We start from the raw sequence: 286431 nt of genomic DNA on the forward strand, positions 1-286431 counted from the left end.
AGAGAAAGTGAGAGGGGGGAGGGGCAGAGACAGAGAGTAGGGAGGGGTGCAGAAAGAGAGAGAATATTTGTTTTTTTTTTAAGATTTTATTTATTTATTTGACAGAGATCACAAGTAGGCAGAGAGGCAGGCAGAGAGAGAGAGAGGAGGAAGTAGGCTCCCTGCTGAGCAGGGACCCCCCCCCCCCAATGCGGGGCTCAATCCCAGGACCCTGGGATCATGACCTGAGCTGAAGGCAAAGGCTTTAACCCACTGAGCCAACCAGGCGCCCCAAGAGAGAGAATCTTAAGCAGGCTCCACATGATGTGGCCCTTGATCTCAAGACCCTGAGATCACGACCTGAGCGGAAATCAAGAGTTGGACACTTAACCAACTGAGCCACTCATGCGCCCCTAAAGGCATAGTTTTTTTGAGAGTTGTAATCATGAACAGAGATTGAGTGCGATCAGGTTTTTCTGTATCTTTTGATTTAAATCATGAGATTTTTCTTCTTTAGTCTGTTGTTGTGGTTAATAATTGATGGGTCACATATTAAACCAGTCTCCTATTCCTCAGATAAACTTACCTTGTTAGAGATGTAGTATCATTTTCATGAATTGCCGCTTTCTATTTGTTAATCTTTGGTTCAAGAGTTTTATATCTGTGTTCATGAGTAAAATGACCCATGTAGTAGTGTTCGGTGCTGTGTAACAAATTGTCACCAACTTAGTGGTTTAAAACAACACAAGGGGCGCCTGGGTGGCTCCAGTGGGTTAAAGCCTCTGCCTTTGGCTCAGGTCATGATCCCAGGGTCCTGGGATTGAGCCCCACATCGGGCTCTCTGCTCAGCAGGGAGCCTGCTTCCCTCTCTCTGCCTGCCTCTCTGCCTACTTGTGATCTCTGTCAAATAAATAAATAAAATCTTTAAAAACACACACACACACGTCGATTATCTATAGTTTCTGTAGGTCAGGGTCCAGGCATGGCTTAGCTGGCATCACATGTTGCATTCAGTTTTCTTATCTCTTTAGGGTCCTTTATCCTGAAATCTTTCTTAAGCATCCCCTTGACTTTCAAGAGCTTGACACTTTTGAAAACTACTGACTAGTTATTTTGAAGAATATCCCTGAATTTGTCTGATGTTTGCTCACGATAAGATTCACACTATGCATTTCTAGTAGGAATATCACAGTAGTAATGCTGTGCTCTTCTTACTGCATTGTACTAGGTACTACATAATTTTGAATTGTTCCAACACTGATATTCACTGTAATCATTCAAAAGTGAATAAGTGAAAAAAGTGATTAAGTGAAAAAGTCTGCCAGTTTCCTTTACTGTAGTTACTTCTCCCTTCTGTAATCAGTATTCTGTAGGGAGAACTTTGAGACAATATAAATGATCTGTTTCTCATCAAACTTTCACAAACTAGTTTTAACATTAATTGGTGTTGCTTGGCTGAATTAATTATAACTATAGTGCTTGCCAAATGGTGATTTTTCTAATGCCATTATTCCAACTACATTTATCAGCTGGTAACATACTATAAAGAGAATTTTTTCCCCCATTCATTTATTCTTTTAATCAGTGTAGGGGCGCCTGGGTGGCTCAGTGGGTTAAGCCTCTACTTTCAGCTCAGGTCATGATCCCAGGGTCCTGGGATTGAGCCCCACATCGGGCTCTCTGCTCAGCGGGGAGCCCTCTTCCCTTTCTCTGCCTGCCTCTCTGCCTACTTGTGATCTCTCTGTCAAATGAATAAATAAAATCTTCAAAGATTTTTTAAAAAATCAGTGTGGACTCATAAATTCCTACATTATTCAGTAGATTATAGTCCATTAACATTTATTTTTGAGCACAAATTTTTTCAAGATTAGCCAGCAGAGGGGCTCTGTAAGATGTTTTCTGTGCCAGGGTGCCTGGGTGGCTCAGTCGTTAGGCATCTGCTTTCAGCTAAGGTCCTGATCCCAGAGTCCTGGGATTGAGCCCCACATCAGGCTCCCTGCTTGGAGGGAAGCCTGCCTTCCCTCTCTGTCTGTCAAATAAATAAATAAATAAATATCTTAAAAAGAAAAAAGAGGTTTTCTGTACCTGTTTGATAGGTCCCCATCATTCTTTGAATACTTCCTTACTTTTGGCGAAGTAAGATCATCTAGACTAACCTGCCCCCGTCCTGAAGTTAATCATTTCTTTAAGAGCCCTGGTTCCTTTTAGAGATTAGTATATAGAAGCCAAGATCTAGAAGCTAGATATACTCATGCTATTACAGAGTCACAGCTCACTGTTGTCTTCAGTATGTTTCCTTTTGATCAACCCCTAGGCATGTAACTGATCTGCTGCTGCTGCCCCTCTCCACCACCCCCCAATTACATTACACACACCTCATCCTCACCCTGCTTCCTTGACACCTCATACTAGATCACTGCTGCTTAGCAACAATCCCAGGCCCACCAAAATTGGTCTCAACTAATGGTTTTTAAACCAAATTGTGAATGTCTAAAGGAAGAAAAGAAAGGAATCTGGCTCTGTTATTTTTTGTTTCTTTCTTCGATGGATTAACTTTTTTTTTTTTTTTAAGATTTTATTTATTTATTTGACAGAGAGAGAAGAGAGATCACATGTAGGCAGAGAGGCAGGCAGAGAGGGGGAAGCAGGCTCCCTGCTGAGCAGAGAGCCCGATGTGTGGGGCTCGATCCCAGGACCCTGAGATCATGACCCGAGCTGAAGGCAGAGGCTTAACCCACTGAGCCACCCAGGTGCAAGCCACCCAGGCACGCCTGGAATAACTTTTTAAAACCTCACCTCCGACTCTTGTCTAGAAGTTGTACATTGTTTTTATATTCTTGGATTGTTTAAGTATTTTAACAAACGTACAAGTAGCCCCTTTTACCTTCATCTATTTGGGTCCAAAGTTTGAATAACAAGGGATACCATTATTTTGTCAGTCTACTTGGTTTTTAAGCTCTAGATGGCTTGTATTGACTGTGTGTGAAATTTTATTTAGTTTCTTGAGATCATATAATCAGTCAGGATAGTACCCATACTTAAAAGTAGTTTTTGATCAATTAAAATCAGTTAACTTTACCCAAATAGATGAGACCATTAGTGTGCTTAACTATCATCTTCCTGTGAATCTTTTAATATTTAAAAATATTTTATTCTATTTAAAATTTTATACCATGTATAAGTATTTGCCAGCAAGTATTAGAATTTATATATTTTATGAATATTTGCTTGCCTCTTTTATCTCGTCTTCCTATTTGGATCCTATCTTTCTTTTTGCTTGAGTATATCCTCGATTGACATTTTCTGAGAAAATGGTAAACTTTCTGGGAATGCCATCACATGGCTGTGTTCAAAACCTCCCTTTCTCCTAATAATTGTGCTTTCCTACCTCTTGGATACTATAGGACAGGTGAGAATTCTTTTGTCAATCCATTTTTTTTTGTAAACTCATTACTATTTTTGCCATTATTTGCAGAGTTAACCAAACTGTGGCATGAAGTAGGTGACTTTTATTTCCTCCTTTCTAGGTCTTGCATCAAATAGTAGTCGCATCTCATTCATTAATTCAGAAAATACTTATTGTGTATCTACTTCATGTCAGTCACTGTGCTAGATGTTTAATAGCATAAAATACAAATCTTTACCCTCACATAGCTTACAATCTATTGATCACTTGGATTTATTCTGTGCTTTCAACTCTTACCAAATATTTTCCACTGTTTTTTACTTTCTTACATGTGTTATGATTGAGCACTCATATGATGTTACTTTATTTAAATTATCTTGATGTTTTCGCTTTACATTTGTGCTCACAGCTACTTTTTCTTTTAAGATTTTATTTATTTTTAAGAGAGAAAGCACAAGCAGAGGCAGTAGCAGGCAGAGGGAGAAGCAGGCTCCCTGCTGAACAAGGAGCCCCATGTGGGACTCTATCCAAGGACTCTGGGATCATAACCTGAGCCAAAGGCAGACACTTAACTAAGTCACCCAGGTGTCCCAGATTATATTAGTTTTGACCTTGTGGGCCCCTGAAAGTACCTTGGGGTACTTCAAGAATTACTGACCTAATTAAGGCCCATCAAAAAGTGTGTACTTCCTGCGTTTCCTAATGGAAGTATACACTACCACTGATGACACATTCTTGACAAAAAATCAATCTTGAATTTGACCAAACCTCTCAACCTAACAGTTCACGGCATATTCAAGAAACAGAAACATGTAAATGGCACCTAAGGGAAATAATCAGCAAAACCCTGAATGTGGGAAACTTCTTAGAACAAACAATTGGTTTCTTTAAAAAATAGACAACTATCATATGATCTCCCTGATATGAGGAAGTGGTGATGCAACATGGGGGCTTAAGTGGGTAGGAGAAGAATAAATGAAACAAGATGGGATCGGGAGGGAGACAAACCATAAGTGACTCTTAATCTCACAAAACAAACTGAGGGTTGCTGGGGGGAGGGGGGTTGGGAGAAGGGGCTGGGGTTATGGACATTGGGGAGAGTATGTGCTTTGGTGAGTGCTGTGAAGTGTGTAAACCTGGTGATTCACAGACCTGTACCCCTGGGGATAAAAATATATGTTTATAAAAAATAAAAAATTAATAAAAAAATAAATAAATAAACTAGGTGGTGGTGGGCGGGGGAGATGGCAAGGGAAGCCTATATATTAAAATTTTAAAGACAAATCAAGCAACTGCAATGTGTAATAAATCTCAACTGGGTCCTGATTGAAACAAATTGTAAAAAAAAATTTTTTTTTGAGAATGACACTTTCTGGTATTAAAGAACTTAATTTTTTAGGTGTAAACATATCATAGTTCTCATATTTTAGAAATATATACTAAGGCATTTATAATTAAAATGGAAGAGGACTGCCTGGGTGGCTTAGTGGGTTAAAGCCTCTGCCTTTGGCTTGGGTTGTGATCTCAGGGTCCTGGAATTGAGCCCCACATTGGGCTCTCAGCTCCATGGGGAGCCTGCTTCCTCCTCTCTCTCTGCCTACTTGTGATCTGTCAAATAAATACATAAATCTTCAAAAAAAAAAAAAGGAAGAGAAGTTCCGCTGATGCAGACTACATAGAAATCCCAAGAGCAGAAGAGTAAAGGAGAGGGCTACGTGTGCAGTAGGCAGCACATGAAAGCACGCAGTTTTAACTGGTGCTCTTCATTGTGGACTGGAGCATGCAGCTTTTCTGAAGAATAACCATGTGCTCTCCCTCCCTGCTTCCTGTCCATGACCACTAAGGCATTATCATGGACCCCAGTCAGAAACTCCAGTTTGAGCGATTTCCAAAGAGAAGAAAAACATATTTCAGAGAGGTTCAAAACAACAGCTTCGGATTTTACCTAAGGAAAAGTTCACAGATGGTCTAATATTGGAAATATTCTGTGGTACTTCTTCAACATGTATTTACTGACCATCTATAGTCTATGACACACATGCCAGCAAGTCACTAAGGGAAATACAAAAATAAGTAAGACAACTCTCAGCTGGTAACACAAACCAAGTTTTCAGAGACAGAGTAGTTGAGAGGCTTTACTCCAGTACATAATTACCAAGTATTACATTAATAGTGCTAGTGGTGACAGATCTGAGGGGCCAGCTTCCTCAAATACAGATACCTTGTGTGAAACCTAGCTAGGAAACAATGAGAGCAGATCCAGTAAATAAGGAGGATCACAAAAATCCCTGCCTGTAGATTTATTCTTTCCTACAAGTAATTACTTGATCTGAGTGATAAATGGCTATTTATTGGCTACTCTTGCCTTGATTGTCCACTTAAACACAAAAGACTATGGATGGATATCACTATGATCCATCTTCCTCAAGACAAAGTTTGGTATTGCAGAAAAGCATTTTTTAAAAAAGATTTTATTTATTTGACAGACAGAGATCGTAAGTACAGGCAGAGAGAGAGGAAGGGAAGCAGTCTCCCTGCTGAGCAGAGAGCCCAACTCGGGGCTCGAATCCAGGACCCTGAGATCATGACCTGAGCCAAAGGCAGAGGCTTAATCCACTGAGCCACCCAGGCGCCCCTAAACATCTGACTCTTGATTTCAGCTCAGGTCATGATCTCGGGGTCGTGGGATCAAGTCCCACATTGAGCTCCATGCTTAGTGGGGAGTTTGCATGAGATTCTCTCTGTCTAACCCTCCCCTGGCTTGCACATGCTTGATCTCTCTCTCTCTCTTAAAAATAAATCTTTAAAAAAAGAGAGAAACAGTAGGAAACAAGACCACGCTGAACAATATACAGGACAGGAAGTGAAAAAGCTTAAGTGTACAAAATGGTTCATTTAAAAAAATTGATACTCTGAAAATAAAAAAACCAAGACACTCTGAAAACACAAGACAATTTTTCAGAATGATTAAACTCGCTAAACATCTGTAAACAAGAATAAATTTATTTAATTTCTTTTAAAGATTTTATGATATACAAAATGTATATAGTATAATATCTTTAATACACTTTTTCTTTCCCCCCTTTAATATTAAACACTATTTAAACAGCTTATCTCTTCTTGCCTTGTCTGTATCTATGAGATACACTACTGAATACAAGTAAGATTTACACTGCTCCTTCCTAAATAAAAATTAAAATTAGTACCTAGGAAACAAACAAAAAGAAAAAAAAAAGCATAAAACTTTAGTCAGATGAAAGCTTTTCTTGTTGTTGAGTATTCAACAATATCTGGGGCAGTTAAATTACATTTTATTTGCATAAAGTTACATTGCAATCTCCCGACATCACATAATGATAATCCAACTCAATTTCTTAAGTAAGTACCACAAACAATACTCATGTTCAGATGTTCCTACACAATTTTAAATATATGCAAGAATTTATGTTTACATTCTGATTTGATATACTGGTCAATAAAATCTTTGGAGAAGTATTAGCTTCCAGGTTGTCACTACAAACAGAAATAGGAAAAAAGCACTTGAACTTTTTTTACAAGGTAACTTCTCTTGAACAGTGAGTTAGGTTTCTCTCTGATATATTTAGATTATACCAGTCTACCATGGCTTTCTTCTACTTAACAAGGACTTGATAAAACAATGTTAAAAAAAACAAAAAAAACCCTAATACTTCCGCACAATTTGGGCTCTATTTAACAAAAAAAATTGCCTCCATCTTTAATTATGGAGCCTAATCCTGATTCATAAAAGTCCCTCTTAGAAAATGGTTTTCAGCTCTGGGTTCTTGTATCCCTATGGATCTAGGATATAAGTCATCTCCTTTCCCATGGCCAATAAGCATCTAGCTGGGAACTAGTGACATCACCACTGAACACACTAAAACACACTGAGGAAGACGTCTTGCCATTTAACCAAAAGGCTGGGTGATTTCTTCATTTCACTAGCTGAACGGCAGTAAACCAGCTGCCAAGAAAATCTGCACAGACACTTAACTTTGGTTAATGGTATTGCACCGCATGACAGAGGGTATCACCCTCATCAGAACAAAGTCAAATGAATCCTCTGCTAAAAAGAGCCCTTTAAAAAGTTATAAATACTAATTTTCCTTTACCTTAAAAATTTAACAGGTGCCAGCTGTATCCTATAGGGAGTTCCCGACTGACAACTTTAATCAGGTCAAAAGAATATTGACCTTTTAACTGTGCCTGAATTAGCACGTTCATTTTCATACATTTTTCTCTATTACTCAACAATTTCCTCCTGAAGGAAAAATGACAAGGTAACATTTTTGTGAGGTGTAAGCAAAACCAATGATTCAGTAATATTATAACATCAGACGAATAGAATTAGTTGATTCTGATTCTTTGGTGGAATTTCCAGGCTGAAGAGTCAAATCTGAAGGCTCATCCTGAGGAAACAGAATTTTATCAGGTGTATAGTCATTCCTCTTCAGATCTATATTCACACCCACAACAACAAAAAAAAAGATAAAAGAGTCAGTATTTCACAGAAATGAAAAATTAACATTTTCTAAATCAATTTTCCTCTAAATGTGCCAGATCTATAGTCTAGCAGGTTGTTTTAAATCCAAAAGTCACAAAATTTACACACATAAAAATGAATTCATTCAACAAATAAGTATTATGTTCTGACCATGAGTCAGTAACTTATGTTAAGAGTGGAAACACAGTAATAAGCAAGGCAGACAAGGTCCTTGCTCTCATGGAGCTTATAATCTTGTGGCTGAAGAGAAACAAAACAAAACAAAACAAAACAAAACAAAACAGAATTGTGTAATATATAAGGGCTCTGAAGGAAACAGTATGATGAGGGCCAGAAAGAAGATGGTGGAAGATGATTCTTTTAAGCATAGGCGGAAGAGGCACAGGAGGTCGTATCTGAGTGAAGACCTGAATATTGAGAAATGACTAAAAGCTCTAGGAAGTGTGTTCTAGGTAGAGGGAAGATTAACTGCAGACTGTAAAAAGGAAATGGACTTGGTGTTTCCTAAAAATAGCAAGAAGACAGCATGCTCAAACGCAGTAACTAAGGGGAAGACTAGTAGAAGATGGGGTCAAGCAAAGCTACTGGTCAAGGGTTATCAAAATATACTAAGTGAGCCAAATCTCACCCCGCTGCCTTTTTTTTAAAAAACTTTTTAAAATTAATATATAATGTATTATTTGTTTCAGGGGTACAGATCTGTGATTCATCAGTCTTACACAATTCACAGCACTCACCATAGCGCACACCCTCCCCAATGTCCATCATGTAAACAGTTTTATCGGAATGAGCCATGCTTATTCGTTTAGACTGCCTTTGTCTATTTCTGCACTACCACAGTAGAGCCAGGGAGCTGTGACATAGACCATATGGCCCACAAACCCTAAAATACTTTACTACTTTGCCTTTTACAGCAAAGTTGTTGACCCCTGATCTATGGGATGCAAGGTATGAAGCTGACAGTATTAAATAGTGTTGAAGGAGGAAATAATCAAATTTAAGTGACTATTCTGACTGTCATATGAAGTCTTGTTAAGGGCATTTGGCAAGAACACAGGAAACGAATGGTGGCAATGAGGATTAAGAGAAACAGATGAATTCTAGGAAGACTTCATTAAGAAAAAGAGTAGAAAGAATTTGACAGATTGGCTATGAAAGATGAGAGAAGAAAAACCAATCAGCTTTTAAGTTTTGAGTCTGAGCAACTGGGTAAACAGTAAGATAGGGAAGTATAGGGGTGGGAAATGAGTCCAGAGTTCTGCAATGGACGTACTACTTAAAAAGATGCTGTTAAGGTATCCCAGTAGAGATGAAGGAAACTGAATACAGAAACAGGAGCTCAGGAAAGACAGTATGTCTTCAGATAAGTTTGATATTATCAGTTTTTGGATTATATTTATAGCTATGGGATAGGATGAAATTACTTTAGGAGTTATAGACAATGGCTGCAGAATTGGAAAACAATGCAATAATAACAAATTTAACTTAAAACTAACCACAGTCTTACATATATCCACATACTTCTTTATCTCTACATAAAATAGAACTGGCACTCAGAATATGAACTCTTTGAGTGATAGCCTGTATTCAATATCCAAATACATACTTGCTACATTATATGAGTAAGTTTTGATAAATTTTTAATTCCAAGACTGTGTCACTATGGTCTTAGGGAATGCAAATTAATTTATAGCTATATCATACACCAAGAACAATGGAGAGAAACCCAATTATAATTCAAGTCCTGAAAATGTTAACTTATGGTGTAACCATGGACAAATCATGTGACTTCTAATGATATGTTCTGGACAACAACAGATTTTGACTGGATTGCTTTTAAGGCCTCTTTCAAGCTATAAAATCCTGATTATGATAATAATTTAAAAAATAGGTATACTATATTTAAAATATCACTGGCTCCAAATGACACATAATTTATACACCATTTTAAGTAATATAATTTATTATATAATAACCAAATAAAAATTGTATCTGGGCTGCCTGTTAAATTCACCACTGTTATGTTCTAGTTTTGGCTAAAATGAACTAAGCACATTCAATTTTATCTCTTCCACATAGTACAAGTTAAAACCCTTCACATAAACATAAGGCCACTATCTGAGACTCCTGAAAAGAGTGAGCAAACACATCAAAAAAGGGGATCAAAACTTGAAGAATGACCTCAATTAGAGGTGAGTGTTTTGGGCTTTTTTCCCTCCTCTCTTATTTCCAGGCTTAGAATTACATACAGCTTGATCTCAGAAATGTACAGTGAGCATGGACAGAAAAAACTCTAGAACTTCCTGGCCAGAGGATCAGGAGGGAGGACTCTGTGGAATGGAGAATCTTGAGGGAAATGCCCTCTTTCTTTTCTCTTTTTGCTCCTCTGGATGTTACCTAAGACAATTCCCAGTCACGGAGAGGGAGTCAGGGTGGTGGCAGCTGAGCAAGTACCTGGAATTCCAAGATAAAAACCCTTCCCTGGGACCACAAGAACTAAAAATCACTATCTTTATGATTTAAAAAGTTTCTCTTTTTTCCTTGACACTTAGTATCAGAAATGGACTCAGCTGAAGGAAATGTGTGACAATATAGGGAAGCCATAATCCTGGCTTTCTAATCAGAGTACGTGCTCTGTCCCCGGCCCCTCCACCCTGCCTAAAAAGAGGCCCTTCAGAATCACAAAGTATGCAAGAAATCATGGAATGGAAGAAAATGGAGAGGGGCACTCTAAATTTGTATAAGAAATCCCAAGTTCACCCTCCAATGGCACACATTTGGAAAGATAGCACAGGAGAGGCTTTGAGGACTCAACTATGGTGCAAACCTCCAGTCAGTTCCTAAAGTTGACCATGTCTGTTTACAGTGAAAGGAATCAGAGTAATACTGCAAAGGCTTTGAAAACCAAACTGACATTGGAATCACATATACAAAAGGTAGACGGGGATTGTAAACTGACCTTAACTGACTGCCTACTAACATAAACAACAAAAATTGACACTCTTTAGAGTATTTTTAATATGACCCAGAATCTCATAATTTCAAAATAGCCAGCAAAAATTATTGGAGATCCAAAGAACTAGAAATATCTCAAAGAATCTCAAAAAAGACAAGACATGCCAACCTCAAGATTATTGAGATGGAACCATTAAAGTACTTTAAACCAGCTACTATAACCACACTCCATGACACAGGGCAAACAGACCTAAGAATAGAAAAACAAGTTTTCAGCAGAGAAGTATCAGTTTAAAAGGAACCAAAAAAGAAGTTATAGGGCTAGAAAATATAACTGAAACAACAAATCCAGTGCATGGGTAGGGGAATCAAGAAATGAAGAATAAGGAAAGAGTACGTGAACTTGATACATCAATTGAAATTATTCAATCTAAACAACAGATAAAAAATAATTTTTAGGAAAAAAATCAGAGACTCAAGTCCCTGCGAAACAGTATCAAAAAGTCTAATATTCTTATGGGAGCTCCAGAGATGAAAAGAGACTGATGCAGAACAAATACTTGAAGAAGAACTAAAAACTCCCCAAATTTGATAAAAATCGTAAATTTGTAAATTCAAGAAGCTAAGTAAACCTGAATAAAGATAAACTCAGATGGGGCACCTGGGTGGCTCAGTGGGTTAAAGCTTCTGCCTTGGGCTCAGGTCATGATCCCAGGGTCCTGGGATCGAGCCCCACATCAGGTCTCTGCTCAGCAGGGAGCCTGCTTCCTCCTCTCTCTCTGCCTGCCTCTCTGCCTACTTGTGATCTTGTGTTAAAAAATAAATAAAAAAAATCTTTAAAATAAAAAAAATTTAGAAAAAAGATAAACTCAGACAAAGCTATAACTAGACGTATCAGAATCAACCACTAAAAATCCAAATTTTGAAAGGAGCTAGATTATAATGACACATCACATATAGGGAAAGAACAATTCAAATGACTGTGCAATTTTCATCAGAGGTAGCACAGGCCAGAGACAGAACATTTTCTAAGCCCTGAAAGAAAATAGTATCAACCTAAAATTCTAGATCCAGTAAAAATACCCTTCATGAACAAAAGCAAAAAAGCAAAACACACGTATTCTTGTTAGGAAAAACTAAGAGCAAGCACTAAAAAACTAAACATAGAGATAAAACAGAATACCGAAACAGAAAAAAGGAGTGGAAACAAACAAAAAACCCAAACAAACCAAAGGTGTCAATCAGAAAACAAGAAAGTAAGACCTAAGTCTAACCACATCAATAATGACATTAAATGTAAAAAGTCTAAAATGCCAGTTAAAAATGGAAACCGTAAACTTAAAAACAAAAAACAAATTAAACCTAAGGCCCAACTATATGCTTGGATCCCACATTTTTTTCTTTTAAAGAAACCCACTTTAAATACAATTAATATATATAGGTAAACAGAATGGGAAAATATATTTGATAAAAGCATTTATCAAAAACTAGCTGGAGTAGCTATGTTAATATCAGACAAAGTAGACTTCTCAGAACAAGGAAAATTACCATGGCGTTCTATAATGATAAAAAGAATCAATTCACCAAGAAGACATAACAACTGTAAATGTGTATGTACCTAAGGACAAAACTTCAAAACACATGAAGAAAAAACTGACAAACTGAAAGGCAACACAGACAAATCCATAACTGTACTTTCAAGACCTCCTTTCTAAGTAATCAACAGAAAAAGGAGACAAAAACACCAAGGATATGAGAAAACCTGAACATTATCAAAAAACTTTCCATAATTAACATTTATAGAACATTCTATCAACATTATAATATTCTCTTCAAGTGGATAGGTAACGCTCACAGAGAAACTATATTAAGGTTAAAAAAATTGAAATCATACAAAAGCATGCTCTCATAATGGAATTAAACAACAACAAAAAAAAGTCAACAACAGAAAGCTATCTGGAAAATTAACATATATTTGAGAGCTAAGGAAAACACTTCTGAATAGTCCCTAGGTCAGAAAATAAGGTCAAGAAAAATAAACATTTTATTTATTATTTTTAATTTTTTTAATAAGAAATATTTTAAATAAGACCAAAAATAAAACATACCAAAATTCATGGGATGCAGTCAGTGTAATGCCTAAAGAGAAATTTATAGCAGTAAATGTTTTCTTAGGAAAGGTCTCAAATCCCCCATTGATACAAATGTAGTAATCTGAAGGGGCACATGTACCCCAATGGTTATAGCAGCAATGTCCACAATAGCCAAACTATGGAAAGAGCTCAGATGTCCATCAACAGATGAATGGATAAAGATCACACACACACACACACACACACACACACACACACACACAGGAATAGCAGGTAGCCATCAAAAAATGAAATCTTGCCATTTGCATCAACATTGACAGAATTAGAGGGTATTATGCTAAAGGAAATAAGTCAATCAGAGAAAGATAATAATCATATGATCTCACTGATACGTGGAATTTGAGAAACAAGGCAGATAATCATAGGAGAAGAGAGGAAAAAATTAAACAGATGAAACCAGAGAGGGAGACAAACCATAAGAGACTCTTAATCTCAGGAAACAAACTGAGGGTTGCTGGACTGGAGGAGGGTGGAAGGATGGGGTGGCTGGGTGATGGACACTGGGGAGGGTATGTGTTGTGGCAAGCACTGTGTATTGTGTAAGACTGATGAATCATACACCTGTAGCCCTGAAACAAATAATACATTATGGCAATAAAAATAAATTTAAAAAATTTAAAAAGGTCTCAGGGTGCCTGGGTGGCTCAGTCGTTAAGCGTCTGCCTTCAGCTCGGGTCATCATCCCAGGGTCCTGAGAAGAGCCGTGCGTCAGGTTTCCTGCTCAAGAGGAAACCTGTTGGGGACACCTGGATGGCTCAGTTGTTTGGGCCGCTGCCTTCGGCTCAGGTCATGATCCCAGTGTCCTGGGATCGAGTCCCACATCAGGCTCCTTGCTCAGCGGGAACCTGCTTCTCCGTCTGCCTCTGCCTGCCACTCTGACAAATAAATAAATAAAATCTTTAAAAAAAAAAAAAAGAGGAAACCTGTTTCTCCCTCTCCCACTTCCCCTGCTGGTATTCCCCCTCTTGCTGTCTCTGTCAAATGAATAAATAAAATCTTTTCAAAAAATAAAAAATAAATAAAAAACAAAAAAGGTCTTAAATCAATAATCTAAGCTTTTTTCCTTAACAAATGAGAGAAAGAACAAACTAAATGAAAGCCAGCAGAAAAGCAGAAATAATAAAGAGAATAAATCAGTAAAATTGAAAACAGAAAGTAGAGTAGAACAATGAAAAGTTCATTCTTTCAAAGTATCAATAAAATTGACACTGTAACCAAAATAACCAAGAAACTAAAAAGACAAATTACCATAATAACAGAGGATTCAAGAGACCCCAAATATTAAAAATATAAGATTAGTATATAAGTAATCCTATGCCCATAAATTTGACAATTAAATAAGCCAATTCCTTAAAAGACACAAACTACTAAAACTGACTAAAAAAAAAAATGGATAACCCCAATAGTCATATATCTGCCTAAAAAATTAAACTTATTTAAAACAATCTGACAAAGAACTTTACATGAGATGGCTTCACCAGACAATTCTATCAAACATTTAAAAGGGTGAGAGTATACATTCTAAACAATCTACTCTCCACAACAAAAGAAGTATGCAAACTTCTAACTTATTTTTAAGGTCAGTATTATCCTGATACCAAAAGACAGTACAAGGTAAAAGAAATATATAAGAATATTATTTATGCACAGATGAAAAAGCCTCAACATAATATGAGCAAACAGAGTTCAACAATACATAAAAAAAGATAATATATCATGACAAAGCAGTTTGTCCTGAATGACTGGTTCAACATTTCAAAAATCAATGCAATACAATGTAATATTAACCTATTAAAGAAGAAAAAACAAATGACCATATAAATAGACGTCAAAAAAAGAAACCAAAAAAACCTGACAAAATTAAACACCATTCAGGATAAGCATTTTCAAGAAACAAGTAGAAGAAAATTTTCTCAACCTCATGAAGTACATCTACAAAACCCTTACAAGCTAACATCATGTTAATGGTGGAGGACTGAACACTTTCCCTTTAAGATTGGGAACAATCTGTTCCTATTCAACTCTGTACTAGAATTCCTTGCCAGTGCAAAAAGTCAAGAAAAAGAAAAAAAAGGTATGTAGGTTGGAAAGGAAATAATTTAACTGTCTCTACTATCTATACAGAAAATTTCAAGGAGTTTATAAAACAAAACAAAAACAACTCCTAGAATTAAGTGAGTTTAGAAAGGTTGCAGGATACAAGTCAATAAATAAAAAACAAACATAAAAATTAATGGTATTTCTTGTATACTCATAATGAACAACTAAGAAGTTAAAAGACATACCATTTACATGCTTACTCTATGCCTGGCACTGTTCTAAATACTTCACAAATATCAACTCATTTAATCCTCAGACAAATAAGCAAACAAAAACTATACCTCTATAATATAGGTACTTTCTGGAACCATGTAGTCTGGTTCTAACTATTGCATTATTGGTCATAATGACAGGGACTTTAAAAAATACAATTCAAGGGTGAGTCCCAGAGACCTATGATTTTTAAGAAGTTCCACAAGGATGCTGATGCACACCACAGGGTGAGAACCATTGGTTTGTGCTCTTAGATTCAATCATAATTTATAATTCTTTAAATATAAAAAATTACAATCCTGAGAGAATTTATCTGTTCCTGCTTCACAGACTACTCTTTCTCCTACTCTGCCAGGCTAACTTGAAAGTCGATTTAACCTTCAATTTTAGGCAATCTGTCAGTTCCCCAGGTAGGATTCCCCAACCTCTTAAGTTTGTGTTAAGTGATTTGCTTATCTGTTCTAGTTTTTCTGTTGGGCATTTATACAGTCCTATACCTCCCTGTTAATCCTGTCAGTATTAAAGATTTGACTAAATTCCATAGAGGACATTTGTCTGGTTCACTATCGTATTGTCAAATCTAGTACAATTCTTGGCATCCAACAGACACATAATCAATATGTATTAAATCAATGAACTTTGTATTTTTATAAGCAATTAAAGAAAGCATAGATCCATTTGTTAAATAATGTGTATTTGTGCCCTTGAAGTATAGTAGTAACCAAATTTCCTAACAACTTATAAATTAGACTGGTTAAGAAAATGTTTACCTGGAAGTTTAAGCTTTCTACAACAAGAATTACAGTGATGTTTTGCTCTGAAGTTTTTTATTGCATCTTCACCTAGATTTGCTGGGCCAAAAACCATATCACAGGATCTGCAGAATTGGTAGTTAAAAAAAAAAAAAAAAAAAAAGGTAGTTGATGCAAACAAATGTAGAGTTTGAAATTATAAAGTATCTTAACGAAATTAAAATTTATTACCTCTTTTCTTCTGCTTTAATCACAGATGGATCAGTCAAATTTTCACCCACACCTTGATATGTATATATAAAAAAAAGAAAATTTATATGATTGATATAAACACTGACATTTGCATAATGAAAAGTTATGAGATTTTACAGCATCAAACATGTATGATGTTAAACTATTCAAGCCTGTAGTTTTTCTCTCTTGTTATTTCATAATCTGACTTATGTCCTTAACACTGTACCAAAGACAAACAGCTCCTACACCAGGAATAGAGTTAATTGTCAAAAGTTGGTCAATGGCACTTGCTTGTGATGCAAACAGGGACAAAGTTGCAAATAAACACGTACTTATGTTAAAAAAAAGGTCTACATGATCTCGAGACCCCACATTTTTAAAGATTTATTTATTTGAGAGAGAGAGAGAGCAAGCAAATGCAAGCAGAGGGAGAGGGAGAGGAAGAGAATCCTCAGGCAGACTCCTCACTGAGCACAGAGCTGGATGCAGGGCTCCATCTCATGACCTGAGCTGAAATCAAGAGTCGGATTCTTAACTGAGTCACCCAGGTGCCCCATCCCTTTTTTCAATTTAGTTAGCAAAGAACAATTAGGTAATTTATAGGCCATTTTAAAATGTTTTGGATATTTAAAACTCATACATTAACACATGAATCTATCTTCTTGCAAGATTCAGGTTACATGAAGAATAAGATTACAAACATCTTCCTTTACCTTCATCCTTTCCCAGTGGTATTAAAAGTGTAGTTAAATATTTTCAGTTTCTTTTATCTATTTATTCATATAAATAAAGACTATGTACTGACCTACTACTTATCAGACTGGCAAAGATCAAGAATATTCAATACTGGAGGGGCACCTGGGTAGTGCAGACAGGTAAGCATCCAGCTCTTGGGTTTTAGCTTAGGTCCTGATCTCAGGATTGTGAGATCCTGTTGGCTCCATGCTCAGTGCAGTCTGCTGAGTCGGCTTGACTCTCTCCTCTCCCCACTACCCTTCCTCTCCTCTCTCTCTCTCTCTCTCTCAAATAAATAAATAAATAAATAAATAAATCCTTAAAAAAAAAAAAGTCATCTGTGGAGAAATGGGCACTCACATCAAGTCTTACATATGAATTCCAGAGCTCTTACCCTTTTAGAAAAGTAACTCAGCAGCAGCTATTAAAATTGCACTTATCTAGAGGTGCCTGGATGGCTCAGTTAATTAATTAGCCGTCTGCTTTTGGCTCAAGTCATGATCTCAGGCTCCTAGGACTGAGTCCTGCATCAGGCTCCCTGTTCAGCAGGGAGTCTGCTTCTCCCTCTACCCTCGCCCCCTGCTTGTGCTCTGTCTCTCTCTCTCTCTCAAATAGTTTTTAAAAATTGCACTCAACTCTTCTTACTAAGCCAATTCAAGAATCTATGTCATGGAAATAAAAGTAGTAGTCCATGAGTATGCTTGTTGCAGCATTGTTTGTAGTACCAAAAAACAAAACAAAACAAAAAAAGAGTTAATCATGTCACTCCTCTATAAGTTATGCAGATATTGAAAGAAATAACTTAGATTTATCAGTAATGACCCAGAAGATACCCATGATATACTGTTAGGAAAAAAAAAAACAAAAACAAGTGAAATACACACACACACAAACACACACAGCATCATCCTAGTTGGAGGAAAATCCCAACACAAAACAAAATGATTTAAAAATAAGGAAGAAAGGAGTGCCTGGGTAGCTCAGTCAGAAATGTCCAACTCTTGATTTCAGCTCAGGTCATGATCTCAGGGTCGTGAGATTGAGCCCCGAGTTGGGGTCCACACTATGGAGCCTGCTGAAGATCCTTTCTTTCCCTCTGCCCCTCCCCACTTCCGCTCTCTCTTAAGAAAAAGACAAAAAAATGGTAAGGAAAAAACAAAGCCTCTGTGTATTTGTCTTCACAGAGGTAGAGAAACGGTAAAGATGGAAAACTGATCTTTATGTATTTCTATAGTGCTTAACTTGTCTGTAGTAACTGTGTCAAATATTCCTAAGAAAAATGGCTCCAGGAACATATTAATGATGTAAAGAACAACACAACTACTTTGCCTATTGAAAAGAACTTCCATCTTTTTATTTATTCAAAGTAAGCTCTACTCTCAACATGGGGCTTGAACTCATGATGCTGTGATCAAGAGTTGCCAAGTCCTAGGGTGCCTGGGTGGCTAAGTTGGTTAAGTGTCTGTCTTCAGTTCAGGTCATGATCTTGGGGGTCTGGGATGGAACTCTGTGTTGGGCTCCCTGCTTCCATTGCCTTCTGTCCCCTCCCCGCTTGTACACACACACTCTCTCAAATTAATAAATAAACTCTTAAAAAAAAAAAAAAAAAAAAGAGCTGCAAGTCCTACTAAATGACCCAGCCTAGCACACTAACTCTTATCTTTCAAATTAACTGTTTCAGACAAAACCAGTTTGGCTTTACCTCCTATGCATGTTTGAAGATAATTAAATGATACTTATTTAAGGATAAACTTTAAGGGGCGCCTGGGTGGCTCAGTGGGTTAAAGCCTCTGCCTTCAGCTCGGGTCATGATCCCAGGGCCCTGGGATCGAGCCCCGCATTGGGCTCTCTGCTCAGTGGCGAGTCTGCTCCCTCCTCTCTCTCTGCCTGCCTCTCTGCCTACTTGTGATCTCTAATAAATAAAATCTTTAAAAAAATAAATAAATAAACTTGAAGATCCTTTTTACTTAACTGGATTGACCCACCTAATAATATATACTAGTTGTCACTATATATACTACTAAATCATTTATATAAAATGGTGATCTACTAAAAAAAGGATAGTTATTTTTACACAGATTTTCTTTTTTGAGCTTGAATCAATGCCATTTGCTTTTCAGCACAATCCTTGATATTTGTGACTTATTGTCTATAATAAAAAAGCCATCAAGTGATAAACATTCTAAATCATCTTTGTGATTTTGAAATCTGGTCTGTGTTGACATTTGAAATTAAGGCTGCTCTTTAAGCAAAAACAAATTATGGAAGCTATCATGTGAAAGTACCACTCAGGCAGAGCTGGCAAATTACTCATAAAATTTTACTTTCCTTTGACCCTGTTGTGAAGCTTCAGACATTATTGTAAGCAAATTGGCCCTCTCCAAACCACAATTTCTGTTTTTTATCCCCTTTTACCTGTATGAGAGTCTGTCTGCAAAAACGGTTATGATCACTTTTTCCTTCTTTGTATACATGCTACTTTACTCAAGAAGTAGTATTTACTCAGAAGCCATTCACCACCTCTTGAATCTGAGTTATCCTTATCACCTGGACTATAAAATGCAGAGGAAGAGATCTGCACCAGTTCTGGACCTAGTCCTAAGGGTTACTGCCTTCTCTCTGGAGGAAGCTAGCTGCTATGTAAAAGTCTAACTACCTGAAACTACCATGCTATAAGAAAGTCCCCAGTTAAATAGCCACGGGGAGAGATCACATGGTGAATTGAGGGATTCAGATGTCAATGAACAGAAACCTCAGACATTTGACTCCAGCAAGCTGTCCATGCTTACACTCTAACCATTCAAACCCTCTGAGAAGATAGCAGAGATAAGCCATCCTCACTATGTCCCATCCAAATTCCTGAACCAAAGAACTGTAAGCAAATAAAATGGTTGTTTTAATCCACTAAGTATTTAGGTAGTTTAAGTCACAATAATATAGAACATAAACATCAGGAACAACAGATACACTTATTACTGTTTCAAAAAAAAAGTCTTTATAACTTTTTTTAAAAGATTTTATTTATTTATTTGACAGAGATTGCAAGTAGGCAGAGAGGCAGGCAGAGAGAAGGAAGCAGGCTCCCTGCTGAGCAGAGAGCCCGATGTGGGGCTCTATCCCAGGACCCTGGGATCATGACCTGAGCCGAAGGCAGAGGCTTTAACCCACTGAGACACCCAGGTGCCCCTATAATTATTTTTCAAAGATTTTATTTATTTGCTTGATAGACAGAGATTACAAGTAGGCAGAGAGGCAGGCAGGGAGAGAGAAGGAAGCAGGCTCCCTGCTGAGCAGAGAGCCTGAAGTGGGGCTCGATCCCAGGACCCTGAGGCCATGACCTGAGCCGAAGGCAGAGACCTCTGCCTTCAACTCACGGAGCCACCCAGGAGCCCCCTCTTTATAATTTTAAAAGACTGAAGCTATGGGGTGCCTGGTTGGCTCAATTGGTTAAGCATCTGCCTTTGGCTCAGATCATGATCCCAGGATCCTGGGATCGAGCCCTACACCAGGCTCTCTGCTCAGCAGGGGAAGGCTGTTTCTCCCTCTCCCTGCCCTACCCCTTGTTTGTGTTCTCTGTCAAATAAATGAATAAAATCTTACTTAAAAAAAAAAAAAAGAAAGAAAGACTGGGGCTACATACACATTTAAGAGTAGAATAGTGGATTGCATATGTTTTTGCTTATCAAAACATCCGTATTACCTAAATAACAATTGAAATAACAAAATGCCACTATTCAGGGCCCTGAGGGCTATATGCTATGGCTGTTACTCACTTTTTAGTAATAGCTTCGTTACTGACCCATGGTTTTACCTGTCTATAAGTCAGTAGATTTCTGTTTATCATTCATAACATACGATTAGGTGAGAATCTACTGTACAATTTCACTTTAGCAACTCTTTAATAAATTTACCTTGTAAATCAAGTACCAGTAACTCCCCTCTTGTATATTCATAAGTCCAGTGGCTAAAGGCTAGCATGATCTCTTCCAGTGTATTAGTTGGAATAATCTCATCACCATTATTATTGTTGTATTTTCTAAATTCTCCAGTCATACATTCTTCCACAGCAAACCACTGTCCTGCTGAATGGCAATACAGCAGGAAAACTTCAAGGAACCTGATAAAAAATAGTTAAATAGATTAGATATTAATAGTTTTATAATTAATAAATTTCTAGCTATTTAAATTTAAGTAGCTTTAAATAATTTAAATAGTTGAATTTTTAACTATATTTAACTATTTTAACTATAATAGTTAATTAGTAATTAAATAAATTAGAACAAAATTATAATTGAGCTTTAAAATGGGTAAACAATTAAATATTCAGCATTAATAATGAAGGTCAAAAAGAACTATGGTTCTTTGGTTTTATGCTACCCACATAAAACCAAAAGATGTTAAGAAATATTTCAAGATTTACCTTGGAGAATATGGTATGGATTTGGGTTTCATCTGGTTGAAGGCAAATGTGAGCTTCTGTGCTGCTCTCTGTTGCTGAATTTCCTACAGAACAACAACAACAACACACAAAAAACACCTTGTTGAACACTGAAACTAAGATCTTATTGGTTTAACAAACTTTAGAAGTGTAAAGATGAACCTCAAATAATGTTCCACTGTTTCGCATTCACTAGCACTTACTCTGAGACAGAGATGCAGAACTGTATCTTCTTTATAAATACTTGACCATGTGTTAACCACCTCAGGAAGAAAAGATTTGATAATATAAAGATGACCTGATTTGAGGATATCATGTTCTGACCAGGTACACTGTACTTTGACAGCTCTCCGTAAACCGCCTCCCATCTCCTCTTTACTTAAAAACTCTATTTTGGCACAGAGGCCAAGCTGTGACCAAGAAGACATGCTGTTATTCAGTATACTGGGTGAACTTTCTTCCAAGCGATATACTGTGACAGGCTCACCTGCAAGATGAATGGACACATTCTGAGGTCAAATTATGACTCTCTTAAAATGACAAAGTGGACAAAAATTAGCAAGTTATCTTTTTTAAGATTAAGTAAGGAACAGAAAGTGAACTGGACAAAGTTGTTTGTCATTTTATAAAGGAAGTTTAAGGGCAACAAATTCTCAGAAATCAACAATCTACTAATATCTCTAAAATTCATGTGTATTTAGTAATGATAAGCATTTTTGAAATTATGAACATTTTCAAGAAAAACTTTTTAAGAAAGCAAATGTTCCACAAACCCTGTGATGTCAAATTATCTATGCTTTCTTTACTAGACAATGGATTAAGAACCTTGCTGAATTAGAATACACTATTACTTCTGGATAAGCCAGAAACAGAGAAATCTAACAATTCTGATGACTCCTTCTTCTATTTAAAACATACTTGACTCTTGCTAATTAAAATTTATATGTAATTGATATTTAATGTGACCCTTCCGTCATCACCCATGTTCTATACAATAGTTAAATATCACATTATTAATAAAAGGTTTATTTTCCCTTTCACTTCTTTACTTTTAAGATTTACCTCTTGGAGGCACAGGAGTAAATGGAATGCTCTGGGATAATCTCATCAAATTATTTCTTTCCACAGCTGCACAAAAATGAGAGAAAAATAATGAAATCCCTAAAAGCTCCAAATATTGTTCAAATTTTGTTTTTAATAGTACTGACCTGAGTAGTAGTAATTTGTATCCATAACTGGTTTAAATGGAGAAGCGAGACCTAAAATGGCAAATAAACAAATGGAACCCTTTTAAAAGTACTAATGTGGCATAAATTTTTGCTTATTCTCTTATAATCATCCTAAGTTCCTTCATGTAAGCTCTTTTCTCAAAAACAGAAAAAAACAGTAAAATATATTCATCGTATGTTTGCTATATTACTCTTTTTTTATTATGCCAGATTAGTTCTAACTGTGCACTGGGATACCTGAAAAGAAAAAAAGCACGTTTGATACTCTCCTGTCATAAACTGTATTCTTCCTATACTCCCCTGGTCAAAAAGAAAAATATCTTTTAGTTTTCAACCTTTAGGAGGTGGGGTCTATAGCCAAGAAACCAATTTAAGTAGGCTGACCATAAGAAGATGAACTCTGGAATATGAAACATACCCCAAAACCCCCTGCTCCATATTTAAATGTATTTGAGGACTTCACTTTTTAATCATAATATGGAGAATGGAGAATAAACTGAATCTGCTATGTGTTATGTTTTTAGACTATAAATGAAAAAGAAAATACTGTCTTGCAAGAGAAGGAAGTCAACATTTTTAATACACGTAGTAACTATAAAATACACACATTATATATATAATATATACATATATATGGACTATAGCATATACACGTGTATATATGATGTATATATACTAATAGGACTTTAGAGGAGGGGTACCAAATGCCTCCTGCTTGAAAGAAGGTTGAAGAATGTCTCAGAAAAGAGAAGCGCAAAACGAGTGTAGTTTGGAAGGCAGTGGTGTGGTCACGGCAACATCTGCAAAGGCATGGAATTGTTAAAGTGCATGCTATACTTGAGAAACTGCAAGCTGTTTAGTATGACTAGAACAGCAGTTTTCAATAATAATTTTATATATAAATGTTATATAATATATAAATTTATAATAAATATAAATCAGAATCACCTGTGGGGCTTTTTCAATGTGCACCTGCCCAGATATCACTCCAAAATATTCTAATTCTGTAGTTATGTGTTGGCATTAAGTGATTCTCCACAAATACCTGGATATGTAACCAAGACTACAAATTAATGAGCAAGAGTACAGGCATACCTACAGGAAATAAAGCTACAGAATCAGGGAATACCTAATTGTTAGGAATCAAATATGCCATGTTAAGGAAGGAATGACAGGGGGGAAATGTAAAGCAGAAGAGATTCAGTCTGGTGGCAGCACAGAAGACAGAATGCAAGGGAACCTGACTGGCACAACTCTTAAAAACCTACAGTGATGGGTATTAAGGAGGGCACGTATTGCATGGAGCACTGGGTGTTATACGTAAACAATGAATCAGGGAAACTACATCAAAAACTAATGATGTACTGTATGGTGACTAATATAACATAGTTTAAAAAAGGAAAAAACCTACGTGGCACTACCTACTAAATGTGAACAAATATATACCTACAACCTATTAAGTCTATTCCCAGGTACATGCCCAACAGAAAATACCTATGTTTATCAAACAACATGGACAAGAATGCTCACTACAGCACTATTCATAAGAATCATACAGTGGAAGCTACTAAAACACCCATCAAATAACAGAATGGATTTGTTCACACAAGGAAATACTATGTAGTAATGACAATGTACCAACTACCACTACACACAAAAATACTGATGAATCTCACAAACATGTGTTAGGAGGAAAAAGCCAGACAAAAAAGTACACGCTTTATGATTCCATAGACACAGACAAAAGTAATACACTGTGTTATTTAGGGGCAGAGGTTTCAGCAAGAAGAGGACATGAGGAGCTGTTTTGTGATCTTGGTGCTAATTACATGGATATACTCACCTAGTGAGAATTCACTGAGGTGGAGGTTTATCTCTACTTTTTTGTATGCATGCTATATACTTCAGTAAAAGGTTTAAAAAAGGATGAAGGGGGCGAATGGAAAGCAGCAGTATGATGTATACTGGAAGATGGATTCTAGAGATATTTAAAAGGTGAGTACAAGGTCAAGGGGGTCAGGAATAACTCCTCCTTGGGTTTGACCCAACTGTCTGAAAGAGTATCATTCACTAAAACAGGGACTACAAGGTAAAGTGCAGACTATGTCAGGGATGAAGGGGGGTGGGGTGACAGTAAAGACATGGTAGCATTTACATGGAGAGTTCATGTATTTGCGAAGCTGTCAGAAGAAAAACTAGCTGAGGGAAGAAATTTTTACTACCTTGGCTCTTTCAAACATGAAGTCTAATGTTTCTTGGCTAGAATGAGGTATTTGCTATAACAGATCACATATAATCCTCATTTTTTTACATTAAATCTATCACATGGACTCACCATTTAATGTTCCTTCTTCAGTTGGCCTAAAGAAAACCAAAAATATAAGTTGTAACATAATTTTTGTTTTGGCTACCACAATTTTTTATTTTATAGTTATTATGATTATTTAATAGAATACTAATAGAGTAATTCTGAGATCCAAACTCACTTTTGTTTGAGTATATACCATTTCCCTCAAGCCAATGTCAAATTCATACACAGATATGAATGTCAATATACACATACTTTATCAACTTGTACCTCCAATTTATGCTTACATAAATATTATTAGTGGTTTGCTGCCAAACTGAAGGTTCCAGTACTAATAAATTGCTCCATGATTTCTCTATTCATGGAGATTAAGAACGGCTTGAAATAACTGCAAAATTCTAAAAACACTTCCAACAGAATTGATGGGCAAAGAACTGAGAGAACAGCAAGCAGCCATCATTTGGCATAGCTTAATTTATAATGTTGAAAAATTTTTTTCCAATATTGAATATATTTAGTTATAACAACATAAACTGATACCAAGTGGAGGGTCTATTAATTCTATGAACTCCAGTGCAAATCAGACAGGTATAATAGAAAGGAGAATGCAATAAGAATCCAACAAATGGGTTAGACACTTAGCTTTCCCATCATACTGCTTTGAGGCCTTGCTCAGGACTCAAAAGACCAGATTCAGAAAGGTCCTCTGAAGTAGGGAACTTTTGCATCGCTTTCTAGTTCTTACCTTGGATGTGATCCTGATGTTTCCCACTGATTTTCACCTTAATAATAAATATTTTAGCATACTAAGTATTTTGACCCCACCCTCATCCCCTTGCTAATGAACTACTCTATTCTTAGGAACCAGAGTGCTAACCAACTCCACCTTTCTGGGTATTGCTATGGTTCAACATTCTATGAGATTCTTTTCTTAGCTGAGTGAATGTTAACTTCAAGTACCTATTTTGCATTTACATCCTACGGTTTTGGTTATAAAAGACCATACACTCTGAAGAGTTCTAACTACAGATTGGTCTTCCGAATGCCATGCAAGCCCGGAATATCCAAAGAACCCAAATATTGCATATCCATGTGGCATCTGGTTTTTTTCTCTATATATTCACATATATTTCTGGGAGATAGAAGAAAATAGGGAACACTGTGGAATATATAATTTCTTTCTCAGGTAGCCCATATACGAAAGTAACTCAACCATGTGTCCTGTATTAAATGGGCATCAAAACATGAGGACTTTTTTTTTTTTTTAATGTTCTTTAGAATTCTATAATACTAATTCTTAGGCTGGAAACACATAGATTATCTTTGATTCTTTATCTTTATGCTTAATCTGTACTAAAATTCTTTACTTTGCTGGGATGATTACCTATCAGATTGTCTTTTGTTTCTACTTTGGATTCTGGATTACCATGTCAGCTTTGTCATGGATCTCCCTATATGCAGACTTTCTAATGTATACTGTGTAATTACTACTCTAATTATCTTTCCAAAAGCAGATGCAAGGCTTGTTGCTTATGATGGGCACAGAAGTCAGCCAACTGCAAAGCTAAAGTGTCAAAGTAGATCTTTGAATAAATTTATTCAATAGCAAGTTGGAAATAGGACTAAATAAAATCATAATTGTATCATCATAAGGAAGATTTTAGTAGAGTAGTAATTACAGTATGGCTATAACAACAGTGTAACTATACAAAATAACTAAAATGTATACATTAACTCATAAAAAATGAGTTTTCCCAATCTCTTCTATGTAGAGACAAAAGGCACTAAAATAAATAATCATCAGATGCCTGGGTGGCTCAATTGGTTAAGCGTCTGCCTTCAGCTTAGGTCATGATCCCAGCCTGGGACTGAGACCCACACTGGGCTCCCTGCTCAGCAGGGAGCCTGCTTCTCCCTCTGCCTTCCCCTTGGTTTGTGCTCTCTCTCTCATTCCCCCTATCAAATAAATTAAAATCTTTTAAAAATAGTAATTAAATAAATCATCCATATATAAAGGAGTATTTTAAGAAATGGCACAAAGAACAGAAAAAAGACAACATCCAATAACTATGATACTTTCAGGTTATTAAGAAAAGGCTTACTTACAGGTCTCTGTTTGATGGTCTATCTTGTAACCAATCCTTTAGTCAAAACAAACACAAAACAAAGGTTAAAGAAAAAAATCTTTAGATGAAGCATAAATGGTTAACCCTGTTTTGTTTCCTACACTATGTTTTAAGAATAAAGGCTGAAAAATTAATGTGAAGTAAGGACTTTCATACAAATGATCTAATAAAATAATAAATGTATATAACTTCCCTAAGGCCACTCCACAAGACAGAATAAAGAATTTCATGACTGTTGTTTATTACAACATAATTGCAGTCTGGCTAGTTTTCCTCTGATGACAATTTATATTCTTAAATAATATGTGCCCACTGTCAAAAGAAAAACACAACAAAACCTAAAGAGTAAAATTAAAATCATGCACACTATAAACAAATTTCAAAAACATGTAGGCATATTTCACTGAAGCTCTTTTCTGTATATGTTTGTATTGTTTTTATTCTGTAGATTTTTCATCCAATTTTAACTGTATAACTAGCTAAAGTATCAAAGTAGATCTTTGAATAAATTTATTCAACAGCAAGTTGGAAATAGGACTAAATAAAATCATAATTGCATGTTCTGATCCAATTTAGTAATTATTCAGCTATACTTGATCTATGTTATCATATTTCCCAATGAGTTCCTTTTTATTCTAGATTCTTTTTCTAATTTTCGAGAAATTTTTGAATAGTATCTTTTCTTTTACTGTGTTCACTAACTCCCCTTCCTCATTGAAATAATTTTTTGATAACAGGATTTTCAATAATATTATCTATCTCCTTATAGAAGAATGTAAGTTAACATTTCTTGATGACTCAGAAAAATTTTGAGTAGTGGTTTCTATACTTGACTGAGTAAAGGAGCAATTTTTCTGCTTTTTCCCAAGCTATTTGTCTTGCTTGCCAGAGTAATGCTTTTAAAGAGTGTTTGTAAAATCAAATATTACTTCAGCTGGCTGGTAACGACTTCATATAATTAGTTCCAGTACAAACAAGGGATTCCTGCCTTTCTTTCTTTTGCATAAACTTTTCTTTAAAATTTTCTAACTACTGCACAGACAGTAATCCGACACTGGCTGTAGCAACATTTTTCTAGATCTATCTCCTGAGGCAAGGGAGATAAAAGCAAAAATAAACTACTAGGGCTACATCAAAAAGTTTCTGCACAGCAAAGGAAACAATCAACAAAACTATAAAGCAACCTATGGAATGGGAGAATGTATTTGCAAATGACATAACTGATAAAGGGTTAGCATCCAAAATATACACAGACATACAACTCAACAGCCCCAAAAGAGATAATCCAATCAAAATGGGCAGGAGACATGAGAAGACATACAGATGGCCAACAGGCACATGAAAAGATGCTCAATATCACTCATCAACTGGGAAATGCAAACCAAAACTATAATGAGGTATCACATCACATCTGTCAGCACGGCCAAAAATAAAAAACATTAAGAAACAAGTGTTGGCGAAAATGTGAAGAAAAAAGAACTCTTTTGTACTCCTGGTGGGAATGCAAACTGACACAGACACTGTGGAAGACAGTACAGAGGTTACTCAGAAAGCTAAAAATAGAACTACCCCCTGATGTAGTAACTGCACTATTGGGCATTTAGCCAAAAATACAAAACACTAATTCAAAGGAATATATGCACTCCTATGTTTACTGCAGCATTATTTATACCACCCAAACAATGGAAGCTGCCCAATGTCCAGTGATAGATGAATGGATAAAGAAGATATGGTATATATACAATGGAATATTATTTACTCATAAAAAATAAAACCTTGCCATTTGCAACAACATGGATAGAGCTAGAGAGTATAACTCTAAGTGAAATAAGTTAGAGAAAGACACATACTGTACGATTACTCATATGTGGAATTAAGAAACAAAATAAATGAGCAAAGAAAAAAAACCAAAAACATAGATAGACAAAACAAGACTCTAATTATAGAGAATAATGATTTGGGAAGAAGGAAGATGGGAGGGAGGATGGGATAAATAGGGGGTAGGGATTAAAGACTACATTTATCATGATGAAATACATAAAAGTATAAAAATAATAATACATACATATATACCTAAATACTTAAATATATGTACCTTAAAATACACATTTATTTAATTGAAATGTACAAACCGGTAGTAAAGCTGCTTTGGAATCTACTTCATGAGTTTCTTGTGTAGATGGCCTTCTACTGCTACTTTCCACTTGAAGAAAAATTTAAAACATACGTTACAAAACTAAAAATTATTTTAATATTAACCACCAAACACAAGTGTTTCTACACATTTTAACTTTCTTAAGATAATTTATCTTCTCCCCAACATTGCTGATGATAAGAACTGCGTAAGGCCAGAGGTATTTTTACTGGACATCAAAATTATTTATTTTTGTAAAAAGGCAGTAAAAAAGAGTATGAAGGAAAAAGTTTTACTCTTCGTATTTCCATTTCTTGTATATCCTACCATGAATATTTTGTGTGTGTACACACCTATCATTTTTTAAACCATAAATGGTAGGATGATATTTATTATATATTTGGGTTTTTTTCTTGTTGGCTTTATAACTTTAAGCTTGGAGATCTTTCCATTATCAGTACGCAGAAAATTTCTCTATTCTATTTTGATGCTATATTGAATTTCATACTATGGGTACACAATAATAGTACAGAATAATAACCAAACTCCTATTGATGGACATCTGGTATGATTTCAATTCCTGTCATTACAACATTGCAATTAATAATCTTATACATACATCATTTTACAGTAATGGGAAAAAAACACCTCATCTTTTCTCCTGTGATTTTAGATGCCATCTTTATCATATCTGGGTTTGTTTATCCTAAATAAACTTTAAAACTAAGCCTATTTTAAAAAGCCAGGATGTTAAATTCTAAAGTACCTCAGATTTCACAATTTTATGATATAGTAAAGAAAAACCTCAGAATGAATGTGATGGAGAAACTTAGAACAAAACCTCTATTCCAAATGTAGAGGTAGGGGAAAGGTCAGATTTAAGTTCATTAAAAGAGTCTGGGCAAAACTTTTTCAAGATAACGAAACTGACAGATGTATTAAGTATCTAAGTATCTTGAAGAAATGTAGTTAAACAGCAGAGAACCTAGTGTTGATCTAGCCAAAATTACAATAAGACTATATTGGTGGGAAAGAGTAAACGTGTGTGTATATGTACTCGTGTGTGTGTGTGTGTGTGTGTGTGTGTGTGTGTGTTTGGGGAATAGAGAGAGGAAAGGAAGAGTTCTATCCTTGCCTTCTTTACTGGGAGGTCAATAGTTATTGTCTAAAATTGAAATATTAGGATGCAAAATTAGAAGCGTGCTAACTCCAGAAATAATATCCCTGTTACTGAAAATGAGTTTTATTTCTTCCCTCCTAACCCTTCTACCATTACTTTTTCTTACTTTATTTCTCCAGCTACAATGTTAAATAGAAATGGTAATAGAATCCCTGCCTTGATTCCCCACCTGGCTTTCAATGTATCATTATGAGATATGGTATCTGTGATAACCTTTTATAGATACCCTTTATTCATATTAAGGAAACTTCATTCTAACTTTGCTAGTTTTAATAATGAATGGATGCAGAATTTCATCAAATGCCTTTTATGTAGCTACTGAACAAACGATTTTTCTCCTCTAACCTATTACTATCATGCCTCAATTATATATACACACACAAATAAATAATTATTTTAAAATGAGATAAATAAAATATATATACATATATATGTATATGTGTGTGTGTGTACTTTTTTAATGTGAGTTCCACACCCAACATGGGGCTTGAACTCACTACCCCAAGATCAAGAGTCATATGCTCTACTGACTGAGCCAGCCAGGTACCCCTCGTCAATTATATTTTTTATGTTAACGTTAAACCAATTTGCATTCCTGTAAAACATCCAAGTTGATACTGATCTATACCAAAAGAGAATGAAAAGGGAAACGATGGTCAGGTGAACATCGTAGTGATGTTTTTCTTAAGGAACCTTATAAAGATTATATGCACATTAACGAGAAGAGGATTAATAAATTTATATGCATATATAACTGATTCATAACAAAGTATGATAAGAAAACATCCCCAGGCCTTTATATTACCCAGTGAAAAATTAAAGGTACAAAACAGCATGTATGATATGTTACTTTCCGTGTAAAAATGAAAGGAAGAGGGGCACCTGGGTGGCTCAGTGGGTTAAAGCCTCTGCCTTCAGCTCAGGACATGATCCCAGGGTCCTGAGATCAAGCCCAGCATCGGGCTCTCCACTCAGCCCAGGAGCCTGCTTCCTCCTCTTTCTCTGTCTGCTTCTCTGCTACTTGTGATCTCCATCTCTCAAATAAATAAATAAAATCTTAAAAAAAATGAGAGGAAGAAAAGACTTCTGCCGTATAAGATGCATAAGTGTGAAACTCTAGAGGTTAAATAAAAGTGGTTACATGTGAGGCTGAAATGAGAGGCTATTTTCAAACTGCTTGAATGTGTTTGTATTTCAATTCTGAAACAAATAAATGTATTAGCTATTTTTAAAAGTTAAATTAGAAAAATATTTTGACTAAATGACTATAAAGATTAAAATACAGATTCACTTGTAAAAGTTAAAATCAGCAGGTTCATTAAAAATTAAGTCTTTATATATTTCATCTTTATGTACTGAACAATTTGTTTAAAAAAATTAAAAAAAAAAAGAATAATATTAGGATTATGTATTTTATTCAAGCTTAAAGAAACAGTGATGGACCAGAATCATCACTTTCTGACTCTTGAAAACATGTACTCTTCAGGTGTGTGACATAGATAAAATACATTTAAAGCTTAAATGAGCATGTTTGGTAATATAATTCACGTAGTCAGAAATTACCTTGTTCTGAATGAAGAGGAATAGAAGTTTTGCGACATTCAGTAAATCCACCATGAGAACTCACATGTTTCAAAGTGTTTTCAGAAGGAACATCATTCTGCATATTGTACAAATACACAATTTAAAAACAATCAAACTGAATTTCAAATAATTGTTCTAAGTAGCAAAAGAGTCTCTGTATCTATTTAGTTCAATATGCTTTAATCTACCTGGACACCGAAGAGTAAATTACACCAAAGAATAAATTACATTTAAGAGTAAATTAACTGTGACCAAAAAGGTCACAGTTAATTTTCTTCAATGACAATCTAAAAAAACTACATCAAAATATCCTACTTGCTTATTGTCCATAAATCAATTTGAATGAATTGTTTTTCATAGTGATACAACTTCATAAAAAATTGGGGGAAAATACGGAAAACTGTAGGGAAAATAATAAAACATTTATCAGCTCACCTAAAAAACAAAAAGCTATTTTATACCAACATGGACAGATTATAACAGTTTAGAGCGTGGAAGAGTGGTTTTTATGGGAAAGAAGGAATGTTTTGGGTAGCTTTCTTACTGATTATATGAGCTGCATATATAATAAAGATCTATTTGATCATTATATGTCACATTTCAATTTTTTCCAGATCTGCTTTGACTTATCTATGATTTCCATTTTTTGGTATTTAAATCTCTTCACATCCTTCCTTTAATATTGTAAATTCCTTGAATGTTTAGAAAGTCCTCCTGATTTTACTGACTTAGTATTTCTATTTTCTTAAATGATTTGAGTTTTTACGTTTAAAGTTAGAATTCATCTGAGCTTATGAAGTGACTGAAGAACATAAACAGGCGCATCTGGGTGGCTCAGTCAGTTAAGGGGCTGCCTTTGGCTCAGGTCATGATCTCAGGGTCCTGGGATTGAGCCCCATCATCAGGCTCCTGGCTCAGGGGAGAGCCTGCTTCTCCCTCTCCCTCTGCCTGCCACTCTGCCTACTTGTGCTCGCTCTCTGTCAAATAAGTAAATAAAATCTTAAAAAAAAAAAAAAAAAAAAAAGAACATAAACAGACTTTTTCTACTCAATTATCCAATTTGTACTTACTGACAAAGCATCTTCCTTCTCAACAATTTCTAATCCAATCCTTCTTATTAAATTCTTATTTGCAGGGCGCTGGGTGGCTCAATGGGTTAAGCCTCTGCCTTCGGCTCAGGTCATGATCTCAGGGTCCTGGGGTCAAGCCCCCACACCAGGCTCTCTGCTCAGCAGGGAGCCTGCTTCCCTCCTTCCCCACCACCCCTATGCCTGCTCCTCTGCCTACTTGTGATCTCTCTCTCTGTCAAATAAATAAATAAAATCTTTAAAAAAAAATTCTTATTTGCAGAAGGGTTATTTTGGAGTCACCAAAATGTTTAGCTAAATCTTCATTATTTCAACTGTTCTACCTGAGTAGTATTTTATAGTCTAGTTTTCCCTTCCTTTCTTCTTTTTACCTGTACTTTTTCCTGGATGAACAAACTGCATTAAACTAATGTGGGGACATCCAATACATTCATACTGTTTTCAACTATAAACAGGTCACACACTATTATGCAACTTCAAAATATTCCCAAACCTCTACCACCTTTCAGAAACAATGAGTTTTAAAATGTTACTATGATAAACTATTACTTTTAATAAGTAGATTTAGCTTACATCTCAAGAAAATTAGGCTTTTCAACCTTTGATGTTCTGTGCTCTTCATATATAGCTGATTTATACAGCCAAGTGAGAGTGCTCTCATTTTTACCTGTAGTCACAAAGCAACTCCAATTTCTTTTCTGATTTGTTTCTTTTGAAACCAGTTTTAGCTATTTTTTATTTGTTTTATTTAAGTGCTTTCCTTGATATATACTATTCGATGCAATGACATATCGGTTTCATTCTAGTGACAGAAATTCTAGTGCAGGATTGGTGATTTGTAAAATTCCATATACCTTAACAGAAAAAATTTTGTGTATGTGCATTTTTCTGGGAAGAAGGTCTATAGCTTTCATTTGATTTTCAAGGGGTGTATAAATCATAAACATTCAAGAACTCCAAGTCTTAGATGACCATGAGCTAGAGCTCATTATTCTATTATTACAGTTTGAGTTCTTTTTCTCTAAGTAAATTACTCAAAATTGTTTAATTCAAAACACAGCTACCAGTTTTCTGCCTCCTCACAGAAATGTGTATCTTCTTCTTGCTTTTACCAGAAAGTTACTTGCCCATTCATAAATTTTTAGCATAGTCCTGGCTTTAAGGTCATTTAATAGGTTCGTTGTTAAAAGGCGAAATCTGTGGGGAAACCTCCACATATACCCTTCCCCATTAAGGAACATCCATTTATCCTAAATGACTTCCTGTGTACACCAACTGCTTCATTATACCAAAATGATGCCACGAGAACGTGCTGATAGAATTCTTTCAACTGCCACTGTGACACGCTTAGAGACATTTTAAAAGTTGAAATGAAAGGGGCGCCTGGGTGGCTCAGTGGGTTAAAGTCTCTGCCTTTGGCTCAGGTCATGATCCCAGGGTCCTAGGATCAAGCCCTGCATCGGGCTCTCTGCTCAGCAGGGAGCATGCTTCCCCCTCCCCCACTTGCCTCTCTGCCTACTTGTGATCTCTGTCAAATAAATAAATAAAATCTTAAAAGTTTAATGAAATACATATTAGAGAATGACAGCCTAAGTCAGAGTAGCTGTAATTGTTACTGAGGACTGAGAGAAGCAGAGATACTAAAAAAAAAACATTTAGGAAGCAAAATGACTTAGACTTGGCTATTAAATGGAAGAAAGTAGGAGTGCAGTTTGCCCAAGTCAACCAAAATGTTAATGTTATTAACAGAAGCAGGAAATACAGGAGGAGAAACATGTCTGCTAAGCAAGAAGATGGTGAATTTAAGGTTCTGGCTGCTGAGTTTGACAACTCTTAAGATTTCCAATTAGTTAGTAGTTCTAATCTTTTACTGTGGTGTCATGCCAATCCTCTAGTCAGAATCACTCCAAAGATTTACTTTCCCCATACGCATTCATAGCCTTCGGTTTTCCTGGCAGAAATCCAAATGCTGATATGGCTACTAAAAAAATTCATGCTATTTCAACTCTATAGCTGAGAAATTATATTCCTGGTATTCTCTTGACTTCTTAGTAACTTTACACAATGGTTACCCTGAACCTTCTCTTTCTCATGTATTCCATCGTGCTTTCCACCAGCCTTACTAGAAAAACAAACGCCTTCAAGTACCAACAACTCCCCAGATCACTTTTTTTTTTAATTTAAAGATTTTATTTGTCAGAGAGAGAGAGTGTACAAGTAGGGTGAGCAGCAGGCAGGGAGAGAAGAAGGCTCCCTGCTGAACAAGGAGCCCAATGTAGGACTCAATTCCAGGACCTTGGGATCATGACCTAAGCTGAAGGCAGATGCCCAAACAACTGAGCCACCCAAGCACCCTCCCCAGACTACTTTTTTAAAAATCCCCTTTAATATTAAAAAGGGTTTGCATAGTTTATATAGGATGAAATACACAGATTCTTAAATGGTTAAGTTAGAGAACAGTTTTAGCAGTCTTTCTTTCCAGCTCAAAACACCTGTGCAACAATTTTGTCAGTCTTCCCATAAAAGAAGTTCTACTTGTTAATCCTTATCATCTGCATGCTCAATTTCACTCCATCCATGTCTTGTTTTTAAATTGTAATTCCCAGTCAGCCCTCCCTCCCTGTAAGAAACTGAAAGATAAAACAAGAGACACAACTTCAAAAAAACTGGATTTCCTACTCGTTCCTTTCCCTCATATTAAGACTATCATGGGTATTTATGAAAGCAACGGTTAAGAAATACTTCTTACTCATTATTCCACACACTTAAAAATTTACTTAACATTTATTGAATATCTTACACCTGCACATTATATTGTAGTTATTGCCATATTTAGCTTTTTACTGCTTGGCTACAGGTTTACGTTCTAATAAAATTCTGGGCCTGGGAAAGAGTTCAGTTTAGTATTTAGTCATGGGGTTAATGTACAGGGAGAAGCATTTTTAAAAAAAGAGAAATGTTAAATAGGTGTTTTTTATTTTCATCAATTTAAAAATGCAGGTTATTCGCAGATTTTTTCTTTATTTTTTTTCTAAAAGACTTTATCTTTTGAGAGAGAGTGAGCGAGCAAGTAAGGGGGGGAGCACAAAGGGTGAGTGAAAGGGAGAAGCAGACTCTCCAATGAGCTGAGAGTCCTACGTGGGCCTCCATCCCAGGACCTTGAGATCATGACCTGAGCTTAAGGCAGATGCTTAAGTGACCTAGCCACCTGGGTGCCCTGTTTCTTCTTTTTAAATGGTGTACAGCTTTTAAATACTTGGGATAATCATGTTGGTGATGGTCTCTGCTAAAACTGTTTTTTACTGAAATGTTTAGTTCTATTTTGAACTAAATCCCCAAATAGCAAAATAAGATTTAATTGTGCTGTTGTAAGGATTTACTTACGGATAATATTTCTTTTATCTTGTTCGATGCTTCTTTAAACTTCTGTAAATAATCTATGCTATCTCTGTGTCCTTAAAGAGAAAAAAAAAATTACAACAAAAAATATATACTTTTTTCTTATCAAAATAATGTCATTGTCTAAAGCCTACATAAAAAAGTGATTTGTATTGTTTTCTAAGTAGTTTTGATGGGTCTAAAAAGTTTCCTATAGATCTTTGGTTATATACCAAAAATATGTCAAGAAGCTAGAGAAGATGAGTAGTTCAGTATATAGTAACAGCAAAAGTCAAAGGCCTCCTTAAACAACCCTACATGTGATATGAATTGCTTGAAATTTAGAAAGAAAAAAGGTAAGCAATTACTTTCACTATTAATAATATAAAATTACAAAGAGACTCTTAATCTCACAAAACAAACTGAAGGTTGTGGGGGGCGGGTGGGTAAGGAGAGGGTGGTTGGGTTATGGACACTGGGGAGGGTATGTGCTATGGTGAGTGCTGTGAAGTGTGTAAACGTGGCGATTCACAGACCTGTGCCCCTGGGGCTAATGTTTATTAACATTATATGTTAATAAATTTTTTAAATTATTTTTTAAAATATAAAATTACATATATAATATTTACTATACATATATATCCACTATATACACACACATATAATATATCCACTATACACACACACATCGTACCTAGAAATAAATATGTAGGTTATCTACACATATTATTTTGAATGACAATATACTAACATACAGACTGTATTATACTGTTAAAAAATAAATTGCGATAGATTTTATGTAGGAAAAGTTGTCTCTATAAATCCACAGTGAACTTCACCCAGTCTAGCAGTAGAGATCAGGATGCTCAGTACCTAGATAATTCACAGGGTTGACCTCAATGTGGAGATTATATAGACATACCATATTCTCTGACCAATCTCCATACATCTTTCATTCCTAGGTAAACTTCTAAGTTAGGAAGGCTCAAACAAGTGTTAAGACCAGGTTAGGAAGCTACCTGATGGAAAAATTCAAACCTGAAGAGACAGAGGGCCTCATTCATGCCTCAGAACACTCTGGTCATGCCCACAAACCACTCAAGTTGTTTTCTAAGAACTTCTTCTTCTTCTTCTTCTTTTTTTTTAAAGATTTTATTTATTTTTTTGACAGACTGAGATCACAAGTAGGCAGAGAGGCAGGGCAGAAAGAGAGAGAGAGAGAGAAAGGGGGAAGCAGGCTCCCTGCTGAGGAGAGAGCCCAAAGCAGGGCTTGATCCCAGGACTCTTGGATCATGACCTGAGCCAAAGAAAGAGGCTTCAACCCACTGAGCCACCCAGGCGCCCCATCTAAGAACTTGTTAAATACTTTAAACTTTACTAATCTAAAAGGAACACTGTTAGAACACTATATTCTCCCAAATACTAGAGACCTAGCTAGCTCTATGAAATATTCTCTCTTCACCTTCTTCCATATGGCACACTGTCAATATTAAAATGTGCTTAGGTCTCCCCCATCATTAACAACAAAACAAATAAAAAACCTTACCTACAAACCACAGTATTAGTTATTTCTTTCTTTTTACCTTCACAGTGAGCTTTATAGTTGCTCCCCAAGTACTCCTCTTTACACTCCCTCCTCCCATTCACAATTTATTTCAATATAATCTGGCTTCTCCCTCAACCACTTACTGAAACAGATTCCACCAAGGCCATTAATTTGTTATCATTGCCAAAATAAATTTATTTTCAGTCCTTATTTTATTTTAGCTATCTGAAGTGTAAGAACGAATCATTCCTTTCTGAAATGCTCTCCTCTCTGGGCAGTAGTGGTTTGACCATATATCCTCACTTTCCAAGTAGAGTCCTGGCTTTCCCTATTAGCCTAATTGTAATTATTAGCATACCCTTTCACTATCAAAAGTGTACAGGTTGAGATGAAAAATTATACGGCCACCCAATTTATAAGATATTGCTCTTTTCCAGTTATTTCTATCTAGCTTCCACTGTACCTTTCTATTATTCCCTAAGTATCTAACATTTATGAATCACTCAGGTTCTTTCAACAAGTTAACCAAATTCAATAAAAGAGTCTCAAAATCAAAAGTAAGAGACCAAGTAAGTTTTATATATAAATGTTATTATAGTAAATTCACTGAAGAGGTTATGTGCCAACACAACTATTACAGCTCAATTCAACCTATTTCCCCCACCTGATTCCTTTTAAAAGTTTTAGAACTATATTTTATGAAATGCAGTCCCCACAACCATGTAAGTACATGGTTTTATTAATTAGCTATTTATTTTATCTCTAAGGTGTTAATTTTAATAAAAGAATAATACTGATATACAAATATTAGTTTCCCAAACTTACCTACAAATGCTCCAAATTCTACATTATCCCCTTCTGCAGCTTTAGCGCAAACAATTTCTTGATCTTTGGTTACAGTTTCTAAGTGGCTTTTACAGCTTGGCTGGGAAGGTGTACTAACAAAAAATTTGGTTGGAGGGGACGACAGATGTGGTATGCTGTTAGAAGAACTGCCTAATTTTTGATTTTTACTGAACATTTTTAACATTTCTACCCCATGTATTCTCTGTCGCAGTTCTGGAGGAGAAATAGCACTTGGGAATAAGGCACCACAAGAGGAACCAGCCTCTGGGAAATTGAATTCTTTTCTCTGGGGTATCACAGGTAAATCCTGACCAAATATATTACATTGGGGATCTTTTTCATCTTTCATAAAAATATTACAAAGAAAGGGATTAGTACTTTCAAGACCACCTTGAGGAAGCGAGGTGCTAAGTGTATTTACAACACTGTGCTTTTTCCATACAGAAGGTCTTACAGGGCCATCGTCAATAAGATTTTGAGCCAAATGTTTGGAAATGCTCAATTCTCGTGTGATTTCATTGTGAACTTTGCTAGCTTCCGAAGCTTTCTGAGCAGTGAGTGTTTTTAATGTATCTACAGTCAGGGCTGAAAGATCTTGCAAATGGCCAATTTGAGAATCTAACGACTGTAATGATCTTTTTATATAGTTGACACGATCTCCAACTTCTTTAATTTGAATGCACATCTGCTCCACCCTGTAGGGAAAAACACAGGCTTTTTATAAATGTTAAAAATTAATGTTTTGGAGACTCTTTTTGTAATCTCAATAAATGACAACAGTAAAAAGAAATTTTACATGCACTCAAATAAGCTAAGATATAAAATAAAATGATTATTTATTTCTTTATAAAAGACACACCTAATGTTTAAAAAGGGTCTGGTTCTGATTTTATTATAATAAAATCAAGATTTCAAAAAACATTTTTGTTATTATTATAATTTGCCCACATCAAAGTAAGACACATGAAAATGAGTATAAAGTTACATATACATAGAAATACCATTACCATTATTATAACTATACTATCGGCTTCCAGAATGTAGCAAAGCCACAAGAAAAAAAAAGCTTTAAAATATAGTTTCACTTTTCTTCACTGACTAGTAAAGAACATTAATTCTTCTGTCCTCTGTAACAAATGTTAAAAAATAATAAGAAACTGACTTACTGACTTATACTAAATATTAGAAGTGAATTATCTTCTGATATATAGAACTATTACTAAGCTTACTTATTTGACATAAATTGAACAATGACCATGTATAAGGCATATCAGAATCCACTGTGACATAATCAATTATAATTAAAGAACTTCTGAACCTTTCAAAAGTGACACGAATTCTCTCTTCACTCCCAGAATGGAATTTGTCATCTTTTTCATTAAAATACATCTCAACACACTGTTCTTCAAAGTCATGTAGTTTCTTTTGATCTTCTTCTGTTAAAAAAAGTTCTAAGGAGGGAAAAGAAAAATTAAGAAGCCTATCAAGATATCAAATTACAGCTCATGAGTCTTATGATTTAGGGTTCATAAGACTCTATCCATCATCTGTAATTTTTTTCTCTTTTTACTCTAATGTTTCTAAAGCACTGGACAAGTATTTCCATTTTTTTTTTCTTCAGCAGAACAGTTTCAGGTACCTTTCTTCTAATTTCCTCTTCCTACAAAACACTCTTCCCCTGGTTGGGTTATGGACATTGGGGAGGGTATGTGCTATGGTGAGTGCTGTGAAATGTGTAAGCCTATGATTCACAGACCTGTACCCTTGGGGCAAATAACATATATGTTAATAAAAATAATTTTTTAAAAACCACTCTTCCCCTATCTCTCTTTATTCCTCTCCCTCACTCATCCAGGTAAAGGATTTAAGAATCAACTTTGTAGAACAGAAAGTTACTTTAAAATTTTAAGCACAGATATGATGATTAGTCTCATGTAGTATACAGAATAAACTGAAAGTGTTGTTTGCAGAGCAGCAAAAAAATGGTTTGTAGAACAGCAAATGTCATGGTTTATATTACCATTTTAACAAAAACAAACTGACAATGCCATATTCAAAAAGAAGTTTAATACTAAATACACTTTTATAGATATTTTATTATACTTAAAATTCCTTTATGCTCAGACAAATTCAACAAAAGCATTTTATTAGTAAAATAAGCCAATTAAGTCTTCTGAGTAAAATTAATACTTAACTTTCACTGTAATACTGATAAGTGATAAAATAAAAACATTTCCCTTAATATATTTTACTTACTTGGTCCATCTGAAGTCTTATCTTTTTTTCTTCTTTTACATATGCAGCAAAACAAAGAAACTATATGGCTAAGAATGATAAGTGGCGGAGGCAGAACAGGTTTCTCATGGTAAGCCATAATAAAATGATAACGTTGGTACTTCCATACAATATTGGAAATTGCCTTCACTTGTAAATACACATTGCTTGAAAAACAAAGAATAAAAATAAAACATAGCTAAATCACATAATAAAATTTTAAATACTAAAGATTTTACTGCAATTCTGCTCTAAACAAGGATTCAAAAGAATACCATATACACAAGACTAATAAGCAAATGAGAAACTGGAAAAAATATATGCAGTAAATATAAGGCACAAGTTTGGTATTGTTGAGGATCATATCATTACAAACTCCCAGAAAAACAGGCAGAAAATATGATCTTAAGATTTTAAAGTTATATGTAAATAATAAAACTATAAGAAAATATTCAATCTCAGTAGCAACAAAATATATGCATACAAAAACAAGATACTCTTATGTACTATCAAATTAGCAACCTTAATTTAAAGATAATAATACCTAGTGTTGGCAGAGATTTGGGGGTGCACGCCTACTTTAGCTTAAATGCAAAGTCCTAAAAATGCATACTGAACAGTTCTACTTTTAGGAAAACAATCTAAGGACATAATTAAGGAATGATCAAGAATTTAACCACAGCATAGTTTCTGGGAACAAAAAATTATAAATAACCTAACTGAACAATGTTATCATATTGGTTGAAAAATTAAGGTCTCTACATCATGGAATACCAGGTAGGCATTAAAAATAAAATAGAGGGGGCATCTGGGTGGCTCAGTGGGTTAAGCCACTGCCTTCGGCTCTGGTCATGATCTCAGGGTCCTGGGATTGAGTCCTGCATCGGGCTCTCTGCTCAGCAGGGAGCCTGCTTCCCTCTCTCTCTCTGCCTGCCTCTCCATCTACTTGTGATTTCTGTCAAATAAATAAATAAAATCTTTAATAAATAAATAAATAAATAAATAAAATAGAGATATTTATTAATGTGGGATAATATTCATGTTTTGCTTAGTCAAAAACAGTATAAAAAGGGGTGCCTGGGTGGCTCAGTGGGTTAAGCCTCTGCCTTTGGCTCAGGTCATGATCCTGGGGTCCTGGGATTGAGCCCCGCATTGGGCTCTCTGCTCAGCAGAGAGCCTGCTTCCTCCCTCTCTCTCTGACTGCCTCTCTGCCTACTTGTGATCTCTGTCTGTCAAATAAATAAAATCTTAAAAAAAAAAAAAAGTATAAAGAATATTAAGAAGTTTATTTTTGAAGAGAAAAAATGATTCATATATATTCATTAAAAACAGAAAGATGTATGCCAAAATATTGAGATTTTTGATGACTTGCCTTTGTTTTATATACTGAGCGTGTGTACTCCTTGGCAACTTAGTATAATTCCCAAATAAAAGTTAAATTTATAAAAGAACTGCATGTTGAAAGATAATTAAGTCTCAAATTTAAAGTCTCATTTGATTTGAAAAAGTATGCCTTCTCATTCGTAATTTTCTAAGATAATTACAGTAGTTTAAACTTCAAGAAAACCTTGAGATTTGAAGTTTTGTATAATTCTTTCAAAATAAGAATTATATATTAAATCTCATTACAATAAGCAAATGAATAAAAGTCTTACTTGAAAAATGCAATAAGAAGATTGACCATAATGATATACTGTACAAAGAGGTAGACTGCTTGAAGAAATGGAGTCAACCATGTTCCAGGACCACAGATTTGAGAGATAGTGGAATCATTTGCACACACTTTAGAAAGAAGAACAAAAATTAGATACAGTAATCACACCAGTAAAGATTTTTGATTAGTATTTGTTTGTTTGAAGGAAGTTTCAATATGTACAAATCTGTTTCAGACTCTAGTAAAAAGCTTATGGGCAAGCACTTGGAATACAAACTTAAAAATACTCCAACACAAAAAAATTTTGTGAGGGATATGGGTAGCTGTTCTACTACTCTATTCCAGAGGAGGAGGTACATAGTTGTGTGTTATATCTGCACTTCAAGACATAGCTTAGCTTGAGGAACAGTAAATAGAATAAAATCTGCTGATTCAGCCACACTTTATAGTTTCTGTAAGAAAAATAACTGAACTATAACATAGTACAGTAAACTCATAGTAAATTTACAAATATAAAGATCGCTGAGTTAATCTTATTATGTCACAAGAGAGTTGAAAGAGTGGTCAATATATACAATGATTAGGTCTGAATTCCTTGCTTTTCATTAACTCCACTAGGAATGTTTCTGAAGCCAAAACACAGCTGAATAAAAAAGCAAGGAAAAGAAGAGCTTTAGTACCCACCAGAGTATTAAAGAATTAAGCAAAACAAGTTCAGTAGTGTAAGAATTAGAATTAAATAATCATGAATTAGTGACAAGTTTTATATAAATGCTTACAATTAGTATTTCTATAGCAATCATTTAAGAACATACACACCATTAAAACACTCAATGGCGATATCATTCCTTTCAAATTGTTTCACAGGCAAATGAATGCACAAGGTTCTTTCAATCTTAAAAAGTTTTATCAAAAGTTTTAAATCACGACTTTAAAACACAAAATAAACAAAATACCCAAGGAAGAGAATGAGGGAGATTATAAAGCTATATCCAATGCTTTATAACAACTAAACCAGAGTCATGTTAGAAAAAGGGCAGAAAATGAAAACCTGAAAATGACACTGAACAGGAAAGCACTGAACACAAAGTTTGACCAGGCTGGTAAAACTTCACTGTTTTAAGCAAAACCTGATAACATCTAAAGACCACTAGGTACCCACCTCCTGACCTAATCGCCTGTAAATAGGTAGGTAGGGAGCAACAACTGGTGGGGGTAAGGAAGGAGTAAAGACAGGAGAGAAACTGCAAAAGAGATCAAGAGCAAACTAATCAAGTAAAGATTTTAAAGGGCAACTGTGGACCTCAGTAGAATATCCCCGAAAGCCAGCAACATCACCTATGTCCACAAGTTATCTAGCCTCATTAGCTAAAAAAATTAAAAAAAAATTATTACCTTATGCAGAAAATGTATTCACAGTTGGATTTTGTTAATTTAAGAGTTTATCCAACCTACCATGACTGGTCTAATCACTGTAATCCTATCATCCTTGCCACAACTGTTTTGTCGGAAACTAAAGCCAATTTGAGCTAATGAGATTTAAGGAATAGGTTTACTAGGAGCCTTTTGAGAAAGGGACTTTTTACCCTTAAGAGAACCATGGGAAACACTGTCTCTTTCCTCCCACTGCTAGTGACAGTCTTCTAATCAGAAAGGAAACCCGTATAAATCAGACACTGTGATTACAGCACAGTAGAATGAAAAAGAACAGGTGTTCTTAACTATGAATTAACAAACTCCAAAGACCATTCTACCTCTGAACTTTATGTTACATGAGCTAATAAATATCCTTATTGTATAAGTCAGGTAAGGCCAGATTCCCATTTGTGGCTGAAAAAATTCTAAAATACTTTTTTGGATTAATTTTTATAGATTTTTTTCTGGTCTTCTTAATGAATGTATTTTCGGAGGGCTTAGGTTTGTAATAACAGTTTGACCTGTGAAAATATGTAATATTATTGTAATGCAATTATGACTTTAAAACACAAAATAAACAAAAGATGAATTTATAAATATAAACCCTTACCATCAATTTCATATGCGTAAACTTCACCAAAAATCATCCAGTATGGATGAAAAACTATATCTTTAGCAAGAGTCCAAGATGGTGCTTCACGAGGATAAAGTATTGCCTTTCTGGGAACACCAAAACTAAGTAATACAAGAGCCATAATCACTACAATGTAGAACATATTGGCTACCTGTTAAAAAATGAACACTGTTAAAATACATGGGAATTTAAAAACAGTAACTTTTTCATCTTAAAATAGTTCCAATGTTCTAATAAATAACTGGAGTCTTTGAGTTTCTTTTCACTCTTAGTACTAGCATTCAGGAAAATCTAATCACGACATAAATCTTAACATCAAGATTATGGTAAAAGGTGATGTGTGAAGCTAGACAGGTCAGGGGCACATTCTATATGACGAACTGTATCACTGGTTCCAACTGGAGTCTGCCTATCTTGACTCCATGAGCAGATTCATGGAATCAATTTCTGTTAAGTGCTCTTTCTAAAACTGTAGTATTATTGTACTGGAGGTTCAGACTCACTTTTCTACCTCCCTTTGATAACTGTCCTTTGCCTACTTCATACACAGAAAGACACTCTTCTCACTCATCTTGAACCCTATACCATGATCCATTATCCTGGGCTGTGAAAACCTCTAGGAACTAAATAAAATAATAAACTGGAATTATCAGCATGGGTCTTGAAAAAGATAAGTGACACCAATTAACTTGCTAAAAAGTCCTTTTATAAATCAGGTAGTGTGCAATTCTTTAATTTAAACAAAGGTGAAAAAAAGCCTAATTGGACTATCACCTAATAAATCAATGAAAAATAATTTTTATTAAGTCACAATGTGAACTTCGAAATCATTACTCAAAAAACCTAAGAGTGAATTGAAATTCCATAACAGAACTTCAATTTCTATCCACTTAATTAGGGGTACAAGTGTTCAACATTTATATCTAAAAAAGTCAATGTTGCCTCATTCCAACGATGTAGTATTTATCCACAAATAATCTACAAGGGGAAAATCCACACAGATCAAGGTAGACTACATTTACAATAAATCTGTACTTTACCAATGACTACAATAAACCTAAAATAACAATAATTGCAATAAAATAACCTAAAAAATTATTATGACATTTACATAAAATTTTCAAACAAATATACAGTGAGTAGAAATGGAAGGCAGGAATGTGAAAGGTAAAGACCATAGTTTTGCTTTTTTTTTTTAATTTTTAAAATTACAAAATATTTACATGTAATTATTTAGACTTGATTCTTCATCTTAAAAATTCTTACAAATCTGCCTATTAATTTCCTTTTTAGAGTTGAGTCTCTTGAGACTTGAAATCGAAGATTCAGTTTTCTTATTTGTAAAATAGTCAAATAATGCCTTCTTTGGGGGTTTAACATACATACTAAGAGAATGTATGCTGTCATAACAAGATTTCAACAATATCTTGGGATAAAATATTTTAAAAGGCAAATCATCAAAACATTATTCATGACATCTGGAATACTATGGATTCCAAATATTTATCTGTAATTAAACAAAAAGGCCAAGTCGAAAATTCAAAACCATATTCAAATCTGTACTGAGGTATCCTAAAATTATTCAAAGTCTATGACTAATGATTCACAGAGCTTTCTGGATTTCACACCTTTCACATAAAGCCTATTTGAAAACCTTCCTTACACCTGATCTTAATTTAATTAATTAAAAATATTTAAATAACCCATTTTCACATATATAAAATGAAGATTTGTAGCTTGAATATACAGAGACATGGAGTAAGTGGCAAAAGGTTAGTATTTACCCTGCAGTTTTCCTAAGTGTGATCTTTATTAATGATATTAATAAAGGAATATTTCTTCTATTTTCATCTTTTGTATCTTTAAACTTTTCAAAGCTTTTTCTCTGATTAGAAATTCCCTGCTCAGGAAAAGTTCCTATTTGCCAAACTTTCAAATACCATATTCTTTGTGAAAGCCTTCATGACAGAAATAGGTACTATCTCATCAGTCTTCACACAAGTTTATCTTTCTGTAGCTATCTATCGGTTCACATGCTTGTCTTATGTACTAAACTGTGAGTTCTACGAGGCTCTGTACCATGTTTTATTCATCTTTGTAGTTTCAGCTTAGTATAGTGCATAGCATATAACAGATATATAATGACAAAAGAAACAAGGTTAAATTAATATAGGAACCTACTATTATAAAATTCACCTCCTTTATTATTTAAAGGTATACTTTAATGAAGAATTTCTTATACTCTGCAGCACCTAGTTAAACGGGTAATTAGAATATTAACCATTTTCAAAGTTCTAAAGGGGGTAGAAAAGGAAAATGGCACTAGGAGAAACAGAAAATGATGTGATAAATGACTGGCTGAAGAGGGGAAAGACAAATAATCCTGGTGGAGAATAGTTCTAAAGAACATAGATAAAGAAGAAAATGAAATATATATTTGAACTCCTCATAACTTAGAGATGGGAAAACTGGCAGGAGTGCTGGAAGCATGAGAGAGACAAGATTCAGATGAAAATCCAGATAGTTCCTATTTCCTTCTCCTGGCTTCTCCCTACTTTCCTAATTTCCATCTTTTATTATTATGGTTGTTCACTTCTGTATTTCCTATACCTCTAATTTACTGTACACTACCATTACATTAACTTGATGCCACTAAATCACTAAATAATCTGGTAGTCAATGAAAATTGGGAGCACCTTTTTCCATGCTAAAACTAGTTTTTCTTTAAAAAATTTTATTCATTTATTTGACAGAGAGAGATTACAAGTAGGCAGAGAGACAGGCAGAGAAAGCGGGGGAAGCAGGCTCCCTGCTGAGCAGAGAGATCCTAGGACCCTGAGACATGACCTGAACTGAAGGCAGAGGCTTAACCCACTGAGCCATCCAGGTGCCCTGCTAAAACTAATTTTTTTCCACAAGCCTAAATCCCCTAACTTTTCCTGCAAACACCACAACTTTATGAAAGAATATAAAATGGATAAATAATGAGTACTTCTCTGCAATAACAAATAGTAAACCAGTAATTCTCGATCAGGGAAACAGAGAATATATTGTACTGGAAGGGAAATGTGTAGCCCAAAAAAGCAAATAATTAAACTTTATATTTAGAAAACTTTTAAAAAATCCTATTTTGATAATGGTAATAATCCTTTGAGCTAGTGGGATTATTCAGAAGGAAAATTTAAATTAGAAGACAGATTTTCTACAATTAAGGAAAAGGGTTTCAGAAACTCTAGGAATTGACTTTTATATTAAAAGGGAGCAGATCTTAAAAAAAAAAAATTGAGAAACAGCACATACAACGAGCCTACTTTGATAAAGCTATTATATACATTTATTTCTGTGGAGTTTAACATACAAACATGTATTCCCATATGTCTTGAAGGATGGAAAAAGTATATGCCACACTGTTAACAATGGATGCCTCTCTGGACAGTAGTTTGTATTTACTAAAATTTTCTACAATGAATAAATTTAGAATAAGGAAGGAAAAGTTACTTTTACAAAAACAACAGTATAGGGAAGCCTGGATGGCTCAGTCTGTTGAGCGTCTGCCCTTGACCTGGTCATGATCCCAGAATCATGGGATCAAGTCCCACATCAGGCTCCTTGCTCAGTGGGGGTCTGCTTCTCCCTCTGCCTGCCACTCCGCTGCTTGTGCACTCTCTCCCTCTCTGACAAATAAAACTGAAACAAACAATAGTATAATAGTGTTGGCCTTTTTGACCACTGGAAATTGAAAGCAATTTATGGAACAAACAATAGTATAAGAGTGTTGGCCTTTTTGACCACTGGAAACTGAAAGCAATTTATGGAATAAGTAGGGACAACACACTTTAGATTTTTCAGTTCAATGCGTAAGAAATTACACATTAGGGGCACCTGGGTGGTTCAGTGGGTTAAAGCCTCTGCCTTCGGCTCAGGTTATGATCCCAGGTGCATCAGGCTCTCTGCTCAGCAGGGAGCCTGCTTCCTCCTCTCTCTCTGCCTGCCTCTCTGCCTCCTTGTGATCTGTCAAATAAATAAAATCTTTAAAAAAGGGGGGGGGGCCTGGGTGGCTCAGTGGATTGGGCCGCTGCCTTCCGCTCGGGTCATGATCTCAGGGTCCTGGGATCGAGTCCTGCATCGGGCTCTCTGCTCAGCGGGGAGCCTGCTTCCCCCTCTCTCTCTCTCTGCCTGCCTCTCCGTCTACTTGTGATTTCTCTCTGTCAAATAAATAAATAAAATCTTTAAAAAAAAAAAAAAAGGAAATTACACATTAAACCTGATATTTACATTAAAAAAAAAAAATCCTGCCAGTAAAAAAGCAAGACATTGGACATATTATATCAGGAAAAGATGTTCTGGCTGTAACTTTAAAAAATAGTTTGAATCAGTGAAGATAGGAGAAAAGAGAAACCTAAAAACATAAACCACTGGTAGCATTGTTTAGCTAGCATTATCTTGCAAATACATAATAATGAAACGAGATTAGCGTGGGGAACCTGAGCCCAGCAAAAGAAACACTTGAGAGATTTTTTCAGTCTCTCCCCAAGGACTAAAAATCATCATCTAACAAATAATCTGACTAGCTGCTTTCAGCATCCATGCACTGAAAAGACTATCTGAAATAGTAAGGGAAGATAAAAAAATGTCAACTCACTTCTCCTACGGAAAAGAAAAATCAAATTTAGTGGAGGGGAAACTCTTCAGTGGTTTCCCCTATATTTTCCTTTCTTAAGGTCCCAGTTTTCAATATTTTATGTTATCCAGGCTAGGCCCTTTTATCCAATTTGACAGCTAACCATCAACTTCAACTAAAATAAGTTCCAGTCAGGTTCCTATCTTAAGCTTTCTTATCTTAAGCTTTCTTTTCTTAAGTTCCTAACTTAAGCTTTCAAAGAACAGATAATATCCCGCTACTTTAATAAAAGCATCCAGATTTATCTTCTTCCATGAATCCCATGTCCCCTACTCACTAATTTCATCAATAAACCAAATGGACAGTTTACTAATACCATATAAAATATCCTAAAAATACTTATGTAGGACAAGCTCCAAACTAGATTATCCAATATTTTAAAATAACTACAGGACTGGTAAAATCAAAACGGAGAAACTTAATTTCGCAAAATTCAGAGGCACTATCCTATTACTTATTATACTATCTTGCACAGGAGTGAGAATAAACATTAAAAACTACTTAGTGGAAGACTATAGACTTAAAAATTTATTTATTTATTTATTTTTAAAGATTTTATTTATTTATTTGACAGAGAGAAATAACAAGTTGACGGAGAGGCAGGCAGAGAGAGGGGGGGGGAAGCAGGCTCCCTGCCGAGCAGAGAGCCAGATGTGGGACTCGATGCCAGGACCCTGAGATCATGACCTGAGCTGAAGGCAGCGGCTTAACCCACTGAGCCACCCAGGCGCCCTAGACTTTAAAATTTATAATCTGCTGCTAAACATGTAAAATTAAGAGAAATCAACCTATTAAAACACAATGAATGTTCACCATTTTTATGTCTTTTTTTCCAGACAAGGTTCCTACTCCAAGGAGTTTATAGTATAAAGAAGTACATAAATAATCTAGTAAAAAATAGTTTAAAATATGGTTAAACAGAGAGATAAATATTCTGTAGAGGAGGAACATAGGTCCCATAAACTTCAAAGCAAACAAACTTGATCTAGTGGGAAAGGACCAAAAAAGCTCTCCCCAAAACAAAAATTATGTTGAAAATGTGATCTGTATGTAACTGAAAGCGCTAATGATCTGAGTGTAAATGAGGGTAGTTATTCCTGGCAGAAAGAAGAACGTGAGTTTATGGTACCTTGGTAGGGGATATGTTAAAGAAAACATAGAAAGGCCTGTGTGACTATAGCATAGATCAGAGGTCAAAAATGGTAAGAGATGACACTTTAAAAGAAAGCAAAGATGTTCCTATTGGAAAAATAAATAAAAGCAACAGTCACACTGGGCTGAACTCATGGATTTCATTAAGTATACTGATCTCTAGGGGTAATGTGAAAGTGTAAGATTTTTTTAAGAAGGGAAGTAACATAGTCAGATATGCATTTTGAAATTACTCTAGCTATAATGTAGACTGAAGATAGGCCTCAGTGGTTGTGAGTGAACAGATTTTACTAGAGTGCTGCAGGTGCCTGATGACTAGGGTAGCGCTAGTAAAGATGAAAATAACTTCACAAATGGTAGCTAACAAATTTGTATTTTTTCATTCTGATCTCAAATAGCCCTAGAAAGTAGCATTTAGAAATTAAGACATTTTAAGATAGAATGAATAAAATATGGCTTTCTTAATCTTATCCCATCACATATTTTCTTCAAAAATCAGTATCTTGAGGATTGTCCAATTTGAAGTATGAGGCAAATAAACATGAAATAACATACTCTAGTTCAAATAAAACTATATTAAGGACAGGTTTTTTAGGATTTCAAGAAAACATATCAATAAACCCATGAGTATTATCAGATGCCTCTCAACTTACCATTTTTCCAATCATCATTACATAAGGTCCTGCCTGTTGATTTACAGCTAGAAAATCTAGCAAACGCACATACCAAAATATTATGTTAAGACAGTAAATTAATCTTCCAGCAACAAAAACATGATTATCATATGCATTCTCAAAGTTCCATTTTGCTCCAAATCTTAGTCCAAATCCAATGAAGAAAGAAATTATGGCAATTGTATCACTGATATTGAAGTAATCACTAAACCACACTTTAATCTTCTGGCTTATTTTTCCAGCTTCAGACATAAAGATCTACAGGTTTAAAAAAAAAAAAAGAAAAAAGAAATTAAACTGAATTGTTTACGAAATCAATTTCTTCCTATTAAAATATGTATCAGCATTCAATTATAATATCACAATAGGATTTTATGTATCTTTTAGTATTTCAAAGTATTTTTGTATTTAAGATTTTATTTGAGAGAAAGAGAGTCAGCATGGCCGGAGTGGAGAAGGGAGAAGCAGACGGCCTGCCAAGCAGGTTGCCCAACTCAGGGCTCCATCCCAGATGACCTGAGCCAAAGGCAGACACTTTGACCAAATAAGCCACTCAGGCACCCCTCAAAGTATTTATTTGAACTGAAATTAACACACGTTAGCTGTGAAACATTAGTTGCAGGTATACAACACAGTAATTCAACAACTCTATATATTATGCTCTGCTCACAAGTACAATGCTACTACAATACCACTGCCTATATATTCCTTGTGCTGTATCTTTCATCCCTGGAACTTATTCATTCCGTAACTAAACACCTGTGCTACCCACTCCCCTTTACCCACTGTATCCATCTCCCCTCTCCTCCTTCCGCACGATCATTTTGTTCTCTGTATTTATAGGTCTGTTTCTGCTTTTGTTTCTTAAATCTCACATAAAAATTCAATTATATAGTATTTGTCAAAGTATGTTTGATTATCTTGGGATCTGATAATGTATTTGATCACTAAAACAATTCAGTAAGATATCAGAGACAGATACTTCTTTTTTTTTTTTTTTTAAGATTTATTTATTTGTCAGAGAGAGAGAGAGAGCGAGCACAGGCAGACACAGTGGAAGGCAGAGTCAGAGGGAGAAGCAGGCTCCCCGCGGAGCAAGGAGCCCGATGTGGGACTCGATCCCAGGACGCTGGGATCATGACCTGAGCCGAAGGCAGCTGCTTAACCAACTGAGCCACCCAGGCGTCCCAGAGACAGATACTTCTATATCCTCATTCCGTGTGTGTGTGTGTGTGTATACCTACAAATAAATGACCTATTCAACCAAGGTCATTCTACTAAGAAGCTGAAAATCTTAAATTAGAACAGAGCTCTCTAGAAAGTGAAATACTTCTGAAAGTTGTTTTATTTTTCATTGAAACAACAGGATATCCTGATAGGATCTTCCAAAGGTGTCTTATTTACAGAAAGCAAACAACTCGATGGTTTAAGTATATCTCTTCTCTTGAATATAAAAATTAAAAATTTGCATTGCTTGGGTGGCTCAGTCAGTTGAGCGACCAAATCTTGATTTTGGCTCAGGTCATGATCTCAAGGTCATCAGATCAAGCCCCTTGCTGGTCTCCACACTCTGCAGATAGTCTGTTTGAGTTTCTCTCCCTCTGCTCCTCTTCCAAATCACGCTTGCTCTCTCTCAAATAAATAAATCTTTAAAAAATTTTTAAATTTCTTCTTTGTGGGGAATGGTAATATATTTATAGATTCAAAATCATAATGTATATAAAAATAAGTGCTGAAAAGTCTCCCTTCCATTCTTCTTCTTTTAGCCAATTAACTTCCCTTCACACTAAAGGCAACCAGTTGTTATAATCCAATGAGTCCTTGTATAACTCTTTTCTGAATATGCATTTAAAAAATTATTTGAAACTTTTTTTAATCATTAAACAATTTAATGTTTTAAACAGGTTGGTAAAACAACAGATTTCATAAACATATAAACCATGGCACTCAAAGGAATTAAAAATGCACAATAAACTATTTAAGAAAACAAATTCCTATGACACCCCAGTGGAAGGAAGTACAAGGATTTCACTTGTTTTTACAGCATAATGTATTCTCTAAATCTACAGCAAAGACATGAAATAATTCAAAAGTATTTAAGTCAGTGTGTTATAAAACTGTAATTATGCAGTTAATTGCTTGAATAAAAAGTATAAACATTTAAGGAAAAAAGAATTTTTCAAAATCAAGATGTTAGAAAATTTAAACTGAAAACTGTGTTAGACACAGGTATCTAAATCTAAATGACGATTCAACAGGCAATACAGCACACTTCAGTGGGATATTCAATATAACAGCAAAGTAAAAACCAATTTGTAATTTACCTACCTGATTGGCTATATGTGTAATTAATACTTTCTGAAGAGTGACAAAGAGCATTAATATAAATGTTGAGGAAACAAAACATAAAACAGATCTAGGCTATGTTTCTGAGACAAATCATCAACTTTGTAACTGACGAAGTTAACTTACTAGTCTCTATTCTTATGTTGTAATTTTTAGAATATCAAAAATAAACATGTTATACACTTCTATGCTATCAACTACTAATTATGAATAACATATACACATACCCACATACATGTCAAAAACCAAACCCCCTCCCTATACACAGTAAGTAACCGGTACAAAAACTACAGACATACCTCACGGACTTTCTCAATAGCATAGGTAAAAATATAAGCAATAACAATCCATTCTTGAACTGAAGGTAATCGTTCCATTTGTACAAGAACTACAAATGTATAAAGCATCAGAAATCCTAAGTATGCCAACTAGAAAAACACAAAATATGAATATTAATTACACAATAAAAATTTTTTACTATCAAAATTTTCAATCCAACACACAAAAGAGAGACTAAATAAACCCCTGTGAACTATCTCCAAGCTTCATTCATTAAATCAGTTTTAGGAGCGCCTGGGTGGCTCAATCAGTTTAGGCATCTGGTTCTTGGTTCTTGGTTCTGGCTCAGGTCATGATCTCAGGGTTGTGAGAACTTCATGCTTGCCGTGGAGTCTTCACTCTCCCTCTATCCCTCCCCCTGCTCATGTGTACTCTCTCTCTAAAATAAATAAAGTCTTAAAAAAAAAGTTTTACAAGTAACTTCAGTGCAGACACTGCATTTATCAATCAAAACATAAATGGTGGGGCGCCTGGGTGACTCAGTGGGTTAAAGCCTCTGCCTTCGGCTCAGGTCATGATCTCAGGGTTCTGGGATAGATCCCCGAATTGGGCTCTCTGCTCAGCAGGGAGCCTGCTTCCCCCTTCCCTCTCTGCCTGCCTCTCTACCTACTTGTGATCTCTGTCAAATAGATAAATAAAAAAAAATCTTTTAAAAAAACAAACAAATAAATAAATGGTTCCTGGAGCAGAACACTATGGTGTTCTAGAACTTCAATGACTTTTTAGTATTTCCTATAAGAAGAATTTTATAATAAAATATTTATGTTCTCAGCATAGTTCATATAATTCCATTTAATTTATACTACACCTAAAGTATCATATTAAGTATACTAAAGAACTTCATCACCATCATCATCAAGAAACACATACTACCTGCTTCCTCCTTCCTCCAATCAAATACTATTCCCAGGAAAGACAACTGGTATTTTCCTTCTATGTGCTGCTGAAGAAAGCACACATTCTCCTAAATCCTAGTCAATGAGGTTGAATCCCAAGAAATAAGAACAGATATGGAAAGCATTTTCCCTAGGTACAGGAACATACCACCTTTGATACTCTCAACAAAAAAGATTATACTATGTAAGTTCTATGTATAATAACATCTGAAGAGTTATTTCATTTCAGAGGAAAACCCAGATTTGTCTACCCTTGGACAATTGTATCTAAGAATCCTCTCATCAGTCTCCTTGCCTCTACCAGCATTAAAACAATCACATTCATTATTTAAGCTATCGTAAGGCAGGGCAGGAAACTCTAATAAATAAAAAAAGAAAAAAGAAATTTCTATTTGGCCAACAGGGTTGTTCTTTTTTTAAATTTTTATTTATTTATTTGAGAGAGTGTGAGCGAGAGAAAGAGAGCGTGTGCATACAAGCCAGGGGAGAGGCAGAGGGAAAGAGAGAAGCAGACTCCCCACTGAGCAGGGAGCCTGACATGGGACTCGATCCCAGGACCCCGAGATCATGATCTGAGCCGAAGGCAGACACTTAACCAACTGAGCCACCCAGATGCCCCAGGTCCATTTTTAAACAGTCATTCACATGAATGCAAACATGATGAAAATTAAAAACAACAAAACACTAAGAAAATACACAACTTAAGATTTTTTCTGGAAAGGGGAATAAAAACTCATTCAACCCATGGTTAAAAGCTGGGGCTAATCTCATGTGTTTCCTGATATTAGTCCATCCCCCATGGACTATGTACTCTTAGATCTAGGAGAATACCGTTCTTCCACAAAAGAAAAGCCAATTAAGGGTCAGATAAAATATGTACCATAATATGATTTTTTTTTAAAAAGATTATTTATTTATTTGACAGAGAGAAATCACAAGTAGTCAGAGAGGCAGGCAGAGAGAGAGAGAGGGAAGCAGGCTCCCCGCTGAGCAGAGAGCCCGATGCGGGACTCGATCCCAGGACCCCGAGATCATGACCTGAGCCGAAGGCAGCGGCTTAACCCACTGAGCCACCCAGGCGCCCCTGTACCATAGTATGATTAAAGAAATAAGCTATTATGCTACTGATAAACAAACTTCATGAATGATCCAGATTACTTTTTACCTTCAAATTAACACTGCAAAAAGTTCATTTCAAAAATTTTACACATTCTCTGCAAAATCCTAAAGCACAAAGATATATCAATGTCTCCTCTGGTTAATCCTCACCAATGTTATTGGTCAATTTGATAGATCTGATTTGTATTTGACACCTGCTTACAAAGGCAGGTGATAAACGGTTATCACAATTCTGTTTAGTCAATTTCTAGTTCCAATCAGAATTAAGATTTGTTAGCATTTATCATTATATATGATGACAACTGGAATAAAACTAAGTTATGCTCTTTTAAGTGGAAAATGGCTTGTCAATGATCTAAGTTATATCAAGATAAATATCGACTTTAGAACAAGATACTTTAATGCTTATCCTTTAAAAACATTATGCTCACACAACTTAAAAAACATATAACATACCGTATTAAACCAGAATTTTACAATTGGTGCATGATAAAAGGCATAGAACTTTCTTGTAATGGGAAGCTTTTTTGATTTTATTTGTATTTCCATTTCATTCTTTCCTTCATTACTGTCCAATATTCTTACTTCTTTAAACACCTCCTAAAATAAAAATAATACTTATCATATATTTATTCACAAAAGTTATATTTACTTAAAAATATTCTTCCTCCTTACCATGGGAATCTCTTCTGCTATGTTTTGAAAGTTGTTTTCGCTATCTTCCATTGTCATTTGATGGGCATCTTGAGATTGTGGAATATGAGACATCTCAGCCTTTGTTTTATATTCCAGCATTAATATGGCAGGTGGAACTAAAATGCTTAGTATGACCTAAAAATTTTAGAAACATGTAAGTTTACATTTTAAAATTAATTATCTTCAAGAATAAAAAGGTATTAAATATTTTGATTGTTAGCCAATCTGCCCGTTAGTATATAAAAAACCAAGAACTTCATTTTTATACTTGAGTATAATATTTAAAGAGGCCCAGGTTGAATTGATTTAAGGAGTAACACAACATTTGAGCACTATGATGGGAGGATATAGAAAAGATCTAATAATTATTTGTTTGTTCAGAAAATACATTTTTATTTAAAGAAAATTTAAGCCTTATGAAGTTAATATGTACATAATTTTATCCTTAATCTCTTTGCAACTGTTTCAAGTCATCACATGTTTACTCAGCTTGTGCCTCTATAAACAAAGAGGTTTATTCGTAAAATTTTATGTTATTACCTGCATAATCCTACAGCATAAAGCAATTGTAATTGAGTATGAGGGTTTCTACTGGTTAATCATTCACCATTATTTTTATTAGATGATCAGTATTTGTTATCTACTTACAATGGTTAAACCACTTGCCTGATTTCTGCGTTCTACATTCTCTGTACCTTATTTAAGATATAAGATAATGAAAAGGAAAGTTTAAAGTAGTATCTCTCACTATGATGAAACCAAAAGTACCAGCCAACATTTTACCCAAATTCTTAACCATCAAAACTACACATATCCAATATACTTCACATAAATTATTTAAGAAAAAAGTAACAAATTATTAAGTTAGCAAACAGGAGCTCAATTTTAGAATCTGGAAATCATCTTTTCATAAAGAAGCAACTTTTTTTCATGGCTGCTCAGGGCTGTAAATACCAATACTTCCTTTGTTGCCCTCATGCTTCTGGCTCAGAGAGGGGCAATAATCATACCTGAAAAGGATTCAGAGTGAAGAACAGGAGGAAAAAAGAGGCTACTTCATGCCACCAGAGATAAAATGCCAACACTGCCACCCCTACCACCCTCATAAATCAAGGTATTTCACTATATATCTAGGCTAATTCCTCTTTTTATCTAATCACATACTTTGTATAATTGTTTCTAAGTTATACCTTGTACCAGGAATTTTTCCTCATATTCAGCCTTCCCATCCACATATCAGATAACAACATCTGTGTACAGGTGTGAGCTACAAAAGGTCTAAGTCTTGAAGACACTGCTAACTTGAGGCAGGTGGAATTACTCCAGTTTTTCAGTTCATAAGTGAGCAATTTCATTGCCATGGTTTCATCTTGTCTGAAGGATTGTTCTAGTAATTCAACTGCTAGTTGACCAAAATCACTATCAAAAGATAAAAGCCAAAACATTCGTATTACCAAACTGCAGTTCTAGACACTATTTTTATAAAATTTCATAACATTTTATATTTAATGTTTATATTTAATATAATAACATTTACATTTAATATTTTAACATACACTCAGGGAATTATAAGGCATTAGAATCATAATGGCTCTGTTTCCAGATATCTGTTACTAGGCAAATGTCACAAAATATTAAAATATGTCACATTAAGAACAAGTCTGAAAAGGTAACTACAGAGAATTTTCCATTGGTCTTGGAAATAAAAACTCCAGTCTCACAGGAAACCCAAACTGGTAACATTAAGCTGCTCTCTACAAAAACTCTTATTTATATAGTATTTCAAACATAGGGGTGTCCAGGTGGCTCAGCTGGTTAGGTATCTGCCTCAGGCTCCGGTCACGATCCCAGGGTCCTGGGATGGAGCCCTGTGTCGTCAGGGATCCTGCTTCTCCCTCTCCTTTCCACTTGTGAGGAGTTCTCTCTCACTAACTCTGTTGCCATCTCCGTCTCTTTCTCAAATAAATAAATAAATAAAATCTTTTTAAAAATAAATAAAAGAGGTTTGGTGCCCAGTAGGAAGAAAAAATGTGAATAGATACTAACCTAATCATAAAAAATATCTGAATCTTAGATTCCCCAAAGTTAAGTGATCATATGATCCCTGCTTGAGTTGGTTTTATTTATTTATATATCTGACACAGAGAAAGAGAGAGACACAGAGAAAGAGTATAAAAATAGGGGGAGCAGTAGGGGGAGAGGGAGAAACAGGTTCTCCAGTGAACAGGTAGCCCAATCAATGTGGGGCTTGATTCCAGAATCATGACCTGAGCTGAAGGCAGATGCTTAACTGAGCCACCCAGGCACCCCTCCCTGCTTGAGTTATTTTCAGTAATAACACTAACTCTCTTCCAAAGACAGCCCATTTTGGGAGAGGTAAGTCCTATTTTCTATCATTAAGTTTCCTACAAACCATCTTTCCAGCTTAATATTCCTTATTACCCTAAGTGTAAACATCTGTGAACTGTTTTACTCTTCCATAGATGTACATCCACCTTCTGAAATGACCTTCTGGTTGAATTCAATCCATTTCCTTAGAACACAGCTCAAAAACCTTACTTTCTTCTTTTCTTTACCACTTCAAATAGAACTTTTAATCTAATTAATTGCTAGTTTGTGCAATTATTAAAACTGACTTCTGGCATTTCTTCTTTCTTGCCAAAATATTTAACTCTTGAGTTGTAAACAATAACTTCTATTTACATGCATAAACAGGAAAGTTTCCTTCTGAATTTTAAGAATTACCTAATAAATTTTGGGGTGCCTGGGTGGCTCAGTCATTTAAGCTTCCAACTCCCAATTTTGGCTTAGGTCATGATGTCAGGGTTGGAAGATCAAGCCCAAGACTCGCCCTAGTCCACGCCCCAGTGAGAAGCCTGCTTAAGATTCTCTATCTTCCTCTCCCTCTCCTTGCTTGCTCTATTTTCAATAAGAAAAATAAAAATATTACCAAATACATTTTAATTGTGCCAAGAAAATTATACCCATATATATCCATTTATTGCATGACACTATAACCTCCATTTAAACATGATCTTGTATTTCTTAAATGTTTGAAATGATAAAATATAACTTACTTAGAATACTGTTTCAATTCCTCTGAAGTATCATCTACAAGGTCACTCTGTTTTGCTTCATAGGCCATTGAACGATAGATCTTACAGGCTACTAAGGCTTTAGCCATTGATTCTTCACCATGCTGCCATAAAAACCGGGCCATGACCTGTCTCTTCATAAGGCAAGCCCAAATTAACAGTTCATTAAGTGGATAAGGAAAGCGCTTGGTTTCTGGATCATCAATATCTACAATTTCATCTTTGGCTCTTTTCTTCTTTCCTTCTTCAACAGCTGTATCAATCTTCAAGGAAAAATAAATGTTTAAGATTCATTATAATAAGGCCATATGACATTAATGTGAGAATTTTTATAAAGTCTCCTTTTACATTTTCTTCAACTTCATATAACTGCACAAATCAAAATGGCATAAATTTTATATACTTTATTACAGCTCAGGTTTTATAGAAATGGGATTTCTAAAAAAAAAAAAAAAAAAAAAACCAAAAACACTATAATAAAGTTCCCCAAAATTAAAGGGCCTAAATATTTCAACTAGTATCTGATAAAACATAATTTTAATGGAAGAACAGTATGCCTGAAACACTTACCTTACATGTTGTTAATCAAGTTAAAGTGGAATAAAAGGAGGCACTTAAGCATTTATCAAAACATTTACAAATTTTTATTATAGCTAAATATAAAAAAAACCTGATAGAATTGTTAACTCATAATAAATATCTTTCTGTATATGGCAAACTGAATAATCAAAGATGTATCCAGAAACAAAAGTTCATTCTTGCTAAAACAAGTAGTTTTCTGTTTCATAAATACTAGTAAATTAGATAGGAACAAAATCCAGAAAAGGTAAAATTTATGTGAACATACCTTTGGTCGATAGGGCTGTGCCGTTTTAATGAAATGATTGTGTCTCATTTTTTCCTTTTTATCTGCCCTATTGCCAAAAGATTCATGACTCTTACGCAACTGAGGAGTGCTGCTGGAGGTATTTCGGCCAGACCTCTGAAAATGAAAGTTTATTAAGTTTTTACAGCTTTAAAAATACCGATGTCATAAAAATTCAAGAATTCATACATATGTACAAATGTGTTTATACACACAGAGGAAAAAAATGATTTGGATTTCAATTCAAATAAAAATATTTCTATGTAGTTTTACAGTTGAAAATATCATATTTTAAGATGCTACTTTCACCATTCTAAGAATATCAGTAATTTTAAACTTTTAAAGTATATGAGTTTTTAAGAATTTTTAGCTTATAAAGTATACAATACAACGTACATATATAGACTTCCCCCAAAATACTACATACCCGATTATTTCCACCAAGACTATTATATATTAATCGAAAACGTTTCCGAGTATAGGTGCATCTATAGGTTCCTCCCATAAGATATTCAATAACAAGTCCTATATCGATTAGGGTGATCTTATATCCTGGAGGAAGATTCCCCTGGAAACAAAACATTAGTTTTAAATAGGATATTTCTCAATATTTCCAAGCATGCCTAGAAATACACCTACTCTCCAAAATAAATACCAAATATTTGTTACAGGAAGCTGGGGTTGCCAGCAGCTATCTTTACAGGAGAAGGAAGTAACTTGTTTCTCATTTCCTTCTGTAAAAAGAGGGGATTCTGCAGTTTTAAAGTCACAAAGGTATGCTCAGGACAGAAGTATGGCTTATAGCAGTAAGATCATTCAATCTTTCCACTGTCCTAATACTTCACACATAGAAGCAAAGAGCTTCCAAGAGCCAAGTACTCTATTTTCACTGGCACATTATCATAAATAACATTTCCCTGCAAAAACAATGCTATAAATGTTAATTATGTTTCTAGACAGGCCCAAAAGTACTTGTATTTTTTAGCCAAAACTGTATTGGTTATATTATACAGTACACAAGTTTCTATAGCCTCATCTAAGATTTAAACCGCCACTTATAACACTGTGTAGACTAAGAATTCATTCTCCCAGGGCAACAATTTTTTGGAACTTGAGCCATTTGTGAGTTTGGAAGAGTGCCTGTTCAGAATCAAATATTTGGTTAATCTCATTAAATAATCTTAAAAGGGTTTAATCATTAGGTAATTTACATGTATCAACCAATTCTGCCCTCCTACCATCACCGTTCTTTCCATTTCCCTAATTATAACTTCATAAAATTAGTACTTAAAAAAAATTTTTTTTAAGATTTGAGAGAGCACATGCAAGTATGCACGCGCATACAGTGCAAGAGCGGGCAGAGGGAGAGGGAGAAAGAGAATCTCAAGCAGACTCCATGCTGAGTGTGGAGCCTGATGCAGGGCTGGATCTCATGACCCTGAGTTCATGACCTGAGCCAAAATCAAGAAAAATCTATCTTTACAAAATGGATACTTAACTGACTAACCCACCCAGGGGCCCCTAGGTGCTGCAGTACTTTAAAAAATATTTATACCTTTTATAATTTGGTTTCATCTGTGAAGTTTTAAATTTCTAGATACTTATATTCCTTAAATCTCTGATTTGAAATTAAACAAAAAATATTTTCGGATGCCTGGGTGGCTCAATCAGTTTAGCGTGGCTCAGGTCATGATCCCATCAGCCTGGAATCAAGTCCTGTGTCCAGCTCCCTGCTCAGTGGGGGCTCTGCTTCTCCTTTTCTTCTACCCCTGCTTATGCTTTCTCTCTCATATAAATATTTAAAATACATTTTTCACCTAAGATTTTTCTTTTTATTTTGTTTTGAGCAACCTCAAAATATGCTTTATGAATGAGGATTATCATGTATGTTTTTAGAGGATTATCATGTATGTTTTTAGTTTTCTTTAAAAAATTTTTGACAAATCAAAACCACAATGAGATATCACCTCACACCAGTCAGAATGGCTAAAATCAACAAGTCAGGAAATGACAGATGCTGGCGAGGATGCAGAGAAAGGGGAACCCTCCTACACTGTTGGTGGGAATGCAAGCTGGTGCAACCACTCTGGAAAACAGCATGGAGGTTCCTCAAAATGTTGAAAATAGAACTGCCCTATGACCCAGCAATTGCACTACTGGGTATTTACCCTAAAGATACAAATGTAGTGATCCAAAGGGGCACGTGCACCCGAATGTTTATAGCAGCAATGTCCACAATAGCCAAACTATGGAAAGAACCTAGATGTCCATCAACAGATGAATGGATCAAGAAGATGTGGTATATATATACAATGGAATACTATGCAGCCATCAAAAGAAATGAAATCTTGCCATTTGCGACAACATGGATGGAACTAGAGCGTATCATGCTTAGCAAAATAAGTCAAGCAGAGAAAGACAACTATCATATGATCTCCCTGATATGAGGAAGTGGTGATGCAACATGGGGGCTTAAGTGGGTAGGAGAAGAATAAATGAAACAAGATGGGATTGGGAGGGAGACAAACCATAAGGGACTCTTCATCTCACAAAACAAACTGAGGGTTGCTGGGGGCAGGGGGTTGGAAGAAGGGGGGTGGGGTTATGGATATTGGGGAGGGTATGTGCTTTGGTGAGTGCTGTGAAGTGTGTAAACCTGGCGATTCACAGACCTGTACCCCTGGGGATAAAAAATATATGTTTAGAAAAAATAAAAAATTAAAAAAAATTTTTTTTGACAAAAAAATTTTAAAAAAATAAATTTAAAAAATTTGACAAAGGGGTGCCTTGGTGGCTCAGTCACAAAGCGTCTGCCTTTGGCTCAGGTCATGATCTCAGGGTCCAGGGATCGAGCCCCGCATCAGACTCTCTGCTCAGCAGGAAACCTGCTTCTCCTTCCACACTCCCCCTGCTTGTGTTCCCACTCTCACTGTCTCTATCTCTGTCAAATAAACAAATAAAAATCTTTAAAAAAAAAATTTGAGAAATACCATGATATGACCCCACTTAAATGGGAAATACTTAAATTAAGGGAAATAACATGAGTTACCTAAAAAAAAATATAAGCAATTTCTCAAACTATACAAATACTACTTACAATACTCCCTTATTAATTTGAATCAGAAAATAGTCAATTACTGCTTTACTTTGGGATTTTTTACTTTCAGAAATAAAAAAACTTGACTTATTTAGTATAGCCAACAATGTAAAAATAGTCAATCTATAACAAATCTCTTACTTGTTTCTAGAATTAAAAATAGTATAGTTCCTTCTGCTAACCCTCATGAAGTAAAGCATAATGCAAATGTGTTTTAGAAAACCCTGGACTGAAGGTTTCCCCATCACTCAAGCTTTCGGGGGGGAAAAAAAGCCTTAATTAACAACAACCAAAAAAACCACAGTTCAATGTGAAATGTCCAGAATAGGCAAATCCATACAGATAAAAAGTAGATTAACAGTTGTCTAAGGCAGGAGAGTGGCAGGAAGCAGAGAAGAAAGCAGGAATGGGGAGTGACTACTAATGGGAGTACAGGGTTACTCTAAAATTAGATTGTAGTGATAGTTGCAAAACTGTGAATACACTAAAAGCCACTGAACTAAACCCTTTAAATGGATCAATTTTATGGTATATGAAATGTTTTAATAACACATTAAAAAACTGAATTAAAGAAAATATATTTTAAATATAATAAAGTCTAGGTTCTTCCCATGGGATCTTAGTTTAGTATTAAATAAATGACAAAACAAAAAATTAAAACAGAAAATAATATTTATATTTTAATTTTTCAGTTTTTTAATAGTACACTCCATTTAACAGCAAGTAGAAGTATGAATGAAGAATTCTAGAAAACAAACATTTTATTTCAGAAACTAAAAAATATTTCTTTTAATTAAATGATTATCTTTTCATTTAGGAAAGCAAAACTATTAGATACCAGTATTTTAAATGACTGTAACATTTTTAATAAATGTCTAAAACTGGGGTGCTTGGGTGGCTCAGTGGGTTAAAGCCTCTTCCTTCAGCTCAGGTCATGATCTCAGGGTCCTGGGATCAAGCCCCACATCGGGCTCTCTGCTCAGCAGGGAGCCTGCTTCCTCCTTTCTCTGCCTGCCTCTCTGCCTACTTGTGATCTCTGTCTCTGTCAAATAAATAATAAAATCTTTAAAAAAAATAAGTAAATGTCTAAAACTATGAATTCACAAAGGACCCCAACAGAAGATAAGGGGGATATCAGTATAACAAATTTGGTCACCACAGGATGGCTTTAGATCATATAACAGTGTTGTCTATTTAATCACAGTCAGTATGGATATTAAGAGAGCATTCATGGATGATTTCAATATTTCAGCATTTTCCCTGGCAAAATATGCCATGAAGATCACTATCCAGTGTTTCCTTCAATGTGTTTACTCAATATTCTTTACAGGTCAAGGTAACAAGTTTCTTTGGAACACAAAGAAAGATACATTCTATCAATGATCTTTCTTTATGGACAATGAGCATCATGAAATTCATCACACTCAATCTCAGAAAACCAGAAACTCCGGTAACTTGGTCTTATTTCATAAACTTTTCTTTTACTTGATTTCTGATATATTATGCTCTTTACTTCCATGTCACCACAGATTTAGCCCCTATTTTATCTTGTTCTAAAAAATGTCATTTTATGGGGTACCTGGTAGCTCAGGGGGTTAAGCCTCTGCCTTCGGGTCAGGTCATGATCCCAGGGTCCTGGGATGGAGCCCAACATTGAGCTCTCTGCTCAGCAGGGAGCCTGCTTCCTGCCCCACCCCCAACCCTGCCTGCCTCTCTGCCTGCTTGTGATCTCTGTCTGTTAAATAAATGAATAAAATCTTTTTAAAAATGTCATTTTATTGCTATTTTTAAGGTGTACAATATTTAAATGTTTTAGAAACAGATGAAATGTAACCAATTTTTAAAATAGCATTTTCAAAAATAAAAAGAAACTCTTACCTGTTTGACATCTCGAACAAGATGAAATAGCATTGGATTAGTTGGACCTTGTTTCTTTAAAGAGAAAAAAATTAAAGCAAACTATTATTTTTCTTCTAAAATAATGTAACACCTTTTTTGTTACTTATAGGACTTTATGAACCCTCCTCAAATTACATTGTTTTTCAGCTAAACAAGTTCTGTTCACAAAATGGAGCAAAGAAAAGATAAACCATTTCATATTGTCATACTCACCTTTAATAACATGTATAATTTAGGTTATGTTTTATTTGTGCAAAAACACAAATTTTAAATCTCACAAACAAACTGGGACACCTGGGTAATTCATTCGTTAAGTGTCTGCCTTCAATTCAGGTCATGATCCCAGGGTCCCGGGATCTAGTCCTACATCAGGCTCCCTGCTGGGCGGGAAGCCTGCTTCTCCCTCTCCCATGGCCCCTGCTTGTGTTCCCTCTCTTGCCCGTGTCTCTCTCTGTCAAATAAATGAAGTTTTTAAAAAGTAAATAAATAAATCACACAAACTTTGCAAGCTTTTAATTCTATCTTTAATTTACATTTCTTTCATTGATAACTGAGCTGTAGGGGCGCCTGGGTGGCTCAGTGGGTTAAAGCCTCTGCCTTCAGCTCAGGTCACGATCCCAGGGTTCTGTGATCAAGCCCCACATTGGGCTCTCTGCTCAGCAGGAAGTCTGCTCCCCCTTCTCTCTCTGTGCCTGCCTCTCTGCCTACTTGTTATCTCTGTCTCTGTCAAATAAATAAATAAATAAAATCTTTAAAAAAAGAAAAAAAACGATTAACGGAGCTGTACCCTCTCTTTTTACAAAATTTTTTAAAAAATTTATTTACTTGAGAGTAAGAGAGCATGAACACAGCAGAGAGAAATGGAGAAGACCCTACACTACTTTGTTACATAATCCTTTAACCTTAAAAAAAATTTTATCAATAATTGATGCTGAAAAGTATCATCTTAATAACTCTGAGTTACACAATTAAGAAAGTTACTTGCCTTGCTAATGGGATCAATTTTTATTTTTTATTATTTTTTATCTGGTTTACATTTCAGGGATTAAACCTTATTACTTCAGCACAATGAATAATCCTTTTAATTTTTTTATCCATTTTCTAGAAAGAGCAGAATGCTAACAAAGTTCAATCTAATTCTGTTAGATACTATTTAAAAAATGGGGGAAAATAAAGATATACTCCCTACTCAAAAGAAATCTACAATCCACAGAGAAGATATAATTGTCCTCAACTAACTATGCCGATGGATTCATGGAGGCAGTCGTATGGCATTAGAACTACATTCTAAATAATGAATAAGGGGTGCCTGGGTGGCTCAGTGGTTTGGGCTGCTGCCTTCGGCTCGGGTCATGATCTCAGGGTCCTGGGATCGAGCCCCATGTCGGGCTCTCTGCTCCGCGGGAAGCCTGCTTCTCTCTCTCTCTCTCTGCCTGCCTCTCTGCCTACCTGTGATCTCTGTCAAATAAATAAATAAAATCTTTTAAAAAATAAATAAATAAAATAAAAAATAAATAAATAATGAATAAAATACCAGTAAGTAGAAAGTAGCTGAGAGAAAAACACACACCAGCAGTGTGTAAAAAGAAATGCTTTTTTTAAAAGTTTGTATTTTGGGGAAACAGTATGTAGGCAACATAACTGAAACATCTAGTATGGGAAGATGGGTTGGGAATAAAAGGCCAATTGATAAGAGTTAGCTAGGGCAAAATATCATAAGCTGAAGAAATTTGGAAATCGAGCTAAGGGCTTGGGTATTATTCTATACACATTGGGGAGCTATCAAAAATTTTTTAATTGGGGTACACCTGAGTGGCTCAGTGGGTTAAGCCGCGCCTTCGGCTCAGGTCATGATCTCATTGTCCTGGGATTGAGTCCATCGGGCTCTCAGCTCAGCAGGGAGCCTGCTTCCCTCTCCCTCTCTCTCTCTGCCTACCTCACTGCCTACTTGTGATCTCTGTCAAATAAATAAAATCTTTAAAAAGATAAAAAATTAAAAAAATTTTTTTAACTGGGGAAAGATACGGTAAAACATAGGATTATAATAACTAATTTAAAAATAATTTGAATAAAGGACAAGGAGATTAGATTACTGAAGTGGTATGACTATTACAAAAAAAGTACAAAGACATTAGGAATGAAAAGGAGGAGATAAACAGGCAGAAACTGATGAAAGAGAGCTTTGCAATGAAGTCAAAGTTGGAAAGCAATGATTTGTTAATAGTTTACCTCAAAATATAATACAATTATATTAATGTTGTTAACAAGGGCAGTATTTAATCTCTCCAATGCTAGACATGTGAAATGAGAAAAGCTTTGTCAAGGTAATAGTTTTCAGGAGCTCTTTAGAAAAAAAAAAAAAAAAGAAAAATGGTATGCAAGCTAAAAGGTGGATACCACAAGGTCAAAATCATGAACGTAAAAAACAAAAAGGAGAAAAGAAAAAAACGTGTAGTTTCTCCTTTAAGAACAGGCATAAAAAAGAAAAGAAAAGACATCAAAAGAAGTTTGGTGTAACAAATGATTACCAAGAGGAAAAAGAAGGAAATATAATAACTGTAATTAAGAATCTGATCCTAGGGGCACTTGGGTGGCTCTGTTGTTAAGCGTCTGCCTTCCGCTCAGGCCCTGATTCCAGGGTCCCAAGATCAAGCCCCACACTGGGCTTCCTGGTTGGTAGGAAGTCTGCTTCTCCCTCTCCCACTCCCCCTACTTGTGTTCCCTCTCTTGCTGTGCCTCTCCCTCTGTCAAAGAAATAAAAATCTTAAAAAATAAAATCTGATCCTATGGTTTTAAAAGGGGGTGAGAGGAAGGAATGGAAGACAAGGTTAGTAACAATTTACTTCCTTCCTATGTGACTATGGTGACAGGGAAAATCTCCAGAAACAAGGAGAGAGTTTCAGACTGTCAATCCACCCTAAGACTAGCTTTACTTCTTCCAAGTAACAAGCAAATCATTAAAGGTTTTAGCAGTAAAACTGGGTATGTTCAAGCAAAATGACACTTGCCAAAGGTGATAAAACTTTTAGTCAACAAAGAATTTTAACATATACTTACTGTGTTATAAAGTTCTTCCAGTCTAGGAATGGTAAGGAATTTATGCATGCTTACTCCATTTTCAATAAGAAGTTTCACAAATGCAACTCTATCCATTACAAGAGCATCAAGCATAGCTTGTTCCAAGGACCCAACCTAAAAGAATATAAATGTTAATTAATATGTTTCATAGTCCAATTATACAAACAGTTCTAAATACAAGTCCTTATTTTTCCTGAATGGTTTTAGAACAAAATTGAAAAGATGCAAAATAGGGGCTCTGGGGGCCCAGTCAGTTAAATGTCCAACTTTTGATTTTGGCTTGGGTCATGATTTCAGGGTTGTGAGATCAAGCCCCGCAACTGGCTCTGCGCTGCATGTGGAGCTTGCTTAAAATTCTCTCCTTCCTCTGCCCCTCCCCCACCTCAAAAGGAAAAAAACCATACACAAAATAGTAAAAGGCAAGGACTTAAGGTATAAAGAGAATAGCAGAAAAGACCTCTACAGAGCAGCATTCCCCAAAGAACATTTCATAAGCAGTATTTCTGCAAGAGAGTTACATAGGGATTAAAAAAGAGAGAGAGAGAATCCATCAAGTAAATTTAGGGGAAAAATACCTTAGAGCAACAGTTCTTAATGTTTAGGAAAGGTTTCTTTGGAGGGATCATTTCAATAACTGGGGGCGCCATTACTCATGTTCAAAGGATACCAGACAATTTCACTCAAAAGGAACTGTCCCATATCTCACACAATTTTGTTATCCTGTTAGATGTTCATGAATAAAAATGCAATAGTTCTGCTTTACATATAAACACAAAGTATTGTCATGGTTTGTTTTACAAAATGAACTTTCAAAAAATACAACTACCATATAAATTAGGTAAGATGGTACTTAGCCTTTAGAACTTTAACAGAAATTGGGACGCCTGGGTGGCTCAGTTGGTTAAACGGCTGCCTTCGGCTCAGGTCATGATCCCAGCGTCCTGGGATCGAGTCCCACATCGGGCTCCTTGCTCAGCAGGGAGCCTGCTTCTCCCTCTGCCTCTGCCTGCCATTCTGTCTGCCTGTGCTTGCTCTCTCCCCCTCTCTCTCTCTGATAAATAAATAAAATCTTTACTAAAAAAAAAAAAAAAAAAAAAAGAACTTTAACAGAAATTATTCACTATTAGAGAAAAATTACATCTCCTAATAGGAACACCATCTGTGCTGTTTGAGTTTAATGTAACACATGTGTATCAGTCAGCATTTACAAGCTGTACCTTTCAAGTTTTTAGGGACTCTTTATATAGATTTCAACAAGCTCTGAATCAAATGCTATTAAATTAGTGGAGACACAAATATAGAGATTTCATTAAGTATTGTTAATAAGGGGTATTTTATTAATAGAACATAATATATTTAATGTTAATATACTTTATACATATGCCATATGATAAGAGAAAACTTTGTGGTGAAAAATCAGTATCAAAACGATTGTTTTTTTTTTTTAACCTCTCATCTTTCAATCTTACTCTGTCTTCAGAAGTTTACTAGACACCTGCACAATTTCTATAGACTAGATCCTACAACATTTCTTTCTCCAACCTATCCCCTATTTTCATCATTCAGCAAAGGATTTGGTCACAAAATCTTCTGAAGGATACAGACTAAATGCAAACCTTATACATGATAGATTTTCAAGATGAAAGATCTTTTTTCTGCAGTATTTTTTTTGGCACTTGGATCTGTGTCATAACAAGGGAAATATTATAGCACTGCACTTAAAGATGAGGCCAAACTAATTAGTAACAATGTAAAACATTTTTTTATTTTCTCATACTGACAACTGGTAATTAATCATGGCATGTTATTCCTCTTAGTTAAGAGTCTGTATCACATACAAATAATTCTGATAAGTTATTTCTTATTCTACATTAACTATTTTTACTCTAATTCTTATTTGGTCTTCTTCCTCTTTCCTTGGTCCTGTACTTGTAGTAGGTGTTTTTCTGCTCCCATGGAATTTAAGAACCAACAACATTCCTATAATAGTGTGCATCACAACTGCAGGATTTATACTGATTCTACATAAAGTAAGTGCAAGTATCTAATTACTTATGCCATCTATATGTTGCATTCTTAAGCACCTCTGCACTGAGTATTTTTATTACAAATCACTTTGATTTGTCTTTATTACAATAGGGCATTAGATTGCCTTTTAAAGTTTGTATAGAAAGGACTCAATGAAACTCAATTTTCATATAATATAAAGGTCGTGGGGCGCCTGGGTGGCTCAGTGGGTAAAGCCTCTGCCTTCAGTTTCGGTCAAGATCCCAGGACCTGGGATCGAGTCCCGCACTGGGCTCTCTGCTCGGCAGGGAGCCTGCTTCCTCCTCTCTCTTTCTCTCTGCCTGCCTCTCTGCCTACTTGTGATCTCTGTCTGTCAAATAAACAAATTAAATATTTTAAAAAATAATAATAAATAAAAATGTCATAACAAAACTGATATGTTCTATCTGAATTGAACAAAAATAAGTGTTCTATCTGATTTAGGTTTATAACCATTGCCTTAAAACAATAAAGCCTGACAAAATGTCCACATCTGAGAAAAAAAAATTTAAATAAAAAGTATCTATTTTATTCCCCATTTCTTCATATACTCAGTGCATTCTGAACTCCCCAAAAATGAAGAGTAAAACAATTATGCTGCAAATTCCAGCATGAAGGAAAGCACAAAATCAAATAGATAATACTGTGCAGAACAAATCCACAAGATAAACCACATATACATAGAAGATAAAGGCTTTGTCCAAGCCTTTACATGGGAGATTAAAAAACCCAATGAAACTATTCATGAGAACAAAAGGTTGGTTTACTGTTACAGTTTTGCCACAGCTGATTAACATTAATTTTTTTCCTCTGAGTTCCTGTAAGAATGGAAGTGACTAATTATTCTTATTATTTATAGGAAACACATTTCCATGGTTTAAAAAAATAATAAAATACCAAAGTGATATAAAAGGAAGCTTTGTCTTCCCTGGCTCTCTCTCTACAAACATACGCCATAGTAACAGTTTTTAGAAAGGTTCTATGACAACATAGTTACTGTAGATACACCTGAATGTATGTCGATAAACAGAATTTGCTACAATGAAGTTCATGTTATGTACACTTTTCTGTAATTTTCTGTTTACATTTTGTAGATAGATAAGATCTAGCTCATCCTCTATAAAAGACTGGGTAAAATAATCCAAGATGGGGATGAACATTTATTTTGCCAAGCTTCCTAGTGATTCAGACATGTAACAAAAATTTGTCAAGTGTTTACTATGCCAGTCTGTGAATATAGCAGGTTAACAAAAATATTATTTTTTAATATTCCTGCTTCTATAAAATTTGCTTTCTAGGAGTAGAAAGAGAAAAAAATAGCTAAGATATACGATGATAAATGTTAAAGGAAAAAATGGCAAAAAAACACAGAAAATGCTGTCACAGGGGAGTACTATTAAAGTAGGGTGGATGGGCGCCTGGGTGGTGAAACTGGTTGAGAGACTGACTCTTGGTTTCGGCTCCAGTTCTGATCTCAGTATCAGGAGATGAAGCCCCCAGTTAGGCTTTACACTCAGCATGGCATCTTCTTGGGATTCTCCCTCCCTCTCTTCTCTGCCCTATCCCGACCCACACCCTGGTGCTCTCCAAGGTACTCCCTGTCTAAAGTAAATAAACCTAAAATAATAAAATTTAAAAATAGGGTGGGGACACCCAGGTGGCTGAGTCAGCTGGGTGTCTGCGTTGATCTCAGGTCATGATCCTGGAGTCCGAGGATCAAGTCCCATATTGGGCTCCTTGCTCAGCAGGGAGCCTGCTTCTCCCTCTGCCTTCTGTTCCCCTTGCTTGTTCTCTCGCTCTCTTTCTGATGAATAAATAAATAAAAATCTTAAAAACAAAACAAAACAGGGTGAACCATAAAAGTCTAATTGAGAAGAACATGTTTGATTAGAAACCAGAAAAAGAGGGTTGCCTGGCTGGCTCAGACAGAAGAATATGCAACTCTTGATCTCGGGGTCACGAGTTTGAGCCCCACACTGGGTGTAGACATTACTTAAATAAATAAGTATTTTTTATAAAAAGGAAATGGAAAAGAAAAAAAAAAAAGAAATCAAGTCCAGGTAGGCATCTAGAGCAAACTGTTCCAGAGAGAAAAATCGGCAAGCATCAACATGGGGGGAGCATTATTGGTATGTTTGAAGAACATACCAATTTATGGCGACATAAAAGAGTGCAAAGGGAATAGTATTAACATGTAAGGTTAAGAGAGGTAGTAATAGGGCAGAAGATATGAAGCCCTACAGGCCACCATTAGGGCCCTGGATTATGATCTGCATAAGAAATGTGATCCATCTTTTGTCCAGAGGGAGAGGAACAATGAAAACATGGAAACCAAACAGGATGCTACTAAGCAATATAGAAGGGTGATAGTAGAATGGACCAGGATGATTAAAAAAAAAAAAAAAATTGGGTGTTTTGAAAGTAGATCTGAAAACATTTACAAATGGAATTGGACTAGAATATATGAAAAAGAGAAAATTAAAAAATGACACTAAGGTTTCTTATCCCCCAAACTGGGAAAAGGTTGCTGCCATTTAGAAATATGGGAAAGAACACAGAAGGAACTGGTCTAAATATCTAAGATAACATTGTAATGAATTCTCTTGTACACAGAGGACTATTTCTTTTTTTCCCTTCCACCCTCCCTCCCCTTCTTCTTTTAACCTTTTGACCCTCTTCACCCATCTTCCCCATTTCCCCACCCCTAATCTAGTCTATCTATAAGCTTGATTTTTCTTTTTTACTTCCACATATAAAAGAAATCATATGGTATTTTATTTCACTTAGCACAGTGATCTCAAGGTACATCTATGTTGTTGCAAATGGCAAGATTTCACTCTTTCTTATGGCTGAATAATATTCCATTATATATATACACAATTTCCTTACCCATTCATCCAGCAAGCCAAAAAACAATGTCTGAATGGATGAAAGAAACCAAGACTCATCACTTATATATATGATGCCTGGAAGAGACTCACTTTAGATGTAAAGCCATAGACTAAAATTGAAGGGACAGAATAAGATATTCCATACAAATGGAAACCAAAAGACAGATGGAATAGCAATACTTTTCTCAGACAAAACAGACTTTAAAACAAACACTGTAATAAGACAACACATTACATAATAATAAAGGAGTCAATCCAACAAGAAGATATAAGATTTGTAAATATTTATGCATCTAACCCAGGAGAACCTAAATATATAAAATATTAAAAGACACAAAGGGAGAAAGAGATAGCAATACAGTAATGGTAGGATACTTTAATACTCCCCCCCTCCCCATCTATTTATGATAGATAGATCACCCAGACAGAAAATCAGTAAGAAAACACTGGCCTTAAATGGACTTAACAGTTATTTACAGAACACCCACATCCAAAACCAAAGAACACTTATTCTTGCCATGTGAATATGGAATATTTTTCAGGATCATATGGTAGGCTATAAAACAAATCTTAGTAAAATTAGGAGGACTGAAATCATATCAATCATCTTTTCAATGGTATGAAACATACAGTGGCATGAAACCAGAAATTAGTTATATGAAAAAAAAACCTGGAAAATTTACAAATATGTGAAAATTAAAAACATGCTATGAACAACTAATGAGTCAAAGATAAAACAAACAAAACAAAAAATACCTTGAAACAATTAAAAATGGAACTACAACATACCAAATTTGTAGAATGGACCAAAGTAGTTTTTTTTTTTAAAGGTTTTATTTATTTATTTGACAGAGATCACAAGTAGGCAGAGAGGCAGGCAGAGAGAGGGAGAGGGAAGCAGGCTCCCTGCTGAGCTGAGAGCCCAATGTCGGACTCGATTCCAGGATCCTGAGACCACGACTCGAGCCGAAGGCAGCGGCTTAACCCACTGAGCCACCCAGGCACCCTGACCAAAGTAGTTCTAAGAGGAAAGCTAATAGCAATAAATGCCTACCTCAAGAAATCTAAAAAGTCTCAAACACCTAACTTTACACCTCAAGGAATAAAAAAAAGAATAAACAAAACCGATAGTTAGAAGGACATAACAAAGATTAAAATAGAAATTAATGAAATAGAAACTAAAATAACAAGAGAGAAGATCAAACTAAGAGCTGATTCATTGAAAAGATAAACAAAAGGTTGAAAAACCTGTAGTTAGACCCACGCCCCCCCCAAAAAAGGAGAGGACTCAAAATCAGAAATAAAACAAGAGATGTATGGATAATACCACAGAAATACAAATGATTATAAAAGACTACTATGAACGATTATACACTACAAAATTGAGACAACTGGGCCTTGGATGGCTCAGTTGGTTAAGTTGCCTTCAGCTCAGGTCACGATCCTGGGGTCCTGGGACTGAGCCCCATGTCAGGTTCCCTGCTCAGCAGGAGTCTGCTTCTCCCTCTTCCTCTACCCCTCCCCATTGCTCACATTTTCTCTCTCATGTTCTCTCTCTCTCTCTCAAATAAATAAAATCTTTAAAAAAAAAAAAAAAGGACAACCTATGGGCTCCCTGCTCTGAGGGGCCTGCTTTTCCCTCTCCTTCTGCCATTCCTCCTGCTTGTGCTCTTTCTCTCTCAAATAAATAAATAAAAGCTTAAAAAAATTGAACAATTACAATGAAATGAAAATGTGAACAGACCAATTACTAGTAAGAAGACTGAATCAATAATCAAAACCTACCAACAAATAGGAGAGCAGAACCAGACAGCTCACTGGTGAATACTACCAAACATTCAAAGAAGAATTAATTCCAATCCTCTTAATCTCCTCCAAAAAATACAGGAGGAGGAAACTCTCCCAAATTTACTCCTTGAGGCTAGCATTATCCTGATGCCAAAATCAGATAATAACCCAAGACCGGGCGCCTGGGTGGCTCAGTGGGTTAAGCCTCTGCCTTCGGCTCAGGTCATGATCTCAGGGTCCTGGGATCGAGCCCCACACATCGGGCTCTTTGCTCAGCAGGGAGCCTGCTTCCCTTCCTCTCTCTCTGCCTGCCTCTCTGCCTACTTGTGATCTCTCTCCGTCAAACAAACAAACAAACAAACAAACATCTTTTTTAAAAAAATTAAAAAAAAAACAAAAACCCAAGACAATTACAGGCCAATATCCCTGATAAACACAGATATACAGGCACTATTTCTTTTCTTTTCTTTTTTTTTTTTAAAGATTTTATTTTATTTATTTGACAGAGGGAGATCACAAGTAGACAGAGAGGCAGGCAGAGAGAGAGAGAGAGGGAAGCAGGCCCTCTGTTGAGCAGAGAGCCCGATGCGGGACTCGATCCCAGGACCCCGAGATCATGACCTGAGCCGAAGGCAGTGGCTTAACCCACTGAGCAACCCAGGCGCCCCTACAGGCACTATTTCTAAGACTTCTTTCATTTCTAGGATCCTAAATGGATCTGGATATTAGAGAAATGTTAACTAAACTAATTCTGCATTTTAGGCAGGCATAAAATGTCAAGTTAGATCACAGTTCCAGCAAATACTTTATTATTACACAGTATGATTTAATTACATAGTGTATGTAGATTATTTACATACCAGCCACTGCTGTCCATAAACAAACACGTGATTTTTGGCAATGTCAACTCTATCCCATGCCAACGTAAGGATGAGCTGGTCAAATGCAGATGCATTAGTGCCTTATTGAATAAAGAAAACAGTTGACAAGTTCAATTAATTTATCTCCATTAAAATGTAAACACTTGTGAATTCTCCCTCTTCCCTTTTAATTAACTCACACAGCTCATTTCAGTCACTGTTCAGAGGTAGCCTGTCTCAGAGAGATAAGGTTACCCCAGGGCTGAGGGCTTCTATTTTCCAACTACAGAAAACATATAGGCCTCATTCATTCCAAACAATTCAGAATGCAGAACAGTAATCAAGCAAAGATGATCTGTTTCCATCACAGAGACAGTACCCTGTTAAGATTATGAAAAACACACTTACAGGTGCTTTTCTGTACATTTATAAATTCATATAAATACTTTAAACTGTCTCAGCAAAAGTGATACTATTCAAACTATTTAGTAGCCTACTTTATGTACCTTATCATCATACCTTAGTTTTGTAGAACAATGCATACAAATTTATCTTACATATATATTAATAATACCTTTTAAAGGTGAAATAAGTTGCTTTAACAAATACTCTAATAGACATTCAGGTTATTTTAAATTTTTTATTGAGTATATTTTCATGCACGTGCTTGATTATTTAAACAGGATAATTCTGTAGAAGCCAAAATGCTGGGTGAAGAATATATACTTTAAAACTTTTGATATACTGCCAAAATATGCTCCAAAAAGGTGATACCATCTATCAATGGTTTAAGAATACCCAGTAGCAAAGTAAAATGCTTCCATATTAAGATTCACTTTGTTTTAATTATAATATTGACCATCTTTCCATATTTTCCCCAAGCATTTATATTATTCCGCTAACACCTTTTACATAAATTCTAACTCGTTTTTCCATGAGGTATTCATCATCTTACTAATTCATTAATAACAACTTTGTGGTGCCTCAGATTCCTATTCCTTAATTTCTTCATTTATAAAATGAGGAGATAAAAGTAAATCTGTCTTTTCGGGTTGTTGTGAGATTAAATGATAAAACAGTATAAACAGTGGCTAGCAGAAAGAAGTATATAGCAAATATTAGGTGTTCTCGTTTTATTTTTTGTATATATGCAATCCCATATATCATTTCTGGATTTTCTATTACTTATTATGTCTTGTTCCCAAGATGTACATATATTTTATTATAGTATTTTTAAAATGTTAGATCTACTGGCAATTTATCATGGTCTAGTATTCGGCAAATTCTTGTGAATGACAACAGCATAGTGTCCTCTTGCTCTGCGCCTGCCACTTCACTGTGTACTTGGAACTTTCAAGTACCCACCCAGATGGAACACAGTTTCAGCTTCTAATTTTTGGAAAAATTTTCACTGTAATTCTGTTTATCATTTGGATGTCTCTGGCAAGATGAGAGGACAACACAGTTCAATGTGATGTGCACTTACCCTCTGGTCCTCAAAGATACCACTAGCTTTCTTTCCAAACTTCCTTTCAGAATGAAAACAGCATGTTTAAGAATGCTTTAATTTCTATCAATCAAGACCCCATTATCTTTAAACACTTGCTTTCAGCCAATTAAAAATGTGAAACATTCTTAATACTGTAATTAAATGAGTCTGGTGACAAAAACCCTGCTAGACAAAAAATTTTTTAAATTTCTACAAGACAAAAACAAAAACCCATTTACTATCACAGAAAGCTACCACTGTGCCTTCCACAAAGAACAATTATTGAAAAATTCAGTCCCAAACATTCACCTATACTGAAAAGTCCTATCTTATATAAATAGGCTATAAATAAGATATTAAAAATTTAAAAATTCTTAAACCTTACCTTTAAGCAGTGCAGTAAGTATTGCTACATCTATATCTTGATGTTCATCTGATCCAATGTGGAAAACCGTGATCTAAAGATCAATTCATAATATTATACCTTTGTATTTTCAAAGCTAAGGCTTAAGGTATATAAAATAAAAAGTAATTTCAAACTACCTGGGAGATAAAGTTTTTTGGGGGTTTTGATCAGAAATTACTTCACTTCAAAAAAAATCCCCACAAAATTTAAAAAAACCTTATCATTTAGCAAATAAAAATGGTAAGTATCCTAAAAATATTTAGTTTAACCTTATATTCATTTCTTGACCTATCTTAGGTCCTTTACTGGAGTAAGCAACTTATGGCCTAAGACTACAGATTATGTGTCTGGGTAAATCCTGATGTTCTTTCTACAGAGTGAACATTTAATTCAAATTCTATATATATATGAGTGTGTGTGTGTGTGTGTGTGTGTGTGTATTCTTGAATGAAAAATGTTTTCTTCAATCCTTTTACTGGAAATTGCTTTCAATTATTTTAAGTAAAATGCCACTTGAGAGGTTTTTATCTAGTAACAATCTTCATAAAGTGAAAGACTATTATAACCCCATACACACTTTGCAACTTTATTGTGTACAAAAGGAAATGCATGAGAAACAGATCAAACCATGTCATCATCTACCTATCATCACTGTTAAAAAATTTTATCTCTGAAAACTAAAGCATAGATAACTGAAATTAAGCAACACTGATCTTTAATTTAATTTGAGCAATCAATCAGAGTAAAATAAACTTTTTTCCAAATATATTCTTCAGGGTTTTTTTTAGATTTTTTTTTCCCCCCCAGTAATCTCTATACCCGTAGCTCGAACTTACAACCCTGAAATCAAGAGTTGTACTGCTCTACTAACTGAACCAGCCAGGTACCCCTCCAAATATATTTTCGAGAAGCCAGAGAGAGAGAAATACTCTACAGTTTTTCCTTGATTCTAGATATACTCTGTTGAGGCCTATTTATAAACTTTCCCTGAAACAGAAGTGCAATCTATGTCTCAATACCATATAAAAACCATAATCCTTCTCTGATATCACTCTGCTTGAACAAAACAATAAATAACATCTTTTTTTTTTTTTTAAGATTTTATTTATTTGACAGACAGAGATCACAAGTAGGCAGAGAGGCAGACAGAGAGAGGGGGGGGGGGGAGCAGGTTCCCTGCCGAGCAGAGAGTCTGATGCGGGGCTCGATCCCAGAACCCTGGGATCATGACCCGAGCCGAAGGCAGAGGCTTTAACCCACTGAGCCACCCAGGCGCCACAATAAATAACATCTTTACCTGGTTAAAAATATTTTACAAAATTTTAAATCCAAATTAAAAACAAAAGTATTTCAGGGTGCAAGAGTGGCTCATTTCGTTGGTTAAGTGTGCAATGCGACTGTTGGTTTTGGCTCAAGTCATGAACTCACAGTCGCAGTCACAGGATCGAGCCGCAGGATGGAGCCCCACATAGGGCTCCAAGCTCAGTGCAAATTTTGCTTCGGATTCTTTCTCTTTCTCCCTCTCCCTCCTCCTCTGCCCCAAAGCACTCTCTTTCTAAAACAAATAATTTTTTTTTTTTAATTTGAAAGAGAGAGAGAGAGAGAATGAGACAGGAGAAGGTGAGAGGGAGAAGCAGACTCCCCACGGAGCTGGGAGCCCTATGTGGCACTCGATCCCGATACTCCAGGATCATGACCTCAGCTGAAAGCAGTCACTTAACCAACTGAACCACCCAGACACCCTAAAATAAATAAAATCTTTAAAAAAAAATATTGGGGTGCCTAGGTGGCTCAGTTGGTTAAGTGACTGTCTTCGGCTGAAGTCATGATCCTGGAGTCCTGGGATTGAGTCCCACATCATGCTCTCTGCTCAGCAGGAAGTCTGCTTCTCCCTCTGACCCACCCCTTCTTGTGCTATCGCTCTCTTAAATAAATTTTAAAAATCTTTAATAAAAAAAAAAGTATTTCGGGGCACCTGGGTAGCTCAGTGGGTTAAAGCACCTGCCTTCGGCTGGGGTCATGATCTCAGGGTCCTGGGATTGAGCCCCACATTGGGCTCTCTGCTCAGCGGGGAGCCTGCTTCCTCCTCTCCCTCTCTCTGCCTACTTGTGATCTCTGCCAAATAAATAAAATCTTCAAAAAAAAAAAGTATTTCACCAATTTATAACATGTTTTGAATGAAATAAAAAGTCTTATTCGCTGGAATCTACTTACAAGCTCCTTTCTTTTCATGCACTCCATCAATGTCTGAAATAAATGAACTGCTTCACTCTGGCCAAAGTTAAATGTCTTTTTGATGGTTGAAATAATATCGGGTTCTGCTGCATCAGGAAGATTGCTGGAGTGAGAGGAAACGTAACTTAATTCACTGATTTCAATTTCTATTATCTGTAGAATCTAATATGAAGTATAAGTGAATCTATGTAAGACCTTTAGAGACAATGTATTAATATTAAATACTTGACCCTAAGTGAAATATTGTCCCTTATGAGACTCCCAACTATAAGTCCTATGGGGGAAAAATAAACAGGAGTTGTTTTTCTCTTTAAATTATTTTAAATTGTTTAACAAGGCATGTGTTGCAACAGCACTACTCACATTTTGTAAGATACTCTTTAAAGATAACTTTAAGATATTAGGGTGTATTAAGAAATACTTTGCCAAGATGTCTTACACATGAGCACATTCGTATTTTTCTCTTTTCCTCAACAGGTAATATATTTATATGGCTCAAAAATATGGTATTAAACATAAAAATGAAAATTCATTGTGAAAGTCCTTCCTACTATCTTCATCCGCCCAGTTCCATGTCAACTGCTTTCCTTTTTCCATGTATATACTTTGGTAATTTCCCCAAATCGTCCACAGATAACAACACTTCTTCACTACAAACTATTGTTACGTAGATACACCATAATTTATCTAGCCTTCTTGACACATTCTATTTTGTTCCAGTCTTTTACCTTTATAAACATCATAATGAGTAACTTTCATGTTTTTAAAAATGTATTTCACATGTATGAAAAAGTATATCTGTATAAACAATTCCTAGAAATGGAACTAAGGGGTCCAAAGATATATGCCCTGTATGACAGATTTTGCAAAACTGTCCTCTGTGTAGACTGTTATACTTTAATTCATCCCAATAATGTATTAGATAAGCTATTTCCTCAAACTATAATAAGGTATTATATTAAACTTTAAATTTTCATGTTCATAAAATGATGAAATGAATCTAATACTCTGAAAACCACAAGCCTCTATACATAGCTATTGAAATCTTTTTGTAATCACACACTTACCCTCCCTCTTCTGTTTGTTTATGAATATATGCTAGGAGATCTGCAGCTCTGCCCGTTCCTTCACAAACGACGACTGGAACAGGAGGACTTTCTTGAAGATATTCTAAAACTGTGAGGATAACATTTGGCCCGCCCTCAAATATAAGTGCCACCACAGGGACACCTTGTCCAATTCCTTAAAAAAACAAAAGGTTATAAGATATTAGGCAAAATACAGAAATTTAATCTTATTTTTTACTTAATCAAAACACAAAATAAAAAGCCAAAATAAAATTTCTTATAAGACTGTGTTGACTTCATTGCAAGCATTCAACATGATAGCAATCTAGCGTAAGTAAATCAAATACCAAGTGAAGTCTGTTCTAAATGACAAAGTTAGAAGATAAAATATATAATTAAGACGCCCCAGAATTTACATTCACTGAAAAGTAAAAATTATTTTGTATATTTCACTCATTGAAATCTTCACAAAAAATTTTTAACACCGGGGCGCCTGGATGGCTCAGTCGTTAAGCGTCTGCCTTCGGCTCAGGTCATGATCCCAGGGTCCTAAGATTGAGCCCCGCATCGGGCTCCCTACTCAGCGGGAAGCCTGCTTCTCCCTCTCCCACTTCCCATGCTTGTGGTTTTTTTTTTCTCGCTGTGTAGCTCTTTTAAATAAATAACTTAAATCTTCAAAAAAAAAAAAAATTTAAAGGTCATGCACCTTTAAAAAAAAAAAAAAAAGAAAGAAAGAAAGAAAGAAATTTCTAACACCAATTCGTTTTTATTATTTTTTTTAAAGATTTTATTTATTTATTTGACAGAGAGAGATCACAAGTAGGCAGAGGCAAGCAGAGAGGAGGAAGCAGGCTCACCACTGAGTAGGAAGCCTGATATGGTGCTCGATACGGTGCTCGATCCCAAGACGCTAGGATCATGACCTTTAACCTTGTGGTTAAACCATGAGGCTTTAACCCATGAGCCACCCAGGTGCCCCTTTAGTTTGTTTTTAAAGATTTTTTTGAAGTAATCAATGGGGCTCTTACACCCCAAGATCAAGAGTCACATACTCCACTGAGTAAGCCAGCCAGGCACCCCTAGTTTGCTTTTCAATAATGAATGAGTTGAACTTCTAGTGTATATTCGTTTTTATTCACTTTTAAAATGTGTATTTCAGATTTCAAATGCACTGAAACATTAATATAGAAGTTAACGAGAGAGTCAGGATTACATAAATGGAACGGATCAATAAAATCTAGGACCTCTTCAAGAATGACAGAAAAGACTTAGTGAAGAATACCAATTTTTGTTTTTACAATAACCTGCAATGCAGTGAGAGAATCTGAAATACAAGTAACTGTAGGATTCTAAAATGGTCCTGAATTTTAGGAGAGGATATGACTCCATCATATCTGAATGCATCACTCTATAATTTTGTATTTCTATTTCATTTTGTCAGAGAGCCCACCTTCTTGGCGTCCCAGGATTATAAAATTACTTCTCTTTGAAAGAAAAATCTAGATGTTGAACCAGAAAGTATGACTGTGGTTGGAACAGAAGACAAGTGTCAAGAATACTAACTTTCAAGACTTATCTACTGGGGATCCTGGATGGGCTCAGTGGGTTAAAGCCTCTGCCTTCAGCTCGGGTCATGATCCCAGGGTCCTGGGATTAAGCCCCACATCAGGCTCTCTGCTCAGCGGGGAGCCTGCTTCCCTCTCTCTCTGCCTACTTGTGATCTCTGTCAAATAAATAAAATCTAAAAAAAAGACTTATCTACTAAAGCATGATACCTATTCATGTTATAAACTTTAAACAAGATGATTCTTACTTTGCAATAAAGTATTCTTTTTTCCTATTCAATCTTGAATTTCATGTATTAGAATATATCACACATTACGAGTATTTCTGAAATCCTTGGGCTGCAACAGGATTAATTACATAGCAACAGAGCTTCCAATGAACCTCTGTGGCTTTGAAATCAATATCTGAGTACCCTATTTGGCCTCAGACTTCTTGCCCTAAGTCTATTTTGTTTAACATCAGTCATTTTTGTCATTTTGTATGCTGTCTTGCTACAAAAGGAAATGAGCACTTTAAAGAACCTTTTTAGAAAGTTACTGGCCATTAATATACCTAGAATAATTTCAACAATAACAAATTTATAAGTTCCCTTACTAGCATGAATTCTTTGCTGATTAATAGTTTTTTCAAGTTCTCTTCTCAATCTGACTTCTGCCCCATACTTTCCAACAGTGCCATCATCCACCAATATGAAATGGGAATGCAGATTATTCAGAACATTCAATTTGCTCAGAGGGTTCAACAAGGTTTGATAAGGAGCAACCACCTAAAAAAGACCAAATATAAGAGTTATAGAGAAAATATAAACTTTGAAATAATCTGTAAAGGAAAGTAGGAGGTAAAATTCTATTTACAATATAGTAACAAATAGAATATATAAAAAAGTATGTCAAAAAGCACAAGTTTTCAACCCAGCTGATGATTAATCAATAATGGGACAGACCATACAATTGTATTTCAACTCTTATTGCAGAATATATATTATTATTTTATCACATGCAAAGGAAACAAAATAAATGAGAATATAGCATAAAGAAATGGTTAGGTTATTAATGAATAAAGTACAATATACAAAGGAGACTGAATAAGAACAATCTAATATCAATTATATTTTTCTATTTGTCTAGCCCTCATAAATCTTTTAAAACTGGTATTAGAAATTTAATCTCACTTAAAGAGATCATCATAATTCAGTAATTCCTTTTTAGTACAGTATTGATTATATAATTATAATCAATTCAGTCCTTAGTCTGCTGAAATAAAATGCTAGCATTTGATTGCTACTCTTAGTGACAGTAAAATTAATTCTTAATCTCATATAGTCACTAAAAATTTAATTACAAAGACTGGCATGATTTGGAAAAGTATGAAACAGTTATAGAGAAAGGCCAAAACCAAAATGTACTAATACTACAATGACAATTATTTATACCTATCAATGCATTTTTGGAAGGATCATAAGAAAACCTCAAGAAGAAAGGGCAAAAGAAAGAAAAGATCTCAGGAAATTATTTCTCAAACATAATTTGAAAAGTATGGTATGATCGTGAATAGTTTAAGGTAACGTGCACTATTCTTGCTCTAATTTTGTTTATAGAAGTTCACATATAACAAATTTTTAAAATCATTCTTACATCTCTCCCGACAAGATCATTTCTGTTTTCAATCACACCCCAGGGTGCTATTCCAATAGTGCAAATCTTTCGAGATGATCTGGAAGCATGTTCTTTGAGGGCATCACCAACATGTTTTGCCACACCTGTTCATATAAAATTCAGTTACTTTATGTGAAAGTAGTTACTGTTTTCAGAACAATCCTGTACTCAAACATTTTAATTGTTGATATTTTTCTTTACACAAAGAAGATAAAAATCGACAAGGTCCAAAAGACAAACTTACAAAAGAAAACACAAGGACCAAAAAGGAAACAAAACAAAACAAAAAACCCCACAATGTCAAATCACTACAACTGCCTGAAACACACGTAAAAGTAACTTTTACCATGTTGTTAGGCCTAGTCCTCTCTTAGATTCCTCCTGTAAGTAACTGTAGTTTTTTGTTATTGCTCTACACATCATCTAAAAAAAAATGAAGAGTATGGCTCAGGACCATAAGCAAAACACACACACAATAAGCAACTACAAAAGTTGTCCAACTGAATCAAAAATTAGAAGAAAAATAGAAAAAGACAATCCAAAAGAACACAGGACTCCTCATTATCACTTATGGGTTGAATTGTATCCTTCCAAAATTCGTATGTTGAAATCCTAATCCCAGTACCTCAGAGTGTGATACCTTATCTGGAGACAGATCCTTTAAAGAGGGTGTACTTTTAAAAATGAGGCCACTAGGGTGGGACCTAATCCAATGTGCCTGGTGTCCTTCTAAGAAGGCAAAATTTTAGACACAAAAAGAGACCCCAGGAATGCACATGTATGGTGAAGAGAAGGTGGCCATCCACAAGCCAAGGAGAGAGGCCTCAGAAGGAACCAAACGTGCTAACATTTTGATCTTGGACCTCCAATGCTGTGAGAAAATAAATTAATCTTGTTTAAGCCTCCCAGTCTGTGGTATTTTGTTATGGCAGCCCTAGAAAACCAATACAACACTTGCTTTGGTTTTTATAATGCATGAGATCTCATTTCTCACCTGGACTATGGAAATAGCATCTTCACTGGTCTTCCAATTGCTGCCTTGCCTGTTCACAGTCTACTTTCAAAACATCATCCAAGTAATCTTTGCTCTTGTCAACTCTGCTTAATATCTTCCCTTCTTATTCAGAGTAAATGCCAAAGTGCTTATAACGACCTATATGGCTTTATATAACAATGTGCCTAGTGCCCCTGCTATTCATCACCCTACCCCACCTCACCTCATCCCATCCCCTACCACACCCCATTAACTTTCCAAACTCATCACCTAGCACTCCTTGTTCATTCCACTTAGCTACAATGGATCCTCCTTACCATTCCTCCAACACACTAGCAGGTTTTTTTCTCTTTTAAATGCTCTGCCTCACATTATCCTTATCATGCTCCCTCATTTCCTTCAATCTCTACTCAAATGTCACCTTATTAATGAAGTCCCCTCTACCATCCCTCACCATCCTCTCTCTGTATTTCACGTGTCCCCATAGCACTTATCATATAACATATAACATATTTAGTTATCTGTTTATTATCTGCATCTCCTCCACTAGAATACAAGTTCCATGAAGTAAATACTTTCTTTGTTTTGTGGAATAATATATCTTCAGCAGCCAGAAGAATGCCTGACACACAATGAGGCTCAAAAACCAGCTATTCATAATGAATCAGATGTCTGCAAGCTAACTTAAATAATAACTACATTTTACTTTAGATATTAAAGTTAATTTGCTTTTCTTTTTTTTTTTTTTTTTAAGATTTTATTTATTTAGGGGCACGTGGGTGGCTCAGTGGGTTGGGCCACTGCCTTCGGCTCGGGTCATGATCTCAGGGTCCTGGGATCGAGCCCCGCATGGAGCTCTCCGCTCAGCAGGGAGCCTGCTTCCTCCTCTCTCTCTGCCTGCCTCTCTGCCTGCTTGTCATCTCTCTCTGTCAAATAAATAAATAAAATCTTAAAAAAAAAAAAAAGATTTTATTTATTTATTTGAAAGAGAGACAGTGAGAGAGAGCATTAGAGAGGAGAAGGTCAGAGGGAGAAACAGATGCTTTGTGGAGCTGGAAGCCCAATAAAGGACTCGATCCCAGGACTCTGGGATCATGACCTGAGCCAAAGGCAGCTGCTTAACCAACTGAGCCACCCAGGCTCCCCTAATGTGTTTTTCTTATATCTAACCTGTATATATCACAGAGAAGATTTGGAATGAAAAATTATAGTATATTAATAATTAATTTTGAAAGCTACTTCTTACCATTGTCTAGGCAATGGATTACCATTCTTAAATCAATTTACCAGAAGTCAGAAATAACAGCTGGCTCTGTAGGAGGGATCAACAACCTTTTTTTGTGAAGGGTCATATAGTAAATATTTTAGCGTTAGCAAGGTAAACAGTCCTGACAACACTTCACCCCTACTGTTGCAGCACAAATGTAACTATATATAATACAAAAACAAATGAGTGTGGCTGTGTTCCAACAAACCTTCGCTTAAAAAAAAAAAAGAATGGGTTGGATTTGGTGCATGGGACTACAGTTGTCAATATCTGCTCTAAAGTCTATTTTTTTTTTTTAAGATTTTGTTTATTTGTCAGAGAGAGAGAGAGAGAAAGCACAAGCAGGCCGAGTGGCAGGCAGAGGCAGAGAGAGAAGCAGGGTCCCTGCTGAGCAAGGAGTCCAATGCGGAACTCGATCCCAGGACCCTGGAACCATGACCTGAGCCCAAGGCAGTGGCTTAACCAACTGAGCCACCCAGGCATCCCTAAAGTGTATTATTTTTTAAAAATAAATGAAAACCAAATACCTGACAGTTACCATTTATACTCAGGAACTATTTAACAGAAAAACTGCTTGTGTTGATTATTATTTCAAATATTTAACTGATATTATGAAACATTTACAAACACACTAAATAAAATTGCTATAATCATCACATTACCTGTGTTTACTCCTCCAGTTAAAATCCAGGCTCCGGTTGTAACTGCAGCTTTAATGAGACCCTTTCCAAGCAGCTGCTTGATTCGTGGGTGAAGCTCAAATTTCTGCATGCCCCCATGCACAGAGATAACAAGTTTGGGTAATTCCATTTGCCATTCTTTAAGCAGAAGTTGCAGAATAACTTCAGGTTTGGTGTCATATGATAGTCTCACATACTAAAAAAGATTTTTAAAAGACAAAATAACTGAATATTTTCATAGGTTTCATAATGCAACATTATACAGTATTACAAAAATGTTACTTAGATCTGATTATTATGAAGTAGATTTGATAGATTACTTTTAATATACTTAACACCCATAGGAATAAGCAATAACAAATGACCTTAAAGTTGGAAAATGATTCTGTAAGAGCTATAAAAGCAGTGATACTCTAATTGCTAACCTTTAAAACATAAATATGTTCCTCTTCCAATTTATATAAACTTGATTACCATCCATTCGATTTGCAAATTTATCCAGTTATTTACGGACTTGTTTAACTTTGAACATGCAGTAGTGCAAACTGCTGAAGCTTAGCTATCGTGATAAGAAAAGGGAAAAGAAAGAATGGGGTGCCTGGGTGTCTCAGTCAGTTAAGGTTTGCCTTAGGCCAGGTCATGATCCCAGAGTCCCTGGATGGAACAAGAAGTCGGGCTCACTATTCAGTGGGGAGGCTGCTTCTCTCTCTCCCTCTGCCCCTCCCCACTGTGTTCTCTCTCTAAATAAGTAAATAAATCTTAAAAAAAGAAAGAAAGAGGAATGAAAAAAAATGGAAGCTTCTACAACTCTTGCTATTAGGAGAGACAAATACTGTTCATCTGAAAGTTTTGTCAATGATCTGGTCTATTTATAACAGAATTGTGACTATGCAGTAAAATAACAAAGATATTTTCTACTCAATATTTCAAGGTTGTTCAGATAGATTTATAAGTTTAATTTTTAAAAAATTCTATAGAAAATACGCTGTCACATCTGTGAAGTAACTTCTTCTGGTTTACAGGATTAAAAAATGTATCTTTGTCTAAAGTGACATTACAAGTGATCTCAAGGTCCTGGGATCTAGCCCTGCATCAGGCTCCCCCTCCCCACTCACTAAGCAAGGAATCTGCTTTCCCTCTACCCTCCCCCAAGCCTCCTGGTAGTGCTCCCTCTCTTAAATATTATTAAAAAAAAAAAAAGTTTATAATGAGATATACCAAATCTCCCTATGTTAGTTTTGTTTAACTCATTATTATATTTGGCATAAAGTTGTATTTGGAAAGCAGCTTAAAGTTAAAAAAAAATTATATAAGGAATAAATGAGGAGTTCCACTTTGGACAATGGTAGACTAGACGGTTTTGAACTAACTCTGCCCCTAAGAATAGAGAAACTAGAAAATAAATAACATGTATGAAGGCATCAGAAATGTACTAAGACAATGAGTAACTGGAATCAAAATCCAAAAGAAAAGGAAAACTTAGAGAGATGTGCCCACCTTTACCACTGCTTTTCCAATCAAGGCAGGGAGGCAGGTAGAACAAAGACAATATAACAGGTAAAATGTTGATAAATATAAATTAAAAATAGTATTTGTGGGGGGCACCTGGGTGGCTCAGTGGTTTGGGCTGCTGCCTTCGGCTCGGGTCATGATCTCAGGGTCCTGGGATCGAGCCCTGCATCCGGCTCCCTGCTCCGCGGGAAGCCTGCTTCCCTCTCTCTCTCTCTGCCTGCCTCTCTGCCTACTTGTGATCTCTGTCTGTCAAATAAATAAATAAAATCTTAAAAAAAAAAAATAGTATTTGTGGGGTTTAAAATTATGCCAACAGGGCACCTGGGTGGCTCAGTCGTTAAGCGGCTGCCCTCGGGTCAGGTCATGATCCCGACCCAGGGTCCTGGGATCAAACCCCGCACTGGGCTCCCTGCTCAGCAGGAAGCCTGCTTCTCCCTCTCCCACTCCCTCTGCTTGTGTTCCCTCTCTCGCTCTTTGTCAAATAAATAAAATCTTTAAATAAAATAAAATTATGCCAACAAAAACACATAAGTCATAAGAAAAATAAATGTAGTTACAAGTATTCTAAAGGTTCTCGCACTGTCCAAAAAACAGTGAAAGGACTAATTTATAATAAATCAAAATGTGTTTAACCAGTGTTTATTATAAGCTTAATCTACAGGAAAAAGAATGTATAAGTAACATGCTAATAAGGAAGGAAATAATAAAAAATACTTAATCCAAAGCAAACAAGACGGGGTGCCTAAGTGGTTAAGCCTCTGCCTTCAGCTCAGGTCATGATCTCAGGGTCCTGGGACTGAGCCCCACATTTAGCTCTCTGCTCAGCAGGGAGCCTGCTTCCCCACCCTCTCTCTTTCTGCCTGTCTCTCTGCCTACTTGTAATCTCAATCTCTGTGTCAAATAAATAAATAAAATCTTTAAAATAAAAAACAAACAAAAAGAAAAACAAAGCAAACAAGAAAAGGGAACAAAGAAATAGTGAGACATATAAAATAAACTTAAAAATTATGTGTTGCTTATAAAGAAACCACTTAGGGGCACTTAGGTGGCTCAGCTGGTTAAGCTCAAGTGATGATCCCAGGATCCTGGGACTAAGCCTCACGTTGGGCTACCTGCTCAGGGGAGAGTCTGCCTCTGCTTCTCACTTTCCCCCGCCCCCCATTCGTGCTCTCTCTCTCTCCCCCCTCGCAAATGAATAAATAAAATCTTTAAAAAAAATTGACAAGATTAAAGACATTTCATAATGACAGAACGTTCAATTCACCAAGATGTAACACTTCTATATGTGTATAAGCACCTACACAAAGAACTTTAAAATATATAAAGAAATGACTAAGACTAACTTTCTGATCTACTGCTATATAAATTTTCAGACAACATGTATATTATGTATTATTTAGACAACAAGATAAATGAAATTTAAAAATCAAGTATGTGACATACCTTAGCTCTGTAGGAATGAGAACCCCCTTGAAAATTTATGACTCCATAAGCATCCGTTGGGCTCTGTTCTGTATGCTTTTCCACAGACCATTCTTCTAATGTCTGATTAAAACGGTCACCCAATTTCACATCTGAGTATTTCATGGCAAGACTTGCAGTGAAACAAGCATGCTGCTTGACCAAGCGACCACAAAAACACCTAAAGGAAAAAAATGAAATTTTAAATAGACCTTTCAAAAAATTAGTCAATGGGGGGGCGCCTGGGTGGCTCAGTGGGTTAAGCCGCTGCCTTCGGCTCAGGTCATGATCTCAGGGTCCTGGGATCGAGTCCCACATCGGGCTCTCTGCTCAGCAGGGAGCCTGCTTCCTCCTCTCTCTCTGCCTGCCTCTCTGCCTACTTGTGATCTCTCTCTGTCAAATAAATAAATAAAATCTTAAAAAAAAAAAATTAGTCAATGGAAAACTGAATTAAAATGAACAAACCAATTAAAAGTATAAAAATAATTTTTAATTTTACAATACCAATGAATTAATACTTTTAACATAGCATTAAAATAGTATAAGTACATTTTTTTGATGATACAGTCCTCCATATCTAGTGTGGGGTTATCTGCAAAATATAATATAGCCATATAACAGAATAATATTCAGCATGGGAATATCTCATATTAGAATATTAAACACAATATAATTTCAAAAATATCATGCTTCATGAAAGAACCAAATGCCAAACAGTACATATTTCTATGATTTCATGCATACAAAATTCAACAAAACGCAAACTAATCTATACCTGATGACAAAGGTTGCCCAGGGTCAAGGGCAGAAAGCAACTATATTCTACCTAGAAGCACTACAGGATACTACTATGTAAGAAGTAGGTCCCAGTGGAGCCAGGTAGTCTCACTAATTTGATAAAATATCACAGGGGCACCTGCATGGCTTAGTTGCTTGAGAATCTGACTCCTGATTTCAGTTTGGGTCATGATCTTGGGGGCCTGGGAATGAGCCCCTGTATCAGCTCCCCCCTCAGTAGGGAGTCTGCTTATAGATTCTCTCCCTCGCCCTCGGCCCCCTGCTTATGTGCACATGCTCTCTCTTTCTCTAAAATAAATAAATATTTTTTAAAAATTATATCTATCACAGTTTGTAGAAGCCAAGGAGCTAGAGTTTGTAGGGCAAGAAACAAGAAGGAGCTACATGAGAGTTCCCAATATATTCAGAAGGATCTTCTTAAACATGAATAAGAACAAACTACCCAATGCGAACGTAAGAACTACTAGACAACAGCAGGCTAAATAACTCCTTAAGTTCATAAAGGGCAGGGAACAGTTTGTGTTGCTACCAGCCAGAGTAAGAGATCTCAATACACAAGACCTATAAAAGGGTCCTCAGAATAGCAATGCCTAACAAGAAGGGCTAAATTAGACTTGAATCACTATGTACCGTGACACACTGCACGAGCAATATTTGAAAGGATCAAATTAGCCCAAAGTAACTTAATTGCATGCTAAAACAAGTCAAAATTCCGCTAACAGAATGATAAAATCCAGCCCCTAAAAACATAAACTCTATCAAATAAATGAATAAAATCTTGAAACAAATTAGAATCTATCCGAAATGAAACAGAGAAAAGACGGGGGGAGGGGAGGAACAAAAGGAATAGGATGTCAACCTTTATCTTCTCTGTATAGCATCCCTTATCTCACCCAAATTGTAACATCAAATTTAAAAAAAAAAATTTTTAAGATGTTATTTATTGGGGTGCCTGGGTGGCTCAGTGGGTTAAAGCCTCTGCCTTCAGCTCAGGTCAAGATCTCAGGGTCCTGGCATCAAGCCCCATATCAGGCTCCCTGCAGGGAGCCTGCTTCCTCCCTTTTCTCTCTCTCAGCCTGCCTCTCTGCCTACTTCTGATCTGTCTGTCAAAGAAATAAATAAAATCTTTAAAAAAAAAAAAAAGTTATTTATTTGACACAGAGAGAGATCACAAGTAGGCAGAGAGGCAGGCAGAGAGAGAGCAGAGAGCCTGATGCGGGCTCGATCCTAAGACCCTGAGATCATGACCTGAGCCGAAAGCAGTGGCTTAACCCACTGAGCCACCCAGGCACCCCATAAAAACTCTTCTTCAGTGCACAGAAATATTTACCAAGATTAAACATATTTTGGGCCATAAAATAAGTCTCAATAAACTAGAATAAGGATGGAAATCATACAAACTATCTTCTCAGACCACAGTGAAACTAAACTAGAAACCAAAAAAAGAAAATACGTGGGAGAGGGTTGTTCCTAGATGGTTTAGTCCGTTAACTGTCTCCTAATTTCAGCTCAGGTCATGATCTCATGGATAATGAGATCAAGCCCCCATGGGGCTCTGTGCTGGGTATGGAAGCTGCTTAAGATTCTCTCTCTCGGGACGCCTGGGTGGCTCAGTTGGTTAAGCGGCTGCCTTCGGCTCAGGTCATGATCCCAGCGTCCTGGGATCGAGTCCCACATCGGGCTCCTTGCTCGGCAGGGAGCCTGCTTCTCCCTCTGCCTCTAGCCTGCCACTCTGTCTGCCTGTGCTTGCGCTCTGTATCTCTCTCTCTCTCTCTCTAACAAATAAATTTTAAAAATCTTAAAAAAAAAAAAAAAGATTCTCTCTCTCCCCCGCTCTGCCCCTCCTGTCTTTTCCCCTACTCATCTGTGTGCACTCTCTCTCTCTAAAAGGAAAGAAAATACTGGGAAATTCTTCAAGTATTCAGAAATTAAATGACACACTTTTATTAACTCATAGATCGAAGACAGCACAGAAGAACTTAGAAAATATGTGGAACAAAATGAAAATAAAAATAAAAATAATATCAAGGCATATGGGATGCAACTATACAGTGTTTAGTGTAAAAGCATAGTCATATATATACTTTATACTATAAAAATATATAGGATAAAAACCTGTAGTATAGAGTTTAAATGAGGAAAGACAATCTGCAATGAGAGGAAGGCAAAGATGGCCATGGCCCAGGCATACGTCCCGGGAGTCCAACGGCTCAAAAGAGCTAAATTCTGTACCTTGGGAAAATAGCTCTCAAAAAGACAGTAAAATAAACATGAAAAATAAAAATATGAAAACATAGTTTCAGATTAACCAATCTGAGAAAATTCATCTCTACTGTATCTGTATTATACCAAATACTAAAGGAAGATCTTTGGTTTGAGTGGAAAGATACCACCTGGAACTCTGCGTCTAAATGAAGGAATGAATGGGACAGGAAATGGTAAAAAAAAAAAAAAAAAAAAAAAAAAAAAACTCAATATATCTAAAATGAACTTACTTTGTGCACTTTTCTTTCTAGCCTACCTACCAGAAACCTCCAAAGTCTTATATTCCTTCATCAGATCTCAATGAACAACATTAGTATTTACTTAGTATCTGGTCAAGAAAGTTAGGATTCACCAAATCCTATTGAGTTTATATTATTAATCCCTTCAAATATGTGGACTTCTCTTCATCATCACAGCCACTATCTTAATTTAGGCTCTCATTTTTTCCAGAATTATTACAAAACCTTCCAAGCTATTTTTTCTCCTAATCAAATCTCCACAAGATGCCAACTGCTTTTACCAAAGAAGAAAAGCTAAGCAATTTACTTCCCTGTGTATCTTTTTAACATGAAAACAAAACTATGTGACATAGTACACAAGTTTAAATGATCTAGTCCCTACTTATTTCTCCAGATCAAATCTCTCCAATATCCCTGTTATATTCTACATTCTGCAGTTTCCTTACAGAACCATAATCTCTTTTACTGGCAGGCCTTCCCACATCCTGTTCTCTCGGCCTAAATCCCTTTTCCTCAATCAATCTTTACCTAACTAATTCACATTCAACTTTAGAAATCTGTTCACTGAGCAGAGTTTCAGTGAAACTTAGCTTCACTGAGTTTCAAGGAGCCTCGCCCAATCCTTCAACTCCCAAATTTGAGTAAAGTAACCCTCAAATGTAATAACCCGAGTTTTATCCCATCTAACTAATGCTTCTAATAAAATAGTTTTATATTTCAAACTCTGTACAACAGTTTTGTTATTAAACTTACCTGACAAGTTGCTGACAAATCTGACATCCTGGAAGGCATCTATAAAACAAGGTAAATTTAATTACTTAACATTAAAAAAATTTTTTTTTATTTAAACTACATAAAATCCATATAATAGTACAAAACAAAGGAAAACTATATCTTAGCCTAATTGTTCAGTAGATAATATAGGTCATTTATACCTTGATTATACACTCAAATAACAATTTTTTTAAATTCACATAGTTTCCACATTTTTTTGTTGTAGTTGACATATAATGTTACCTTAGTTTCGGGTACACAACACGGTATGTAGTAATTTTATACATTACTCAGTATTCACCAAGATAAAGAGAAGTCACCATCTGCTACCATACAATATTACTATAGTAATATTGACTATATTCCTTGTACTGTAATTTTATCTCCATTATTATTTATAACTGGAAATTTGCACTTCTTAACCCCCCTTCACTTATTTTACCCATTCCCTCACCCACCTAATACTTAAAATAGTTTCCATTTTTTTAAGTACAACTAGTTGTTACAAACCTAAAGAGAAAAAGACTGGCAAATTTAACTACACAAAAATACAACATTTCTACATGACAAAAATATGCCACTCAAAGTCTCAAGACAAAAAAGGAAAAAATTATTGCAGGCAAAAGCTTAGCTTCCCTAATATATATAGAGTTTCATCAAATCTCCATTAAAAAAGGAAAGCACATGAATAGTTCACAAGTAAAAAATATACATATGAAAAGACCATTTGATTATAAAAGTTTTTTTGATCTTTAAGACACTATCTTAAGGAATAGAATTGTCTTTTATGCTGGTGGGAGTATAAACTGATATAATCTTGATGGAAGGCAACTTGGTTATACTCATCACAATGAAAAAAATGTAGATTCCCTCTCAAACTATAATTCCAGTACTAAACTGTAAGCTGAAAAATATTTGTAGCACTTGTGTAAAATGATTAATGTACAAGGTTATTCATTCACTATGGCTTTTATTTTTTTCTAGTAACAAAAAGAAAAACAGGATAGCTAAAATGTTTATCAGTAAGGAACTACAAAGGTGCGCATGGGTGGATCAGTTGGTTAAATGTCTGTCTTTGGCTTGGGTCATAGTCCCAGGGCCCTGGGATCAAGCCCCACATTGTCTCCCAGCTTAGTGGGGAGCCTGCTTCTCCCTCTCCCTCTGCTGCTCCCCCTACTTGTGCTTTCTCTCTCTCCCTCTCTCTCAAAGAAATAAATAAAACCTTTAAAAATAAATAAGGTGGGAAGCCTGAGTGGCTCAATTGGTTAAGCAGCTGCCTTCAACTCAGGTCATGATCCTAGGGTCCTGGGATTGAGTCCCTCATCAGACTCCTCGCTCAGGAGGCTCCCCACTCTGCCTGCTCTGCTTCCTGTTCCCCCTGCTTGTGTGCGTACTCTCTCTGTTAAATAAATAAAATCTTTAAAAAGAAACTAAGGAAGTACTAAAACAAACTATGACCCAGATATATAATTTAAAAGGATGCAATAATTAAAAACAGTGGTTACTGCCAAGATAATAAACATGATGGGTTTAACAGTATGTACTTAAAATTTAAGAGAGAGGAGTAAATATACATCTGCTAGGACATGCAAAGACTGTATCTAGCTATTTCTAGAAGGTATTCCAAAGAACAGTTAGCACTGGTTTTCTTTAGGAAGGGGAATTTATATAGTTAAGGTACTGTGGTAGAAAGGAGGCTTTCGCTTATAAATTTTGGTATCTTATAAATCTATGTATTAACCTATCCATGAAAAACTAATTTTCGAGGCGCCTGGGTGGCTCAGTCATTAGGTGTCTGCCTTCAGCTCAGGTCACGGTCCCGGGGTCCTGGGATCAAGCCCCGCATCTGGCTCCCTGCTTGGTGGGAAGCCTGCTTCTCCCTCTCCCATTCCCCCTGCTTAAAGAATTTAAATAAATTCTTTAAAAAAAAAAAAAAAACTAAACGAATTTTCAAGTTCAACTAGTATTAAGGGCTGGCCCTTTTGGAAAAGTGTGCAACTCTTGATCTTAGCGTTGTGAGTTCAAGCCCCATATTGGATGTAGAGACTACTTAAAAATAAAATTTTACAAAAAAAATTTCAGGGGTGCCTGGGTGGCTCAGTGGGTTAAACCTCTGCCTTCAGCTCAGGTCACGATCTCAGGGTCCTGAGATCAAGCCCCACATCAGGCTCTCTGCTCAGCAGGATGCCTACTACTACCCTCTGCCCCTCTGCCTGCCTCTCTGCCTGCTTGTGATCTCTTTCTCAGTCAAATAAATAAATAAAATCTTAAAAAAAAATTTTCAACTAGCACAGAAAGAAATGACCAGCTACCATTGTTTGAAAATAATGTCTCATATGGAGGCTACAGCCAAAGATACTTAGTACCTAATGTTAAATTTCTATGGCAAAATGAAATGAACAAAATGAACAAAAATGAACAAAAGTATGGGAAATAACTCAACAATATTATCTATTTTTTTTTTTAATAAAGCAAGACCATAATTTTCTCCCAAAGAAAGAACAGTATCTAACTTTAGAACTGGCATACTGAACTAAGGAGATCTAAATTCTAATTCCACCTTTATGAATTATTAGCCATGTGACCTTGGAAATGTCCCTTCTGCTCTCTGGTTAAGAAATACGATGGTACTGGGACCAAGCCGCATGTCAGACTGTGCGTTCAGCGGGGAGTCTGCTTAAGGATTCTCTTCCTTATACCCCTCACTTCACGTGCAGGCACTCTCTAATAAATAAATAAATCTTTTTTTTTTTTAAGATTTTATTTATTTATTTGAGAGAGAGAGCGAGAGAGCACACACAGGCAGAAGGAGATGGAGGAGCAGGCTCTCTGCCAAAGAGGAAGCCTGACAGGGGCTCAATCCCAGGAACCCAGATCATGACCCAAGCTGAAGTCAAACGGACTAAGCTACCTCCGTACCCCAATAAATAAATCTTTAAAAAAAGAAAGAAAGAAAGAAAGAAATGTAATGTTACATTGTAACAAAAAAGACTATTTATTTATTTGACAGACACAGTGAGAAGGGGAACACAAGCCAGGAAGAGGAAGAGGGAGAGGGAGAAGTAGGCTTCCCCCGCTGAGCAGGGAGCCCAATGTGAGGCTCATTCCCAGGACTCTGGGATCATGACCTGAGCTGAAGGCAGACACTTAACAACTGAGCCACCCAGGCACCCTGTAACAAAACACCTTTAATAAGAAATTTAAAAATTCACAGAATGACTGGAAGAGATATTAAGGATATCTGTTTTAATTATTTAACATTTACCATATCTACCAAAAATTGAAGGAATATTAAAAGACATAAAAAAATATTTTCTCAATCATCAAGTAAATGTAAATTTAAGACATACTATCTCCTACTAATCACTGTTCCTTGTGGACAAAAAATGTTATTCTAGTTAATATTCAGTAAAGCAGGGATTCTTGTCACTTCTGGTAATAACATATATTGCTTTAGTCCTTTTGGAAAGCTTTCTGGCATTACATACACTAAGAGGGGGGAAAAAAAGCCTAAACACAAAGGAAGTTTTATCCACTAAGGTCTTCATTACTTAATCATGGCTAAAAATTGAAAACAACCCAAATTTTGCTTAATAATGGAACAGGTATATAAATTGTGGCATATACACTAACAGAATACCAACCACCATTCTTATAAAATAACTGCAGTATCAAAAAATATACTATAACATTTTATAAAAGAGCACATACAGTATTTTACACAGACTCAATGTAGCAACCTTTTAAATCAAAACCTACTGAAGAACTATTACAATTAAATACCAAAATGGTATTAAAATAAATAAATAAATAAATAAATAAGCAAATAAATAAAAATAATAACTGCCTTGGGGTACCTGGGTGGCTCAGTTAGTTAAGGAAGGGTCTGACTATTGATTTTGGCTCAGGTCATGATCTCAGGGTCATGGGATACAGCCCCACACTGGGCTCCCCGCTGGTGTGGAGAGTGCTTAAGATTCTCTCTCTCGGGCGCCTGGGTGGCTCAGAGGGTTAAGCCTCTGTCTTCGGCTCAGGTCATGATCTCAGGGTCCTGGGATTGAGTCCCACATCGGGCTCTCTGCTCAGCAGGGAGCCTGCTTCCTCCTCTCTCTCTCTCTGCCTGCCTCTCTACCTGCTTGTGATCTCTGTCTGTCAAATAAATAAATAAAATCTTTAAAAAAAAAAAAAAAGATTCTCTCTCTCACTCTTAATCATAGGAAACAAACTGAGGATTGCTGGAGGAATGGGGTTGGGGGATAGGGCAACTGGATGATGGATAAGAAGAAAGGCATGTGATAAAATGAGCACTGAGTATTATATAAGACTAAGGAACCACTGAACTCTACCTCTGAAACTAATAATATACTATATGTTAATTAAGTAAATCTTTATAATAAATAAAATATGTACTATATATATTTTTAATGATTTACTTATTTATTTGACACAGAGAGAGAGACCACAAGTAGGCAGAGAGGCAGGCAGAGAGAGGGGCAATCAGGCTCCGCACTGAGCAGAGAGCCCGATGCCGGGCTTGATCCCAGGACCCTGAGATCACGACCTGAGCCGAAGGCAGACGCTTAACCCACCGAGCCACCCAGGAGCCCCCATATTATTTTTTTTTTTTTAAGATTTTTATTTACTTGTCAGAGAGAAAGAGAGCACAAGCAGAGGAAACTGCAGGAAGAGGGAGGAACAGGCTCCCCACTGAGCAAGGAGACCAGCGTGGGACTCAACCCCAGGACTCTGGGATCATGACCAAAGCAGAAGGCAGATGCTTAACTGAATGAGCCACCCAGGCATCTCAGTACCATACTATTTTGATTACTACAGCTTTGTAGTATATCTTGAAATCTGGGTTTGTCAAGAAATGGGCAGAAGAAATGAATAGACATTTCTCCAAAGACATACAAATGGCCAACAGACAAATGAAAAGATGCTCAACATCATTTGGCATCAGGGAAATACAAATCAAAACCAGAATGAGATACCATGTAATACCAGTCAGAATGGCTAAAATTAACAAGTTAGGAAACAACAATGTTGGCAAGGATGCAGAGAAAGGGGAACCCACTTACACTGCTGGTGGGAATGCAAACTGGTGAAGCCATTCTGGAAAACAGTATGCAGGTTCCTCTAAAAGTTGAAAATAGAGCTACCCTATGACCCAGCAATTGTACTACTAGGGATTTAACCCAAAGATACAAATGTAGTGATCCAAAGGGGCACCTGCACCCCAACATTTATAGCAGCAATGTCCACAATAGCCAAACAATGAAAAGAGCCCAGATGTCCATGAACAGATGAATGGATAAAGAAGATGTGCGGTGTTATATACACACACACATATATATACATACACACAATGGAATACTACTTAGCCATCAAAAAACTGAATCTTGCCATTTGCAACAACATGATGGAACTAGAGTGTATTACTTTAAACGAAATGAGTCAATCAGAGAAAGACAATCATATATTCTCACTCAATATGTGGAATTTAATAAACAAAACAGAGGATCATAGGGGAAGAGAGGAAAAACTAAAACAAAATGAAATCAGAGAGGGAGACAAACCATAAGAGGCTCTTAATCATAGGAACCTGAGGATTACTAAAGGGGAGAGGGGTAATTGGGAAATGGGGTAACTGGATGATGAACATTAAGGAAGGCATGTGATATACTGGGTATTAATGTAAGACTGATGAACATTGACCTTGACTTCTGAAATCAATGCTATACTATATATTAATTGGATTTAAATTTTTTTAAAAACTGAAAAAAAAATACGAGATTTTGAAAATTTCCAACTTTATTCCCCCTTCTCAAGACTGCTTTGGCTACACAAGGTCTTATGTGGTTTCATTTTAGGATTAATTTGTTCTAGCTCTGAATTTGGCTATGTTTTTGTAGCAGTCATATATCAAATAGACGTAAAAGTTGCAAAGAAGTTAACTGGCTAGAGAACAAGGTTTGATAGGAAATAAGAAAGGTAAGAAGATCCAAAAATCTTATAAATGCCTTTCTCAACTAATTTTTCCTAAGTGTCTATGAAGAGAAGTTCTCCGTATTCTAGAAAATAACTCTTTCTTTGATTTGTCCTTTTAAGTTTTTATCTATTTTTAGGCCTCAGGAAAAAAAATTTATGAAAAATGTTACTTCAATAAATACCTCAAGAGGTCAACTTTTTCTTAAATTTTAACTAGTGTCTTAAATTTTTCTATTATCAAAGCCATGTGAAACATCAAAGTCGGTCAGAATGGTCTACAATCTCTGATGATAGGTTTTTTAGCAGATGCTGAGCTGTATCTATATTCTGACAAATACAGGAACTATTAGGTTTGTATTGATTTCTTTAGCATCAACAAACCATAGTATTGGGTATTCAACAGATGTTCAATAAATAAAAACACATTTTTAATTTCTCAAAACAGTGGATCAGTTAAAAAAGTCTTAACTGCCCTATCTTTGTAATATACCAGTATGATCTGTGGGAGCTTAGGGATAAAGGAATAATACTCTGAAGAATTCAGAGGTTTTATGCTGCAAACGTCATTAAGAACTCCAGAATACCTTTACTGTGCTAATGATCTCTCCTCTCTCTCTCTTTTTTTTTTTTTAAAGATTTTACTTTTTTTATTTGAGAGAGAGAGAGAGCACACAAGTAGGGATAGGAAAAAGGAGGCTCCCACTGAGCTAGGACCCCAACATGGGTCTCGATCCCAGGACCGCAGGATCATGACCTGAGTCGAAGGCAGACAGACATCAACCAACTAAGCCACCCATAATAATTTTGGTTTTTAATAAGCAAACAGCAATGTGATTTACATCCAAATTTCTAGAAGAACCCAAAAAACAAGGGTATGCTTACCTGTGAGGGTCTTTGGAACTTGGTATAATATATACACATTCCCTCTTGGTCAAAGTGCTTTCTATCCAGGATTTCTGGGACTGAAACAAAAAGTTTTAAAAGATGGTTTATAAATTAATGTAACCCACTGATAGTATAATGAAATAATTTAAAGATAAGTACAAAAAAGAAATAGTTCTATACTATTTAATTTTTTTCCATTCACTAAGCATTTACCAAGAGTATATAGTAAAGACTTACTCAAGACAACACACCTAAATATAACAATCATTCTATTCAAGCCCACTGTGATTTAGATTACTAAATCAACATATTGCAAAGATAATGTTGCTTCACATATTAAGGAGAGGAACATCAAGTTTCAGATTTCAATATGGGCCAAATACCTCAAGAGGGGCTGGTATGATCCCAGAAGTGGATCACTTAGAAACGAATTAAAAGTGATTGTAAGATTTAACTAAAAAATATATATATATTTTATTCCTAATTTAAGTATATACAACATAAGGGTGTGGACGGTTAATGGTATACAGACAGAAAAAGATACCAAGCAACTCCTAATCAAAAGAAAAATAGTATCAGGAAAAATAGACCGTAACATCAACAGGGATAGGGTAGGTTATTACATGATTACAAATGTCTGATTCACCAGATTGTGGTTACAATCTTAAATATGTATAACCAAATAGTCGCAAATTCATAATGCAAAAAATTAACAGCATAAGGCAAATCTAAGATCACAGTTGAAGATTAACACATTTCCCTCAATTACTATAAATCTGAAATAATATTTAAAATTTAAAAGGTATTTTTAAATTAATTTTTTATACCACTATTTAAGTTTCTGCCTAGATCCTTAGACTCTCAGACTCTGGATCCTCATCTGCTACTTGTGACTGATTAAAAAGGAAGAAGCATTATGTGCTGGCTCAGATGAAACTTTTATAAATTAGAGTAGATTTTTATAAATTAGAGTAGATTAAACAGAGTAGATTAAAAAATACAGAATCCATCCTCTATACAACACTATCAGGACAGTCCAAAAAGGAAGAGCCAATGTTCTAAAAAGAAACCTCTGAGAGAATAGACATTCTAGACAATATTATGATTGGTGAAGGTCTGCAGGTTCCTCTCAAAACCTTCAGGTACCCCAATAATAAACCTTAGTCTACTCCCCTAATGCTTGCTAATTCTAGTAAATTCTGCCAAAATTCATCTCTCCTGTGAAAGAGTCCCACATCAGGCTCTCTGTTCCATGGGAAGACTGCATCTCCCTATCCCACTCCCCCTGCCCGTGTTCCCTCACTCTCTCTGCATCTCCCTCTGTCAAATAGATAAATAAAATCTTTGGGGGGGGAAAAAAAGTTGTGTTTTTTTTTTTTTAATTTGTCATAGAGAGCAAGAGTGTGTGTGCGCACGTACTAGCAAGGGGAGCAACAGGTATAGACAGAAGGAGGTTCCCTGCTGAGCAAGGATTTTGATGAAGGGCTCATCCCAGAACCTTAGGATCGAGACCTGAGCCAAAGGCAACAGCTTAACCAACTGAGCCACCCAGGTCCCCTAAATGGTTCTTTAAATAGACTCACTCATGTGGGAACAAATTACACCATGATACCCTAGTTATAAAAATCAAAGGATAACCTCTAGAACACAGGGCCCTGTATCAGCAAAATATCCTATATACTAGAGCTCACTTAGCCTAATTCCTCCACCACCTTTCTATTCCAATTAAAATCTGGTATTCCTTTGAAAAACTTGCTTTCCCTACACCTGGGGGCAGGGGGAGCAGGACTGTCTCTAGAATCACTGTACCAAAAATTCGTGTTTGCTTCTAGAATACACCTGGCAAACCCAACCCTGATTCACCTTTATTGCCCAACTTTTCCGTAACTGCTTACTTACTGTTAATGTAACTAGACAAAAGAGAACAATGGCCTCTAGTTCCACTTTAAAACATGGACCACAAACCTCAAATGCTTCTTAATGATGCCCAATAATCACATTATACATCCCTCGTCCATTTTGTCATTCTCCTATATGATTTCACACTACATCCTTCTCTCCTAAACCTCCAAACCTCCTTCTCCATTCTCACTCTCAACAGATGAACTTACTTCCCATTTAACTGAAGAAATTTAAACAACCAGAAGAGAACATGGACAAGCTTCTATCATATATATCCACCATAAGTATCTATACCCACATATTCTGCCTTCTTTCCTGTGACTATACGCACTTCTTTTTAAGTCCAACCATTCCTCTTGTGCCCTAAATCCCATACACCTCATTAAAGGAAATTCTCCACCAATTCCTTATTTTTTTTTTTTGTTTGTTCTTTATTAACTCACTCCCATCAGCACACAACATGTTATTCTTCTCATTTTAAAAAACAAAACACAACAAACTTTTGCTGGACTCCACCTTCCCCTCAAGCTACCACTCCATGACTCTGCCTCCATCTACAGTAGATTCCTGGTAGAAGTTCTTCCCTTTTCTTCTCCTTCCACACTTTCTAAAACTCACTCCAGTCAGGCATTCAAGTCAACCACTCTCTCTAAGTAAGTTTCAATAAGGGATGCCTGGGTCAGTTGCAGCATATGCCTTGGGCTTAGGTCATGAGCCCAGGGTCCAGGGAATGAGCCCCACATCGGGTTCCCTGCTCAGTAGAGAGCCTGCTTCTCCATCTTCCTCTGCTGCTCCCTCTGCTTGTGTGTGCTCTTTCTCTCAAATATATAAAATCTTTAAAAATAGAAAGAAAGAAGCTCCAACAAGATCACCAATGACTTTCCCTAAATCCAAACTTAGAATTTTCAGGGCTCATCTTCATTGACCTATCCAGCAGCATTTAAGAAAGTTGCCATTCTCAACCTTCTTTAAACATCTTCATCAGTTAGTTTGGTCTTCTCTTCACTGGTCACTCCATTAATCTCCCTTGCTGATCCCCCCACTCTTCTTCCCAATCTTTTTCTGTTTTCTTTTTTTTTTTAATATTTTATTTACTTATTTGAAAGAGAGAGCGTGTATGCACACAAGCAGGGAGAACTGCAGAGGGAGAAGGAGGCTCCCCACTAAACAGGGTGCACAACACAGGGCTTGATCCCACAAACCTGAGATCATGAACGAAGCCAAAGATAGATGCTTAACCGACTGAGCCACCCAGGCACCCCTCTTTCTCCCCAATCTTTGGACTTCTTTTTTTCCAATTATATTCATTCATACTTTGAACTTTTTTTCCCCAATTACATTCACTCTTTCAGTGCTTACATACAGTTTATCACAATATACTGGATGACTCCCAAATTTGTATTTCCATGCTAGATCCCTCCCTAAACTCCATGTTCATATAGCCAACTGCCCACTCAACAGCTTCATTTTGATGTCTAACAGGCATCTTCTTTTTTTTTCTTTTTAAGATTTTATTTATTTTTTTTTAAGATAGTATTTATTTATTTATTTGTTTGTTTGTTTGACAGAGATCCCAAGTAGGCAGAAAGGCCGGCAGAGAGAGGGAGGAGGAAGCAGGCTCCCCACTGAGCAGAAAGCCTGATGCAGGGCTGGATCCCAGGACTCTGGGATCATGACCTGAGCGGAAGACACAGGCGTTAACCCATCTACTCATTTCTTATAGTCTTCCTCATCTCAGTAAATGTCAACTCTATTCCTCCAGTTCTATTTTCTTAAGGCAAAAATCTTAGTGACATTCTTGATTTTCTCTTTATCGACTTCATAAATAGTCTCATGAGCAAAATCTGACAACTTGCCTTCAAAACATATCCAGAATCCAGCCACTTCCCACTCCTCCACTGCTACTATTCTAGGCCAAGCCATCATCACTTCTTGCCTGGCTTACCAGAATCCATTCATGTCACCCTTGTCATCTTACAGTCTATTCATCATCAGATAAAGTAATATTTTTCCTTTGAAAGAATATAAAAAGAGTTTATTCAGTGTGTATTTGGATATGCAACAATTTGAAATTATTTTAACAATCATTAATGCACAAAATCTTACATGTCATACAACTCTATGCCAAGATTCCAACTTTCTTCCATGCAACAGAGATGAAGATCTAAATGGAAACCTAGCTAAGTCTTAAGCATAAAGTAATATTTTGAAAAATAAATAGGGTTGCCTGGATGGTGCTGTTGGCTTTAGCTACTTATAACAATAAGGGGGACAAGCTAAGGATAACATGCAACATAGCTACACCTCAAAGACATTAAGTAAAAAAAAGTAAGGCACCTAAGATCACATAATTGCACTTACATGAAATTTCTAGAAAAGACAAAACCACAGAAACAATGTTTAGTAAACACCTGAGGCTGAAAGTAAGAACAGTGATAAATTGCAAACAAATATAAGAGAACTTTGTGAGAGGACAGAAGTGTTCTAAAACTGAATTGCGGTGGCTATAAAACTAAATAAATGTATTACGAACCATCAAGGGATGCCTAGGTGGGCCAGTCGGTTAAGTGTCTGTTGTCAGCTCAGGTCCAGATGCCAGATTCCTTGGATCCAGCCTCCCCTCCCAACGCTCAGCCAGGGAACCTGCTTCTTCCTCTCCTTCCTTCCCTGTCACCCTGCTCATGCTCTCTCTCAAAAAAATAAAATCTTTTTTTTTTTTAATCAAACATATATACTTACAAAGGGCAAATTTTAGAATATGTGCATTATACCAAAATGAAGTTGTCTGAAAGGCAGGGGAGGGTTGTTAAGAAAGATGTAAAACAGAATGAAGAGGTCAAATGAATGTTTAATCAGAGTTCCAGAAGGAGAAAAGGGAAAGAATGGGCAAAGGCAATGTTTAAAGAGATAAGAAGACTTTCCCAGAACTGATGAAAAACACCAATCTATAGATTCTGAGAACCCAACATGAAGATAAAGAAAAAAACCTTAAAATACAGTTAATTTAGAGTAAGTCAGAGATAGAATATTCCAGAAGTGATCTACTACAGTTACAAGTTCATAAAATGCCTTTAGGCATATGTTTTCAAATGCAAACTCCCTGAAGACAGTGGTTGTTTTATTGTTTTGTTTTGAGTAACCTCTACACCCAACATGAGGATCCAATTTACAACCACTAGATCAAGAATCACATGCTTTTCAACTGAGCCAAGCCAGGCACCCCAGAAAGTGGTTGTTTAGAATTTGCTCTGTATAACAAATGAAGGTCAAAGGAGTACAAATTGGGGAGGGGGAAGGGGGCCGCGCGGGGTGTCTTCCTAGGTGCTAACGAAATAAAGACTCCCATAACACCACAAGCTTGGCATGGTCTCTCAGAAAAACAAACTGGGATCACAGATTGCACACAAGGCAGCGTCAACTATTCCACTTTGGTGGGAGACCCTAGATCAACCATGCAGCAGACAGCTTAGGTGCAAGATGATAAGATACACAATGAGTAGTAGATTTCAAAGTCCTCCACAAGGGAAATGTTCAGTTTCAGGAGTCACTGCACAAAGGGAAACCCAAAGCCATGACTCCTCTATTACTAGATATAAGTTCCCAATCCACATATAATTTACCCATATTATCACATAAAAGATGCTGCCTAAAAAAACAGTTCACATTGCATCTTTTGTAAACCCTTTGCCCAAGAGATAACTTTAGGTAGTAGATACATTGTGTTTGTCAGGCACTGTTCTAAATATCTTATATGTATTAACTCATCCTATGCTCACAGTAATTCTATAAATTGGGTACTATTAGTATCCCCAGATTATAGATGCAGCGACTACTTAGACATAGAAGTTAGTGAACTGCTCAAAGTTACACAGCTAATAGTTTGCCCTGACTCCAAAACCCCTACTGATTTTTTTTTTAAGATTTTATTTATTTATTTGACAGAAATCACAAGTAGACGGAGAGGCAGGCAGAGAGAGAGAGGGAAGCAGGCTCCCCGCTGAGCAGAGAGCCCGATGCGGGACTCGATCCCAGGATCCTGAGATCATGACCTGAGCCGAAGGCAGCGGCTTAACCCACTGAGCCACCCAGGCGCCCCAAAACCTCTACTGATTTTTTAAGAAAAATTTAAAATAAGTATTTCAAGACCACTTGATGACATGCTTTAAATAAGCCACTGAGCAGAAATACATTAAAGGGGGAATTCCTATGTGATCGTTCCGTATATAATTTTCTGAACATGGAAAAAACGAAAACAGAAGGGCTAAAATACTTCTAAAAGACATTGTTTTCTTGTTTTTGTTTTTGTTTTTCAAAGTCCCAACATGAGCATACTTCCTCACTTCTCTGCAGCTATGTAGCTGAAGAGTTGAGGCTTTTGAGTCAGAGTGTCAGGTTCAAACCCCTGCTCTGCTGCTTACGTTCTTTGTGACCCCAGGCAAGTTCCAAAACTCTCTGATCTTCAGATCCCTTATCTGTTCTTCCTTTCTTTACCTCTGCTGGGCTGGTAGCCAGCTGCAGACCCAAGCTCCACTTTCAGCTTCAGGTACAGCTGGCTCAAAGGAACTCCAAGCATGTCTCATTTTCTTTCTGGGACCAGTGGCTAAGGAAGGCAAGTTCTTCTCATAGTGTCTTTCAGTTCTGTCTCTCACTAAAAGGTACTGTTAATTACTAACTACTGCTAACTAGTATTAGCTTTTCCCCTATTCTGTTCCTTAGCTGCAGCCTGCCTGAAACAATGCTAGCTAATAGTTCAAACAGGGTTGGGGATGGAGGAATCAGATCAACAGATTTCAAAATGACTGCTCTACAGCAATGAACTAATGGCCCAGTTAAGTCTAAATGCTGGTTTGCAAAACTTTGGATATATATTCACTGAAATACTCCTAAAATTGAATGACAGGTATATATGTGTCCTAAAAAATAGGCCTTGGCCAGATTGGCCAACACGGCATGGTATATCAACCCATGCTCTGAATCCCACAAAAGCGTGGATCTTTTCATGTTCCTCTGAGTCAATTCAATCCAACAAGCATGTACCACACCCTTCATATTCTTCTACATGGTTTCTTCAACACTAAAATACCTCTACCCACTTCTACCATCCCAGCAGATCCTTGTATTAAGTAATAGTTGCTTTTCAGTGACAGGGGAAGAATTAAAGAATTAAAGAATTTTAGGTGTTCATTAATGAAGTTATTTTTCTTGCAGCAATTTGAATAGAAAAAGCATTTAAGGGGTGCCTGGGTGGCTCAGTCAGTTAAGCATTCAACTCTTGGCTGGCTCAGGTCTGATCTTAGGGTCATGAAATTGAGCCTCACATCAGATTCTGTGCTGTCCCTACCCACTCCCAAAAGCATTCAAATAAAGCATATATATATACATACATTATACATTTACACACACGCGCGCGCACATAAAACCTGAACACCAGTGAGCAAAAAATCTAGTACTCTTGAGTACAAATATCTAGCTTTTTTCCAGAAACAATGGTCTTTTCTAATCACCATCAACCTAAGACACTCCAGTCACTTTAGGTATTCATTTTTTGAGTATTTTGATAAAATAAATAACTACTCAAAACAGGAATGCTGTCGGGGATTTCAGGTCTTAGTACAAATCTTGCTCACAGATTAGTTTCATTTTACCATTCTTAATTCTAAACAAACAGCCAGTACTATCCCTTCACAACCTCAAATCTTCCATGGTAGTTTCTAATTGGCAAATCCATCCAAAATTTTAATGAAATGGTCTGCTAAGTCACTTAAATTGTTATCACTCTTGATGCTCACAAATTTTTACCAAATTTTGTGCCTACATTTGTATGTTTCAAGACTATCTCTTACAGCTTCCTCAACATTAAGTATTCACCAATTCTGCTTATTTCGAAGGCTTACTGCCTTTCACTTTGTGTAGTTGTCAAGTGTAAATATATTCTCCCCACACACAGCATTCCTGTTTTTCACGGCCCTCATTTATTGCATTAGGGATTGGCTTCGCACACCTGATAGCCACATACCCCAGGTAACAGTTATAAATCCTTTCCAATAATAGGTTTCTGCATTTTTTGAAATTCTGTTTCTGCTCTGCCGTCAGATACCCAATGAAATGTGCCTTTAATTCTCAGTATAAATTCTGATTTATACTCCTTTTGCTCGCCTGCATTACTGAATTTTACCAAGAGGTGGCATACTCTAAACACAAACCTAAAAATTCTTTTTTTATTTTATTTATTTATTTGACAGAGAGAAATCACAAATAGGCAGAGAGGCAGACAGAGAGAGAGGAAGGGAAGCAGGCCCCCTGCTGAGCAGAGAGGCCGATGCGGGACTCGATCCCAGAACCCTGAGATCATGACCTGAGCCGAAGGCAGCGGCTTAACCCACTGAGCCACCCAGGCGCCCCTAAAAATTCCTAAACTTAACAATCTTTTTTTTTTTTAAAGATTTATTTATTTATTTATTTATTTGACAGAGAGAGATCACAAGTAGGTAGAGAGGCAGGCAGAGAGAGAGAGGAGGAAGCAGGCTCCCTGCTGAGCAGAGAGCCTGATGTGGGGCTCGATCCCAGGACCCTGGGATCATGACCTGAGCTGAAGGCAGAGGCTTAACCCACTGAGCCACCCAGGCGCCCCAAATTCCTAAACTTAAATGCTTCAAGTGAAGTAAAAACTAAATCCGAACACAGAATGTTAGCACTAGAAAGAAACTTTTATTTCAAGATTTTTATTTATTTATTTATTTATTTAGAGAGATACAGCAAATGGGCAGGAGGGGTAGAGGGAGAGAAAGAAAGAGAATCTTCAGCAGGCGTCACGCCCAGCACAGAGACCAACAAGGAGCCGATCTCAAAACCCCAAAATCATGACCTGAGGGAAATCAAGAGTCTGACACTTAACAGAGTGACCCACCGAGGCATATACTATAAAGCAAACAATGATGGGACACAAGCTGGCTCACCTGGGGTTGAGTTCAAGCCCCACAATGGGTGTGGAAATTACTAAAATAAAACTTTAAAAAAACAAGAAAATACTGATAAATGATTACACTAAATTAAAAAGCAATGTAACATCAACAGCCTAAAAAATAAGTAAACAGCCTACCATTAACCAAGTGAAAAATTAAAAAGCTACAGGCTGGAGAAGATATTTGCAGCTCATAAATCACTCTCCCCCTAAGTTTTCAGGATACCTAAAGAACTTCTACAAGCAAATAAATAAGAAAAAGATAATCCAATAGAAAACTGAGAAAAGATTATAAATAGGCAATTCACAAGAGAGGAAGGAACCACCGCCAAAAACCCATAACCTGAAATACTCAGGTATTAGTGGTGACATGCAAATTAAAACAATGGGGAACTATTTCATATTCATGAGTCCAGCAAAATAAAAGAACCCAATCAATGAAGTGTGGCAAAGATATTGAAAGAAGTAGGAACCCTCATATACTTTACAGGAAATATAAACCACACAACTACTCTGGTCAACACTTTAGCAATATCTATAAAATTGAAGATGCACCTATCTTATGATTTATAATTCCACTTCCAATATATATGTATCCTAGAAAAATTCTCACATTTGTACATAAGATGATACATACAAGAATGCTTTATCACTGTATGTAAAAAACTGGAAATAATCAAACTGCCTAATAACAGTAAAATGGACAACAGTATATCCATATAATATATAGCAGTTAGAAGAGGCGAACTAAGTACGCATGGCAAGGCTGTTGTGCAGAGAAGTAAACTGTTTACTTGAATGGAAATAAAGACAAAGAAAAATAAATAAAAACAAAGTAACAGGAGTAAACTAGACTTCACATGTATTATTAAGATGAATAAATCTCCAAAAACCTAATATTGATTTTTACAAAAGTCCATATATATAAAACTTACAAATATCAAATTTCCAAGTCAAATTTTCATTCATATTCAAACTAATCTAGTAATTGCAAAACTATATCTAAGTTATTTTTTATCAACTCAAATAAGTAACTCATATCAAGACCCACAGATAGGGGTGCCTGGGTGGCTCAGTGGGTTAAGCCTCTACCTTCGGCTCAGGTCATGATCCCAGAGGCCTGGGATCGAGTCCCGCATAGGGCTCTCTGCTCAGCAGGGAGCCTGCTTCTCCTCATCTCTCTCTCTGTCTGTCTCTCTGCCTATTTGTGATCTCTCTCTCTCTGTCAAATAAATAAATAAAATCTTAAAAAAAAAAAAAAAAAGACCCACAGATAGCCAAATAATACTCACACTAAATTAATCTCTATTTTTCTGTATTTGAGTACATCTAGATACCAAGCTTAAAAAAGGCACTTAATAGCCTGGATGGCTCAGTCATTTAAGCGTAGTACTTGGTGTTTCAGCTCAGGTCAGGTCATGATCTGAGTCGTGGGAACCAGCCCCACATAGGGCTCTGCACTCAGCATGGAGTCTTGAGATTCTCTACCCTTCCCTCTGCTCCTGCCCCCAACTCAAGCATTAGTACTCTTGCTCTCTCTCTCATAAATAAATCTTTAAAAACAAACAAACAAAAACCAGGCACTTAAGGCGGAGTCACTTAAAAAAAAAAAAAAAAGACTGTAAAATTTATCATATACTGAACGGTTTCTCAAAAAAATAAGGGGACGGGCATAGGGTGGCTCAGTCAGTTAAACACTGGACTCTTGACTTCTACTCAGGTTGTAATCTCAGGATCCACGTGGGTTCTGCACAGGGTATGGAGCCTGCTTGAGATTCTCTCTCCCTCTCACCCTGCCCCTCCCCTACTACCTCTAAAAAAATAAAATAAGGGAAAGAGAAACCTAGAATGAAATAACAGATCAATGGCAATAATCATCAATGGCTACTACTAAAACTATTATGTAAACGTCTAATGAAGAACTTTACCACTGAAAGATCAGGCAGCTAACAACAGCAAACCCACTGGTCAATCCTAACATAACAACAACAACAACAACAAAAACAGAAAGCATGTGCTTCTTGTGATGCAATACAAGATACATAGCACAACCTGTGAAGTACTCTTGCCAAAATATCATACTACAATCTGATCAAATCCCCAGATTAACCACAGGAAATAGAGAAGAAACAAGTTACATCACACGATACGGATGCATCCAACAGAATCTAAACTGTGGGAAATTCTATAGAGCAAATGATCTGGATTTTTCTCACTAAATAAATGGTAAGTGACACACACACACACACAAAAAAGGGGGCTGCTACAGAATGAAACACTTATTTATCAACCAGATGCTGTATGGAATTCTTCAGATGCTGATTTAAATAAACAAACCAAAAGAAGAAAAACATGAAACAATCAGGGAAATAGGCCAAATATTTAATAATATTAAAGAATTATTAATTTTTCAAGTGTGCTAATAGTAATGTGGATGTATTACGAATCATATTTAGAGATATACACAATGAAGTATTTACAGATAAAAATGTCTGAGATTTGCTTTTAAGTTATCCATTTGAGAAGGAATGGGGGGAAAAAAGAGAAGGAATGGGGGGAGTAATAGAAGACACAAAATATACATTTCAAACTGTCAAAACTGGTCATGGATGTATGGTGAATCATTCTATTATATTTCTTTATGTATGAAATCTCCTCTATTAGAAGGATAAAGAGAATATCAGAGCACTAGACCAAAAACATGATTGGTGGAACTCTCAAACTTTTGCAACTGCTTAAGCCTCAGTAGACCTTCATTTAAAAATAAAAACCAGGGGGCACCTGGGTGGCTCAGCGGATTAATCCTCTGCCTTCGGCTCAGGTCATACTCTCAGGATCCTGGGATCGAGCCCCCCCACGCTCTCTCTCTGCCTGCCTCTCTGCCTGCTTGTGATCTCTCTCTCTGTGTCAAATCAATAAATAAAATCTAAAAAAAAAAAAAAAAAATCAAAACCAGGGGCACCTGAGGTGGCTTGATTGGTTTGGCTCCAGTCATAATCCCAGGGTCCTGGGACTGAGCCCCTCGCCTTGTATCAGGCTCCCTGCTCCCCAGAGGGCCTGCTTCCCCTCTCCTGCTGCTCCCCGGTTTGTACTCTCCTGCTCTCTGCCAAATTAAAAAAAAATCTTAAAAAAAAATAAAAAATAAAAACAAAAAATGTACATTTTAAGTATTGCCTTTAAGAGTTACATTTGCATATTTTAAGTAATGACTTCAAGTAAAACATGTTTTCATTGTATGTCTGGTTTTTATTACTGACATTTGCCAATACACACACACATACTTTAGAGCACACAAAAGTAACCAAGTAACCAAGTTCTAAATATTCTAAATCCTAAACATCTCAATCTGTTCCTCCTTCCACTACTACTTTGTTTCAAGACCTTGACACTTGGTCAGTCTTGCTATAGCCTTCTCCTTTATGGGTCTCTTTTTCCAATTTAAACACACTCCACTCACCCCCATATTGTTTCCTTAAGTGGATCCCCAACATCTCCAGTATGAAATCCAAACTTTTACGACATTCATTGTCCTCAGAAATATGGTCCTTGGGGCACCTGAGCAGCTCAGTCAATTGAGGGTCCAACTCTTGGTTTTGGCTCAGGTCATGATCTTAGGGTTTTGAGATTGAACCCTGCCTCAGAGTCTGTCTTCAGCAGGGTATTTTGTTTGAGATTCTCTCCCTCTCCCTCTGTCCCCCACCCCTACTCACACATGCTCTCTCTTTAAGATAAATAAATCTTTTCTTTTTAAGATTTTATTTACTTATTTGACAGAGAGAGACACAGTGAGAGAGGGAACACAAGCAGGGGGAGTGAGAGAGGGAGAAGCAGGCTTCCCGCCAACCAGCGAACCAGATGCAGGGATCGTCCTCGAGCCTAAGGCAGAAGCTTAACGAAAGAGCCACCCAGGCTCCCCATACATAAATAAATCTTAAAAAAAGAAAAAGGAATCTGGTCTTTGTCTCTAAAACATTTCCACCAGTACCCAATATCATCCCATACTCCACTCATTTCAAACTGCTTAAAGTACATGTACAGTAGTTCCCAGAATAAACTAGGGATGTTCTTCTCTTCTAAAGCTCTGTTTCCTTGGACTAAAACCACCAACTCAATGCCCCTATTTCCAGGTTAATTCCAATTCCTACCAACTCTGTAAGACTCCCCTTTACCATCAACTTTTGTGCAAACTCACCCAGACTTTCCTTTCTCTCCTTTATTACCCCATATTTTCAAAGTAATCTATGCAATAGTATCATATCACCCTTCTGGCTTTTGCCTATCTGTACTGCCTTTCAAAACTATTAAGTACCTCAGTGTCTGCAATAGAGTAGACGCTAAATTGTTGTTTTATGATGCACGCATCTTCCACTAACAACAACTAGATCTTTTATAAATAACTAGAACATAAGCTGTCTGAAAGCGGAAAACTTGTCTAACACATGGCACGCCAGTGCCTATCACAGTGCTTAGAATATATGAATAACTGGGATGCCTGGGTGGCTCAGTTAGTTAATCATCTGCTTTCAACTCAGGCCATGATCCCAGGGTCCTGGGATTGAGTTTCAGGCTCCTTGCTCTGTGGGGAGCCTACTTCTCCTTTTATCTGCTGCTTCCCATTTGTGCTCTCTCCCTCTTTGACAAATAAATAACATCTTTTAAAAAAGAATATATTAAACACTAAATAACCAATTACCAAATACTAAAAACAAATATTTCTGTAGCCATGGTGGGCAATTTTGTATAAAACTTGATTCCACTCCAGTTTTTAACTTTGTTTTTGGTATCTTGTTTGTTTTGTTTTGTGTTTTTTTGGTTGGCTGGCTGCTTAAATTTTTTTTTTTTTTTAATGCAGGAAAATTTTGTATGCTTTCTTTTAGTGTCAAAGAAAAAACTGATTACCAGAAGCAAATACTTTATTTTTTTGAAGATTTATTCTGATTTGAGGGAGAGAGAAAGATCTAGCGTGCCAAGTGCTCAAGCTGGGGGAAGGACAGAGAGAAGGAGACAAGCAGACTCTCCACTGAGTGGGGAGCCTGACACAGGGTTCGATCCCAGGACCCTGAGCCAAAACCAAGTCAGATGCTTAACCAGCTGAGCCACCCAGGTGGCTCCCAGAATCAAATACTTTAATAGTTTACAATAAGATCTGTAGTGTAGATAGGACACACTTCATTGAACTTTTAGGTCACACTTTGACTAAAATTTGAGGAGGCTCAACAAATTATCATTATTGGACAACCTCAGTTTTCAGTTTTAAGTTTCCACTATGGTTTAATTGGAAATTGTAAAGAAGGGGGGAAAAACTACACAGCAGGAGTCAGGACTCAAGCAATGACCCTCAATTTCAAATTTTACAATGAGAATTTCTCCCTGGAGAATCAACAGGATTGTATGCATGTACAATCAACACTGAGTTAATATTATGTGCCACAGACAGTGCACAACTTATGTATATAAACTTAAGTTGGGGGGAGAGGGGCATCTGCCACCAAAAAAGCCTGGACATAAATGAAAAGACAGCAGAAACAGGAGAAATTCACACCGCATCTTAATTTTTGAAGGTTGGGTTTCAAGGCAGGTATGAAAAAGACATTAAGAGGCTGAATTTAAGGAGAGCATCTGAGGTAAGACTAAGAAATTATAGACTTTCACTAGAAAGTCATTAGAAATAAAGCTATCTGGTTTGAAGATGATGAATCATCTTGATTTCCATTTTCTAAAGTATCTAAAAACGTTTTTCAAAATAGTGAAATGGGTGTGCTCAGATTTATCCTATTTACCATCAAAAAAAAATCTATACACATAACTGAAGAGTCAGTATTAACGGTTTGCTTTTTCCATTAAAAAGGCACTATGGGGGGCGCCTGGGTGGCTCAGTGGGTTAAGCCTCTGCCTTTGTCTCAGGTCATGGTCTCAGGGTCCTGGGATCGAGCCCCACATCGGGCTCTCTGCTCAGCGGGGAGCCTGCTTCCGCCTCTCTCTCTGCCTGCCTCTCTGCCTACTTGTGATCTGTGATCTGTCTGTCAAATAAATAAATAAAATCTTAAAAAAAAAAAAAGGCACTATGGTTCAACTTTTCCCTCCAAAATAGATTCTCTTAACACCCATTTAATTAATTTAAAAATCTGGTGTCAGTAACCCTTTTTTTTAAATTAAGGAAAAAAGTAAAATGACGCTTTTGTTGACTTTACATTACCATAGAAGGTGGAAAATAGTGTAAGGTGCACTACTTATTCAGAGTATAACAATATTCGTGGTTTCACTTTTGTATGGCACTTGAATTAACTTCTGGAGAAAAGTAAACCCTGCCAGACTCCAGCAGAGGGAGAGACGTTTGCATGAAACCTATCAAGTACTGACCAGAAAAGCACTTTGCTCTTCAAGTTCCTGATCTCAATTACTTTCTTTGTAAACTTCCAATCGGATTCCTGGCCTTAACAATAACAACAAAAAGCTCCATCAAAAGCTGCAATGCACCGAATCCATCTCCACTGTATATGGTAGGTTTAAAACCCCTCTCTAGGGCAACGGATGAGAAAGTTCGACATAAATACCAGTAACACGTCGCCTCGGTACCCACAGCAACGTCCCAATAAAAATCCTTAATTCTTGCTAAGGAAAACTGGAAACCAGATCTGCCACCAATATCGTCAAATCCCTCCTCTTTGGCTCCAGACGGAAAACGTACCTGTGGAGTATCCGCTGCGCAAGCAAATACGGCACAGCTCCAATCCCGCGTCCTCTATCCCTTTTGTGTTTCCTCCCAGCCCTCCTTCCCTTTCCAAGCCGAACTTGAGCACAGCATTTGGCTCCCTTATCTGCCAGCAACTGGCGCCAGGAGGAACGCGCTCCCGGGAGATGCGGAGCTTGGAGGCTGAGCGCTGCGTCTGGCGCGCTGCGGCCGCTCGGCTCTAGCAGGTACTCCCTGGCTCGCGCCTCTGCCGCCTCGAGGGGCCCCTCGCTGGAGCCAGGTCCCGGCTCGGGGCATTCCCGCGGCCAGCTGTCGTGCCAGATTTGCTACCTGCTTCCTGCCCCTCACCCCCGAACGAACCGCACTCCCGTCCCGCCAGGGCAAGTCCGGAAGCCTCAAGGCAATTCCGGGCTCCTTCGCCCCAGAAAGCACGGCTCCGGACGCACACTTGCCAGTCAGGTCCAACCCCCTTCCCTGCCAGCCACCCCTCAGGGCCATTCCCCCGCCGGGGCCTGCGTGGGTCCAGTACCATTCTCCTCACGGGGCGGACTCCGGAAGGGCAGCAACTCCACCTCCTCCTCCTCCGCGGCCTGTAGCCATCTATTGGGAAGCGTCTCCGAAGGCGGCAGCAGAGGCCGCCGGACAAGGACAGCCCAGGGAAACCTTCTCAGAACTAACTCAGCTCCGGCGCTAGCAGCAGAAGCTGAGTCTTTCATAATTGTGCGACCAACTCCTCCGGGTGACTGGCCACAGGGACGCGCCCGCGCCCGCCTCCGCCGGCGACGGGCCTGGAGACAGACCACGTGAGGGGCGCGTCGTGTGCGTCGCCGCCCGCGGGCTGGGTCACGTGAAGGGCGCGCGCTCCCTCCCATCCAGGCCGCCTCCCTCCGTGCCGCGCGCACGCGCCGGGCACGGGCGCCTCCGCCTACCGCTCCGGGTTTCCCGTGGAGGGTCGGGTGATTACTCAGGGTCTCCATTGGCTACCTGGGCGGGCCTCGCACCGACATGTGTCCTCCCCCCCACCCCCCCGGGAATGGAACTCGAGGGAGCTATAGTGAAGGCTGAAGTTTCCGGGCCTCTGGGATCCAGCCTGCAGTTCCGGCGTGGTCTCATCTCCGCTAGCCGGGCCTGGCCGCCGTCCGCTACACCAACTGGGCCTGGCCCCTGCCTACGCTGTCCTGCGGCGTTTCCCAGCCTCTTCTCTGCTCGTCCAAAGTGCCACATCATCTTCTCACCCCAGATCACGTTCTTCCTCCAACTTCCTCTGTTTCTGCCAGAAAAAAATTCTCCCACATTTAACTGTGGGCTCCAACCTTTCCTTCCAGAGATGTCCCCCACAAACAACGCATACACCACCTGCCCTAACCAAAAGGCTGCGGATTGTTCCCGGGCCTCATAACAGCCTCTCTGCTTGTTGTTTTCCTTCGCTAAGCCCGGGTTTGACTAACAGCGTTAGGTTACTAACTTGTTTTTCCGCATAAGAGCTTTCTGCTCCCAAGGAAGAAGTTTGTCAGTCTGACCCTCTATTACCTGGTTCTATCGCAGCCCTTTTTTAAACACAACTTTATCGAGGAATAACTGATGTACAAGAACCGTTACATATTTAAATGTGCAATTTCACAAGTGTCGACATGGGTATACACTCCCGAAATCACCATGATCAAGATAGTGAACGTGTTCATCACCCCCCAGTTTCGTCCCTTCCTTCATAATCGCTCCATCCTGTTCCTCCCCATTCCCATCCCTTAGCAGTCACTGATCTGCCTTCTGTCAATATAGATTAGTTTGCATATTTCAGGGATTTATATAATGGAATCATACAGTGTGTACTTTTTGTTGTTGTTCTGGCTTCTTTGGGCGTAATGTTATGACCCACAGTTCAGTGAAATAGGATCTTCTCTCCAACAAAACTAATCTGCGCATTGCTTTACCTGACAAGCTTGGGCCATGCTTATGAACAGTCTTCAAGTATTCTGTATTCCTTCCCCATCTGGCAGGTCCAGCAGGACCGAGGTTAAAACAAAAATGTTCTATTATATGTGTCATTCCTTTCCTACTAGATTATCAACGCCTTGGGGCAGGAATTTTGTCTAATTTACGGGTCCCTTCAATAAAGGTTTATTTTCTAGATCTCAGCTGGGCCTACACATTTCTTGCCTTAAGGGAGTTTGTAGTCTAGAAGGTGGAGACAAATCGGAAGATCAAAATACAATGAGATAAGAGTGCTTTGTTTTCCTGAGTCTTTGTGACTCTGGCCTTTTTTGTACCCACAAGTGCTTCACCCCTTGTTTGGATGATGTAGAAAGGTAGTAAGAATAGCTCCATGGCACTTGATCTCCCAAACTCTTGCTAATAGGAGCATTTAGTTTTTTGTGGGTTTTTTTAAAAGATTTATTTATTTGTGAGAAAGAGCGAGAGCAGGAGCAGGTAGGGACAGGAGACAGAATCTTAAGCAGGCTCCATGCCCAGCCCAGATGCAGGGCTCAATCTCACAACCCCACCAGAGATCATGACCTGAGCTGAAATCCAGAGTCAGACATGTAATTGACTGAGCCACCCAGGTACCCCTTGGAGCATTTAGTTTAGAGTTAGAAATGAGGAATATAATTATTCTTGGGGTGCCTGGGTGGCTCAGTGGTTAAATCCTCTGCCTTCGGCTCAGGTTGTGATCTCAGGGTCCTGGGATGGAGCCCCACATTGTGCTCTCTGTTCAGCAGGGAGCCTGCTTCCTCCTCTGTCTCTCTGCCTGCCTCTCTGCCTACTTGTGATCTTTGTCTGTCAAATAAATAAATAAAATCTTAAAAAAAATGAGGAATATAATTATTTTTTAATTGAACTAATGAAAGTTTTTAATTCACAAGTTATCAGAAGCCCTGAAGTTCACACATGCTGACTTTCCGTGAATTTATTAATTAAAAAATCAATTTGGGGAATGAATTTATTCATTAAAAAAAAAGTACTGAGTTCCTAAGACTATGTTAGAAACAGCCCTCTTTAATGTTCAGGGATGAACAAGATGGATACATTCAGTGTTTCAGAAAATGTTCATTAAATGCTCTCTCTGTCTCCCTTTTTTCCACAGGGGCTCTGTTTCCATTTTGGTCAATGACATCACTATTTCCCACTCTTACTGGATCACATACTCATTCTCCTCCCTATCCTTCCCCTAATTATTTGCAACAATTCAAGAAACATTTACTGCTACAGTTTGTTTAAAGTAGTAAGTGAAGTGTTATATGTGATCTTTTTTAAAAAATGAAAAAGTAGGGGCACCTGGGTGGCTCAGTGGATTAAGCCGCTGCCTTCGGCTCAGGTCATGATCTCAGGGTCCTGGGATCAAGCCCCGCATCAGGCTCTCTGCTCATTGGGGAGCCTGCTTCCCCCTCTGTCTCTGCCTGCCTCTCTGCCTACTTGTGATCTCGCTCTCTGTCAAATAAAATAAATAAAATCTTTAAAAAAAAAAAATGAAAAAGTAGGGCGCCTAAGTGGCTTTATGGGCTAGGCTTCTGCCTTCAGCTGGGTCCCGGGATTGAGCCCCAGGTCATGGTCCCTGCTCAGTAGGAGTGTCTGCTTCCCCTCTGCCCCTCACCCCACTAATGCACTTGCTCTCTCTCTGGCTTTCTCTCAAATAAATAAACAAAATCTTCTAAAAAAAGGGGGGGAGGGTGAGAAAGCATGGCACTGCACCAATTCTTAGATTTTCTTCTTTGTGTATTTAGAATTTACTGTAAGATAATTGTAGAATTACAGGAGGTTTGCAAAGAAATACACAAGGAAGTACAAATAAGCTTCCCCAGTATCTCTTCCCCTTCCACCCCCTCAACATCTCATTTAACCACAGCACAATATCAAAACCAGAAAACTGGGGTGCCTGGGTGGCTCAGTGGGTTAAGCCGCTGCCTTTGTCTCAGGTCATGATCTCGGGGTCCTGGGATTGAGTCCCACATCGGGCTCTCTGCTCAGCAGGGAGCCTGCTTCCTCCTCTCTCTCTCTGCCTGCCTCTCTGCCTACTTGTAATCTCTCTCTGTCAAATAAATAAATAAAATCTTTAAAAAAAAAACAAAAACAGAAAACTGACACTGACACAATCTGCAGAGTTTACTTAAATTTCACTAGTTATATATTCATTCATTTGTGTATATGTTTGTGTGTAGCTCTATACAACTTTGTCAGTGTGTAGCCTGGAGTAACCACGGAAGCAATCAAGATACTTACACTATTACCATGAGATCCCTCATGTTACCCCTTGATAGCCACACCCCTCCCATCCCACACCTAACCTAACACCCTGCAGTCTGTAATTCTAGCTCCATAATTATGTTATTCACAATTGTTATATAAATGGAATCATACAGTGTGCATCCCCCTGTGGTTAGCCTCACTAAGCATAATTCCCTGGAGGTTCATCCAAGTTGTTGCTTACACCAGCAATTTCTTCTTCATTATTGAACAGTCCCCGTGATCTGGATGTACCAAAGTTATAGGATTTCTTTTCCTTCAGTGCCCACGGTTCTTGGTCACCCCGCTTCAAAAAATGAAGGGGTAAACCAGACAGGGTAGTGAGCAGCAAAGCAACATTTATTGCGCAATAGTAAAGTTTATTGAATGCTAGAATATAAAGCTCCCAAAAAGGGAGGAGACCACAGAGGGTTGCCACTGGAGGTTCTAAGTCTAGGGTTTTTATGTGCTCATTACAGGACTGTCTTTTGTTGTTTTATTTTATTATTATTTTTTAAAGATTTTATTTATTTATTTGACAGAGAGAAATCACAAGTAGACGGAGAGGCAGGCAGAGAGAGAGAGGGAAGCAGGCTCCCTGCTGAGCAGAGAGCCCGATGCGGGACTCGATCCCAGGACCCCGAGATCATGACCTGAGCCGAAGGCAGCGGCTTAATCCACTGAGACAGTCAGGGGCCCCTGTTGTTTTATTTTTTAAAGATTTTGTTTATTTATTTGACAGAGAGAGATCAATCACAAGTAGGCACAGAGGCAGGAAGGTGGGGGGGTGGGGAGCAGGCTCCCTGCTAAGCAGAGAGCCCGATTCAGGGCTGGATCCCAGGACCCTGCATCCTGATGTGAGCCGAAGGCAGAGGCTTAACCCACTGAGCCACCCAGGTGCCCCTACAGGGATGTTTTAATGTGATTAACCCTCCCTGTGCCTGTCATCCAATCAGGTTTTTGTCATCTATCTACCATGTGGGAAAGAGGGGAGGGCTCCTCCCAGGGTGCTGAAAAATCCTCTTAAGGGTGGTTTCCTCTTAGGGCAGTGCCCCCCTTGTCCCTGCCTGCCTTTCTTCCAACTATCCTTCATCACCACAATTTGTCCACTCGTCTTTTGAAGGGCATGTGGACAGTCTGGACCACTACAAACAAAAGTTGCTCTGAACCTTCGTGTATAAGTTCCTCCATAAAAATAACTCTTCAGGGCGGCTGGGTGGCTCAGTTGGTTGGGTGACTGCCTTTGGCTCAGGTTGTAATCTTGGAGTCCTGGGATTGAGTCCCGCATCGGGCTCCCTACTGGGCAAGGAGGCTGTGGCTTCTGCCGACCTCTCTCTTCTCATGCTCTCTTTCTCTCTCATTCTCTCTTTCTCTCTCAAATAAATAAATAAAACCTTTAAAAAAATAACTCTTCATTTCTCTGAGATAAATGCAATTGTTAGACCCTTCAGGAGTCCACTTTTAGTTTTAGAGGAATGGGTTATATTTTGAAGATAGAGCCAAAGGATTACCTGACAGGATGTGGGCATGAGAGAAAAGAGGAGTCAGGGGTGTTTGAAATGAACTAATGTATGTCGAACAGTGCTAGAACATAGTAAGGGCTCAGTAAATGTCAGCTACACACATGACTGCAAACAACGCAAACTATGAAGAAATGAGGAAATCCATGAGGCACTGTAAGCTACAAATGTTGCCTTAGAAGACAGTAGGAATCACTCTCAGGACGTTTAGTGCGTGGAAACCCTTTTGATTATTTGCATAAAACTGAAAAAGAAGAGTTCCACTTCCTCCTAGGAGGTAGAAACCCACAAGAGAATGTCACTCCCATTCTAACAAGAAAAAAAGCCAGACAACCGGCAAAACTATAATTTTCAAAACTCATCAGAGAACTGAGGTCATGGTAGGCAACCAAGAGAACTGAATTCCAAGGAATGACAGGCATCTTCTAGGAAAGACAGGAAAAAGACTTTAAAAAATATATATTTATTTATAGGGGTGGGGAGAGGGAGTATGAGAGGAGGGAGAGACAGAGGGAGAAACAGACTCCCTGCTGAGCAGGGAGAAATGTTTTTGCCTTGGGAGAGTGTGTGGGGGCTGTAGGGAGTTCGCCACCCCCTCCACCCACCCTTGCCCCAGCTCTTTCCCTGGAAGAAAACTAGAGGCAGCCACTCTGGGATTTTCAGCTCTCAGTCGAGTGTGGCATTCTCAACATCAAAGGGGGTGATATCCCTTACTTTAAGGAAGTGAAAATTGATTCTTGGGGGTGTGTGTGCGTGTGCGTGTGTGAAAAACACCACTCTATTTATATACAAAGCACAGATATACATATAGTACACAAATAAAATTACAATTTCATGAGGGGAGGTACAATTAGGAAAAAATATCTGAAAAGACTGCATAGTGGAGTGATAATGAAAAAAAGAGAAACATTGATCTAGTGGAACAGAGTTAGCTACAAGCCGACCTCATAATGAAGATAAATGTTATCACTGCTGTGTTAGCCAACCTCCAATAGGGCCCTTCACGTTCCTCTCTTTCTGGTATTCTCCCCCTTGTGTGATCTCCCACATTGAATAGGGCTGACCTGTCTAACCAGTGGGATATTGTGAACATGACAATGTGTCAGACTTCTAAGGCTTGGTCATGAAAGACGCTTTGGTCCCCACCTTGCTCTTTTAGAATACTCTGGGGGAAGTCAGGTGCCATGCCAGGAGGACACTTAGGCTGTTTATAAAGATGTACAAGTGGCGGGCGCCTGGGTGGCTCAGAGGGTTAAGCCGCTGCCTTTGGCTCAGGTCATGATCTCAGGGTCCTGGGATCGAGTCCCGCATTGGGCTCTCTGCTCAGCGGGGAGCCTGCTTCCTCCTCTCTCTCTGCCTGCCTCTCTGCCTACTTGTGATCTCTCTCTGTCAAATAAATAATCTTTAAAAAAAAAAAAAAAGATGTACAAGTGGCAAGGAGATGAAACCTGCCAACAGCCAGCACCAATTTGCCACCCGTATGGGTAAGCCCTCCTAAAAGTGTGTCCTTCAACCCCAGATGTCAGATGACTGCAGCCCCAACTGACATCTTGTAACCTCACAAAACACCCAGAGACAGAGTCACTGCTAAGCTACTCCCAAGCTCCTGACTCTTGGGAACTATGAGTAGTGGTGTGTTTATTGTTCCTTCAAGTAATCAGTTATGCAGCAATATCTAACTGATTAAAATGTAGCCTAAATAAGGCACTACGCAGTGGTAGGATCTAACCACCAGTTGGGGGGAATATCTGAAAAGCTTGAGGGCACCAGAATAAGAATTGAATATTGTGGGAAGAATTGGAAAGGTATATATAGAAGTTCAGTAATGTGTTCTCTTGATCTAGAACACATTACTGAACTTCTATATATACCTTTCCAATTCTTCCCGACATAATCACGTCATATCAACTCTCTTAAAATGATAAGGTGCTGGGATTCCAGTAATAAAGCTAAACTGTCTCGTTCTCAGAATTCCTTTAGTGAGAATGATCCTTAGCTCTTTTCTGTACTTTCAACCCTTCAAGGGCTCTTAATGCTCTCATTAACAGGTCCAGCTACTTTAGTATTTAATCTCATCTTATTTTTCCAGTTTTATCTCTAGTTACTTCTAGCCTACTTCCTGTCCTCTCCAAATGGCCATTATCAGGCCTCAACTTGTAAATTCCTTCTTTCAAGAATTCTTTATTTCCTCCACAGAGAACACCCAGTCTGGTTTAGGTGCTCCCTCCGTATGCTCCCACTATATACTGTATATCCCCATCACAGCATTTCTCTCCCTGTACTCTAATTACCAGCTTACTTACTTACAATCCCCTCATTTCCTGCCACTAAACATTCGAGGATCCTAACCTTACCCATTTTTTCACCAGTATCCCACCTCAATGACACTTACGTAGGAATCATTCAATATTTGTTGAAGAAAAAAAAAAAAAAAACCTCTCTGCGATGCCAGATTCTAAAGATGTAACTCCAACCTTTGATTCAGGCATGCAGAGTTTTGTCACATTAAGACAAAGTGCTGTTCCTACACAGTAAAGGGTTACGAGAAGTGGAGCAGAATATGGAAATCAGTGTTCTCATAGTCTACTGCTTAATTAATCAGTCATCCATTTACTCCTCACATTTGTTGAACATCTCCTGTGGAGCACACAGTGTGAGCTAGGTCACTTCCCTACATGGCTCAGTCCTTGTGCTACTGTTTGTACTTCTTTCTTTAAAGGTTTTGTTCTAAACCTGATTGACTACATTGGCCTTAGGTTCTAAGTGTCCAGTTCTCCAGTGCACATGGTATGTAGAACAACTATGAGATAGCCTCTATGAAGGTGGAAATAAGAAAGACAAAAAGAAGATGAAAGTAAGAGAAATATGAAATAAAATTACTCTTATGAAATCAATTTCTTAAACATCAATTCCCTTAATATTATCCATATCCCTTGGAATGTCCTCATTTATCACCATGGGCATGTAGCTATATCTCAGTGTGAGGACCACTAATTCCGATTACCCCTATGATGGTTAAATTTAGGGACCAACTTAACATGGACATGGAGATTGAACATGATTTCTGGAGTGTCTGTGAAGGTGTTTCTGCATGAGGTTCGCACTTGAGTTGGGTTACTGAATAAAGCAGATTGTTCTCCAATCTACTGAGGACCCAAATAGAACAAAAAGACAGAGAAAGAGGGAATTTGTTCTTTGCCTGCTGGATGAGCTGGGACACCAGTCTTCCCGTGTTCTTGACTGCAAGTACACCATCAGGCCTCTGGTTCTAAGAACTATACCACTGGCTTTCCTGTCCTGCAAACAGCAAATAGAGGGATTTCTCAAACCTTATAATTGCATGAGCCAAATATATATATATATATATATATATATATATGTTATGCAGAATCATTCTCTGCAGAATCCCGACTAATAGGATCTGTCTTCCATCTTAATGCTTCAATCTAGTGATATAAACACAATTTTGTTGTAGATAATTACAACAGTGTGGGCAACAAAAGATTTTCAAGGGAAAAAAATTTTTATCCTGATAAAAGTGTATGAGAAATGAATAATTGAAATTTGAAATTAAAACACAGTACCATTTACATTAGTACCCCAAAAATGAAACACTTAGGTGTAAATCTAACAAAATATATACAAGGAAAACTACAAAACTCTGAGGAAAAAAATCAAAGAAACTCTAAGTAAATGGAAAGATGTTCTGTCTACATGAATAGGAAGGAATCAATATTGTCTAGATATCAGTTCTTCTCAACTTGAACTATAAATTCAAGACAGTTTCATTCAAAAACTCAGCAAGTGATTTTGTGGATACCAACAAACTGATTCTAAAGTTTGTATAGAGAGGCAAAATACTGATAATCACCAACACAATATTAAAGGAGAAGAACAAAGTTGAGGGCTGACCTAATACTACTCCAGTTTGGGGCACTTGGGTGGCTCAGTGGGTTAGGCCTCTGCCTTCAGCTCAGGTCATGATCTCAGGGTCCTGGGATGGAGAGAGGAGGAAGCAAGCTCCCTGCATTGGACTTTCTGCTCAGTGGGGAGCCTGCTTCCTCCTCTCTTTCTGCCTGCCTCTCTGCCTACTTGTGATCTCTGTCAAATAAATAAATAAAATCTTAAAAAAAAAAAAATACTAACCCCATTCAAGACTTAACTACATAGCTATAGTAATAAAGAAAATTTTTTCTTCGTTTTTATGATTTAAATTTTTTAACAAATATATATATACAACACTTGGTGTTGCATTTGCCTTTAGAAACTTTTAGAAGCACATTTGATTGATATAAACTCAAATAGCTGCAATAGGGAAATATGCAAAACAACCATTTTAAATATTAGTAGATTTTTTGAGGTCTTAGGGTATTTAATAATAAAGAGGCTTAATTTTAACCTAGAAAAAATATTTTTAGAATATTCTGAGTTTACTGTAAGTCGTATTATATGTGAAGTGAGCAGGGGTGCCTGGGTGGCTCAGTTAGATAAGCATCTGACTCCTGATTTCAGCTCCGGTCACGTTCTCAGGACCGGGGGATAAAGCCCTGCCTAAGATTCCCTGTTAGCAGGTAGCCTACTTCTCTCCCTCTCTCTTTGCCCCTCCCCCTTAAAAATGAAATATTTTCATAAGATGAATTTTTTATTTTATCTTATATAATTTTTCAAATATTTCAAATACTGAAAATAAATATTTTACTTTATTTTTTAATTTTTTAAAAGATTTTATTTGTTTATTTGACAGAGATCACAAGTAGGCAGAGAAAGAGGAGGAAGCAGGCTCCCTGCCAAGCAGAGAGCCCGATTTGGGGCTCGATTCTAGGACCCTGGGATCATGACCTGGGCTGAAGGCAGAGGCTTTAACCCACTGAGCCACCCAGGCGCCCCAAATATTTTACTTTAGAGTAAAATCTTAAAAAAATGAAGCACCTAAAAGTACCATTCAAGTGACATCAGTCAAGTTTTATGACTTCCCACAATTCTTTAATACGTGTTTCACAAACCTTGACATCCACACAAATACAGAGGTTTATTATATTCAGATGAGTAAAGCACGTTTACAGTTAAACAATTGGAAAGCATCGGTGTCCTTACCTCCCTACGTGAATAACTAGCTAGCGTTAGTTGAATGGTTTCTACTTGCCTAGTGTTGTTCTACTCACTTAACATGTATTAAGTCCTCTCAACTCTATCAGCTAAGTACTATTATTATTATGGTTTTTTTTACCATTTTTAAAAAAGATTTTATTTATTTATTTGACAGACAGAGATCACAGTAGGCAGGGAGAGAGAAGGAAGCAGGCTCCCCGCTGAGCAGAGAGCCCGATGTGGGACTCAATCCCAGGACCCTGAGATCATGACCTGAGCCGAAGGCAGAGGCTTTAACCCACTGAGCCACCCAGGTGCCATTATTACCATTCTTCCTGTACAGAGGACAAAACTGACACATGGGGCACAGTCAGGGTTACAACCAAGACAGCCTAATTCCAGATTCTAATTCCCTTAACCCTTATTCTGTATTGCCCCTTATGACAGTAAAAACAAAAACAAAAAACTGAGAAACTGGTCACTAATAGTAGAGAACAACAGATTGCATATGATTCAGTCTTTTCACAAAATCTTTCCCTCAAACTATTTAACCAGCTAATTCAGGATCTTTGTTTTCTTTACTAGGCCCAGGTAGCTGGTTTATATGATTGTTTCCACACTAATCATGATTTGACTTCTCCCTGAATGGATTTGCCACCAATAAAAGTCCCCAGGGAACTGAGAAAGAGACGATGCATCTCATAACTGAAGAGGAACAACTTAGAACGTTGGCAACATGTAAATAATTAAAATCGATTAAAGCATCAAAACAACTAAAAAGAAAGTCAATATATGCAATGTTTATTTTATGTAAAATTTCCCTGTCACCTAAATTAGACACTTATAAATGTTTGGAAAAATCCTTTGTTTATATAAGCAAAGAGTGATTAAACCAATTCCAACAAATTTTGCTGTACTTAGGAGAGAGGATTAATGGATTTTCTTCCTGAGTCATTCTTTCAAAAGAATTAACCTGGTTTGCAAGGGGAAAGCTTATAAAATGGCGGCAACCAAAAATATCTGGAATATTTCAAATATTAATTTCTAACCCTGATAGCTTAGTACAGTGCCTGGCATATCATTGGTAGTCAATAAATAGTTCTTGAATTACTGACAGGATGAAAATTGGGCCTCTTCAACCTTATTACATGCAAATATGCAAATTAGTTATGTAATACACAAATAAAAAACATTTTTTGATAACTTTTCTTTGGCCCTAGTTTGTCTTTTTATATATATATATATATAAATATATATATATATATATATATATATATATATAATATATATATATATATATATATTATATATATATATACATTTAAGATTTTATTCATTTATTTGACAGACAGAGATCACAAGTACGCAGAGAAGCAGGCAGAGAGAGAGGAGGAAGCGGGCTCCTCACTGAGCAGAGAGTCTGATGCGGGGCTTGATCCCAGGATCCCAGGATCATGACTCAAGCTGAAGGCAGTCTTTAACCCACTGAGCCATCCAGGTGCCCCGGCCCTAGTTTGTTTTTAAAGGAAAAAAAAAATTATTCCTAAGTTTTGAAACTCTGACCCAAGTGACTGTATTTGGGCAGAAGCTAGAACCAATTACTAGTAGCCATAGGGAGAAATGCCCCTTTGACTCAGACAAAACCTTTGTGATGATGAAGAATGTTATTGCTGGGACTACACGAACTTCGCTGAAGTGTATGTGAGTCTACAATGAATGGATGACTTTGGCTGAGGAGAGTTTAGAGGGGTCTGAGACTAAATGTATCCAACTATGATGAACAGTGATAATTTCCTAAAACTAATTTTGATGTTGTAGCTATCCTTAAATCATTTGATTCAACTGCTTACTGAAAAAGTAAAAACAAACAAACAAAACTTGTGAAGTTTATGTAAAAAACTAATCTCTGAATTTCAGTCTCAGGCAGAGACTTAATCACATAAAACTGAGGGATGAATAATCAGGTTGTAGATGTTGGTGATTTTGGATTTTAGAGATCATGAGACTGTGCTGCATATATAATTTGCAGGGTCAATTTTAAAATTATTAATTGGTGGTTCTAATTATGAATTGTTAAGTTGCATAGACATATCAATGTTTCTGAGCAAGCCCAAGTAGTAAGACCTATAAAAAGATAAGTCTTTAGGGGTGCCTGGGTGGCTCAGTGGGTTGAACCTCTGCTTTCAGCTCAGGTTGTGATCTTGGGGTTCTGGGATTGAGCCCCGCATTAGGTTCTCTGCTCAGCAGGGAGCCGGCTTCCCCCTCTCTCTCTGCCTGCCTCTCTGCCTGCTTGTGATCACTCTCTCTCTGTCAAATAAATAAAATCTTAAAAAAAAAAGATAAGTCCATTTAAATTTGATCATCTAATTTGAAACCTTTTGTTTTGATAACCTCGTTCGCTAAAAAAGGTTTTCTTTACATAGGTTATTGGCAAAAATTGAAAACAAGGAGGGGTGCCTGGGTGACTCGTTCAGTGGAGTGTCTGATACTTGATTTTAGCTCAGGTCATAACCTCAGGGTCATGAGATTGAGCCCCATGTTAGGGTTGAGCATGGAGACGGCTTGGAATTCTCTCCCTCCTCCCCAATCCCCTACCCCTACCCCTGCCTTGCATGTTTTATCTGTCTCTCAAAACTAAACAAACACATATTTTTTAAAAATTGAAAACAAGGGATCTCATAAAAAGATCTTTTCTTCTGGTATTGGATATCTTTGTTATATATCAACATCGCTAACACATATCTCCTAACTTAATAAAGATTTATTAAGATTTTAACATTATAAGGTTATCTAAGGAAGGTCCTACAATGGAAGTTAAATGGCATTAAAATGGAATTACTGTAAGTATATATGTTCATTTACGTGTGTGAGTACGTGTATGTGTATATACCTGCCTCACTATTCTTAGGAGATCTTCATCTTGTTTCATGAAAATCTCAAAAGAATAACATGCTGGTAGCTAACTTAATATACCTCAAGATCATACAAGCCATTACAGTATACATAACACCTTAAGGAAAACTGAAATACATAAAAACATAAAATAACCAAAAAACCAGCTATTACTTGGATTGACTCTGTGCTTTGAAAAAGATTTAAATAGAATGTATATGCTTAATACTGAACGATTACAAACATATAGCTGAAGGATAAAAATGTAAGGAGAGATACCCATGAAAGGAAATTGTACACACACCTAATTTTGTTCCTTTGCAACGCTACACAAAACAACAGTTCTCAAATAAAAAATGAAATTTTTTTTTTAAGTTTTACGTATTTATTTGACACATAGAGAAAGAGATGACAAGTAGGCAGAGAGGTAGTCAAGAGAGGGGAGGGGGAAGCAAGCTCCCTGCTGAGCAGAGAGCCGGATGCGGGCCTCGATCCCAGGACCCTGAGACCATGACCCGAGCTGAAGGCAGAGGCTTAACCCATTGAGCCACCCAGGCACCCGAAAAATGAAAAATTTTAATAAATAATTTCATGCAGGTAGTGGGGATTTCGTGTATACACAAGAGTTGAAACAAATACCCATCACCCATATTCAATGATTAACAAGATTTTACTGCATTTGCTTTATCTTTTTTCTTATTTTCTTAGCTGAAGCTGATTTACTTTAAAGGAAATCATACACATCGTATCATTTTGCTCTTTATTTTGACATACACCTGTTTTAAAAAGTGGACATCATGCCATTATCACATCTAAAAAAATAAATAGTAATTATTTGGTATTGTCTTTTATCTGGTTCATAACCAAATTTTCCTAGTTGGGTCAATAACATCTCATTTAGTTATTTTTAACGAATTTTATTTATTTATTTATTTGACAGAGAGAGATTAGAGAGGGAGCACAAGCAGGGGGTGCGGGAGAGAGAAGCGGATTTCCCGCTGAGCAGGGAGCCCAGTGAGGGGCTTGATCCCTTGGGATCATGACTGGAGCCGAAGGCAGAAGCTTAACAACTGGGCTACCGAGGCACCCACCAATGTCTTGTTTAGTCGGTTTGTTGAATCAGGATCCAAACAAAGGTCTACAAAAGGGATTTGGATATCATGTCATAGAAGTTTCTTTTAATTTAGAGCAGCCCTTCCTTCCTCACTTTCCCCCTATGCTATTGATTTATTATGAGAACCAATTCAGTTGTCCTTTATAATGTTGCATATTCTTTATTTGCAAGTTTGCTCCCTTGAGCTTTCTTTAACTCGTTTCTTAATCCTCCATATTGCCTGTGGGTGGAAGTTCATGCTCTAGATTTGATCAGATTCCAGGTTATCCTTTTTTGCAAGAACAGTTCATGGTGCTTTGTGCTTCACACTGTATCATGTTGAAAGGCCTGCAATGTCTGGTTGTCCCACTTTTAGTAATTGTAAGATTTACCAATGATTTCAGGTGCTGCCAGTTTAAACTTTCCTTCTACCTAATGGTTTCATACACTGATCATCATTGGCTAAACCGGTTATTTCTTTTGGGATGAAAATAACATGGCTATTTTCTAATCCACAAAGAGCCAGATCTCTTCCTCTACTTCATGCAGGTGGGCAAGTGTCCCTTCCTGACTGACAGAAAAGTGTAGTTTTCATCCTTGGAGAGAGTAAAACAGGTCTCTGGCTTGCAGGATCCAGTCACGGTTGAGGGCATGCATAGGTAATACACTGAAAATGGTATTTGAGTGAATGTTTACATACAGAATGATAAGACTGTCAACACTTTCTCCAACTACATGACTCCAAGAGATTAGGAGAGATTTTTTTAAGGAATCTGATCATCCCACAAGAAGGCACTTGAAGATACTAGCATCAGGCTTTCCCAGCAGCAGAGCCAGATCATCCTAGAATGTACCTTTCATGTAAGAATCCACTTTCGGGTACCTGGGTGGCTCAGTCACTTAAGCATCTGCTTTGGGCTCAGGTCATGATCCCAGGGTCCTGGGATGGAGCCCCACATTGGACTCCCTGCTTACTTGCTCTATCTTGCTCAAAATAAATAAATAAATAAATAAATAAATAAATAAATAAATAAATAATAAAAACATTCTTTAAGCCCCACTTATGTGCTCAGGGTATCCAATTGGGTTTTTAGTTTTTCACTCTTAAACATCGACAGAAAACTGAAAATATCCTATCCTCTGAAGAAAGCTTGTAAGATACAACACATAAGAATGGAACTGGAAGAAAGCAGTGGTTATAGATGAGTTTCAATAACAAGCAAACAAAAGCCCTGTCATTACTATTTTCAGAGTTAAGAGAATATACAGCATCAATGAAACTGCAATAGGATGCTATAAAAAATAAACTGTCAAAAACAAAACTGTCAGAGAGCAAAAAAGTGCTCTTGGAAATTAAAAACATGCTAAGAGAAATGAAAAAAAAATGCAATAAAAGATCAGAAAATAATGTTAAGGGTATCTTCTAGATTAACAGGGCAAAAATAAGAGGTGGAATATTTGAGAGGAAAGAGAAGACAAATAGAGGATCATCAAAATATCAAGGCTTCCAGAAAGAAAGAACAGAAAAAAATGAAAGGGAGATAATAATGAAATAATTTTAAAATATTTTTTGAAATTGAAGGATAGAGATTACTAGACTGAAAGGACTCATTGGGTGATCAGTATAATGGATGAAAATAGACCCATACTGGGAATAAGCTATCAAGAAAATATACATATACAAAATATGTATGCTCTAAGTATACCTTGGAATACATTTACACTAAAAAATGACCCTTATTTGCCTGAAAATCAAATTTAAATTGGCATCCTGTATTTTATCTGAGAAGCCTACAATGACTTTGTCATTACCAGTAATGACAATTCCTCATAATTTCAAAATCTAACAGTCCACTCTGATCACCACTGCTCATCTATCCCAACTTCTGATGTTCTAAACCCAACAGTCACTCAACAATATGGGGACCTAAAATGCATTTATCCCCACACCTTTTCACTATCATTCCATCACCCCTCAAATCTTCATGTCCTTCCTTTCCCAGCTTAAGTTTCGTTAGTAAGTTATATTCACCTGCTTCGACATACATCCTAAATTCCCTTGTTCATCTTCAAGTTTCTTGACCTTGCTTGGCTAAATCACAGTCCTCAGTACATTCACTATTGTACCTGTGTAAACCGAACGTGGCTGGACAAACACGCAAACACAGAATCATCATTTTCAACTTAAGAAAACAAACCTCATGGTGGGCCCTTGATGCAACTATTATACTCTATTTCCCCCTAGACCAGTAGCTCTCAAGGTGTGGCCCCCAGGCCAGCAATACCAATGTCACCTGGGAAGTTGTGAGAAATGGAAATTTTTGGTTGGCTTCCACCCCAGACTTGAATTAGAAAATCTGGGACTGGAGCCTAACAATCTGGAGTTCAACCAGGCTTCCAGGTGAGTTTGAGGTACTGGGTCTCACATGTTTGCATGATAAAGAGGAGCTGTAAAGCTTGTTAAAAGGGCAGTACAATGGCAGCTGGGGTCTTAGGAATTTGTGAGAACAGCAGCAAGGCTGCAGATGCCAGGAGTATTCACTGTAACAGGTAACATTTCTTGGTTTAAAAAAAAGTCCATGCATTCAATAAATATTTAGGAAGCGGTATTATGTATCAGTATAAATTTCCAGTAAATGACACTTCTAGAATCTAGGTTTCACGGATAATCTGTCAGACTTAAATTAACTACACAATTTCCTGAAGACTATTACAATTTATATTCTATGTGAACATGATCTTGTATACTTTTAAGTTCATTTCCAATTGTATTTCACCATGAAAAATAAAACGAATTAAAATTTTATTTTAAAATATAATTTATTGAATACCACAGTGAATTCAATACATTAAAAAAACTTTTTCTTATCAGTATTGGCACATAATGAAGTTTTAAAGCACTGCTAAATTAACACTTCAAAAAATTTTAAATTTTAAATCATGTTCCATAAAAAAAATAAAGCCTAGTAGTGTTACAAAATTATTAATTTATACCAACTGACATATCAAAATGTTAAAAAAAATTCCACACTCAAACCATCTTCTAAGAAGTAAAAATTCAATCATATGTATTTTTAAAAAGGTTCTCATTAGAACAAAATACAACAGGTATAAAATGGGCAAAAACTTGACACAGATTTGTTCTACTAGGAAATTCTGCAGGCTAACCAGATAAACTTTAGAGACCATAAAAATCCATATTCCAAAGGAATAGAAGTTTACAATATTTTTTATCTTAATCAAAGAAACATACGATGACATAAATATTCTGTATTTTTTTCTCATAGTTGTCTCAATTGCAATAATGGAGGACTGTTATAAAAATTGGATTTAAAAGTAACTTTCCCGCCAATGAACACTTATAGATGTAAAGTTGTCCTCAAATATGGCAACATTAAACAAGGAAATATATAAACATGGTGTTTATGATCATATGGCCTGTACATTACTCTATGAATCATTTTGTTTACTCTGAAATTTCAGCATCCCAAACCGTGAGTACTACACATTTTCTTTCCAATTCCAAAAGGTTGAGTAATTTGATTCAGGTCACTTGAATTTACAGAGTATCTTTCTTCTAGGAAGCAAAAAGTGATTTATATTCAGTATTTTGATTTTATTTACATTATCCTAACCCCCCCCCCCCCTTTAGGATTGTCCTCAGGTGAAGAGAGCACTGAAAATAAAAATTTTAAACTGCAGAATTGGTTATTTGGCATCATTTAACTTTTTTCCTTATTAATGGGAAAACATAAACCCTTTCACACTAGTGCATTCCACTGGTCTGAAATGCAATTCCTGTTTTTGAAATCTCATTGGCTGAGCCAGATAATCAGATCGAAATTCTAGAAACCAAGCTTACATAAAATTAGTTCAAGTATTTTTCGGTCAAATGTGGAAATGTTTGATTATACCTATGGGAGAAATTGAAAGAGCAAAGTAAAACTGGAAAGCTCATTTTGAGTATTTACTTTAAATGTACCATTTTACAAAAACCTCTATGGTCATGAAACTAAAATCTATAAATGCCAACAGTGCATGGGTTAAAATTCTCTTCCTTCAAAAGTAAATCACAGATTCTACTAAGGTACTGCTAATCTAAAAATCTACAAGCTGGAAGAAAATAGAGTGTATCAGAATACCACGGTCTTTCACCAAAAAGTTCGTATTTACCTTTGCTGACCTAAAGAGAAGTAAAAATCACCTCTATTTCTATTTGAGATTATTTAGTTCTTTGTTTGATAAACTACAAAATATTTATTGACACTTTCTAAAAAGTAATAAATTATTTTTTTTGCAGTAAGTAATAATACTATATCTCTCACTCATTTAAAGGCATGCTTAGGAAAAAAACAACTCTCTTCCCCTTCAAGTGATAGGTGGTGGGGGGATGAGAGGGGAAGAAATGACACAGCCTTTTAAAGCCAAACCTCCATCTCCCTCACCTTTTGTTCATTTTGATTTCCAAAACAAAATATTTCTGCACTTTACTATAATTTCTCAAAATATTTTCAGCTAGGTTGCTAGAAGTATTCTTTGAATACAAATAAAGTTGACACTGAGAATGGAGAAACCTGTGGAATTTCACTTGTTTCTTATTTTCATTTAATCGATAACATCTTAATAGCAAACTAGAATAAAGTTTTACCTCTGATAACTTATGGTTGGATAAAGTAGACTCTATCAAAGAACTAAGATTTCACATTTCTAGATGTAAGATTTTCTTTAATATTCTACATAAAATGTGGTTGAGGCTTTTAAATATCATAAAGTTGGGATGAGTACAGATAATTTTACTAAAAAAACTGTATTTTGGCAAACATTTTATTGATATTATAAATGAAAATATAGTTGGAGCTTTAAAATGGCACTTAATCTGTTCTATCAGAGTTTGCCAAATAAATTAGATTCTTTGGAAAAAATCCAAACTTGGTATTATGGAGGCAAAATTAACTCTTACTTGACAGATACTTACCGTCATTTTGCCATAAACCAAAGGACCCATAAGTACACTAAGAGGAAAGAGGGGCAGACTCTCAGGGAGCTTCTCTATCTATAGTTTATTTAGCAAAAGTTAATGAAACAAAATTAAACATCTAACTCCCTCAAATATTAAGTTTACTACAAACATCAAAAATTAAATCCATTTTTAAAAGGCATTAGCTTTATCTTTTAATCAGCTGAAATTGCCTTAGAATGAAAGATCACAGACTTATTCACAATCTTGTACATTACTTACAGAGAAATGCAAAATCCTGCTGCTGTTGAAATCACTCATCATTTGGGAATTTCTTAAAACAAAAGATAGTGGAAAGATACTTCAACCTCGACTTCCAGGATAATATTCAAGGTCACACTGAGATTCAGCAAAGAATGAGAAAGATATTTTTCAAGTTGGAAGTTACCAGAGTGATTAGTTGGTCTAACTTACTCATTTTGCAGATATGAAAGTTGAGATACAAGGGTTTTGAGCTAAAATAATTTACTCAGATTCTTGTATTGTCAGTAAATTGGGACTAATCCAGTCTCCTATTTGTCTCCATTTCTTTCCTCTGAAGCACACTTTGCATATTAAACCATCCTTCATCAAAATATTAAAAGATTAACATTGGTTTCTTATAGGGGAAGGAAGTGGGAATTAGGAAAAAAAAAGGTGGTGGTTGAGGGGGTGAGGAGAGACTGTTAGGGCTGCTGTACTCACACAATGAGCCACCCGTGTTAACACAGAAGTTGATAAATACTTTTTAAAAATTTCAAGCCTGAACATCAACAGAACAAAATTTCAGAGATAAGGAATACCATGACAAAACTGAATGTTAGTGAAGAAATTTAAACTACCTCTTCAAGAAAAACAGACCACTGAAAACTGCAGATTTCAGTTTCTGTGTCCTTTTAATGACTAGTTCTATATATTATGTTTCTTTATATCTGAAAAATATTTTAATATAATACATAGGCAGACTAAAGTAATTTAGATTTTCAAGTTTAAAAAAGACTGGGACTTAAAAAAAACTTATGTTACAAAAATACCCATTTATATATATTCCCCAATTATATTTTTCTAACCTCTGCAGTGAAAAGGTCCAAAATTTCATCACTGAACTGCTTTCTAACATGGTCTTAGGCAGTTATTTCTACAGAGAATAAAATCTGCATAATTCTTGACAGTAAAATCTGTTCAGAAACTCTCTCTGACAGAAGTACTTTTATCTATTACTAGGAGTTGAAAGAAACATTTCAGTAAGAAAGTATAGGGTGGGTCAAGACAGTTCTTTAGAAAAATATACTGTATATAACAGATCTTCAAAATTACACAGACCATATGCTTTTATTTAATGTGAAGGCACAACTTTAACATAGTTAAAAGCAAATGTGTTTCAATTATTTGATGTAATTGTCAGTACCAGCTTTTAAAAATATATATTTGCAAGCATATCACTGAAGATTCATTAAGATTGTCAATTCAAAAGTCAATTTAAAAAGTCAAACTCTATTCGTAGAAAATCAACTGACACATTATTGCAGCTCTACATAATATTATTGTTGAACAATCTGTTCCCCAGCAGTCACAGGGTTTTCTTCATTTGTTGCATAGTCCAGATGGTCCATCACCTAGGCATAAATAAAAAATGTCAGGAAATGCAAAATTTCAACTTGCCCTCAATATTTACTAATTTGGCCAAAGGATTCCCACTTTTTAGAAAAAACAGGGAGGGGACGCCTGGGTGGTCAAGTGGGTTAGGTGTCTGCCTGTGGCTCAGGTCATGATCCTGGGGTCCTGGGATGGAGCCCCACGTCTGACTCCGAGCTCTGTGGGGAGTCGGCTTCTCCCTCTCCAGTTCCTCCCATTCATGCAGGCTCTCTCTCAAATAAATAATATATATATATATATATATATATATATTTTTTTTTTTTTTTTAAAGATTTTATTTATTTGACAGCTCGAGATCACAAGTAGGCAGAGAGGCAGGCAGAGAGAGAGAGAAGAGGAAGCAGGCTCCCTGCAGAGCAGACAGCCCGATGTGGGGCTCGATCCCAGGACCCTGGGATCATGACCTGAGCCGAAGGCAGCGGCTTAACCCACTGAGCCACCCAGGCGCCCTTAAATAATATATATTTTTAAAGATTTTATTTATTTATTTGACAGAGATCAAAAGTAGGCAGAGAGGCAGGCAGAGAGGAGGAAGCAGGCTCCCTGTGGAGCAGAGAGTCTGATGCGGGGCTCCATCTGAGGACCCTGAGATCATGACCTGAGCCGAAGGCAGAGGCTTTAACCCACTGAGCCACCCAGGCGCCCCAATAAGTAAATATATCTTAGAGAGACAAGGGAGCACTCCATGGAACTGGGCATTCCTTTTAGAGCAATGCACTGGTTTAATATCCATGTTCCTAAGGATATGGTCAGGGTGACAAGAAAAGCCTAATCATTTGACTCAGGGTCAATCTGATAAACGCTTTCTCTGAATCTTCCACTATTTCTATTTCCCAATATGAACTGCCCTTCATGGCAGTGGAAACTCTATCACCAAAGGAAGATATTCCCGATGCTCATTCTAGGATGTGATTCCAGGCCGTGTTCACTGTTCACTGTTAAAAGTGAAAAAATTAAAAGTGACCCCACAAGTCATTGTGAGAATACCTGCTAGTTTGAGGACAGTGTAACCTGGCTGACACCTTGAACTGACTGTAAAATAATTTCAGAATGACACATGAAATTTTGGAAATACTGTGTAACAAATATTTCTACTAAAACCAAATAAATGGAAGGAACTTAAGGTCAAATGATTCTCTGAAAATAAAATCAAGAATACATTTGCTATAGACTACTCTAGAGGAATTACCAGTTAAACTTTTTTCAGTCACTTCAGCTCTGCTCATCCATACACCTATATAAATTTTTTTTTACATTTGGGATGAAGGCAGAAGGAAGAAGAAACTGCTTACATGTTTTCATTGTGTTTTTCACATAAAATTACTTAGAAAAAAGTACCTACCTAATGTCTTTGTGAAGATTGTCAAAGATTTTTTTTTAGATGAGTGATTTTCAGTACTGTGATGCACATTTTCCCTTCTTTATCAAGAATTAGAAGAAAGACCAGCAAGATAAATGTTCCTATTTTTGTAAAGTGATTCTAAAAGCTTTAGTGTTTTTTGGAAAAGGAAGCAGACAGCAGGATCATACCCAAATGGGGTCTCTGACCTCGCCAGACAAGAATACCACAAGAGCTGAGGCTTTCAGCTGACAACTGTCTTAAGAAACGGAGACAGCTTATAAAGCCCAATCCTGCCAGGACTCTATGAGTCATCTCAAGTCCCCAAAAAATCAATTCTGAGGTCCTGTATTTGCCAAACATATCCCCGAGATTAAGATAGTTACATGTTTGTACCACTTTGGGGGGCGGAGACAAAAGCCCAGTTGAGACAGGCAACACATTTATCAAACACTTTCCCACGTAAAACACATGAATGTTGTTGAAGAGTTGATTATAGTCACCATTTAAATGAGGGAGAGCAAGGAGAAGCATGGAAGATATATTTAGGTCCCTTTTCTTCTAGCGGTTTAGAAATTCTGGGTGTGAGAGGTTGGAGCTGTGGGGAAAGAGAACGGAGGCAGCCTCAGCAGAATGGATGGTGGGGAAAGCCTCTTGCCCTGGCACCTGTACCCTACTGAATTCACAGCTTCCACCCCCTAAATTATCACATGCCTTTTCTTTCCTAATCCTCAGGGACTTTTCTTTCCTAATCCTCAGGGACCTCAGGCACTATAATCTAATCCTTAACCATGTATGTAAATGTAGTTGTTAAAAAAAACTTTCAAAATCAACTTATTAAAAAGATCTATACTCTGTATTTTCTTTACTGACTTTTCAATAAAAGCAATATAGAAACATGAAGTGCAACCTTGGACTAGGTTTTTAAAAATGTAACAAAATTAATACAGATAATAAAATTGACTGGCAAAATTGGTATAGTTTTTTGTAACATTTGTAAATAAGCAAGCTCAGTTTGGAAAGATGTCCTCTGATACCAGGTTGGCTTGCCTGGCATTTTCTGATAGTTCTGCTTATTTATAATTGGACCAATCTCCAGAAACACTCTATTAAAACTCTCATTAAAGGGGAGTAACTGAAGAGTTGTTGATATTAAAGCAGCGTTGTTCTAAGTATCTCTGTATTCTGACTTGTCAGTTACAGCTTGTGACTTCTAAAAATAATTAGAAGCACTAGTGACATTTAACAGAGACAAACCCACTGTTTACTGGATATCAACAAACTGAACACTTATTTCCTACTCTGGGTAGGAAATGTAACCCACTGGTGGTTGTTACATAAATCTAACTCCTCTGATTTAGTATTAGAAACAAACAAAAAAATCCCCTAAAATGATGATGTCTCCTAGCTGTTCTTTATGCCAAAGTAATTAGGCTACTGCTTGACTTTTCTCTCTAGAGAAGAAATATCTTTATTTATTCTACGGTAATCAGAACTTAAGACTTTGGGTAGAATCATATGGAACTGAGAATCATAGTTCTTGAAGCAGTCAAGGAAAAAAGTTCGTAGCAAGTAATAGTGTTAGTAGTTTTAAGTTATAGAATATACAACTAGGATTTCCAAATCAGTACTACTTCACTGAAATCCTATAGAAATATTACTTCTTTTGATCAGAAAAATTCATAGAGAGGGCCAAAAAACTAAAAAAATACTAAAGTTCTTTCACAAAGTCTCTATGTTTTAGCAACAAATGGGGTATAATTTCCCCTTTGAAAAAAGCATAAAAAGGTTATCAGGGCTAAACCATGACATTTAAAAAGTGTGTAGTGCAAAGGCCTGCTTTTTACTACCACTATTCTTGCATTCACTCCAATACCAGGCATTGGAATGAACCAAATGATTAGCAGCATAAACAAGTGTGCCATCCATCACCTTAGATTCTGGTTTTATTTTGTATTATCTGTTTTATATTTGATTTATCAAATAGTAGCAAAAACTTTTGGCACTTGCAAAAAAAATGATTATATATAAAGACTGTAAAGACACAAGTCTGGTTTAATGCTTTAAAAGGGCCTCAATTTTACAAACTTTATAATAATTTTGGTAATTCTATGAGGACTGCTAAAACACAAGCTTATACACACAAAAGTGACTAAAGGTCAGTGGATTAAGGACTAAACATTAAAGTTGCTTTGCATGAAAAATTTCCATAACATTAACTGAGAATTTATAGTACATAAAACACTGTTATCAGCACTGTAGGTTCCTGATACCTAGAAGATAATAACTTACTGAGGGAGGCACACATAAATGTCTACACTACAAGGCAGATGTTAGTAAGTATTAAAAGTACAAAGTCCATAAAAAATATGGGGAAAGGTGAACCTAATTTCAACTGAAGAACTCTTGGCTATCTGCTTTGAGAAGGAAGATTCTGAGTTGGGAATATAAGGCATATTTTGGAACAGTCTGGCAATACTATGAACATAATGGAGGCAGGGGAGAGGAGGGAAAAGGTTATGACACGTTACCCTGAGAGATGAGATGAACAACGGCCTGAGGCCAGACTCCAGGGCTGATCTTCAGGCTGTCCTTACACTGGGTTGATACCTAGTCTCCCTCTCCTTTATTTACCACGCTTGTTGAGGTTCTAAGTTATACTTTCAAAGCCTCAGCCTAGACTGACTTACCTGATCTCATCCCCCTGCCCTACCAAGCCCTGTGGTAACCCACCACTATGAATTACAGATTCTCCTAACAGCCTATAGATCCAACCTCATTTTATGGATGAGGGGACAGTCTTTTTTTTTTTTTTTAAAGATTTTTCTTATTTGACAGAAAGAGATCGCAAGTAGGGAGAGAGAGAGAGAGAGGAGGAAGCAGGCTCCCCGCCAAGCAGAGAACCTGATGTGGGACTCGATCCCAGGACTCTGGGATCATGACCTGATCCGAAGGCAGAAGCTTACACCACTGAGCCACCCAAGCGCCCAAGGAGACAGAGTCTTAACAGACCAAGTGACTTGCCAGAATGGATTCCAAAGCCTAAAAGATACTATCTCCCACAAATGACAACATTAAAGCTAAATTGATTTTTTGACTTTAAAGATTGGACAGAAGCAATGAGATTTTCTTTTTCGCAGTAACACGGGAATAATTTTGTGAAGACATTACATTCTATGACTTCTGAAAATGCTAATTTTCTTTAAAAAATTCTCTTCTGGCAGTAGTTTATAATATTCTGCAACTAACTTGCCTTAAATTTCAGCATGTGTCTGTTCTTTATGTTTTAAAAAAATCTAGTGTACAGTGGGAAAATGGCTGCATTTAACAGATTTTCCCCCCGTGAGGCTTGTGATGGCTATCAAATCTTTCTGCAAATAAGTTAAAAGAATCAGATTTAACAAAGACCTGAAGTTTTAATATTCAAACTGGGAAAATGGAAACCTAGTTAATGAACTGAAAAATAACAACCAAGCCTACAAATAAACCAAAACAAAAAACCTCGATTCCTATAAATAATAATAGCAAATGCACAGTGTTTATGATGTGCCACACACTATTCTAAGCAATTTGCATATTTTACAACAACCCTCTGAAGTAGGATGATGATTATTCCTTTTTACATTAAAGGAAACTGAGGCACCAAGAAGCTAGTAACTTGTCTAAGGTTATGTGGCTAATAATTAACAAAACAAGACTTAAACTTAGGCAGTCTGGTACCAGACCGCACACTTTTTATTTTGAATGTCTTTACCTAATAAAATTATGAGACCACACTACAAAAGTGAGAAGTGTATAACTAAAGTTGTCTTAACTTTTCAGATATTTTAAAATGAATTTTCTTACCATCAATTGCTTTATTTAGTATCTTTCTCCAGTTTTCATTTCCTGCTGTTACTCAACATTATAGTCATCCTAAACTTCATTTAGTTCTTAAATGTGCCATGATTTCTTCCCTCTGAACATTTCAAGACATGGTTCCCTCCATATGGAACACATGGTTCAGTCTTAAAGTTTCAACATAAATTTAACATTCTTTACGAAGCGTTGCCTAAGGGGTGCCTGGGTGGCTCAGTTAGTTAAGTGTCTATTAAGTGTCAGGTCAGGATTCTGGGTCAGTAAGAAGTCTCCTTCTGCTTCCACCTCTGCCCCTCCCCCTTTTCCCATTCATTTCTCTCTCAAATTTTTTTTCTAAAGTTTTTTTTTTTTTTAAAGATTTTATTTATTTATTTGACAGAGAGAGAGAGAGAGATCACAAGTAGGCAGAGAGGCAGAGGAAAGCAGGCTCCCCACAAAGCAGAGAGCCCGATGCGGGGCTTGATGCCAGGACCCTGAGATCATGACCTGAGCTGAAGGCAGAGGCTTAACCCACTGAGCCACCCAGGCGCCCCTCAAATAAATAAAAATCTTAAAAAATAAAAAAAGCAGTCTTTCCTAAATCACCTTTGACTGTCACAAAATGACAAGCACTGGGTGTCCTAATGCTAGCTTTCATGACACCCTACCATAACTAATAAATACATTTATCACACTTTGTCCGTGACTATCTGCATCCTCCACTCGCCTCTAACTTTCAAGAGGCCGTGAGAGTAAGCCTTTTATCAACATCTTTTATCAACAGCACCTAAAATAGCACCTGGCTCACAGAACTGCTTAACTAACATTTGCTAAATGAAGAAATATAACACTATTTTAAGAAAATGATTGTGAAGAGTACTTTTTGGGATGTGACTTTCAAAGGTGTGTTGTAGAACACACTTTAATTTTTAAAAATCTAAAATAAATAAAAAACTCTACGTGGGTGTCCTTTTCATGTAAAAGTTATGAGCTATCTTACTCTAGTTAAGAGCCTTGTGGCCATAATTCTTTGTGCACAAATATAAGTTGAGACAATGACACTGTGAGGTAGACAGAGCAGGTATTATTATTTTAACCAAATTTCAAAGGAATGATAAGATTTACCCAAAAGAATTCTAGACAGTGCTTCTTCCAAACGTAGGAGTCTAACTTTGTATGTGAATCATCTCTTGTTAAATAAAGATGATGCTATAGACCAACCACAAGATGGATGTGAACTTTGAACTGCTTATCTACTAAAAGAATTGCAGGCATCCACCCAAAGTACTTCTGTTTTTGTTCATGTGACCATTAACACGCATGTATGAGGGCAGATGGAGGAAGGTAGTTTGTTGTAATAGGGCAAAGCAGAGCTAACTGCCTCATGAAGGGATCGATGCCACAGCCCTGACCTTTAACAGGCTGGAGTTTCCCAATGCTCTTTAGTTTCAATGGAAACAAATTTAACTGGAATACCAAGAACATTCAGGAAAAGAAAGGGTTTTAACTTCAATGAAGAAAAAGCTCAAATACCACAGATTCTGCTATCACGATTTTCTGTTCCAGGGAGGTTGGTCTTGATCCATTTAAATCTGAAACGGGTACCCTATTTAATTTAGGTAGACCCATTTAGGTGCTGTAGAGAGTGCATGCTTTTTTTTTTTTTTAAAGATTTTATTTATTTATTTGACAGAGAGATCAGAAGTAGGAAGAGAGACAGGGGAGGGCAAGCAGGCTCCCTGCTGAGCAGAGAGCCTGACATGGGGCTTGACTGATCCCAGGATCCCGGGACCACGACCCAAGCCAAAGGCAGAGACCTCAACCCACTGAGCCACCCAGGCGCCCTAAGAGTACATGCTTTTTATCTGCAAAACCTCAGGACTCTTACTATAAAGAGATAACGTCGGTCTCTCAGACTTGACAGAGTATGATTTGTCGTGAAATCTATTTGTGTGTGGATTTGAAAACTCATGTTGAAATGCTATTCTGGTTTTCCCTGAGGCCCTCCCACTGCTTCTTGGTAGCTTTGGTTGGAGTCACCAGGGTTTTGGCATCAGACCACCGTAGGGATGATGAGAACTGCTGAGCAGCTGGTGGACAGTGAGGTGGTAATGGTGGAAAAAACCTGGACGTCCTGACAGAGCCAAGGAAACTCTGGGGCACATAGAAGCTGTGATATATATAGGTGGGTCCCAGATGAAGTTAGTCAGTGAATTATGTCATAGCTTGGTAACTGAGATAGAAGCACATACCTGATAGCTGCTACCTTTCCAGAACTTTTTCATTTCCTTACGTCTCCAGGCAACAACTGAGGCAGTAACAAGTGTGCAAGGAACTAAATAGAGGAGGGCAGGCTGCCCCTTTTTCATCAGCACCAGAACAACAAATGTGAGTATCATGCCAACAGCATAGGCTGTAAGAAGAACATCAATTATCAGTCATTTCTACATGTTACCTGCTGCTTTCCAACGACCACTTGCCACTTCCCAATGGCACATGGAAGAATGAGGCACAAACAAGTCAGCTTCAAGAGAATGGGAGCAGAGGGTCGGCAGTTGACTTTAGACCTACAGCTACCAAAGTGGATTCTGACTCCTTCACTGAAGTGGTGGTTTCAAATATTTCTGAGAACAATTTTTGCCCTATGACTTTTTCCCTCATTTTGTTATTTTCCTACACAGCCATTAGCAGAGACATACCTCATTGCTTTTGAAAGTTTGGAAACTGGTTAGTGTTTCGATTATAATTATCCGAATCATTAATCGTTGACAAAGACAATAATTTAAGAAATCTCCATTAACGGTCACCATTAAGGATGCTGAGTTGTTTGTTGCACATTTTAGATAACTAAAATTTGTACCTGTAGGTACTAAAATTTGCTTTGGAAAATCTTCATTCTGATTATATACTTCCTGGACTTCTTCAACAAGGGCACACAAAACATCATCTGATCTCTCCTTAATGACTCAGCGTCTCACTATGAACACAGGATCTCAGAATACTGGAGCTAACAGAGCCTTTATAGACAGCTCAGTTTACCTCCTGATTTTAAGGACGGGCAAGGCAATGGAGGACCAGGGAAGTTAAGTGAACTGCCGAAGTTATACAGCGCAATGGACAGAGCCCTCTTACCTGCCTTTGCATTGAGTGTTCTTGTATTCTATCACACTGACTGGTACTGGACTTTAATACATCCATGCCCTCTGATAATACCATTCTCAGTAGCCTTGAACTGCTTTTCTTACTTCCTTATAGTATTTTTTTTCCTTTCACTTAGCTGTTCTTCCTTGCTGTCAGGTTCCTATTCCTAGTAATAACCTTCTCTCCTACTAGCATACACTTTTAATTTACTGCATTTTACTCCACTGTGGAATTGAAAACTTTGCCAGAACAGTATCTAAATGGCTCTGAAGCAGGCCACTTATCTAAGAGTAAAGAACTCTGGTATGGACTTTGAGATATCTGTTTGATATGTTTAGAAGTATTTTTTGGCTTGCTTCCTATTCTCAGTAAGAGAAATAGAGGGATAAATGACAATCATTTCTGCTGTCCCAGGTGAGAAGTTATTGTGTCATATATTCATTTATATAAATACATTGTCAATCATATAGTATTTTGAGAAAATCTAATATTATATAATTTACTGACTAGTCATGTGCCAGATGCTCTAATAAGCATTTAAGATAGAAAATCTAATCATTTTCTTTCACATATAATTTTTTAAACCTCAAAACCTTATGATATAGGTAGTAAAGTATTATTTCTTTTTGATGGGAAAACTTATTAATTAACGCTGAAGAATCAGAGTCCAGGACTCCATACTTTTAGACCTCAACCTTTTCCTAAAGACAGTACAACATAATGGGAAGACAAAATAAAAATTTACCGATTGTGGAGGAAACATAGTATACAGAGGAAGAACCAGTCTGAACATCAAATCTTCTACAATATGCAACCAAAAGGCCTAAAAAAAACAAAAACAAAAACAAAAAACACCCATCAAACACATTATTCTCTTAAGACAGTAACAGCAATGCAAATTCAACTATTAACTATGGCAACAATACATGCTGCCTTGTATTTACCACTCATTTTCATACCGTGAGAACATAAGGTACCTCAAATTCTGGACAAAATTTTATATAATTTTTTTTAACTTAATGCCATTGCTAAACATTTTCCCAAACCATTAAACAGTGTTTAGAGGCATGATGTTTTTTAGCTGCTTAATATTCCGTGACATAGAGAAAATTTTTTATATTTCTGTGGTTATATCTCCTCTTTCATTTATGATTTGATCAATTTGGGCTCTCTCTCTTTTTTTTCTTGGTTAGTCTAGTTGAAGGCTTGTCATTTTTGCTTATGTCTTTATTTATTTATTAGAGATTTTATTTATTAATTTACTTGAGAAAGAGAGGACGCAAAAGCACCCATGAGCATGAGCAAGGGGAGGGGCAGAAGGAGAGGCAGGCTCTAGCTGAGCAAGGAGCCCCATTCGGGACTCGATCCCAGGACTCTGGGATCATGACCTGAGCCAAAAGCAGACACTTAACCAACTGAGCCACCTAGGTGTCCCTATTTATTATTATTTTTAAAAGATTTTATTTATTTGACAGAGAGAGACACAGCGAGAGAGAGAACACAGGCAGGGGAAGTAGGAGAGGGAGAAGCAGGCCTCCTGCTAAGCAGGGAGCCCAATGCAGGGCTAGATCCCAGGACCCCGAGATCTGACCTGAGCCAAAGGCAAGACACCTGATGACTGAGCCAACCAGGTGCCCCTTGTTCATCTTTTTAAAAAACAATTCTGGGGCACCTGGATGGCTCAGTCGGTTAAGCATCTCCCTTCAACTCAGGTCCTGATCCCAGAGTCCTGGGATCAAGCCCCAAGTTAGCTCCCTGCTCAGCAGGGCGTCTGCTTCTCCCTCTCTCTGCTCTTTCCCCCCTCTCCTCCTGTGTTCTCTCGCTTACTCTCTCAAATAAATTTTTAAAAATCTATATATAAAATAAAATAACCAACTCTTGGTTTTATTCATCTTTTCTACTTGGTTTTATTCATCTTTTCTACTATTTTCTTGTTCTCTATTTCTGCGGAATCCTATTTTCCTCTTTCTGCTAACTTTGGGCTTAGTTTGTTCTTCCTTTTTCAGTTCCTTACATATAAAGTTAGGGTGCTTCTCTGCTTTTCTATTTTCTTGATGTATGTGCTAATCACTATAAACGTCCCTCTTGGAACTCCTTTTATTGCATCCTGTAAGTGTTTGGATATTGTTTCTTTTCATTTTTGTCAAAATATTTTTAAATTTCTATTTTAATTTTTTCTTTGATGCACTGGTTGTTCAAGACTATTTTATTTAATTTCTATGTATTTGTGAATTTTCCAGTTTTCTTCCTGTTATTGATTTCTAGTTTCATACCGTTGTGGTCAGAAAATATACTTGGTATGTACTTTCGATCTTCTTAAATTTGCTAAGATTTGCTTTGTGGCCTAACCCGTGATCTATCCTAGAAAATGAACTAAGAGAGTTGCTACACTGGACTTTGCCATGCCAACTCACAAGGCAAAGCTGTTGGCTTTTCTCTCTCTGCCTGGCTTTACTATGTAAATGAAAGGGCTTTTGCAGATGAGCCCATGCTTTTTACTCCTTCAAAGGCAGTTAGTACAGAGAGACTGTAAGAAAAGTAAAGAAGGACAAACTCTCGGCTGATTAAGAAAGACTAGTAAATACTTCTAGGCTATATTATTCCTGGGCTGGGATTAAGTTTATCCTATAGGTAGCCCAATGAGAATAATCCAATTGTCAGAGAAGATATGCTATATGCTGTATTTTTTGTATCATAATTTCCTACAAGCTGGCATTCTATTATGTTTCTTCTGTTGATCATGACCTTGCCTGGTAATCATAAACCACTTTTCCTAACACGTAACTATTATTTTAAAATAGAAGTCATAGAAAGTGCAATACATTTGGTATTATTAAATTCAACTTTTTTTTTTTTTTTAAGATTTTATTATTTATTTGACAGAGATCACAAGTAGGCAGAGAGGCAGGCAGAGAGAGGAAGGGAAGCAGGCTTCCTGCTGAGCAGAGAGCCAGAAGCAGGCCTCCATCCCAGGACCCTGGGATAGTGCATGACCTGAGCCGAAGGCAGAGGCCTTAACCCACTGAGCCACCCAGGCGCCCCACATTTGGCAATTTTAAACCATCAGTATATTCTTACCGAATTGTTACAAACAACTGCTTACCTGGTACAATAATGTCTCCAAAACCCAGTATTGAAACTGGCATGAGGCACACACTCATTACTGAGAAATAGGCCAGCTTTGGTACCCTGATGACTACTGGTAACTGTAATTATGGGGGGGAAAAAAAAAGGCACTAATAAACCTCTTACGAATCTTTACCCATATCTCTTAGAAAGGGAAGGATTGATACGAGAGTAATTGTTCTAACATTTTAAAATAGACATTTTAGAAGAACTTAAAATCAGAGAACCTAAGCTACACACATATATACTCTGAATGCACAGAAAGCTTGAAAGAAATAGATACAGTTTTGGAAAAATGAAACCCAAAACACCTGAGGGTTAACAGTATTAGTCCAGTATCCCCACATCTAACCTTTTTTTTTTCTTTTTTACCAAAAATAGGACTCTGGCCTTGAAACAGATTTTTTTTTTTAAATCTGGATTTTTTCCCCCAAAGAAGAGTCTTGTCTCAGAGGGTATGATTTAAAGTCCAATGAACATATCTGAAATACAATCCTTACTTTCTCATGGGGAGCTGAGGGTTGAGCAGTGGCTTCCACCAAGTTTCCATCATTCTAGGATGAAACCCAAGTCAATAGGTGTTTAATAATTTAGAATAACTAAGAAAAGGGCTATATTTTGTGAGAAATAAAGTTTTACAATACCTTAACATGCACTACATGACCAATGGATTACACAGGAAGGCAAAATTATTAACTGGACACACATATATACACTGACAGCCATTTCTATATAATTGCCATCCCTACCTTCTCATTGTTTCCAAAAGGTCCAGCTGCAAGTTCAACCATGATACTCTCGCCATTCTAAAATTCAGGAGGAAGATGAAAGAAATTGCCCAATCATTTAAAGAGAACGATCTATCAGTATTTAAGAATGATTTGATCCCCTGGCTAATGGCCTACAGAAAACTGGTGAAAAATGGGCTATAGACAGTGTTCCTTAAAAAGTCTAATGAAAATTGGAGCCATCTAAAACAAATTTCACCAAGCACTTTGGTCCATTCTATTACAGGTCAACAATGATCACCATCTAGCAGATAAACCAAATGCAGATTATTCAACTGAAGCTTTGGGGACTGATCTATACTGAGAACTAACAGCTAGCATTTTTAATAGACTATAAATTTTAAGTGCTTGTAGTTACATTATGCCATGTACTATGTGTCATTTTTAGCAATAACAATGAATAGAGATACAATACTAAAATCTTTTGTATTTAGATTTGTAATAAATATTGGTAACTTTATTTAAATAAAGATACCTTTGATCTAGCTACTCACCATCATAAGAATGAAGCCAAACTTGAAAAGACCTAGCTCTAAAGCACCTGAGAAGCTTCTCTACCCTCCTATCCGGTTTTAGCCCTGCCAGCTTTTTATGTCCCAATCGAAACATTAATTTCAGCTGAATTTCATCCATTGTGTCTGACTAAGGTCTTTTTATGTGGGCTGAGGAGCCCCTTAATATAGTTCTTTCCTGATAGCCAAGTCTGTTGTGGAGGGGAAACATTTGGAGGTAGCAAATGAAGACTATGAATGCCATCTATGCTTTATATTAGGATGAACATATCATCAAGCAGGTAGTGGGAAGATAAATAAATGCTGAATTTAAGGAGAATTTGATCAAGTAACTATAGTATTTCCCATGTGGGTGGGAAGCATAGTAAAAATCACTTTGGTGTTTTTAAGAGGACTTCACTGATGATCTGAGCTGAGTAGAAAGGAGGAGATAATCTCCAGTTACAGAAATCTTTCCCTCATGTTGCGCTTTGGGTTACAGAAGGGTAAAGTCATAGCAGTTTGGAAAATAGACTAATATTAAATATAATTCCTTACAGCAAACTCCCACAATATGATTTAATTTCCAGACAGAGTTCATTGTGGTTCATTTTCTAATTGTTATTTCAAACATTTAACTGAAGGCCATCACTGACATCCTCTCCTACATGTGAGTAACTACTATTTGCAATTACTATACCAATTTACAGGGGTGGATGGAAAATAAATGAAGACAGTTTTTTTTTGTTTCTGTTTTTTTACAGAGACAGAGAGAGAGAAAGAGAGAGAGACAAAGAGCAGGAGATGGGTCAGGGAGCAGAGAGAAAGGGAAAGAGACTCCCAAGCAGGCTCCATGTCCAGTGCGGAGCTCGACACAGGGCTCAATCTCATGACCCTGAGATTATGACCCAAGCCAGAAATCAAGGACTGGAAGCTTAATTGATGGAACCACCCAGGTGCCCCCTACGACCTGTACTCCTGTGGCTACCTCCTCTGCTTATTCATTAAAACTCTGCTAACACCTGTTGAAAGACACGTTTAAAATGTCCAATTTTTAATCCTTAAAATTTTCAGTTAAAAACAAAAACCCAATCAGGTATTACATATTGAGTTACTTACTAAGTAAAGTCTATAGCCTTAATAAAAAACAAACAAACAAACAAACAAACAAAAAACCCAAACCAGACTGAGAAGAAGGTATTCAAGAAAATCTATACTTGTGAACTCTAAAGAGCCCTTCTAATCTTTTCTACCAGATCAGTCACTGGGAACAAATAGGAAAAAAAGATGAAAAATTCTCTAGGCAGAGAACAAAGAGCCTCAAAGACATCTTTACTATTATCCTGTATCTTTAAAATTCTGCAACATTTTATGTTGAGGGATTGTAAATATTTTTTAGCAGACAGTTAACATTTACAAAGTGACACTAGGTTAAAACTGAATGGAGGGGTGCATGGGTAGCTTAGTCAGTTAACCATTTGACTTGATTTTGGCTCAGGTCATGATCTCTATACTGCGCTGGGCATGGAGCCTGCTTAAGATTCTTGCTCTCCCTCTCCCTTTGTCCTTTTCCTGACCTCTCTCCCACTAAAAAACAAACAACAAATAAAAAAACACTGAATGGAAAAATTTTTTTAAAGGGTTTAGATAGAGTTCATACCTTAGCCCCCGTGTACTATATGGGCCATATGCTATGACTATCTGCTGACTTAGAGAATGGTTTTGTACACAGAATGTTTCACTTTCATTATGGGACCCCTCTGGAGTGACTTACAGAAACGTTTCTTTTGAACTAAATAAACGGATACAAACTGGGATGGCTTTAGATAGAAAGCTTTCATTAACTGACATTTTTTGTTATAATCTATAATATTAATTCTATGCTTTAAAAAGGTTACTTTTGCTGAACAAAGTCAGTGACTCAAATAGCTCATCATTAAGACACAGAAAGATGCTAGTAAAATGGTCTGGTTAGCTGTAATATGGGACAGTTAACTACATTAACTCCTACTTGCATTTTAGCTCCCCAGTGGGGCACATCTTAGTGCCACATGTTTATGCCCTTATAGTAAATATTAGAAGTGCAGTTTTACAGTGATTTCTTTCACGCATGGTAGGGGCTAAAGAAGAGATAAAGAACTAATGGGGAAAAAATGCAGTGATTATAACAGCAAATACTGAGTCAAAATAAGACTCAACATAAAATGGGGAAAGCAGGAGAACTGAGCAATAAAATAAAATAAAATACTCAGGACATAGAAATAGGGACAAGTAGAAAAGCTGGGCAAATAATGAAGGACGACCACACTCACCCAACACCTCTCCCTTACTCTGGGAACAGCATCACTATTTTATGGAAGAGCTAATGGCAGGGGTGGGGGACAGGTGAACAAGGAGCTGTCAGCTGCTATTACTCGAACTTCATTGAAAAAGCCAGTCTGGGACAAAGAACAAAATGGACAGAAGTGGAAAGGGAGAGTATGTGCCCCTGGGTCTAGTTTCTTCTGAGGCCAGCTCCACCTTGGCTTCTATACACAGGTTGGATAGAAGAGCCTTTGTGGTCTAGAAAGGTTAGATCGGGTTCTGTCAGTTCCGACTGGAAGAATTCTACTGATGGCAGAGGGAGGCTGGAATGCTAGCAATACTCCCTCACACAATGGATTAGGAACCGGAAGCACAAAGTGTGAGTGACTTGCCAGGGTAGCAGTTACAGAGCTACACTTCATGCCATCAGACTTCCAGTGTGGAGTTCTTTCTTAGTCTCAAACTAGGGGTACAGAAATGAAAGCAGCAATGATACACTTTCCTTCTTTTTGTCGTTCATATTGTCTACAGTAAGCAGTGATTGTTTTACAACAAGAAAAGTTATTTTTAAATGGATAGGAAGAAAATTTATAGTCTCATGATCAGCCAGGAGACATTTTTCATTTAGCAGAATGAATTAAAAGCTTAAAATCATCTATTAGAAGGCCAACTTCATGGGGGGTGAGGATTATGGGCACATGGGGGGTTGGGTTATGGGCACTGGGGAGGGTATGGGCTATGGGGAGTGCTGTGAAATGTGTAAGCCTGATGAATCACAGACCTATACCCCCGGGGCAAATAATACATTATATGGTACTAAAAATAATTAGGAAAAAAAAAAAAGGCCAACTCCAATGACAATTTTCAAAAGAGAATTAGCACATACTCAATGGTAAACATCTGCAAAATCAGTTATCGAAGAACAGGTTTAAGATTCTCTTCTTATAACGTGTTTCTCATGGATTTCAAAAATATCATACCTTTGTGATGAAGGGTGTTATGAAAACAAAAAACACATCATAGAGGAGGAGAAGACCTAGAAGTATCACACATGACTGTTGAAAAAAAAGAAAAAATTTAAAGGTCAAACTTCCCTGTAAATGAAGAAATTATATGGTTTTGCAAATACAAATAAACATAATGAAATTTCATTTGAACACTTTTTCTAAGGCATTTAACAATTATTACTATTTGTAGTTTTATTCTACAAATCACATTAAAAATTTTATCTTCTTTAACCCATTCTTTAAAAAAAAAAGAATCACTAAATTAAAGAAATGTTCTTTGATGATATTTTTAAAGGATTTTATGAATTTGGCATATTATAGAAATAATTAAAAATATTTTAGCTAGCAAACCAATAGTTAGCTACGGCTGGTGATTTGTATTGACTGCAAAAGGACAGGACAGAGCTTTCAAAGAGAGGAGAAATCTTCTATAATTGATTGGGATGGTGGCTACTGTTATTCATTTGTACAGCTTCAATAAACTGTACACTTAAGATGGGAGCATTTTGCCACATGTAAATTATACTTGAATAAAGTTGTTTTAAAAAGAAAGAATTATTGGGGCGCCTGGACGGCTCAGGGGTTAAGTGTCTGCCTTTGGCTCAGGTCATGGTTTCTAGGTCCTGGGATAGAGCCCCACATCAGGGTCCCTGCTCAGCAGGACACCTGCTTCTCCCTCTCCCACTCCCCCTGCTTGTGTTCCCTCTCTTGCTGTGTCTCTCTCTGTCAAATAAGTAAATAAAAATCTTAAAAAAAAAAAAAAAGGAAAAAGAAAAAATTATTTTAGCTTGCAAAGCAGTACACTTTACCTTGAAGTTGGGTAACTTCAGTGTTTTAATTAAATTCAGACAGAAAGCGATCCCCAAGATATCTTGTAAAATCCAAGCCCACCTAAAATCAAAAGAATACTCTACTTGTTTATGTAGTTATGCTTAGATGGGACCTTTCAAAAGAAATAGATCATTAAAGTATTATTCAGTTGTTATGATTTGACTATTTGATTAAGCAGCAATTATAATGACAAAAAACCTCTCATATATTCCATATTAATTTGCTGTACTAGTAGAATAATGACTACTACTATAACTAAGGAAAAAGTGAAAGGCTACCTCAGAACATTTATCTTTAATCTTTGAACATATACATGTATGTTTCCTTTAGAAAGGCGGCTCATAACAAAAGATATTGGTGTTCACTTATGTCCAGATAGCTGGAATCTAAAGGAAATGAGAACTATGTAACTACTAGGAACTGATACATATTATTATCAGCTGAAGCCACCTTAAATTGTAAATCCTTGCTTCCAAATTTTAGGCTACAAGTAATTTAGGCTTTAGTAATTTTATTAATAAACCATTAAAAAGTTAAGATCTTTTTCTGGTCATCCTTCCTACAAATGGACAGATATTTGTATATTATTTTTCCTCTCTTACAGAAAAGGTAGCATACTCTATATATTCTTTTTTCACTTAAAAATACATCCTGGAAATCACTGCATATCAGTTTAAAGAGATCTTCTTTATCCTTTATAGCCGCATTGTACTTCATTGTGTGGATATATAATCGTAAGTATATTTTGAAGCCTATTTCAAAATAGGCTTAGATATTTAAACCATAGTACGTATTTTCTTATCTATATGACCTTGAACCCATTAGCACAAGATCTGCTTATGAGTCTTATTTAGCTTATTTCAAGACTATGGTGTTCTGGGATAAAAGCAAAAAAAAAAAAAAAATCCATAATTATCATAATATGCATAACTACCAAGCAAGATACAAAATCATGCATCCTTACTCTAAAGGCAAATACACTGAGTACTCATACCTATCTTCATTTCTAAATACAGCCCAAACAACAGCTACTGCAATGCACAGTCCAGAGAGAAAAATAAGTCGCACTTCAATGCTCTTGCCGCGAAATATAATCCTAAAAAAATAGACAGAAATAGGTTAGTCTACTCTGCAGATGAAATAAAATGTTCACTTAAACATGAGAAATGACAAATATTTTTTTTTTTTTTTAAAGATTTTATTTATTTATTTGACAGACAGAGATCACAAGTAGGCAGAGAGGCAGGCAGAGAGAGAGGAGGAAGCAGGCTCCCTGCTGAGCAGAGAGCCCGATGCGGGACTCGATCCCAGGACCTTGAGATCATGACCTGAGCTGAAGGCAGCGGCTTAACCCACTGAGCCACCCAGGCGCCCCGAGAAATGACAAATATTAACCACAGTCACAAGAAAGCTACTAAAATATCGATTTAAAAGCCCTAAATTTAAGTACAACAAATAATACATCAAAAATATTAATTCAACAGAACTGTCCATGATGACAATGTCTGATATCTGTGCTGCCCAGTACAGTAGCCAGTAGTAGCTACACGTGGTTAGTTAGCATTTGAAATGTAGCTAATGAGAGTGAGGAACTGAATTTTAAGATTTATTTAGTTTTAATTAATTTAAATTTTAATAGCTACATGTATGTTGGCTTACATAGAGTTAAAATACCACTCCTACTTTTCCATGTATTGTTTTAAATTACAAATACCAACATTATAGGATTCCTTGTAAGAGATACATACGTGCATCGTCCACATGGTATCTTACAAATGAGTGCAGCTAGACAGTTGTACAGACTCATTGCTGATGCTATGCAGAAGATTGCTATCATAACATACACTAGAAAAAAAGAAGACACTAAATTATATGAGAACAGAAGGAAATGTGATTAGAAAATATTTATACACGCAATAGTAATCTAGCTTTCTTACTGCATCATGATACTTTCAATGCAGTGACCATATTATTATCTGAATTGGTTATTAAGCTGAAAATATTTAGATCTTGAGTTTTATTGAAATGCGAGTGTTTAATGTGTTGTTTCGGTTCCATTACACCTGGTAGGACTGCTTAAGGGCTAAAGCTGGCTCTGCATTTTCTGTCATTCAATGATTCAAACTAACATGTCTACTGAAGATGTCTATGAAGTGAGATATAGACACTTGTAAGAACTTAAATGTAAGGAATGGACGAATTAAGTAAACAGTAGAAATGTTTTAAAAAATGCACCTTAGGGGGATGCCTGGGTGGCTCAGTGGGTTAAAGCCTCTGCCTTTGGCACAGGTCATGATCCCAGGGTCCTGGGATCGAGCCCCGCATCGGGCTCCCTGCTCATCAGGGAGCCTGCTCCCCTTCCTCTCTTTCTCTGCCTGCCTCTGTGCCTACTTGTGTTCTCTGTCTGTCAAACAAATAAATAAATAAAATCTTTTAAAAAATGCACTTTAGGGATGAGAACTGACATCTACCTTAAACAAGTTATCTATATTTCGTATGGTGGAATTTATCTCCAATTATTTGACCTGTGGTAAAACCAAATCCACTTAAACAAACCACTCTGTTATGATATGAAACTAAGGTAGTTAATGTTCACAAATATTTTTCTATATTAGCTATACTTTTTTGAAAATTATTTAAAATTACATCTAATCTTATTCTTAAGAAGGGAGAGAAATTATTATACTATAAAACAAACTATTTCACAATGGCAATATGAATTTTACCTGAATTTTTCAAATTCCACTAAATTTCAGAAAATTATAACTGTCCTGTAGATGAGAAAGGAAGAGTAATCTAGAGATAGTAAATCAGGGATAGCCACTTTCTTTCTTCTTCTTTTTTAAATCTATACACCTTTTATTGTATCTTTAAAATGTCACAGAAAAGTCTGAAAAATCATCCAGCATCTTGCTCTTTATGTAGGTGGACAACTTAGATCTTATTCATGAGTCTCCAGAAATCTTCCTTTTTCAGAAACACGGATACCATTCAAAAATTTTCTGATATCCTCATTTTTAACTGTTGGCCACTTTGTAATTGGTGAACTTGAACAAATTACTTTTTTAAAATTAATATATATTATTTGTTTCAGGAGTACAGGTCTGTGATTTATCAGTATTACACAATTCACAGTGCTCACCATAGCACATACCCTCTCTAGAATTTACTTTTTTAGTCTGTTGTCATTATTTGTTATTTGTTATTACTAGTTACATATGGTAATGTAAGCAGTAAAACAAAGACAATCAAAGACTGCCAAGTTATGTTCGGTGAGTCATCCACCAAAGGCTGCCAACCCAAGTTTTAAAACTTAGGTAGAAAGCATGTTCTTGAGACCTTAACAGAGTTCTATTTCATTCAATGTCATAGTATACTAGGAAAATGATTAGGTATGAGAAAGCATCTGGTTAATATAACCGTCTTTACTTTCTTGAGCATGACTTAACATAAAATGGTAAAGGAAACCTTACCAATTTGATATATTTCATAAATTAAAAATGGCAGCAACTTTAGCCATTAAGGAACCCATTTGGAGGTACATTATGTTTTGCAATACCACATCGATTTTGTAAGAGTTATAATTAACTCCCATGTCCTAGGATAACCAGGAGGTTTAATGATCTGCCTCCTACATAAAAAATTACATTGATAAGCAAGGTCAACTTTTTAAATACCTGAAAGTTTAAGGAAATTTCTCACCACAAATGAAAGCATGCTTTAGGGTAGGGTAGAGGAATCTCTTTTTTCTATCAAAGACCACTAATTAATTGAGGGTCAGACACAAACGAGTGAAGGCTAAGTATTAAATTAGAAAAATCAGCTACACAATGACAATGTAAATACAAATAACTATCCTAACATCTACTCCCCCAGCATGACATTGAAATATGAGTGACATTCAAATTATTCTTTTTCTAGTTGGAAATATAGGTCAGAGGTCTAGTTTTTAATGCTGCTACAGGACAGGAAATATTGGACAATAAGCTGAAACCAACCTGAGTACCTCAGTTTTCTAGTCCAGAAAATTGTGCTAATGTTCTCCAAATAAGCGCTGGAGCCTGTCGTGGTTTTCACAAAGCATTTTTGCTAGTTCTTACCAGGCCACTTCCTTTTTCCCTAGTCTCCTCCTCTTTGTGCTGTGCATTGCCCAGAGATGGCAAATTTCCATTCTTTCAGACCACCAACACGAATGCTCAGGGGATGGGCAAGCCCTTACAATTCCTACCCCTACCTTCTTAAAGGAAAAGTACCTGTTATTATTTAGAGCACAGGCAAGTACTTGTGTGTCTTTAGATGTAGTATGATCTTGACTGTTAACACAAGTAAAACAAAATTTGAGCAATACATCTTGATTTGGACCCTGACAAAAGAACAAAGCACACTTTAGGGATAAACAGAGGCAATAAATTAGTAATTTGAATAATCTATTTCGTGTAACTAAATACAGTCACCAAGAAGTCCTTAGTCTGCTGCTTAGATACTGGGCTCTCCAGCTTTATCTGCAGAGATGGAAATTTAGGGGCCACAGCAGTTCTTTCAAGTCATCCATGAAGAAGTGTTTTTGTCTCAAAGACACAGGATATTTTTAATCTAAATATTTTTATAATTTTTATCCTAGAGTGAGGGGGATCTAGCACTTCTGACAGTTTAGAGAGTTAACATTAATTTTCAATCATTTGTTTAAGCTTTCTGGGTATAATACCTTCAATCTAATAAAATAAATTAAAAGCTTGTAGGCTGAAAGTAGCAAATACAAAGTATGACTTCTTACCCAGCCATTTGTAGAAGAAATAAAGTAAGACCATCATAACACAGCACACGACCACAAATATTACAACTGTTAGAGGACTAAAAGTTAAATATTCTTCCTTCTTTCTCCTCATTTCTCTGTCTTCAGTGTTTGTCACTGCCTTCATGCTCTCCCTGTATAAACACACACAGGAACTTCAGCAAATCTCTGCCAAGAACGGTTATTTTTAAAATCTATCTCCAATACCAACTTAAATTTGTTTCTGACTACAAAGTAATAAACTTTAAAAAAACAGCATACATAACAGAAAATAACTTAATCTATGAAGTAAAAGGTCCCTATAATTTTACCCTCCAGAGATGATCTGTTATTAACCACTAACTTTTGGAAAAGCACTTTTTTCTGGAAGTGAAATTGTTGAAATAGAGAATGTTTATCATATAAATAATGTCTGCAGATGTTTATATGATCTAATTTGAAAACATATTGATGTAACGAATTTCAGATGATAACCAGTTTCTTTTTACACACTTAATACCAACTTACAGAGAGCAAAGTACTCCTAAAATTAGCTTTTCTTACATGTAAACACAAAATTCTTTCAATCAACTCAGCACTAACTGGATGCCTGTTCTGTGCTTATCAGTGTATTATGAAGAATTCAAAAGAAGTTCAAGACATAGTTTTATCTACCTTGAGTTAAGATAGCAAAATACTGTTTTTAATTCTCTCAACAACCCTTCTTAAGTCACACAGATAATAAAAGGCCGAGACAAAAGTTGAAGAGGAAAGAGTCAGTAGTGTTCTTTGTTGAGCAGTCTGTGTTCTGTCATCTTACTGTCTCCTCCCAGCTACATGGGGCCTACTACATACTCTTCCTCCTCCAGCCCCTTCAACTCTGACCAACTAAATTCTCCTTCCCATGGCATACACCTTGACTTTCTCATCAGGTCTGGACTTAATATAAACTTTAGGTTAAAAAAAAGTTTATTTCTATCAAACTGTACATTTGCCAGACTGCTTATTTACCAACATACCACTTTCTTACTAGAAAATTGTTAAATGGGGTGGTCACTATATTAAGCATCTCTGACTGTAGGGAGGCTGCCTGGGCAAAGAGCATGGAGAGGGTTTGGGGACAGTCACACTAGCACATTCCAGCAACTGCAGAGCTGGATGATAGAATATTAAACAGAATTGTCAATGAAAGTAGTATCTGAGTGGAAAAAGGTGCCAACTTTTGGTATCTGTCATTGCAAACAGATACATTTAAAATTGTTTTTATTATGGGGTGCCAGGGTGGCTCAGTTGGTTAAGCAACTGCCTTCGGCTCAGGTCAGGATCCTGGAGTCCCAGAATCGAGTCCCACATTGGGCTCCCTGCTCGGCAGGCAGTCTGCTTCTCCCTCTGATGTCTCCCCTCTCATGCTCTCTCTCATTCTCACTCTCAAATAAATAAATAAAAATTTTAAAAAAGAAAAACAATAAAACTTTTTATTATAGTGAAAAATTTATAAATTCAAATAGGTCAAAATGATTTATATATTCTTATTTAGTACACCAGTTCTCCAGGTAGATTCCTCTAAAGGAAAAGATAAGGGCACCTGGGTGGCTCAGCTGGTTATGCATCTGCCTTCGCTCAGGTCATGATCCCTGCTCAGTGGGGAGCCTTCTTCTCCCTCTGCCTCTGCTGCTGCTCCCCCTGCTTATACTCTCTCATGTAAATAAATATAAACTTCTAAAAAATAAATAAAGGAAAAGATAAATCTGGCAAAGGAAGACAAAGGCAATTTTTGGAAAGGAAATGTACTAGATTTATATCACATAAAAATACTATTATCATCTTTTAAAAACACTGTATCTCTAATCAGCTCAAGAGCCACATATAATGGAAAGTTAAGTTTTCTTTTTTCATTTTTTATTAACATATAATGTATTATTTGCCCCAGGGGTACAGGTCTGTGAATCATCAGTCTTACACACTTCACAGCACTCACCATAGCACATACCTTCCCCAGTGTCCATAACCCTCCCACCCTCTCCCTATCCCCCTCCCCCGGGCAACCCTGTTTGTTTTGTGAGATTAAGAGTCTCTTATGGTTTATCTCCCGATCCCATCTTCTTTCATTTTTTCCTTCCCTACCTCCCAAACCCCCCACTTTGCCTTTCAAATTCCTCATATATCAGGGAGATCATATAATTCTTTCTCTGATTGACTTATTTTGCTCAGCATATACCCTCTAGTTCCATCCACATAGTTGCAAATGGCAAGATTTCATTTCTTTTGATGGCTACATAGTATTCTGTTGTATATATATCCCACATCTTCTTTATTCATTCATCTGTTGATGGACATCTAGGTTCTTCCCTATTTTGGCGATTTTGGACATTGCTGCTATAAACATTCAGGTGCACGAGCCCCTTTGGATCACTACATTTGTATCTTTAGGGTAAATACCCAGTAGTGCGATTGCTGGGCCATAGGGTAGCTCTGGAAAGCTAAGCTTTCTTTCATGCTATCTTGAGTTTATGAAGCTTGAGGACCAATGATTTCATTATAGTAAGACTTTAACTTTCTACTAAGAAGTTTTCTATGCAACTAAGACATCTTTCCCTTTTGCGTAAGGTACATTTTTCATTTGGCAGGGTAATTCTGAGTTATATGAGTTCTGGTTCTGGCAAATTTTCCCTTTCCTACGCCTTATTCTCTTTCCCCTTCTCTTTTTCTTTCTTTCTTTCTTTTTCTTTTTTTTTTTTTTTAAGATTTTTATTTATTTGACAGAGAAAGAGAGCACAAGCAGGGAGAGCAGTAGGCAGAGGGAGAAGCAGACTCCCAGCTGAGCAAGGAGCCCAATGCAGGACTTGATCCCAAAACCCTGGGATCATGACCTGAGCCAAAGACGCTTAACCAACTGAGACACTCAGGTGTCCCTCCTATTTACTGGGACACTCAGGTGGCTCAGTTGTTAATAAGCAGCTGCCTTTGGCTCAAGTTGTGATCCCAGAGTCCTGGGATAGAGCCCCAAGTCCAGATTTAGCAAGCAGTTTGCTTCTCCCTCTTCCTGTTCCCCCATCCCTCCACATGCATGCTCTCTCTCAGCCACCGCAGCACCACTCTTTCTTATATTATATGTACATCCCGCCCCAACCATCTCCACACATACACTTAGTTCTATCTTTATCCTATTTTTAGAATCAATCACCTCAATTTCAAAATCCAAAATCCTGAAAGAGAGAATTTTAAAAGCAGCAAGAGGAGCTCCTGAGTGGCTCAGTGGATTATAGCCTCTGCTTTCGGCTCCGGTCATTATCCCAGGGTCCTGGGATCGAGACCCACATCAGGCTCTCTGCTTAGCGGGAAGCCTGCACCCCCCTCACCTGCCTGCCTCTCTGCCTACTTGTGATCTCTGTCTGTCAAATAAATAAATAAAATCTTTAAAAATAAATAAATAAAAGCAGCAAGAGAAAAGTTACATATAAGGGAAACTCTGTAAGATTATCAGCTGATTTTTTTTTTTTTTTAAGATTTTGTTTATTTATTTGACAGAGAGAGAGAGACACAGTGAAAGAGGGAACACAAGCAGGGGGAGTGGGAGAGGGAGAAGCAGGCTTCCTGCTGAGCAGGGAGCCTGACTCGGGCCTCGATTCCAGGACTCTGGAATCATGACCTGAGCTAAAGGCAGATGCTTAACAACTGAGCCACCCAGGCACCCCTATCAGCTGATTTTTCAACAGAAACTCTGCAGGCCAGAAATGGGTGACATGATATATTCAGAGTACTGAAAGGAAAAACTGTGCAGCCAAGAATACTCTGTCCAGCAAGGCCACCATTCAGGATAGGAGGAAAGAGAAAGAAGTTCCCAAACAAAAGCTAAAGGAATTCATCACACTAAACCTGCTCTACAAGAAATGTTAAAGGGGACTCTTTGAGTGGAAAGGAAAGACCATAAGTAGAAGAAAAGTAGGAAGCACAAGAGCAATAAAAATAAGTATATATAAAAATATCTGTCAAGGGGCGCCTGGGTGGCTCAGTAGGTTAAAGCCTCTGCCTTCAGCTCAGGTCATGATCTCAGGGTCCTGGGATCGAGCCCCACATCGGGCTCTCTGCTCGGCAGGGAGCCTGCTTCCTCCTCTCTTTCTGCCTGCTTCTCTGCCTACTTCTGATCTCTGTCAAATAAATAAATAAAATCTTAAAAAAAAATTACCTGTCAAGACACAAAATAAAAAGATGTAAAGTATGATATCACATACCTAAAACAGGGGAAAAAGAGAGAGGAGTAAAGAATGAGTTCAAACTTAAGCAACCATCAACTCAATATAGACTGCTATATGCAGATGTTATATACAAACCTAATGGTAACCATAAATCAAAAACCAGTGAAATATATGCAAAATATAAAGAGAAAGGAATCCAAGTGTATCTCTAAAGAAAGCCAACTAATTGTGAGAGTAGAGAGCAAGAGGAGAAACAGAGAACTACAAAAAGAACAACAACAAAAATAAAACAAGTAACAAGATGACATTAAGTACATGTCTATCGATAATTACTTTGTATGTAAATGGATGAAATGCTCCAATCAAAAGACACAGGGTGAGAGAAAGGGTTAAAAAAAACAAGATCCATCTATATGCTGCCTAACAAGAGACTCATTTCAGACCTAAAGATACACACAGATTGAAAGCAAAGGGAAGAAAAACCATTTATCATGCAAACGGTATGAAAAGAGAGCCAGGGGAGCAATAAAAATGGACTTTAAAATAACAACTGTAACAAGAGACAAAGAAGGACATTCTATAGTAATAAAGGGGATTCAGTAATAAGCTGTAACAATTGTACATATTTATGAGGCCAATATGGAAGCACCAAATACATAAAATAGTTAAAAACAAATATAAATAAGTGATAGTAATATGGTAATAGCAGGAGACTTTAACATCCCAATTACTCATAGGACAGAGCATCCAAACACGAAATCAACAAGGAAACAGTGGCTTTGAATGATGCACTGAATCAGATGGATTTAACAGATACATTCAGAACATTCCATCCTAAAAGAGCAGAATACACATTCTTTTCAGGTGCACATGGAACATTCTCCAGAAGAGATCACATATTATGCCACGAGTCTCAATAAATTAAAAAAATCATAGTCATATCACACACATCTTTTCTGACCACAAAGCTATGAAACCGTAAACCAACCACAAGAAAAAATCTGGAAAGACCACAAATAACATGGAGGTTAAAGAACACGCACTAAACAACAAATGGGTCATCTAAGAGATCAAAGAAAAAAATAAAAAATTACATGGAAACAAATGAAAATGAAAACAGAATGGTCCGAAATCATTGGGATGCATCAAAAGTTGTTCTATGAGGGCAGTTTATAGCAATACAAGCTGCTTCAAGAAGGAGAGATCTCAAACAACCTTAAACCTAACGAAGTTAGGAAAAGAAGACACAAACCAAAAACCAGCAGAAGGAAGGAAATAATAAAAGATCAAAACAGAAATAAAGGAAACAGAAACTAAAAATCCCCCAATAGAACGGACTAAAGAAATCAGGGGCTGGTTCTTTGGAAAGACCAACAAAATTGGTAAATCTTTAGTCAGACTCATAAAAAAGAGAGCAAGAACTCAAACAAAATCACAAATGAAAGAGTAAAAGTAACAACCAACACCACAGAAATACAAAGGATTGTAAGAGAATACCATAAAAAATTACATGGCAACAAACTGGAAAACTGAGAAGAAATGGGTAAATTCCTAGAAACATAACCTCCCATAACTGAATCAGGAAGAGAAAATCTGAACAGACTGATGACCAGCAATGAAACTGAATCAGTGATCAAAAAATTCCCAACAAACAAATGTCCAGAACAGAAGGCTTCACAGGTGAACTCTACCAAATATTTAAAGAGGAGTAAATATCCATTCTTCTCAAACTATTTCAAAAAACAGAAGAGGAAGGGAAGTTTCCAAATTCAGCCTATGATTCCAAAATCAGGTAAAGACTCTATTAAAAAAAAGAACTAGGGGCGCCTGGGTGGCTCAGTGGGTTAGGCTGATGCCTTCGGCTCGGGTCGTGGTCTCAGGGTCCTGGGATCGAGCCCCACGTCGGGCTCTCTGCTCTGCGGGGAGCCTGCTTCCTCCTCTCTACCTGCCTCTCTGCCTACTTGTGATCTCTGTCTGTCAAATAAATAAATAAAATCTTAAAAAAAAAAAAAAAAAAAAGAACTACAGGCCAGTATCTTTGATGAACATAAATGCAAAAATCCTCAATGAAAAATTAGGAAACCAAATCCAACAATAAATTTTAAAAAGTCATTCACCATGTGATCAAGTGGGATTTATCTCCAGGATGCAAGGGCAGTTTAATATTTGCAAATCAATCAACATGACACATCAGATCAGTAAGAGAAAGGATAAGAACTATATGATCAATAGACACAGAAAAAGCATTTGACAAAGTACAACATCCATTTGTGATAGAAACTCTCAGCAAGGTAGGTTTAGAGGGAATATACCTCAACATAATCAAGGCCATAATCATACTTGATGGTGAAAAACTGAAAGCCTAAGGTCAGGAACAAGACAAAGATGTCCACTTTCCCTATTTTTATTCAACATAGTACTGGAAGTCCTAGCCACAGCAGTCAAGCAAGAAAAAGTAGTAAAATGTATCCAAATTGGTAAAGAGGAAGTAAAACTTTCACTATTTGCAGATGACATGATACTATATATAAAAAATCCTTAAGACTCCACTGAAAAACTATTAGTACTGATAAATGAATTCAGTTAAGGTCACAGTATACAAAACCAATTTACAGAAATCCACTGCATTTCTATATACTAATAATGAAGTAGCAGAGGGGGTGCCTGCATGGTTCAGTTGGTTAAGCATCCAACACTTGGTTTTGGCTCAGGTCATGATCTCAGGGTCCTGAGACTGGGCCTCTCATCAAGCTCTATACTCAGCATGGAGTCTGCTTGTCCCTCTCTCTCCCGCTCTGCTTCTCCCTATGCACTCTATCTCTCAAATAAATAAAATCTCTTAAAAAAAAAGTGTAGTAGAAAGAGAAATTAAGAAAACAGTTCCATTTACATTATACCAAAACTAATAAAATACCTGGCAATACACTTAACCAAAAGGTCAAAAACCTATACTTTGAAAACTATAAAACAGTGATAAACAAAACTGAGGACAACACAAACAAATGGGAAGATATTCCATGCTCATGGATTAGAAGAAAAAATATTGCTAAAATGTTCATACCACCCAAAGCAAAGTACAGATTTTGTGTAATTCCTATCAAAATATCACCAACATTCTTTACAGAACTAGAAAAAAAAACAATCCTAAAATTTGTATGGAATCACCCAAGACCCTGAATAGGCAAAGCAATCTTGAAAAAGAACAAAATAGAAGATATCATAATCTTAGATTTGAAGATATACTATAAAACTATAGTAATCAAAACAGTATGGTGCTGGCACAAAAGAGGACACATAGATCAATAGAAGAGAGAGCCTAGAAATAAATCCACAATTACATGGTCAATTAACCTTTGACAAAGGAGGCAAGAATATGCAATGAGAAAAAGTCTCCTCAACAAATGGTGCCTGAAAACCTGGAAAAGAATGAAACAGGGCCATTTTCTCACACCCTACACAAAAATAAACTCAAAATGTTAACCTTACATCTGTCAGAAGGGTGAGATCAAAGGACAAGAAATATCGTTTGGTGAGGATGTGGAGAAAAACGAACGCTTGTGCAGTGTCAGTGGAAATGCAAATTGTTGCAACCACTGTGGAAAATAACATGAAGTTTCCTTAAAAAATTAAAAAATAGAAGGGTGCTTGGGTGGCTCAGTCGGTTAAGCATCTGCCTTTGGCTCAAGTCATAATCTCAGGGTCCTAGATGGACACAGGACCTTACCCCGCACCCCACCCCCACTCATGCTCGCTCCGTCTCTTGCCTCTGCTCTCAAATAAATAAATAAAATAAATAAAGAAAGAAAGAAAATTAAAAACAGAATTACCATATGATCCAGAAATTATCCTTTTTTAAAAAATGTTTTATTTATTTATTTGACAGAGATCATAAGTAGGCAGAGAGGCAGAGAGAGAGGAGGAAGCAGGATCCCCGCAGAGCAGAGAGCTCGATGTGGGGCTAGATCCCAGGACCCTGGGATCATGACCCAAGCCGAAGGCGGAGGCTTTAACCCACTGAGCCACCCAGGCGCCCCTGATCCAGAAATTATCCAAAGAAAATTAAAACATTTATTTTAAAAGTGTCTATTATAGCATTATTCACACTAGCCAAGACATGGATGTAATCAACCTCAGTTTCCATCCACAGATGAATGGATAAAGAAAATGTGGTGTGTGTATATCTATATATACACACACACACACACACAAAATGGGATATGATATTACATATACACACACACACACTAGGATAGGATATTACTTAGCCCTAAAAACGAATGATATTGCCATCTGTAACAATATGGATGGATCCTAGAGAGTATAATGTTTAATGAAATAAGTCAGAAAAAGACAGATACCATATAATTACAATCATACATAAAATTTTAAGAAACAAATGAACAAAGTAAAAAAAAAAAAAAAACAGGCTTGTAAATACTGTGGCAAACTGGTAACAAAGTAAAAAAAAGAAAAATAAAAAACAAACAGGCTTGTAAATACTGTGGCAAACTGGTGGTTGCCAGAGGGGAGGAAGGCATAGGGATGGGCAAAACAGATAATGGGGATTAAGAGTATATTTATCTTTTTTTTTAAATATTTTATTTATTTATTTGACAGACAGAGATCACAAGTATGCAGAGAGGCAGGCAGAGAAAGAGGAGGAAACAGGCTTCCTGCTCAGTGGAGAGCCCGATGCGGGGGGCTCGATCCCAGGACCCTGAGATCATGACCTGAGCCGAAGACAGAGGCTTTAACCCACTGAGCCACCCAGGCACCCCAAGAGTACATTCATCTTGATGAGCACTAAGTAATGCACTGAATTGTATTATACACCTAAAACCAATATGTGGTATATATATACACACACACACACACACACACACACACACACATATTACACAATATGTTAACTATGCTGGAATTAAAGTAAAAAATTTTAAATTCCGTATTCCTGTAGGTAAAGAACTCCTTCTCTTCCAACTTGGCTATGAAGGTAACAAATTCTCTGTTTTTGTCCATCATCATGTTTTATAAGTAAAAAAGCTTGTATGTACTCCTCTCCCATCTCCAGTTTTCTAAAGGAGGAGCTTGCCCTGACATGTATACGAAGCTTCCCTGGCTAACTCAAAGTGTGGTCTGTGGGCCAGCAAAAACACTTGGGAGCTTCTTTAAAATATGGAATCTTAGCCCCCAGCAGGAGAGCTAGCAGAAGCTAACTCGTCTCAGCGAGAAGTTAAATGACCTACAGGAGGACAAACCTGCAATCTGATCGTAACAGCACTATATTCTGAGGTCAGGTATATTTTAATTATTGTTACATGATTAAACTGAGTACCAGACAATAATTTTTTAGCCACTTATCACAGAAACACTGAAGTTTAATTAAACTTACAATTCAATTAGTCCGCTCCAGTATCCTCCCAATGCCACAGTGAACACAGCAATTACAAAAATAACCACCATAGTATAGTCAAAGTTAGGCCATGATGGAGAATACATTTTTACAGTAATGTTATCTCCAAGAGTCTGAAAGACAAAATAAAAATAAAACCAGAATTAGTTTTCTTTCTCTTCCAGTGTATGGCAGCAATATTACAATTTCACTCTGAAAGGGATAAGACAGAATCAAGAACACTAGAATCCTTTTTGACTACATGATATATTCTCTTGTCAGAATTACGAGACTATGCTTTCGTTTATTAAATCCTCTAAGTTTGGTGTTTCACCTAGTCATATCCTGTACAGAGATTTAAGGATAAGATAAATGAAGATAAAGAAGTCAAAACAAATAAATATCCTTTCTAAAGTCAGGGCTCAGAAACACCCTGTGCTGAGAGGTGAACGCTTCTCAAACAAAGACTTGATAGGCCTTTATAGCTTCTTGTTAGCAAATGGAGCATATATAATTTAAATTAAATACCAGTGGTTAAAAGTAAAGAATTGTACTATGAATAAACTTTGTCTAGTATGTAATTACTAATTTACCTGCTTCATATCTATAAAGTCTTTGCAGCTTATAAATGCAATCAGTATTTTCACATCATGAAATTCAGATTTGTTCCCTGAGGGAGGAAACTAAAAGAAAAAAAAAACACATTATGAAAACTTATGAGCTACTAATATATTTATAATAAAATACAAATTATTCCTTTAAATATAAGTATTGTATCTTGGGACGCCTGGGTGGCTCAGTGGGTTAAAGCCTCTGCCTTCAGCTCAGGTCATGATCCCAGGGTCCTGGGATCGAGTCCCACATCAGGCTCTCTGCTCAGTGGGGAGCCTGCTTCCCTCTCTCTCTCTGCTGGCCTCTCTGCCTGTCAAATAAATAAATGAAATCTTAAATAAATAAATAAATATAAGTATTGTATCTTTTTTAAAATTCCAAAACAAAGTTTCCTATCTTCTGCCTTGATATTATATAGTAAGAGTTCTCAAATGGGAATCCTTTTAGCATAAACTTAAACTGATTTATATACTGGTATATCAAACGTGTTTGTGCGTGATTACACTGAGGTTTAATTAAACTTGCACACACTTATTCCTAAGAAAGTCTTGTCCATTTTAGGAACAGAAAAGACATTACAAAGTTTTCCAACTAAATGCCTATCAAAGCCAGAATGTTTATTTTATTATTTTTAAATTTCTATCACAATTATTTTTTTTTAATTTTTTATTTTTTATAAACATATATTTTTATCCCTAGGGGTACAGGTCTGTGAATCACCAGGTTTACACACTTCACAGCACTCACCAAAGCACATACCCTCCCCAATGTCCATAATCCCACCCCCTTCTCCCAAACCCCCTCCCCCCAGCAACCCTCAGTTTGTTTTGTGAGATTAAAAGTCACTTATGGTTTGTCTCCCTCCCAATCCTTTTTAAGTGGTCTCCACACCCAGCACGGAGCCAACACGCAGCTTGAACTCACAACCCTGAGATCAACACCTGAGCTGAGATCTAGAGTCAGATGCTTAACTGACTGAGCCACCCCAGACTGTTTATTTTAAAAGAATCCTACCATCAGATTATTCAAAACTCAGCCCCTAAACTACACACCAAAAAGGCAGTACAATATTTATGAAATTTGATACTTTTCATGAGCTCAAAAGTTAGTAAAGTTTTAAAACTTACTAGGACACTGTTATTGGCAACCAACAATGCTTCAGCACCTCCTGTTTGTGCAATTCTGGCTTTTTCAAGAATATGGCAGGTTCCCCACTGTACTACAACTGCTTTGCTCTTTATTCCATCAGGTGGAATATCAGAAAGGTTGCATAGTGGTGTGGTAGTCAGATTCATCAAACTGATGGAAGTCTGGGAAGAAGAAATGTCTTTAACATAAAAAACATATTTCACAAAAATGCATTCAGTGACAAAGTATCAATATTGGTTTAATACTAGGTTCTTTTAAATTATAAGTACTTTATGACAACCAGGCTTTGAGGTATTTTAAAATTCCCTAATTTGTTTTTCCCACAGAAAGAAAAATACTTAAGCCAAAACAATAAAAGTTACTGTTTATTGATCATTTTATATTACAACTAGTTCACACACTAAAACATAATCACTCATTCTCACCTTTCAATAATTTTATGTTTACAAATAAATAATAACTGTGATTTACTTACTGCATTTTCTAGGGTATTTGGAAGAGCCGTCCAATGAGGGTTATATAGCATGCAGTAGTCCTTAGATGGTAAAGGTCTGCCATTTCCAGACGCATGCAGGATTGCTTCCTGAGCAGCTGTCTAGGACACGAACAATAATTTTCACACTGGTAATAATTCGCTTTGTCAATAACTAAGGATTTTAATAATGCTATTTATATATAGGTTTGACCACACTTCCTTAAGAGGGAAGGTCTTCCAATGAATTTATTTCTTCTTGTTTGAGGAAATACTGAAATCATATACTTTCACCCAGAACACATTCTTTTATGTGTTAAGTATTATCAACACATGTGTTAAGTAACACATGTGTTAAGTATTTTATGTGTTAAGTATTATTTTATGTGTTGTTAAGTGACTTATGTATTAAGTCACTTTCTTTTGTTTTTTTTTAAAGATTTTATTTATTTATTTGATAGAGAGAGATCACAAGTAGGTAGAGAGGCAGGCAGAGAGAGAGAGAGAGAGAGAGGAGGAAACAGGCTCCCTGCTGAGCAGAGAGCCCGATGCGGGACTCGATCCCAGGACCCTGAGATCATGACCTGAGCCGAAGGCAGCGGCTTAACCCACTGAGCCACCCAGGCGCCCCTTAAGTCACTTTCTTATGGGGACACAATTATGGTCCTTGTTAAAAGGGCCAAATCCCACAAGGATTGCTGCTATGCGATAACTTCAATGTTCTCTTCACACCCTGAAACTTTCCTTCCAATCTCTTATGAGTTATTACTTCATTGTTTACATAGCATAAAAGAAAATGCACTTGAAATCCCTCAATTTGCCTTGCATGTCCACTCTCACCATTGTTACTTAAAATAGCACTGGAAGTCCTAGCCTCAGTAATCAGACAACAAAAAAGAAATAAAAGGTATCCAAATCAGCAGAGAAGTCAAATCTCCACTATTCCCAGACAACATGATACTCTATGTAGAAAACCCAAAAGACTCCACCAAAAAGTTGCCAGAACAATAAAGTCACAGGATACAAAATTAATGTGCAGAAATCCGTTGTCTTTTTTTTTTTTTTTTTAAGATTTTATTTAGAGACAGAGCACAAGCAGGGGGAGCAGCAGGCAGATGGAGATGGAGAGAGAGAAGCAGGCTCTCTGGTGAGCAAGGAGTTGGATGCAGGACTCCATTCAAGGACACTGGGATCATGACCTAAGCCAAAGGCAGATGCCTAACCAACTGAGCCACCCAGGTGCCCCATCTGTTGTCTTTCTATATACCAGTCATAAAGGAGCAGAAAGAGAAATCAAGGAATTGATCCAACTTAAAACTGCACCAAAATTCACAAGGTACCTAGGAATAAACCTAACCAAAGAAGTGAAAAAACTACATTCTGCAAACTATAAAACACGAATGAAAAAAATTGAAGAGGACACAAGGATATGGAAAAACATTCCATGCTCATGGGTTGGAAGAACAAATATTGTTACAATGTCCACAGCATCCAAAGCAATCTACAGAATCAGCAGTAATCCCCATCAAAATACACCATTTTTCACAGAGCTAGAACAAACAATCCTAAAATTTGTATGGAACCACAAAAGATCCTGAATAGCCAAAGCAATCTTGAAAAAGAAAAGCAAAGCTGAATGCATTACAATTCTGGATTTTAAGCTCTATTACAAATCTACAGTCATCAATACAGTATGGTACTGGCTCCAAAATACACACACAGATCATGGAACAAAACAGAAAACCCAGAAATGGGCCCCCAGCTATATGTTCAACTAATCTTCAACAAAGCATGGAAGACGGGCACCTAGGTAGCTCAGTGGGTTAACCATCTGCCTTTGGCTCAGGTCATGACCTCAGGGTCTTAGAATGAGACCCATGTTGCATAGAGCTCTCTGCTCAGCAGGGAGTCTGCTTCTTCCTCTTTCTCTGCCTCTCCTCCTACTTGTGCTGTCTCTCAAAAATATAAATAAAATCTTCAAAAAACAAAAACAAAAACAGGAAAGAATATCCAATGGAAAAAAGTCTCTTCAACATATGATATTTGGAAAACTGGACAGCAACATGCAAAAGAATCAAACTGGACTACTTTCTTAAACCATACACAAAAATAAATTAAAAATTGATGAAAGACCTAAATGTGACACAAGAAACCCATCAAAATCCTTGAGGAGAACACAAGCAGCAACTTCTTTGACACTGGCTATAGCAACTTCTTACTAGATGTAGCTCCAGAGGCAAGGGAAACAGAACCAAAAATGAACTATGACTTCATCAATAGGTGCCTAGATGGTCAGTCAGTAGAGAATACAACTTTTGATCTCACGATTGTGAGTTTGAGCCCCACTGTGGATGTAGAGATTAGTTAAAAATAAAATCTTTTAAAAAAGGACTTCATCAAGATAAAAAGTTTTGGCACATTAAAGGAAAAACAAAACAAAAAGGCACCTTACTGAATGGGAGAAGGTATTTGCAAATAACATATCTGATAAAGGGTACCTAAAACCTATTAGAACTTATCAAACTCAACACCCCCCAAAAACAAATAATCCAATTAGGAAATGAGCAGAAGACACGAATAGACATTTTTCCAAAAAAGACATCCAGGTGGCTAACAGACACATGCAAAGATGCTCACCATCTCTCACCATCAGGGAAATAAAAATCAAAACTACAATGAGGTATCATCTCATGCCAGTAGGAATGGCTAAAATAAAAAACACAGGAAATAAAAGATGTTGACGTGCATGTGGAAAAATGGGAACCCTCTTACACTGTTGGTGGGAATGCACACTAGTGTAGCCACTCTGGAAAACAGTATGGGGATTCCTCAAAAAGTTAAAAATAGAGCTACCCTACAACCCAACAACTGCACTACTAGGTATTTACCCAAAGGACAAGAGAATACTGATTCAAAAGGGCACAGGCACCCCAATGTCTACAGCAGCATTATCAACAACAGCGAAATTATACAAAGAGCCCTAATGTCCATCAACTGATGAATGGATAAAGAAGATGTGGCACATATACAATGGAATATTACTCAGCCATCAGAAAGGATGAAATCTTGCCATTTCACTGATGTAGATGGAGCTAGACTGTATTATGCAAAGCAAAATAAGTCAATCAGAAAAAGACAAATACTAAATAATTTCACTCATATGTAAAAAAAAAAAAAAACTCTTAAATACAGAGAACAAACTGGCGATTGCCAGGGGTAGGAGGATGGGTGAAATAAAGGGTACGAGTAAGAGTACACTTATCTTGCTGAGCACTGAGCAATGTACAGAAATGCTGAATAATTATATTATATATCTGAAACTAATACAACATTGTATGTTAATGACACTTCAATTAAAAAAATAAATGGGGCGCCTGGGTGGCTCAGCAGGTTAAATCTCTGCCTTCAGCTCAGGTCATGATCTCAGGGTCCCGGGATTAAACCCCCCATCGGGCTCTCTGCTCAGCTTTATGAATCTACTTTATGAAGTAGATTTTCCTCCCCCTGCCTGCCTCTCTGCCTACTTGTGATCTCCCTCTGTCAAATAAATAAATACAAATATATATAAAAAAAGAAATGCACAAAGAAAACTGTGTAAGGATATTCACAATATCATGTTACAGGAAAAAAAAAGTCAACAACTTTCACTAATAAGGAGCCCATTCCATTATGATATGCACAGTACAAAGCCATTAAAAAGAAAGAACTAGGGGTGCCTGGGTGGCTCAGTTGTTAAGCGTCTGCCTTCTGCTCAGGTCATGATCCCAGGGTCTTGGGATCGAGTCCTGCATCAGGCTCCCTGCTCGGCAGGAAGCCCACTTCCTCCTCTCCCACCCACCCTGCTTGTGTTCCCTCTCTGTGTCTCTGGCTGTCAAATAAATAAATAAAATCTTTAAAAAAAAAAAAAAAGGAAAGAACAAGATCCCGGAAGAGGTGTACACAGTGAGAAAAGCATGTTCCAGATAGATACTTACAGCATGATCCTATTTTTTAAGTAAGCTCTATGCCCAATGTGGGGCCTGAACTCACCAGCCAGAGATCAAGAGTCACACGCTCCACTGACTCAGTCGGCACCCCAATGTAACTAATTTTTATTAAAAAAAAAAAAAACAAAGAAAAGAAAAGTGACCTCCCACCCCAAGTTCCCTATATGTATCTGTACATTTATGTGAGCTTGAAGATGTGGAGCGAGACACACATCAGGCTATTTAAAAAAAGAGAGAGAGGGCGCCTGGGTGGCTCAGTGGGTTAAGCCGCTGCCTTCGGCTCATGTCATGATCTCAGGTTCCTGGGATCGAGTCCCGCATCGGGCTCTCTGCTCAGCGGGGAGCCTGCTTCCTCCTCTCTCTCTCTGCCTGCCTCTCTGCCTACTTGTAATCTCTCTCTGTCAAATAAATAAATAAAATCTTAAAAAAAAAAAAAAAAGAGAGAGAGAAAAAGGCAAGGGAAACAGTGTGAAAAGACTGGAGAAACTAAAAAGGAAAAACATTCAAAAACAGAAAAGTATAAAGCCCCTCTCCTCTTATCCTGGCTCTCAGTCACATATTTACACAGGAATTTCTTTCATGTTTCCAGACGCTATCCATATACATTTAATATAAATGAATATATATATGAATACATGGATACATATCTCAAATATGTATAGTTTTATACATGAGGTCAAACTATACAGCTCTTTGGCTTTTCTATATATTCCTAAATTTATGAAGTAGATTCCATATTGACACATACACACTACCTTCTTCTATACAATATATAACATTCAGCGTTACTTTTATAATTACTAAAACTAAGAGATTTTTAAAAAGCTGAAATGTTCAAGGAAGTACAAAGATACTCAAAAAGGAAACATTTATTGCTAAAAAGGGAATATAATCATCCCTACAATTGAAGAAAATTCAACACTGATAAAAGCAAAACTCACTGATATTGGAATTACGAAGGCAAAACAAAAATTTCAGTGGAAGATTAGTATTACAAAAGTAGAACCAAACACAACTGTAGAATAATTAGTATTCGATGTGAAACAACCCGCAAATTTCATTAGCAAACTACCATGCTTAAACAACTTCAGCATTTCCGCTACATTTTTTGAAACATTTTGAAAATTTTATTTGTTTAGTTGACAGAGAGAGAGAGCAAGCACAAGCCGGGAGAGCTGGAGACAGAGGGAGAGAGAGAAGCAGGCTCCCTGCTGAACAGGGAGCCCGATGCGGGGCTTGATCCCAGCACCCTGGGATCATGACTGGAGCAGAAGGCAGACACTCATCTGACTGAGCCAGCCAGGCAAACCTCCACTATATTTTTAAAAATATCTTAGTAAATTTCTTACAGAGATTGTATAGCTTCAAAAATTTAGTTTATTAACAATAGATATAATGAGCTTTCGAATTAAGAGCCCTGGGACAGAATGGTTTCACCATTTACGCCCGTGTTCCAAGTTACTTGACCTGTTCTAAGCTTCAACATCCTCAGCTTGGACACAGTTGTCATGAAGACTGAGGTAACGCAAATATTTGCACATATTAAGCTCTTAGTAAATAGTAACTATTATTATTAATTATAAATAAGACATCTAGCAACCTGCCAAGCCCTTGTATTATGCACAAAAAATATGAGATGATTAATGGTTGTTTAGGGCTTGGTGGGATATGTGAATACGAGGTGATAGCTAAAGAATGTGGATTTCTTTACCCATGTATCCCCTGATACACACATGCACAGCCTCCCCCATTATCAACATCTGCACCAGAGGGGTATATCTGTTACAAGCAGCAAACTTACATTGGTCATTACCACCCACAGCCCATAGTTGACATTTAGGATTCACTCTTGGGTGTTGTACATTCCATACATTTTGACATGTACCCACCATCACAGTAACCTGCAGAGTAAGGAATAGTTTCACTGCTGTAAACAACCTCTGTGTTCCACCTATTTGCTTCTTTTTGGGGTGATGTAAATGTTTAAAAATGGACTGTGTTAACAGTTGCACAGATCTGTGAATATACTAAAAGCCACTGCATTGCACATTTCAAATAGGTAAACTACATACTATGTGAATTACATCTCAATAAACCCGACTTCCTCCAGAGAAACACTACATTAGAAATTACAGTTTTACTATGAAGATTAAAAACCAATATGAAATAATCAGAAACAGAATGTGATTAAAGTCAGAGTCTCTAATAAAAACTGTGATAATTCTTATGGTGTTAGAAATGCAAATTCTTGGACCCTATTCCAGATCTACTGAATCAGAAATTGCCAGGCAGTTTATTTTTACAAGCCCTTCTGGAGATTCTGCTACGTGTGTTTCAGAAGCACAGCGACAGAAGCAGAGCATCTCAAGATTTATTGTGCATACAAATAATTTAGCAATCATATTAAAATGTAGATTTTGACTCAGTAGGTCTGGGTGGAGTATGAGATTCTGCATTTTTAACTAGATCCTAGGTGATGTTGATGCTGCTGGTCTAAGGTCCACACTTTGAGTAGCAAGGCCTTAAGAGAACAGAGTAGTGGAAAGCACATTACTGTGGGTCAATTAGTAGGGAAGCATAAAGAAAAAGGCTTGAAACTCAGCGACCCTTCAAGCATTACAAACACCAAATTCAGTGAGGCTTGTGGTCCACCCACATGCCAGCATTAGATCATTTGACAAAGATCCTATGATGGAAGCGCAGGATATCTTCCTTCACATCTTCCAAGTTAGAGACGTGCTGCACAACAACTGGATTTTCCTTTGTAATCAACTGTGGTCTGGTCTTCCATGACTTTATGCAACCTTTAAAAATTATGTTTACATTTTCAGTCAGTAATGGAAATATTCTCAAAGTAAAAAGCTTAGTATCAAGGGCTTAAACAGATTTAGAGATAATACTCTAGGCCCTTTATTTCATAGCTCTAACAGGTCCCAAACGACCAAAATGAAGTGGTCTCAGGGGCCAAGATTAGAACTGAGCTCTCCAAAACCTAGACCAGTAGTCTTTCAACTCTGCTACCATTTCAAGTTCCTTCCTGCAGTTTCATCCCCAAGCAAGTCCTAGTGCCCAACCAGCACCCTCCTGTTTTATATTATACTGGTCACATGGATCTCTACATTGGTTGTTCACTCCCTCATCTGTGATACTGGTGTAGATCTCCTACCCCAAATTCCTCTAATATCCGATTAGTTCCTCCCACATCTTTTCCTTATACTCTTCTAAATACTCCCAACTCTAGGTCTCTAGAGCTTCACACCATTTCTTTTCCTAGGACAATGCCTTACTGCTCCCCCACAACTTCCCTCTGCATACCAGGTCCTACAAATACTGACTGTGGTCAGGTTTTCTCCAGGATCATCAAATCATTGGTTTTATAGTGGTGCCTTCATATTCACAACTTACTTGATCCTCATAGACAAGATAACTTGACTAGCCCATGGTAGTAAAGTAGTACTTCCTTTTCTGCCCCAAATTTACCTCCTTAAAACTTCATGGGATGTCTGTTGCTCACAAACAGTTCCGAATTTACTTTATCTAGATCACTTGACTTCAGTCATATTCCCTATCATCTTCTTTTCAAACCAAAAATATTGGTGTCTAAATCTATCTTAATGTTACAGTGACCTATGCCTTTGCTTATTTTTCTCAACAGCTTTCGGTATGACAGGTGTCAAATGATTACCAAAAGCCTAAAAAGGAACACCTGCAATGACGTCTACTACACTCCCTTGCCTGCACACGTACTAGCTCCCCATCTTCTCAGACCAGTCGGACTGTAAACTAAAGGGACATGTACAAAAGGAGCTTGACCATGTCCATATACTTATGGGGAGTAAGCCTTGCACTGACCTTCATGTCCTGCTCGTCTTCCTGGGCATGTGAATTACGGGCCTCTGTTCCAGCAGCCTCCTGATGCTGACTTACCAGCCCAATGTTAACCAAGTGAGAACAGGCCTGCTCTACTCCTGCCCAAGCTAATAGCACAGTTCAAGGATTCTTCTTTGAATCCTTCGTTCACAGGTTTATTTTGCCTTCTACCCTTCTTTCTTTTTCAAACAGTATCTTCTAGCAGATCTCTTTCCCAGATTGAAGTCTTCACATATTTCTTTCAAAAAGAACAAATCTCTACTAAAAATGTATCTACTGTGCTCCCTCCTATCCTGTATACATGTGACCCTCTGGGTCTGCCAGAACTCTGTATCTTGGCCCATTTTCACCTGATGAAGTGAAGCACTGAGTAACACAATGTTAACCTCTTCCCATGTGTACATTTAATTCCCTTTAAAAGCCTCAACAGATTTGTTAAGCATGGTTCTTCCTTCTTCCTAGAGATTATGCTCAATGCTCTGTACAGAAATTTCTTAGCTGTTATTATAGATCAGTGCCTCTTGAACATTAATGTTTTTGTTAAATGCAGATTCTGATCCAGCAGCTCTTGGGTGGAGCTTATGATCATGCATTTTGAAAAAGCCTCCAGGTGAGGCTCTGGTTATACGGAGTACATGGTTATGCACTGCATCATGAATAGTGGTGAAACTAACAAGTCTTCTAGATATTATTGGGGTCCTCCCGGGAATTTTCTCAAGATGTGAGTCATACTGTATCTGCAGTCTTCTGCTGGTATAACCAATAGTCATATTTTTGGCCAGGAGTTCTACTCACCCATGAGTTCCTTCAAAGCTCTTCAGTATATGCATCCCTGGGTCCCAGCTTCCCCCAACCCCTTCACAGTCTATCAATCAAACCAGATTCAAGTTATTTGTATTGCTATCCATTAGACATACATCACCCTTTAGTTTCAAGGGGCAATGTACAAATGTGTCTATAATTCTCTCTCCAATTAACCCCCCAGCAATCTTTCCTCATGAAAACTACAGATTAAATTATTTCTTCATGTTTAGACACCAAATACAAGAACTGGAGCTTAGGGATAAATTTTGTTAATAAACAGAATTTATCTATAATGAAAACCAGCAATTAAAAAGATGCTATATTCCAGGGGTGCCTGGGTGGCTCAGTGGGTTAAAGCTTCTGCCTTCGGCTCAGGTCATGATCCCAGGCTCCTGGGATTGAGCCCCACATCAGGCTCTCTACTTGGCAGGGAGCTTGCCTCCCCCCTGCTTTGCCTGCCTCCCTGCCTACTTGTGATTTCTGTCAAATAAATAAAAATTTTAAAAAAATTTTTAAAAAGATGCTACATTCAAAATAAATAAATAAATAAAGGCGCTATATTCCTAAACCAGAAGATTAAAAAAGTTGCAATGTAATCATGAATGCTAAATGCAACAGGAGCAATAGTCACCTATCCCATTACCCTTATAACCTAGCAATGTAGGAGGCATCCCTTTCTTTATAGACGTCTTTCCCTTTACACAGCTAGAGTTAATAGCAATATAGTAAGAGCAGGAGGGGGCCTCTATAGGAAAGACAAGAGCTGAGGTTGTGTATCCTGAAGGACACACTCCAAAGTTAGGCTTAAGTAACTTTCTTTCTTTCTTTTTTTTTTTTAAAGATTTTATTTATTTATTTGACAGAGAGAACGTGAGAGAGGAACACAAGCAGGGAGAGAGGGAAAGGGAGAAGCAGGCTCCCCACTGAGCAGGGAGTCCAATGTGGGACTCGATCCCAGGCCAGGACCCTGGGATCATGACCTGAGCTGCAGGCAGACGCTTAATGACTGAGCCACCCAGGTGCCCCCTAAGTAACTTTCTGATCATTCATTATTATGTATTTTCTATGTCTATTTCCTAATACATTATATAATCAACAACCTGCATTATTTCTACTCCTACCTCCAGGATTCAAGGTTGATGAAAATGATGCACTCAAAGTGACTAGACCCAGACCCATTAAGATTAAGTGTAATCTTAACCACTTATTAGTGGCTCAGCGGGTGCTAAGGCATTGAACAGCTATTTACAGGGAATCAGGAGTCTGTAGGCCATGGGAAAAGCCGAGCCAGCATCATCCTTGCACTCAGAAAATCTGGGGATTGTAACATACAGGCAAAGAGGTATTACGGTGTGGGGAGAAGACAGTCATTTATTCAGTATTCTGCAGTCTATGAGATGCTAGGGGAGACAGCAGAGAATGAGTCTGGTAAAGTTTCCCCTTCAAGGGGCTCCTATTTTACTAGTTACTTAGATCTATCCTTCTTCTTGGTTTTCTCTAAGCAATCTTACTACTTTATGATACATCTCAACTGTTACAGAATTTGTGATTTATACCAGAATTCACAAATTCAAATGACTACAAGGCCAGGCAACATAAATGCATAAAAAGTTGATTTAAGATTATAGTGCATAGTGATGTTTTGCAAATTCTGACCTAAAAACAATATAATTTTTAACAGAATCTTAGTGTTTTGGAGTAAGGATCTGTATCTGGAGACTTTATGGTCTTGAGTTTTGTAAACAGACCCAATTTCAGGTGATTTTTAGCCAAAGTTATCAAATATATAATATACATAACTTCTATCTTTAAACCCTTTCGTACAAATAAATTCACAAGTTTACCCAGTTAGTCTTCCTTTTTTTTTTTTTCCTAAGATTTTATTTATTTTTTTGAGAGAGAGAGAGAAAGATCACAAGTTGGCAGAGCAGCAGGCGGGGGGCGGGGGGAGCAGGCTCCCTGCTAAGCAGACAGCCTGATACGGGCTCTATCAAGCTAGGATCCTGAGCTCGATCCTAGTACCCTGAGATCATGACCTGAGCTGAGGGCAGAGGATTAACACACTGAGCCACCTAGGCGCCCCTTCAATTAGTCTTCTGACGTATTTTTGATGCACAAGAAAACATTATTGCACAACTTAGTGGAAAAATATCAAGGAAGGTTTAGAAACCCTGGGTTCTAGTCCTCTTTTTCATGCCTTTCCGTATGATCTAAGGCAAGTCATAAATCTTCCTGAACCTTTTCAAGATGATTTTGAGAGGAGATGTAGGTTACATTTTGGTAAAGAGATAGCACAGCCATCAGTGACTGATAAAGCAGACAATGGGATGCAGAATCCTCAGAGGCAAGCTAGAGGAGAGAAGGTTAAAAAAAATTTTGTGAAGAATCTAAGAGTTAAGGAAGGAATGTAACAGAACCAGTATGTTTAATGCCGTGATGTTGTAACAAAATACCACAGACTGGGTGGCTTAAACAAAAGAAATTTATTTTCTCATAGTCTGGAACCTAGAAGTTCAAGATCAAGGTGCAAACATACTTGTCCTTAATTGATTTCTGATAAGGGATCTTTTCTTAGCTTGTAGATGGCTGCTTTCTTCACATGGTTGGGAAAGAGAACAAGGCAACAATCCCATCATAAGGGTCCTGCGCTGACGACCTCATCTAAACCTAATTATCTCCCAAAGGCCAGTCTCCAAATACCGTCACACTGCAGGTTAGGGCTTCAACCTGAGTTTGAGAGCAATTCAGTCCATAGCATTTGGCCCTTGGGCCCCCAAATTCATTTTCTTCTCACACATAAAATACACTCATTTCATCCCAACAGTGCCCAAAGGCTTATTAACTCATTCCAGGATTAGGTCTAAAGTCCAAAGTTTCATCTAATATCATCTAAGTCAAATATGGGTAAAACTCAAGATACAGTTCATTCTGAGGCAAAATTCCTCTCCAGCTATGAACCTGCAGAACCAGATAAGTTATACGCTTCCAAAATATAACGGTAGGACAGACACAGGGTAGACATTTGCATTCCAAAAGGGAGGGGTGCCAGGGTGACTCAATCATCAGACTCTTGATATCTACTCTGGTCATGATTTCAGGCTCCTGAGACTGAAGACTAAGCTGAGTTGGGCTCTGTGCTGGGCATGGAACCTGCTTAAGATTCTCTCTCTCTCTCTGCCCCTGTCTTCTGTCCCCTGTCCCCCACAGTTCCTCTCTCTTGGGGGAAAAAAAAAAAAGCGTGTGTATGTGTGGGAAATCAGAAGGAAGAATGTGGTGACAGGACCCAAGCAAGTGTAAAACCTAGCAAAATAAATTCCATTAGATCTTAAGGATCAAGAATAATCCTTTTTGGGGGTGCCTGGGTGGCTCAGTGGGTTAAGCCGCTGCCTTTGGCTCAGGTCATGATCTCAGAGTCCTGGGATCGAGTCCCGCATCGGGCTCTCTGCTCAGCGGGGAGCCTGCTTCCTCCTCTCTCTCTCTGCCTGCCTCTCTGCCTACTTGTGATCTCTCTCTGTCAAATAAATAAATAAAATCTTTAAAAAAAAAAAAAAAGAATAATCCTTTTTGGTTCAACGTCCCCCCTTCCAGGCATACTGGTAGTCAAACCCACCGAGTCCCCCAAGGCTCCAAGCAGAGGCCATATGACCTGCTGAAACTGAGGCAGTGGCCTGATCTCTGATTTTGCCTTTGGGTTCATTTCTACTCTGTCCTGAAGAATAATCCACGCGTCCAGAGCCACAGAGCTGCACCATCCCACCTGTCAAATCCAAGAAGTCCAACAGCCTTTCTTCATTTACACTTTACTATATATGCAGTCAGGAGGAATCACACTGCTCCATCAACATTCTGCTTAGAAATCACCTCAGCTAAGTATCTAATTGCACTGCTCACAATTCTTCCTTCTACACAATACTACAATACATCACAGTCCAGCCAAGTTCTTTGCCATTTTAGAATAAGGACTGCGCTTCCTTCACTTTCTAATGACATGTTCTGCATTTCTGGGACTTCACCAGAACTGTCCTTAATGTCCGTATTTCTGGCATGCACCTCAAACCTCTTCTGGCCTCTACCCAGTTACAAAGCCGCTACCACATGCTTAGGTATTCACTGTTGCAGCACTGCACTCCTGCCCAAATCTGCCTTAGTCAGTTCTGCCACAACAGAATACCAAATGGTGGGTAGCTTAAACAGAAATTTATTTTCTCACAGTTCTCGAAACTAGAAGTCTAAGATAAAGGTGCCAGCATGGTTGGTTTCTGGTAAGGGTTTTTTCTTTTTGGCTTGTGGATGGACACTTTCTCACTGGGTCATCACATGGTATGTGTGGGGGGGATGGGTATTAGGGAAGAGAGAACAAGCTCTTTGGTGTCTTTTCTTACAAGGCATCAATCCATCACAAGGGATCTATCCTCTGACCTCTCTAAACCTACCTACCTCGTAGAGGAACCCTTTCAAAATACAATCACACTGGGGGCCAGGGTTTCAACATATGAATTTTGGGGAGACACAACTCAATCTACAACACAGCAACTCAGCATGTCCCTGACAGCTCTGGTAGCAGAACATACATTTTTTCCCCAAGAGGATGAGAGAGGAGCACAGAAGAGAGGGAATTAGAGAAGATTCTCTGAGTTGGTATATTATACCAAAGGAATGCAGATTTCAGCAAGATATTTCTCTGCTGGGGATCCTGATTATCACTTCACTGTAATAAGTTCAAGATGTAACTATGTAACACATCAAATTCTTTGAAGTAATGAAAAAAAAATGAACAGAACTTTTGTAAAAACATTATGGGAAAGATTCAGGATTCTTCAGAGAACTTTGAAGCAATTTTAGAAAACAGACCCCAGCTAAACTTTACTCATTGTTTTTGAAACAGAACTCTGTGATTGGGTCCAAATACCACCATGAAATAAAGCCCTAACAGTCACAGCTAGGGATGGGGATTGGACTGGGGAAGGAAGACTGAAATGGAATCATGGCAACTATGTGCCACGCGCTCTTTTTTATTTCTAGACTTATATGTTTAATGGGTTTAGAAATCATCAAAACAGCCAGATGTGCTACAGCTTGAGTTTAACAGCTTGAGGTCAACTGGTGTGAAGAGGACAAGATGACGAGGGTACACTACATGATGCTGAAGGGCCTTTCCAATACTTAATCCTCTTCCTTTTCTAAAAGATGAGGCAGTGGTTTCTGGAGTGTGCTGCTTCTACATGAAGACAGTAGCCTTGTTCTTACATAACTAAAGGGAAAGAAAGCTGGTATCAGTGCCAGCTTCAAGAGCCCAGAAAGGAGAAATGAAATGATTAAACTGCCATCATTCATTCAGATGAACACAGAGAGGCCACCTAGAGCTATAAGATTAAGGAAGAGGAACAAGCAAGGGCTTCAGGGACAAAATGGTAAGAAGAAAAGAAAAAAAAAAGTCCAAAAGACTCCAGACAAAGGAAGTAGGTATCCAGTAAGTAGGCTGAAAGGAGAAATAATGCGCCTGCTGAGGAAAGGTACACCAGATTTGAGTTCCTCAGAAAAGGAAAGAGATCATTTCAGGAAGGGTCAAGAAGAAAAGAGACCCACTGAGAAACCAACAACAGAAAAATCTATAACAGTGGTTGGCCCTGAAAAAGATCTCTACAACTCAAAAAGATCTTGGCATTTTACTCATGCTCACTAAAACAGTGCCTGGCATATAATAGATGCACACTACATATTTGCAGAGGAAAAAACACCTTACTGAGTCCCACAACAGCCCTGAGAAGATCTTCCCTAGAATTAGCACAGTGAGATACAACAAAATATAAATGTGCGATATAAAAAGAATAAAATCTACACTGTGGAAGATATAGGCTAGCTATGATTTAGAACAGGGGTGACCTTTAGATTTGTGAAGCCCTTGAAATTACACTCTAATCACATTTTTTAGCAACAGGGTTCAATGCTTTTGATTATAATTTCATTGTGAGTTATCAGCAATTGATATATTATTAAATCAATTACTGTACTGGCAAAAGATTATTGGGAATATGATGAATAGGATATATAGAGAGATGTATCTATATATATTATCTAGGTTACAGTTTCATGTGTATTTACATACCACCTGAATTGTTATCCTTTAGACATATGGTACATGGTAAACTACACTTTAAAGATTAGACTAACACTGTGACTTTGTTGTTCTCTTTATATTGTACTTCCCCTTCATCCTACAAAAGCAATTTTTAGACACATTATCTCATTCATGTTCCTATTGTTGCCTAGGAAAGTTAGGAGTACACCAAAGGCATTTAACCATTTTAGATTTTGATTTTGGCTTCTTAATAAATGTCAGACACTTTTATATTAAATATACTCACTAACACTAAACCTTTAAATAGCAGAGAATGCAAAATATACTTTTTCAGAGAATTTACAAATTCTAATGGAAAGAACCAGACAGGAACACACCGTATCAATTCCGTGTAGATAGAGCTCACTTCCGTGTAGATAGAGCTCACAAGTTTCTGACCTCAAACTCCCTAATGAAATTTCCAAGAAATAAAAACTGAAACAGATCATTAGTGTCCTGGCTATTCGCTGAAGCTCCGGTTCCTTAATGTTTAACTTTTTTAAAAGATTTCATTTACTTGAGAGAGAGCGCGAGGGAGAGAAAGAGAGCGCACAAACTGGGGGACGGAGGGAGTAACAGGGGTCCCGCTGAACAGGGAGCCCATCCCAGAACGTTGGGATCAAGACCTGAAGGCAGGCGCTTAACCGACTTAGCCACCCAGGTGCCCTGTTGATGCTGAATTTTAAAACATTACTGCTTTTCCTAATTACGAACACACTTGTGAACACATTATTTGCTACTGTTACTTAACCGACTCCCCTCCTCATTAAACTAGGTGGAGAACTGAAAACCAGAGTATACAGTGTGATGCCTTTTAAAAAATTATTTTAGGGGCGCCTGGGTGGCTCAGTGGGTTAAGCCGCTGCCTTCGGCTCAGGTCATGATCTCAGGGTCCTGGGATCGAGTCCCGCATCGGGCTCTCTGCTCAGCGGGAAGCCTGCTCCCCCCCCCCTCTGCCTGCCTCTCTGTCTACTTGTGATCTCTCTCTGTCAAATAAATAAAATCTTAAAAAAAATTATTTTAAGTTATTACTATTATCAACCCCCCCCCCCCCGCCCACACACACACAATGAAATCGAATGAGCCCTAGGGGGAAGCAGGAACTACATTAGAAGAAGCAAACCAACCACACACACACACACACACACAACACCTGTATTCGAGCAATTAAACTAAAGCGCAGTCTTTGAACCGCTAAACACCCGGGGGGGCGCGTATAATTTTTTTCTTCTTCCGGACGGTGAAAGAGATCAAGATGTTTTAAGAAAGGGTTGACGGTAGAACTTAGGTCAATTTAGAACGCCGGAACCATGAAAAACTATGGTGAATGCTCAAGGTCAATGCAGCAAGAGGGGCTCGGTAGACAGCTTGCTCGGGGGTGGGTACTTCGAGGACTTCAAAGGCCGGGAATGGGGGTGGGGTGGAAGACTGGAAGGAAGAGGGCGAAGAAAGGGCGGCTGGAAGGAAATGGAGAAACGGGAAGGGGGCAGGCCGGTAGTGGGCTGGAAAAGGAGTCGCCGGGCGGGAGCCCGGGGGTGGGGAGGAGAAGGGGCAGGGAGCCCCGGCCCCGCCCCGGGGAGGCCCGAGCGCCCGGCCGTCCCCCTTACCAGCGGGAGCAGGAAGCCCCAGAGCAGGGCGGTCGCGGCCGTGGGCAGCGGCCGCTGCGGCCCCATCGGACTGCTGGGCGCTCAGCGGCGCGGCGCTTCCCGGCGGGCACAGGTTCCAGGTCCCGCCGCGGCACTGCCTCCGTGGCGGGTCGGACGGGCGCGGACGGCGCGGGGAGGCGCGGGCCGCCGCTGCTGTTGGGGCCGCCGCTGTAGCGCCGACTTCCTCTTCCGGCTCCGCCCAGAGGACGCGGAAACCCCCGCGCGGGGCACGTGGAGGCCAGGTCGGCGCGCGTCGCCAGTCGGGCGGGTGCTCGGTGCTGTGCGGTCCCGGCGCTGGCAGGCGGCGGGCTGTGGGTCTGGGTGTGCCTTGCTCTTTCCAGCTGCCTGACCCGAACTCTCCCTAGAGTCCGGACGGTGGGGGCGCCCCGCCCAGAGCAACTCTTTCAATACCCTCTTCCTCCTAGGAGTCCCCGAGCGCCTGCTCTGTACTGCAGTACCGGCCCGGGCGTGCGGGCGGAAAATCTGCGGGCACTGAGCCTTAATTCATCTGCCCACCGGCAGGTCCCGGTCACTCACACGGATATCCCAGATACGTCCATTGGGTCCCAAACTGCTGCCACCTCTGAATCCGGACGTTTCTCTCCTCCAGACTAATGTGTTTAAGACTCCGGGCGGCCCATTATCCACATACCAGTTCTGGATATAAATCAAATCATGTCACTCCCCATCACACGTAGCACAAAATCAAAACTCTACTCTGGCTGCGAAGTGTATACATAGGGTCCCAGTCTTCTTCTCTGACCCTGTCTTCACTATTTCCCACGCTTTTGTAACCCCCACGGGGCCACCTTTTGGTTCTTTTGTACTGGTTTTCTTTCTCAATACCGGTTCTTTGGCATTCCCTCATCAGCTTAAATGTCACTCCCCCAGAGGGAACTTCCAGACAAACCCATCTCAAGGAGCCATCCAGTCACTTTCTTTACCACGTGGCTTATTTACTCTGTAAAGCACTTTTCACTCTACTGTTCTCTTGCTTATTTATGTGTTCATTTATCTGTGATGTCTCCTCCCACTTAATAGCAAGGAGTGTCTTTGCTTTGTTCACTGCCATATCTCTCATATCTACAATACCTGGCGTAAATTAGGTCCTCAAATGTTTGTTGGATTGATATTTAATTCTAAACCCTGAATAGGATATATACCTGCCATCCCACAGCTGAGTTTAGCAAGGGACACAGATGTGTGAACAAACATAGTTCAGGATGAATGGCGACTCCTTCCTTTGCACAAGATGCCTGGGAGTATCAAAGGAACATATAAAAGGGGTGCCAAAAAAAATTCCAACCTAAGCTGAGTCTAGAAGGGTGAGTTAATTTTAGCCAGTTAGTGGGCAGGGGAAGGGGGGAGACTTCCAGGAAGAGTGAACCATTAGTGTCAAAGCCAAAGGTGACATTGGAGGAACTGCAAAACTTGGGCTTGGCTGAAGTTATGAGTGGTGAAAGATGAAGTGAGAGAAGAGGGCAGAGGCCAAATCACAAACAGATTAGGAGGTCCTGCTTAGAACTTTAGGCTTCATCCAATTGTTGGTGGAAAACCGATTAATAATTAGAGCAGTGACAATTTCTGGTTTAGAAAGCTCTCTTGGTGGCAGGCGGGGTGGCAGCTGGTTTGAAACAGGGCGAGAGTGGGAGCCAGCAAACCTGTTGGACAGCTGTGGTAACCTAACCTGGGCCAGGGATAGTGAGGGCCTGAACTGAGACAGTGATGGGAGAAATGGGGAGAAGGAGATGGACTTGAAAGATTTGTAGTAGAATTTGGTCACTGAGAGGACAAGGGAGATGAAGGAGAGAAGGAGAGGGATGATTGCTAGGATCCTGTCCTGGGCCGTTTATTGAGATGATCACCACAGGAGGTGGGGTTGGGTGGGCAGGCATGCAGAGGGAAATATTTTGGACATGTTTTGAAATTCTTGTAGGCATGCAGAGGGAAATATTTTGGACATGTTTTTTTGAAATTCTTGTAGGACATCCAAGTCAAATGTCTGCAGGTTGATAGCTAGGTAGGTTGGTCCTAAGGTTCGTGGCACAATCAGGCCAGAAAATAGGTCTCCTGCCTGTAGATCATAGACTCTTTTTCACACTTTCTGGCTGCTGAGGGCAAGCAAGTTTCCTCTTCAGTAAAATAGCTATGTTGGACTAGATGACTTCATCTCTAAATATTGCCTCTTGCCCATAGTGGCACTTTGCCTAGTGAATCTCCAGCGTGGCTCCTGAGGCTGTCTGAAGATCTCTGGTTTTCCTGTCTACATTTATGCCCACTTTTCCTTCTCAATTGGAGAAATTTTTTTGCTTGCAGCCAAAGAAACTATTATAGGCTGGTTCCTTGTACAATCTCTCTTTGCCCGCTTTATTTTTCTCAGCTGAAAGATATGGGCAGTAATACCTGTACTGTCTGCCTTGCATGATTTTGGCAAAAATTATCTGATTTGTAATGTGGGTAAAATTACTCTGAAAAATATTTTTTTTTAAGCAGCAGGAGGAGAAGGAGTGAAGGAGAAAGAAAAGACTGATAGAAGGCTGTGTTATTGCTATCATCTGAAGTATCAGCATTGTTTGTCATAATTCCCCTGACAGATGGTATCTCTTTGGTCAAAGTCCCTATTCAGGATGAGGTGAAGGAAACTGGGAGAGTTAATGGAAGATTAAAAGATTCTTGTGTAATGATTCGACTACTGGAAGGGCTATTAACAGTTATTTGGAGGACACCACTGTAACACATGAATTTCCCTGCAAGTACTAGGTATGATAAAGAATACCAGCACAAGTTTTAGCCAATATTTTTCTTCCACAAATAAACTATGTATAAAAATCCAATTACAGGGGTGCCTGGGTGGCTCAGTCGTTAACTATCTGCCTTTAGCTCAGGTCATGATCCCAGGGTCCTGGGATCAAGCCCTGCATAGGGCTCCCTGCCCAATGCGAGGCTGGATGCGAGGTTGGATGCGGGGCTGGATGTGGGGCTTGATCCCAGGATCCTGGGATCATGACCTGAGCCGAAGGCAGAGGCTTTAACCCATTGAGCCACCCAGGCGCCCCTCTTCTAAGTGTTTTATAGTTTGTGGTCTATGTTTTAAGTCTTTAGAGCATTTTGAGTTGATTTTTGTGCTTATCACTCTTTTAATGGGAATAATGATTATCACCTCAGTCTCAGGAATTATCTTGTCCATAGATTGAAAAGCTGCTTAGAGTTTCCTGGTATTGCTTTTCTGTAAAGACTACCTGGCTTTGGTTAAGTGTTTTCCTCCTCTAATAACCTGTTTATGAGGCATTTCTCCTTGAGAGAACATGTGACTTAAATGGTTCCTGGTTCACAAGAGGTGACAAGGACCAGAGAGGCAAGCCAACAGCTATGGTTTCATCACTAGATCTTCTCTTCACCTGTTCACATTTTTTATTTCTGTTATTGACAGAATCCCTTCCCATTGGAGTTATGTCAATTAGTCAAATATAGTTGCCATTTCCTACATAAGAGGCGACTTGAAATTTAACTTGAATCTTCGGGAGTGCAGAAGAATATTCAGTAGTTGAAAGTATTGAGAGAAAAAATTTCCTAAAGCTCATAGTTGGGGAGCAGCATGTGATCCAAGGTGATAGACCAAAATTCAAACTCTGGTCACTTCTCTTAGGAAATCTTGTAAACTGGAAACAATGGAAACTCCTCTTCCTCTTCCTCCTCCTCTTCCTTCTTCTTCTTGTTCTTTTTTAAAAGATTTATTTATTTGAAAGAGGGAGAGCACACCCACAGCAGAGAGGGGCAGAGGGAGAGAGAGTCGGAAGCAGACCCTGCACTGAGCAGGGAGCCCAAGGGAGCCATGGGGCTCCATTTCACGATCCTGAGATCAGGGCCCTGAGATCACGACCTGAGCTGAAACCAAGAATCGGATGCTTAACTGACTGTACCACTTGGGCTCCCCAACAAGGAACTTCTTGAATACAACATCATGCAAAATTTAATAATAATGTCTTATAAGCTATTATTATTATTATTTTAAAGCTCACATTTATACCTGTGTTTTTTGCATACATTATCTAATTCATTTAAAGCAATTTTATGAGATAACTTATTACTTTCATTTTGCAGATGAGGAAGTATAGAGGTCAAACTCTCATATGAAATCTTCCACAGGGACATCTGGGTGGCTCAGTGGGTTAAAGCCTCTGCTTTCAGTTCAGGTCATGATCCCAGATCCTGGGATCAAGCCCTGCATTGGGCTCTCTGCTCAGCGGGGAGCCTGCTTACCCCTCTCTCTTTGCCTGCCTCTCTGCCTACTTGTGATCTGTCAAATAAATAAATAAAATCTTAAAAAAAAAAAAAAAGAAATCTTCCACAAGATATGGAGCAGGAATTTAAGCCCAATGAGATAGGATTCTGGAAAGACAGAGCTGTAGGGAGCATCCAGAATCTGTAAATTAGATTCCCCTTTCTATCACTATAGGTGCTCAATAAATGTTTGCTTAATTAAGAACTTTTGCCAATAATTAAGAAGCCTGTGTTGCTGTTTTGAATATTTTTAGGTTCAACTAAATTACTTCTGAAGTGTCTTCTGAAGCTTAAATAGAACTAGATTTTGAGGAACCACTGGAACTAATTTTTTTAAAAGTCAGTTATTTTATTTTAAAAAAATTTTTAAATATTTATTTATTTATTTATTTGAAAGAGAGAGGAGAAAAAGAGAGAGAGGTGGGAGCAGAGGGAGAGGGAGAGAGAGAATCTCAAGCAAACTCCCTGCTAAGCTTGGAGCCTGACATGGTGTTTGACACCAAGGTCATGAACCTGAGCCAAAACCAAGAATGCTCAACTGAGTGAGCCACCCAGATGCCCCCAATTCTTTTATTTTGATTTGCTTAGAAAAATCGGAAAGTCTTCTTATTGGGAATAAGGAGGGAGAAATTTAAGTAACAGAGTCAATATTAAAATGATTCTTTTGGGCCATAAGATTATTAAACCCAGAAATACATGTATTTTAAAGTAATGTTAACTTTTTGAACAGCTTGAATTTACCAAGCTAGTGCCTGATAATAGCAGATTTATTCCTTCTAGGTTATATTTTACACTAAAAATGAATAAAGATAATTTGATGTGTATGTATGATAACAGTATAGGTAGAATACTTACGAATTCTTTGAATGAATAAATTGTTTTACAAAAAAATTTCTGAAAGCAAATGTATTGTAAGCTAGAGTTATATTGTTCCTGGTGTTGGAGCATAACAAGAGGTGCTATTGTCTATATAAATCAGTGTGACTTTGAAGCAGTGGTTGATTTTTAGATGTTGCTGGGAATGGCAAAGCGTAGACCATTTCCAAGCTTCCCAGGCAGAGCAGATTGAAATCACATGTTACTAAAATCCCTTTCTGGCTTTAGATGAATTAATTGACGTGGTTTTCTAGCTTGGGCACTACAGTATTATCTCTTGGCATGTTGAGACTGCTCTAGGCTTTTAAAACCAAGTCACTTTATTACAGGAGCTTCCAGATTAATAAACTGTCACCTACAGCAAGTAAATGCAGTCAGATCTTGCCACACAAGGATATTTGCAAGCTTCTAAGGTGCCATTCATTATACAACAGAATAGTTTCCACAGGACCTTTCTGGCTCTATTTTGCTATGAATCTATGAACTATTAGCTACTTGGGGGGACAGACTCAGGACTTTCAACTAACAGTATAATTCAGGAAATTATATTGATCTCCTATTATGTGCCAGGTGAATAAGGAGAATTTACATTTGTTAACCAATGCTCTACTTTCCCCAGTTCAATGCTGACAACAATTAATAAAAATAAATTAATATCTTGGGGCGCCTGGGTGGCTCATTGGGTTAAAGCCTCTGCCTTCCACTCAGGTCATGATTCCAGGGTCCTGGGACTGAGGCCCGCGTTGGGCTCTCTGCTCAGCAGGGAGCCTGTTTCCCTTCCTCTCTCTCTGCCTGCCTCTCTGCCTACCTGTGATCCCTGTCTGTCAAATAAATAAATAAAATCTTTTTAAAAAATTTTAAAAAATAAATTAATATCTTTAGTCAGCATTTAATGAGCTGTCTGGTTTGGCAGGAATGTTACATTCACAACGATGTGTAGGCTGATCCCCAAGAATTCTTTGCCGAAAATATAAAGCATATAATTATGTCTCCTCATTAACAAAGCCTTGACAGTATTAAGCTTTCGCCTTCTTTTCCATGTTTTTCATTAACCTACACCTATCATTCTATTTCAGGTGTACATGCTGGAGATCCCGGTGATAGGGCCACGTGACATCACCAGCCCAGTCTAGGCATTAGTGTGCGACCCAGTCAGTAACTACAGCTGGTCATTTCCAGCCACTCAGATCAGCTGACATGGGAACACCAATTTAAATGAGGCTGGTGACCCAATGTCACGAGATAGAGATTTAAAGGTCATGGGTTAAAAATTCAATAATGAAAGAGAAGAGCATAGGAAATAGAGAAGTGTGAGAAAGGTATTTTACAATTTACAAAGATAAAAGAGCACTGTATGTTCTTTAACTTAGCTTTTTCTGGAATTATACTATACTCACAGGAAAGGGCATATATTGTAAACGTTCACTGTGATGAGCTCTCACAAACTCCACATGTCTGTGTACACAGAACGTGATCAGAAACTCCTCCAAAGTCCCTATTGTATTTCCTTCTAGCTACTATTTGCTCCCAAGAGTAACTATATACTGACTTCTGTTTCCCTCCAGCATTATTAAGATGTAACTGACATATAACGTTGTGTAAATTTAAGGCCTACAAAATGATGATTCAATATACATATATATTGTGAGATGATTGCCACAATAAGGTAAGTTAACACATACAATACCTCATATAGTTACCTTTTATGTGTGTGTGTGGTGAGAACTACTACTTGACTCTCTGAGCAGCTTTCATGTATAAAGAACAGTGTTGTTAACTATGGTCACCATACTGTACATTTATTTGATCCCCAGAACTTAGACATTTTATAAATGGAAGTTTGTGCCTTTGACTCACAACTCCCCATTTCCTCCATCTCCCTGGCAACAACCATCTACAGTTTCTGTGAGTTCAGCTTTTTTAGATTCTGTATATAAATGAATTTATATAGTATTTGTCTTTCTCTGACTTATATTCACTTAGCACGATGTCCTCAAGTTTCATCCATGTTCTCCATGCTAAGATCTCCTCCTTTTTTATAGTTGAAAAATATTTCGTGTGTATAGGTGTATATACACACATACATTTTCTTTATCCATTCATTTATTGACAGGTGCTTAGGTTGTCTTCATGTCTTGGCTCTTGTGAACAGTGCTGCACTGGACATGGCGTGCTGATAGCTCTTGAAGTTAGTGATTCACTTCCCTCAGTTATATGCCCGGAAGTGGGATTGTTGTTTTCTACAGTGGCTGCACCAATTTATATTCCCACCAAGAGTACACAAAGGTTCCCTTTTCTCCACATCCTTGCCAACATTTGTCTTTAGGGTTTTTTTCTTTTTAAAGATTTATTTATTTATTTGACAGAGAGACAGAAAGAGTGAGAGAGTGAGAGAGCACAAGCAGGAGAACAGCAGGCGGAGGGAGAAGCAGGTGCACCACCCAGCAAGGAGCCTGATGCAGGACTCCGTCCTAGGACTCTGGGATCATGACCTGAGCTGAAGGCAGACGCTTGACTGGCTGAGCCACCCAGCTGTTCCTTTTGTCTTTTTGATAGTAGCCATTCTAGCAGGAGTTAGGTGGTATTTTGTTGTTGTTTTGATTTGCATTTCCTTGATAATTAGTGATGTTGAACACCTTTTTATGTGTCTGTTGGAATGGCTTTCTGACCTCTATCACCACATATTTTGTCTCTTCTTCAACTTCGCATAATTTGTAATCATATAACTTGTGTTCTTTTGTGTCTTGCTTTTCTCTCAACATTACGTTTGTGAAATTCATCCATCTTGTTACATATGGTTGCGGATCACTTGATTCAATTGCTGTATTCCATTTAATGAATACACTACAACTTATTATCCATTTTCTGTTTATGAGCATTTGGGTAATCCTCTACTTTTCATTAATTCAAAAAGGAAAAGCCCGAGTTTTAAATAATGAAAAACTTGATCTGAACTTGTTCCTCCAATTTCAGGTCTTGTCGTTTCCCTAATCTCACTGAAAGTTCCAGTCAGTCCTGGCCTTTGCACATTCTGGAATATCTGTATTTGCCACCACCTAGGCCTTAACCTGGATAATACCCACTCCTCCTTTGGGCCTCAGTTCGGATGCCACTTCTTCCAGAAAGCAACTCCCTTCCCCTAAACCGCTAGTATAGGTTATTTTTCTGCATTGACCATTTACTTGCATGTGTCCCCAGGAAACTGTGGGCAGAGGATGTGTCTTACTGTGTATACAATCCCCAGTGTGAACAGAGGTTTGGTTGAATATATTTATTTATTTATTTACAAATCAATAATTAATTAATCCATGATAGACATGCATCATTTTAAGACCTGGTGAACTTTTACAGATACAGGACACGATACAGTCATTATACAATTTCTCTCTTCTGTATTTTAATAAATACAGAAATTGAATGTAAACATTTATCTTTTAAAATATTTTACTCATTTTTTTAGAGAGAGAGAGAGATCATGAGCAGTGGGGAGAGGGAGAAGCAGACTCCCTGCTGAACAGAGAGCCCAGCGGGGTCTCAGTCCCGGGACACAGGGATCATGACCTGAGCCGAAGGCAGACGCTTAGCTGACTGAGCCACCCAGGCACCCTGGAAAATGTTTCTTTTTCAACATGATTCTTGAAACATAGTATCTTGCTGTTTCGGTGAGATTTTATATTTGTTGGATTAGAGAAGTGGGACCATTGTGAGGCCAGGTTCAAAACATGTCTGCAGTGTGTCCCCCATCTCCAAGTCCTCTGGGAGGAGAGGAAAAATCAGTTGTGCTAACGGACCTCAGGGGTTCCCCCACCTGAGTCTATCTACCTTTGTTTGGATAATATGCTGGTTTCTCCATCTCCTTTTACCCAAGTCTGCTCTTCAGGTTTGGATGGACTAACCTGAGTTGAAATATGGATATGAACTGGACTGAGTTGATGTAAGAAGCACTTAGTATATTAGTTTAAAAGTAATCTGTTGCCATCCCAGATCCTCTTAGTCAGAATGCCCAGCAGAGAGGATTTTCTAGGTTTTAGCCTGGCTAAATTTTATGAGCCCCAGGTGAATGTTATCAAGAGCAAAGAGTGGGAAGGCTACTGGGAAATTTGAAGTGTTTTAGGAGATTGAGCTACAGCTGATGGTGTGCTGGAGCTGTACTGAATTGCGGCTGATTGTACCGATCTTCCCAGCTCCATGTTTGATAACTTCTTGCTTGTAGCTTGAAGTTTGTTATAGTAGGAAAATTTATACCACAAAAATTGGCAAATGCTACAAATCAAGGCATTCCTCATCCCCCAAAGAGCTGGTTGTTAGAAATTTTGAGCACATCACCGTCTACAGAAGTGAACCAAACAAATGAAAATCCTTGCCTTCGTGGAGCTCACATTCTAAGTGAGAAGATAGACAAGAGAAGTAAGTGAATTATGTTAGAAGTATGTCAGAAAGAGAAGGAGCGTGTGTTGGGGGTGTGGTGAGCATTGCAGTTCTTTATAAAGTGGTCAGGAAAGGTCTCACTGAGGACATAATATTTTTGAGCATTAATTTTAAAGAGAGGAGGGAATAACCCATGGAGATAGCTAAGAGAAGAATGGCCTATGCAGAGAAGAGTAAGCACAAAAGCCCTGAGTCAGGAATGTTGTAAGTGAGGAAGGGAAAGAGTAGTAGGAGCAGAGATCTTGGTGGTAATGGGTGAAGGTGGGGAAGAGTGGAAGACCAGATGATGAAAGGCCTAAAAAGCCACTGTGAAGAACCGAGAGAACTTAACAAGGGCAATTGCAATTTTTACAGAGTTAAAATGTAAAGGTATCAAATAGTAACTTGCCAGATCCCTTGATGAATTATTATTATTACTATTATTATTATTATTTAGAGAGAGGGAGTATGAGTGCATGTGTGTATGCATGTTGCAGGAGGGGATGTCAGAGAGGAACAAATGGAGAGAGACAGAATCCCAAGCAGGCTCCGTGCTGGGCATGGATTCTATCTCACAACCCTGAGGTCATGACCTGAGCCAAAATCAAGAGTCAGGCTCTTAACCAACTGAGCCACCCAACTGCCCCTTCTTGCTGAATTTAAAGGTAATGTCCTAATTGCTTACTTTACCCTGGTTTAACTTCTAGACTTGAGTTGGTTGCACTAGCCACAGTTAACTATTTGAATTTAAATCAATGAAATTTCACATCAGTGAAATGAAAATTGAAACCACAATGAGATCTTACCTTACACTTGTCAGAATGGCTAAAATTGAAACCATAAGAAATAACAAGTGTTGGTGAGGATGTGGACAGAAAGGAATCCTTGCATATTGTCAGTGGGAATGTACATTGGTGCAGCCACTGTGGAAAACAGAATGGAGATTCCTCAAAAAATTATATATAGAAATAGCCTATGATCCAAAAATTCTACTACAGGGTATTTACCCAAAGAAAATAAAAACACTAAATAAAAAAGATATATGCACCCTTATTATTACAGAAACATTATTTATAATAGCCAAGGTATGGAAGCAACCTAAGAGTCCATCAATAAGAAGATGTGGTATATGTATGATAGAATATTACACAGCTACGAAAAGGATGAGACTGTGCCATTTGTGACAACATGGTTGGACCCAGAGGATGCTATGTTAAGTGAAATAAGTCAGACTGAGAAAGACAAATACCATATGATTTTACTTATATGTGGAATTTTTAAAAATCCAAATGAATAAACAAAAAGCAGAATCAGAACTGTAAACTGAGGGGCACCTGGATGGCTCAGTGGGTTAAGCCTCTGCCTTCCGATCAGGTCATGATCTCAGGGTCCTGGGCTCAAGCCCTGCATCGGGCTCTCTGCCAGCAGGGAGGCTGCTTCCCTCCCTCTCTTTCTCTGCCTGCCTCTTTGCCTACTTGTGATCTCTGTCTGTCAAATAAATAAATAAAATCTTAAAAAAAAAAAAAGAACTGTAAATAAGAGAACAAAACTGATGGTTGCTGGAGAGGAGGGTCATGGTGGGATGGGCAAAATGGATGAAGGTGGGTGGGAAATACAAGTTTCCAATTGTGGAATGAATAAGACATGGGAATAAAAGGCATAGCATAAGGAATATAGTAAAAATTATTGTAGTAGTGTTATATGGTGACACATAGTATCTATCCTTGTGATAAGCATAGCATAATGGGTAAAATTATCAAATCACTGTGTTGTACACTTGAAATTAATGTAATGGTGTGTGTCTACACTCAAATAAAATTTAAAAAACTAATTAAATTTAAATAAAATTTAAATAAAATTAAAGTATTAAAATAAAATTAAAAATTCAGTTTTGGGGGCACCTGGGTGACTCAGTCTGTCAAGCATCTGCCTTCAACTCAGGTCATGATTCTGGGGTTCTGGGATCGAGCCCCATGTCGGGCTCCCACCTCAGTGGGGAGCCTGCTTCTCCCTTTCCCTCAGCCCCTCTCCCCCAACTCATGTGCTCGCTCTCTTTCTCAAATAAATACACAAAATCTTTGAAAAAAATTCATTTCTTCAGTTGTAATCATTACATTTCAATTGTTCAATACCCATGTAAGGCTAATAGCTATCATGTTGGGCAGCACAGATAGAATATTCCCATCATTGTAGAAGTTTCTATTGGACAGTGCTGCTTTAAGTAGCAAATCTTGCTGGGGGATGGTACGATTACCCTAGCAGCCCTTTTGGCAAGAACACCTTAGTACAGGCATTCTGGAGCCATTTGATTTCTGCTCAGATTGTAAGTTTCTATTTCAGGACCTTATTTCAGAAAGTAGCTTTACATAAAACCTGTAATCTTCTCCAGAGACATCCTTCAGTTCATTTATATATTCATAAAAAGTGAGTGGTCACTGGCTATTACCTTGCTTGTACAACCTGTTGTTGTGAAAAGCAAGGATGGGGTTGATGCAAATTACTGGTCAAAAATGGCTCAAATTACAGCCTAGAGACTTTATTTATTTATTTATTTTGTGGTTGGTTTCAGTACTACGGATTCACATTCAATAGTGATTAAATCTGAGACATAAACTGATCAGAGTCAAGAAATGCAAAAACAATCCCTTACTCTTTTCTGTGAGAAAGGATGACTGGTAGAGTTAACTCAGGGTTCTTCACCCCACGTTTCCCCGCTTCCCCAGTACTCCCACTCTGTATGTAGTGTGGCACCCTCACAACTTGATCTGACCAGCGACATTTCTCTAGCTGGTTCTGTGTGGTAGAGGGAAAGCAATCTCTCTGAACGTCATAAAGATGGCAGTTATATTGGGAGCTTCCAAGCTGGGTTACTTGGAGCAGAATGATTTGTGAGCATTCTTTATCTCCTGTGAGAGATGGGATCTTTAGGGGAACATGTGTCCCCTTGGCTTGGATAAGCATAGATCCTTGGACTGAGGAGGCTCTGCTGGCCCCTACGGTTCCTTGTGTATTTCTCAGGGTCAGGGCTGGGTCTTATGGCCAGGGCTATCCTCACAGGCAGTATTCTTTTTTCCTCTTCCCTCAATTGAACAAAAAGTGCAGAGTTCTACACACTGGCTTTCCCCTCCCTCCATATTTGCCCTTTGGGAAGAATCTGAAGAGTTTATTTATTAATTATTAATATATTATATTTTTTATTATTTTATTTAAAAAAAGATTTTATTTATTTATTTGTCAGAGAGGGAGGACACAAGCAGGCAGAGCAGCAGGCAGAGGCAGAGAGAAAAGCAGGCTCCTCAGTGAACAAGGAGCCTGATGTGGGACTCAATCTCAGGACCCTGGGATCATGACCTGAGCCAAAGGCAGTGGCTTAACCTACTGAGCCACCCAGGAGTCCCTATATATTTATTTTTAAAAAAGATTTCATTTATTTATTTGACAGAGAGAGAGAGAGAGCACACAAGCAGGGAGAGTGGAAGAGGTAGATGCAGGCTCCTAGCTGAGCAGGGATGTGGGACTAGATCCCGGAACCCCCAAGATCATGACCTGAGCTGAAGGCAGTCACTTAACCAACTGAGCCACTCAGGCACCCCTATATCATATACTTATATAAATAAACATGTTTTATATATTTTCCATTAATATTAATGTTTTATATTTATAGTTATATTATAAATATACTTATATTTTATATTAATTATTAAAATATAAATGACTTAGTGATTACTTTTCCCAGGAGTAATTTTATGGAAATTGAGACAATCCCCTTATTGGTATAAGTCAAAGGAATAGAGATCTAATTGTAGAAATTCAGGTACTGGCTAAGCATCTTTCTAGTGCCTCTGAGGTAACACCATGTTTATAGTCAGAGTACACCTATATACAGTTTGGCTGGGACAGTCTTGATTTATACCTAATACTCTTGCATATTTACTGCCTTCCCTTTCACTCTCAAAATATCTGGATAATAAGTTAAATGGTCACCTTGTTAATAGCCCTTTCTTTGCCTAAAGTCTGGAGAGTAGGTATAAGGCATAATCTTTTCAAACTTACTTCCTAGAGTTAGCTTCCCCTAATAATTTCTATGCCTTTCCCCTCCTTTTCAAATTTCATTCTCAACTTAGAAAGCACTAAGGACAAATGATGGTGCCTGGCATATTCTTTTTCTCAGCAGTTGGTTAACATAATCAATTTTGGTCTTTGAATAAAATCTTAAAGATGTGCCTCTTTCCCAGGCTACTCCTTTAATAGTCCTGGTTTCAAATATTTCCCTTTATGTTTGTCTAGGAAAACATACTTCCTCTATCCCTTTATTGCATTATTTCCTCATACTGGCATTTTGATCAGATGGATCCCATTTTTTATTTCTAGAACTACAGTGACGTTGGTCACAGATTTTTGTCCAAAAGGCATGCAATGAGGGCGCCTGGGTGGCTCAGTGGGTTAAGCCGCTGCCTTCGGCTCAGGTCATGATCTCAGGGTCCTGGGATCGAGTCCCACATCAGGCTCTCTGCTCAGCAGGGGGCATGCTTCCCTTCCTCTCTCCTACTGTGATCTCTCTCTGTCAAATAAATAAATAAAATCTTTAAAAAAAAAAAAAAAAAAAAAAAAAGGCATGCAATGAGAATGTTATGATCTTGCCTTTGGGCTCTATATCTTATCTGAGATAAGAGCCTGGAGTATCTGGCTTCTGTAAAGCTCATTCCCAGCTAGACTAGCCTAAAGGCACACTGGAACACCAGTTAGTAGCAGGGAGCTACGCCTGCACGCATATAAATGGCATTTTAAGAAGAAGAAAGCATAAAGCCACAAAGTCAAGATGTTATTTTAGAGAGGGACCGGAGCTATAAGAAGCAAACCATGCAAGCACTTCTATTTTTAGCTATTCTAAGTTCTCTGTTGGTTGTTTTGAAAGTATATGTACATCCATTTGGATTTTTGTATTAAGGAGATATTTTAACAGTTCTCTTTGCTTGTGCAACAGTTTCTCTTAAATATATTGGTATACATCTTACAACTTACTTTTGTAAAAAGCCGGCCCAGAAAGGATTTGTCACGACATTTGGCTTAGCACCTTACATTACAGAATATCCAAATTCAGGCACAACCGAGGTATTTTTGTAATTTTGCTCCTGTAACCCTTTGGGTTCCAATTGGTTGGAAATTAACCTATTTAATTTCTTCTGGAAGAAAGGGTTAAATCCTAGCATCAAGGTTAATTTAAAACAACAGTTGGCCTCCTGTGCAAACGTTCTCGTCCACTTGAGGACACACTCATTTTTTTTTTTTTTCCATTCCAAATGCCAGTTTACAATTCAGTGAGCTAGTTTTCTATTTATAGTGTCTTTGCCTTAAATGTTATCCCTTAAATACCAGGAGTTATTTCTAAAACATGAAAATATATCTATCCTTATACCAAAAAAAAAAAAAAAAATCTACATAGGCCAGGAAAATTACCTATAGCAGTAAAAGCAGTGACAATAAGAAAACAATGTATTAGTGCAAATGAGAAGATATTAACAGTCTGCCCTTTTCCATTAACTGAAGAACTTAGACAAAGAAATGGTAACTGAGTAAAAACAAAAATGAATAGTATATCCCCCTGGAGGGAAGGAAAGATATATTCTAACTAGACAGAAAGATGATATTCTATTTTACTAATTAAAATCTCCTAGGGGTGCCTGAGTGGAGCAGTCAGTTAAGCTCCTGACTCTTGGTTTCAGCTCTGGTTGTGATCTCATGGTCATGAGATTGAGTCCCTTGTTGGGTTCAACACTCAACGTGGAGTGTGCTCGAGATTCTGTCTCCCTTCCTCTCTGCCATTCCCACTCGTGCTCACTCACACACTCTCTAAAATTAAAAAAAGAAAAAAAATCTTAAAACAAAAGCAAAAAACCTCCCAGATTTAGGGTTGTAGTTAGAGACATAATGGTTGTAGACTAGGAAGGTGGATTACTCAGGGAAGTGGTCTTGACTGGGTCTTCAGGCCTGGTCTGGGTTCTGACACAGCTTTGCAGGCCCTGAGACCTTCTTTTGTCAGGACATCTATAGGAAGTCACAGGAAAACTAATGAATAAACAAAATCTCTATGGATTGATTTTTAGATAAAGATTTCTATCTATATATGGATATTATATAGATAACTATATATCTGTGTATGTGTTTGCCTGAATGTGCTGATTTATTTGTTGGGATATTAAGGTTGAGTTAATGTCAGTCTTCAGGTTTTGGCATGTTATCATTATTGGTCCCTCCAAGACTGTGCTGTCCTATTTATATCCATCCATCCATTCATCCCTCCATTCCTTTTGATCATCATACTCTACACCCATAGGCACCTTAATATATTTTATGTGTAACTTTTTATTTGAATGTGTTATGCAAATTGTGTATTACTTTATGTGCTTGTAATTTTAGTTCACAGTACATTCTATTTGTCATCATTACTGTGTTTTAAAGACCTGTTCTTATTGTTATGTGTTATGTATAGTCTGTTGCATCTCTTCTCTTTCTCAGTAATGGCAAGTCATGTTGCCTCCAACTCTCCAGCGCCATAAACAACATTGCAGTGAACACCCTCTTCCATGTTCCCTGAGAGACCTGTCTAACCGACGGAGACTGATATCTCATTGTCTTTTTGAAATTTTGTTTAAAAAGTTTCTCCCAGATGGGGAGCCAGTTTTCCCAACATTTCCTAAACAGTATGTTCCTTGTATAGTGATTTGTGGTTCCACTTTCATTGCTTCAGTTTCAGTTTGGCCTTGGGTACGTCTCTGAGCTCTTCTCTTTGTCCAAATGCTTATTTTCAGTGAGAGCCATGTATTCTCAGAGAAACAATAACTTGTGTAGACTCACCAGGGAACCACTCCCTCTTCCTGGTGTCTGACTACCTGGCAGATCAAATAATAAATCAGAAATTTTCCTCGTGAGCATGGAGGCAAGATGAATCATTTTAAAGGATATTTTAATATGTATGTCTAATTCAGCTGAAAATCTCCGACCCATAGAAGAACAATTATCTGCTGAGCAAAATCTTTATAACTACATAGTGCTTATTTGGCTCTTCACTTCTAGATTCCAAACAGATCTGTTCCCTTTTTTTTTTTTTAATTTTAAATTTTGTATTCATTCTTCAGGCTGGCATGGTAGAAGTCATCAGAACTGAGCATGTTTAGAACAGTCACATTCCAGGCCTGCCTTCTGAGAGGACGCCAAGTCCCCTCCGCTCCACTTAATTAAGCAGATGGAAGGTAGTATAGCTTTGGACACAGATAGGTTTGAATACTGGTTATACTATTTCCTGGCCAAGGCAGACCCTTTATAATGCCTACCCATCTCCAATTTCCCCACTTCCACCCACACCCACCCTCATGTCTTCCTTGCTACATTTTTTTCGAGCTGGCAACATGTCCAGTTTCAGGGAATGAATTGTGTCTGTAGCCACATGCAGGTGTGACATTTGGTGCAGTGATGGCCATCCTGTGACCATGAGGAAATAGCCTCAGATTAAAAAAAAAAAAAATTCACCTTATTTATGATGGCACATCAGAAAGATGGAAAGAGTTTGTGTGCTGAAGGATGTTGAGGAGCTGCTGAATCAGTCCTCGAACCGCCTACCTCCAAACCTCTCATTAAGGAAACAGCAAATGTTCTTGTGGTTAAACACTTGCTACACGAATATGGTCTGCTGGGTGGCACTGGCATCACTTGGTTGCTTCTTAAAAATGAAGAATCCCACTCCCACCCCAAACTACTGAACTGGAATTGTTAAACAAGATCCCCAATAATTCTTATGCACATTAAAATTTAAGAAGCACTGGTATAAGCCACATGTCACAAATTTTTATTTATTGTAGCTAAGTTCATCCTAATGGACACATTGTGACATTGACCTCAGTTTCCTTATCTGTGAGTGAAAAACTAGTACTTGCCTTGTGAAAACGCTGCCGTGAGTAGTGAGGACATGAAATGGGCTCTGCAGTGTCTGGCAGATGTTTTGCCCTCAGTGTGCCCTACCTTTACTGGAGTCTGTGAACATCCTTAGTGTAGGGAGTGAAGTCTGAGTGCAGGTGCAGTGCTCTGCCCTTCCAGGATGGAACTGGGTGTTTCCAGGACCTCTGCAGGGTGAGGCTTTTATTGTCTTTGTTGTGGCCAAGAGTATAGGACAGACTCTTCCTTCTAGCAGCTGTTTTCCCGAGAATTGGCAATTGAAAATTTGCACCTACAGACAGCAGGGTTTGATTTTATTTTTTAACTTCCTTAAGCTCAGTAATAGAAGGTATTATTTAGAAACAACCAGGTCTATTTGGCTGGAGAGTAAAGATACAGGCTAGCTAATGAAAGCAAGGCATATGGAAGGAAGGAAGGAAAAAAGTGAGATTAAAGAAGAAGGACACTTTAAAAGCTTGTGTCTGTGGTGTCTGTGCAGTAGGATGGCTGGCTGGGACTTTTGTAAACTTGCATATTGAGTCATCAGATGTTAGCGCGAGGTCCTAGTAGGCTTTATTTAGAACAATAAAATAATGTGTGTATGCAAACATGCACTAAAATGCAGTGTATTTCTGTCTTATAAAAGTATAAGGCCCTTAACCATTAATGTATTTGTGATATTCTATGATTAAAACACATTTATCACAAAAAAACATCAAGAAAATACTAAATGGCCAAAGAAAAACAAAATACCCTGATGACCTCTAAACTGTGCTATCTTGGAACTCCTCTGTGAGGCCCCATGGATTTATCTAGGCTGGAGAGAAAGGTCAGGAAGATACTTGGTAAAAGGTAGGTGTGAGTCCAGCTGAAGGTAAAGACCCTGGTGCTCAAAAGGGCAAAGGGGCCCAGTGAAATGCAGGCAAAATAGACATAGTTGAACTAAATACTTGGTCTGCCAACTAGAGCACCAAGGTAGAACAGTTTCCCATTGTGACTTGGGGAAACAGGGTATGGAGAAGGTAGGTGTGAGACTCAAGATTCCAAATGGGCAGGAAGCTGGCTTATTCTGCTTACAGTGGTTAATCACGGGATGGTTTCTGGAGAAGGGTTTACAGCTCTTGCACAGGACCCAGCAAAAGCAAAGCAAAAGTGAAGCAACATCTATTCCTGGAATATTAAGCTACAAACTCTAAAAGCAGGACTAAGCATCACAGAAAGTGGTGGAACTCAGGCTCAGGAAGCAGTGCCCATTACCAGAACAGGGCAGCTCAACCCCTTAGTTTTTTCCTGGGCAGCACCGTCCAGGTCCCAGGTTAGATCTGTGTCAAGGAGAAAGTGGTGGGAAACACAGGAGCCCAGTGATTGGCACTACAAAAGGACTGCTGGTATAGGTCCTTACAGATGTGGGGTGAGGACTGAAGTGCACCAAGCTGCCTAAGTGCTTCTTATCCCAGCCCTTGGATGAGTGAATATAAGAATCCAATTTCAATGGCTAAACACAATAGTTTCTTATTCATGTCACAGTCCAACATGAATTGTTTGGGATCAGGTGAGTGAAAGCTTACACTGTCATTCAGGGACTCAAACTCCAAGGATTTCCCATCTATGGCTCCAGCATCTTCTTGGGCTTGGAATTCTCCACTGATTCCTCTGCATCCAAATGAAGGGGCTGAAAGAGTGAGGGAGAACCTCAAGACAGGTATTTTATGGGCTAGGCTTGGAAGCAGGTACATCATTTCTGTTCACCTTTCATTGGTGAGAATTAATCATGAAGCTCTTTCTAGTTGCAAGGGAACTGATAAATGTTTTCCAGAAGTGTGCTATAGCAGAGAACACAAATAGTGATGAAAAGATAACTTGTCTGCCATAAGAGAAGGAGGCAGAGGATGCAGCAGGAATGAGATGTCTTAAGCAAGTAGGTTAAATTTTTTCTTTTCTTCTTTTCTCTTTCAATTTTTAAAAAAGATTTTATTTATTTATTTGACAGAGATCACAAGTAGGCAGAGAGGCAGGCAGAGAGAGAGGGGGAAGCAGGCTCCCCGCTGAGTAGAGAGCCCGATGTGGGGCTTGATCCCAGGACCCTGGGATCATGAGCTGAGCCAAAGACAGAGGCTTTAACCCACTGAACCACCCAGGCACCCCGTCTCTTTCAATTTTTAAAAAAGATGTTATTTATATTTATTTGAGAGAGAGAGCATATAGTGTGGGGGGAGGAATAAAGGGAGAAGGAGAAGAAGGCTCCCCACTGAGCAGGGAGGTCATCTCAGGGCTTCTCAATCCCAGGACCCCGAGATCATGACCTGAGCTGAAGGCAAACGCTTAACCCACTAGCCACACAGGTGTCCCTTATTTTATTTTTAAAAAATATTTTATTCATTGGGGGTGTCTGGGTGGCTCAGTTGGTTAAACATCTGCCTTCAGCTCAGGTCATGATCCTAGGGTCCTGGGATTGAGTCTTGCTTCAGGCTCCCTGCTCATCAGGGAGTCTGCTTCTCCCTCTGCCTGCCACTCCTCCGCTTGTGCTTGAGCTCTCTCTCTCTCTGACAAATAAATAAATAAATAAAATCTTTAAAAAATATTTTAATCATTCATTTTTAAAGTAAGCTCTACACCCAAAGTGGGGCTTGAACAAAACAAACAAACAAACAAACAAACAAACAAACAACACCATACTGGAAGATGGTAAAGTGTTATAATAGAGGGGGTATGGGAACCCAGAGGAAAATACAGAAAATACACCCGAATTTAGCTGGGGTGATAGTGGCCTGAGAACACAGCCAGTATTTGTTGATTTTTTTTCCTAGGTGCCACACCCAGTGAAGTTATAATTCGCACTTTATGGATGAGGACACTCAAGCAGAAAGAGATTAAATTACTTTCCTAAAGTTGCTTAGCTTATAAGAGATTGGAACCTAAGTTTGAACCTGAGCCTAGCAAATTCTGAAACCCACACTCTTCCCTCTCAATGGCAGATGCATTGACAGGAGAAGATATTGGGACTAGATCTCAGAGTATAAATAGGAGTTGGAATGATGAACAAGGTGCAAAGACCTTTTTAGGCATTGCGAACAGAGTGGGCAAAAGCATGAACAGTAAAAGAACATGTTGCGTTGAAGAAACTGTTGTGAATTAGGACAGACTAAATTAAGTTATAACAAGCAACTCCCAAATCTCAGTGGCTTAACACAACAGAAATTGCCTTCTCACTGATACATTGTTTCAAGCAGGGAGGCAGTGGGTTTTCCTCCACATAATCAGTTAGGGACCCCTGAGGCCACTCAAGTCAGAGTGGAAAAGAAGGAAAAGGAGAGAATCAGGCATCAGTCAGCCTTTTTCTGCCTCAGCCCAGAAGGGACACACATCAAGTCCCCACACAGCACACTGACCAGAGCTAGTCACAGGGCTCTAACCAATGGCTATGGACTAGGCAGAGTATGGGAGAAAGTGTTGTGGTGTTACCGTCTGTGGCATTTTGTATTTCTGCACAAAATAATTTTTTAGTTTATTTGCTTAAATGAAGGTTGAATGTAACAAAGTAAAAAATTCTGATTCCTGATCGAAACATTTGGAGACTGTTCTGATTTTAACTTATCTCAAGTAAATTCTCATTGGAGGATTTCTGGAGAGAAGAGGTCAGTTCTAGGCCAAATCAAGGTTGTAATAATCTCTCAGAGCCTGTAGAGAGGACCAAACTTTCAGACCAAACCTTAAGGAGGTCTGGAACTGAATCACTGTGCTCTGTGAAACATAGGTTAACTTGGACTAGGCCAATACTTAGACCAGATAAAATGATAAATTTGGGGTATTTTATATCATTTCACTGAAAGTTTTTTTTTTTTAAGATTTTATTTATTTATTTGACAGAGATCACAAGTAAGCAGAGAGGTAGAGAGAGAGAGAGAGGAGGAAGCAGGCTTCCTGCCGAGCAGAGGGCCCAATGCAGGGCTTGATTCCAGGATCATGACCTGAGCTGAAGGCAGAGGCTTTAACCCACTGAGCCACACAGGCACCCCTGAAAGTTCTTTTCATAAAATGCTGTGTGGTAAATCAGCTTTAAAATGAAAATAGAAATGGTCTTTGATTTTCATGTGTTTATAAATCTCTCAATAGACTATTTAATGTTAAATGATTAGAAAAAATGCAAGTAATTCCATGATCAGAGTTCCTTAGTAATATGATGAAGTTGTATATTTGATAAAGTGTTCTACATTCCAAAATTTTGTATATAACTTTTAGTGTTAGAAGGGTGGAGGGTTAGCAAGAGGTTGAAGAGATTAATAAATAGACTATTTGCATTGAAATCTCCCTTTTCTAGTCTTGTGATTAATCCCTCAGGAGTTTTTTTGGTGGTGTGTTTTCCTTATTCCAAGTTTGTGTGGAAGTTTGTAATCTTAATCTTACTTTTAAAACAACAAAGCCACAACACAATTCCTAGGTACTCACCACTGATCAGTGCTATAATACTCTTGTTTCACAAACAGCAAAGCAAATCTCTGAAAAGTTAAGTAACCTAGCCAAGGCATCAAGCTGGAATTTAAACTAAGGCTCACTGATTTCAGGGCCCATAGCTTTTTCCAGGCTTACTTATTCAGTGGACAAAAGTGAGAGCCAGCAGCACAATAATTGACAAGAGGGTTGTTCTTTACCTTCTAGTGTGTATTTAAATGTGGGCCATCAAGCAAAAACTTCAAAGAAACATCCTGTATTTTCCTGATCTGCTCATGCAAGAAATGTTCTTGCTGCATACCCTTGGGGATTTTTTTTTTTTTTTTTAATTAGTTCCCTGAACCACTGCAAGAGTGGGTGGGCTGGACACATTAACAAGTCCTAACATGAAATCAGCTGTGACAGGCCTTTCTGTGCCCTGTCATCAGCCTCCCAAGTGCCAGAGACGTGGCTCAATCTGTGCTTCAAGTGTGTGTTGCCACCAACTAGAGAAAAAAATAAAGTACTGGGAATAGATTGCCAATTATTTAAAGACAAAACCACCTTAATTTCTTTTTAATAACATAATTATCCCATTAGACTGTTTGTAATGGGAAGTTCAATCTGGCAATGGTGAACAGAATTTTATTTTAAAGAGACTTCATTTTTCAGCGCTGTTTTAGGTTTACAGCAAAATTGAGTGGAAAGTAGAGAGCGTTTCCTTATATCCCTAGCCCCCGTCCACGCACAGCCTCTCCCATTATCGACAACCCCCATCAAAGTGTACATTTGTCATGATCGTTATCACTCAAAGAATAGAATTTTTTTGGCTTGACAGATCTAGTGGTCTGTCTCCAAATGACCCAACCACACAGCCGATGCGTTCGTTGTGAATATTCAGACTAAGTATTATCAAATGTTGCCTTTAGTTAGAGATATGTATTTCTAGAATGATATGCAGAGAGTTTCCAAAGATTTTATTTATTTATTATTAAAATTAAAAAAATTTTATTTATTTATTTAATTTATTTGATAGAGATTACAAGTAGGCAGAGAGGCAGGCAGAGAGAGGGAGAAGGAGGCTCCCCGCTGAGCAGAGAGCCCGATGAGGGACTCGATCCAAGGATGCTGGGATCATGACCTGGGCTGAAGGCAGAGGCTTTAACCCACTGAGCCACCCAGGCGTACTCCAAAGATTTTAATAGGGTATTCCTCCCCCCGCCCCCACCAATGGAAACAGCCTTATACTTTTTGAGGAGTATTTTTTTTTTCTCCTTGGTTATTTCTTATTGAAGTTTAAAAATCCACAGGAGCAAGAAAGGATAGATTGGCAGAGTGCACAAAAAACAAGGTCTGTGTGCAGACTGATTCTAGTCCTGACTAGTTCTGAGCCTTCTCATTGTCATAAAGTAATCAGAGTAGGAGAAAACACCCTCCTTTCTCCTCCAACACAAGTTGGAAAAGCAGAATTTTGAAATTTTGTTTGGAACCAGCAGAAAATATGTTGCAAGCAATAACATGAATTGTTAATTATTATTGATTAAATAGCATTTATACTATGTACTAGACACTTTGCATATTGGCACATATGCTAAGCCCTTTCCATAATTTGTTTCACTGAATACTCACAAGCATCCTGTGAGATAGATATTATTATTATTCCCATTTTACAAATGGATAGAGGCTAAGTGTCATGCAGAAGGTCACATCACACAGGTAAATTGCAGTGCTGAGATTTAATCTTGAGTGTTTTAGGGTAAGAGAACTAGTTTAACAATCCCATAATCACAGTGATGTAACACAGTAAAATTTGTTTCTTTCTGGGCCAAAATGCAGCATTGATGGACCTCATCAGGTGGCTTTCTTAGGCAACTCACCCGTAAGCAGTGACTCATGTACCCAGGCCCCTTCTGTTTTGTGGCTTGAGCATGTTGTGGCTTTAAGATCTTCCTATCATCAACCAGCCTGATGGAGTGATGGAAAGAGCATGGAAAACTGAATAGGATGTTTCATGGCTACACCTGGAAGAAGTGATATCATTTTTGCCCATATTCCATAGATGGGTCTCAGTCACATGATTTCACTAAGCTGCAAGGGAACCTGCAAAATTTGGTTTAGCTCTGTGTTCCAGAAGAAGAGGCAATCTGCATATTGGTGAACCCCAAAAAATCTCTCCACAGCAGGTTTGCCTGATGCAGGACTCATAACCACTAGACTCTGCTGTAACTTTACTCTCCTTCCCTAATCTTTGACCAGAGAGAAAGTATCAAGTCTGTTACTTAATATGACATGACACAAACCCATTTGGGAGTTTAAGTAGCAATAAGAAATAGTATAGTGCAGCCACTGTGAGTCCAGGAACTAACTCTAAACTTGATGACCTACTTATGAACTAGGAGACCTTGAGAAAATTTCTAAATCTCTGCTTTACTTCATCTATACATTGAGAATAATAATACTTTCCTTTGTCTGTCTCACAGATTCCTGTGAGGGCCAAAGGAAATATTTTATTTTATTTTATTTAAATTTTATTTATTTATTTGACAGAGAGAGAGAGATTGAGATCACAAGTGGGCAGAGAGGCAGGCTCCCCGATGAGCAGAGCCCGATGCGGGGCTCAATCCCTGAGATTGAGATTGAGATTGACCCTGAGATCATGACCTGAGCCAAAGCAGAGGCTTAACCGACTGAGCCACCCAGGTGCCCCCAAAGGAAATATTTAATGTAAGACATTTTGTAGAAAGTAAAATAAGTTACGAATGTCAGAGGTGGTTGTTGTTGTTACTATTATTACTTCTTAAGTATCAATATGATTGGTATAGATAATAATATTAGAGAAGAAGAAATCACTGTGAGTTGGGCTGGTCAGGCAATGTTTTGTGGGAGAGGTGGACTTTGAATCTTACCTGGAAGAATGAATAGTGTTTCCACAATAAGAGAAGTAGAGAGGGGGCATTCAAAGCAGGGAGTAATGGACCATCAGTCAAGTAGAAGCTGGAAGAAGCAGTGTGCTTGTGAAGCACTGAGAAAACTGCTTTTCCTTGAGGTGGGCAGGGCAAGTGTTCAGGCTGTTGTTCACCTCTGCCTTCTGTCAGCTCCTGTTGAGACGTTTCTCTGTGGGCCACTCACATCTCTGCATATCTTGCACATGAGGCACTGGTTAAATTTTGTTTCAGACTAACTTTTCGAGGATATTTGATAGTGTTCGTGTGTCTCTCTGGAGCAAAGGACAAACATGCTAACTGCCCATTATAAAAGATTGAAGAGAGGTAGCAGCCACCTCCAACCCAGCATCATGACAGTTTTCAGACCCCTCACGAAGCCCAACATTGTAAAAAAGAAGACCAAAAAGTTCATCTGGCACCATCAGACTCATATGTCAAATTAAGCATAACTGGTAGAAACCCAGAGACATTGACAACAGGGTATAGAAAAGATTTGAGTGCCAGATCTTGATGCCCAACATTGGTTATGGCAACAACAAGAAAATGAAGTATATGTTGGCCAGTGGTTTCTACAAGTTTCTGGTCTACAACATCAAAAAGCTAGATGTGCTGCTGATATGCAACAAATCTTATTGTGCTGAGATTGCTTCCAGCATTTCTCTAAGAACCCCAAAGCCCTCGTGGAATGGGAAGCCTACCTGGCTGTGAGTCACCAACTCCAATGCCAGGCTGCACAGTGAAGAAAATGAATAGAGAGTTCTGTTTTATTTCTTTTGTTTTATTTGCTTTAAATAAATCCATAAAGACTCCACAAAGGAAAACAAAGATTCAGTTTCTCTCAGCTCAGTTTTTCATGTTAACAAGTGTTAACTGGCCGTATTCACATTGCCTGGTAGAAACTAAGTTTGGGGGGAACTGGCTTTAAAAAATGCAGATACTGGGGCACCTGGATGGCTCAGTCATTAAGCATCTGCCTTCTGCTCAGATCATGCCCCAAGGTCCTGGGATCAAGCCTCACATCGGGCTCCCTGCTTTGGTGGGAAGCCTGATTTGCCCTCTCCCATTCCCCCTGCCTGCTTGTGTTCCCTCTCTTGCTATCTCTCTGTCAAATAAAGAAATAAAATCTTTTTTAAAAAATGCAGATACTGTAGCTACTACTATCACTGTGAGTAATACCAACTATTTTTGTCTCTGACCTAGGAGTCTCTTATCTTCCTCCATCCATGAAATGGCGATAGGATAACTTGTTAACTTGCAAGTAGGGCAAAACTCAGACCCTCTGCACTTCTTAATAGAGCCTCTCTCTAGGGTGATTTCACTGAACAATACTACATAACAAGCAGGATGCTAGGTGCTAGGAATACAAAACCAAAAGTCACCGTTCTTGCCAACGAGGAGCCTCCAGTGTCCAGGCTTATTGAGCTTGGTATTACTAGAATTTCAGCATAGCTAAATCACTAAACTAGTGAACATGAAGGAAGGTCAAACTCAGACTAACAAAACTGTAGCCACAGTTGTGATTACAGTCCAACGAAAGGGTAGAGACTTTGGTTTTTACGGTCTGAGAATAGGCATATCTTCTACAAATTGCAGAGGTGAGAAACGCAGGAGTACATGGAGACTTTAAAAAGGCTTTAAAATAGAGCCCTTCAGTTGCTGGAGGGGAGGGATAACTGGGTGATGGGCAGTAAGAAGGGCACTCGATATATTGAGCACTGGGTGTTAATAGTCAACTGATGAATCACCAAATTCTACCTCTGCAGCTAGTAATACACTCTGTGTTCCTAAATTGAATTTAAATAAAGAATTTTAAAAAACCAATATCCTTCAGTCCTCAGGCTGCTAAGAAAGGAGATAACTTATAAACAAACTTGTTCTTTCTATAACCTTTCCCTGAAAAAAGTGTCCTGAAGGGTGACAATCGGATTATCATTTTCTGGCCCAGAGATCAATGAGTGTGTCTGCTGCTGGTGGTGTTGGGATATCTAACTCTGGGATTGCATCTAGGATGGGAGAGGAGGAAGGTACTCTGTTAGATGTGGGTATGGCCAATGTATGAAGGGCAGAAATGTCACATACAGATGGAAAAGGATCTAGAACCTTAAATTCGTAGTCTATGAAACAGAATTGGTTTCACACTCAGGACCCAAGTAACTCTGAATTTTTAATAGATAAGGGCTCTGCCAGAAAATGGGATGAGAACTTACAACAATAAGGAAGTGAGGAAACTCAGCAGGCAAGGTACCCATAGGAGTCCAGGCCTAGCAGATGGTGCTAACAGTGCTAAAACAATTTAGTAAACCAACAGGGTATTCTAGGCTTTTCTGACAAATTACTTCTAAATGAAGTTAAATCTAGCTCTAAGCCACCCTGGTCAAGGGAAATGAGAAATCCAGGGTTTGCCATGTTTATTTTTGAGAGGTGCTACATACTCTGGAATATTATGAGACATGCCCTCTGGTCTTCAGACTATTTTAGGGGTATTTGTCATCCAAATTCTTGTGGTCCCAGGTCACCCCTAAAAGTTATAGGGCCTAGAACAAGAGTACAGATAGAGGTTCACATAGCATGTATTAAATATTTTAAAGTTATAAATCAACCTGAAAAACTGTTAAGTAAAATAGATTCTATAATTCTATCTTGATAAATATAATTTTGAAACAAGTTAGAAGGTCTGGTTTGAATTAAAATTGGGGACTTCTTGTGATTACAGTCCAGGTGGCTCCTGGCCCTAGCTGTGGCCTGCTCTCTTTCGCTTCCTACCCCTGCTATGTCCTGCACAATGAAGGAACTTGGTGTGTGTGTGTGTATGTGTGTGTATTGTTCAGCCTGCATATATGAACTCTGTTTGCCAATCCCTACGTCTGCCAAAAGGTCACATTTTAACTGTCTCTCGAGTGAGGGTGTACATACAGGCTGCCATTTGGAAGATGGACCCTGGAAAGATGCTGGTGCAGAACTTGGACATAGTTCAGGGTAAGTGGGCCTGGGAATTCTGGGGTATGTGGAGCATGGTCTAAAAGAGTGAGGTGGGGGCTCTGCATGTACATGTCCCTTGAAGACCTCCTGCCCCATAAGGAGGGATGCAGCCCATGGAAAGCAAAAATGGGGCCCTCAAAAGTGTTGGAGGCAGGGTGGGAGCTTGTCTCATCCAGATCCACAAGTGATACTATCTTGTGGGTGAGTGATTCCACTACTTTAAGCAAGGCTTGAGCCAGGGATCTACAACTGGGAGACTTGAAGTCTTAGTCTACAATTGGGAGATTTGCCCCCTGAGATGCAGCACACTGCCAAGTTAGCCAGAATCATCAGAGGCCCTGGATCCAACTACTGTGTGGGAGTAGGACACATGTCCCTGAGTCTCTTGAACCCATAAACATATCCCCCTAAACATAGGGAGCTGTTCCCCAAATCATTTTCTCTCTAATGTTTGTCCACTTCTTTTTCTTCTAATAGTTGGTGTCTCCTAGCTCCTGGAACATCTCTCAGACTGTATCATCTCTAAGACTGAGTTGTGTTCTGAGTGTCAGGCAAATTTTAATTTTGGCCCTGCCCTGCAACATTAAAGCCATTAGGCACTCCCTGAGGCAGACTTGGCTACTTTCCCTTGGTTGGGGAAGACAAAAACACCTACTGCCCCCAGAGCAAGATACAGATTAACATCTCAAACAGCTGCCCAACCAAATATAGGTGATATTCATGGAGATATTGTGGGTTCGGTTCTAGATGACTACAATAAAGCAAATACTGTAATGAAGCAACTCAAATGAAGTTTTTGGTTCCCCAGTGCATATAAAGTTATGTTTATACTATTCTGTAGTCTATTAAGTCTGAAATAGCATTATGTCTAAAAAACAATGTACTTCCCCTAGTTCTTTATTGCTAAAAAATGTAACAATCATCTGAGATTTTGGTGAGTTATAAACTTTTGCGGTGAGGGTCTTGTCTCGATATTGATGGTTGCTGACTGTACAAAGTGGTGGTTGCTGAAGGTTCTGGTAATTTCTTAAAATAGGACAATAACGAAGTTGCTAAATTCACTGGCTATTCCTTTCACCAACAATTTCTCTGCAGCATGTGATGCTGTTTGATAGCCCTTCACTGATGGTGAAACATCTTTCAAAATTGGATTCCATCCTCTCAAATCCTGCTGCTGCATTATCAACTAATTTATGTAATATTCTAAATCTTCTTTTGTCATTTCAACAATCTTCACAGCACCTCCATCAGATTATATTATAAAAAAACGCTTTCTTTGCTCATCTGTATGAAGTAACTCATCCTCCATTAAAGTTTCATCATGAGATTGCAGTAATTCAGCCATGTCTTCAGGCCCCACTTCTAATTCTATTTCTCTTGCCATTTCTACCACACCTGCAGTTACTTCCTCCACTGAAGTCTTGAACTCCTCGGGGTCATCCATGAAGTCTGCATTCAACTTCTTCCAAACTCCCATTAATGTCAATATTTTGACCTATTACCATGAATCACTAACATTCTTATGGGCATTTAGAATAGTGAGCACCTTCCAGAAGGTTTTTCAATTTATTTTGCCCAGGTCTATCAGTGGAATATATCTATGGCAGCTATAGACTTATGAAATGTATTTCTTAAATAATAAGGTGTTGAAAGTTGAAATTATTCCTTGATCCTTGGGCTGTAGAATGGATATCATGTTAGCAGGCACAAAAACAACACTAATTGTTCATCTCAGTCAGAACTCAGGTGACCACATGCATTGTCAGTTAGTGGTAATATTTTTGGAAAGAATCTTTTTTTCTGAGTAGTAGGTCTCAGTGGTGGACTTAAAGTATTTAGTGAACCATGTTGTGAACAGATGTGCTGTCATCTAGGCTTTGTTGTTGCACTGACAGAGCACAGGAAGAGTAGATTTAACCTAATTCTTAAGGGCCCTATGATTTTTGGAATGGTCAATGGAGCATTGACTTCAGCTTAAAGTCACCAGCTGCATTAGTTCCTAACAAAAGAGTCACTTGTCCTTTGAAACTTTGAGGCCCAGCATGGACTTCCCTCCAGCCAGGAAAGCCCTCCCAGACATCTTCTTCCAATAGAAGGCTGTCTACACGGAATATCTTTTTAGTACAGCCGCCTTCATTAATGACCTTAGCTAGATCTTGTAGATAACTTGCTGCAGCTTCTACATCAGCACTTGCTGCTTCACTTTGCAGATATATGTTATGCAACAGCTTCTTTCTTTTAAGCCTCATGACCCAACATCTGCTAGCTTCAAAATTTCCCTCACCTCGCCCAGCCTTCATAGAATTAAAGAGAGTTAGGATCTTGCTCTGGATTAGGCTTTGGTTCAAGGGAATGTTATGGCTGGTTTGTTCTTCTATCCAGACCACTAAAACTTTCTCCCTACCAGCAATAAGGCTGTTTGACCTCCTCATCATTTATGTGTTCACTAGAGTAGCACTTGTAAATTCCTTCAAGAACTCTTCCTTTGCATCCACAACTTGGTTGTTTGGCACAAGAGGCCTAGCTTTCAGCCTCTCTGGGCTTCTGATGCTCCTTTTTCATTAAGTTTAATCATTTCCAGCTTTTGATTCAAAGTGAGAGATGGGAGACTCTTCCTTTCACTTGAACACTGAGAGGCCAAAGAACCCCTACATGGTTATTTATTGGCTTGATTTTAATATTGTTGTCTCAGGGAATAAGGAGGCCCAACGAGAGGGAGAGAGATGGATGAATGTCAGTTCGGTGAACAGTCAGAATACACACAGCATTTATCAATTAAGTTCGCTGTCCTCTACAGGTGCAGTTCATGGTGCCTGAAGAAAATTTCAGTAATAACATTAAAGATCACCGATAACAGATTAGCACAACAAATACAATAATAATGAAAACACTTGAAAATATTGTGAGAATAATCAAAATATTAAACAGAAATATAAAGTGAACAAATGCTGTTGGGAAAATGGCTCAAATAGACTTGCTTGATAGAAGGTTGCCACAAATCTTCAATTTGTAAAAAACACAGTTACTGCAAGACAAAGAAGGCAAAGTGCAATAAAATGAGGTATGCCTGTATGTATTATCTTATTCATTTCTTTACAACAGGCTTACTGGGAAAATGATACCAAAGTTCGGGAAGATTAAAATACTTGCCGAAGGCGATAAAAGAGAGAGAAGAATAAGAACCCAGAGTTCTCTCACTTCAAGGGCCTCTTGCTCTTTCCCTATCTACACTTCCATCTGCTACACCTAAGAGCCTTAAAGAAATTTAGAAAAAAATTATGAAAATTTATGACACTGTCAGCCAAAAGAGTATAATCTGTATACCTGTTCCATTCATTAGAAGAGATCCCGAGATTTGTGTTTTGAGATTCCAGAGCATTACAGAAGATGCAATGAGAGAGGAATTGGGGCCCGTTAAAGGACACATTTCTATTATATGATCTTGCAGCATTTTACCAAGATATGAGCTGTATGCTGGACAGCACTAGGGAATTAATCAACTCATTTTGCATTACTGTTTTTAGTTCCAAAAAGTCACTAAAATGTTCAGCAAAAAAAGCCAGACATTGTCAAACATAAAGTTAAATAAACACGATTTGCAAATAAAGTAGAATTGATTGCAAAAATGTTGCTTGGTCAGTTCTTATTATTTGCCATCTACTTGTTTCCTTATTCCTATTGTCCTGCTCAGGGCAGCTGTGTTCTCCTAAAGGGCAGGGCAGAATGACTCCCAGGTCTTGTTTTGTTGGTGGTTTTATAATGCTCATTTTGAGTTTCAAGAATAATCACCCAGGGCAAAGAACAAGAGTTCACTATACTATAAACTTCTAAGTCATGGAACACAAAACTTTTCTCCCCACTATTTTTATGTTAAAATCCAGACACCACCAAATCCAGATCCTAGTTGCCTTGCTGACACACTGAAAAAGTGAAGAGGGGACTCTTAATCTCACCAAACAAACTGAGGGTTGCTGGGGGGAGGGAGTTGGGGGGTGGAGGGGGGTGTTTGGGTTATGGACATTGGGGAGGGTGGTTGGGTTATGGACAGTGCTATGGTGAGTGCTGTGAAGTGTGTAAACCTGGTGATTCACAGACCTGTACCCCTGAGGCTAATAATACATTGTGTGTTAATAAAAAATTTAAAACAAAAAGTGAATAGGGGAAAAAAACTAGGGAAGAGGGGAAAGGCACCAAGCAATTTCATGAGGTCCTGGCCTTTGTCTGATCCTATGGGGAGCTCTGCAGCATAACTTACACCTCAGGGTTTATCCAGCCTTCAGTAAAAAAAAAGTTGGGCTTTCATATTTAGGCATCGATCAATGGCTATGTTTCCCCTGGGGGAATTCTGAATTTCTCCCAATATTGGCAAAGCAGTTTCATTAGAAACAAAGCAAACAGAAGCTGGGAGATGGCCCGCAGAATTGATCAAAAAGGATCAGAGGGCTGTGAGGGTTACAAAGAGTGCGTCAGCTTTGCCAGAGATGATCTATAGTTTGTAACTCTTTCACTGTAGGTTTGACTCTTCTGATGAACAGACAAAAGGTTTACAACATCCAGTGGTGGTGGAGGAAGAGGGTCTTGGTGATTTGAATTGTTAGAATAGCCTATGAAATTTAAAGAACGCCCGACTCAAGATTCTAGGGGAGTCAGACTGGTAGGAATATGGTCGTGGGTCCTTATGTAGAATAAAAATCCTTCAGGCAATTGGTTGCTAAAAATATACACTATTTCGCCAGGACTATAGGGAAGGCAAAAACGCTTATCTGACTCAGTCCTTATCTTGAGATGCTTACACTGTAGTTGGTTAGATGAAATCCACACGTGTGAAACAAGTATGAGCAACACTATATAATTAGAGACTGTTGGATTCCGGGAAAAGAGAAATAGACTCCCTTTGGCTATACTTTTTCAGAGACTCATGGTATGAGTGATGAATAAGATCAGATCAAGCCCTTGCATGCAGTCATTCAAACAATCTGGGTGTGCCAGATGACAAGCTTGTTAGGGTTGAGGGCTGACAGAACAGATCAGAAGATAGTGTGATAAGTACAATGATAAAGGGTGCACTTTGGGGGATTATTAGGGTGGTTTTAGTATTTTTTAGCAGAAAGCTCAATTACTATATTTCATTAAATCTCAGATGCCATGAATTATAAAATTTGCCATTGTTTTATTCAGCATTGAGAAAGAAGAAACACTTCCAGTAAAGCAATGCAAAACCTTCAATTGTAAGACATAACCCAAATCGCAGAGGTGTTGCAACGTGAAATAAATGTTCATTTTAGAATTGATGAAATGGGGCTGCAAGAAATATGATTTGGTGTAATCCTTTCCTCGGGCTGTCTTTTGCTTTTACAGGACAGACAGGGGAGTACCCACTTGTTCCCTTCTACAGTACTGAGTCCTGTCAGTCTCTGCACTTCCCAAGGGAAGAGGAAAAATGGTAACAGAAAGGACTTGGGTTTCTATCTCTTACTCTAAAAGAACTAGCTCAATAGAGTAATGGAGGCCAATAATCATATTTGAAGTGGTAGCTAATATTGATCAGATGTTTAGTATAAATTCAGCACTGGACTATTTCTTTATACTTATTACTTAATTTCTTACTTAATCCATTGGATAAAGGTATTAGTGTATCTATTTTACAGATAGGTAAACAGAGATTTAAAGAAGGTAAATAATTTGCATGAGGTCACACATGCTAAGTATGTCAGCTGAGACTGGGATACAGGTCTGTTTACTTCCCAAGGTTGTTTTTAACCACTATGTCAGTAGGTGATTTGATAAGACCTGATTTCCTACAAAGGAAGAAAAGATATTTCATTGCAGTCAGCATTTACTTGTAACATCTTTTCTTAGGATCTTTCAGAAAGCAAAACATGGTCATACCAACTAAAGAGAAGACCAAATGACCCACCTTAAATTATGACTCGTTTTTTTCTGATGTCACTCTTGCATAACCAGTCTTTACACAGTCCTTGCGAATTATACTGCTGGATAATGAATTTTAAATTGCACGTCTAAGTAGACTAAGAACTCTATAGTTAGTGGGTTATATTTAAGCGACCACAGAATAGATAAGGTGCACAATTAAAGAGCACATTTCTTCCAAACCCCTAATTTGTGTTAGGATATTCAATTACCATTCTCTATGTGCAGGCATGAATTTTGATCTAGTAGCAATGAGGTCAGGTCCAGAAGTCTGCAGGTTCAGAATTATTTATCAGCAAGTAGTACTTAACCCACATTTGACACAACTGTTTACGTTCACAGACAATTTTAGGTATCTGAATTTAGAAGAGGTTGACTAAACCTTGATAAACCTGAAGTAATAGAATTTTGGGATAGAAATGTCAGTTTGCTAGCATCTTAATGGAGTTAGTCTAATCACCTTATAAACTAGACAAGCGATTCTTAAACTGTTGGGTCTCAGGACCACCCCTCCCTTTAAAAAATTTATTTATTTATCTATTTATTTGACAGAGAATGAGAGAGCACAAGCAAGGGCAGATACAGATGGACAGGGAAAGGGAGTAGGAGGGATCATTACCTGAGTCAAAGGCAGACACTTAACGGACTGAGTGACCCCATGCGCCCCTCAGGACCTCTTTATACTCTTTCTTAAAAAAGATTTTATTATTCATTTGACACAGAGAGAAACACAGCAAGAGAGGGAACACAAGCAGGGGAAGTGGGAGAGGGAGAAGCAGGCTTCCCGTTGAACAGGGAGCCCAATGCAGGGCTCCATCCCAGGACCCTGGGTTCACGACCTGAGCCAAAGGCAGACGACTAACACCTGAGCCACCCAGGTGCCCCAGGACATATTTATACTCTTAAAAAATATCGAGCGCCTGGGTGGCTCAGTGGGTTAAAGCCTCTGCTTTTGGCTCAGGTCATTATCCCAGAGTTCTGGAATCGAGCCCAGCATTGCATCGGGCTCTCTGCTCAGCCGGGAGTCTGCTTCCCTTCCTCTCTCTGCCAACTTGTGATGTCTGTCAAATAAATAAATAAAATCTTTAAAAAAAAAATCTTTAAAAATAAAAGAACTTTTGTTTATGTTGGTTTTCTCTATCACTGTTTTCCATATTAGCAATTCAAGCAGAGAAATTTTTTTTTTAAGATTTTATTTATTTATTTGACAGACAGAGATTACAAGTAGGCAGAGAGGCAGACAGAGAGAGAGGAGGAAGCACGCTCCCTGCTGAGCAGAGAGCCCGATGTGGGGCTCGATCCCAAGACTCTGAGATCATGACCTGAGCCGAAGGCAAAGGCTTTAACCCACTGAGCCACCCAGGCGCCCCTCAAGCAGAGAAATTTTAAAAGTATTTATTAATTAATTTGAAATAATGACAATAACTCCATTAATATAAATAACATATTTTATGAAATAACAGTATTTTCCAAAGTAAAAAAAAAAAAAAAATTATGAGAAGAGTGGCATTGCTTCACATTAAAAAAAAATCTCTTTAATACCTGGCATAAAAGAAGACAGCTGAATTCTCATATTTGCTTCTGCAGTCTTTTGTGATAATATGTATCATATGACCTCTGCAGAACTTTAATATTCACTCGTAGGAAAATGAAGGTAAAAAAGGCAAAACATCTTAGTATTATTATGAAAACAGTTTTGACTTCATGAACTTCCTGTAAAGATACTGAAGATCTTTAAGAGTCCCCAGACCACACTTTGAGGACTACTGAACTGGAGAAATGGGTTATTCATAATTCAAAGCTACAAATAAAGAGCTAAAATTATATCAGATAAGATACTTTCTAATGACCAATATTCTTTAGAGTTTTTGTCAACATTTTTTTATTGTGGTAAAATATATATGACATAAAACTGACCATTTTTAAGTGTACAGCTTTGTGGTATTAAATGTATTCACGTTGTTATGAACCATCATCGCCACTCATATCCAGAACTTTTTCATCTTCCCAAACTGAAATTTATACTCATTAAACAATAACTCTCCTTCTCTCTTTGCCCAAGTCTCAGGCAACCACCTTCTATTTTCTGTCTTTATAAATTTGCCTATTTGTAGGTATCCCATAGGTGGTATGTTATACCTATAACTACAAGTAGAATTATACAGCATTTGTCTCTTTGTAACTGGCTTCTTTAAGGTTGATCCATGCTATAGCATGTGTCACAATTTCATTCCTTTTAAGTGAATAATATTCCATTGTATGTGTATACCATATTTTAAAAATCCATTTATCTTTTTACAGATGTTTGGGTTGCTTCCACCTTTGGCCTATTGTGAATAATGTTGCTATGAAAAAGGAATATACAAATATCTCTTCACATCTCTGCTTGCAGTTTTTTTTGGATATCTACCCAGAGGGGCAATTGCTAGATTATATGCTAAACTCTCTGTTTAGTATTTTGAGGAACTGCCATATAGTTTTCTTTTTTCAACATCTTTACCACTGATTTCTTGCTAAAAGTTTTTTGTTGTTGTTTGTTTAAAATTTTTTGAGTATAATTGACACTGAAACTTTTAAAATACATTATTCACAATACTGAAATTTTTTTGTTGTTGTTTTCCTTGGAATTTTTTTTTAATTAATTTATTTATTTGGCAGACAGAGATCACAAGCAAGCAGAGAGGCAGGCAGAGAGAGAGGAAGAAGCAGGCTCCCCGCTGAGCAGAGAGCCTGATGCAGGCCTTGATTCCAGGACCCTGAGATCATGATCTGAGCCGGAGGCAAAGGCTTTAACCCACAGAGCCACCCAGGCACCCCTTTCCTTGGGATTTTTTCAATAACTGACAAAAAAGGTCAATGAATAGCTCATGGATTTGATATATGATAAAAAGAATTATGAGTTCTCTGAATAATAGCTTTCTCATATCCCTAGCTCTCAGAAGTTCTCAAACCAAAGTAGAACATTCAAGTCATATTCTACTAGAAAAAGAATAAAGTTAAGAGAGAAGAAATAATATCTGTTGGGCACTGAGTATGTTCCAGGCATTATTCTAAGTATTGGGGATATAGCAGTGAACATAATGGAATCACTGCCCTCAAAGATGAGCTATAACTTATCATAAAATTTCTGAAATGGTAATCTTCAGATGGTCTGAGGGCTTTCTGGTCTGTCAGAAAAATCAACAGTCCCTTACTGTCCCAGGGTTTATTCTCACCAGTGGTGCAACATTGGGCAGCCTTGAGACACAGCTCCAGTAGACTGTATCCTTGTCCACTCAAGAATTTAGGGAGAGATATCCATGAAATACTAAATACCTGTATCTGCCAACACCCAGAACTCCAAGGGCCAGAAAAGAAGTTTCTAGAGTTTCTTTCTAGAAAGAATAGAGGAACAGGAAAGGATAAAGAAAGAAGAAAGCTTGTCAGAGGGAAGGAGTAGGCAGTGGTTCTAGATATATTTGTGTTCCCTCTACTATGAAGCTCTAAACTTGGTGGTCCTTATAAGTGAATCTGGGCTGTGACATACCCTCAAAGGTCTGGGCAGATGGAAGGAGCTCCAGGGATAAGTAGCAAAGGGATTCACAGCAGAAATGGTCTTTATCTGGTAATTGTGGTAGAAGGTGTTAAAATTATCCAGACATTTCTTCCTCCCAGCTCCACCCCATTCTTCTTCTCTTACTAGCCTTCCTTTCCTCTCAAATTGTCACTCGCTAATATGCAGTTGCATATTTGAGGGTGATGAATTTTTTGTTGCAAATATTCTGCAGTAATTACCTATGTCAAAATATCCTAGTTCAAAACAGATTGCCACAGGAGAACTTTAAGTTAAAAAAAAAAAAAGATCCATTTACATTTGTTTATGTACAAAGTCAGCATGGTTTATATGAATTCTGGGAAGGTGAAAAATTGTCAAATATGAAAACTATGATTTCTGATGTGGTAGTCATCTGAACAGGTAAGGAAACAGATCTCAACACTCAATTCTATGCTATGAAAGTTATCATTAAAAAACAGTGAAGCACTCCTTTAACTGTGACAGTTTATACACTCCAGTGAAATTCAGTTTTGAACCTGAAGACAGGTTTCAACATTGGAATGACACAAGGCTTAAAAATACACGTAAAAATCCATAAAATATAAATAAATAAATAAATAAATAAATAAATAAATAAAAATTTAAAAATTCATAAAATAAGCCCTTGATTACTTATTTTTTCTCCTGGACGGTAGATTAATGTTACATAGAAGAGGGGCACCTGGGTGGCTCAGTGGGTTAAAACCTCTGCCTTCGGCTCAGGTCGTGGTCTCCAGGGTCCTGGGATCGAGCCCCGCATCTGGCTCTCTGCTCAGCAGGGAGCTTGCTTCCCCCTCTCTCTCTCTGCCTGCCTCTCTGCATACTGTGATATCTGTCTGTTAAATAAATAAATAGGATCTTTAAAAAATATGTTACATAGAACAAGAAGGTAACACTGATAGTAATAAACATTGCAAATCACACTGCAGGAAAAACAAAGAATAGTATTATGTTAGAATGAATGTAAAGAACACCAGAGAAAAAAATTTGAAATACATTCTACAGTATCAGTAAGATTCATGACTGACAATATAGAATGCGAGACCTTCATAAGTTACTGTTAGAGACTATGCATTTCTCCTTTTTTTTTTTTTTTTTGTCTCTCTTGATAAGAGGATGATTCTAAGGTTCTGATATGGTCTGTTTTGGTTGTTCAAGATCAGTCTATAACTGAGGGCAATTCTGCTGGCTATTATATCCCCCAGCATGGTAGGAGAAGCCATTCTCACAAAAGAGTGAAAACGTAGTTCAAGCAATATAGTGTTAGAATCAATTGTGCCTTAAAAAACAAAACCAAAAAAACATGTGAGTTGGGTCCAGATCTACATTCATTATTTCAGTATTTATTGGGTACCTTGTATGGGCCAGGCACTGTGCTAGGCACTGGGTGTACAGTGGTCAACAAGACAAACCATCCTTAGCTGTTCCAATTTTATTAATTCTGTAATGATAATGGTTTGGCCCTTGTGCCAGTTACTAAATACTGTCTCTCACCTCCCCACCCACCCTTCTATACTCTCGTTTTGTGAGGCCAGGGCTGGGACCATGGAAACCACATTTCTGCTTTGTCAGTTTCTCTCTGTTAGGTGCTTCTTATAGGAAGTATCGGAGAGAGAATTAAAGTCTGAAAGAGGAGAAGGGATTTCCTCCTCCTTCCCTGTTGGTTTCTTGTCCTTTTTCTTTTCTGTTTTTTTTTTCTTCTTCTTAAGATTTTATTGATTTATTTGTGATAGGGAGGGAGTGGGAGAAGCAGACTCTGCTGAGCAGGGAGCCCAATTTGGGGCTCAATCCTAGGACCCCAGGATCATGACCTGAGCCAAAGGCAGACACTTAAATGATGAACCACCCCGGCGCCCCTCTTGCTCTTTTTCATGGTACCCTTGCTTCATTTATCCACCCTGGTGTGTCACTTTGCTCTAGGAAGAGCCTAGCCAGTTACACAGTACCATTTATCATCAGAGTTTGTTTAACATTGTGGAACCAGCCTCATCACAGCCCCTCAGAGACCCCAGGGCCAGCTGGCCAGTACCCCTTCTTAGAGTTCTGGGTCCCAGTCCTATGGAGCCCCTCTGAGAACTAAGAGATCCCAATACCAGCTAGGTAACACTCCCTTCTCAGAGGTCTGGTATTAAGTTCCTTGGGGCCCCTTCTCAAAGCTTCTAAGTTTTAATTATTCTAACTTCTTCCCTCTATTCCCCAGCTCTGGGGTGGAAACTCCTTCTTGCAATGGATGCGTATCTACGTATCTGTATCTATATTTTGTTCTAATATATATCTTACATATAATCTCTGTGTTCTCCTTTTCTTTTTTAACATTTCAGTAATTAGTTAATAATTCTTTAACTCCTTTGGTTAGAATAACTAATGGTTTCTGGCTCGTAATTGAATACTGACTGATACTTTCTTAATTTGTTTTACAAATTCTTGTTTACAGATCTCATTTTGTTTGTTATTTCATTTTATAATAAGTTCTTATCTTATCATAAACATGCCAGCACAGAGAACTCTTGCACCTTTTCTGTTCTTTATGTTTTCCAGACCGCATTTGGCATGCCACGATCCTCTGCTTATTACTGTTTTCTTTGCTGAGCACACTCGGTTTGTGTTTTCTTTTAGCTTGTTCATGCTTGATATTTTTCATAAATTTTCTTTTCATCTTGCCCTTCCATAACATGGACAGTTCTTTTCTAGACATATTTTACTCTGATACAGTACGAGTAAATCTCGCTTAGCATTCTCTCTTCTATCTAACAAGAGTTTGTCTTTTCCTCTAATTATAGTTTGAGGATTCATATCAGGAACAGATTTATTAAGGCCCGTGAGATGAGAAATGAATGCCCTATATTTTCTTGTTATAGAATCTCAGTAATTGTTACATAATGAAGTCTCTCTCTGCTAGGCTATGACCTTTCCTAATTTCAGAAGTCTCTCTACAAATATGAATCATGCTGAACAGAGTATGATCATACTTTTATTTTAAAATTAACAATTAAGGGCAACTTGTATTAGGTATATAACTAAGTAATGTTCCATAAGAAACTTTTTATTTTATCTTTTACAAAAATAATGTAACTTCAAGATTAAAGGAAAAAAGTGTATCATACGACCTTACTAACCTTACTACTCCTAATAGGATCGGGACTATGATACTGGACCCTGGTCAGAGGTCTATGGTATAGACTTTTGTAAAAGCTCTACCCAACAAAGACCCCCAGTATTGCATAGTGAATATCCAAAACAATCAGATAGTCTTTCTGAGGGCATTTGAATTTGAGAACTCACAGATATAGTGCAGTAGTAGTGGGAATAGCAGAAATAGAGTTACATAGTATCCAAGTCTCCTTAAAAGCAGAGTACCCGAGTATTGAGAGGTTAATGGTGTGCTGATGAAGGCAATATAACTAAATGTTTTATATTTTAAGAACTTCCAGTTTTGTAACTGTGTGCTGTTCCTATAAGCCATGTTGTTAACTCTCAGTAAACCACCGTTAGGGCGCCTGGGTGGTTCAGTGTTAACGGTTAAGTCTTTGCCTTCGGCTCAGGTCGTGATCTCAGGGTCCTGGGATGGAGTCTTGCATCGGGCTCTCTGCTTGGTGGGGAGCCTGCTTCCTCCTCTCTCTCTCTGTCTGCCTCTCTGCCTGCTTGTGATCTCTCTCTCTCAAATAAATAAATGAAATCTAAAAAAAACAAAAACAAAAACCCACCATTACTTAACATGGCTTGAAACTTAAAAGAGTGTAACTCATAACTTGTTTCTGATTGTTTATTATTATATACAAACAGTTTTATGCACATAGTTATAAACTTTTGTTAAATTATTTCCATAGCATACTCTCAGAAGTGTTCTTAATGATTTCAAAAAATAAACATTATGCTTTTTGCTACCTATGTTGCCATATTACTTTCCAAAAGAGGTGTAGGAATTTATTAACAAGATTTGAATATAGACTTTATTAGTCTCATGTGTTAATTTCTTTGTGCAATTTTATAGGTATACAATTGTACACCAAAGCCTTCTACAGAGTATAGCACCTGGCATGTTGTAAGCACTCAATAATATTAGTTAATATTATTTGGAAAAAAAACACATTAAAAAAAAACCTTCTTAGTTTGTATTTCTTTGATTTATACATATCGTCAAGAAATTTTTTAAAAAGGGTTTTATTCATTTCTTTGACAGAGACACAGTGAGAGAGGGAACACAAGCAGAGAGAGTGGGAGAGGGAGAAGCAGGCTTCCCGCCGAGCAGGGAGTCTGTTGCAGAGACTGATCCCAGGACTTTGGGATCATGACCTGAGCTGAAGGCAGATGCCCAATGACCGAGCCACCCAGGCACTCCAAGAAAATTTCTGATCAACTTTATGTAGAGTGTACATCCACATGCTCCATGGACAAGCAGACACAACATCAAAGCTGCAAGTTAATGAAATTTGAGTCAGCAATGTGTAAATCTTAGATTGAATTCTATTATTTGTGCACTTGAAAACAACGACCTGATTAAACATAAACCACAGTATGAGATTGACAGGCTTCTGCTTGGACTAGACATGATCTCATCAGTGCTTCAACAAAAGACTACTCTTCATTGCATTAATTTTGATGTGAGGATTAGCTTTTATTCTCTTCTATTTTGGTCTTAACTAACAACTAATCAGAATGAAATGATTGATCTCAGAAATTTTTTGCTCCTTAGACACATTTTGCACTTGAACACATCTATACTTGCAAAAAAAAAAATGCTTTGAATGCTTCTACTATCATATAGCTGTCACTTTTAATAAGATGTCTTCAGATTTTATGGTGGTTCTGTAAAGGAAAAGTCTTCCAGTTTTATTTTGATGGCTTTGATAGCTAAGGCAGACAGAGAGAAAGTCCCAGTTAACATTTGTTCTTGGATCTACTCTATGGTTTCTCAAGATTATCTATACCATAGTGGAAAAGGTAATGTGGAAAGATTTAGCAAAGATGGTGAACTGAATAGAATCTTTTTTGCCCTACTTCCTACACAGAAATGCTGGATTAAAAAACATACTAATTTGAGGAATCTATATAGCCAAGCTCAAAAGCAAGGGAAAAAAGCTCCTCCAGAAACGTACATAGTAGGGAAAAGGAGCTGAAGCCTTGCCATTCTAAAGAAGAAACAAACTGACCTTTGCCTTTGGGTTGGACAAATCTAGGTATGGGGCCCGAGGTGCTGGGCCTGCAGGGAGCTGTGATATTATTACGCTGTCCAAGAGTGGGGATCAGGAAAGCCCAGTGGCGGAGAGTCATTGCAAATGTGAGCCAATTTGTCATGGATAGAAATAGGATGACATGCAAGTGAAGGAGACCTCAGGGACTACTCAGAGTGGGAGTTATGCTAAACGAGGACGGTCTCAAGCCAAGAAACAAATATAAAAATGTGGAAACAAAAGTGAAGATGAACTTTTGGGACTTCATCAAAATCAAAAGCTTCTGCACAGCCAAGGAAACAGTCAAGAAAACAAAGAGGCAACCCACGGAATGCGAGAAGGTATTTGCAAATGACAGTAGAGACAAAAGGTTGATATCCAAGATCTATAAAGAACTCCTCAAACTCAACACACACAAAACAGGTAATCATATCAAAAAATGGGCAGAAGATATGGACAGACACTTCTCCAATGAAGACATACAAATGGCTATCAGACACATGAAAAAATGTTCATCATCACTAGCCCTCAGGGAGATTCAAATTAAAACCACATTGAGATATCACCTTACACCAGTTAGAATGGCCAAAATTAGCAAGACAGGAAACAACATGTGTTGGAGGGGATGCGGAGAAAGGGGAACCCTCTTACACTGTTGGTGGGAATGCAAGTTGGTGCAGCCTCTTTGGAGAACAGTGTGGAGATTCCTCAAGAAATTAAAAATAGAGCTTCCCTATGACCCTGCCATTGCACTACTGGGTATTTACCCCAAAGATACAGATGTAGTGAAAAGAAGGGCCAGCTGTACCCCAATGTTTATAGCAGCAATGGCCACGGTTGCCAAACTGTGGAAAGAACCAAGATGCCCTTCAATGGACGAATGGATAAGGAAGATGTGGTCCATATACACTATGGAGTATTATGCCTCCATCAGAAAGGACGAATACCCAACTTTTGTAGCAACATGGACGGGACTGGAAGAGATTAGGCTGAGTGAAATAAGTCAAGCAGAGAGAGTCAATTATCATATGGTTTCACTTATTTGTGGAGCATAACAAATAGCATGGAGGACATGGGGAGATAGAGAGGAGAAGGGAGTTGGGGGAAATTGGAAGGGGAGGTGAACCATGAGAGACTATGGACTCTGAAAAACAATCTGAGGGTTTTGAAGGGGCGGGGGGTGGGAGGTCGGGGTACCAGGTGGTGGGTATTATAGAGGGCACGGATTGCATGGAGCACTGGGTATGGTGCAAAAATAATGAATATTGTTGTGCTGAAAATAAAAAATTTTAAAAAAATGTGTGAAACCCATAGAGCTCAGAAATAAGTAACAATGAAACCATCTCATACAAAGCTTCCAATACCCTGCTGCTCATGGGACACCATATGTTTCTATCTAAAGAGAAACTCTCAGACAAAAAATATAAAATCCATAAAGAATATATTTATGTTTGAGTTACATTTTTAAAAATTAAGACCTAATTATCGCCTAGTGAAATGGGAGAATATCACTGAAAAAGTCTTTTAAAACTAACAGAAGATTGACTAGAGAGGAAAACCAATTGGATTCCTTATCAGCAAATATAAATGCCAGAAAACAGAATAGTATCTTCAATGTGATGAGGCTTCATTATGGCTGTGTGAATGTATATACTTTTGTTTTGAGTGATTATCAAAATAAAAGTCTATACCATGAATATCATTGAAGAGTAAGGCAAAAGACTTTTTCAGATATACAAATACTAAGATGATTTATTATCCATAGATACTTGATGAAAAAAAAAATCAGAAAACGTATTTTAGCAAGAAGAATGAATCCAGAAGGGTGCCTGGGTGGCTCAGTTGGTTAAGCGACTACTTTCAGCTCAGGTCATGATCCTGGAGTTCCAGGATCCAGTCCTGCATTGGTCTCCCTGCTCAGCAGGGAGTCAGCTTCTCCCTCCTCAGACACTCCTCCCTCTCAGGCTCTCTCTCTTTCTCTCTAATTCTCTTTCTCAAAAAAATAAATAAAATCTTGAAAAAAAAAAAAAAAAAAAGAATGAATCCAGAAGGAAGAGTGGACCTGGAGAACTATCACTGAACTTGGGGGAAAAAAATCACAGCTCAATATTTAAAAATGCATAACTTTTAATTTTGCTTTGGGAAATGCATTTCTATTCAATGTCAGGTATAATATTGATAGACAAATTCTTGTCTCTGCACATTTTTTTCTGTAGACACTGAAGTTATAACTGTCATGAGACAGATCAAAAACATTTGGTTTTCTTAACATAATGCCCAGACTTGTACCACAAGTATCATAAACCCTTCAAAATGAAAATTATACATTCACACAATCATAATTAAGACTATAGCTGGGGGCTGAGTAAAAAGAAGAGTCAGCTTTTAATTTGGACTTCACTGTTACAAATTCCAGTAAGCGCTAATACCTAAAGTGAGATGGAATTCCCAGTATTAATCAAGAATAAATGACCTCAATCCCTAAACATCCTAAACTTGGTCTGATGTGAGTCTATCCTCACTACCTTTGGCATTTTTGTAACCTTTCAGCCTTTCTCTTGAATTAAAGGGTTTAAAGAAGACTATAATCTTATTACTGTAAACCTGTATTTCTGTGGTTGTAATGGGCATATTAGCAGTTCTGAGGTTGACCTCAACCTTTCAATACCTTATCATTTGATATCTCATTTTGAACATGTTATTTTCGACTTGCTTCTGCCATTAGCATTTTTCTTTGTATGGGGTCAGGTGAGTTACTTCAAGGTGAAAACAGTTGCTCAAATAAATTTTGCCATTTCATGCTAAGCACAAAGCATTTACTCACATAGTTCAGTGAATTTTAGTTGACTTAAGAAACATAGTGTCCTATTTGCCGGATGCTGCAGTTTTTAACCATGACATCTCCCAGGTTGTTGATGAGGAAGTATGAGTGTAAGACATGGTACCACCTGTGTCAAATATACAATCTGTTTGGGAGATAAAACATGGGAAACAGGATGGGGCCAGTTTATAGGTGTTTCTACTGACAGATTTGAGTAGCTTGGTTTTTGATCTGACAGGGAATGGAGACATGTTCACTTTCCAGAGTAAGCAAGTAATGTGCCCCAAATGATGTTTCAGAATGATATAAGTGGAAATCCAACCATTATCTTATAAGCTTCATAATTACAACCAAGTCTTTATGATCCATATCAAGCTTATTTGTTTATTGTGACAATTAACTTCAGTAGATATTTAGACTAAAAACTGGAAGTAGCCTGTCATTCAGCATGCTTGTGGCCTGCCTTCCCTACCATCTGTTAACATGCTCTTTGGAATGCAAATTTTAACACCTGCCTATACAAAACATAATTAGAAAGATAACACTGCTGTCAAAATCATAAAATCCAACATAATTATTTCCTCTACCGTCATCCTTTTTGGCTGAACTCTGCATATTTTTGGCCTTATAAACCACTCTCTTTAATGGCTTCTTTATGATACAACACCATATTATGTTTCTTTTTAAATTATACAAATAATACAAAGAAAATATCATTGTGATCAGATTGTGGGGAAGGAGTTCTTAAACAAGAGACACAAAGTGCAATTCAAAAAGAACATCAGGGCTATGTATGACTACACATGTTATCCACTGCAGAACTCCAGGGGTCCATTTACATAGTAAAGATCCTGATGTGAATGCCTCCCCCAGAGTGTGTAATTTGGTGGCGGTCCAGAGAAAAGAGGATGGATTTCATGAAAGACAGTAAATGAACTTGAGATGGAAGACAGAGTAAGAGAAGATATTTCAGCATCTAAAAACAACTAAGGGGGCACCTGGGTGGCTCAGTGGGTTAAAGCCTCTCCCTTCAGCTCGGGTCATGGTCTCAGGGTTCTGGAATCGAGCCCCGCATCTGGCTCTCTGCTCAGCAGGGAGCCTGCTTCCTCCTCTCTCCCTGCCTGCCGCTCTGACTACTTGTGGTCTCTGTCTATCAAATTAAAAAGAAAAAATCTAAAACCAACTAAGAGTATCTAGAACATTATGTCCAACATATTACAATGCAAGCCACAGATGCCAGCCACTTATATAACTTCAAATTTTCTTTTCTTTTTTTCAAAGATTTTATTTATTTATTTGACAGAGATCACAAGTAGGCAGAGAGGCAGGCAGAGAGAGAGAGGAGGAAGCAGGCTCCCTCCTGAGCAGAGATCTCAATGTGGGGCTCAATCCCAGGACCCCGGGATCATGACCAGAGCCGAAGGCAGAGGCTTTAACCCACTGAGCCACCCAGGCGCCCCAACTTTAAATTTTCTAATAGCCATGTTATAAAAAGTAAAAATAAACATAAAATTAATTTAACACAATGTATCTAAAATATTACAACTTTAACACACAATCAATATAAAAATTAGTAATGAGATAATTTACATTGTTTTTGTATTGACTCTTGGAAATTTGGTGTGTATTTTACACTTACAGTACATGTCAATTTGGACTAGCCATACTTCATGTACCCAATAGCTCATGTCTGAATAGTAAATGGTCAATGGCTAGTAGCTACTATTTTGAAATACACAGCCCTGGAACATAAACATTACCAATGGAAATCAACAAATACAAACAAACTTAGAAAAAAATAAGGAAAGGATACAATCAAGCAGTTTATTAAAGGAGAAACTTGAAATCTTAAGAGATATTCAAACTCATTAGGAAAAAAAATTAACTTTGATCAACAAGTTACAACTTTATAGACACCAAAAAATTAGATATTACTAACTATTGGCAGAAATGTGTAGAAATGGGAGCTCCCATAATCTGCTGATAGAAATGTGAGCTTTTTAGCTATTTCTAAGAGCAATTTGGCTTTCCTGTCCCTAGAGCAACATGACGTGGTGAGTGAAGAAATAACACAATGATTTCTTCATCAAATGCCACTTACTTACATTCAAACACACAAATGTCACAAACACACAAATGTAAACAAAGCATATATTACAGGAATATATGCATGCATACAGACATATAATTAGACTGTTTGGGGTCGAGGAAGAAAATGGAATAAGGAATAAAAATGGAAAAATGTAATACTGCTCATGGTAAAAAGTTAAAGTTCTCATTCTAAATTCCCAGAACCTTTTCTACGGATTCCTTTTTTTTTGGAGCGGGGGTTCACTGTTTCTTTTTTTCTTTTTTTTCTCACATTTTAGAGAGAGGATTGTCACTCTTTCTGTTCACCATTTTGCATATTTTTAAGATAGCTTCATTTGACTTAAATTATCTTCTTATGCCAAATCGTCCTACAACTGTATCTCCAAACAAGTCCTCTTGGATACCCTGTTTTCTTACTTCCTACTGCACATTTTCACTGTCAGCAAAACTCAACACCATGAGCATTATCTTCACCTCCACCCTAGTTACTGCTGTCTTTCCAGGTTTTCTTACATCTACCACCATTATTCCTCCAGTCTCAAGCCTCATCATTCCTCCAGTCCTCCATTCCTCTTATTTTCAACACGTACCTCTCCTGTCCTGAACATCTAGGTAGCTAGTAAGACTTACTGTTTTTATTTTTAACATCACTGTTATCTTATTCTCAACGCCAGCCTCTAACCCTAGAGAACTCACTATCTGCCTTCACTTTCTTTCTTTCTTTTTTAAATAAAAAGACTATTTATTAACAGCAGTTTCAGGTTCACAGCAAAATTGAGAGGAATGTATTGAGACTTCTTGTATACTCCCTGCCTCCACTCATACATAGCCTCTCACATTATCAACATCCCCAACCAGGGTCATACATTTGTTAAAACTGATGAACCTACACCAACACATCATAACCCCTCAAGGTTCATAGTTCACATTAGAGTTCACTCTTGATGGTGTATATTCCAGAGGTTTGGATGAACGTACAATGACATGTATTCATCATTATAGTATCATGTGGAGCAGTTTCACTGCTTTAAAAATCCTCTGTGCTCCACCTATTTAGCCTCCACCCCCCATTTTTTGGTTTCCATTCCTCTAGTCCATTTGCAAATTGCCAAATCTCCCGATAGCACTATTTTCAACGCATTCCTACTTTGCTCAAAGCTGCCAATGGTGCCAGTAGTGAGATTTTATTGTCTTTATTGTCTTAATTCAGTACTCACCTTCCTCAGCAATGAGAAGTGCATGTAACCCAAGCTAGGACTTTGAAACTCTCTACCCATCTATTTGGTTTCTTTTTTTAAAGCTTTTTGTTTATTTATTAGAGAGAGACCAAGCAGGAAGGGCAGAGGGAGAGGAAGAAGCAGGCTCCCTGCCAAGCCAGGAGCCTGATGCAGGGTTCGAACCCAGGACCCTGGGATCATAATCTGAGCCAAAGGCAGCCATTTAAGTGACTGAGCCACCCAGGAGCCCTCCATCCATCTATTTGAATCCTTAATAGTGTGATAAAGAGATCGAACATTATTATGTATTCATTTACTCTAACATGGCCTGTCTCAAGGCCACTCCTCTGGTTCCTGCTTTTTAGCCCTCGGAGGTTACTTTGCTTTCTAATGTTTCCAAACCTTCCCATTGATTCTGTGAGCTCTTGATATTTTCCCAGTAAACTCCTCTTTGAAGTTTGTCTGATTTGGTTTCTGATGCTTGAAAGCAGAGCCTGACTGATCCCTTCTCCATTGTACAAAGAATAAACTTCTTGCCTGGTTTCAGATCTTCTCTATCTAGTCCCAGCCTTATTTTCTCTTATTCATCAAAGCCACAGCCAGGTCAGTCATTTCACAATTCTGGAAAATGCCATGTTAGTCTTGCTTCTATGCTTTATGACATCCTGGAATGACATACCCTGTTCCATGTATCAATACCCATTTACTGATTCCTCAGGGTTCCATTCAAGATTTATTTTGTCTATGAAAACAAACATTATGCCCTATATTGTCTTTCATTATCTTTGCAGTCTGTTGGTACTTAGTGTCTGTTATTAATTTTCTAGTTGGAATCACACAATTTTGCATTTGCAGAACATTTGATAGGCCCATCTCCCTCACCCTCCTGATTTTTTTTAACTGAAAACCCATGCCTAATCCATTGTTGGACAACTGTAGTTAAGAAATTAAGAAGTTAAGTAGTTAAGAAGTCTTACTTACATGGAATGGAGATTTCTCATCCTATAACAGCTTGACATTCAAATAAATGTCTCAGCTTGACATTCAAATAAACTAAGAATATCTTGAATATAGGTTTAACTAGTGAACTAGTTCTCCCATCTTTGTGTCATCAATGTCTATTTTGTTGATAAAAATGCAAAAGAAAATGGGACCAAAGACCAGCACCCTCTTGGATACATATGCCCCAATATATGGATATGATATTTAACTAGCTATGAATTACTTAATAATTTGCATTTCACATATTTTCCAAAATGATGTAAGATATTTTGTGAAAAGCTTTGCTGAAATCAAGATATACTAAGTCTGCGATATTCCCCTGAGCTACTATGATAATCTCTTTAATCTACCAAAAAGAAATGCGTTATTTTGTCTTGGTTTGTTCCTAGTGAATCCATGTCAGCTGATGATCAGAATAGCCCTTAGCCCTTTTAAATGTTCACCAATTGTTTAATAATCCATTCTAGATTTTTCCTGATTAGTCTCAAGCTTTGTAGTTTGTGATTTCCAGAATGTATACTTTCCTCCTTCTTGAAAAGCAAAACTCTTGACCATTTTCAGCCTCTGCCACCACTTATCTTCTCTGCGAATTCTTAAAGTTGTTGATTTAAAGGACTGTGAGAATTGGACAATTTTGGAACATGCTTTGTCTGGATACAAGCATGAGCACAACTTTAAGGCAATTACATTTTTCTCTGACTCTTTACTAACCTTAGGCTGTTAAACCCTCACCACCTCTCTTTCCCCTTGATTTGCATTTCAGTATGTATTTGAAGATTATGAAATTGAAATACACTCATCACCAAACTCTTCAAATATAACAGAAATAAACAAAGAAAAAATAAAAGTCTCCCTCTCAAAAGATCCTGGTGTTGACAGATTGGAATGTATACTTCTAGACATGGTTCATGCACTAACAAACTTATTATTATATAAATTTTGCATACCCTAGTACTGTATTGCAACTTAGTTTTTTACCTAACAATGTATCATTAACATCACTCTGTGTGTGTCATAAAGAACAATCTCATTTTCTCAATGGGTACATGGTATTCTTTCCTAAACTATGCAAAAATGCCTTTTTATACATGTGGCCCTCTTTCTCCACCTCTTTTTCTACATGCTCTCCCTTAAAAGTAAAGGCGACACTGCATTGTGAACTAAACTACCTAGAGAAAATAAGGGAAGAAGGAACTCTGCTTTGTCCCAGGGGATCTTAAGCATAGTCACGTTGTTATCGTGACATGGCAATTTATCGTTTATGATTGTTTTCACATTTTATTTGATATTCATGAAAGTCTGTGAAATAGACCAGACAGTGAAGTCATCCCATTTTTTAAGCTCTCAGAGATATTAAAATGATCTGCCTTGTGCCTTACAACTAGTTAGGGGAAAAATGAGATTAGAATCCAAGTCTTCTGTGTCCTACCTAGTCTGCTGCTTATTGCAATGGAGACAGCTACTTCCTACTCCCATGTGGGAGGAGAATAGGGCTAACTAAAAAAACCTGTGTAGTGATTCACAGGGACCTCGGGGTAATGGTTGTCAGGAATGTGCTGCATCAGCCAGTGGTGTCGTGCTGAGCAGTGTTGGTTTGGGTAGTATTTTTATATGGTGAGAAACAAAGAGAATGAAAATCTCTCCATGAGCTTCTTAGGCTGATCAATGATTTCTATTTAGGCAGTAGACACAGTCATAGCATGCATATGAACTTACATTCTTAAATGTAAGGCTGGGATTCTTAACTCTGTCTGCACACTGGAATCACTTGGAGAACTTTAATAAAATGACCATCCTGGGGACTTCAAACTCCAAAGAGTCTGACTCAGTTGTCTGGAAGTGGGAAGCTTCTCAGATGATTCTAATATGCAATCAGGGTTAAGAACCATGGAGTGGGAGGGCAACCTGAATTGTGACATTGTAATTAAGCTTTGCTAGGTTTCTGGGAAGAACCATTTCCCCCCTTTCCCTGCAAGTTTGCCCCTCTCCCCCCCATCAGAAGGGTTTCCAACTCCTTGAATTCTTGGCATTCCTCCCAGCATAGGACCACATACATAGATGTTTGTTGATCAGCTAGCCTGACAGGTACGAGAAGGTTTAGGAGTCAACAAACAGAGATAGGAAACAACTACAAAAAAAGCCTCTATTTTGGGGATGGAGGGAAAAAATAAAAAGGAAGTATCACATAGTGTAAAATCAATATTTTCTTCCTAAGGGAAATTCTATTTGATTTGATCTTTTGAGTAGACAATAGCCATTAGTGTCAGGAAGACTCAGGGAGGTTGCTGTGCAATCTTCCTAGAGAAGGGGGGCACATGTCATTTCCAGAGCCTCCACGAGTCCTGTTTTACTCCATGTTCACCTTCAGGGTTAATACAGTAACTCATTCCAGTTTGGTTCCTGCTTATAGTTCTGAGGTTTTAGACTTTGGGCTCAAATCCATACTATGAATTTCAGAATAGCCCTTAGCAAGCATGGTCTCCATTTAGAGGATATTTTTTTAACTAGGAGCCAACACCTTGGAGGGTACATGTTGAGTGGGTTGAAGTCAGTCTATACTTAGAGTAACCCTTCAAGCAAGTTTGTTATCTCATTAACAACACCAAAAAGAATTGAGAAACTTTCAGACCTTTGATTACCCTGGATGAATGGTCACTCACAGATACCAAGGACAAGAAAATACCCTGGATTTTACTTCCATAAACATTATAGATTTAAAGGAACATCTTAAAATATTACTATCTCCAGATAGGTACTGTGTATGACTACTTCCCACACTGGAAAGAAAATACCTCTGAAGCATATAGGCACAAAATAGCAAGAAACAAAGGAAAAAAAAAAAACTGACAGAAACCAATAGCCCCCAAGATAAAATCAAGATAGGGAGAAAAAAGAAAAAATAAATAGGTAGCTTAATAAAGGAGAAATAATTATTGCATTCAGGAATTTTTACAAACTAGCATGTGAATAAATAACACCTTAACTCCAAACCCATGTGTTTTGTGGGACCTCAGTTAAGGATGCAGTGGCATGTCTCATTTCACAGGCAGACCAGCACACACTTTGTTAAAAAGTGCCCTACTCCTGCTAGGGACAAAACATTCCCCACAACAAGCAAAGAGAACCTTTGCAAACAACTGGAAAGGAGGAGAATGATGCTAAGACTTAAAAGCAGAGTATATACAACACACACATAGGAGATATTCTCTGAAGCACCAGGCCCAGGGAAACAGGTGCCACTTCACTGCAAGGCACTATAGGACCTTATCTTCATAAGCCCGTTACTCTCAAGAGCAAGAGATGTAACTGACTTTCTAACACACAAAAATAGACACAGAGGGTTAGAAAAAATGAAGAGACAGATAAATATGTCCCAAATGAAAGGTCAGGACCAAACCACAACAAAAGACTTAAGCAAAAACGAATATAATGTGCCTGACAGAGAATTTAAAGTAAGGATCATGAAAGGACACCTGGGTGGCTCAGTCAGTTAACCATCCTACTCTTGTTTTTGGTGCAGGTTATGATCTCGGGGTTGTGAAGTTGAGCCCCGTGTTGTGTTCGTGCTCAGCACAAAGTCTGCTTGAGATTCCTTCTCTCCCTCTGCCCCTCCTCTCTCTCTCAAATAAATAAATAAAATCTTTAAAAAAAAATCTTTAAAGTAATGATCATAAAGATACTCACTGGATGTGAGAAATGAGTGGAGAACATCTATGAGACTTAACAAAAAGAGAAGAAAGAACCAATCAGACATCAAGAACAAAATAAATAAAATTGAAAGTACATTTGATGGAACAAAATAACAGGCTAGAGGAAGCAGAGGAATGAATTAATGACCTGGAGACAGAGTAATGGAAAGAACCAAACTGTGCAAATGAAAGGGAAAAAAAATTATGTGAATTGAAAATAGTCTTTTCAGTGATTCCATCAAGTGGAAAGTTATTCACATTATAGTGATCCCAAAAGGAGAGAGAGAAAGGGGGACAGAAAGTTTATTTGAAGAAATAATAGCTGAAAACTTCCTAATTTGGGGAAGGAAACAGATAACAAGATCCAGAATGCACAGAGATTCCTCCCCCAAATTCACCCCTAGAAGGTCCACACCAAGACACATAAAGTGTTTAAAATGGCAAAAAGTAGTAATAAAGAAAAAAATTTTAAAGCAGCAAGAGAAGACAGTTATATACAAAGGAAATCCCATAAGGACATAAGCATATTTTTGCATCAGAAGCTTTGTAGGCCAGACAGGAGTGGCATGTGCTGAAAGGAAAAATCTGCAGCCAAGAATACCCAGCAAGGTTATCATTCAGAATAGGAGTGTCTCATACCAACAAAAATTAAAGGAGTTCATGAGCACTAACCTAACCCTACAAGAAATATTTTTTTTAAGATTTTATTTATTTATTTGACAGAGAGAAATCACAAGTAGATGGAAAGGCAGGCAGAGAGAGAGAGAGAGAGAGAGGGAAGCAGGCTCCCTGCTGAGCAGAGAGCCTGATGCGGGACTCGATCCCAGGACCCTGAGATCATGACCTGAGCTGAAGGCAGCGGCTTAACCCACTGAGCCACCCAGGCGCCCCCCTACAAGAAATATTAAAAGGGATTCTTTCCCCAGTGTTCATAGCAGAAATGTCCACAATAGCCAAACTGTGGAAAGAGCCCAACTGTCCATTGAATGTTAAAATATAACACCATATACCTAAAACATGGTGGAAGGGGAGAGGAGTAAATAACAGGGGAGGCTCAGTCAGTTAAGCATCTGCCTTTGGTTCATGCTGTGATCTCAGGGTCCGGGGATCCAGCCCCATACTGGGTTCCCTGCTCTGGAAGGAGTCTGCTTCTCCCTCTCCCCCTGCCTGCTGCTCTCCCTGCTTGTGCTCTCTCTGTCAAATAAATAAATAAAATCTTAAAAACAACATCAACCACACAATATGAAGTGGTTGCATTTCATACTGTTTCACAGTAATGAAATGACAATGAACACATTATCTGTCAGTAATGACTTTGAATGTAATGGACTAAACACTCCAATCAAAAGTCATAGGGTGATAGAGTGGATAAAAAAAAGATGCAGCTATATGCTACCTAACAAGAGACTCATTTCAGACCTAAAGACTCCTGTAGATTAAAAGTGAGGGGATGGAGAAACATTTATCAAGCAAATTGATGTCAAAATAAAGCCAGAATAGCAATATTTACAGCAGACAAAATAGACTTTAAAACAAAGACTATAACAAGAGACAAAGAAGGATCCTATATAATAATAAAGGGAACAATCCAACAAGAGCACATAACAATTATACATATTTAAACAAACAACATGGGAGCACCCAAATACATAAAATAGTTAATAACAAACAAAGGAACTAATTGATAGTAATACAATAACAGAGGGGACTGTAACACCCCACTTTACATCAAAGGACAGATCATCCAAATAGGAAATCAATAAGCAAACAGTAGCTTTGATGGATGCACTTAACCAGATTGATTTAGCAGATATATTCAGAACATTCCCCTAAATCAGAAAACACATTCTTTTCAAGTGCACATGGAACATTCTCCAGAAAAGATCACATATTAGGCCACAAAACAAGTATCAGTAAATTAAAAAAGACTGAAGTCATACCATGCATTTTTTCTGACCACAATGCTATGAAACTGGAAATCAACCACACACACATACACACAAAATCTGGAAATACCACAAATACATGATGGTTAAATAACATGTTACTAAACAGTGAATTGGTCAACCAAGGAATCAAAGTAGAAATAAAAAATTACAGGGAAACAAATGAAAATGAAAATACAATGGTCCAAAACCTTTGGGATGCAGCAAAAGCTGTTCTAAGAGGGAAGTTTATAGCAATACAGGCCTATCTGAAGAAGCAGGAGAAATCTCAAATAAACAATCTAACTTTTCACCTAAAGGAGTGAGAAAAAGAAGAGCAAGAAAAGCCAAAATCCAGGGGTGCCTGGGTGGCTCTGTGGGTTAATGCCTCTGCCTTCGGCTCAGGTCATGATCCCAGGGTCCTGGGATCGAGTCCCGCATCAGGCTCCCTGCTCAGTAGGGAGCCTGCTTCCTCCTCTCTCTCTGCTTGCCTCTCTGCCTACCTGTGATCTCTCTCTGTCAAATAAATAAATAAAATCTTAAAAAAAAATCCAGCAGAAGGAAGGAAATAATAAATATTAGAGCAGAAATAAATGACATAGAGACAATATAATTCAGGAGCTGAATTTTGTAATCAGGTCCCAGTTACTTTTACATATTTCTTCTCTGCCATCCTTAGTATGTCAGATTTGTCCTTCAATTAACTCCTTTCATGGTTACAAGACAGCTGCTGCAGTTCCAGACATAATATTAAAAAAAGGAGGTTTCTTCTCCTTTAACTCTCATAGGTAGCTTTCCAAGAAATCCAAGCCAACTTCTTATATCTCATTGTCAAGAGTTGTATATATGCCCAAACCTAAACCAATCTCAGTAAGTTACTAACCATGATTATTTCACATCCGTGGTTCTCAAGCTTTGCTGCACATTTGGGTCACCTGAGAAATTTTTAAAAATCCTGATGTTCCAATACAATTAAATGGTAATCTCTAGGGATGGACCTCAAAATAAAATATATATGAAACAGCTTTATGGAGAAGTAATTAACATATAATTCTCCTATTTAAAGTAAATAGTTGGGGTACCTTGGTGGCTTAGTCGGTTAAGCATCTCCCTTTGGCTCAGTTCATGATCCCAGAGTCTTGGGATCAAAGTCCCAAGGGGAGTCTGTTTCTCCCACTCCGTCTGCCCCCCTTCTCTCTCTCTTGCTCATTCTCTCTCTCTCTAATAAACAAAATCTTTAAACAATAAAATAAAATGAAGAATAAAGTGGTTCTTAGTAGTGCAACTACGTGTAACCATCACCAAGATCAGTTTTAGAGCATTTTTATTACTGCTAAAAACCCTATTGTCATTTCCCCCTAGGGACCTCCATCCTAGGCAACTACTAATCTATTTTCCATCTCTATAGATTTTCTTATTCTGGATATATTTTTTAAAAGATTTTATTTATTTATTTGTCAGAGAGAGAGAGAGAGTACACACAAGCTGGCAGAGTTGCAGGCAGAGGCAGCGAGAGAAGCAGGCTCCGTGCTGAGCAAGGAGCCCGATGCGGGACTTGATCCCAGGACTCTAGGATTAGGACCTGAGCCAAAGGCAGCAGCTTATTTATCTATTCATCAGTTAATGGACATTTTGGTTTCATCTGCTTTTTGCTTATTATATATAATGCTGCTACAAGCATTTATGTACGAGTTTCCTGTGGATATATTTTTCATTTTTTTTGAGTGTATACACAGCGATAGGATTGGTGGGTCATGTGACAATTCTGTGCTTGATCTTTGGAAGAACTGTCTGATTGTTTTCTGAAGTGTCTGCACCATTTTATGTTCTCATGCATAATGAATGAAGTTTGCAATTTCTCTGCATCCTCATTTATCATGTCTTTCTAAAATTATAGTCATTGTAATCATCCTTTAAAAAAAAAAGATTTTTATTCATTTATTTGAGAGAGAGAAAGAGAATGAGCGGGGAAGAGGGGCAGAGGAAGAGGAGAAGCAGACTATTGCTGAGCAGGGAGCCCAACACAGAACTCGATCCCAGGATGCCTGATCATGACCTTAACGGAAGGCAGACAATTAACTGACTGAGCCATGCAGGTGCCCCGACAGTCATCCTACTGACTATTTTTCTCTTTTTAAGATTTATCCATCCATTTAAGTGGGGAGGGGCAGAGGGAGAGAGAAACCCAAAAAGACTCTGGCTAAGCACAGCGTCTTGGTTGGGTCTGGATCCCCCAAGCGGGAGATCATGACCTGAGCCAAGAGAGTCTGATGGCCAACCAAGGCACCCAGGCGCCCCCTAATGGCTATCAAAAAAAAAAAGATTTTATTTATTTATTTATTTATTTTAAAAATTTATTTATTTTTATTTCTTTTCAGCGTAACAGAATTCATTGTTTTTGCACCACACCCAGTGCTCCATGCAATACATGCCCTACTTAATACCCACCACCTGGCTCCCCCAACCTCCCACCACCGCCCCCACTCTTCAAAACCCTCAGATTGTTTTTCAGAGTCCATAGTCTCTCATGGTTCAAGTCCCCTTCCAATTTCCCTCAACTCCATTCTCCTCTCCATCTCCCTATGTCCTCCATGTTATTTGAGAGAACAAGCCAGAGGGAGGAGCAGGGGGACAAACAGATTTCTGGCCAAGCAGGGGGCCCAATGTGGGACTCAATCCCCAGGACCCCAAGATTACCATCAGAGCCAAAGGCAGACGCTTAACTAAGCCACCCAGGTGCCTCCCTAATGGCTAATATTTTGAAGTGGTATTTCACTGTGGTTTTGATTTGGATTTCCATATGCAAATTGCAATTCCACAAAGCTATAAACACATCTTTTCATGTGTTTATGGATCATTTTGTCTTCTTTAGAGAAATGTTTACTAATATTATTTATCCATTTTAATTAGCAATAATCACGCCTCGGATAAACCTCATTGGCTATGATACTGCCACTGCGCAAAGCTTATTATTCGTCCATTTTAAAATTAGGTTTTCTTCTTATTAAGTTGTTGAAGAGTTCTTTATATATTTGACACAAGTTCCTTATTAAATACAGAATTTGCTAATACTTTCCCCCATTTTTTGGTTTGTCTTTTCAGTTTCTTGATGATATCCTTTGAGGCACAAAGGTTTATAATCTTGATGAAGCCCAATTTATTTATTTTTCTTTTTTGTCATGTGTGCTTTGGTATCATATCTAGGAAATCATTGCCAAATCTGAGGTCATGGAGATTTACCCCACGTTGTCATTTTTTTTAGAGGGAGGGAGAGAGGGGTCGGAGGGGCAGACACAGAGGGAGAGAGAGATTCTTAAGCAGGCTCCACAGCCAGTGTGGAACCCAACATAGGGCTCAATCTTATGACACTGAAATCAAGACCTGAGCTGAAATCAAGGATGCCTAACTGACAGAGCCATCCAGGTGCCCCTCTATGTTTTATTCTAAGAAATTTATAATTTTAGCTCTTGTAATTGTGTCTCTGATCTATCTTAAACTAACTTTTGTGTATGGTGTGAGGAAGGGATCCAATTTACTTCTTTGCATGAGAATATCCAGTTATCCCAACACGGTTTGTTGAAGAGATTATTCTTTTCCAAGAATAGATTGGATTGTTTCGGCATCCTGGAGGAAATCAATTGACTGTGAATGTGAGCATTTTATTGCTGGGCTTTCAGTTCTACCTCACTGATCAATATGCCTCTTCTTATATTAGCACCACACTGTCTTGGTTTCTGTAGCTTTTTAGTACATTTTGAAATCAGAGTGAGTCCTCCAACTTTATTCTCCTTTAAGCTTGTTTTGGTGATTCTGGGTTCCTTACATTTCTATATGAAATTTAGGATCAACTTGTCAATTTCTACAAAAGAGCCAGCTTGGATTTTGACAGGAAGATTGGTAAATTGGGAACCCACATTGAGGAAAGGGAGGTAGAACATGTTTTTTCATTTTTACTTTTCCTTCTCTGCCTGCTTTTTTTTTTTTTTTTTTTTTTCAGCTTCTCCCTCTTCTGGGTTTGGGAGGGATGAATGGATAACAGGTAAATGGGCAAAGGCTGGTGTGATTTATAGTTTTCTTACATTTGTGGAAATGTCTCTCCTTTGTGGAACACTTTTATGGGTTCTTTGGCAAAACTGTGGTGGACTTCCACATATCTTTTTATGCCAAAGGTAATCTTTCCTCTGGGTAACCTTTGGTGATCTCCCCTCACCTTTTCTGTCCTCTAGTTGTACCTCTTTTTTTGGGATGGTGGAGGTGGGGGAATAAGGGGGTGAGAAGGTGTGGCGGCTGTCAGTCAGAGGTAGTTTCCTCAGACGAGGTTCTTTCAGAGAGTTCCTATAGCCAGGGTGTCCATTTGGCTCAAGGAATTCATGCACTTTTGACATGCCAAGTGGTTGTAGTACAGTGCAACTAACTCTAACTCCCCTCTCCTTGTCTTGATGTCATAGTAGTTCTAGTCAGTCTCCTGCCTTCAAACTTCTCCAGATAAGAACAGGCATTAAGTCTAAGACTTCTGGGATCCTTGTCAAGCTCTCTCAGGCCTCCCTGCTCTGCTCTGGTAGTAAGTACCCTGGGGTAGGCCCAAGAGTTTCTGTAACTCAGCCAGCTTTCAACCAAGGAATGAGATGGTAGTCTCACCTGTTTCAGGCAATTCCAACATCTGTGAAGATTGTCCTGGAATTCTGTGTACTTGAGGGAGTGTGGAGGAAAAGGAAAAAGAGCAGAGCTTTTACTAGCCTATATGTCTTTGTATGAGTTAGGAAAGGACCTTACTCCTCCAGATACTTTACCGCCATCTGCTGGAAAATTGTTATTACACTATATAAATCTCATGACTGTAGAGTGAATGGTGCCCCCTGTAGTTGTGCAACATACATGTAGCACAGCTGTAAAGAGTGTAAGAGGAAAAAAAAATCCCAGTATCCTTTGCTTCTCTGAATCCCTTTCAAATATCATTTTTTTAAGACAAATTATTTTCTTATATGTAGATTATGTGTGATAAGGATTTTATCTTTTTGTTGATCCTGCAAAGATGAATCTAGTCCTTATCCTCCCAGTGTGGAAGTATTTATTGCCATGCATCTTCAACTTTGTGGCCTTAGATGAAATTCTGAGAAAACAGAGAAGTCTCACTTTACTTTTTGTTATTGCCATTTGTTGGCCAACTGTTAGGCAGAATGCAAAGGTAACTTACAGGAATCCAGAAATAACAGCCCTTTTGAAGTAGAGTGCAAAATATGTACAATAAAAATTCCCCCACCTAAGAAGTTAGCAGTAACCAAATTTACTTGGGCAAGAATGTGTCAAAAAATTTAAAAAGTCCCAGTTTATATTTTGGGGCCAAATATGTCAATAATGGATATTTGATGAATGAATGAGAAAAATGAATGAATGAATAATCAAATTAAGGCCATCTGAGAATTTTTTAAAAATTTTCATTTATTTACTTAACAGAAAGAAATATCACAAGTAGGAAGAGAGGTTGGCAGAGAGAGAGGGGGAAGCAGGCGCTGAGCAGAGAGCCTGATCCAGGACTCGATCCCAGAACCCTGAGATCATAACCTGAGCTGAAGGCAGAGGATTAACCCACCAGGCCACCCAGATGCTTCTGCCCTCTGAGAATTTGAATCATTTCTTTGAGTTCATTAGGTTATTTCTGTGAGAATCTACCCCATCAATTATATTAGTTTCCCAGATCTTCATAAGAAATTACCACAAATGCAGTGACTTAAAACAACAGAAATTTATTCACTCACAGTCTTGGGCCAGAAGTCCAAAATCAAAGTGTTGAGAGGGTTGGGTCCTCTTGGAGGCTCTGAAAGAGAATTCATTCCATGCCTTGCTCTTATCTTCTGGTGGCAGCTAGCAATCCTTGCCATCTTTTGGCGTAGCTGCATAACTCCAATATCTGCTTCCATTTTCACACAGTTTTCCCCCTGTGTCCCTCTTGGGTTTATACTATTCTTCTCTTTTATCTTATAAGAACATAGCCATTGGATTTAGGGTCCATCCTAAATCTAGGGTGATCTTACCCCAAGATTCTTAATTATATCTGCAAAGACCCTGTTTCAAAAAAGGTTACATTCACAGGTACCATGGATTAAAACTTGGATATTTCGTTGGAGGGTACATCATCCATCCAACCCATTATACCCAGTGAAAATCACTCATATTGTGGTCCCTACCTTTGCAATACAAGTGAGTGATTTTTTCCATAGTTACTTTCCAGCAGACAGTAGAATTCTATTTGGCCAGTGCAAGTATGGCTTTGACTTTCCACCAATGTCACTACCAATCATGAGGTACACACCCATCACTGCACCCACACTAATGAGGTCATATGAGGTGTTTGGACTTTGCAATAATAACAAGCTAAAGAAACTCACAAATAGAAAACTCATCTTGTCCCTAATATTCTGAGAAGTCAGTCATCAAATTAACTGATATGTAAAAAAAAAAAAAAAGATAGTCTCTTTGAAGATATGGAGAAACAAGAGGCACACTAGAAGATTCCCTCTTTGTTAGCTCAGTGGTTTTCCTGATACTAAAAATTCTTGGAGTATTTCAATTTTTCAAAAGCCTCTACTACAAAAATAAAGTGAGAAAAATCTTGTTCTTCAGCAAATATGTGTAACCATAGCTTCTGAACTAGACTGAACCCACTAAAATACTTTTTTCAGATGTTATCTTTCATTGAGCAAGGAGACCTTATTTCTTCTCACTGAGCTGTGACTGAAAGTGCCTGGCCACCATGCAACTCATCTCAGGATCTGTATAGGCACCAGCTTCTTTACCATGTGCTTTCTACTCTGAACAAGGATCCTCACAGTCCAACAGGAATCCTCCATGAATAACATTCATCGTTTCTTGCCTATTCTTTTTTCCTATTGGGTTAAATCCTTCTTTCTTTTCTTTTTTAAAATATTTTATTTTTTTGACAGAGAGAGACACAACAAGAGAGGGAACCCAAGCAGGGGGAGTGGGAGAGGAAGGAGCAGGTTCGCCGTGGAGCAGGGAGCCCTGTGTGGGGCTTGATCCCAGGACCCTGGGATCATGACCTGAGCTGAAGGCAGATACTTAATGACTGAGCCACCCAGGGGCCCCTAAATCCTTCTTTCTGAAGAATTGTGTTTGAATGAAACATTTTATCAAATATACACACATATGTAGGGAACTCTCACAAAACTATCACCAAGATTCTAGACTTAACAATAGTTTGTCAAGAGTATTATGTATTTTTTTTTTTTTTGGCTGAAATCTTTTAAAGAAAGCCCTAAACATCATGCCATTTTATCCCTACATATATCAGTCTGCATTTCTGAAAATCAGGCACATTTTCTCACATACACACACAATGCCAGTATCATACTCAGCAATCACTCTTCAGTATCCTTGAATACCCAACTTATACTCAAATTTTCCTGATTGTCTCAAAAATGTCTTCTTGTGGTTTGGTTTCTTCAAATCAGGATCCAAATAAGATCCACAGACTAAATCAGATTATTACATCTTTTCATTTACCTTTAGCACAGGAAATTGACACCACGGGACATTTTGACATTTTGGAATAGATCATTCTTGGTATGTGGTGTTTCCTATGCATTGCAGGATGTTTAGCAGCATTTTGGCCTCTACTTCCTAGATTCCAGTAGCACTACTCACATTAAGACAATTCAAAATGTCTCCAGAAATTGTTAAATGTTTCTCCCACGACAAAATCATCTCTAGTGAGAATACTGATCTAGTTGAGTCCTCCTTTTAAAATTTATTTATTATTATTATTTTTTCATTTTACAGAGGTGGGAAAGGGAGAAGGAGAGGGAGAGAGAGGGAATCTTAGGTAGGTTCCATGCCCAGCGCCAATCTGATGCAGGTCAGTTTTGGGGCTTGATCTCACAACACTGAGATCATGATCTAAGCCAAAATCAGGAGTCAGACACTTAACCAACTGAACCACCCAGCCCCCCACCGCTTTCTTTTCTTTCTTTTTTTTTTTTTTAATGTGACATTGACTTACAGAATAAATTAGATACATTGTCTTGTGGAATGTCCCACATTCTGAATGTGCCTATCTCCTTATGGGATCATCTAACTTATTCCTCTATCCCTTTTTCTTGTCATTGAAAACCAGGTTAAGAGGCAAAGTCAGTCTCAGTCTCAATATTTTTGACAAAAATACTTCAGAGTTGGTGTCATATTGTATCAAATCAGGAGTCTTGCATGTCTGATTGTGTCATTACTAGTGATGCTAAGATTAATCAGTAGGTTCAGTTGGTGACAGTCTGAGCTTTCCATTTTAAAGTTCTCCAACCCAATAACCATATATTTAGTGGTTACATACTTGGATGAGCTCTACCCGTATCAACTATTTCCTTAAACTGAATATTAGAGATTTTCCAATTCTGTTTTATAATTTAAAAAAATTTTAAAGTTTTTATTTAAATTCTAGTTAGTTAACACACAGAGTTTTATATATATATATATAAAATATATATATATATATATATATATTTTAAAGATTTATTTATGAGAGAGAGAGAAAAGCAAGCACAAGCAGGGGGAGCAGCAGGCAGAGGGAGAAGCAGATTCCCTGCTGAGCAAGGAGCAGGATGTAGGACTCAATCCCAGGACCCTGGGATCATGACCTGAGGCACAGGTAGATGCCCAACTTACTGAGCCACCCAGCCATCCCATAGTGTTATATTAGTTTCAAGTGTACAATATAGTGATTCAACATTTCCATACAATACTCTGTGCTCAACACAGTGCCCTCCTTAATTCCCGTCATCCATTTCACCCATTACCCTACCCATTCCCCCACTTTGGTTACTGTCAGATTGTTCTCTATAGTTAAGAGTCTGTTTCTTGGTTTACCTTTCTTCTTCTTTTTTTTTTCCCTTTTGCTCATTTGTTTCGTTTCTTAAATCCCACATTTGAGTGAAATCATACAGTACGTGTCTTTCTCTAACTTATTTGGCTTAGTATTATATACTCTAGGTCCATCTGTGTTGTTGCAAATTTCAAGATTTCATTCTTTTTAAATGAATAATATTCCACTGTATGCTATACTTTAAAAAAAAAAAGATTTTATTTACTTGTTTGACAGAGAGAGATCACAAGTAGACAGAGAGGCAGGCAGCAAGAGAGAGGGAAGCAGGCTCCCCACTGAGCAGAGAGCCCGATTCGGGACTTGATTCCAGGACCCTGAGATCATGACCTGAGCCGAAGGCAGAGGCTTTAACCCACTGAGCCACCCAGGTGCCCCTATGCTACACCTTTATACATTAATTTATCAACGAGATTGGGCTGCTTCCATAATCTGGTTATTGCAAATAATGCTGCAATAAATATAGGAGTGCATATATCTTTTTGAATTAGTGTTTTTGTATCCTTTTTTTCTTCAGTGAAACTTATTTATTTAAATTTTAATTCCAGTATAGTTAACATACAGTGTTGTATTAGTGTGTACAAACAAATAGTGATTCAACATTCTATTCTATGGAACTCAGCGCTCTTCAAGATAAATGTACTCTTAAATCCCTTCACGTATTTCACCCATCCCCCCACCTACCTCTCTCCTCTGCTAACCATCAGTTTGTTCTCTATGGTTAAGAGTCTGTTTTTTGTTTTGTCTCTCTTTTTTTCCCTTGCTTGCTTTGTTTCTTAAATTCTACACATTTGTGAGATCATGCAGGATTTGCAATATTCCATTGTGTATATATACCACATTTCTTTATGCATTTATCCTATTGATGGACAATTGGGTTGCTTCCATAATTTGGCTATTGTAAATAATGCTGCAAAAAACATATGGGTGCATATATCTTTTTGAATTAGTGTTTTCATATGCTTTGGATAAGTACCAGTAGTGGAATTATTGGATCATATGGTAAAATTATTTTTAAGTTTTTGAGAACTCTGTACTATTTTCTATAGTATCTGTACTGTTTGCACTTCCACCAACAGTGCACAAGAGTTCCTTTTTCTCCACATCTTTATCAACACTTGTTTCTTGTGTTCTTGATTTTAGCTATTCTGACAGGTATGAGGTAATATCTCATTGTGGTTTTGATTTGCATTTCTCTGATGATGATGATGATGTCGAATTTTTTTTATTGGACATCTGTATGTTTTCTTTGCAACAAATGTCTCTTTATGTCTTCTGCCCATTTTTTAATTGGATTATTTGTTTTTTGGATAGTGAGTTGTAGAAGTTCTTTATATATTTTGGATACAAACCCATTATCAGATATGTCATTTGCAAATATCTCCTCTCATTCACTAGGTTGTCTTTTAGTTTTGTTGATTGCTTCCTTCACTCTGCAGAAACTTTGTGTTTTGATATAGTTCCAATGGTTTATTTTTCCTTTTTTCCCCCCTTGCCTCAAGAAATATATCTAGAAAAATGTTGTCATGGCCAACGTCAGAGCAATTACTCCCTGTGCTCTCTTCTAGAAGTTTTAGGATTTCAGGTCTCATATTCAGGTCTTTAACCATTTTGAGTTTATTTTTGTGTAGGGTGTGATAAAGTGGTCAGGTTTCATACTTTTGCATGTAGCTGTCCAGTTTTCCCAACACCATTTTTTGAAGAGACTTCTCTTTTTCTCACTGAATATTCTTGCCTCCTTTGTTGAAGATTAATCGACCACATAATTGTGGGTTTATTTTGGGGCTCTCTATTCTGTTCCATTGATCTATGTGCCTATTTTTGTGCTGATATGTAACTGTTTTGATTACTACAGTTTTGTAGTGTATCTTGAAATCTCGGACTGTGATACCTTCAGTCTACTTTTCTTTTTCAAGATTGCTTTGACTACTCAGGGTCTTTTGTGATTCTATACAAATTTTAGGATTATTTGTTCTAATTATGTGAAAAATGCTGTTGGTATTTTGTAAGGGATTGCTTTAAATCTGTGGATTGCTTTGAGTAGAACATTTTAACAATATTTGTTCTTCCAATCCATGAGCATAAAGTATCTTCCTCGTTGTGTTGTCTTCAATTCCTTTCATCAATGTTTTATAGTTTTCAGAGTACAAGTCTTTCACCTTCTTGGTTAAGTTTATTATTATTTTTTTAAGTATTTATTTATTTATTTGAGAGATTGAGAGAGAGAGAGAGAGCGTGCAAACAGAAGAGGGGCAGGGGAGAGGGAAACAAGCAGACTCCCTACTGAGTGGGGAGCTCAATGTGAGGCTCCATCCTAGGGCTCTGAGATCATGGCCAAAGCTGAAATCAAGGGTTGGATGCTAAGGGTGCCTGGGTGGCTCAGAGGTTTAAACCTCTGCCTTCTGCTCAGGTCTTGGGATCGAGCCTCACATCAGGCTCTCTGCTCAGTAGGGAGCCTTCTTCCCCCTCTCTTTCTGCCTGCTGCTCTGCCTACTTGTGCTCTCTGTCAAATAAATAAATAAATAAATCTTAAAAAAAAAAAAGAGTTGGATACTTAACTGACTGAGCCACCCAAATGTCCCTTATTTTATTATTTTTGGTAAAATTGTAAATGGGACTATTAATTTCTCTTTCTGCTACGTCATTATTAGTGTATAGAAATGCAACAGATTTCAATATATTGGTTTTGTATTCTGTGACCATACTGAATGAATAAAAAAAACGTTTAGACCATTTTCAATTTACAGTGGGAAGTGCAGAGAGTTACCATGTGTTCCCTGTCCCCACACCCACAATTTCTTCTACTTCTGACATCACACACTATAGTGGTATATTTGTTATCATCTAAGAACGCTGTTATCACCCAAAGACCATAGTTTACATTAGGGTTAACTCTTGGTGTTGTACATTCTATGAGTTTTGGCAAATGTATAATGACATGTGTCCACCACTGCTATATCACACTGAATAGTTTCACTGTCCTAAAAATCCTCTCTGCTCTGCCATTCATCTCTTCCTCTTCCCTAACCCCTGGCAACCTTGATCTTTTTACTGTCTCCATAGTTTTCCCTTTTCTATAATGTTATATAGTTGGATTATATCATATGTAGCCTTTTTAGATTGGCTTCATTCACTTTGTAATATCATTTAACATTCTCCATGTCTTTTTGTGGCATGATAGCTCATTTCTTTTTAATTGGTGTGTAGTACTATCTCATTGTTGTATTACTTTGCAATTAATTAATGACACTATGTATATTAATTATGTTTAATTAATGACATTATGAAACATGACAGCATGTTTTCATATACTTACTTGCCATCTGTATTTCTTCTTTGGTGAGTTATTTGTTAAATCTTTTGTCTATGTTTTATTCAGATTGTTTACTTTCTTACTGTATTTATTTATTTATTTATTTATTTATTTATTTATTTGACAGACAGATCACAAGTTGGCAGAGAGGCAGGTGGGGGTGGGTGGGGCAGACCCCCGCTGAGCAGAGAGCCCTATGCAGGGCTCAATCCCAGAACCCTGAGATCATGACCTGAGCCGAAGGCAGAGGCTTAACCCACTGAGCCACACAGGCGTCCCGCACTTACTGTTGAGTCTTTTGTGTTCTTTGCATATTTTGGGATAGATCCCTTTATCAGTTGTGTCTTTTACAACTGATCTATGGCTTGTTTTCTGGTCTATGGCTTGTTTTCTCATCATCTTGACATTGTCTTTCCTTTCTCTTTTCTTTTTTTAAAGATTTTATTTATTTATTATTTGGCAGAGAGAGAGAGAGATCACAAGTAGACAGAGAGGGAGAGGGAAGCAGCCTCCCTGTTGAGCAGAGAGCCCAACGTGGGGCTCGATCCTAGGGCCCTGAGATCATGACCAGAGCTGAAGGCAGGGGCTTAAGCCACTGAGCCACCCAGGCACCCCTACTCTTTTTTTTTTTTTAAACTGAATGCCAACCTCATAGTATTTATATTTTTTCTAGATTTATTGAGATATAATTTATAAATAACACTGCATAAGTTTAAGATATATAACATGATGATTTGATACATGTATATATTATGAAATTATTATAGTAAGGTTAGGTAACACATCCATCACCTCAGATAATTATTTACACTTTTTTGGTAGTGAGAACATTTAACATCTACTATTATTCTCTTGGCAACTTTTAATTATATAATACAGTATTGTTAACTGAAGTTGCCATGCTGAATATTAGATTCCCCAGAACTTATTCATTTTATAACTGGAAGTTTACACTCCTTGATTAATATCTCCCCATTTCACCTATTCCCATCCCCTGACAACCACCATTGTACTCTGTTTCTATGAGGTTGTATTTTTTTTTTTATTAAAGATTCCACATATAAGTGAGATCATATACAGTATTTGTCTTGTCATGTCTGGTTTATTTTACTTAGCATAATGCCCCCAGCGTCCATTCATGTTGTCTCAAATGACAAGATTTCCTTCTTTTTATGGCTGAATAATATTCCTCTGTGTGTGTGTGTGTGTGTGTGTGTGTAATATTTTCTTTACCTATTCATCTGTTGATGGACACTTAGGTTGTTTCCATGTTTTGGCTTTTGTGACTAATGCTGCAATAAACATGGGGTGCAGCTATCTCCTAAGAAAGTGATATTGTCCTTCACAGAGTAGAAGTTCTTTTTTTTATTTTAATTTTTTTTAAAGGTCTTCTTTATTTATTTGATAGAGAGAGAGATAGAGATAGCAAGAGCAGCAACACAAGCAGGGGGAGTGAGAGAGGGAGAAGCAGGCTTCCAGCCAAATAGGAAGCCCTATGTTGGGGTTCTGGGGCTCAATCCCAGGACCCTGGGATCATGATCTGAGCCAAAGGCAGACGCTTAATGATTGAGCCATGCGGGTGCCCCAAGAGCAGTTTTTAAATTTAATGAAGCTCAGGTTATTCAGAGTTTCTTTCCTAGATCATTCCTTGGGTGTTGCATCTAAAATGTCATTGCCGGGGGCACCTGAGGGACTTAGTGGTTTAAAGCTTCTGCCTTCGGCTCTGGTCATGATCCCAGGGTCCTGGGATCAAGCCCCACATCGGGCTCCCTGCTCAGCGAGGAGCCTGCTTCCCCCTCTCTCTCTGCCTGCCTCTCTGCCTATTTGTGATTTCTGTCTGTCAAATAAGTAAATAAAATCTTTAAAAAACACGTCATTTCCATAGAGCTCCACCTCTTTGTCCCTCCCTCCCATGAATCTCTTTTTTTGTTGTTGTTGTTTATAAACATATATTTTTATCCCCAGGGGTACAGGTCTGTGAATCACCAGGTTTACACACTTCACAGCACTCACCAAAGCACATACCCTCCCCAATGTCCATAATCCCACCCCCTTCTCCCAACCCCCCTCCCCCCAGCAACCCTCAGTTTGTTTTGTGAGATTAAGAGTCATTTATGGTTTGTCTCCCTCCCAATCCCATCTTGTTTCATTGATTCTTCTCCTACCCACTTAAGCCCCCATGTTGCATCACCACTTCCTCATATCAGGGAGATCATATAGTTGTCTTTCTCTGCTTGACTTATTTCACTAAGCATGATACACATGTTGTCGCAAATGGCAAGATTTCATTTCTTTTGATGGCTGCATAGTATTCCATTGTGTATATATACCACATCTTCTTGATCCATTCATCTGTTGATGGACATCTAGGTTCTTTCCATAGTTTGGCTATTGTGGACATTGCTGCTATAAACATTCGGGTGCATGTGTCCCTTTGGATCACTACATTTGTATCTTTAGGGTAAATACCCAATAGTGCAATTGCTGGGTCATAGGGCAGTTCTATTTTCAACATTTTGAGGAACCTCCATGCTGTTTTCCAGAGTGGCTGCACCAGCTTGCATTCCCACCAACAGTGTAGGAGGGTTCCCCTTTCTCCGCATCCTCGCCAGCATCTGTCATTTCCTGACTTGTTGATTTTAGCCATTCTGACTGGTGTGAGGTGATATCTCATTGTGGTTTTGATTTGTATTTCCCTGATGCCGAGTGATATGGAGCACTTTTTCATGTGTCTGTTCGCCATCTGGATGTCTTCTTTGCAGAAATGTCTGTTCATGTCTTCTGCCCATTTCTTGATTGGATTATTTGTTCTTTGGGTGTTGAGTTTGCTAAGTTCTTTATAGATTCTGGACACTAGTCCTTTATCTGATATGTCGTTTGCAAATATCTTCTCCCATTCTGTCAGTTGTCTTTTGATTTTGTTAACTGTTTCCTTTGCTGTGCAAAAGCTTTTGATCTTGATGAAATCCCAATAGTTCATTTTTGCCCTTGCTTCCCTTGCCTTTGGCGTTATTCCAAGGAAGATGTTGCTGCGGCTGAGGTCGAAGAGGTTGCTGCCTGTGTTCTCCTCAAGGATTTTGATGGATTCCTTTCTCACATTGAGGTCCTTCATCCATTTTGAGTCTATTTTTGTGTGTGGTATAAGGAAATGGTCCAATTTCATTTTTCTGCATGTGGCTGTCCAATTTTCCCAGCACCATTTATTGAAGAGGCTGTCTTTTTTCCATTGGACATTCTTTCCTGCTTTGTCGAAGATTAGTTGACTGTAGAGTTGAGGGTCTATTTCTGGGCTCTCTATTCTGTTCCATTGATCTATGTGTCTGTTTTTGTGCCAGTACCATGCTGTCTTGATGATGACAGCTTTGTAATAGAGCTTGAAGTACGGAATTGTGATGCCACCAACGTTGGCTTTCTTTTTCAATATCCCTTTGGCTATTCGAGGTCTTTTCTGGTTCCATATAAATTTTAGAATTATTTGTTCCATTTCTTTGAAAAAGATGGATGGTACTTTGATAGGAATTGCATTAAATGTGTAGATTGCTTTAGGTAGCATAGACATTTTCACAATATTTATTCTTCCAATCCAGGAGCATGGAACATTTTTCCATTTCTTTGTGTCTTCCTCAATTTATTTCATGAGTACTTTATAGCTTTCTGAGTATAGATTCTGTGCCTCTTTGGTTAGGTTTATTCCTAGGTATCTTATGGTTTTGGGTGCAATTGTAAATGGGATTGACTCCTTAATTTCTCTTTCTTCTGTCTTGCTGTTGGTGTAGAGAAATGCAACTGATTTCTGTGCATTGATTTTATATCCTGACACTTTACTGAATTCCTGTATAAGTTCTAGCAGTTTTGGAGTGGAGTCTTTTGGGTTTTCCACATATAGTATCATATCATCTGCGAAGAGTGATAATTTGACTTCTTCTTTGCCGATTTGGATGCCTTTAATTTCCTTTTGTTGTCTGATTGCTGAGGCTAGGACCTCTAGTACTATGTTGAATAGCAGTGGTGATAATGGACATCCCTGCCATGTTCCTGACCTTAGCGGAAAAGCTTTCAGTTTTTCTCCATTGAGAATGATATTTGCGGTGGGTTTTTCATAGATGGCTTTGATGATATTGAGGTATGTGCCCTCTATCCCTACACTTTGAAGAGTTTTGATCAGGAAGGGATGCTGTACTTTGTCAAATGCTTTTTCAGCATCTATTTAGAGTATCATATGGTTCTTGTTCTTTCTTTTATTGATGTGTTGTATCACATTGACTGATTTGCGGATGTTGAACCAACCTTGCAGCCCTGGAATAAATCCCACTTGGTCGTGGTGAATAATCCTTTTAATGTACTGTTGAATCCTATTGGCTAGTATTTTGTTGAGTATTTTTGCAGCTGTGTTCATCAAGGATATTGGTCTATAGCTCTCTTTTTTGAAGGGATCCTTGTCTGGTTTGGAGATAAAGGTGATGCTGGCCTCATAAAATGAGTTTGGAAGTTTTCCTTCCATTTCTATTTTTTGGAACAGTTTCAGGAGAATAGGAATTAGTTCTTCTTTAAATGTTTGGTAGAATTCCCCCGGGAAGCCGTCTGGCCCTGGGCTTTTGTTTGTTTGGAGATTTTTAATGACTGTTTCAATCTCCTTACTGGTTATGGGTCTGTTCAGGCTTTCTACTTCTTCCTGGTTCAGTTGTGGTAGTTTATATGTTTCTAGGAATGCATCCATTTCTTCCAGATTGTCAAATTTGATGGCATAGAGTTGCTCATAGTATGTTCTTATAATAGTTTGTATTTCTTTGGTGTTAGTTATGATCTCTCCTCTTTCATTCATGATTTTATTTATTTGGGTCCTTTCTCTTTTCTTTTTGATAAGTCTGGCCAGGGGTTTATCAATTTTATTAATTCTTTCAAAGAACCAGCTCCTAGTTTTGTTGATTTGCTCTATTGTCTTTTTGGTTTCTATTTCATTGATTTCTGCTCTGATCTTTATGATTTCTCTTCTCCTGCTTGGCTTAGGGTTTCTTTCTTGTTCTTTCTCCAGCTCCTTTAGGTGTAGGGTTACGTTGTGTACCTGAGACCTTTCTTGTTTCTTGAGAAAGGCTTGTACAGCTATATATTTTCCTCTCAGGACTGCCTTTGTTGTGTCCCACAGATTTTGAACCGTTGTATTTTCATTATCATTTGTTTCCATGATTTTTTTCAATTCTTCTTTAATTTCCCGGTTGACCTATTCATTCTTTAGAAGGATGCTGTTTAGTCTCCTGATTTTGTGCTCCGTTGCTCCGCCGCTTGCCGGGAGCCGGCCCCTTCCCCCGGGGTCTATCTTCCCGTCGCTTTGGATTCACTTCTCCGCCAGTCCTACCTTTCAGAAAGTGGTTGTTTTTCTGTTTCCAGAATTGCTGTTCTTCTCTTCGATCTGCTGATGGATTTGCAGGTGTTTGCAATCTTTAGATAAGCTATCTAGCTGATCTCCGGCTAGCTGAAGTAGTCTCAGCCTGCTACTTCTCCGCCATCTTGACTCCGCCTCCCCATGAATCTCTTTTAATGTATGTTTCTACTTAGAGTTCTTATAATTTCAAGTAATGTGAATTTAGGCTTTAGATCCATGAGTGGCACAGGTCTGGCTTCTATTTCTTTTGATTCATGGCCCAGCTGACAGCAGGATTCATTGATACTTCTGATAAATTTCACAGTATCTAGTTGTTTACTTCAAGGGTAGTCCTTTGTGGCTCCTGGCATTATGTAGGAGATTTTGGTTTTAGCTCCCTGTCTTTTTTTTCACATTATGGTCTTATTTTTAAGGTCTATATTTATTTACAATTTTTTAATTTTTAAAAATATTGTAAAATACATGTACTATAAAATTTTACCATCTTAATTTTTTTTTAAAGATTTATTTAATTATTTTAGAAAGAGAGAGAGAGAGAGATTGAGAGAGAGCGAGTATGAGTGGAAAGGACAAAGGGAGAGGGAGAAAGAATCCCAAGGTGACTCCACACTCAGTGTTGGATCTCAGGACCCAAGATCATAACCTGAGCTGAAACCAAGTTGTCCCCCATCTTTACTATTTTTAAGTGTACAATTCAGTGGCATTAAGTATGTTCACATTTTGTGCTACCATCACCACCATTCATCTCCAAAACTTTTTTATCTTCCCAAAGTGAAATTTCATTCCCATTAAACAATAACTCCTCATTCTTCCTCCATGCCCCAGTCCCTGGAAACTATCATTTTACTGTTTATCTCTATAAATTTGATTATTTTAAGTATCTCATATAAGTGGAATCAACAAGTATTGTCTTTCTGTGACTGGCTAATTTCACTTAGCATAATGTCGTCAAGATTTGTCCATGTGTCAGAACTCTCTTCCTTTTTAAGGCTAAATAACAGTCTATTGTATGTATATACTACATTTTGTTTGTTCATTCATCTCTCCACGGACACTTGGGTGCTTCCTCCTTTTGGCTATTGAGAATAATGTTGCTATGAGCAAGGGTGTACAATCAGCCTCCTGTCTTTTGTGGACTTAAGACTTAGCGTCCTTTCCTCATATATGCATTTAAACTCTATCCTTGGGGCACCTGGTTGGCTAAGGTGGTTGAGCGTCTGACTCTTGACTTTGGCTCAGGTTACAATCTCGGATCATGGGATCCAGCTGCCTTGGGCTTTTGGCTCAGTGCAGAGGCTGTTTCTTTCCTTCTCCATCTGTGTTTCCCACTCTCGTGTGCGTGCACTCTCTCTCTCAAATAAATTAAATGTATTTGAAAAAAAAACCCAACTCTATCCCTCAGCTCCTAAGACCTATTTCCAATTTCAAAACCTCTCTGAGTGTTGTAGCTTCTTCCCACTTATCAGGGCCACTGGGTACAGTTGGGCAGGTTATGTCCTAATCAAGGGCATTTGGACAAGGGGGTGGGACTCAGTAAGAGCTCAGAATTCAGCAAGTTCTGCACCCTAAGGGTGAATCTACTCAGAGTGTGGTCTATGTTCTGATTTATGCAAAGGCACCTGACAGTTTGGCTTCCTTGCTGCTGTCTTGCTTCCTGTTATGGCTTTTAGTTTCTTTTCTTTTTAAAAAAATATTTTAAATTAACATATATTAATTGCCCCAGGGGTATAGGTCTATGAATCATCAGGCTTACACATTTCACAGCACTCACCATAGCACATACGCTCCCCAATGTCCATAACCCAGCCACCCTATCCCTTCCCCTCACCCCCCAGTAACCTTCAGTTTGTTTCATGAGATTAAGTCTTTTATGGTTTGTCTCCCTCCCGATACCATCTCGTTTCATTTTTTCCCCTTGGCTTTTAACTTCTGCTTCAGTTCTGGAATCTAGAGACACCTTTCTCTTACTTTTGAACTTACCTATGTATTTAATTGTTTTGTTATTGTTGTGCTTTATCTCTATAGGTTTGGAATAGGAAGAAAAGCATTTTTATTGACTGCAAGTTATGACCTTTATTGTTACTTTAAAACAATGCATTTCTTTTATATACCTTTGGTTCTTCCAAATTTCTTTTATAATAAAAGAAACAGGAAGAGTTGAATTATAAACCTCTTAAGTTAAGAGCAAAAAGGTAAGAGTCGGGTAATGACAGGTGGACATAATGCTGGGAGCACATTTTTGCTAAGGGAGCTCCTGAAAATGAAACCTACTTGCCTATTTCAAAGATCAAAGGAAATATGATGGACTGTATTTAGGGCATATTATTTGGTAATTGATATGTACACAAAATATAACTTGGTATTCTTCTAATTTTTCCATACAAACAAAAAGATAAACCTCTCTAAGCCCCATAACACGGTGGAGAACTACTTACTTGTTTTTCTGATATTTGAGTATTTCTATGTCCAAGACTGGCTCTCCTATGCTTGTGTCCCATTCCAAGAATGAGAACATTCCTGATTTATACAAAGGATCTATTCCTGCCTTCATTTGTTATAACACCTGGCAGGTAGCTATGGGAGATGTTTTCTGCTCAGTCTCACTGGCCCTATTTGAAGTGGAAGGTGAGCATTTTGCTCTCAAGGCAAAAGATTTTAGTTTTCCCTCTGTGCTTTTCCTTACATGGTGCCCTAGTAAAATGGAGTCATGAATTTTGCTTATCTTGTTTGGATGGATGTGAAGGCAGAAGCCACAGATTTAGGATTTTAAACCTACAAGTGAAGCTAGACCTCAGAAATCAACATCCTAGTTTTGAGGCCAATGGCCTAGAGTTTTTGTTTTCTCTTTTTGTTGGCCACAGGGCATAAGGAGAGAGTCTATGACTGTGAAAACTACCTAGAGGTCTGGCATCTGGGAGATGAACTTGAACTTGAACTACATGGGAAAGAAAGTCTAGTCTCCCCAGCCAACAAAAGAGACCCTCTCTCTTCACTGGCAACTTGATCAATCTGTACATAAGGCATCTACATTCAATTTTGCATAAAGTGGCTGATTTCAGGGAAGACAAAGTAGGAATGAAATTAACTTGGTGAATCTCAAAACAACATTAAGCAGGAAACCGATCCTTGTGCTTTCAGTGGGTAACAAAGATTAACTGAGATGAGATGGATGTGATCAGAAAAAGAAGGACAAATTAAGAAAAACAACAACAACAGGTTGAGTCATGAGGTACTTTTGCAATGTAAAACAGAGATAGTTTACCTCTGTGGTTTTGTTCCCTGGAGAGTTTAGCGATACAGGATATAATTCTCCCAACCTTAGCTCACTATCCTGGTTGTGACCTCTAATATTAGTTTCTGAAATATTCCTGTGGGGGTGGGAGACCAGGACATAATATGGTGTGCCAGTGTCTTTACCCAGGCTCAGAGAAAGGTCACTGTCTTTACCCAGGCTCATCTTACATACCATGTATCAAAAGAGATTCAAGGTTGGGTAGTGATATTTCCATGGGAAACTAGGTCTGCAAATGGGCTTGTTTAGCTTCCTTTAATTACAGATGGCCTAAATATTAGAAGTACTAGAAGTTTCCCTGCTCAAGAAACTCCACCAGAAGCAATCTAGTTCCTAATAGGATTGCTGCTCCATGTAGGCCACCCTACGCCCCCAGTGAATCCCAGCTTATGCCTTAGTGGTGATTTCTCCTCCAATTCCTTCATTCTTCCAATTCCCATACCAAGTGTCCATCTAAAACTCCTACTTCTGAGTTACTGCAGAGTGCCACTAGATTTCTTGGGGAAGGAAAGCATGCAGGTGGGAACATGCATTCCTCTAAGTTCATCTCCCATGTTCTGTCTCTTGGATCGAGTGTAATAGCAGGAGTCCCAGCCACATTTGCAGCAAATTCCTTTTCTCTCTTTCATTGGCTATAGGATAATTCTATCTGCAGTATAAATATAACAGTGATTTACATGTTCCTCCCAGCAATTGGCTGTAGGAATCAAATATTCTCACTAAACTATTCTCACTATATCATAACTTTATCACAGTGCCTGCCTGCAATGCAACCCGATACTCCCCTTCCTGAAAAGAATTTTATTCTTGTGCTTTCTTTGCTCTTTTCTTTTCTTTCTTTCTTTCTTTCTTTCTTTCTTTTTTTTTTTTTTTTTTTAAGATTGTATTTATCTATCTGAGAGAGAGACAGTGAGAGAGAGAAAGCATGAGAGGGGCGAAGGTTAGAGGGAGAACCAGACTCCCCGTGGAGCTGGGAGCCCGACACAGGACTCCATCACGGGACTCCAGGATCATGACCTGAGCCAAAGGCAGTTGCTTAATCAACTGAGCCACCCAGGCGCCCTCTTTGCTCTTTTCTGTATGAACTCCCTTTCATATACTTTCATGTTTTATTGGAATTATACTGTCCCTTTCCCCTCTTTTCAAAGCTGGGGAGTTATGTGAGTTCTGTCTCCTCCTTTCCACTGGATTCTTTCCCAGCTCCTTTGTTCTTCCCTCTCTGCTTTCCTGCTCTTATCACTGGCATTCTTGTCTGCTTTTTGCTCTCTCTCCTCTCCTTTGCTCAGTCTCATAGCAACCTCTAAGAAATAGGTTTAGCAGGAAGAAGGTCTCTGTACACTGGTACTAATTTCTGTCTTGGCTGTATTTTTAGCTTTTGTGTAGTCTGAGATTTCTGCTACAACAACATTCCATGGAGAACAGACAGGTGGACACTAGGAAAGGAAAAGGAAAGCTGGGCAAAAATAGGAAGAGCAGGGGCGGCTGGGTGGCTCAGCTGGTTAAAAGGCTGTCTTCGGCTCACGTCATGATCCCAGGGTTCTGGGATCGAGCCCCACATTGGGCTCCCCGCTCAGTGGAGAGCCTGCTTTTCCATTTCCCTCTGCCTGCTGCTCTGCTTGCTTGTGCTCTCTCTCAATAAATAAATAAATAAATAAATAAATAAGAAGAGCAGAGAAGGAGAGGGGCCCAAGGAGACACCAAATAAGTTAACATGGTGCAATCAGAAGTAAAAATCTAAAAATAGACACACTTTTACAATATTTTAGCATTTTAAAAAAGATTTATTTATTTATTTATTTATTTGAGAGAGAGAGAACAAGAGACCAGGAGCAGTGGGGGCAGAAGGAGAGGGAGTGTCAAGCAAACTCCCATCTGAGGGTGGATCCCACCACCAGGCTCCATCTCAGGACCCTGAGATCATGACCTGAACCAAAATCAAGAGCCAGAATCTCAGCAGACTACACTCCCCAAGGAGCTCCTATTTTAGCACTTTAAAAATGCTTTTTACATTTGTTACCTGACTTAACAGGGGCATAGGTATGTTTTTTTTACATTTTGCAGATAAGAAAATTGGAGCTATTAAATAAGAGTAACATAAATGGTGATAATGCAGCTTGTAATTGTGGAGTTGGGATTTGAGGCTTCTGACTTCAGCTCTGTTTCTCTGTCCACCATTCCACAGTGTCAGGAAAGGCAAGGGGTTGAATTTAGGGAGACTTCAAGTCACCTTACAATAAACTGTGCTTTTCATAAATTCAAAAAACCAAAAAGTCAAAACTGAAGTTCTAGATTATCATAATTAACTTTCCTGTGGTAACTGGATAATCCAAAAAATTAGGCATGTTTGTAACAGCAACAAGGAGTGAATTACTTTCCAAATTAGGAATATCCCTTAATAGTCAAACTTAATATTCAATAGAAGAACAAGTAAAAGTGTGGAAGAGTAAATCTGCTTAAAGATAAATATAAGAGCAACTTTTAAAAATTCCTGAAACATAGATAGCATTAGATCTATTCTCCAAGTGGGCACAAAGCTTTGCTGCCGCCCTGTGTGGAGGCAGGAAGATGAATGTGGAGACCATTTGAGGTCCCTTCCAGCAAGGCAGGTGAGATAAACATATCAGTGGGTGATTTTCACTTTTTGTGATCCTCAAATCTTACAGATTCTATTATCCTTTGTCCTTTCTATGCCTTTGTGAACTGCTCATTCTGCTTTAAAGGACCTCCAGGATTCAGAGGAGGAGCAAGGTGTTTATTGAATGGAAGGTCTCTAGAAAACTGACTGCTGTGTCACTGCATTTGGAAAGCAATCATTTTAAGATAGTTTTCAGGTAAACGAAAGACCAGCACAACAAACTGACAGAACTGCCTTTGCCATCTGATCTCTCACAGCCATTCTGATGAGAAGTGTATTCCTGTTAGGAATCTGAGCAGAGGCTCTGGCCAGGAGGCCTCTATTTTGCTAGAATTCTGCCCCAGTTTTAGGGTCATATTGCAGTTCTCCCCAAAAATTGCTCTGTAGTAGGTTGTATTATTTAGAAAATTCCAAAAAACCACCAGAATGTTTGAGATATGAGAGCTCTTTGTAAATTAAGGAGAAAAATAAAGGACATCAGCATAATCCTATCTCTAAACCACATCTGGATAATGTAAAAGGACTTCCAAATCACACCATTTAACTTCTTCTTTGCCAGGAGTACACGAATCTGCACTCTTCTCAGCAAAGCAAGTAGCAATCCCTCATGAACTTGGAAAGAAGAAAACTGTGAAAAGAAGAAAAAAAGTGGGAATAAAGATGGTAATGTGAGAAGATGACAAGGAAATGTTTTACTCTTAAACACCTGGAAAAAATAAAAAAAGATTTGTAGTCCCCAAATTTTATTAGAGAAAGTCCTCAAGCCCACGAGGACCTAGCATCCCCCGACTCTGACATCTCTCCTCACGCTTCACCTCCGCTCGTTCTTACTTCCCTCCTTCCCCAGCTTCCATTCACGGACCTTGCATACGCCCTTAATTTCTTTGCTTCTCTTGCCTTTCATATTATTGATCTGACAAAACCCTAACTAATGACAGTAAGTTCTACTGACTTTACACCTCAAAGCGCTGGAGAGAAACTCACAAGCACACTGCCTGGACTCAGTTTAAATCTGGAATTATGGACGATCTGCAGCCCTCCATGTTCCCTGGCTATTCTACTGTATCACCTGCTCCCCTAGACAGCTACTTCACACTTACTGCCCATTTTTACTCTGCAGGTCATCTTGCTTACTATCTCTTTATATAAATAATCAGAAGAAACATCCATGTGCTCATTACTCCAAATCTCCAAGCCTCAGATGTGTTAAATCTGGTGGCACTCAGAAGTATCCTCACATTCCTGCTCTAGTTGTCATTTACTTAAAGGGCTGAGTATTTCCTGGAAGTTAAAACAATCAGAGAGCATCACAGTAACACCGTCCTGTGCATGCTCTCTGGCAGCACTGTCCCTTTGTCTTATGTGGCTGTGTCTCTCCTATCTGAAGTTTCATTTGGTGAATTCAAGTCTGTGTAAACTAGGGGCCAAATGTTTGGTCCCTGCCTACATTTCTGCTGAACAACATGCAAGTCCCATGTCTCCCTGGGCCAGCTCTGGGACGATGTGAGGTATACAATCTGCTTTTGGTTCTCACTGCTGTTAATCTCATCCAGCTGCCACCCAGAGCCCTGCCCAAGGTTTGCAGATGCATGTTCTAGGGGTAGGGTTGTACCATATGGGCCAGCACCTGCTTAGGGCTGCCCATGGAGCGCGGCTTTGCTTCCTGCCACCTCCCCTCCTCACCTCCCACTTCTGTCTGCCAGAAGAAGAAGACATAGTAGGACTTAGGAAAACAATATTGGGCATATTCATAATTTAAATATTTCATAATTCATATTCATTTAACAAATACCTCATGTGCCAAAAGGCTTACATGCATGAGCTCACTTAATTCCCACAGCCACATTCCAAGGTCAGTTTCAATGTCCTCACTTTCTAAATGTGAACACCCTGCCATCTCAAGGGCCTCAGCTTCAGGTTTGTGGATAGCACCTTCTCTGGCAAAGGATACACATTTCCCCGGGGCACAAGGCACAGGGCTGCCCTCATCCATGTAGATTTGGAGGCAAAGAAAGGAGACATTGTCTCTACCTCAAAAGTGACAAAGCAGGCAGAGATAAGTCCTGGCTTAGAAGCTAACGATTGTGTTACCAATAAGAATACCTAGCTAAGTTCTTCTCTGAGAACATCTGGTTTTAGGTTTCCTCAAAGTGCTCTCCATGACCCAGGGAGGCTACAAATTTTACTTGTTGTAAAGAGTACAGTTAGGTCATTTCACTAGAACAAAGGTGACAACAATGAATAGACAAGTTTTACCATTTTCGAGAATAAAAAGCTCTCTAGTTTTGAAACAATAGATTTCTGAGATTCTTTAGTTGCCTGCCAATCCTTCCCCTAATCTTTTAAAAATCTTACAAGATCTGAACATCCTGTTGAAATAACCACATTTAAAGATTAGAAGACTGAGATTCAGAAAGGCTTAATACCTTACTCAAAATCAGCCAGGACATGGGCCCAAATCTTAAGATATAAATTCTGGACACTCTCCATCATAGAACACTGAAAAATTAAGCTACTAAAAACTCACAAAGAATTGAGAGACATTCCTTAACAAGGCCCTAAGGTTCAACATGTCTGTATGTATTTTTTTCTGTGGAAAAGAAACTAGCCCCAAATCTCCATACAATTGTAGCTAGAAAAATAAATCTTGATCTAGTTTGTTCTTATAATTCTGAATTCTAGATCTTGGAAGCTTAGAGTCATAAGAACATTTTAAACATTATTTAGTCCAAATCCTTCATACAGTTTAAGGATAAGAAAAAACCCAGAACAGCCTTATTTTAAAAAAGAAGTGCCTTTAGATATAATGCTATTTTCACACACACATTACTGATGAATGAATCTATTGAGACAAAAATAATATTGGAGTAAGATATCTTGGGGGGGGGGCGCCTGAGTGGCTCAGTTGCTTAAGCATCTGCCTTGGGCTTCAGGGTTCTGGGATTGAGCCTGCATTGGCTCCCTGCTCAGCTGGGGAGTCTGCTCCTCCCTTTCCCTCTGCCCCTCTCCACCCCGCTCATGCTCTTTTTCTTTCTCAAATAAATAAATAAAAGCTTAAAAAAAAAAAGAACTAAAAAAAAAAAAAGAACAAGATATCTCAGGCCACAACTGGTCACCTTTATGTTAAAATTACCGGTTTGAAATGTATACTAGGTTGAAGGTGAAAAAGCTATTTTACAAAGACTATGAAAGTACAACAGAAGTTTTGGCTTTCACACAAGGCTTGAGTTTGTTTTGTAGATTCTTCCTCATAATTAGATTTTGAGTTTAGATTATCTCATGTGACTCTCTTACAAAAACAGAAGTTTTTGCCAAGCACAGGCATGCAAAATAAAAACAAAAAACTTTTCCCTTCAGGGTCTAACCTAGCTATAGTTTTAGCTGGAAGTTCAGTAATGCATCTACACATACACAGTAATTAAAACTAGATTCTAACAAACTTGAAGTTAAATTTTAATGACCTTTTATAGCTGGCTAATAAACTGTATGTAAATGAGTCATGAATGGAGAACTTAGTTTATATAATATGTCACAAAACAGCACTGATTGATACACTGTGAAGAAAAGAGGTCTGGAGATCTGTGTTCTAAATCTAACTCTGCCATGGTAGATCAGTCCTTAGTCAAATCAGTCAGCTTCTCTGAGCCTCAGCTTCCTCCTTGGTAAAATATGATGGTTACACTTGGTAAGTGTAACTAATGGGTGTAGTATGCTTAAGTCTCCAAAGCTCTTCTATGTGAATGGTTTAACTTAATTCTTAAATTCCATGAAGTAAGAAGGGTACATACTGTTACCTGTATTATACAAATGAAAAAACTGAAGCTCACAAAGGCTAAAATATATGACCAAAGTTACAGAGTTTATAAATGGTAGAGCTAGGATTCAGACACAGCCCTTTGGACACAATTCTGTGTAGGCAGACAGCCATGCCTATCACCTCTAAAAGTCCGATATAATAAAGCCGTGTTTAGTCATTACTCAATTATAACCAGACTTTTAAAGGACCTTAAATAGTATTCAACAGGTACAACATGTTCTCTAGCCTGCAGGACTGAATGCTCTTATGATTCCACCGTAGGAGGATCCAATTAAGTGCGAAGTTAATAGCCAACTTTATAGCTAAGCTAATAGAAAAGCCACATTACACTGGCTGTGTCTTGCTAGACCAGCCATTTGAACACCTGGTGCTGATTTATGTCCCTTGATAGTTGTTGGAATCTCAAGACTACTTTAAAAAAATGCATTCTCCCATTACCCTGTTACTAAAATGTGTTAAGTCACAATAGTAGCCAGAACATTTGTGGTTAAACAATGTAGAATATTCAACTAGTTTAAGAAATGATGCTGGTTATGTGTCTCCCAGCTCCTTCCTCAGGTATATGATCCCAGGCATTTGGTAAATCCTAAGAAGCCATTATTTCAGCAGCTCTTGGTTTCCACTTGAAGCCAAATCATATATTACATTTGCAAGGCATACATTTGTATTTTTCAAGGGCTTTCACATTGGCCATTTCATTTTACCCTTAAACAACGCTAAAGTATAGGATGAAGTTGTTCTCTGTGGTCTCTAAGACAGCTATTTATTTATACAGTCTCTGATTATTTATTTATTTATTTATTTATTTTTTACTGCTTTTAAGCCACTGGGACATTACTTACGTTAAAGAATGTATACAATAGAGGTCGTAGAACTTCCATGAAGATAATAGAATGAACAGTAGAGTGTGCGAATCCCACTGAAGTTAGTAATGCTTGGAAGCAAGAAAGCAACAATAATATAATAGAGCACTATTTTTCAAAAGTTGTAAATCAGGCTAAAAAATATGACCTATTTTCATTAAATAAATTTGCAAATTTGAAACAATAGCAAAAAATCAGTAGGAATTGGCAAAAATACCTTTGTAGCAGAAATACCAAAACTCTTAAGGATTCTGAGGGAGAACAGAATAAATTAATACTAATTGTTTTTAAAACATAAAATAGGAAATAATTGAACACAACTTTATCAAAACCCATGGATTTCAATGTAAGAGAAGAGAACATAGAGTAAGATTAATGGGTGTTATGGTTTAATCAATGGTCCTTTTTATAATACATTTTTTTTTTAAGAGAGAGAATAAGAGGGGAGAAGGTCAGAGGGAGAAGCAGACTCCCCATGGAGCTGGGAGACTGAGGTGGGACTCGATCCTGGGACTCTGGGATCATGATCTAAGCCAAAGGCAGTTGCTTAACTGAGTCACCCAGGTGGACCCTATAATAAATTTGTAAAGGTTATTTGAAAGTGTTAGTTTTCCTTTTTTTTTTTTTTTTTTAGAGAGAGAATGAGTGCGTGGCAGAGGGGCAAAGAGAGGGAGAGAATACCAAGCAGGCTCTCCACTTGGCTTGGATCGGGGCCCGTCTCATGACCCTGAGATCCCAAGATTTGGACCTGAGCCAAAAATCAAGAGTCAGACTCTTAACCAAGGAAACCAACACTTAACTGAGGAAAACCCGTTTTCCTTTTTACTACAGGGGCACCTGGGTGGCTCAGTAGGTTAAGCATTTGCCTTTGGCTCAGGTAATGATTCCAGGGTCCTGGGATTGAGCCCCACATAGGGCTCGCTGCTCAGCAGGGAGCCCGCTTCTCCCTCTGCTGCTCCACCCGTTTGCATTCTTTCTCTATCAAATAAATAAATAAAATCTTAATTTAAAAAAAAGAAGAAACATACGCTACTATGTACTTTGGAAAAAAATACCTGGATACATAGACATCACTTCATTTGCAGCAATTGCCAGGGAGAGACTATTTATTAGTATGGATTTGATCTAATTTGACAAAGAAGTTTTAAAATGTTCTTGAAATACATGTAAGAGTGTTCACTTTCATTAGACAGTAAGCTTAGTGTTCTTTAAAAATTCAAGGTGGAGAGCTGCTGCTGATCCACCTGTAAACTTACTGTCTCTTGAGATATTTTTTTTTTTTAAAGATTTTATTTATTTATTTGACAGAGAGAAATCACAAGTAGATGGAGAGGCAGGCAGAGAGAGGGAGGGAAGCAGGCTCTCCGCTGAGCAGAGAGCCCGATGCGGGACTCGATCCCAGGACTCTGAGATCATGACCTGAGCCGAAGGCAGCGGCTTAACCCACTGAGCCACCCAGGCGCCCGAGATATTTTAAGTCAGTGTTTTTCAACCACAAGCCCATCAAAATTTGGCTTTGTGTCTCTCATAAAAATCTAACGGATGAGGGAGAAGGAGGAGAGGAGAAAATAATATCAGAAGTCACAAAATGGAGGATAATGTATTATGGTCAGATTTTTAACTTATCCAGCAACAGAGTGAGTAGCATTTTAAGTCTAATGCCTGTCACAGTGTATTTCAGAATACTCAGGGCCTCCTAACCATTTTATATCTGGAAAGGTTCCAAGAAAAAGCCCAATTCGGTTTACTGATCCTTTGGGACCATCCCGGCTCACACCAGCTGGAGTTGTTTTCCTCATCTGTTCCCTCTGGGTGCGGTTAAGGGGCCACCTAGTGACTGGGCTAGGGATTGCAGCTTCCCTACAGTGGCCTTCCCTCCCTCCTCCAGGAAGCTTGTTAGTTCCGATGTGGAATGAAAGAAACTAGGTTGGCAACTTTGCCCTAAATGAGGACCACTTTAACAACCAGCTTTGCAAGTCTGTCTCCTTGTCCAGAATCCTCTTTCACGGAACCTTAAATTTTCACATAACTTAACAGGATTACCAAGGGGGATAAACTGAAATTATATAAGTAGAACACATAAATGTAGTTTTAAAAGTTACTGTTATTGTTTTTGTTAGCGAAACCACTGGAATGGATCACTGAAGAGTTTTGTTATGTGCGAGTCTGTCATAGAATCGGAGGTGTTAAAGTAGGCAAGACTTGCAAAATCTGTGGTTCAAACCCTTCATTTTAAGAATGAAGAAACTGAGGCTCAGGAAGGTAAAAAGGAGGGACTTCATGTGTCTGTTCTATTTGCATTCATTTATTTATTAACAGATGTTGTTCACTGGATTTCTCCTCAAAGCTGGGTGCTGGAGAAGCAAAGATGGATACAGCACAAAGGGCAGTATGTCCAGAGGAGAGCCAGAATTGGAAGCAAGGGAAAATGAGTGTAGGAATGAAGTGATGGAGTTGTGTAAAGGACCTGCTTGTGCTAGACTCATCAGAGACATATCAGACAATGTGCTTTAAAGTGCACACAGAATAGGGGCTCATGATCTCTGGGTCCTGAGATTGGTGCTCAGCGTGGAGTGTGCTTAAGATTTTCTCTCCCTCTCCCTCCGCCCCTCCCATCCACACTGTGGGCTTTCTCTCTAAAATAAATAAATAAATAAATATTTTTAAAAAGCACACAGAAAAAACAAAATGTGGTATATCCATACAAAGGAATGTTTATCTTTAAGAAGGAAGGAAATTCCTTATACTACAACATAGATAAAATTTGAGGACATTATGTTAAGTGAAATACACCACTCACAAAGGGACAAATAGTGGATGACTCCCCTTTTTTGAGGTATCTAGTCAGATTCACAGAGAGTAGAATTCACGGAAAGTAGAATGGTGGTTGCCAAGGGCTGAGGGAGGGGTAGATGGTGAGTTATTGTTTAATGGGAGCTGAGTTTCGGTTTGGAAAGATGAAAAAGTTCTGGAGATAGATGGTGATGATGGTTGCACAATGCTGTGAATGTACTTAATACCACTGGACTGTACACTTGAAACTGGCTAAGATGATAAATTTTATGTTATATATGTTTTTTACCACACTAAAAAAATTACACAGGAAGCGTTAGCTTCCACACGTCAGAATGGCTAGCATCAAGAAGACAAGAAAAAACAAGTGTTGGCAAGCTTATGGAGAAAATAAGACTCTCATGCACTACTGGGGGAGAAGTAAATTAGAGCAGCCACTATGGAAAACAGTGTGGAGGTTCTTAAAAAAATTACAAATAGAAATACCATATGAGCTGGTAATTCCACTTCTGAGTATTTACCCAAAGAAAATGAAAACACTAATTTGAAAAGATATATGCACCCCTATGTTTATTGCAGCAGTATTTACAATAGCCATGATATGGAAACAACCTAAGTGTCCACTGACACATGAATGGATAAAGAAGATGTAATGTGTATACATACACAAACACACACACAGACACAATGGAATACTATGCAGTCATCAAAAGAAATGAAATCCTGCCATTTGCAACGATGTGGATGGAACTAGAGGGTATTATGCTGAGCAAAATAAGTCAATCAGAGAAAGATAATTACATATGATCTTTCTGATATGAAGAATTTGAGAGGCAGGGTGAGGAGTTTGGGGGGTAGGGAAAGAAAAAATGAGACAAGATGGGATCAGGAGGGAGACAAACCATAAGAGACTCTTAATCTCACAAAGCAAACTGAGGTTGCTGGGGGAGTGGGAGGGCAGGGAGAAGGTTGTTGGGTTACAGACACTGGGGAGGGTATGTGCTATGGTGAGTGCTGTGAAGTGTGTAACCCTGATGATTCACAGGGGCAAATGATTCCCTGTGGCAAATGATACATTCATTTGTATCATTGATACATCATCAATGATGATTCCCTGGGGCAAATAATACATTATACATTAATAAAAATAATTTTTAAAAAAGAAGATGTGATATACATACATAATGAAATATTACCCAGCCATTAAAAAGAATAAAATCTTGCCATTCGCAACAACATGGATAGACCTAGAGGGTATAAAGCTAAATGAAATAAGTCAGACAGAGAAAAACAAATACCGTGTAATTTCACTTATATGTGGAATCAAAACAAGCAAACAAACAATAGAAACAGATTCATAAATACAGAGACCAAACTGGTGGCTGCCAAAGGTGGGTGGAGGGATGGATAAAATAGGTGAAGGAGATTAAGAGGTACAAACCTCCAGTTACAAAATAAATAAATCATGAAGATGAAAAGTACAGCATAGGGAATAAAGTCAATATTATTGTACTAACTTGGTATTGTGACAGATGGTAACTACACTTATCATGGTGAGCATTTGAGTAATGTACGGAATTGCTGAATCACTATGTTGCACACTTAAACTCATATAACAGTGTATGTCAACTATACTTCAATTAAAAATAATAAAAAAAAGTTGCAATGCACACAAAAAAGAAAACTACACAGAAAGCAATGAGAATGAACCAATTATATTTTCACATTATGACATGAGCAAAGAAAGCCAGACATAAAAGGAGGCAGACTGTCTGCTTTCTACATAATGTATATGTTAAAAGTCAGGATGGTGGTAGAAACAGGACAGCATGGGCTTCCAAGGATCCAGTAATGCTTCTGTTTCTCCATCCAGGAAGGAATGCTTACTTTGCAAAGATTAATTGCACTGTATACTTATAATTTGTGCAGTTTTCTGTATGTATATTAAAACTCAACTTGTGACTGTTGTTGATTTATGGGGCATAGACAAATTGAAGAGGAATTGGTAGGATAGGAAAAGGACTTCCTTCATAGGAGGAAAGGCTGAATATTTTCAGGATGGTCATAGAGTTTAGAGTATTCAAATACCCGAAAAGATGGCATGTGGAAGAGGAAGCTAATTTTGCTTGTTATACCCAGAGGGGTAGAACTTGCAGGTGATGGGTGGGAGGCAGAGGAAGACAGAATTCAGGTCACTATAAAGGATGCTTCAAATGCAGGGTTAGAATGGGATCTCTCAGAAGATCACGGAGTCAATTAAATTCAACACTGACTTCTGGGCCAACTGGAATTGGATAGGAGCCCTGGCTTTGCTACTTTCTCAGAACTATGTTTCTCTATCGAGTCTCACTTCTACAACTGTAAACTGGGGTTACTGTTAACTACCTTGCTGGGTTACTTTCAGGATTAGTGATAATGTATACAACACACCTAGAATAGGCCTTGGCCCATAGGAGGTACTCAATAAGTGGTAGGAATTATTTTCAGTAGAAAATTAAAGGGAAAGTAGATAATAGCTTGGTAAAGTATTAGAATATGTATTCAACTACTGGTCCCTTTCAAACCAAGAATCTATGATCCTTTGTATCTTTCTCTGTGATTTTCTCAAGGCCACACAGCTCTTAGGAAGGCCTGCTGTTCCTGAGATGGGTCTATGCTTGTGGGCTACCTTGGGTAGGTGGGCTACTAGCAGTAAGCCATTGTCCACCAGGGCCAATTAGATGATCACATCAGCATGAAGCCCCGAAGGATAAGAACCTGTTCCCTTTTAATTCTGAGTGTGTTCTGGGAAAGTTCAAAGAGGGGAAAATCTGGGAAGATTGTTCAAGTGGTAGGCTAGAAATGGGACAGGTAATAGCTTGTGGATACCATGGACCTTGGAGGGCGGAGGGTAGATGGAGAATTGTTTTTAAAAAGTGGACTAAAGAGGGGCACCTGGGTGGCTCAGTGGGTAAAGCCTCTGCCTTCGGCTCAGGTCATGATCCCAGAGTCCAGGGATCGAGCCCCGCATCGGGCTCTCTGCTTAGCAAGGAACCTGCTTCCTCCTCTCTCTCTCTCTCTGCCTGCCTCTCTGCCTACTTGTGATCTCTCTCTGTCAAATAAATAAATAAAATCTTAAAAAAAAAAAGTGGACTAAAGAAAAAATGTGAAGACAAGCTTAGCCTGTCTCACCATTTTCCAGTGTCTAGTTCTTACTGGTGGTTAAATTAATAAATCACAAGGTATAAATAAGAGACGCCACTTTGAAGCAGTTGTAAGCAAAAGCAGTCTCTTCAGTTGTAAGCAAAAGCAGTGTACTCAATCTACAAAGGTAAGAAAAACCTGGGTTAGTTAGCACTTTGGGCTGAGTTTTCCCAAAGCTCCTTCTTACCCTGACTATGGGCTTCTTCCTGAAGGAAATGACTTGCAGGAGTGGTGCTTCCCAGATTTACTCAAGGCTCCCTGCTGACCTCTGTTAAATATTTCTGCCTCAGATCTACACCCTGGAAACAAGGAGAGTCCCTGAGTCAAGAGACCTGAAGAAACAAACACTTAGAAAAAGTCTCTCTTTGTCTTAGGCATTTACATACTCTGGAGGGACTGACCCTTTGAACTTGTTTATTTTCGACAGCTGCTCAAATGTTATATCTGAAATATTCAACTTTTGTGAAATGAAAAAGAAATAGTATGAATTTAGCTCACTATAGCTTTGACCTTAACCAAAGGAAAGAAATACCAGCAGCTTCCTTTTGCAAGTAGCAACTTATTTTAGCATTTTCCCTCTTCAGACTAAAGCCCTTGTTAGAAACCAATGTTAGAGCTCAAGCCCACACAAAAACCTCAGATTTTAGTCATATGTCCCACAAGGATGTTACATCATTTCTTAGTTTACCAAACAGAAACAATGGCATGCTCAAAATGACTAACTTGAGGAGAGTATAATGAAAGGACTATTTACAAAGGTAAACAGGGTTTGGGGGGAAGCAACAAGGGATTGGACAGTATCCCAAGGTGAGTAGCTTCAGGCAAAGGAAAGAATACAGTAGTTAGTTACAGCAGTGGTTCTCAAACTTTGTATGCATCAGAATTTTCTGGAGAATTTGTTAAAACATAGATTGCTTGGTCTTACCCCAAAGCTTCTGTTTCAGTAGGTTTGGGGTAGGACTAGAGTAACTATATTTTCCACACATTCCCTTTTGATGACAATGCTGCTTGGTCTGGGGAAAACTGTGGAGAAGGCAGTTTGACTTGAACTGTGCCCTCCATAGAGAGGTGTAGCCAACCTAAAGAGATCCAGGCACCTGAACCACTCTCTCTTCAATTCCCTCTGTAGTTCCTCTTCAATTAAACTCAACCGGCAGCCAACAGGCAAGGGAGCTCATTGATGTTCAGAAAGTTCAGCTTCCAGAACATGCATCAGATTGGAGAGTGGATCTGGAGGAGTAAATGGAAAATACCCAGCTCTTCCACCCCAAATATCTTCAAATACCTTATCCTCACCATTTTCTCATTATATTTTCTCTTATATTTTCTATCATACCTTTTCTCTTATATTTCTATCATACTTTCCAAGATACATATAACATTCATATACATGATGTAATGATTGTCACAGTAACCACACAGGGTAGGTGGGAATGATACTTATGCTCATTTACAAATAAAGCAACTGAGACTCAAAATTTGTGAAGGTTGAACATCTGGGATTTCAATACAAGTTTTCCAGGTCCTAATTCGGGGCTCTTGCTACCACATCACACTTCAGACATGAGAGAATCCAGCAGAGATGCTGGTCTCCCCACTCCAGGCTCTTGGGAAGCTGTCTGTTCATCCTTCACTGCCCCACGTGCAAGGCCCTCAAGCTTTTCTGGGAGAGGTGGCCTCCCTTCCTGATTGAGGAGCTCGCCCCTTGCCCAAGGGCAAATGGTAAGTTTAGTCTCCTGCTAGAGTCATTTCTTTGGGATATTCACTGGTTTTCAAGCTTTACAGGGACAGGGCTACTCAAAGTCTTGATTTGGAGGCTTTAAAGAAGACAATAAATGGCAGTTCTTACCCTCTTCATGTTCAGAAGCTTTTGAGAAACAGACCACACGAATTAGGCATATTGAGAGAAAAATGTTAGCTTTGATGGAAGTGAGGCCAAAATGGAGGAGTCACATGTCAGGGCTGATGACCACACTTTCTCATACTCTACCCTAGACTTCTGGGGAGGCGGGAGTGGGTGTTCATGTGTGTGTTTGGGACTCAGGGTGGGGATGCTCTTGTCTGGTAGGCAGGCTGCTCCCAGGACAAGGTGCAAAAGGAGCTGAGCATGCTCAGCTCCTTCCCCAGTGCCACAGTCAGATAAGTCAGTCCTTCCTTGGGGAGAACTAGGGAAGGTTACTTAATAGTGGAAGGCAAATGCTCTTCATAATTTTCAAGAAGTGGAAGTTTCTATTATATGGAGCTGGGAGAAGGAGAAAATGGCTTCTCCAAGTAATGATGCCCCTAGCTCTATGTAAGAACAACTGATGCAATTAATTCTGTTATATGATCTAGGTACTGAATTTTTAAAGACTTGACTCTCATTAGTACATTAGTATGGCTTCAGGCCTCAACATAACACTCACTTCTTTGGTATGCCACTTTTGTTTCCTTTTTTTTTTTTTTTAAAGATTTTATTTATTCATTTGACAGAGAGAGATCACAAGTAGGCAGAGACATGCAGAGAGAGAGAGAGGAAGGGAAGCAGGCTCCCTGCTGAGCAGAGAGCCCGATGCAGGGGCTTGATCTCTTGAGATCATGACCTGAGCTGAAGGCAGAGGCTTTAACCCACTGAGCCACCCAGGTGCCCACTTTTGTTTCCTTTAACTAGATTAATTTCTGATCCCTTGATCATTTTCTACAATGCTCTGGACCAGGGTCTGCTTGAATATTGAGACAGTTCCCATGGTTTCCTTCTGAGAAGATTCCTGCTTATCAAATTTAGACCCTATCTCTCTTTCTTGTCTGGGATTGGGTGGACTATTGGGAAAAGTCCTTACAGAGATTTCCTGAGAACTGGAGTTTTAAAACAAGGGTCTGTGGGAAAATATTCTCCAACTACAGAAAGAATTCTGTTTTTGCCTCTACTTATTTCTTAAGTTCTTTGGGGAAAAGAAAGTATTATAGGTCAAATCTTTTTACAAGTGCCACTGGACTGTCCAAATACGTGGTATGGATTAGAATTTTGATTCATTGACTATGACTTAAATTAGGTGAGATACAAGCTGGGCTGCGGAGGACTCTCTTAGAGGTTTTCATTACAAAGATACTTGTAGAGGAATTTACCTGGTAAAAACCAAATCTTTTCCAGCTAATGTTTTTACCAGACTGACTCAGACTGGGGAGCAGGAGTGGGAAAACTGTAGACACAGTCTGTAGACACAGTCTGCTGGCTAGCGGTCAAGGCAGAGGAAAGAAAATACAGGCAAAGGTCTGTGTGAAATATGAATCTGAGTCACGGAGGGAGAGGAAGAAAATAGCATGTGTCATTCTGAAAAAGCTCCTCTTAGGGCAGTTTCTTTTGGCTACAATCTCTGCCTCTCCCTGGGAGAGAGTCACAGGGCCTCTCTTGGCTCTTCCTGCCACATTTTCAGACTTAAAAGGAAGCCACCTTCATGCATATTTCCTCTTCCTCCCAAGAAAGAAAATAAAAGAAAATTTAGAGTCCTGGTCTTTAAAGAACCTGGGTCAGGTTTTCAATGAACTCAGAAGGCCCTGCTTTGGGGGGTTGGAAATGGCTGCAGTCACGCTGGGACTCGCTCGTCTGGTGACCCCTTGAGTATGAGAGTGGAACTGGGTTCTTTAAAGTTGACTAAATCCTCACCATTGCAGTCCCCAGAACTCCACCCAGTATATCTCCTTTTCTAGGCTGTGCCTCAGCCTGGAGAGTTTCCTCAACAATTTCTGGGCATTCCCAAGCCTTCCCTCTTGAAATTTTTCTCTGCTCACTCTCTATAGGGCCTCATTAAGGCATTAATTTTTCTAAATAGTTTTCTCTTTCCATTTCTGTATGCTTCCCTGGTCACTAAGTCCTAGAAAGATCCTGTAGCAAGACTGTCAATCAGTAATGGACAAGCATTTCTGAAATTCATTTAACAATTTTACAGTGTTATTGAAATAGTTAACATACCATAAAAATCCACCCATTGTAAGTATACGGCTGATAGTTTTTAGTAAATTTATAGTGCTGTACAACCACTGTTACCCACTGTTACCCCAGTTATCCAAAACCCCATAAGGGCCCTTCATAAGTATTTGCAGTCTATCCTCAATTTCACCTCCAGTTTCAGACAACTATTTTCTGATTTCCGTTTCTAAAGATTTAACTTTTCTGACCATATCATACACATGGAATCATATAATATATATATATTTTAAACTAGCTTCTTTCACTTGGCATACTGTTCTCAAGGTTCATCCATGTTGTAGTATGGATCAGTGCTTCATTCCTTTTTATAGCTGAAAATAGTCCATTACATGGACATATGACCTTGTTTACCCACTTATCAATGGATGGACATTTGGGTTGTTTCCAGCTTTTGGTTATTATGAATAACCAAATTGCTGTGAATGTTTATATACAGGTCTTCTTGTGAACATACGTTTTCATTTCTCTTGGGTAAATACCTAGTAGTAGAATTTCTAGGTCATATGGCAAATTTGTTTACCTTTTAAAAAAAACTACCAAGCTGTTATACAGTGTGGCTTCCTCATTTTACATTCCTACCAGCAATATGTAAGGATTTCCCCACATGCTCTTCAACACTTGGTATTGTCTGTCCTTTTGCTTACAGCCCTAGTGGGTGTGTAATGTTATCTTATTGTGGCTTTAATTTGAATTCCCCTAGTGACTAGCAATGTTGACTATTTTTTCAAGTGCTTTTTAGCCATTCGTATATCCTCTCTGGTGAAATGTGCATTTCCTCATTTTTTAGTTGGACTGTTAGTCTTTTTCATAACTAAGTTGTAAGAGTTCTTTGTGTATTTTGAATACAACTCCTTTCCCAGATATATAATTTGTAAATCTTTTCTTGTAGTCTATGCCTTATCTTTTGAACTTATTTTTTTTTTAATATTTTATTTATTTATTTGACAGACAGAGATCACAAGTAGGCAGAGAGGCAGGCAGAGAGAGAGAGAGAGGGAAGCAGGCTTCCTGCGGAGCAGAGAGCCCGATGCGGGGCTCGATCCCAGGACCCTGAGATCATGACCCGAGCCGAAGGCCCAAACCACTGAGCCACCCAGGCGCCCCATCTTTTGAACTTATTAAGAGTTACTTTTGAAGCCCAGAAGTTGTTACTTCAGTGAAGTATAATTTATCACTTTTTTTTTTTGTGGATTGCACTTTTGATGTCATATTTAAGAACTCTGAGCCCAGCTCAAGGTAATGAAGAATTTATCCTATGTTTTCTCCTATAACTTTTATAGTTATACATTTACATTTAGATCTAAGATCCACTTTGAGTTAATTTTTGGGTATGGTGTGAGGTAAAGGTCTAAGTTAACTTTTCTTGCATATGGAGATCAAATTGTCCCAGCATCATTTGTTGAAGACTGTCCTTTCTCCATTGCACTGAAAATCAACTGGCTATAGGGGAGCCTGGGTGGCACAATCAGTTAAATGTCTGACTCTTGGTTTTGGTTTGGGCCATGATCTCAGGGTGGTGAGATCAACCCCATGCCAGGCTATGAGCTCAGTTTGGAGTCTGCTTAAGTTTCTTTTTCCCTCTGTCCCTCTTTCCCATGGTCTCTCCCTCTCAAATAAATAAATAAATCTTTAAAAAAATCAGTTGACCATAAATGTAAGAATCTATTTCTGACTCTCAATTCTGCTCCATTAGTACATATGTTCCATAATATATATTGTCTGTCTTTACACCAATATCACACTATCTTTTTTTTTTTTAAGATTTTATTTATTTATTTGAAGAGAGAGAGATCACAAGTAGGCAGAGAGGCAGGCAGAGAGAGAGAGAGAGAGAGAGAAGCAGGCTCCCTGCTGAGCAGAGAGCCCGATGTGGGACTCGATCCCAGGACCCTGAGATCATGACCTGAGCCAAAGGCAGTGGCTTAACCCACTGAGCCACCCAGGCGCCCAATATCACACTATCTTGATTACTGTAAGCTTAGAGTAAGTTTTGAAATTGGCTGTTATAATTCATCCAGCCTTATTCTTTTTTTAAAAATAATTTTGGATAGTCTATATAAAATTTAAGATCAGCTTGCTCTTTGTGTCAACAAGGTTGCTGTAGTTTTGCATGAAATCTACATATCAGTTTCAGGAGACTTGCAGTCTTAACACTATTGATTCTTTCTAATCCATGAATATGGAATCCATTCACTTAGATCACAAAATTGAAGGGAGAAATACAGAGCCACAATAATAGTTGGACACTTCAATATTCACTTTGTGTAATGGATAGAAATCAGAGAGAAGATGAATAATGAAATAGAGGTCTTGAACATACACCAATTAGAACTAACAGACATATATAGGACACCCTACCCAACAACAGCACAGTATGCCTTCTTCTCAAGTGCAGATGAAATAGTATCTAAGACAGAGTTTATATTAGGCCACAACACAAATCTTAATACATTTAAAAAGGCTGAAATTACACACACGCAAAGTATCTGTTCTGACCACAATGGAATGAAACTAGACGTCAGTAACAGAAGGAAAACCAGAAATATGTAGGAAATAAAAAAATACTCTTAAACAACTGATAGGTCACAGAAGAAGTCACAATGGAGATTAGAAAATATTTTGCGATAAATGAAGGATAAAAAAACTATAGAGGAGGAGCACGTGGCTGGCTCAGGTGTGGAACACGCAACTCTGAATAACCAAATTGCAAGTTTGGGATTGTGAGTTTGAGCCCCATGTTGGATGTAGGGATTACTTAAAAAAAAAAAAAAGAAAAAAGAGGGGCGCCTGGGTGGCTCAGCGTTAAGCCTTTGCCTTCAGCTCACGTCATGATTTCAGGGTCCTGGGATCGGGCTCTCTGCTCAGCAGGGAGCCTGCTTCCCTCTCTGTCTCTGCCTGCCTCTCTCCCTACTTGTGATCTCTCCCTCCGTCAAATAAATAAATAAACAATTAAAATCTTTTAAAAAAACTGAAAAAAGAAAAAGAATAGAGGAATCAACAAAACTAAAATTTATTCTTTAAAAAGATTAACAAACAAAATTGACAAATCTTTAACTGGATTAAGGAAAAAAGAGAGAAGACCTAAATAACTAAAATCAGAAATGAAAAATGGGACATTACAACTGATACCACAGAAATAAAAGGAATTACAGCAGTTCCCTCTTACCTGTGGTTTCCCTTTCTGCAGTTTCAGGTACCTGTGAATAACTGTCGTCCAGAAACAGATGATCCTTCTTCTGACATATCATCAGAAGGTCAAGGGTAGCCTAATGGTACACCACAGTGTCTCTGTTATTCACCTCACTTCATCTCGTCATGTAGGCATTATATCATCTCACATCATCACAAGATGAAGAAGGGTGAGTACAGTACAATGTCTGAGAGACAGAGGGAGACAGACCATATTCATAAAACTTATATTACAGTATGTTGTTTTAATCGTCCTATTTTATTATTAGTTATTGCAGTTAATTTCTTAGTGTGGCTAATTTATAAATTAAGCTTGCCATAGATACGTAGGTATAGGAAAAACACATTATATATATATATGGTTTGGTACTATCTGTGGTTTGAGGGATCCACTAGGGGTTTTGGAAAGTCTCCCCCTGAGATAAGGAGGGGACTACCGTGTAAAAGAATACTGTGAACAGCTGTGTTCCAATGAGTTGGATACCCCAGAAGAAGTGGATATATTCCTAATAACACATAACCTACCAAAACTGAATCATGAAGAAATAGAAAATCTCAATAGATCCATAATTAGTAGGGGGGCTGAATCAGTAATCTAAGACAAAGAAAAGCTGAGGACCATATGGCTACACTGGTGAATCTACCAAACATTTAAAGAAGAATGAACACCAATCTTCTTCAAAGTCTTCTAAAAAACTGAAGAGGGAACACATCTAAATTCATTCTATGAAGCTAGCATTATCATTATACTAAAGTCAGGCAGACACTATATGGAAACTGAAGACTAACATCCCTTATGAACACTGATGCAAAAATCTTCAACAAAATACTAACAAACAAAATATAATAACACATTAAAAGGATTATATACCATGACCAAGTGGGATTTATTTCTGGAATGTGAGGATGATTTAACATACAAAACTCTATCAATGCAACATATCACATTAACAGAATGAAGGCAATAACTCATTCAGATATATAACATAATAATGAATATAGTTGGATTCATGTCTGGCACTTTGCTATTTGTTCTCTATATATCATATCTTTTTATTTTTGGTTCTTCTGCTCTTCTTTGTCTTTTGTTATGCTTAATAAGTATTTTTTTTTTAAAGATTTTATTTATTTATTTGACAGAGAGAGATCACAAGCAGGCAGAGAGGCAGGCAGAGAGGAGGAAGCAGGCTCCCTGCTGAGCAGAGAGCCCGATGTGGGACTCGATCCCAGAACTCTGAGATCATGACCTGAGCCGAAGGCAG

The 286431-nt window shown here is 37.9% G+C and overlaps 2 protein-coding genes and 1 pseudogene across 3 annotated transcripts; all 3 read right to left on the minus strand.

The window, feature by feature from the left end:
* Positions 1-6370: 6370 nt before the first annotated feature.
* TRPM7 (transient receptor potential cation channel subfamily M member 7) lies at positions 6371-117854 on the minus strand. Its single transcript, XM_059372816.1, has 39 exons — positions 117771-117854; positions 101685-101764; positions 94794-94832; positions 90721-90919; positions 87748-87961; positions 84804-84928; positions 83764-83935; positions 81604-81778; positions 80516-80639; positions 78281-78353; positions 76407-76507; positions 68801-68935; positions 65723-65776; positions 61175-61315; positions 60730-60864; positions 59865-60145; positions 57978-58206; positions 56767-56922; positions 56548-56691; positions 54037-54165; positions 51371-51649; positions 44861-45035; positions 42836-42962; positions 41163-41347; positions 40225-40357; positions 38886-39601; positions 36521-36591; positions 32028-32124; positions 29283-29353; positions 27131-27165; positions 25052-25077; positions 22696-22746; positions 22550-22615; positions 21691-21974; positions 21470-21552; positions 20961-21166; positions 16312-16363; positions 16099-16205; positions 6371-7859 (listed from the first exon to the last, which is right to left on the minus strand). Exons 1-39 carry the CDS (start codon positions 117771-117773, stop codon positions 7729-7731), a joined length of 5604 nt encoding a protein of 1867 aa, XP_059228799.1. The 5' UTR covers positions 117774-117854; the 3' UTR covers positions 6371-7728.
* Positions 117855-137093: 19239 nt separating this feature from the next.
* SPPL2A (signal peptide peptidase like 2A) lies at positions 137094-189027 on the minus strand. 2 transcript variants are annotated; one of them, XM_059372817.1, is made up of 16 exons: positions 188546-189026; positions 172164-172283; positions 171667-171849; positions 170521-170610; positions 169928-170061; positions 160343-160494; positions 157317-157413; positions 156563-156664; positions 155547-155628; positions 154711-154785; positions 150897-150953; positions 150648-150701; positions 150125-150227; positions 147767-147844; positions 146133-146293; positions 137094-138664 (listed from the first exon to the last, which is right to left on the minus strand). In XM_059372817.1, exons 1-16 carry the CDS (start codon positions 188609-188611, stop codon positions 138590-138592), a joined length of 1629 nt encoding a protein of 542 aa, XP_059228800.1. In that variant the 5' UTR covers positions 188612-189026; the 3' UTR covers positions 137094-138589. The 2 variants fall into 2 exon arrangements, with proteins under 2 accessions (XP_059228800.1, XP_059228801.1); XM_059372818.1 differs by lacking the exon at positions 150648-150701 and having other exon boundaries at positions 188546-189027.
* A 57624-nt stretch (positions 189028-246651) lies between these two features.
* Positions 246652-246817, minus strand: LOC132000364 (U4 spliceosomal RNA; annotated as a pseudogene).
* Between the last annotated feature and the right edge of the window lie 39614 nt (positions 246818-286431).

Source organism: Mustela nigripes, chromosome 13 (assembly GCF_022355385.1).
Source record: "Mustela nigripes isolate SB6536 chromosome 13, MUSNIG.SB6536, whole genome shotgun sequence".
Taxonomy (NCBI): domain Eukaryota; kingdom Metazoa; phylum Chordata; class Mammalia; order Carnivora; family Mustelidae; genus Mustela; species Mustela nigripes.

Coding starts and splice junctions, on each gene's coding strand:
- SPPL2A (XM_059372817.1), bottom strand. CDS start 188,611: ATGGGGCCGCAGCGGCCGCTGCCCACGGCCGCGACCGCCCTGCTCTGG. Junction 170,611..171,666: donor TTGCCAATAACAGTGTCCTA/GTAAGTTTTAAA, acceptor TTTTTCTTTTAG/TTTCCTCCCTCAGGGAACAA. Junction 150,954..154,710: donor TAACACCCTTCATCACAAAG/GTATGATATTTT, acceptor CCTGAATTTTAG/AATGGCGAGAGTATCATGGT.
- TRPM7 (XM_059372816.1), bottom strand. Junction 16,364..20,960: donor ACTGGTACTTGATTTACAAG/GTAAATTTATTA, acceptor ATACATATCAAG/GTGTGGGTGAAAATTTGACT. Junction 7,860..16,098: donor TAGAAAGCTTAAACTTCCAG/GTAAACATTTTC, acceptor GTGTGAATATAG/ATCTGAAGAGGAATGACTAT.